The sequence below is a fragment of the Calliopsis andreniformis genome, chromosome 9, assembly GCF_051401765.1.
Source record: "Calliopsis andreniformis isolate RMS-2024a chromosome 9, iyCalAndr_principal, whole genome shotgun sequence".
In the NCBI taxonomy this organism is placed as follows: Eukaryota; Metazoa; Arthropoda; class Insecta; order Hymenoptera; family Andrenidae; genus Calliopsis; species Calliopsis andreniformis.
In genome coordinates this window covers 18,819,857-19,051,422 of record NC_135070.1, presented here as the reverse complement: position 1 = coordinate 19,051,422, position 231,566 = coordinate 18,819,857, and the positions used below count along the sequence as shown (strand labels likewise).

Below are 231,566 nucleotides of genomic sequence, written 5' to 3'. Positions count from 1 at the left end.
TAGTCGCTTTGAAGACTTTCAAAATTCAATCACAGCGTTGTACAATCCCCGTTGCTGCAATAAGACGGACTGTAACCCACGAGCTTCAGATAAATCTCCTTTAATTAATCGTAATTATTCGTTCCATAAAGGGGAGACGATTTCTTCAACTGATCCTAGAGATATAAATAATAATTACGGTGTATCGCGCGCATCGCGTTGTTCCCGGATGAAAAATGTTTCTCGCGTGGTGCTGCGGTCCCGATCGTTCTTCATTCCCCTCCCCGTCTACGGTGTCTTCCCCTGTTCGCCGATCCCTCGTGCATAAAAGGTGAACGTTCACGTCTATAAATAGTACGCAAACATGCGTAAACTCTCCGTGCACGAATATCCGCGCGACACTCTCCTTTCGTCGTGTAACCCGACGTGCGCGCGGACAGCTCCGTTGCGTAATATCGGCTGTAAAACCTCTCACCCTCGCCGGTTCTTCCTGACTACGAGAAAACCCATGCCAGCAACCGGTTCCTCCTTCTCCTCTTTCCCCTTTTTCTCTCCTGTTCGCCGCCAGATTCTTCGTCCACATCCTTCTTTCCGCGATAGACCGAAATTGCTTTTGCGAAAGGAGTCCTCGAAATCGGGCTTTCTTTGTGGAGCCTTAACTTCCTTGTTATGGGATCTTAAGGCTCGAGATAGTTGAGAAGAAGGACGAAGTTGGGGAATGTTGACCTGAAACTGAAGATTTAGGGGGGTGAAAGTCTGTATTACTGGTTTCTTGGAAAATTGAATTAGTACCTAGTTGCACAAGCTGCGAAATACACTGATTATACTTTTTCGAATCAGAATTCACTGTGTCCATTTATGTAAGGAGCCTTTCACTCTAACAATCGAGGGTGAACACGTAACTACAAGCAATTACATTTGTTTCATTCGTTGTAATGTAGCATAATTATGGATCCTTTGACTCGCATCAATATTAAATATGAAATTACAATTGGGCCGAATCGCTTTCATTCGAAAGTGGGGGAGGCAGGCGAGTCGTTCGTTCAGGACGAATTATCGAAAGCCAGTTAAGAGCTCGTAGAAACGGCCTCCTCCTGATCCTGCTTTCAACAAGGTTTATCGTGGGCAACTTTCTAAAAAAAGGTGGTCAGACCTTCGAAATTACCTTGGACCGAATGTCAAAAGTTTTTCGAAACTGGAGGACCTAATCGGCTCCAGACTCCTAACCAAAACAATGCACATCAACCGACTTTAGAGTCTTCATAGAAATGATCTGAATTTGATACTAGTGTGTACGATTTCTTGTAAGAAAAGTGGCAATCGATGAACGGGAGGTTAGATTGCGGCGTAATGGGAAGTCCACGTTGAGAGTGAAAAGCGATACCACAGAGGGATGCGACGAGAGAGAGGTTCACTGGCATCCGTGCTTTTCCAGCGGTAGCGCATTATACGGGAGAAAGGTCATCTCACGACCTGATAAAAAATTACGCGCCGTACTGCTCCCAAGCGATGTTACACGGTACAATGATCTTCAGCACGGCGTGGCACAAAGCGCCGGCGAGCTTATTAAAGAAAATGAGTAAATAATTTGAGTCGATCGAGTGACGGTGAAAACAAGCTGTCAGAAAAGATAGTCCCGTTATACACCTTCGAAAAAGAAGCACGTCGAATTATCGCACTGCCCACAGGAATAGCTTGACATCATCTTTATCCCATAAATTCGAATGAAATCATTGGTGCAGAATTGATGAAACGTAAACGATAGCGTCCTGACGTGATGCATATGTATGAATAATGTTGATTTCGTGGATTTCCTTGGAGCTCCAAAAATTTCGCATACACCATCCAGTTTGACACTATGTCACTGGAGCGTGCCGAGGCAAACAACTTTTTTCCTCTTTTGCAAGCACGATACAGGCTCATCAACGCCTTGCCAACGTTTCGTGCGACTAGTCGTTTCGATAGTCGTTGTACGACCTTCGACCACGATGTCCTGCCGGAAGATTCCGGTTGGCGGATCGATGACGCGAGCTTATCCTCTCAGAACCTATCCTAGATCAGTGCTCGACTCTCGCTCGAACGAGATGGGGTTTTAAATTTCGTAAATGTCTTCGTCTTCATACATATACGACAAATACGTGATCCTTATCTTGCAATTTATGTCGACATTAATGCATTCTAGTGAAACAGTGGTTGGAGAAATTGCGAAATACTTAATTATGATGGAATCAGAGGTTGTCAGAGGACGGTCGGAGGACTGTGTCCACTATTGAGTAATTAATATTTTTTTTATAAAATTTCGTATAATATAGCAGTATCAGTTGAAATATGGAATTTTAAAGGAACCGGTGTGTCTAATTCAATATTCCATTGAGCAATTAAAAGATTTATTGATGTTTGAATCTTTAGTTTCTAGATTCAGCCGATATCCTTTTTTCAGTGCTGAAAGCCCCTCCAGTTTCCTCGAAAAAAAACCCTTCACCTCGAAACCCCTCGGACACAAAGGCTCAAAGAACATCCTTGAGTCCCAGTTCCTTGCACCGCTGAAACGTTTCGAAAGAACAGCGCGGATCGATCCCACTCCATCGAAGGCTAACCACAAGAGGAACAGGTGTCCGCGAGAGCACCGAATGTGTCTCGAAGTACGCCCCGTTGAAATCCACAGAATTCCTCCAACTTCCTCGCTCAGGTTCAAGGGGGATCTTGCGGGTGAGTTCTCCGCAAAGTGTCCGGCCGATCGAACAACCTTATCCTTCTAGGTCAGCTCTTCCAGATCAGTGCTCGTTTCACAGGTGGCCGACACGAACCACGACCACGACACGAGCCTGCCGCGTTTCGTCACGTGTCGAAGCGAGCTCGTCTTACGGCTGATTAACTGGGGCGACGTCGGCTCGTGCTTACGCCTCCGCTCTGCCACGCGTGCACCAGTCAGCGGGGGCGATCGAGGAGGCTGAGGGTGCGGCGGGGTGTACTTTGAGTGATGCATGAATGAAGGCTCCAGAAGTGGTGGACGGAAGAGAGCAGAGAACGGTGTGGCAACCCTTGGACACGGTGAATCGTAGTTCCGTCTTTCTCCGTTTTACCCTCCACTCTCGGCCACCTCTATCCTCCGACGTGCCACGATTGGCTCTGTCCTCGTTCAACCTGCGCGGTTCCCACGCCGTCGCCTCTGTTTACCAGTGACCCATGCGCACGAAGACAGAAAAGGCGATCGGTGGCGCAGGCAAATGCGAGAGGGTGAATACTGTGACGTAATTACGATAACGTTCTAGAAGATACAGTTAATTGATGCTGCTTCCGGACACGAGTTTGTGGAGGCGAGAGGCGGTCGTGTGCGCCTAATCTCGCACACGTGCGTCAAATAGAGTCAGAGGACAGAATTGACGAAGGATGATCGATGAATCTGGGATTGGATTAAATGAATTAGGAAGTGTCATATAACTATTGTTTTCTCATGTAGGATTATATTACGAATCTGTTTTAAGTATTTTCCTGGGATAAAGTACCCCAGTTTACTGTTTTATAATTAGTTGTAAGGTATTAGCCCATCGTGACCTTGGAGAGAAGTCCCTTCGTATCGATTCTTTTCATTTACCTAGGGTGCTCCATTCTGTAATATTAATAATAGAAATTGATTTATAAAACAGTGAGGTATTCATTAAGCTCCATGTAGGAAATATTCAGAATGAAGAGAAGTTTCCATGAAATGCTTCAAAAGGACCGCCTACGGGTGGCGAGGAACACCTGTAGGCTGAGAGATTTTGCATTGGAGAAACAAACATCGTTTCACAATTCCTTAAATGGAATAACCTTGAATCTCTTTTAAAAATTCCCACAAGATTTTAAAATGCGATTAAATAATCTACACTGGGAATAATTAAGAAAATGCATTTCTGGATTTGAGGAATAACAATTTAAAAAATGAGGAACCTTAAGGTCTGTACAAATTATTCAATTATAGCTGAAAGAGAATGAAATGCTGATTTTAAGGGGAATCGGACTCTATACGCAGACGTCTCATTGTTAAATATATCGATCCGTTCAGTGAGCTATTTCATGACCCCAAGTGTCTCTAGTGTATAGTTAAGCTCACGTAGAGTCAAGTATCCAAATTTAGAAATTCCCACTAACATTCGTCATTATAATTACGGCATCAAAATGAACAAACTGAATCCCACACTCTACCCATATCTACTCAAAAAACGCCTCGCCTAACAGTAGTCTACCTCGCCAAGCAACCCAGACCTTCCCTAATCAAAATATCTCCAACCTTCGCGCTCCAATTGCGTCACGCACAAAAATCGATCAAACATCAGCCTCTAGCAACAGTCCTCTCAGCTGTTACATTCCTGTCGTCCGAGGGTTAACAAACGCCGCCGTGAACGGTGTATTTCGGTCCGTCAGTCAGCACAACGGCCGCGGCGTTCGTCGGTCCCTTTTTATCCCAGCTTCGTCGATAATTCAACCGCGAGCGTCGGTGCCAATGCATCGCGCGAGAACCTTCTGAGCGCGCTGAATCTCCCGGAATCGGGCCAAACGGGCGACGAACGCGCGAAAGGGGAGAGGGGATCGAAAGATGCAAATATACACCGAGCAAGCGGAACGGCTGGGCGGTAGGGGGGCAGAGAGGGCGGGCGGGGGAAGGGAGGAAGGGAGGAAGGGACGAAGAAAGCCGCGGAAGGTACATAGAGGAACTCGAGCGTTGTCTCTCGCACCTTCGAAGCGGAAGACGAGGAAGAGGAGGAGGCGAGGATGGTCCGCGTGCCGGTGTTGGGTCGGGTCGCGTTGGTTTGGCTTGCGTGGGGTGGATATCCGGCGAGGGGGGGAGACGGGCGGGCGGTGGGTGGCGTGCTGACGTCACTGTAGCAGCATCATCGGCCGCGTGGGCCAATAGGGACGCTCACTCGAGCCAGGTCCATCGATCCGTCGGCTGCTGTCGTCCGCGGGTTATGACGTCCGAAGGTTATGACGTCATCGTTAGCGCCGTTCGCCGCCGCCGCCACCGTCGCTACACACGCTACGGTTTTAATATAGCGGAGGAACGCGCGCGATCCGGACTCAGTTACGCGGCGGCCGGCCACCCGTGCGAGAGCGTGTTGCTTTCTTGCAAATCGTTCGTGCTGTTTTCTCTCCTCCCCATCTCGCTCTCTCTCTCTATCTCTCTCTCTCTCTCTTTCTGTCTCTCGTCTCCCTTCTCTTCACTTCAGTCTTCGCTCGCCGCTCCGTCAAACAGACCGGTGTTCCGGCGATCCCTGAGACGCGTTGCCACGAACCAGACGGGTTTACACGAGGAAAGAAAGAAGGAAGGAAGGAAGGAAGGTGCTGCAGCCAAGGACGTTTGTGTTTGAGTTTCGCGTGACCAGCGGAAGAGAGAGGGAGGCTACCGCGTTCGAACGCGCGTGGTTCCGCGTTTGGGACTCGGTGTGTCTCGTGATACGCTCCGACTGCTTCCTGGTTCCGAGGAACGAACACGTTTCGGAGAAACTTTGGAGTTATATGAGTGCTCAGAGTTCACGAGTCGATGCCGAAGAGATTTGAGTATCCGATCGATTCTGAGACACCGACGAGGAATCTGAGGCGACCTGCGATTAACTCGAAGCCGTCTAACGTCGAGACAACGGGAATCATGTCGACCCTGTTGACGGAGGAGCGGTAGACCAGAAGATCAAGGAAGACTGACCAGAATCCTGCATGCGAGTGCCCAGGGCAGAGGTGTTTGGGCTCCTTGATGGAGCGTTGACCTCCGAGGACGTCCGGAAGTCTTCGTCTAGTCCTACGACAGCGCACACAGGTCGGTGATACGCGTGTGTCATCATCATCATCACCATCATCGTCATCGTAGTTTCGTTTGTCCATGTGTTGTGGGTGAGTTGTGTGTGTGCATTTTCGGCTGGATCGTAGAGCACGTACGTTCCCCTTAGATCCGCTTTTTTCTTTTGCCCGCGTCGATAATGACACAGTCGAGAAATTCCACGTTCCGCTGACTGGTACAGCCGGTGTTTACGAACCGTGAGAATTATTGACTGCGCGAGCTTTCGTCGGCACAGTTTCCCGTTTCATCCCCTTTCACTTTCACCCGTTCGTTCATCATCGCATCTCGCCCACCTCGTTCGCCTCCCGCGGCCTCTTTAAGGACGAGCCATCGAACGCTGTCAAAGGACTAATTGAAGGCACTTTGAGACACATTGCTCACGACTCATGGATCAAAATCGTATCGAACAGTCTCATTGATCCAGAGAACGCTTCGATCTTCATCGATCCGAGTTGGTTTTCGCCTCCAACCCTGTTGAAAGCGAGGACCACGTGCAATCCTGACCACGTCTCGGTTCTTTTCGCTTAGCATTTTCGCTGCGCACGTGCGCGCGTGCGCTCTGAGGGACAACAGAATCAAGCCAGGGAGGAAGCAAGCGCGAGACGGAAAAATTGTGCGAGATCGTTCGCGTAGGATGGTCGCGATCGACGCGGCCATCGATCGTCCGCACGGGGACATTTAAGCGACGCGAGATCGACGATCGAGTCGTGGACGACCGGTTGGTGAATGAGACGAGGAAAAACGAGGCGCGATAGTGCTGATCGTACGTGCGATGCGTACCGTGGAGGATACGGCCACGGAAGCGGCCGCGGCCGGTGCTGCGACCACCCACCAACGTGCTACCACTGGCAGGCATCTACTCCTCGATCACAATCACGACCGCGAGAACGATCAGCGCGATCGATCGGCGACGATCCATCTGCCCGCGACACCCTACCACCAGGTCACCATCGCTGCGGACACCAACAACAATCATGACCATCATCGGAACCTCGAGCATCACGCGGCGCAACGCCACGATCATTGGAGCAAGTGTAAGTCCAGTTATTAAGCAAAAAGCGAAAAAAAGGGAAACGAAAGGCCTTGGGACCGTCCTCTGTTAGTTTGCCCGTCAAGCACGAAGGACCGTGCCGTGCTCGCTGATGGCTGTCAGGTTGCGGTTAGAGCTGGTGGTGGTGGTGATTGGTGGTGGTGACGGTCCGATCGACGGTGCTGATGACGATGGAGATGGATCGATCGACGCGGCGAGGGCTTTTTTTCGCTTGTCAAGGGTGGACACTTTTGTGGCTGGACTCGGTCGTTCGGATCCTTTTGGGGCGAGGCTCTTGAGACCATCTTCCTTTATATTACTGACATAGTTAGGGGTTTTGTTGATTTTCTTTCTACATTTTCTGAGCTAGTATCAGGAATGATTTTCTCGTGTAATAGTACAGGAAGGTGGTAATTTAAAATGCCTCACTTCTGCACCAGTATGAAAGTAGATCCTCGATGACGAGATCGTGTAATTTGTCGAATATAGTAGTCCCGATTTAAAGCTGAGCGAGAGCTGCGAATGGATCGCTAATTGGATTTGTGAAAGTCGCACAGAGAATTCAGCCGGAGATTTTGGGTCAAAAAGGTCAGAGTCTTTTAAAATAACGCGTTGATACCGAAAACTGTCAATATTCTCTTACAATCTTGACCTCGTTTTATTCTATCGTTATAAAAAAACATTTCAACCTAAATGTGACGAAATCCCAAAAACAGAGAGGCTTCAATACGAGTGTTCTAAAAATGGAGAAGGTTAGTCAACACAAACTTACTACCAAAGTTTAGACAGCAAAAGTCGAAACATTCCAACTCTGAAATAGGTCACATTTGTAACTTTCATAGGGATCATAGGGATCTCCAAACCTAAACTTAGCAAACTCTTCTACTCTCATCATCGCAAACTTCCACCACTGTCACTCCCAACATCATCCCCACGACGATGGTAACAAACGCTTCTCCCCAAGGGGTGGTCCAATCAGCGATGACCTTAAATAATTGATCCGCGCCTGTTCCTTGATGCCCAGCGACAGATTCCATATTCGAGTATCGCGGTGGTAGGTTCGATCGGCCGCGGCCGCGGCCGTCCCGATAGGACTCTTTACAGGTGTAATCGGCACGTTAAGGTAAATATAGACTGGCAGTCGGCCGAGTGCAAAGCGCGTTTCTTTTCCGCGTGCATAGTTGGCCCGCACGAGACCTGCTCGCGCAGGAAAGAAGAGAGCACGGGAACGAGAACAAATATAACCGCGTGTGGAGCGGTTCGGGCGTGCAGGTGCGGTCACCGGTTCTGCAGCATTGTATGGTGGGCCTGGTCGAATTGCGAAAATCTCGCGCGTGAGAGTAACGGCCGTGACAATGGTAAATCAGCGCTTATGACTTCCGTCGCGGGGCTCTGGCCGTCGTGTCTCGGTTGTGTCGCGGTACCGTTAACCAGCCGTTGCGCTATCGATAGTAGATCGGCTGTCAGTTCGCCCGTTACGTGGCCATGTAATTGCGATATACGCGAGGCTGAGTAGAGGGAGAAAAATAGGTGGCGGTCGACAGCTGAGGGTGGATAGAGATATCGCTCGTTAGATCTGAATGGTCTCCGATCGGCGATCGGTCGGAGAGCTTTCGGCGCGGTTTCTCCGTGGAAAATAGTTGCGGTGGCGTGTCTCGGTTAATCTCGGTTAATAGGCACTCGTGTAACGCGAGGTCGTTGTGTTTCACGGCGCAAGTAGTTAGGTGCAATCAGACTCAGACATTAGCGGGACGCGCGCGCCGCGAGTCGGCGGTGTCTGAGCTGGCACGTCCGTAACTACTTAATTCTTTTTAAACGTTCCGCGGGCCGCGCGCTCGCCCGGTTCTTCCCGCGATGTAATCTGCTTGATCGACGGTAAACTCCTCGCCGATTATGCCGTGAAATAATGAAACGTAATTCATTTTATTACGAATAATTATCGTATTGGTACTACTTAATGCGAAATGCTTCGCTGCGAAGATTACAACCTAAGGGGCGCTATCGAGTGATGTGTAGCGATGGGTTACTTCATCAGAGAAGAATTTATTTTCATAATCAAGATAAATTCTTTTCGTATTTATTGCAGATGGGAATTCTAAAAATGAACTCTGCTTTCTATTACTCTGTCCTCTCTTTCTAACTCTCGGCAAAAATATCTCCCACTGACCTTCTTCATATACCATTGAAGACGTTTATAACAGCTATATTTACAATTGTTTCTTATGGACTAGCTTTAGACTGTAATCTTCAGCGTTGCAAGTTTACAAAGTTGCTATTCCAGTCTTTTTGTGGTCGATGATGCTGCTGACGATAGAAAAGTAATTGAGATCGTTCGCGGAATTGTAAATTCGGATAGTATTTTGACGGGTAGCGCTTGTGGGATGGGCAGCGCTTCCTAGAGGCCAATTGCATTGTTTTACTGGGCAAACTAAATATACGTACGAGGCGGGCGATCCACGGCTACTTGGCTGGGACACAAAGGCGACCAAAGAGACGACGAAGGCTCTGGGCATCACGTGCCGTTACACTTTTTACGTTTTCGGCGCGCTAGGACGATGAACGATGGGCGATACTACGCGTTCGTTGATGTAAACCTAATCACGAATTCATATTTTGAAGGAGCACGTATAAATTTGGATTTTCTTTCATTTTTTGTACGTAAGGGATCTGAAAATATTGAAAATAGGTCATCTAAAGATTTTTTTATTTGATTTTATTGCCGAGCTACATATTTCAATAACTCTTATTGCGGGTTGAGCTAGTACAACCGATTTCACTCAGCTTTTACTATCAATATTTCACATCTTACACAGTTTTTACTCATTGTTCGTAAGCACTTTCGTAATATTCTATAAATCATTATAGTCTTTTCTCTGACCAAGAACAGTATGTCTTAGGACTTTCTATCTTTCTAATAAAGTTCCGTGGCAATTTGCACTTAAACTGCTAATGGCACATTGCAGAAGTATAAAAACGACAGACGAGCAATGAACGTATGATTTAAGGGCAAGCATTAACGTGAATTCCTTTTTTTATTCTTTCGTATTCAATTCAGCCCTAAACTTGTACCCACTATTTCGAAACACCCTCTCAATTGGCGTTCAGACATTATTGCGTCTAGTTAGAGGCAGACGATGACAGGTAGTCGTCCGATTGATGCTTCGTTTTTCATGAGGCTGCGGTTTCGTGCGGCAGAAAGCATCCCTCCATTTCCGGTAGGAGTCATGCGATCAGGGAACGGGAGGAAACCACTGGAGGGCAGGAAATAAGGGTGGAATAGCGGTTGTGCAAACGTTACACCCATTCTCAGTTATTCATCGATCACCCTATTGCGATTTGAGAAGACAGGACTTTCATAAAAGACTCGCTGTACAGAGAATATTACTCTCACGAGAAGATGAGATCTCCACGGGTGGGAACGATGATTGTAATTAACAGAAACCTCCATATTCATCGATAAACGTCGATCGTCGATCGGTCGGTAATTTCATGTTGCGCAAGACGAAAATTACCGGAGGATCGTTCCCCGTGAAAAGAAGAGCGTTGGAAATCGAGCTGGAAAACGCTCGAAAGCTGCCCTCCTCTCTCCTTCCCGCCGAAAACCTGATTACAGTCGATAGAGAAGGCGCGAGCCGCGGGTACACGGGGAGGGGGATCACCCGAGCCCGTGTAATGAGATTGCGACTCGCATAATGACTCTGGAATCGATAAGTGACGTTGATGCATATGAACGCGCGTGCCAGTGGTGAAAGGGTCAGTAGTCAGACGGTAACGCTATAAATACGGGGAGGATTTAATTCGCTGTTTTAACACGGTTGATTAGCGACGGATCGATGTTGATCAAGCGTCCGTTCGATTCAAAGGCGACGGCAACGACGATCCTGGCCAGGGGCGGCGAGGAGCGGGGGGCAGGGGCGAAAAGAAAGGACAAAAAGTGGCGTATGCGATGCATGCAACGTCGCATCGACGGTGGCGGTCGCATGCCCGAGAGGTTTATGGTAATTTGGGCGGGCCGAGTAAAAATGTGTAACGCGACCGGCTGACGCGCGGCCTTGTTTCACCTGAAATAGATTTCACCGCGAATTCATGCATTCTGCGCGCGAGTTTTGACATAGCTATAATTTCTCTTTTTCCACGATGTTCGGCGGATCGTCGAGGAACCGAACAATTTCCTGGAAATTCAAATCGAATCCTGGAGATGTAATAGACAGGTGTTACTTCAGAAGGAAATTAAAATTAATTCCAGTTGTGCTCTCCTCAGCGAATTTGAAACTTCTCGGAACTCAACCTTAAGATTAATAGTTTCCCAGGAACTGTAAGCTTATATGATTTTAGTCATGCAATTACGAATGTGCAGTACTGAAGCTGTACAGGGTTGATTCTATATACTTTTCTCTTGCATGTGACTGGCTTCATTGGTGGTGTCTATCTACTTCCAAGCGGGCTGACCAGTATCCCTCTTAATCTACTCATCGCTTGTATCCAACGCATCCTAAGTTCATTCACCTCCCACATCGAATCAGAACGTCAGTCCCTGAACTAACCCCATACTAATGAGCGCATACCAGCGTCGTTTTCATGCACGGAGGTATCGCGCTTTCACGACGTGCGTCAGAATACCCTTTCGCGGCCTACGCAGTCGCGTCTCGAAATCCTAGCCCCGCGAGCTCTATATCTGGTAACGCGGGACTACGTCATATGGACGCAATCTGTCCTGCAATTTGCATAGTCGAGTGTCTATTTAATCGATTACAGAACCCACGTATTCCCTTCGCCCCCACCCCCTCAGAAGAAAGAATACCCAACGACGTCGGAAGGTGCGCGAGTATTCCCTCACAGTGGTTAGGTTCATTCAAACTCGACGCACGGCGGTGGCGCGCAAGCTCCGTGGCTGCGTCGCGACGCTGCCAGGCTCTGGCATTAACTCTGACGTCACCACGCCGCCCCCGTCCGTCATCGACCGACCGATCGCATGACGACGTCACGCGTACCGCCAAGGACGACGCTATTTTGGGCGTTATGCATCGCCGTCCTCGTCGCCGTCTTCGCCACCTCCTTCGACGCTCTCGTTGCCGTAGCCGTTGCTGGTCGTCGTTGACGACGGCTGCCGTCGATATCGAGTTCCGAGGCTCGTTTCAGTCCGCGCCACGAGATTCCGCGTTTCACGTCACAGCGGACGACGCGCGTCTCGAGCCCACGCGGCCGCGATTCCGCGAGCGGATTAGAAGATCCGCCTCGTTCTGACGTGCGAACGGTGACGCGGTGATCACGCCGCGGGCACTGTCAGTGATGCCTGCAATCGTTCGCGAAACCTTCCGCCGGCTGTTTGACACGAAGTTGGAAACTTCGCGGCAGTGACCACGGCATTGTCAGCGTGACTCCTCGGGGATTCGGATGGACAACCTGTTCGATTGACATGAGGTAACGGTGAGCTTGTATTGATTAGAGGTCTGCTTCGAACACCCTTTTTTCCTATCGATTCTGTGGCTAGCCGCTGGCATTCGCCACCAGAGACCCACTTAGAAGCTGTCCTCGGCTAATGGTCGCCGGTGATCTATTATGTTGCGCGTCTTTCGCGATGCTCTAAGATTGTAGTATTTCTTCGCCAAATAGTTGGTGCAGTCGCTTTTCGTGGAGCAGGGTCCTAAGTTGGCTTGACTAACCGATTGGGTGTTCGTTATCGGTGCAGGGTAAATCTTCAGCACGCTGGAAAATGAAGGAAAAATATTAGACCAGCGATATTTAAGAGTTATTTGAAACTTCTTCTGTAGAGTGCGAAGGGTCGGGGAACGTGGATGCAGTATTGCATTTTAAACATCTAATAAGAATAGCACATTGTGTAGAAGAAATGTTCCTCAACTGCTGCTAGTAAAAAAATAATGCAACCCTAGAACCTCACAGTACTCTACTCCAACGTCATACTTCACTAACTACCAATGACCCAACAACTGGAAAAATAAAAAAACTGCATTAAAAACTGAGGTAGAGAAAGTGAGCGTCCATTCACAAGGATTGGCGTATTCCACTGGCGACCTTGAGAAGTACGCGTCACGTGGCGTCCGTAATTTTTGCGGAGGTGTCAGGGGCGCGCGTCGTCGCACAATCGTTTCCGGGAAACGCCGTCGGTGGACGAGGAAACGGCGTTGAAAAGCGAGGAGGAAGGGGCATGATCAGGAGATTACCCTGCTTGCTGCTCGCGTAACAGCCGGCGTGGCAGTGGGTTTAAATTTAACGGCGAGGCGCTCAGGATTAGCGCGTCTCGACTGGGTTCCGCGTGACGTTGCCGCGTTGAAAAATGGGAAGGGACGGGGTCGGGGGCAGGGGATGTCGTAACCGGTGCCAAAACAGACCCGTGACGACGCATGGCGCGCATGCTTTGACGCGAGCTTTTTGCAGCGCCGTCAAACGTAAATACCGGTCTGGCTGCCAGTCTTTGGTGAATGACCGACCGGCGAAAAAAGCTTCCGCCAAAGCTTAAGGGATGATTCTGAGGGTGAAGATTCTTTGTAGAGTAGATCTGACAAGGATCGATTACAATTAGGAGATGTAGCTGTTTCTTACAGGGTTTTAGAAATTTTAGATGTCGAATCTTAGGGGATGATTGAGTGAACAGTACTTTGGAAATTTTGGTAATTTTCTCGTTATTACGAATTTAATTCTTCATTAGGTATCTAAAATTAGGAAACAGAGATATTTAGGAATTAGATCTTAGCAAAGCAAACATTTAAGGTGTGTGAATCACTCGTAAGTGATTAATTATTTGGCAATATTCCCTATTAAGAACTACATATTCCAGAAGATTACCATCTAGAGCTCGGCCCGGAACTTGGACATTAATCTTTCAAGATTAGCAACCAAACCATCGATCGATCGGAAACTCGGGCGTCCCTTCTTCCTGCATTTTCTCGGCGAATAAAACGGTACTGTTAACCGCCACAAAGCTAAATCTATGATGTCATCGAGTAGAAATGCCAGTTATCAAAGGAGAAGGAGGACAGATTGCACTGCGACTGGACTTTCACGATGCACTATGCATTTGCTTTCATTGACACTTTTTATATCATTACATCACGAGAAGCAGTAATATGAAAGCGATGTTCACAGACGACAGAGGTTAAATTACACATTTGAGAGACTTGTTTCTTCCACTGAAAGTGGAGAAAATTTTGGATACGAACAATCGGAACATGTGTGAGCTAGTTGGTGCCACTGACGAAGAACTCTGTATTGATTCAAGGCAGTAATCTCCTTGGCTTAACGAACGTTCAAATCAAATAGTTTCGGAGGATTTTAAAATCACCGCTGAAAAAATTCAATGCCCCTTTCTGGACAACAGAACGTTTTGTCTGACCAGCGCGGGGATATTCCCCTTCGACCCCAGAATCCAGAGCCAGCGTCCACCTGGTGACACAGTTACAGACTCTACGCGTTCAATTTTTCTTCCAATAATTCCCAGATGACGAAAGAGGACGTTCAATCACAGTAGAAACGAGCAAAGTTAATCTAACTACCTTTCGAGGCGCATAAGTGACACGTCATTTAATTTTCATGCGAAAAAGCTGTCGTCCTCTTGCCGTGACCTCGCCGGGGAATGCTCGAGACAGTTACTCGAAGCATAGTCGATTAGCCGTGCTATCGATACTACTAATAAATTTCTACGCTTTTCTATCTAGTCTCCTTCGCTGATTTATGGGTATTCATCAGGAACGCTGCATCGATAATGATTGAAAGTCGACTTATTAACGGTGGCCGTCCCGCATGATAATCCTGTTTTTAATTCTATTCAAGCAACTTGGAGAGCAGTGGTATTGGAAAGATGTTACGAAATGTCTCTCGCCACTTCCGCGGTAGAAGTCAAGGGCAACGATGCCAACATTCGAGTCAAATTTCTGCTTCCTCGAGATTTCAAAGCAGCCAGACGAACCGCGAGTCCTTGAGCGATCTCTCGCACGTCGATCAATCGAATCAACATCCAAATTCCCTTTGCGAAACGAATGACAGTGGCTTTCGGGAAACCGACTGTCACTCAAAATATCGCGCCGAGGGAACGTTTGAGGAGCGATGGAAATCGCGTCAAAGGCAGCCCAGCGAAACCTGGAAGCGCTTTGAAGTCGCGGGAAACGAGCAGCAAAGCGTGGCAATGGGGGCACCCGGTTTTCCGCCCCTGAATAGACAAGGGGAGGGCGGCGATCGATGAACGGAACTGCGGTACAACAATGACGTCATCGACGACGTCGCAGTATGACGTCATGGGCTGAGGGGGAGTTGGCTGGTAGTCGAAGCGGGCTGGAAGGGGAGGAAAGCAGCTGTGCAGGAGGATAGGGCTGTGGCAACGGGGTGGAGGGCGAGGTTGCATCGTTGACTGTGTGTTGACGACCCACACTGAGGGTGCGAGTGTGATCGTTCGTGTACGTGTGCAGCCGAGTTTGTTTAACGGGGGCGAGCAAGGCCGCCTGTTAAAGGGGATAGACTGGTGCGGTATTGAGCGTCGGAATTTTAACAGGTGGAAACGGTAGGGGTGACTTCTTTCTTTCACTACAATATTTTGAGGATTGTTTTACTCTTCTCTTCTTGACTATTCTAATTTTATTGTTTCAATATTTAATGTTTGCCAGAGGTGATGGGAGGTAAACGCGTTTTAAGGGTGTTCAAGAAAGAATTGAAAGTAGGTGACAGATGGAGCTCTTCGCTTTAATCCTTCTCCTGCGAAAGACGTATATATGTCTTCTGAATTAATGAACACTTGTTTGAGAAGAATGTATAAGTAGTTTTATAAATTGCGTTCAGTTTTTTTGCCCAGATCCGGGGTGTCACCTGACAACCATTCATACATAGTCAATTTGAAAAATGTGGATACAGTGACTCACTACTTTATTCACAAGAATTTATCGAATTTCCGTATTTAAAGTGTAAAGATATAGTATCCCTTGCATTGCAATCGAGGAAGTGATCTCAAAATTGTGCAATACCATCATCTTTATTGTATACTTTTCTTAATATTTATTGCACTCAAATCCAAGCAATTCTAAACACAATTCTTTAACTCTAACCATGCTTTAAAATCTTAGAAGAAAGCCCAAGCCAATTCCGACCTGCAACACTGCTATCAAACAGCGCCTAAAGCTGCCCTGGCACGTAACGCGCATATTTTCCAAGTGGAATCGTAATGTCCCCAGCAAAATCAAAGTTCGATCGCTCGCAAGGCTGTTTCACAATGGGTAGGCGCGCAGCCCCGATGCGTTTTATCAGATGTGTTGTCGTTCTGCTTTCCCGGCTCGTGATCCGACGTCGAGCGTGTGTGTCTTGGCCGGTTGATTTGCCCGAGCGACTTTGATCAGATAAATTTCGTGGAATCGTGGCTACGTGTCCCAATTTACCAGCGCGCGGGCATTTTCTGCTTTTCTACGATTTCGCCAGCCGCGGAACACGAGGAAGCATATCTTTCTCGTGAATCTGCGCGCCACCGCTTTCCGCGGTCAGAACTTGCTCGACAACGGTAAATTAGCGTTCGCTCTGAACGAGGGAAGTACAAAAGACAGGGAGATATGGCAATAAAATCGATGGAGATCGATGTCGCTTATCTGTTTCCCAAGGTGATCGCTTCTGAAATTATTTACTCGGTCCTTGGATCCGTGAAAGAACCGCTGAGACGGTTATTCCATCCACCTATAGGTTTACAGATCCATTCTAGTGGCGATTCATAATAAACGAAGCCCAACGACTCATTCACAATCGATGGAGCATCTGCCAGCAGTCTAGACTGTCGGAGATCCCGGCTCCATTCAGAACGGCGTCCTCGATAGCCGCTCGCGACGAGTGAAATTATCTCGTCGAAAGCTAGGAAATTGCTCGCGGAGAGACAAGGAGGCTCGCTGGTAACCCGCAATTACCCAGCGTCCGCGGACGTATGCAACGCAACAATTTGCAGACATTAACATTAACGATGAATATTCCTCGAGCAGTTTGCTGTAGGGTGCTCGATCGCCAGCTGCAGCGGATGACCGCGTGTCGTCGCCTCTCGTCTTCGTCCCGATGGAAATCCGCTTCGCCGAGCGAGGGAGAGGCACGAATTGGCTTTACGAGCTCGACGGCCTTGAGGCCTCGAGGCCCAACGGGGTCTCGATCCGTCCTGAGTCGGTCACAGTCGTTCGGTATGCGGACCTCGATCTAAGCGACTAAATCACTCGCTCGTTCGTTCGCTCGTTGCACGCGCTACGCTGCTCGTGTACCAACGAATCCTCTTACCGACAAGCCGTCTCCGCTGTATCCTCGCCGCGTGCTCGTTCACTTCCATAGGATTCTGCGATCGGCCGCGTATGACCCCTGTCAGATCGCGTTACGACACGCCAGTTGCCACACGGATCGTTAATCGCGTTTCGATGCGAGCTGGGGTGAATCTGGAGCGAGCAATGGGGAAATAATACTGTGGGAACGATGAGATGTACAGGCTATTTAGTTAAGAGTCCATTCAAGACTACTGTGTAGGCCATTTTTGGTGAATTATGCAATGTAGTTCTAATGATTGTATTGTATACAATATTCCCATTCGTTTACTTGTTACGTACTCCAGTGTACTGCAAACACTGTACGTAAAGGAAAAGAAACCTCTACTAACAAGAAGAATTCTGGTAGCAATGCGGATGTATTGGTCCTAGAGCTCAGCACAGTACATGTGTTTTCAATATCACAAGCCTCAATTTATCATTGATACCAACCCCATTCACATCCCCAATAATACCAATAATATTGCATTTACCCATCGACAGTAAAATTCATCCTGATCCTTCACGAATCAGCCGACTCATTGAAACCTGTGAACGGAGCGTCGATTTACGCCTGACGAATGCCTGCATAGATCACTCGAATCACGATTCTTCGGCAATAATCGACACGGCCAATTCAAGCGTCATCTCGCAGATTATCGTTCTGCGCACTCGTCGATGATTTATGTATACCGTTTCGATCTGCTCGGACGTTCGTATTTGCATCCAATTATGCGTTCATGGATGCACCCGCTTGCAAAGATACCATGAAATGCAGTTGCGACGCGGTTGCACGCATGGCTATCAAAGATGAGGGATGAATCGATTGACGCCTGCCTGGGAACACGCGGTCCCTGGCTCGGTCATTAGCAATCATCTCGGGGTAATTAGACGCGGCTCGGTTGATGATCCTATTGCGCTGTTGCGACGGTGCACCTTTAAATACGCGTTTACCGATCACCGAGGCAGAGGAGCAGTATTGTGCTCTCGATGATGTGGGTGTTTTGCACTGTCACGCGGCCAAGTGTACGCTCTTCAAGCGGCAACTAATTGGTTTACGCTCGTTTCACCGGGTCCATAAAGGACACCATTATTACACGGGACGTGTAAGGGTAATTAATTTACGTCGATATCAAAAACGTTGAATGACGCTGCTCTCAGTTAGGAGAAGCCTCTTGTGCAGTGGGAGACGGTAATTGAAAATCGTAGGTGGCTGCTGCTTTCCTGACGCTCGAGGGAAAGCCCACGTGCCTCGTTGATCGTAATGGTTCGCTCAAAGGATACTCTGTCTAAATTTATGTTATGCGATAGTCAGTCTATGCTTTGATACATTTTCTTTTGCTCTAGAATTTCCCTTCTTATTTGATAGCAATTTTAGATCAATTGCTTAGAGTCTAATAAAACCACTGTGAAAAAAATTCCTAATTTTCTCACATCACATACAGGCTGTTCCAAAGTACTTGAACATAATTTCAAGAACAATTTTAACCCCCCAAACGAGTCAACCTGTTGATCGCTTAAAATCGAAATGATTCGTGCAAAGAATCAAGACACCTTTTTGAAGTCTCTCGACTCTTTCTCCTCTCAACTACCATCTCTTCCCCTCGTTTTCACCAGCATTGAGAAGTCGAACTCAGTCACACAATTACCTTCATTCAATTTCCCGGTAAATCAAGCAACGCGAGCGTGACATTCAGTCCCGCGACGTTCATAATGAAGCAGTTAATATTCGTTAATTGCGGTCGATGTTTATCGGCCAATTACGGTCGTCGGTTTCGAGGCGATCAAGCCCGAGCTTTTCTCCCGTGGCGGCGAGTACCAACAGGGAGATCGTATCCCTGGTTTCGGGGTCACGGAACCTGCAGCTCGTTTCCGACCGCGGTATGGGTGTCGCGTATTGCCCGCTCTGGCGCATACCAACCAGAGAGATCCTATCTAGCGCGTTGTCGCGCCGACACGCACGCACACGTGCACGCCACCGCCTCGCTCGCGTTCTTTTCCTCCTCGATTTCTTCCCCCCTCCGTCTTCCCCTGCCTGCTTTGCGAATGATCGGGGGATCGCCGACAACGGTAGAGAAACTTGAAGGAGAAATCGAAATCGGCGCGGGATCGACCCCGAAAGCGACTCGAAGATAGCGAATATCCTGCGTGTCTCCAGATTGCGGAACAGATTGGGGATTGGTCCCCTGCTTTACGAGGGAAAGTGATAAAGTAAGGGCGTGTTACTGAATTTATGCTCGTAGTGGATAGATAAGGGGAGGTTGATTTCTGTGAAGTTCCTTAACTTTGGCATACTTTACGAGCTGCTTGGAAAGTTAGAGGAAGATGAGGTCTGGGTTAATCTTTGGTTTCGTTGATCGTCTGTTGAGGAAGTGGTGCTCTGGAAAAGTCTTGAAATTACTTGCGGTTGTTTTGTGTAAAATGTCTTTGATGTTTGAGTATGTGAACTCAGTAGTCCTTTGTAGATAAGTTCGTGAGTGACTCTAAGTGACTCTTTTTCGTGTGAATTGTTATCCGAGATAAAACAAATTGGAGAACACGTAAAATTAAATGTAACAGGATCAACGCAATGAGAAATGGAGCACGTGAAAGTGCTATTATAAACCATACCGAAGAATTTCGATAACTACCAGTTAAGTAATCGACTAATAATCCCATATCGTAGTAAGTATACATTTCCAAACCGCTGCCTAACACCGAGAAAAGTGGGAGGCGGAAGACAGAAAGTCGGAGTACCGCGCAGTTTCTCCATGCTCTCAGAGCTTTAAGTCTGATTTGCATAGCAGACCTTTGGCAACAGAGCTAACAAGGCTACAGCTTCCAACGGAAAACGCATAAAACTTTGCTGCATCGCTTCATTGTTCAAAAGAATATATGATTTAACGACTATTAATTGAAAATGGGTAAACCAGAAGAATCGTCGGCGTGAAAATCTGTCAAGGATCGATAGAATAGATTTGTCGGATATTAACTCGTCGAAGGGGCAGCAACAGGTTCCCGCGCGCGTTGGTTTTCTTCATCAACGTTAATGCCAGGTTGCGGCTGATTAATGAGACTAATAACTCGCGTCGACCATCGTGAGCTGCGCATGATATTTCGCGAAATTGTTTGACAGGTGGCACAGGTTGCGTTCCATAATTCGCATTGATTCTGTTGATTAATGAGCCCTATAACTCATCCACCGTCGAGCCTCGCATCGCGAGATGCGCGAGCGCGCGCAACGTATATTAAGAAATCGACTCGTCTTCCGCCAGTTCTGGATCTCGAAATACATCGCGTTAAATATTGGACCGATGAATGAACCGTGACGTCCATTGACGGCCGTCTCATTTCGGTTCAAGACTGATTGATGGATTGACTCCAGACGCTGAAATGGAAACAGTTCTATTTGGAATCTGCTGGATTTGAATGGGCATTCCAGTAGAATTCCCCGATCGAATTTAATGTTGAGAAGAACTGAAAATGTGACGGATACTTTCTCATCCTACTTAGAAGGTGGCACCTCAGGTTCATCGCTTCTACCCTCGCAACAAGCCATGAGCGACCATCGATTTTTCTCGACATCGCACAAGGACGATCACTGAAGACGATTACCGAATAGTTGTATCACCCGATTGCGACGCTCGTCCTTCACCTTCAACCATTTCACTATGCTCGCGTATCTCGCCGCGACCTACCGCCATCGATTTTCGTCGCTGGCTCTCGTACAACCTTCTCCAAGGGCACTCAAAGCCGCACCTTTGCGATTTTACCTTTATCCTCCACTTTGCCTTGCACTCCTTCCCAATGGCTCGCTCGAGTATATTGGATTCAAATAGTATCTTCTTTTCTTTTAAGGGCTATCTTCAATTAACTGTATCATTTCTATTTCGAAGAACAATTACCTTTAAAAAGAATTTTAAAGAAGATTTTAATATTTAAGTACATATTGGAATAACTGAAAATTTGAAAATTTGAAAATTTAAAAATTCGAAAATTTAAATATTTAAAAATTCAAAAATTCAAAAATTTGAAAATTTGAAAATTTAAAAATTTGAAAATTTAAAAATTTGAAAATTTAAATATTTGAAAATTTGAAAATTTGTCCAAGGAATTTTATCTTATTTTCCTCAAAAATTCATGCATACACATGTCGCACCATAATTTACTGGACACTATGCAAAAGTGGTCGTAATTTACCGATTCTATCATCGCCTCGACTGAATTTATTTCCCTGGAAATTACACCGATTGCAACCGGTTCCAACTTTGCCTATCGCGCTCCATTGACTCCGCGTAACGTCTCATCGCATCCAGGCGTCCTTTTCCGATTTTCACCGTGACCGACGACCAGCAAAATCGACGTACACCGAGGAAATGCACGCTCGTTTGCAACACTACCGTCACGCCGTCGCTTTTCCTCGCGATCTTCAAAGCATACCGTGGCTGACGTTGATTAACAATCTTCATTCTTCGAAGCGTACTTCAAGGATAGCGGTCTTGCCTTCGATAATGCAAAAAGGTAATCTTTTCAGGATAGGATTGCACAGACCACCAACGATATTAATTTTCCCTCGAAAAACGCGAAACGATGAACTTTAACAGGAATCTCGTTGATCAACAATCTTTGCTCTTTAAACAACACTGTAGATCCTCAAGAATATTTACAAAGAAAAAAATACCAACCACCGAGCTTTTTATGATGAGATCGCCGTCGATAGACTATCCCTATTACAACATCCTGGATATTTGCAAACACACTGAATCCAGAGTCTCAACTAAAGGATACTAAGCACTTGATCTCAAGGCTGGTTATCCCTTACGACTACAGCTATTCAGAGTCTCAGTAACGTGCCAAGTATTAAGGAGCTGAGGCAGGAGCGCGCTGAGCATTCGGAGCAGAACGGTGATTATGATATTAACGCAGATGCGGGACGATAAGCGATAATAAGCGGCCTGGCCGGCACGAACGAGCGCGGAATACCTACAAAACAGCGCGATGTATTAATTGCTTGGCTGTAATAAGCTAGTCACGCCCAATCGCGGCGCCGTTTCCGCGAAGGGCGTTCAGCTATTCGCAAAACCTCTACACGAAGTAGGGGGGAAAGTTCGTGGATGAAAAGTTCGAGTCTCTCACGCCCTGCCGCTGATGCCTGGTCTCGCGTGTGTTGCCTGGATTTCGTAATAAAATTGCGGCTGCGACTATAATTTGCCCGACGATGCCTCTATCGGCTCGCATTCATCGCGCGCGATCGTGTCAGATGGGTTCAGGCTGTCTGCATTGTGCTTGCCGATGATTATCGTCTGAGTTGAGTATTTCAAGTGCCATACGGGTCTGCCGTCAACTTGTTAAGTGTTACGTTTTCCTAGATAGACCTGTGCTTTTCGTACTCGATAATAATTCATCGAAAAGGTAAGGGTTCATGGAAACGATGTTCTAAATGAAGTCTTGTGACCCCGTAGGTTAGACTTAGTTGACGTGATTTATGGGATTGAGAGATAGAATTTCTCTATAGGATTACTGTTATTGAAATGTGTCTGGAAGCTGTGGTTTTGCGATATTCATCCTGGTCTGATCGATACATTTCTGTGAAGGAATTGAGACTGGTTGCTTCTATAAAGATATTAACTTAGAAAAATATTAATTTATTCGCATAAGCAATTGATACATTCCTCTACGAAGATATTTCATGAATTATGATCACCTTTCGATTGAATAATAGAGTTCTAACGTTCCCCATACGATATGCAAACAGAGGGTAATATTCACGGACACACCTGTGGTTATTATCGAGACACCCGTGTCGAATTTCGTAATAACTACAGTCGTGAATTGCAATTTCCGCGTGAACCGGTGCACAGTGTCAAGAATTTGCGAGGGGCGACCATCGACGCCCTGTCTGCATTCTCATACGCGATTGTCTCGTGAGTTCGATTCGATATCGCTGTCGCGGGGATAACCCAGCGGTGAAGCGTATCACGTGTCTCTACGAACGTGTTAACCGCTTACTTGACGCGTACGCGATCAACGTCCCTGCAATTACTCCCTCGTGGCGATTTAACGTATCATTAGCGCGTGTTACGTGAGCAAACACGCTCGAGAGGCTGGGAGACGCCGAAGTGTACCGTTCCTGCGCTAATGGGCGCGTGGAGGGTGTGTGGATTTTTCTAAACGTCGATAAAATGGCCAACGAAATTATTCAACGACCGCGCTTTCTACGTCGATCCATTGTTCCTCTGATTCTTCTCATTCTTAGATCTCTCCTCTGAATGGGATGGTTACGACATCGCTTTCGATCGACGAGGCTCGGGTTTATCGAAATTCTTTGATCTTCCTTTCAAATTTCTAGGAAATTGATATGTAAGGAAACGATGATTTTCGTTAGGAGTTGCTGAGAAAGTTTTCTTTGGTTTATTTAAAAGGATTCCCCTACTGAGATGTCTGATCGTGATAGGGTCTTTTTCTGGGGAATTGTAATGATTTTTAGAATTGAAGCTAAATCCAAGAATTGAATCCATTTCTCGCTATTTCAATGACTCATTAATTTATTTGAACATCAGCCTCTGGGATTGCAAGAATAGCGTAAATCAAGAAAGTCAGAATGTATCCGTATTTCGAGATGAATAATCCAAGCTTAAAGAAAGGAAAGTGGCTGGCCAAGAAAGCTGATGAACAATTCTGAGGTCAGCTATGCGTCCATCAATAATCGTGAATAGAAACGTCGAATCCGCAATGATTCTCTCCTGGCTTCTAAGGATTTGATGTGATTGAGTTCATTCCTTCAATAAATCATTTGTTTGTCAAATGTCCTGATTAAGAAGACACTCAGATTTATCAGATGTCTTCTGTGAATCCGGCCGCAAGGGAAGAGAGATTGGAAATTTCCTATTACCAAATCACCGCGCGAGAGAACAACGAGAAAGAAAGTGTGGAACGGTACTTTCGATCGACGCATCTCGATACATTCGATTCATACGCAGCCACTATACAGATCGATTCAAAAGTTACGTGGGCGAATTCTGAAAACGTATGAGATACACAATTGAATCTTCTTCCTATGAAGGATCCTTTATAATTAGAATAAAGAAAAATAATCAACTAAAGATAAAAACTGATAACTATAATATGCTCTTTTACGATCTACTTTTGAACCACCCTGTATATAAATATATAGTTGACTATGAATTTATGCGTGTGCGAGGGAGGAAGAAGAAACGATCCATGGGAAATGGTCGGCCCTTGAAGCGCGTTCTGCTGTAGCGAGCGATTCGCTCGCCGTATGGTTAACATAGCGCAAGCGAGCAACTCCTTGCCGCGGGCGGTGTAGAAAGCTGGGATGGGATTAGGGTACCTATTACGATATTCGTTGGATTACGTCTACCTGTTCGTCGACTTCCGCACTCGAATTCTGCCTCGATCGGCTGAAGACCCGCTCGATCTCTCGATTCGCATCGTGAAAGCTGTTAAACCTGTCTAAACTTCACGAAGAGCATCCTAAAAGTAATATGATTCTACTTAAACGTTAACTCTACTAAAATCGAGATAATAATATTACTACTAAATAATTTTTCACGTCACTATCAGAAGAATGAAGCAGTAGAGACATCTCTCAGAAGCGTCTGACCAGCGCTTACTCATTCCACTGACCGCGTCAAACTTTTCGAATCCTTGTTATCGCATCGAACTAGGGCACAGCCACAGTTCTCCATGTTATCGGATTATGAATAATGAACAACAAGTTGTCCCTATAGTAATTTGTTAAGGCAGTTAATAATAAAATGAAACCACCTCGACTGACGTTTTCTGAATAATTTCTGGATAGACTGACCCCATTCAACTTTTCCTTACTAATTAACTCCATGAAATAGTTAACGACAATGTTCCCAATAGAATTATCGTATCGCTCACTAGAACATCCAGCACTTTCAGGCTCGAGCGTTCCCCGTAAATCAATCAGCAGACCTGCTCCCCTATCACTGCACCACTTTCGCAATTTATCCAAAAACCGCGATCCGCCTGCGACTCTCAGAAACGCACTCGAGTCTTCACGCCGACTCGTCCGCGTCCATGACGCGGCAAAAATCCACCAAGTTCTGTTACCTCGAGCCGATTCCGCGTCTGGCCGCTTTCTAGCCGACACATTATCATATTTATCCTTAAACCGGCATGTAACCGGCGGACAGCGTGTCGTTACGCGCTCGGGGCCCGCGCAAAAAGGCGTCAGCGAGATTTCAATTACGGTATCGAGGCGGCCTACAGGCCGACAGGCTCGATTTTCTCGGAGAGAAGTATTAGAAAACAGCGTCGGAAAAACCGGATCGCTTAATCGATCTTTGATCGCTTAATTGAGCGAGCCGATGCTACCGGCTTGCGACATCCAACAGGCCACAGACAGACGACGCGTACGGGGTGATGGGACCGCGAAAGGCCGCGACGTTTCTTCCTTAGACAGTTTTTTTTCCTCGCCGATCCTCGATCGATCTCATCCCGTTCCCGTGCATCGCCATACCCGGTGAACGATCGTTTATTTTCCACCCCGCGAATCAATACACCTGTCTTCCATTCGCCTATTACGTTCACGGGTATTAACGTGTGCTGAGTATATCCTTCCTTAGATGGGTAAAGCTTCTATCTCGTGGACCTGTGTTTAATCTGTGTAATTGAAGCCTCACCTGAGAGCAATGGTTGCTGCCAGAAGAGGCGAAGCCGAACTTCCGCACCCTACCCTTATGATCTAGCAAGTGGAGGGCTATTTTCTTGGGTTTTGAGATAGTTGAAGCTGCTGGGGCTTTCTTGGATTTTGAAGGGATTCGTGTCTGCTGGGAGTGGATGCTCGGAGGGAACCTGGGGGAAACACCGAGGGGTTCTAAAGGTCTCTTCCCTTTCTTTTCTTCTCCCTTAGCCTACATATTAATCTCGAGTTATTATGGGTAATGGAAAGGTCTTTACCAGACGCTAGTGATGTCGAGTTTTTGTAATCGAGGTGTTTCGCGGGATAACTTGCGCGAGCCAAAGTCTGCGAGATGGGGATTTACGATGGAGCTCGCGGGGAAGATCGCGCGGCGTGATACTTGGGAACGTTTCCCACGAAGTTTCCTCTCCGCGAGTCGGCCACGTTGCGCGCGAGGCTGCGCCGGTCGCGCGAAGAAACCTGTCCGACAAAGTTTCTTTTTCGATCGAACACATACACGCTTCGCCCTAAGCGACCCTATTAGTTGGCGGTTATCTTGGTCGTGACGGGCCGCGTAGACGCGGTGACCCCGGTAAATCCTTTCTCTTCGACGTGTCGACCGGTTGCAGCCTCCTCTCGCAGCTGACTGCCGCGAGAGGTGCCAAGCACGTCTTTCGCGCTCAACAGTGCGCGCGCGTGTCCCGGCTACGTGCGCCTCTGCGACTGATTTACGCGCCGACGACGCGAAAATTGAGGGTCTGGTCACGATAACAAGGAAAAAGGGGATGACTCTTTTTTGGTGCTGGGAGACCTTGGGTGATAGGATTTCAGTGATAGCGTCCTGAAGCGTTAAACACTTACAGCTGGGATAGATGTAGTGGAATAAGAGTAGTGGGACTTGTAGGACTAGGATGCATAAATCTACGAACTATGAATGCAGAGAATTATTCCTTTTTTAACATCTGTTCGCGCCCACTGAGCAGTAAACGCAAAACCTTAATTCACATGTCTGTCTCTGGTTGTCTGAATCCACTGCAAGCCTTACCAGTCTACGCACAGTGTCCGAGCGTCACATTCTTCAACTCTGCAGTAAAATAAAGCCTAAGCTTGGCAAATTTATGGACGATAGCGTATCTTCACGAAAGGCGCACTCTTAAAATCCTCTTCTTTATTCATCGGGCGCTAAGTCAGAAGTGCAATAAAAAGGCTCTCGTCCAGGGGACGTTAAAGTGGTCATAAATCAAACTTTCATTTCTTAGCCCCCCTCCCAGGCGTCGTTTCAATCATTTAATTATAAATTTCCACGATGTACGATCGCAGAACATGCACTCTCTCTCTGGCGGAGTGAAAACAAAAAGTTCAACCCCCCGCGATCCAGCCAGCGCACGGGCCCACATTGATGAAGCGCGATTACAAGCTCTCGCGGCGTTGATCGAAGCGATAGGGATCTCGTCGGTGGTTTTTCAAGCCATCTCGAGCCAGGACACCCGGGGATCTATCCTGTCCCAGCGGTGACGATCAAAGTGATGCATGCTCGCCAGACGGGCCGTCGTCGAGCAGTTTGCTCGACGCGAACCTACAGGGATCGCGTAATTGATGGCGCGATTCGCGCGCCGGAACTTTCGTCGATCGCCAGCCAGATAAACACCAGCGCGTGCCATGAACGCCGCGTAAATCGAGCCGTTTTTCTGCCATTGTTTGCCTGACCATCGCGTACATAAATTATCGCTGCGAGACTCTTCGTTACGTAAGCAGAGATTCTAGTAATTGTACGCGTGAAAAATTAGCTTTAGATTCTATTTTCCTCGACAAATACATTATCTATAGGTAATCTTCTAGAAGATATGAGCGAGATGAATAGTCCTTTAAATTTCAACTAAGTAAGTCTTCATTAGCTCTCTAATCTTTCCTAGTTAATTAATTAAAAAATCAGTGTTTCACTTAAGGAACCATTCCATCACAAGTTCTCCGTAAAAGCTCAACAAAAACCACGTCCTATAAATATTTCTCACGTCACAGGGATTAAAGTGTGTGTCGATTCCCCTATCGTGCACTAAGCTGCTAATTGACAAGAAGCTTCTCTAGCAACGACCAGAGCAATCCACGCTCCGCTGATCGAGAAGTTCTCCATCCTGTTCGATTTCTCTCTCTTCGATTCGGTTCGAATTCGTTCCTGCAATATCGATTTCGATGAAAGTACCTAGTCGCTCCTAGTTCCCTCTGTGCGTACATCATCTCCTCAACGAGAGTGAGAGGAGACGAGCAACAACCGGTACCGTACGCGGCGACGGGGAGAGGAGTCGGTCGACACGAATACACGGATAAATTGATGCACACGCGCCAACTATGACATCGCCGAGGCTTTCGGGAAGCGAATTCGCGAGCGAGCCGCGTGTATGCGCACGTGGAGGCGGTGTTTCTGCGAGGAGAACGAATCCCCGTCGTCCTTGAATTCTCGAGTCGTCCCATATGGTGTCTGTCGCGCGAACGATACATTTTATTTCTGGAAATCATTGCCACTGGTTCGTAGTGGTCAGTTGCTAGTCTCTCCATCGCAGGAAATTGATGACAGCATCATTTTTGGAGGCCTAAGGATGTAGGTAAGTAACAGATGTTCTTCTGAGACTACTTGACTCTTTGGATTCCATATTGTGTAAAATTCAGTATAAGCACTAGTGACTCGAAGAAATTGTCAGGGATTATTATACTCAACTGCAGTGGTTCAATATATTATACTGAAATTGTCCCCATAACACTTGTCAAGCAATGAAATCGCTTATACAACCAATATCCCCATAACTATAAAGTTGCTCGAAGTACCCAGAATAGCAAATAGTAAACTATCGTTACGAAACGTTAATAAATGGTAGATAGCCCAGACCTGGGCGCGAACCCGATCTGCAAGAGATACTAAGTCACACAGTGGCACCAAATATCAATTATTATTCATATTAAACGGCGTCGACTGGCTGTCTCATTACTATACTCCTCGAGCAACCGTAATTCACAGTTTTACTCCATCGTGCTCCGAGCTATATCTTTATCTGTGTATTTACTTCTCGTATTAAGTAACCAGTTCCTTTCTCTGACGCAGACGATCCGGCAGCGGTCATAAAATCCTCATTAAGACGTCCCACGGGGCAGGCAGGCACTCTAGCTCGAAACCAGGCGCGCTCGAATTCACGCTTGGCATGTTCCAGCGGACCCGCGGCCGACGTGAAAAAATCTGCGATAGCCCTTCCATTTACGAACGCAAATGGACCAGTTTTTCATCGGGAACTAGCATCGGCGTAGCGTGACGAGCGCGGTACGAAACGCGGTGGCAGACACGTGCCGATAGAAAATAATTTATTAAATATTCGGTGGATGGAGGGGGCCCATCGAGAGCGGCGTGGCTCACTGGGCCCGTTCCTAGCCTCGAACCGACTAGTTTCGAAGGCGAACTCGCCAGGGCAGCTCGATTGCAATTAAGACCGGTCGAACCTGCCCGAGTGGACGAGCCAAACGCGGCTTCTCTTGCATAACTGTCCATCGGAGAGTTTTGCAGGATGCGCGCGTTCAGGCCGAGCCACGAAACGCGCGGTTCATCTCGTAACACGCGCTCTCTCAACCTCCCGCTTCCCTCTCCTTCCTTATCGCGTCCAGCGGAAAGTGACTCGACCACTTCTTCCAGATTTTTTCCTCGCCTCTGCCTCGTCCGACGTTCCATCCACCGACTTGGGGACTCGTCACAATCGCAATATCATTAATTATGCCAGCTGACAAATTTGCCCGTGAAGGACCAGCGTGTTCGCTCAGTCGTTTCAGTCGTTTATTTTTCGCATCAGAATTGGGGAAAATGTGGGCAGGTAGGCTGCGGATGCCTTGGACGAGGACAAAGAGGATGGGCTATCTTCTTTCGGTTCTATACGACGCATCTGTTTTGCAGTGAGCGATAAAATTGGCTGGGTTTAGGTTGGTGGAAACTGGCTTTTAGGAAACTTAGCGAAGGCCATGTTTTCTGGCTTTGTGATACGAACCTTCTGCATTTCTATGAAATTACGACAGACTAATTCTGCTTTTTTATTGCCCAGATTTGTAATGCTATCCTACGAACGTATAAAATCCAGTGCGAAATTGAATTTCCTCTTGTCGTTTTTATAATTAGTTCAGAATAAAATCCTGCAGACTGTATATGCGTTTTTCTAGTATCCATTTGATCAGGGTTTAGCGATTAAGGTGAAGCAGTTGCGACAGCTTTAATTACGCATCCGATTGCGCGAAGTTAATTTCGTTACGGGGCACGAGCGGAGGAGGCCGTGCGATTTAACGCGAGCCAATGAAGCGTCGTATTCCGCAATGGGAATCGGGGAAAATCCCCGACTGCTCGCGGTGATCTCGACGCCTGACAAGACACACACTTCACAATGCTCTCTCAGTTCTCTCTGTCTACTCCATTGCGAAGGGAATCGAAGGATCGATATATGAGAGCATGGAACACGCATGCGAAGATGAGGACGTGGGTGGAGCAGTTTCGTTCGGCCATTTTGCTGTCCACGCCATTCTTTTTTTCGACTATTCAATTTCGAACACCTCGAAATTTCGCAATTTCTCGGCGCCACTGAGAATCGTAATTGCAACGATGGAGGCGACTGCCACTGGTTTTCTATTTGCCTATTCTTTCATCCGAGGTATGCAAAACAATCGCTAGCCGTAGACGTCTGCACGCGTTCGCGCGTGTTTTTCAAGCAAACAAGAAAAGAGAAAAGCAAAAAAGAGAATAACGACCCGTCGAATTGACCCCTCCCTGACTAACATGATAGTGAATTACGCGCTGTCTCATCGCGTCCGCTCCTCTATGTTCTCAACGGTCATGTTAACAGTTCCTCGTAAAATTCTGCGACCTACAATTATGGCCAGTGATTTTTCTAGCCTCGTGATTTATGCACGCCCGTCTCAACGCCGTTCTCGCGTTCTCTCTTTCACGGTTCATCGATAATTTACCGCTCTGCTAAAGCGTCCGAATATCGGTGAACAAGGATGGTATACAGCTGCATCGCCAGTAGAATTTTTCCGCCAGTGTTTTATGGCTGAACTTTCACCCTCGCGTGGGGTGCCTTCTGAACGATGTCGGCGATTTTGTGAATAAAATACGTGTCGTGAACTGTGTGATTCCCTGGAATTTCTGTGTCACGACTCGAGACATCTGCAAGCATGGGCAACGGTCGTACCGTATCGACGCTGCAAGATACTTTCTCCTATCCAGCGATTAGCAATACGGGATATCCAAAAGTCATTAAACTCCGTGAGAACATCAAGTTTTATCTGCCTTCGAGTTATCTTGCTGGATCGCTTGCAGTTTCGATTGCCTTCCCATCGAAATCGCCCGCGGGTCACAACTTTCTCTTAAAAACTGGGCATCGTCTGCAAGGCAATTTTTAGGCGAAGCAGTTCTTTGAGAGGCAGATCTAGGATTCAGAGAAGGAAGAATTCCTGGAAATGATTCTTCGAGGAATTATTCCTCTGCAGAGGAGGAAATTGGTTGATCACGTGCTGCAACTCATCTGCATTCTTAGATAATATTCATGCGCGTTTCCTGTTCGAAAGCATGCAAATTTGAGGGTTGGAAGATGTGGACTCTTAAACTAGGACGAGCGTATTCGAAACTCTTTTGCACACGAAATCCGCATAGAAAATGCACACAGTTGCGAGCAGAAGGCTCTAGACGAAAAGAAGCGAGACGACAGAAGGTTCGTCCAGAGGCAAAGGAGGAGAATACCGTCGAAGAATGCTCGAGCATGCTCGTCGAGTCAGCCGCGGAGAACAATCCCGGCGAGCGTAAGTCATGCTTCCAGCGGTTACGAAATCCATTCCAGCGTTTCATCGCGAGCTCAGGATAATCCCGGCGTGCCATCGGAAAGCCCTCGCGTAGCGTCCTGTGTGTGCCACTGAATGCAGCGGGGCCGCATTGCAGCTGCACCCACGAGTCATCGGCATCCTTCGTCGTGTCTTTCCCTTCTCTCTCTGTTCCCTCTTCCCTCTGCCGGTTGTACCGCGGTGTCACGCCACGTACCCTTCCCACTTCTTTATTCCACGGCGCCTGGGATGCACTCTGTGTGCATTGCTCGCACACATACGCTCCGCGCGCGGTGCATACGCGGTGCACCGTCGCGGGAGCAAAGGAGAGTGCTCTCCGGCACTCCGCGGAGCTAAGCCGGTCTCACGGTAGTTCTTCGGGGTCAGGGGGCGATATACCTACCTACCTACCTATCAGCCCGACTGCTCGAGCCTGCGTGTCGCAAGCGGCTCTCCCTGCCGATCTCTCTCGCCTCCCCCGCCGATTCCCGCCACGTCGAACCTCTTCTTTCACCTCCATCGACACCATCAGTCGCACTCTAACCCGACTGCGAGCTGACTTCGGCCTCTCGCGAGCACCTTTTGTATTCGCCTATTGCCGCGCGGCGAGTCTTTTATCGGCAGAGGTCAATCCGGCGGGAACGTATCTAATCTTACCAGGGTATCTGGATAATTTCTTTCAGCCCTGGCTTTCCTGGTCCCGGTTGCCACTTTCACAAATCCTTTAGTCCAGTTCTTCTAGGTATTCTCCTCGAAGACCTCATTGACTTCGATTCTCTATAGAATTTGACTCGAGACAGTAGCAGTAGAGTATAGAATCGAGTCGTACTCTAGAAGAATCTTAAACTTAGTTCACGGAAGTCCAGGAGTAAAAGGAAAAATTCCTTCTACTTGAATTTTATAGTCGAGGAGTTATTCCATTCGTAGCAATCCTTTCGAAAGCGATTGCCTCTATCCTGATTAGCAGTGGCTCGTTTGCTCAGCACATAACGACTCTGAAATCAGTTAGGAGCGACGTTAAAGACACTTAAAGCAATCGAACACTTAGCGGTGATCAGGGACACGAGGATAACTCTAAAAAGTAGGATTCTAGCTCTTGGAGGACGACACGGCACGGAACTGCTTATGCTCGGCAGTGAAAGGGTTAATTACGATCGTCCAGTCAGAGACGTGTCGCGTGGGCGAGCTGACGGGCGCTTAAATCGAGGATATCTCGCGCAACGAGATTATGTGTCGTATGACGCGCGGGGACACCGAGATCAGGTCCTACTTTCTCTCAAGCACGCACCCACCGTCGCATAGGTGGCTAACGCTGTTAGGTGTGCCTCTGCATGCGAGACGAGCCGATCGATCGGCGGAATTATGACGATTCTCGGGAGGCGCGAAGGTAACGACGCCTTGGAAGAAAAGTCTGTCTATAAATAGCGGGCCGCCTGTGGTTTTTCTCGCGTCAAGCGTCGTATCTTCGAAAGAAACTCACGCTGATCGAATGAATTATTCATGAAGGATGTCAATTATCGCGGCCAGATGTAAAAGCTCGCCGGCGAGGATGCGGAATGGGACGGTTGGTGCAATTAAATGGTAATTTATAGGAATTTCGTGAATAATTGTAGTGTGTACGGTCGATGCTGGCCTGACGTCACTTGTGTTATTTTTTCGTGCGAATAGGAGAACCTTAAGTAGGTCGTTCCACTAGTAAAAATGTGTCAGGCTGTGTCTCGCTTTGGATGATAAAATGGCTTAAAATTTTATGACTACATGGTTGGGAATAGTTGAGTGTGCCTGGATCACTGTCTTCTGAGTCTAGAAGAATTGGAAATCGTATTGGCCAAGAGTAGTGGTATTGTGATTAAATCTAAAATCATGTGCTTCAAACTATGTCAATGTCGATACACGCTAATCAATCTACACTTGACCATCGTGTAACAAAGATATGACATATGAATCTTGCAGTTTTTTACTTGCATCAAGAAGTATAATTCCCACTGGCAATATTTATATAATATTATACACATCGAGTGAATAGAGTGTTGGTACTCCAAAGGAACATGTAGAGACATTAGTCATGTCTGGAGTCAGCTAAGGTACCTACTACTGGGATTACAAGGTATATTGGATTTATTCACAGTAGTAGAATCTTCATGTTTGCACAGCCTAAAACAATGCGCGTTTCTCCTTCAGCAACGCGGATGTTCACTGTTGGGCGCGGTTTTTAAATAATCGCTACGGCTTTCCCAATGTAAATGGATACGCAACGAGCTGTCGACGATTCTTCTATCAATACGCTGTTAAAACCCATCCTACACTATCTTCGTGAGCCCAGTCCCACTTGTGCACGACATCCTAAGCTTGGATCAAGTCTTGAAGAGACTTGTTTGAAAGATTATGACAGAGGTACCTGCTGATCGTGTTTTGTTCAGGATCATAATCGTCCCTTTAAACTACACGTTCACTTGACATGGCTAGCTGGACCGCTATTTTATCCTTGTCATTAGGATTACGTAATCCTCAGACGATTATTGAGATATCTGTTAGAGAATATCTGTCTGAAGAATGTCATGCACTAACCACTTGTAACACCTTGTTACACACCGATCCGAAATCATATCACTTCGCTTCTAAACTGAATCAACTTATATAGACAGGCCACTACATCACGTCTCTCCAGTTCGACGAATGCATGAGTTGCATCCTCCAAATGCATCCGAAACACTTTCCCAAGTGCACGCTTCTGAAAGGCCTCGTACCACGGATATCCCTCGGTCCAGCACGCGTCGAAAAGCTCGTCGAGGCCCTCCACCCACGCTGTTCATCGAAGCATGCAGGGCATACGGGTTCAAGAGTCTCGGCGGGCGAAGTCGACGACGCGAAACGAGGAAGCGAACGAAGGAAGAGGAGGAGAAGGGAAAGAGTGGTTAATTCATGAGAGCAAATCGACGTGGAAGCCGGTGCAGCTCGCCGTGGCTGCACGTGGTGGCACGTGGAGAGGCGTGGTTCGTGGGAGGGCCGTGTATACCGGCTGTAATCCACTTGGCACACGCTGTTCGGCTAACCCTACTCTTTCTCGTCCGTTCGCTACCCTACCCTGGCTACCTCCACCTTTACCCTGCCTACGGCGCTGTCGGCTAGCGCGCCGTCGAAGTTAATCGAGTCCTTCCTGTGCACGTGCACACACGGGCTCAGGTGCAGCCACTCTTTCCTCTAGTATGCGCTCCCGTAGGTGGGATCGGTGCCGCGAGCGACTCTCCTCCGCGAGATTCGCTGATCCCCGCTGTCTGATATGGTTCATTGTTTTGGAGCGAGCTATCTTAATTGGCAGCGACCACCTTCGCCGACAGGTTACTGCCGGGGAAAGAAAAGGTTAAAGGCGGGAGAGAGTGGGCCCGACTGCATTTACAGCTTTTCGCCAGCCGATGACAGCCCTCGCGAGATCGTTCTGCATGTCGAGCTCTGGATTTATGCTATCGCGCCAATTCCACGGGAGGATCGTTATCGGACGACCCTATCATCGCCCTTTTTCATTCGCCATAACGACACGGTCCTTGCCTCTAATCGTGTTGCATCCTTCACACCCCTCCCAGATTAATCCGCGCCACGGTGGAGTCGTTCACGGGCTACGATCAGCGCGACAAACGCTTTACGACGTGAAAACCACTGGGTGGTCCGTTTAGGCTCGCAGTTGGGAAATTAAGTGGAACTAGCGGCTTGGGTAACCGTGACTATCTGAGATTCGGATCTTCCTGGAGCGGCGAGGGGTGAGAGCCTCGAGGGAGGAACGCATCTGTTTACTGACGTATCGTGTTACCCTCACTTTTCAATTTTTTGCTAGAATTTCATTTGTTCTTGCTTTCGCTAATTGCAAACCTTCATATAATATTATACTAAACTGTATCCAAAAAAGGATATTAAAGGAAAAGGAATTTTCCTATAGTAATTAACAGAAATATGAGTGAAATTTAAATAGCTAAAAAATTAATATTCAGAATCTTAAGAAATTGACTTGCATCTTCGTCTTGAGCTCATTTCCTAGATAAAATGTGGTAAAAAGAGCTCGTTGGTGGGAGCATAGTCACCCCCCGAGCGTCAAGGGTAATATCGTGTAATAATAATCGTGCAGGGGGTATGGTGGCTGTCTGTATAGCACGAGCCGGGTAGTATTTTAAATGCCAATGATTTCATGTCTCCCTGGGGTGTCAGAGCCACCCTATATAGGACGAAACGCCGACGTCGAGGACCTCAGTCGACGGCGAGGATCCACCGATTAATAAGTCTGTCCCGAAGAGTGGCACTATACAGGAAGCTGGCGACAAGTACTCGAGAGAGGAATCCGAGCCAGTGAAAGTGGTTTCCGAATTCCAGTCAGCTGCCAGGTCAGTCTTGGCCTGGTGGGCCAAATTTGGTCGTATTTCCCAAACACTCGTTCAAGTGACACGATTCCTCGTTGAAGTCTCGCGTTCGTCTGGATCGAAACTCCACTGACTCTGAACTGGTCGCAGAGATGATCACCATGGACGCCAGTCACTCTCAATATCGCAGATATTGTACGTAATGGTCTCCCAGTAAACAAATATCTCCTCTTTGCGTCAGACACTGACGTAAGGAAACGTTGATCGTGGCATTTTCACTGCGGAAATGGTCTGTCGCGTACATTCAGTGCACCGTCAGAAAGTTTCCTCTGCAAAGGGAACCAGTGTTCTATTTCCTATCCCCGCGAACAATGTCTTCGTTTCGAAGTAAGCTTTTCATTCTGAAACAATGTCTTCGATAAACAGTCGGCGCAGACAGCGCCGTTCGTCCATTTTAATGGATTCTACCGTAGGCCATTTCGATCGTTGCGTTCAGGAAGAAAGAATAAATCTATTTGAATGCGGTATGATGAATGTACTCTTTTTGTCCCTGCATTAATGAACATAGATTAGGAGAAAAATGTTGCAATTAATACTGTACCCAACTGGACCAGACACAGATAAGAACATTGATTGAAAGGGTATCAGGATTTTGGGACAGTATTAATTCCAAGAATCATCAGAGCTGCAAAAGCACTAAGGGTTCCCAGAAGAGAAAGTAGCTTCAGGGTGTCGTATCTTGTTGCAGGGCAGCTGCATTCGCCGAACGGCGACAGCGATAACAGCAACGGTAGTCAGCGTGCGGTAGCTGTCACACGGAACGACGTAGAGCAGCAGCAACAGCCGCATCGCCAGCGGCAGCAACGGCCTGCAGCAGCTACCGTTCCAGTTCTCGCCTGCACGAATCACTCTTCTACAACCACGACCACCACCGCCTTTACGGTAGCGTCAAGTATGCTTCTTCTGCAGACACAGGTGAGTTCTTCAAATTTCTTCCACTCCCACTAATACTTCCTTCTAGGTGTCACAATATGAGAACAGCTAACCTAGAGCTAATCCCCACCCCCTCATCCCCTCTATCTTCAGAGATAGCCCACTATCAATGACAATCCATTACTCTCGCGGACCAACAACCGCGCGGTGGTTAGCGCGATAGAATTTATGCCGTCTGGCAAAGCCAGCCGGTAATTATCGAATCCCGTATTTAGTGGGGCACGGAACTTTCACTATTTCAGTATCTTATCTGCCGTAGTCTTCGAACTCCGCGAGTTCTAGCTCTCGACCTGTAACAAGATCTGCCCTCCTACGTCCCAGCGTTCTTGATCGTCATCTGCATTCGCTTATCGCGCACCATCTGCATTCCTGCCCACGTACCCGGATCTCGAGTGTCGTCCTACCTGTTTCTATTCCTTCTCCTCTCCATCGGATTTTCCTTCTCGGTTTCTCTCGGATTCGGTGGATCGTCGCGCGTAATTAAACCAGTCGGTACGTTTGGCTGTTGAACGGTATCACCGATGCAGGGAACTCTGCATGGTGTCGTGATTGTGTGATGGAGGATCGGAGGGGCGAGAGAGGAGGTGAGGATTTTAGGAGGCCGTTTAGAAGGCTGTAGCGGGGGTTGTGGAAGGCTGAAGCTTCGATCGGTGGCTCTCTGGGGAGCGATGAACGAAATGTCAGCCCAACAGCGGAACCAACCTGGCAAATTGAATATCCAACCCCATCCTCCCTTCCTCTGGCTGATATCCTCCCGATGCTACCTTGGTAGACGTTTTTTCTTGGCTTTGTTTGCGTTCTTCTTGGACGATTTTGTGGATTGAAGCTTCTGAATTTAGTCGATGGTCGTTCCTCTTCATATAGATACTTTTAGTTTGTCATCTTTAATTTTATTTTGTATTTAATCTTGTTACTGATCCTGTGTCCACGATCTGTGGTCCCTAGCAAAAGGTTCACGTTTGCCTCAGATTATCTACTAAGTTCACTTCGTGTGTCCAAAATTCTGCACCTGAGACCCTCTATCTATTCCCTCGTCTCCTCAACACAGAAATCTCAACGAGACTGTCTATCACTGGGTTATAGACAGCACGCGATACTAGCCAATCCTCTCCGACATCCTCACTGCGCACCTCAACTGTACATCGACGTCTAGACACCGACTCGGGATTGTGGTCGAACAATGTTACCGCCTTGCAGTCGGTTGCTTCGATTTACCGCTCGCGCGGCTCTCCCAAGATTGTCCGACTTCGCGAGGACGACGCAAACAGTGAACAGTTGCTTCCTGCCCCGCGAATTTCCTGTACACTCGTGTTTCCTTTATTTCAAGGATCAAAATCCATTGAAGAAGTTACGCGACAGTGTTCTCGGATCGTCCAGACAGAGTTGACTGTCTGCTTTCAGAGCCCCTTCGGATGTAGCACTCTGGCGGATCTGCTGAGCGCTTCGTACACGGATTCTGCGGATGCGGGAAGCCTGCCGGAAGAACTGGACCCGTTTCCAGAACTGCAATTGGGCAATCCGCAAGTGGTACCAACCACCGACGAGTCGGCCCAGCCACAGCAGAACGTGCATCATCAACCACCGCAGCCACCACCATCGGCTGCGCCTCTTCCCGAGGACGTGCAGGGGGACTCGCTTAGGTACTCATTACTTTCGTCATGCTTTTCATCTAAGGCCGATAGTATTGTAGATTTCTGGGATAGGTAAGAGTCCTGTCGCCATTTTTAATTCAAATTTTAGAGGATGTTCAAGTATAGTAAACTAGTGACATGCTAGTTACCTGCAACTTGAAGTGTATTTAGAATCCTCTGTTTAAAGTTGCGAACTAACGCGAATTGTCTAGCACTGCTTAGAATACTGTATCTATCGTAGTATTTACGATCGAACGAAACGATCATCCTCACCAGATAAAAATCGCGACTGGCATTTTGTTCGCCAGTCGAGGGTTAACGGTCCATTGACATTTAATCCTCTGACACAGCTCAACACCCCTGCCAAGCTTTCAAGACACCTACACGCAGCCTCGGTACAGCAGGCAGGAACTTCAAGTCCTCGGCATTAAGATGGACGAGGATTGTTACGACAACACGGTGTACCCCTGCAGCACTGGCCACTATCCCACCGACTTCTCGCCCACCACGATGCCCTACCACGACCACCAACAACCGCCGCAGCAGCAACACCACCACCATCACCATCCACACCCGCAACTGCAGCAACCCCCTCAGCCGCAGCACCACCACCATCATCAGGGTTACTTCGCCACCGAAACGGCGCCCACACCGACTACAGCTGTTTCTTCTCCACCGAACCATCGACAAGATTCGCCGTATGGGGCTGCAGTCAGTGTCCCCATGGTGTATGGACCACCGCCAACCATAACTGGCGGTGCCACCCCCGTTGCACCCACAGATCTCTGCCCCAGCGTCGACAGCGTCGTAGTGGGCACGTCCCGTCCACGAAGGGCGTCTCTGCCTACCCAGAGGTCAGAGTCTGCGAGGTGAGAATGAGAATCGATTCTCTGAATTAAATTATAATATTCTAAGTATTATTTTTAACGCTGACGCTGTCTTCATTTCCTTGGTTTTTGTAATTTAATTAAATAATATGCTGTTTAATCGTTACGTCAAATATTTTTCCAACTTTTTTGATTGTATAACGTGGTCGACTAGACGAGGTGTTTTGCAACTTATTTTGCTGGAGTGATATTCAATTGTCATCTTGAAACTACACTTCCTTGTTATAACTAATCGTTTTTCTGTCAATCAGTAATTACTTTAAACCGTTTGTTTATTTTATCTAATGCACATATTAATAATGCATATATCAGCGTAATATAATATAATTAAAATAAAAAGCGAGGGACATCTTCTGGACGTTTTTCTCGACCTTTCTCAAAGTCAACGCCATTTTTCTTTCTTCTCGAGATTCTTGTTACATTCTAACGTCACTCGAGCTACAGAAACTGCAAAGTGCTGCTCTTTTTGTCAACAGTAGTGGCAGTACAGAGTCCCCGAAGGCCCGAGGCGGAAGTGGCACAGGGAGTTCCGTGAGCTCTCCCTCGTCCGGAAGCGGAACCAGCAATGAGCGAGCTCCACCCAGCCCGAGCCAACTCTGCGCCGTTTGCGGCGACACGGCAGCTTGTCAGCACTACGGCGTTCGTACCTGCGAGGGCTGCAAGGGCTTCTTCAAGAGGACCGTGCAGAAGGGCGCGAAATACGTGTGCCTCGCGGAGAAGGCCTGCCCGGTGGACAAACGCCGACGGAACCGATGTCAATTTTGTCGCTTCCAGAAGTGCCTGATGGTCGGCATGGTGAAAGAGGTGAGTAGCGGGCTTCTCATACTCTAGTTTCCACTTTCGACCGCTTGTAACATGAGTATAATTAAACCAGGTTGCAGAGGGAAGTCAAAGTCTAAATAGGGAGTGTTTATTTGTTCTGCAGGTTGTTAGGACAGACTCCTTGAAGGGACGTCGAGGTAGGCTACCCTCGAAACCAAAGTCCCCGCAGGAGTCACCCCCAAGTCCAGTTTCCCTCATCACAGCTCTGGTGCGGGCTCACTTGGACACCACCCCTGACCAGGCCAGCTTGGACTACTCGCAGTACAGGGAACTGAGACCTGACGAATCTGTCAGCGAAGCTGAAAACACGCAACAGTTCTACAGTCTTCTGACCACGTCCATCGACGTGATTCGAAATTTCGCGGAAAAGATTCCTGGCTTCACGGATTTGGTGCGGGAGGACCAGGTTCGTATTTCTTAATTTCATCACAATAATGGAACCCGCTGTGATTAAATAATTTCGTGTGTCGCGATGTAACTAGATGCGGGTTACGTTTGTGTCGTTTATAATGTATCGACTCCCAGATAATATCCGTAAGGAAGCTTTCATTAAAGAGATCGATAGCTTGTACATTTTATAAAAGGTCAGCCCTGACGAGCCTACGACATGTGTTTAATCGACGGTCTGATTGGTCGGTTGTCTAGTCGTAGCCTCAAGCTGTTAGTGAGAATATTTTCTTGCTGGAAAGTTGTGACTGTAGGGATTCGCCAGCTTTTCTCCAGCCTCACAATTATATTCACAGTTTCCTTGCAAATGGTTTTCTAGGAACTTCTTTTCCAATCCGCCAGCCTCGAACTCTTCGTTCTTCGTTTGGCATACCGTACGAAACCAGAAGAAACAAAGCTGACGTTTTGCAACGGTGTCGTCTTGGCACTGGAGCAGTGTAGAGGCAGCTTAGGCGACTGGCTCGACAGTATTCTTGAGTTTGGCAAAGCTCTTCACGTTCTTGATGTAGACCTCAGCGCTTTCGCCTGTATGTGTGCTCTCACTGTCGTCGCTCGTAAGTTATCACTTAAAACTTCTACTTGCTTTTAATTTTGCATCTTTGATTCTATTTCTCGTACGCCCCGTGATCGATTCTTTTCACTGAAACGCAATTATAACCACAGATGCACCGTCTGATCAAATTGTTTCTATTTCCTCTAATCCTGATTTGACGAATCCCCATTACGCGTGGCCGTCTGGGGGATAAATTATTTACTAATCTAACAATGAGTTATTGATGCTACGACGAAAGAAACCGCGATTGTTCGTGTGTTGCACGCGATACGTCGCTGTGATTTTCCGCGCGTGCTGCATGTGCGTGCTCCTCTTCGAGGGCTGCAATGGAGATTCGATAATTCGATTGCACGCAATATCGATCTCGTTTTTCGACAGGAAGCAAATCACGAACGCATCATTCTGTTGCAAATAATAGCCATATCAAATATTGAATTTAGAGTTCAATACAATTTTACTTAATCCCAACAAGTACTAAGCCCTCCACCTGACATTAAGTCTGAGCACCTAGTCAACTACTTATTCCTCTGCATAACAAAGTAGCAACGAAGCTTGTTAATAAAAACATGTCCACCCCCACTTGGAATTACAGATAGGTATGGCCTGAAGGAGCCCAGCCGCATGGAACAACTACAGACGAAAATCATCAACTCCCTTCGCGACCACGTCACCTACAACGCCGAGGCGCAGAAGAAGGCGCACTACCTGTCCCGCATGCTAGCTAAGCTCACAGACCTAAGGAGTCTGTCGATGCAAGGTCTCCAGCGCATCTTTTACCTGAAACTAGAGGACCTGGTGCCTGCGCCGCCATTGATCGAGAACATGTTCGTCGGTAGTTTGCCGTTCTAATCGCTTTCTGATCGGCCAAGCCTAAGGCTATCGTCGCCGTAGGACAATTCGCTCCGAAAATCGCGCAACTGCGTTACATGTTTAAGTTTCCTTAGTTCTAGACGTAGTTTCTACAATCTTCTTGCGTGTATCCACAGATGGTGTCAACGAGCGTCGAATCGTCCGTTTCAGCGCGAACGTGTCGACCTTTTCTCGACGCTCGTACCTAGCTGAAACGTTTCATCATTCAGCGAGTATATCCGTGTGTGCCTCCGATTGAGAGAGTGGATGCGTGAGCGACTGGACGAAGTGGAAACCTCTAAACTTAAGACAAAGTTCCCTCGTGTGCGAGTGAAGAAGATGCGTGGATGTTCGTACGCGTGACCTCGCGACATGTCAAGGTGTTGACCGTCGCGACAACTGTTACTATTGTTACTACTATTACTATCGCTATTACTACTTTAACACTGTACGATATAACGATTATTCTTGCTATCGAAAGTACAGACGCCCAAGCAATGAAGCTCGACTTGGGGTCCCGACGGATCATCGAGGAGGACGAGGAGCTGCCACGAAACGAACCGATATCCTTCATAAGAGAGGGACTTAGTTTCGCTGGTCGTTCCAGATGACAAATTCCGCGGGAAATGAAACGGAGCAGGCGACAGGGCGTGTGTCGCTGAGCTAGAGATTCCTTTGGAGGGTATTTCTCACGAACGAGCACAAAAATTGGAGGAAAAATTACACGCGAATTTTTACCACTTTTCTACCTACTTTGTACAAGTAGTCGCGTCAACGAACACCGCGTTTGTCTTATCGTTCGTGCGCCCTCGATGACCCGTCAGGAGCACCAAGTTCTCTTCTCTCGGTGAAACGAAGTACTTATCCGTCAGTGACGAGGAAGAGACGCATTGACGATTCGCAACATATCAGAGCAACGACGGAAGAGCGGACACAGAGATTATGTCGTTGGCTCCCCTAGAATCTTCGCTCTTCCGTGTTGACGGTTTAGACGTAGAGGCGTGGCTCCATGATCGCACTCGAACGCGTTGCAACGACGCTGAAGAACCCTTTCGAAGTACTTTTCTCGTTGTTCATTTGAAACGAAGTCGCTGTTCCCCGTTCGCAATCATTTCAGCGTCGTTGAACACGCGAGAGTGTCTTCTGAGCCACACGTTAGGGTCGAGATCGCTCGGCCCATTTACCACTACTTTTGCGTTAATGTGATTTTAGACAGTTAAGGGAGATAAAGAATGAGACAGGGCCCAGCTCAGCCAGCCTGCTGATAGACCACGATGCATCTCGAAGAGGCAGAGGAGGGCGTTGGTCGTGATTGGTGTGCTCGGCAGGGACTGGCAGCCAAGGGCCCGGCATAAAGTTACCTATTACGTTACGACATTTATTTTTAATCAAACTAACGTAGAAAGTCCTATTTATACGTATACCGTGCCGCTGCTACTACTTATATTATTACTTACTACTTACTACTACTATTACTTACTTACTACTTATCGCTAGCGTTACGATCTTACGGCGTCGCTATCGTTGCTATCACTGTTACCATCCGCTACCTTCTTACCACCACCTTGTGTTACCAATCGCCTGCTAACGCGTAAGAAATACCAATCGACGTTAAGCACTCTTCGCCGTCGTGGTTCCTCTGAAATCATGGACTTCGAGGGATTTAACGATTCGAGGAGACCAGAAGAACCCTCTTCACCTTCGAGAGACTCGCAGACGCCGCTAGCAGTCGTCGGTCACCTGAAGGGGTCTCTGAGATCGGCCTCCCTGATTCTTCGGCAATAACACTTTCCTCTCTTGTGTGTATGTTAATCGTCGACTCATTGGAAGCCACCAGTAAACCGATCCGACCGACACAGCGTTCACGCGAGATAATCCGAGAGCATCACAGCGTTAACCCTTTAGTGCACCCAAGCAGAAAGGAAGACGTTCCACGTAACCGTGGAATCGGCTACCTTTCAATGAGAGCCAGAAACACGTTTAAATACATGTATGTGCACAATAGGTATAAAGTATAAATTACATGTGTATACGTTACTCTAAACGCCGTGTGTATCCGCAAATGTTCGACGCTTCACAGAGGAATCGTGTTCATTTGAGGTTGTCGATCTTCTAGGTCACGATCTCAGTGCACGATCTCCTCCGATCTCTGCGCAAAACATGCAAAACCTGGTTCCTCTGGCATGCGAATCATTTTTTTTTTTTTATACTGTTCATTCGGTGCTGTTTTATCGCGTAAGGATTACTAACCACTAGCCTTCGTGTAAGAACCTTCGTTTGCACGCACGATCTCTCGTTATGGAACAGATTTAGGTATTGTCAAGAATTTATGCGGAGAAAAGTATAAATTAACATTGGTTTCTCTTCACCGAGCTGCAACGACGTGAGCGAAATTTGCTTTTATCATTTTTAACTAGTTGAATTCTATTTCAGCTGAACGAATTTATTCATTTTAATGAATTACTTCAAATAGCTCATCGAGTCTCTTTTCTCCGTGTAAAATGGGCTTCATCGACAGGCCACGTGTGTGAAAACGTTTGCGGATGGATACGATCGTAGGTGTTCGACGAAACACGAACAAAATGCCCGGGAAGAAAGCAAGGTACAAGGATCCGAAAGGTGTCCGCGAGGAGCGTGCCTTTCGATCGAAATTAGGATAACGTGGCAGGAACGAAAGGTCCTGACTTCGCGAGGTTCCTTTAACCGGGACTAATTAGGAATAATCGATTTCTAATTAGGCATAATTGTTTGGATACGCCTTGCGAGAGAGGGCCAATCGTTTCCTCTACGCGTACAAAGCGTGTCGAGTTCAGGAGGGGTCCAGAGGAAGCAAGAGTCCGTCAAATTGAACGGTGCTATTAGGCTAATTGCGAATCACGAGCGCTTAATATATTCGAGAGTTCTTAAGTTCTTACTTCTCGCTGGGAAGGGTATTTTTGTTCCTATATTACTTAAGGAAATTAAAGAAGGTCTCGCGACCGTTTCCAATCCCCTATTGGAGCGGAAACAATTAGTCGATTGACGCGATTCGATTTTGATTCCAAGGGACTTCTGCTGGACTGGACTCGACGATTAGCGATGTATTATTTTCTACGATGCTACGACGTGTAATTCGCGCGCTCCCTCCCTGTTTCGGAGGGGAATGTAAAAAAACAAGGAAGATTGAAAAAGACAAAGTGAGATGATTTTTAGAGACACAGGATGACGAAAGAAAAATAGAAATTTCGGATCGTTCGAACGTAGAAATATCTCGATGAAGAACGAGATCGTCCGAATATTATTGTTAATTAATTGTCATCGCTGTAACAACGGCCGATTCCGTTAGGTGTACTATCCTCTTCCCTCGATGTAATAATAAATGTTCAATCAACGGATAGTTTCATTTTTTTCGGACTTTTTTTTCCGTTAATAAATGATTTGTTGATCGATCGATTGTTACCCGTCGTGATCGTCTTCGCAGCGGGTTCGTTGTCGGGACTTGCTCCCTTTCCGTCCATTGATCAGGGGAGGCGTTGTTTAAAATAAAGCACACTCGTTCCCACTTTTCCCCCCCTATCGAATTAAATCGAAAAGAAAAATTTTAAAAAGTTGTCAAAGAAAAAAATAAATAGGTGTAATAAAGAAGCAATGAAACTAGGTGGCAGATTCTCGTTTTCGTACGGACATTTCTACAACGATCGATCCGTACTCTGCCGAATACGAATGCTGCGGATACAGCATGCGATAAGTGCACGATTACACACACGCCGGAAGTGATAAACGTGTCGCACCGAAAGTAATTTACAAATTTATACATAATGTATGTATCCGACGGCGATTTTTCGGCGATTCTAGATGACGGTTGTCGACCACGTGGGAAGAATTCGTTAAAAGTGAACGTTGTTAATCCCTTCCCGAATAATGCAATAAAAATGATTTCTATACCTTGGAAGCACAGTAGGAGGAAGGGGTGAAAAAATGAAGCGGTAGAGAAAGGGTAATGGTTGAACAATATTGATCGATCGTCGACGTATTGACGGCCGTACAATTGAAAAGGAGGTGTACAGAATTGAAATCGATCTCCAGCTCGCCGACGATCTTGCCGATCGATCTGTGTTCCCATTGCAATATCATTCCTCGGCGACGACAATAAACGGAATTGCTAACAGGAAGTTTCCCGATCACCGGCCTTTTCAGCCCTACGACCGTCGATATTCAATGTTTGTTACGCTCTCGATATTGTAAAATATTATTATTCGAGTTGTTTACACGCGCGCACATTCACGAAACCTTCTTTCCGCGGCCTGATTCGCTGTAATTCTGCGCCGAACCACAAACACAGTTCCCTCTCGCTTCGATAATGTTATGATACAGTATAATATATACATATAAATATATAAATATATATATATAAATATGATTAATATATATAAATATAAATATAAATGAAAAAATATATTATATATACTTTCAATATGCGATGAAGAAAGCAAGTTCAAAGGAACGGTGTGAGAGAAAACATTGTGACCATTATATTTTATAAATAAAGAAAATTGACATGTGATATAGATGGTAAGGCACGCGGACGATGCGTTGCGATGCGTTACGAAAGCAAATGTATTCTGTATATCGTTTCATTAAATCTATTAAAATAACCGGCCGCCTCTTCTCTCTTTCAGTTACACAAGTTCCGAGGTGCCCCGACATATTGTATCCCTTCACCAACTTCTTGGTATGAAACAGGTATTGGAATAGCGATGAATAGCCCGAAGGGAACGGGACCCTTAGAGGGTCCTAACGATTTAGCATAAAGTACACCTGGTACATAATACTAGCCCGGGAAACCTGAAGTTTTTAGAATACTTCTTTCGCTATTCTAGTTTCTACTATGACTGACAATCCTTTACTTATGTCTATTCTATGAACAGAAAGGATCAGTAAAAAAAGGACTGCATTGCATACTTTTTTATTATGCTAAGAATAAATTTCCACTGTAGAACACGTGTATACTAGATAATATCGCTATAAAATATTACACTAAATTCCAAATATTTTCCCAACAAATTCACACCTTCTATAAGATCCCTAAAATTCCATCACACAAAAAAAACAAAACAACTTATTCCGAAAACTTCACATCCACAGAACAAAATTACTCTTTTCTAACCACAAAAACCGTTTAGAAAAAAATCAATAATAAACAAACTCTCAGCTATTTCAGAAACAGTAGTAGATCAGTTCGCGTTGCCTGCGAATGCGAGCGCGCGAATGCGATTCGCCAGAGTAACGTGCAGCTGCACGGCGTGCATTTCAAAATTCGCTGGCATAACGGTTGCCCCCAGCGCGCATGTGTAAGAGCGCTGGCAGCGGGCGCAGATGGCGCTCACGGTCGTGGAACGCGCATGCGCGAAACAAACTCGTCAGCGCACACAGAAAGTAGTCCGCGCTCGAGGAGACACGACGATCGGTACGGGAAACGTGACACTCGTGACAGTGCCTTTTGTAAGTTCGCACGACGGAGCCTAATCGACGAGCATAGCAGTCGATTCACAGTGAAACATACATCGCGCGTGTTATCGTTTGATTTCGATCGGGCAGAGGGGTTCGCCTTCTGCGTGGTAGGCGCGAGAATATCAAAGAGCGCGGATATCACTACGCCGCACGTTGTGTGGAAGGAAGCAGAGGCCGAGCACTGGCAGGAAGTTGGTAGAAGGGGGGGTAGGTCGTCGAGCCAGTTGATTCGGTGGTGGCTACATGTGGTCGTCCGCCGGTTGCGACCAGGAGATATTTCTACGAGGGGACAAAAAGTTACAGTATTTTGCTTTAAAAGAAGCCGAAATCATGCAGATGGACCCAACGACGGTGCAACTGATCCAGGTCCTCGAGAGGACCGTCTCGTCAGGTGAGTCTCGTTTGATTAATCCGAACTCTCGGCCTTTGGCGACATCATGAAATCGAGCCTGACTGTTCTCGCTCGTGCTTCGTTCCCCTTGACCTTGCTCTCGGCCCCGATTCCTCGGAATGCTTTTCTGTCGATGCTTCGCGAGAAATTTCTACCCGTTTTCGTCGACTACGCCTGCGAAAGTGAAGTCTCGCCGCGTGAGCGTCCCTTTTGTACTCCGTTCCGGTGTATTCGTATAGCGTTCGGTATCGACGTTGAATTTATGCCCCCGCCGATCTGCTTCGAATTTCTCGTTATCAGTTAGTCGGTATTTCGTCGGAATCTCCCGCTTTGGCGATAATACGGTGCATTGTGGTCTGCTTGGCTGTTGCTAAGGGCTTTGTTCACGACCGAAAAAGTATTGTCCCATGTGACGGTTATTCGTATTGCACGTCCCCGTTGTCGGTTGGCACGGCGAGTACGAGTGCATCGTGTCTCTCTAACCTCTATTTTTGCCATGGACTTTCGCGGCGTGACATTTGCGAATTGATCGCACCAAAATTAATTATGGTTCGTGATCATTTGCATTTGCAGACAAAAATGAGTTGGAGGCAGCTCAGAATTTTCTGGAGCAAGCAGCACAAACTAATCTTGTAAGTTTGTTTAATTTTCTTCTCAGATGTTCTGAGATTGTTAAGACTGGGGAGAGATGATTTTTTGAATTTTATGTATTTTAGCATGAGTTCTTGCAACGACTCAGCGGCGTGCTGGTTACTGCCGCTGCTAGTCCTGTTGCCCGTATGGCAGCAGGTCTTCAGCTCAAGAATCAACTTACGTCCAAAGATCCCCAGTTAAAGTTCCAATATCAGCAACGCTGGCTTGAGATTCCTGTAGAGATCAGGGAGTTTATCAAGAAAAATGTAAGGGAATTTGGTTTGTTTGTGCATGGAACTTCAGTAATTACAGAAATATAATTTTTCTTCGTTAATAGATTTTAGGAGCACTTGGTACCGAGAACAATAGGCCAAGTTCGGCAGCACAATGTGTTGCATATGTTGCAGTTGCCGAATTGCCTGTTGGCCAGTGGTGCGATATTATCCAGCTACTAGTCAACAATGTTGCAAATCCGAACAGCACAGAAATGATGAAGGAGGCAACATTAGAAACCATTGGTTACATTTGCCAAGAAATAGAAAGCGATGTTCTGGTACCACAGTCTAATCAAATTCTCACAGCAATTATTCACGGCATGAAGGGATCTAGTACCTCGAATCATGTACGTCTTGCAGCTACCAGTGCTCTCTTTAACTCATTAGAGTTTACCAAAGGAAATTTTGAGATAGAGGTTAGTGTCATTTAAGAAGTTATGATATTTCTCTATCCAGAACAGAAATTAATTTATATTTTTATATTTCCAGTCCGAAAGGAATTTCATTATGGAAGTGGTCTGTGAGGCAACACAATCTCCCAACACGCAAGTCAAAGTAGCTGCTTTACAGTGTCTTGTAAAAATTATGTCCTTATATTATCAGTACATGGAACCATACATGGCCCCAGCACTCTTTCCTATTACCTTGGAGGCCATGAAATCTGACATCGATGAAGTTGCACTGCAAGGAATTGAGTTCTGGTCAAATGTGTCGGATGAAGAAGTAGATTTATCAATGGAAGAGGGAGAAGCTTCAGACGTAGGCCGACCGCCGGTAAAAGTATCAAGGCATTACGCGAAGGGTGCCTTGCAATACCTGGTACCTGTTTTGATGAAGAAGCTCACCAAGCAAGAGGAATTCGATGATGAGGACGATTGGAATCCATCAAAAGCAGCTGGCGTGTGTTTAATGTTACTATCTACTTGTTGTGAGGAAGCTATTGTCCCATTTGTTCTTCCATTCGTCAAGGACAATATCAAGAGCCCAGACTGGAGGTATCGAGACGCTGCTTTGATGGCTTTCGGCTCAATTCTTGGTGGTTTGGAACCTGCCACTGTCAAACCACTGGTTGAGCAAGCAATGCCAACGCTTATTGAACTAATGTACGACAGCAGCGTTGCTGTGAGGGATACGGCTGCGTGGACATTTGGTAGAATCTGTGAGCTCATACCAGAAGCAGCAATTAACGAGACCTTCTTGAAACCTCTGTTAGAAGCTTTGATAAATGGTCTGAAAGCAGAGCCTCGTGTAGCAGCGAACGTTTGCTGGGCATTTACAGGTCTCGCAGAAGCAAGTTACGAATCCGCAGAAACTCAGGACGGACAACAGCCAGAAACTTACTGTATGTCTCAGTACTTTGACTTTATCATTGAAAGATTGTTGGAAACAACGGATCGTCCAGATGGAGCACAAGCTAACCTAAGATCGGCCGCATATGAAGCTCTGATGGAGATGGTGAAGAATTCTCCACGTGATTGTTACGTGACCGTACAGAAGACGACGATGGTGATCCTGGAAAGGTTGCAGCAGGTCCTGCAAATGGAGACACATATCCAAACACACTCGGATCGTACCCAATACAACGATCTACAGTCGTTGCTGTGCGCCACCTTGCAATCCGTGTTACGGAAAGTCACCCCAGAGGACGCCCCGCAGATATCTGACGTGATCATGACAGCACTGCTGTCCATGTTCAACTCAAACTCTTGCAAAGCAGAAGGTGTCCAAGAAGACGCTCTTATGGCAGTCTCTACCTTAGTCGAAGTCTTGGGAGAGGGTTTCCTCAAGTACATGGACGCGTTCAAACCGTACCTCTGCCTTGGTTTGAAGAATCACGCAGAGTATCAAGTGTGCTGTGCCACTGTCGGCCTCACAGGTGACATCTGCCGCGCACTTAAGAGCAAAATGCTGCCCTATTGCGATGAGATTATGACGCTGTTGCTCGAGAACCTTGGCAACAACACAGTCCATCGTTCTGTGAAGCCTCAGATCTTCTCCGTCTTCGGCGACATTGCGTTAAGTATCGGGCCTGAATTCAAGAAATACCTGGACGTTGTCCTCCGGACGTTGGCGCAAGCATCTCAGGCAGAGGTTGACAGAAACGACTATGACATGATCGACTATTTGAACGAGCTGCGCGAGGGTGTTCTCGAGGCTTACACAGGCATAGTGCAGGGGCTGCGCGGTGACAACTCGAATCCTTGCCCAGACGCCGCAGTTTCCCTCGTAGAGCCACACGTGCCCTTCATTATCCAGTTCATCACGACAATAGCTCAAGATCCAGAACATTCGGATGGCAACGTGTCTGCTTCGGTGGGTCTGCTGGGCGACTTGGTCACCGTTTTTGGTGCGAAACTGTTGCCAATTGTGGAGACTGAACCACTCACCGATTTGGTGAGCAAGGGTAGACGATCGCGCTCCCAGAAGACCAGAACTCTGGCCAGCTGGGCAGCCAAAGAGATTCGAAAGCTCAAGACTGCTACAAACGCAGCGTCCAGTTGGTGAGTAACTTTTTCCATCGATTTCACTCTTTTTTTTCTTATTTTAATTTTATTATATTAAAACCATTTCCGTGTGAACGATGTGTGGTGCGTGCACCCCAGCCAGTTTTTATCCGTATCTATTCATTCATTAATCACCCCATTCATCCATTTCTACTATGCCCTATTCCATCTTACGGTATTATTACTCCATTGATGCGATCCAGCTCTCAATGGAACAAGATTATTCTGACAGACACGTTATGGAGAATAAGGGCACTAAGGGTTGAGAGGTAGTTACGATATTAGGCGCACTACAGCGTCATGTTTGTAGAAGATCGGAGAAGGACGATTTCTTAAATAAATCCAAGTCGAAAGTATACAAAAAAGTTTCTTTGGTCAGAGTTATGTCTTCGAAAAAATTGATTTATCAGTGTTCATTGAAGAGTACATTTCGTGGTGAGATAATATAATCGTTATCATGTTTACGTAACGTCTTTGACTTCATTGGCAAGGTTAAAGAACACGTGGCAAATAGTGAAATTAAGTTTGAAATTATTGAAAGTATATTTCCACTATGAGTATAACAAATTTAATATTTAAATTTTCGATTTGCCTAAAAACAAAGCTTTGGTCGGTACAATATCTTATTCCTCGCTTTCGACTCACTTCAGTGAAAGAAGTCGCTCCTTTTCTGATCGCCCTACGAATTTGCCCCCACACCGTACAGTAGTCAATCTCGTACGTTGCCGTATATTATCGTTACTTCTCTGTTCTTTCTTTCGGTGCGCGCGTAGGTACGTGCACACGATAAAGAACCAAACCCTACCTAAAACAGAAAAAAATTATAAAACAAAAAAAAACAGTATCTTAATCAGCGGTGAGCGACGGTTATTGATATTTGGCTCGCTTTTGTTGTTTACAGATCACCCCACGGTTGTACTGTCGTGCAATTTGATTTGACTAGAAAGCTATCAAACACAATACAAAGACAACAAGATTGGATGGTGCGGATGCGAGTTGATGGATGTGCGTGAGCGTTCCGAAGCGATGACGATGATGGGGTGAGATGAGTCTGCACGTGTCCCTGTCTGGCGACGGTATGTTCGAGATATACCGACGTCCGAGCGCAGCCCCAAATATCTCTCTATGCATATAAAATACGGTCGAGAGAAAAAAAATAAGATATTTACCTGTCTGCCTGCCCGGATGCCAAGACCACGGATGATGAGGAGTGCAAGTGGATGTTGCCGATGAATGAGCGCCAGGGCCGAAGCCTGCTGAGATGATGATAATGATAATGATGTTCCGATGATGCAAGTATGCCTGATAACGAGCCTGGGGCTTCTATCCGCGTGACTGAGAAGTTGCACCTGAGCTAAGGACGACTTCGATGGACGGTGATCGTGGCCAGTGAGAGAGGGAGAGAAAGGGAGAGAGAGAAAGGGCGAATTGAACGGAAGAAGACGCGAGAGAATGCGACAGGGAGACCAAGAGAGACTGTTACTGTAGCTGAACGGGAGAGAATGTTTCCTTTTTTTTATGTATGTAAGCGTGAGAGGGAGAGAAAGTTGTTGAAATAAAATTGTTGTCACCAATGAAAGAACGAGAGCTTGAGAGAGAAAGTGATCATAACACCCTCGTTGGAAAGCTCTAGGGTCAGTCTAGAGCTCGTCAGCGAAGCGTGCCCGATATTTCAAGATTTCTCGCTGAACGATCGCGTTGCTCTTCAACGAAGTCGAAACGCGCCATAGATCCTGAACGATCGTTGGTGCGATTCGACCGAGCACTAGAAACGATCGTTTGAAGCCGACGCGCTCGAGTGAGCACCGAGAGGGAGGGAGGGAGAGAAAGAGCGTGTGAAAGATCGGGAAGATTTTTTTTGGGAGACTGGTGACCCATGGTCCGATCGTGCTGCGCGAGAATCTAATATGATCAGTTGTAGTATGATGACGTGTATGTTACTTTTCCCCCCGTATGTGAATGTCCGTTGCTGTTGATTCATTAAAATTAATATTTTGCTGGCATAAGTTATTGAGTTGTACCGAAGACCTCGTCCGGCCTGAACGTTCGCGAATTGAAAATTGCGAGAAACGAGATCGAGTAACTCCAGCCCCAACTAACACCTTCGAGAACGATTTCACGCGATTATGGTATTATAAAAAAATAAGTCGTCAACGAAACAGAATATCGTACGAGAGCTTCTCGCACTGCCAATAATTGGTCGCCTCGTTGCTTCGTCCAAGCACTTTCTCGACGTTAGTCTTTACCTTTCCTTATTCGTGGATATCGAGATTGTGTCTGGCTCGCGAAAAAGTTGAAGTCGTTTTCTTGGCTTTGTATGGTACAGGGCATTTGTCGAAGATCAGGTGAATCGTTTCTCGCTGTTCGTACGTTATTCCAGTGTCGTTTGACTACTGTGATCGCGTTGAATCGGCTGGCCCCATTGAACGAAGAAGGTAATTGACATAGCCCAGCTGTCGTATCGGAGGAAAACGGTTCGATACGAAGTCAAAAGCAAATTGAACTCTCCGCGCTGCCGGACATTGGATTCTGGGATATTTCAAATGCCTGGTCACGCAAGGGTCGCGGAGTTTGGAATACTTTTGCTTTCCTGTTGCACGAGAATCCCGTCGAATCCTGAAGACGATCGCGGAGGGGAGTTGAGGTCGTTTCGGTGTCGTTCGACGAGGCAAAATTTTTCTTTTCTCCTTTTCGCAGATTCATGGCCTTTGCTCGAGGTTCACGCCAATGGTATTTAGCAAGATTTTACGCGAAAGATTAAAATGGACGCTCGGTCGCTCTAATAATATAATGCGAAGTTACGTCACGTGGCCGAAACGTGGCTGTGGTAGTGCCATGCATTCCAAATACTTTTGCCAGCGGAAGCGCACTGATGACTGGTCTTTTCGTAATTTTCGACTGTGTTTCGGTTGCGATTTCGTTCTCTTCTATGTTCGGCGAGAACGCTTCGTTTGCGCGAACCATTGGATAACAGAATCGCCTGACAATCGCCGCGAGATTCAGATTCAATCTCGAAGGGAACCGCTTGAAAACAGGGCGAACGTGTTTCGATGAAATAAAACCAGGAAAACCATAAGAATGAAGAACACATATGCATTGGCGCGACAACGAAAGACAACACGAATGGAACAAAAATATGAGGGAATTGATGGGGTGTTTTTTATTCGATTGATTATCTTTTTTACGATTTTACATATCGAGGAAAGGCGGAAGAAGCGTCTGCTCCACGTCTGATTATAAATAAATATATATACATATATAATTTTTTTACCGTTGCGATCGATATTGCCAAACTTAGCGTGTAAGGGGTTGAAAACGAAGATCGATCTATAGTCTATTAACCAGACGAGCAACTAAGGGAGGGTGGGTGGGGTGAGGGAGAATCGCATAGACTTGGAGCCTAAACTTTGATCTCTTTGCGCGTATGCTTTCTTTTCGCTGGGAGGATCCTTTCGAAATTCCGCCTGACGAAACACGGTGTCTTCCATTCACCGAAACCTCTTCGAGCGCAGCTTCGTCTTTTAACGATATTAAATACCGATCTGTCAAGATGTCGGTTCCAGATCCATACGAAACGAAAGAGTGATAGAAGAAAAGAAATGCCGAGGCGCAAAGTATCCTTTTTCTTTTACATTCCACATAGCAAGTGAGTAATGGGAAGCGAGAAAGTATGAGCGAGAGTGTGCTATAAAGGGGAGCGAACGAAGTAGAGAGAGAGTAAGAGTGATGTACGAGGGTGAGAAAGAGAGGAACCACGACGGAGAGGACAGCGGCGCGCGAATTTTCGCGTCTCGCTAAAGAACTCGATCGCTCGCCTGTGCATCCGATTCGCAAGATCAATCGAGAGTTGACCGTTCTTTTCTCGAGTTATCCCCGAGGAAATATTGCGAGTCACGTTATCAGGTCCGCCGACGGGGAAACGGAGAGCCTAGAAGCGAAAACGACCAGAAGGGAAAGGAAAGCACGCGTGAAGGCGGGAATCGGTCGTGGAGAGGGGAAAACGGAGAACACCGCGAGGGTAGGGGGTGGTCCCAAGGGGGTTGGAAAACGTGAAAAGGAAGGTGGGAAATGGAACGCCGGCCGTACCGTGGAACGAAGTGAAGACGAGAAGAATACAGACAAATTATATTAATATACGCGACTGTGATCTTTGGAGAGACTCTCGTGTGCGAGGGGTCGATGTTCTAGCCTGAAGGGAGTCGCGGCTCTGCTCATCCCTGCAACCCCTTTCATTTTTTTCCTTTTTCCCCGCCAACTCGATCGCTCCCGCGATCCCTCGAGCGCTATCACTGAAGATTCTCTCCCTCAATGAGCAACGCTTCGATTGTTTCGTTTTTCGCCTGATTTTCTGACATGAAGGACGAAGTCACGCCGCTAGCCTAACACACGCGCATTCGTGCACGACGCTTGGCGTTATCACGGGGGATGGGATCGCGGGAGAGGATCGGGAAACAGAGCCGCGCTCCTCGAACGAAACTCATACACGATGATATCGTATCGAACTATTAGTTGTTAGCCTTTTCATCGTCGAAAACTCCTAGAGTGCGTGCGATGCTTCGATAAAAGGGGAACGTACGTGAGAGCGTATTAGGTATATAAGAATAATTAAAAGGCGTGTGCATTACGCTGTATCAGTGATGATGTGCGCTGTGAAGAAGTAAAAACGCGATTTACTGGTGGTGTGTTCTTGTAGATTGCGAGAGAGTGTAGAGTGACTTACAGAGAGAAAGAGAGAAAAAGCCGAGTGAGAGAGATTTAGAAGAGAACGAGAGAATCATTGGTGAAGGGATGATGAGAGAGAGTTGGCTCGTGATTCGTCGTGAATCGCGGCGTCACGTTCGGGATGGGACGTAATCGTCGATTTGTAAAGAAGATGAAGAAGAACAAGAAACATACAAAAAATATGCAAGAAACAAAGAACGGAAATACATAGGGAGAAAAATGAAAATGAAAGTTATATAAATTTTGTATCGTGGACGCGGTAAAGGTCGGAGAACTGTCCGCAACAGGGAATCATTTAATCTGTGTGGAGGTCACTGAAATCCTTAATAAGCAAACTTATAGAGACAAAAAAGGAAGTTCCATGGATAAATTATATGAACCGCTAAAATAGAATATATATGTATGTATATGTATATGTATATAAAGGGGGAAAGAGTCCACGCAGATCACGGGAGAATTATTTTTCGAACGGTTTCAGCGATACTGCCGGATTGCACAAGTTCTCCGTTCTTCGTTCATTGAACCGCGGGCGTCGTTGTACGTACGAGACAATATTTTCGATAATATTTTTTAAACGACCCAGTCGCGAAACACGAGGCCAACGCGCGCGCGTACAAGCTGTTGTTGTTCCAAAGCGTAAGAAATCCGTGCACGGTAATGGTAGGGGTGACGAAGATCGATGGCCGTGTGTGCTGTGTGTGCCTGTGTGTATCACGGTGATCCGTATCTTCGATATTTTTTTTGTCCGCTCGATCATCGACCATTGCCGTGCATACCGTGTGATCTAAACCTAGATGAATAAAAGGAGAAGCAAACAAATTAAAAGCAAACAAACAAAAAATTATGCTAAAAAAAATCACAAAAAAAAGAGAGTCGAGAAAGAAAGGTGATGCTGAAGAGGAAGAGGAGAAAACACAAGTGAGCGCGTGAGAAGATTGAATTTTCAAATGTGGCGATGCGAGAGAATGCTGTCGAATGCTGCCGATCGACGATCGGACCAACAATTATACAATTTACGCATATGTGAAGAATTCGGGCGATAAACGTGGGTTGAAGCAAAAATGATGAAACGTGAACGAAATAAACGACAGTGTTGGATGGATTCCTGTTTTAGCCTGCAGTGTAATTCTGCTCACCCTCTCCAATTTCTTCCCAGCGCTCGATTTCCGCGTCGATCATCGATCCCTTTCTCGAAATCAAAATCGGCAATACTGCTAAACGCACCAAGGCCTATTCTCGCGACGGTTCAGTAATACAAATTTTCTCAAACCATTGCGACGTCGAATTGTCGCTCGATCGCTAAGATGCCTCTCGATGCACTCGACAAATCGGTATCGAGATCGCGAGGACTGCATATTACTTCCGTGGACGGAAACGGAAGGAGCCGCCGATTCAGTTACTAACGCGACAGTCAAAGGGTGGGTGGGGGGCGATGCTCAAAGTAAAGGGAGGGGTAAAAGCGACGAAGAAGCTTTATTTTGCTATCTCGAAGATTTTACAGAATGTATTTAAATTTCCTACGGTAGAATAATAGGAGAGGGTGCGGCACAGCCAGGGTAGCGCGAGATACGATTACGTGTTCGGTTCTTTTTTTCGGTTTGTGTCAGTCGTGTGGTCGTCTGCGAAGCCTGTGTTCCTTTGTGAAAGATTTCCAAATGACAACGACTATGTGACTTCGGCTACATCGCTTATCTGAATGGCGGAGCGATCGTGGAATGATTGGGAGATGATTCCTTGAGAAGTGTGTACAAACGTATGATCGGTCACATTAATGAATCGACGGGATTTTATTGGCGCAAAAAGGAGATAGGAATCGTCGAACCGCGAAACGTCGCTAAAATTCAAAGGTCGCGCCAAGTAAATCAGCCCAACACGCTCTGTTTTTCGTTTCATTAGTACAGAGTTGAAAATTCAAATTAATATCGTATCTCATCGGGCTTATCGAGAAATTTCGCGGATGTCAGTCGTTTCGCGTAAACATTAATGTGACCGACTGTGTGTGCAAGAAGAAACGATTAAAGTACGAATCGCCAAGCGACAGTGCCATACGAGTAATCGAATCATTTCGACTACTACATCGCAACTTCAATTCGTCGTCTTGACAACAACAAAAAAATGAAAAAGAAAAGAGAAACAAAAATAAAAAAAGAAACACGAATGCGTTTTACGTCTCGTTGAAAAATCTTGTATGATCGAGAAGAAAGCGAGAATTCCACGAACTTCTGGTTTCTGTTTTCTCTCTCGAGAACGAATGACAAAAATTGCCCATAAATAAATTCGATTCGAATCTGTACACACGCAGTGATGCCATATTATTACCAGTCGTCGCTCTTGCGTACCTTCTAGTCTTTTGAACAATTTTCCACCTTGACCTCGCCGTTTTCAGCCTGCCAAGGTATCCGCGATCGCGACAAGAACGAGGAGAATTTATTGTCTCGTCGCAACCGAAACTGCACGACCCGTGAACAATCACCCGTATATCTTCGCCTCTTTAACCTCATCGATTGGATTATTCCAGATTAAAACGAAGCCGTACACCTTCGTACCAAGAACTCTCGTGATCTTCAATATCATATAAAAACACAATTAGCATTAACATCATCATTCTATTTTCAATATTTCGACTATAAGTTAACGAAAATTGTAAGGTATAAGAAAGTTGAGTCTACTGGAGCCACAGAAGATTCCTAAAATTGTATCGAAATAAGCGTTACGTAACCCTGAAATAAAGATCATGGGGGATTGCAAACTATTGGCAAAATAGGGGATGAAAATATCGTCCGATTGATATCTCGTTGACGCAGAAAGTCACGCGTTGAGATCGAAGAATGAATCGCGGCCGCCACGCACAGCATGTGTCAGCAGTGTTCCTAATCTCCTCTAAGTACCCTTAACCCAATTGAATTAGAAGGGCACACCCCGTGGCACGCGCCACTCGCTCAACTCATATCACCCGCATTTCCTCTCTTTCCGCGCGTGAAACGCGGCGCTAACGCACGTGCAAGTTCCTTTTCCGAGGACTAAAAGTCGTGAACCGAAGTCAACTTTCTGAAATCGGTAAAATCGGTGAAATCTGAGAACGATATCGTTGCTATCGCTGACTAAACTACGAAGCAACACGAATCGCTTAATGTTCGCGACAGTTATAGCTTTGTTCATTAAAAACATAGTGATACGCCCCTGATTTCGTTCAGAAAAGTCTTCTGCATAATTCTAGACTTTTTGTTCCATTTTATTTTTTGAGAGAATGCGGTAACAAGTGTCTTAAGAAAGGAATAATAATCGAAGTCGGTGAATGTCGTGCAGTGACGCAATTCATTTTTAATTCATCAAATCCTTTTGGGTTCGTGTCTTACCAGAACTTACTGAATCTACTGCGAGAGCTGGCACACTATCCTAAGTACTTTACCCGGTCCGAAGCTGCCACTCGCTCGACCCTGGTCGTTTCGCGATCGCGAGGGTGGAGAAAAGTCACGGCAGGATGGAACGAATGGCACATCGGTCGAACCGTCTTCGGAAGGTAGCTAATACACGTCACGTAACGCTTTTCTAAGGTATCGGCGACGTTTCGGTAGTCGTGGCCGAGGTTCACGAAAATGGAGCACTTGGATGACTATCAGGCTTCTGAGGCTACTAGCGGTAAAGCGAATGGAACGGCCGACGATGAAGTAAGTTTTCTATGCAATCAACTTTTTTAGTAAGAAAAGTACCCCGATTCTGGTAGTCTGATTTTAATGGAACTTTGGGCAAATGTAACGCAAGAGGTTTTTTCGGTAACTTATGAAGGGGTGAAATCATCTCTTAAAACACTAATTTTTTAGACTCATCTGTGCATCATTTATTCAAAAAATTATGTTCTTACATGTCCTCTAAGTTACATTAACATTCAAAAAGTTAGTAATGCTGTGACTGATTTTTCTTAAGAAACATTGACATGGAAATTTAGACTAATCCTGTTTTTATGAAACTGTATTTTCGAGTTGCGCAACTGCTTATTGAACCAATTTGTCATTTTTATCGAAGATAATTATTACATTTGATTGCATTTTATTTTTTTGTGCAATCGGGATTCTGTTGTCTTTGTAAGATTGGTTGATCGTTATGATTAAGAGGTAGGAGTTTGGTATCGTAGGATGGTTTCGATCTCGATGATTTGCTGCCTATCGTCGGCGAGTTCGGTCGTTACCAGAAGCAACTTCTCTGGCTTGTTTGCTTGCCTGCATGTCTCCCGTGTGGGTTTTGCGCCTTCAATCAGCTCTTTATGGCCGACACGCCGCCCCACTGGTGCAAAGTCCCCGGGTTGGAGAATCTGGATGTCTCCCGTAGAAGGAGACTCGGGATACCGACCAGTCAGGTGCAATTGTCGTTTTAGGTGCAAGGAATCGATGCTACCTAATTATTGCTGTATCCGTAATCTCGTTCGTCAGCTTTTTCGTGTCGAAGATCAGTAGTATAGTTGAACAGTTGATGAAAGAATTCAAGGCTAATCAAGTTAAATCCTTCTACTGCCTTTCTTGCGCTTGTTAGGTGCTACAGTCGGAGAAAAATCAATTGGTTGTTGAAAGTCACTACCTTGCTAAGTTAGTTTGTAATTAACATGCTGATTACTATAGTAGATTGGGGAAAATAACCCATGGGATAGTAAGTACCTTTTCAGAGATGAGTATAAATAATCCTTTGAGCTACTTTTTAGGCTGGGTATTAATTCATATTTATTCATCATATTATTGTAGGAATAGTGTTGTAGTGAATCCTTGAAGAGAATAAGGTGAAGAAATAGTTAGCTGATTTTATTCTAATTACTACCTTGTGTTTCTTGTGTTCTAGAGAATATTCTCTAGGTTGAAAAAACAAGAAAAAAGCCTTCTATCGTATTTACTTAGTTACATCATCCCCCGTTCATAGAGTACAGTCCCTTTCCCCTAAGCATATACCATTTATTGCGTCCTTGTAACCATCATTTTCGTAATTAGGACGACAATGAAACGTACAGTCAATGCACACGATACGATATCGATTGGACCAAGGAGAACATCTCTGTCGTGACAACAGCTTCGATTATGCCGAATACATCATGGCCTGTTATCCCTTGTGACCACGGTTGGGAATACGAGACCTCGGAAATAACGTCCTCCATCGTTATAGACGTACATTTACTTTCCTTTAATTATTCTACATGACTATAGGCATTTAATCTCGAAAGTGAACCCACTATTAAAACGTTTCAGTTTAATCTAGTCTGCGATAAAGCGATTTATCCGACGATTGGATTGGTTGCCCTCAACACTGGAGGTCCTATAGGGGTATACCTTTTCGGCACCCTAAATGACAGGTAAAGAATATAGCCATTCACCTTTAAAATATGTTCTGCAACTTTTTATCTTATACTTCTTTGGGTCGTGCAGAATTGGTAGGAGGTTATCATTTTTCACCTGTCTGGCGACGCTGATCACAGGTGGATTTCTGACGTTCATGTCGAATAGCTTTTGGACCTGGGCTGCAACACGGATGGTCGTTGGTTTGACCATACCAGCGATTTACCAGATACCATTTATCATATGTAAGAGCTCGATTTCAAATAAAACTCAATTTTTACTGAGAACATTATCTAATGTTTTTCTAACTTGCACGATAGCGCTGGAGCTGGTTGGACCCAATTATCGGTCATTCGTAACTGTAATGACGTGCAGCTTTTACACGATGGGTCTGTGTATGCTAGCAGGTGTGACCTACTTGATAAGAGATTGGAGGACGTTAGCAGTAACTACAAGTGGGCCTTTCCTTCTTTATTTCTTATACTGGTGGTGAGTATAGTTTTCTTATTCATGCATTTTCACGTCATCATAAAACGTCTAAGATCATTTCAGGTTCCTGCCAGAGTCGCCACGATGGCTGCTGGCAAAAGGTCGTTTAGGAGAGGCGAATGACATTCTGGAGAGGCTCGCCAAGATCAATGGGAAAGCGTTACCGACTTCCTTCACGCAAAAATTGCGGCAACGAATGATGATGTCACGGTCCAAAAGCGAGGAGGAACGTTTACGCAGCGGACCTGGTGTTCTCTCCCTCTTCAAGACGCCTAACATGCGCTTAAAAACGTGTTTGATTACGTTAAACTGGTAAATCAAAGTCCAAGTGGCTGATAAGGTCGACAAATCTTGCTTGAACCCCGTTTCACGATGAATAAGTAATTACATCTAATTGGATATCTTGGATCAGGGATTTCCTTAAACTGTTATTGATGTACGAAATCGTTGTACGATTTCACTGTTGTTTCCTCCCTTATCTGAATACTGGGAATCCAATTTGGAAGCTGCTTTGATCGAATCAAGGTTAATCCTTTATATAACTTCAGTAAATTAAAATGTTTACTGGAAATGATTCATAGAAACGGATTCGAATCTAATGATGAATAATTAAAGTGTCTAATCTAGAAGAAAAAAATTTAAAATAGAATAATATGAATCACTTTGACCTTCAAGCTATCAATCTAAAGTTTATAGAAGAAGGAGAAAGTATTGTTGAACTCTGACTTGTCCTTTAGGTTCGCCAATAACATGGTGTACGTTGGCTTATCATATTACGGGCCAGCACTAGGGAACGAGGAACACCTGAGCTTTTTCTTCTCATCCCTCGCAGAAATTCCGAGCTATATGGCTTGCTGGATCGTGATGGATCGATGGGGTCGTCGATGGCCTCTTTGCTTATGCATGGTTGTGGCTGGAGTCTCTTGCATCGCCACGGTTCTCCTGTCATCTGGTACTAATATTTATCTAATCAATTCAGGGCCTAGAAAATAAAAGCATTTTATCCGAAAGAAACATTAATTCAAGAGAAATACTTTCAGATGCTGTCGTGGCTACGTTGATACTTTTTCTTTTATCAAAATCCGCGATATCGGCCTCCTTTCTAATTATATATCCATTCGCTGGTGAACTTTACCCTACGCAACTGCGCGGCGTAGCGATTGGCTTTTCTGCGTACATCAGTGGTCTTGGACTTATTATCATTCCTTTTATTACTTATCTCGTAAGTGATCGTAAATAAGCTTATCGAGACACCGTATGATAACGGTAGACGCACCTTGACTATCAATCTCTTCCCTTTTTAGGGTAAGGAGAACTTAGTACTACCTTTGGTGATCCTCGGTGTAGTGTCTGTCATTGGAGGACTATCTGGATTACGTTTGCCAGAGACTCTACATCATCGATTGCCACAGACGGTAGAGGAGGGGGAACTGTTTGGAAAGGATTGGACCTGTGCAGATTGCTTCCGTTGCGTTCCAATCAAGTATGATCCGCCTATAGTGAAATCGTTCGAGTAAAACCTTAGCTTCTCCTTGATCTTGTCCTTCATTGATTCTTCCTTTCAGACCATCATCAGCCGCTGCTTCCTATGAAGACTTATCCGCTAGAGAGACAGTGGAGATGCACGAGGTACCCGAACCTCCGATCACTCCGATTCCTCAAAGGCTGCTAGAGGACCAACAGAGACCAAGCAATGCAAGCGTGCGTCGACTGGTTCGGCAGTCCAGCGTAATGGACACGCAACGGGACTCCGATGGCTCCATCAAGATGACTTACTGGTTCTAGACTTTCAATCGAGCTTCGTGTTTCAAATAAAATCGGGACAAATAAAGACGATCTGGTTTTTTAATTGGGGAATTCACCAAATGAGGCACTTTTAATAACAGCCTTAGGAAGAAGAGCGTCATTTATCAAATTCCTCGAATCACCTATTAATCTAGCTATTCTATTAATCTATAAAAAGAATTTCCACCTTTTCAACACCAAGATTTCGATTTCAAGCAATTAAACTTGAAACTATTCCAGTAGACTATCTTTATGACTGTATAGTGACGCAAATACTTGGTCAAAGTACACGACAGACACAGAAGGTGGGGATAAGTTCCCCCTTGAGCGAAACTCGTAAACTTCTGTATAGTAAACACGTTTCGGTGTATCAGTATCTCATTCTTTATCACTTCTAGATTAATAACACAAACACTTTGGTGTACATCTTGCAATTTATTCCCACAGTTGGTATACAAAACACGAGGCTTATGGGGGAGGGGAGGAAAATTAAGGAAGGTTAGCCACGGGACCGACGTGGAACGAAGAGGAATCGCCGTATCTCCAATCCAGTCTCCGCCCAACCTTCTCCTATCCCTTCGGGTTCAGAGTCGCGTGGTTCGGTTGTAGCAGCTGTAAGCAGGATGATCACTGTACAATTTCGATGCACAGCTAGTGCAGCCTCGTTCGATATTTTCTCAGCCTATTTACCTCTCCAGTAATCGCCGCTTTAGCTCGGGCGGATAGCTGACGCAGATGTAGTGCTCGGGCATGTCCTCAGGAACGGGCAGGTTCTCGTCCCCAGGATCGCATTTCCTTCTGTCGCTGGATCTACCCTCGCCAGGACCACTCGGACCGTGCAACGGTGACGACGCCGTGAGATCCCCATCCGTGTAGTCCATACTTCCGCTTCCGTCTAGCCTGTCGTCGTCGGCGGAACTGGAGGAAACGGAAGTTCATGTTTCAAGTAGACATTGATTGCGTCTTTTATGATGCATCATATTTGATTGATCAGTATGACAATGAAGTAAACGAAACGTACCTACGTGTTTTTGCTTTATCAATGCGCAGGAAATCTTTCTGTGAGATAAGTATCATAGGAATTTTATATGATAGCGTTCAATTCTCTTGGTTAGATTATGATTATTAGCTTCAGAAAAAATCAAGCTGGAGAATGTTTACTCGAAACACTCGAGGCAAAGAGATCAAAGTCGACGCGAAACGATTACGCAATCGCTTTCTCCGAGGCACGGTTTAATCATACAGTGTTCATAAATGTCAAGAGATATTGGATTAATTAAGAAAATGAGCTGAATCATCGAGCGAGGAGATTCTCTTTGAAAACAGATTAATCTTTAGGTGTATACCCTCGGATACACGCCCTATTTTTTAAGCTGCAATCTAGAATTATTACATTTTTGTTAGTAATATTTTTCTAATACAGTTAGAAAAGAAAGATTTGTATTGCATAGTATCTTTGAATTTCTCAGTGTCTCAATAGGCAGCAAAATTTAGCCAATAGTTACCAGTTAAAGAAAACTTGAACCAGACCTTCGGACCGATGTTGCAATTCTTTGAAATATTGAAGACGCATAATAGTTTCGCTCGATATTGTTATACTAGACACAACAATCGTGACAGCGTGATAATTCCCCCTATCAATGTATTCTAGCGAGCGGAACTCGAGATAAAAGCGTGTAAAGTGTTTAAACGAACTCGACGTACGTACTTGAACAGGACCCAAATTACGTAGTAGCATGCGTACACCGACGAGAACAGTACCACCAAAAAAATAGTCAGCAGGTACCAAGGTGTGTGCCTCTGTTGCCTCTTCGTGTCCTCCCAATATCTGTCACAGCTGAGATACCAGCATATCGCTCGATTCAGCTCCCCTAGTTAAAGAAGAAAAACATTAATATTGTGTGAAAATATTATGTTCTGATTATACAGTATTTACTCGCTACAAACTCGCTGCTAAGTGCAGCCAACAAGCTTATAGAGAATAAGAGGAAATGAGAAGAATTTATGTATCGGTGACGACAGAATGACTCCAAATTTTAAAGGAGATATCAACAAGTTTATAACGAGGAAATACTGTAATTACACACAAAGCAATTACCTTCAATTTCCTGGAAGTCTCGTACCGAGAGATTGGTCAAGAGTCCAGCGATGCAATCGCGAACGAGTATCTGTCGACGACATCGTGACGAATGTTACTATAGCCGTCAAAGCAGTAATAACATCTACGACTACATCTGTGTTACTTTATTCTACACTACGATACACTAGCAAGCCCTCAATCCTCGATCGAGCATTCTACAAAAACCACAACCATCGGACAACTGTGACGATGCGCAATGTCGGACCTGGCGACTGCGACTGGAGGCTGTACAGAATCAATATTGATTGATACAACGAACTATCCAATGACTCACGACACGGAAGCTAAGCAACCTTCCTTCCAATGCTACAAGGAACGAATCAGGGCAAATACTCCATGGACCAAAGCGTTTTACAAGAATCGATGCCTTTAAACAGTGGCTGGTACCTGCGCTTCGTGCAGTTAGACTCTGATCTGTACTCCGACTCGTCATTCGTGCTTCCTCCAGCCAGCTGCGAACTTATCCTCGCCACGAATGGCCAAATCTTTCAAAAGATCGCGCGAACGTTACTCGAATCGACGAGATCTATCGAGGGGTGAGAGATCGTCGAGGGTAGAAAGTGAGGTGAAAGTGAGAATGTTCTCAACTAACTTCACACTGCTGTTTCAGCTTCTGCAGCTCCTCTGGCTTGCAGTTGGACTTCAGCTTCCTGAGATGCAGCCCCTTGCGCCTCTGCTTCCTGTCCACGGCGGGTAGGGCCGCCTCCACGAGATTCTCCTCGTCGTCCTCCTCCTCTTCCTCCTCGTCGTCCTCCTCGCATGCGTTGCTCTTGTTGTCCGGTCCAGCGATCTCGACGTGGTACGCCGTGCCAGGCAACCGATGGTTCTCGAGCACCCCGCTGTCCTCGCGATGACAGTAACGCTGGATGTTAGTCATCACCGCGCTGGACTTCGTGCAGGACTTCTCCACGGAGTAGGTCCTGGAAAGGCCGCGGGACTCGCAGGGCATCACCGACGTGGACCTCTGCTCGGTGTTCTCCTTCCACACCTGGATGTCCGTGCTGTGGTGGCCTGCCTCGTCGTCCACCAGCGAGCTCTCGAAATCGCGGTTCCCCAGCACGTCGCACCTCATAATGTCGCAGTAGTCCGCGAGGCACACTGCGTCCTCCGCCTTGGTTCGTTTCAACATTTATTTTTAATGATATGCTGTGGTTCTTCACATAAGATTGTGAAATTTGGATAACTCATCGCTTAGTCTAAGGTGGACTGTTTATAGTGTGGGTCAAGATTATTATATTTGGTGGTTGGACGAGGAAATGCTTATCAGATTTTTCGAAGTACAGGATAATTGGTGATCAGCCAGCAATACGTGACAATGTATGTAAATTTTACTGTTGTCTATTTGCAGAAGCAGTTCGTTATGCGCATGGTCCATTTTTAATAATATCCAAAGACTTTCCTCATGGTAATTAATCGTGAATAAGTAACATGGAAATGCATATCGTAAAAATAACAATAACATGTGTTTCCTGTTTTCCCTTTTATTCATCCTATATTCGTAATTATTAGCGTGGGTTGACGGAATAATACGTGCATGAGTTTTGTTGAAACAACTGTAAAGAAATTGCAACTTGTTGACGTCATGCACGTGTCCCGTTTGCTGAGTCAAACTATTGCAATAAATACTCATTGCATAACCTTATGGAGTCAATACTTGAGCTACTTTTTGCAAGACTGTTTTCCTCGTGAAGTGTAACATTGCCTTTTAAGGTATTTTCTTCAATAACACTCCATTTTCCCCAAGGTCAACTCATCTATACATTCAGCTTGTTCTTTCCTCTCTTATTCTCATGGAAATCACTGGAAATGACCTACACCACGACTAATTACCATGTGAAAGGCAACGTGAGTGTCGTAATGTCAATCGAACAGTCTTTTATGTTTTTGGAATCATTAACCCGTGGAAATTACTCACACCGTTTACCCACAGAGTCCACTTTTACTGCTGTTGAGAAAAAATGTAATGAAGTTATAAAGGTAGCAACAGCCTAAAAATAGGCAGATGGCACGGGTTCGAAGAACCTGTCGTCCATGAATACTTTCCACATACTTCTCACAGACTGTCCCAAGAACTTACGCTCGTTAACACGAATGGGCACATTCGCCTGACGAGTCCTGTGATCAACAAGGAAAACATAGCAACCTGTATCGGGTAACCACTGTGCCCTTCTAAAACCCCACCATATTCCTTCCACCTCCAGCTCATGAATAACCCTCAGCGAATCGAGGCCACGTACTTACCGTGTTGACATTACTTTTATGTCTGTTATCGAAGTGGGCATCCAGGTGTTTCTCCGCGAAGAAAGATTTGCCGCAGAGGCCGCAGGTCCATTGTGAAGGTCTGTGCTGATGCTTCGCCCTCTGCTGGGGTCGGAAAATGTCTCGATTCTCGTGGAACGGGCACTCCAATGGCAGTTCCACCTGGTACTTCTTCAAGATAGGCATCCATCTCTGAAAACCACGACACAGCTCGAGAAACTGTCACTTGGACACGGTTGTTAACTCGATCGTTGAAGAAAAAGGTAAATAGGGGTTAGTTTCATTACCTTCTGAACTATCCTCCTCACCACGGATGCTCGATCGCGGGGGCATGATATTTTAAAGACGCTGGGTCCTGGCCAGGGGATTATGGACAACAGTAACACTATCAAAACCTACGGACGTAAAACACATGTTCACTGATACAGCTCCTTCCTTGGTTTCGTATTAAACTCGGAACGCTATTAATTCGCGGGCCGATTAAGGAAACAATAATACGAGAAACGGCTTGCTGTGGACTCTGTACCTCTGCGTTACAATCTATTGGCCTAGATTCGCGACACGTCTTTCGGCCGAGTCATCGATACAGTTTACTCACGATCTTCCGACGATCGCGGCTTGATACTCAACCACCACGACGTAAATGAGATACGAAATCCACGCACTCTGATCGTTTTAGTCATCTCTCTCCCTCTCTATCCCTGTCAACCCTCGTTCCGCCTCGCACAGGGCTGCTTCCTGATTAAATCGATCACGTTCGACGTCCGTCCGGATCTCGGGCCAAGGAAAAAATTGATCCGTAATGACGCAATCACGGTGACGTGACGAAAGATTGACCATTCCGTGTCTCGATGCGACCCCGTCGCTCTTAACGCCCGCTAATTACCTCGAAATGGAAGGGTTGGGCCTTCATTCATAGCCCAAATTCTCCTCGGGAGTGCGGTCCGTAGCAACGATGATCCTTTCGCGAGCCTCCGAACACCGAATTTCCTGACACGCGAATTGTGCTCCACGCGATTCACGGTCAACTGGAGACGCAACGGGGGTGCTTGCAGCGAGGGCCAGCTATAGGGGTGAACGTCGACATGGCGTCGTCACCAGTTACCCTCAGGGGTGAACCTTGTCGGGGCGCCGACTTTGAAGCTGCTCGATGAAAATTCAGGAAAAATTTTATTACAGAAATTTGAAATCAGGCTAGATTTTCTGAAGGATTTTAAACAATATATATAGTCAGTGTTTTTTAAAAGATTCATGACTTTACAAATTTGTTATACTGACTGTGATGGTCAAGGATATCATGTAAATATAGGTTCGCGAATGCATTGTTGCCAGGTGACTGTCTAGAACTTTAACTGATCATTATTATTCAAAATATAGAGTCTATATTATTTATTATAACATTACTGCAGGACCCCACTCAGTCTATCATATTAAAAACAATGCCTGACATATCGTTAAAAAAATGTAACGAGGCATAATGCCACTAAAGTGCATTTGCAAATCTATATTTATATAACATTTTTCTTCTCATTGCAAACATTATCATACACCTTTAACTACTTTTAAAATTTCGTAAAAGCACTTTCTACATATCTGAGGACTATATTTTCTTTTTATTTTAACTTGACAAACATTACATAATGAAATGTACCTATCACGCTGTCTGCGGAGCATAGCGTTTCCGTCGATTAATATTCATTTTCGGTAATGAACGAGTGCAAGGCCGCGTCCGAAGGTCTAGCGTTTGACGCGTGTGGTTTATGCAAAAATTTTTCAACGTGAGCATGAGGAATCGTCGTACGGTCCTGGGGGCGACGAGGACGCCGGCGTCGATGACGGCGCGCCGACGCATCGACAACCTCCAGCGGCGTGCCGGGCGCAATCGAAGTTAAATACGTCTAGGAAAAGGGAACAAATTTTCATCGGCATGCATCACCTTCGCGGATCACAAATCCCTCGTTGCGTCTTGGTGATCGAATAGATTTCAGGGATATGGAAATAAGTATCGTGGCAATTTCGAACTTTGTATCTAAGTCATGAGACGTTCGATTTGTCGACATATGATAAACGCTCCCTTTGACAAGAGGATTTTGTCGCCAGATGGCAAGAGGCAAAGGTTTTCGTGGCCTTGTTCCGAGCTTGTGAACAGGCTTACCTATTCTTACCTTGTGGGTATACTAAGTGTGTAGGAAGTTGAAAGCTACTTTGAGAAAGAAGGTGAATGCAATGAATGAAGATTGGGGTTTAGTTATGCTTTATTTGGAAGGAATTGTAATGGAGAAATTTAAGAAAAGGAACTTTGAAAATTTGAAAATTTGAAAATTTGAAAGTTTGAAAATTTGAAAATTTGAAAGTTTGAAAATTTGAAAATTTAAAAGTTTGAAAATTTGAAAATTTGAAGCATGATTCACATGCTCATGCACAGTTCTGATATAAGTTCTTCGTAAACGACTAAATCAATAGAACCTCGAAACAGTGAAGTTACAATAGAAGGTTGCGTCCTCGAAGCCTGATATCCTTGACACTTAATCTGCCGATTAGCAGAATATTGAAATAATCTTTAGCGATTCTTTGAGATATTTTGCCTCACACTTGCTAGTGTCACGACATGTTTTTCGAAATAGGTCTGGTCACTGACTGACAAAGAGGGAGAGATTTTCTTATGATCCTCATGGATTTTCTATAATCTAATTTTCCTAAGGATGGTATCATTGGAAAATGATTATAATAAGTCCCCAGTATATGCAGATGCTTGAGCAGCTATGATTGAAATCAGTGATATAAAACCGTTATGGAACAGACAAGTACTTTGCTTTTCAAACAAGTACAAAGTGCACATTCATCTGCTAATAATGCAAAGAAGATGAAAATTTATTTTAAAACTTTGAACCCGTTCTATTTCATAACAAGAGACTTTTGTTGCAAAACAGTACTTTCATTAATTTTAATACAAAGACTCGAATAATTATTGCAAGCAAGTTCTGCAATTAAAATGCCTAGTTATTCATAATACAGAATATAAATTCGTGTTTGTCTTGTCTCTCCGTGATACAGAGAACTAAACAATCGACGTACGAAACTTGACTTGATTCACAGCACTTGCGCAAACTGATTTACAGTCAATTCATATCTACCATTGGCGTCGCGTAATGCAAGCGTGTAATATCGAATGTTTCCATTTAAAACATGAAAGATCAAACATTGAGTGTTGCACTGATTTTCCGTTTTGCGCGAGAAAAACAAACACTATCGATTACGTAATCCGAGGCACAAAATCTGTATGTTTTAATTACATAACTATTACGTCTGTGTATGTGTGTGATAAGCCGCTTGAAGACTCGCTATCGGAAGACAGATCCTCCTAAGGCTTCTACTACTGAGCCGAGGAAAAAACTCAAGTGTACGATCATAGATTGCAATTCTAATTTTGCACAACCTCTTCCCGCGCTGCGATCAATTTAACAATCTTCATTTCCATTGTATGCATGTTCGTCATAAATGTCTAGACTGACTTGACGTATGTACTATCGATATCTTTACAGGAAAATACAATAAAGAATCTGTTGTGTAGAAGAGTCTTCTTGAGGTAAAGAATTTGCATAATTATTGGAGGAGATTCCTGGAAGTTTCTGCCACAGTAAACATTTATGGGAAAATAACTGTGTTTTGTAGTGAGAGGAAATAAACCACTTGAAAATAATTTGGCATTTAAATGATCGTTCTGAATAAAATAGCAAGTGGTACTGACTTTAAAAAATTGCGAATCAAATGTATAAAAACAAAAATATAGCACTAGTAAATAACACAGTACAACATTGGACTTGTGTAATGCCTTATGAAATTTTATTGCAATATCTGCCTACGCTCACTCATTGGTCTGTTTTGGCTTTAACCATCTGGAAGACAACCGTATAAAGATAAACTCATTATTGCAGCAAGTCAGAAGTGCTCCTTCCCAGTAAGATGTTCAAAAGAAAGTTCCTATTTGTGAGAGTGTACAGCACGCTCATGTTTAAATAAAAAACAAAACAAGAGTCATCTTATCGTTAATCAAATAACGATGTGATTCGAAAGAAGGCATATGAATTTAAATATACGTAATATACAAATATTTGACAATTATTTCTTGTTCAAATAACCTTATTTCTTATTTATATAATCATCGTCAAACAAGTTTATTCGTTTAATACTCAGAACTGATTTGGAATTAGATTGCTGGTATAAATAAACCTTATCGGAGAGAATAGCCTCGAAACACGAGTGACCAAATGCATTCTGAACAGTTCTACACGCGCTTGTTCTATTACAGATAAATTATTTTTCCTAGTGTTCGTTGTTGGAGCGGTGAACATTTTTGGTTCGATTGGTTGGCTTAAACGAGGCCAAAATGCAGCGAGTTTCTGTAAACAGAAAAGTCAACTTTCCTTATACAAATCGCTCAGGGATTCTTAGAGGCTTACTGCAGAAAGTAACGGGAAACAAGCCTAATAGTTACTTCTGAGCATAATGGGTAATGCAAATTGTGATGTTACGGTAAAGACTTGAGAGAAGTGGGGAGGAAGATGACACAGCAATGAGTAAGCAGTTTCCTATTAACTTATCTGTTGAATTGGAAATTACTTTTACTTGAGAATTGACACTAGATTGTAGTACCTATTAACCTTTAGCAGATTTATATATATTTTTACTGCTATGATAACTGCATTTTGCTACGTGAGAAAAGGCAAGAGATAGTTGCATTATTTGAAAGACTTTGCATAGCAATTGAACACATACATTTTAAAAAAAAATATTTCCATTCGTGGACGTACTTCCTAATTATTCATAATTATCCATAATTATTCATATTTATTAACATAACTGTTAAACAGACTAATACTTGAATGATATATGGTTTTACTTGTCGGTAAACAAATAATTAATATCATATCTTTCAAATTTCCATAATAATTTTCGCGAAGACACAAGGATTACATTAATAAATACGGATGGCCTCTAAACTCTAATACTGAATCTACGAAGAAACGAGCCACACCGAGAACAAACTAGCTACACCGTTATGCTGTAGACAATAGAACGCCGTTCTAAGTTTCTCATGTGCTCCACAAATAGTGCAATAAAAGTCTAAGTTTCTCAGAGCAATTACAGTAATATTTCCAATCATCACATAGCATCAGTAGCACTATCCCATTAGAAACCACTCTCGGCGTTCATCTTGAAAAAACAAGAAACAAATCTACGAAAAAACTCTTCGGGACACATGTTCAGACGGTCTTGCCGTGGGTCAGTACCACTTAACCACCCCCGCGCGCCACGAAGGTTAAGGGCCCACCTAAGGTGGACGACCCAAGGCCCTTTGCGATTCTAAAAATACACACTTGGCTCGTGCCTTCGCAGCTATCGCTTTACACTCCGCCGGAGCGTTCAGAGGCTCGCTGCATTCGTTACATTCACTGTGCACGTCACGATGCACCGTGCAAGAAATTGGCTCTGTACAGTACATACGCAAAACGATTTCTTGAAGTTTACAACTGCCTTATCAGGGCGTTATTAATCGTATTCGCATACCTTTTACTCTATCTAATCACTTTATCTTACAAAGGCGAAACTTCTGTCGTAACCTTTGATGTTCGACGTTCGATGACGATCTTTTAATGAAAATTCGTTTATAATTTTTACAACGCCACAATAATTTGCAGGTCATAACATAGCTTGGAGATAAATATTGTTCTCTTCCAATTACATTTGCAATAACGAAAATAATAACTTTCTTAATTTCACACACTCTAATTTCATTACAGTCTTTCATATAGATTGCAGACTGTGCACCTACATTTATGATTATACTTCATAGCTCTTGTAACTGTTTTAGGGTCTACACCATAGTTTCACAGTTTGAAGCTAATCCCTGAATTTCCTGTATGTCTGTACACCATAATCACGCATGGGCACCGAAAATTGAGACCTCAGAAGCACCGAAGTTTCGCCTCTGTAAGAATCCTCTGTGCTAATACTCTGATTCTACCCTAACTCTCCCGGGGAATGTGAAATCCTCTCCTCGCGGGCACCTTGTGTACACGCCTCTTTCACGTAGCGCACGTTGGAGGGAGGGGGGAAGCAGCGTCTACAGTAGTAGAAGTGGCACAGTTCGCCAGACAACTTGCGCAGTTCGGCAGACAAGCATCGTAGTCCGTCAGGGACAAGTATCGCGGTTCGTCAGTGAAAAGAAGCGCGCGAGCGAGCGAGCGAGTGAGCGAGGTGGTAGCGTTTCGTGGCTCGCTGCTATTCGGAACTCTCGAGTTACGCCGTGCCAAAAATCGACCAGCGAATCGAGGCGAGCAGAGGGACAAACCGGTTCACCAGTTGGCACGGGGCCGCAACTGCGCAGTGGGTTCGAGAGGATCCAGCTTAACGTTTCCGTGTGCCTCGTCGTCGGCCGTCGTTTCAGCGGACCGACGCTGGCCGATCGATAAGCAACCGATCGGTCAATTGATCGGGCGCCAACGTCCGCATCGAAACTCGGTAAACTTTCATTCCCCTGACCCGTGTCGCTCTCTTCCCACTTGCAAACACTCCTCGGGGAGCTTGGCCACCGCTTTCACGCTCCGAAATGCAACGCGCAACGAGCGCAACAGGTTACTCGCGGCGGAGGATCAATGGATCGTTGGAGAACGCGATCGATCGACTCGCAGGATCGCGTGTATCGGCCGCGATAAAGGCGTGACGCGTTTCGTCTTTATCTGAGCTTAATTGAGTTCAAGGGGGCTCGATCAATAGGGGACGTTGTTCGTCATAGTGGACGTTGATCCAGAAGCAACCCGATCCACGGGGTTTATCGCACGCAACCTCTCGTCCTGCTCGTTTACGATTAGAGCAATGACGATAACACCAGCATGAGTAGGAATAAAAGAGGCTTGGCTGCGTATCGCTATGCACATACGTTGCAGCGACAAGTCTTTTCCTCGGTATAAGTCTGTTTCATGGAAACGCGTATACGTGGAGCGCTTATTTAAGGCTGCTACACGAGATTACGTACTAGTGGTTCTGGCATTTGGAGCGCGACTCAAGCTAGCGAACATTCGAAAATCGAGCACACCTCCGCGGTTAATTAACATCGATTCCCTGCTCTACTGGAGTTGCCTGGGAATACTGGAGGGGCAGGACGTGTACCGTTCAACGTTTCAAAACAGATGCACTCATGCATATTCTTGTAGGATACGCGTCGACAGCGTTGTCGGTAATCAACTCCATATGCCATCGTGTTATCGTGAAACTATATTGGTCGTAACGGCGTCTATAGTTAATTGTTCAGTCATTCAGTTGACTCTTGTACCGTCTATTCTGATAAATTGTGCGAAATCGTAATGTTTACGTTTCACGAGATAACTTCCCGCCGTTGAGGTGTGTCAAAGTCGATAACACTCGACTCGTACTTTGAACCGTGACTTATTATTGAGTGGTGATTCGTCCGCCAGTTTGATTAGAGGCCACAGATTCGATGCAAACACGCTAATGATAATAACGATATCAGCTGGCTCAGTTATATTCGAACGCCTGGTTCTTTACATGCGGATAGAACTATTACACTCAGCCGCGAGCAGACACAGCGAACACGTAACTAAGGTAAATCGTCCTTGGCACAATTGGTTGGTGAGGTTTTTACACTGTCATTTTGATTTTATGGGAAAAGGACACTTATACAGGGGTTGACTGTTCGTGGATGCTGTGAAAAGTGAGGGAAGGTGTTTCTGTTTTCTTTTTTTAGAGCGATAGTGTACAGATTTTACTTGATATATGTGGGATGTTGAATTTAGATAATTTAAATGCTTTGCGAAGACTCGTGACTTAAAATATATTTCTATAAGTGTTGAATATTTACAACTACTACGTGCATATGTATAGACTACCATATAATGAAAGTACTTTACAATTAGTTAGGCAACACGAAGAACATATTTATCTTTCTTCACCTTCTCGGGAACCACGGCTTCGTTTGCTCTCTGTTGACGTACTATCATCTCAAGGATCTGTTTCGCAAACCTTGTTTGACTACCAAACAGAGAAATATATTATTTATTGTTAGATTTACTGTACATCTGAAAGTTCGAATTCGAATGTTCTCAGCAACTATTTTCTGAAGTATAAAGTCAACGTATTTCTCGCTGAAATTTATTCTATACGGTGTTTCATAAACGATAGTACGTCAGATGAGAGGGTAATGACTATACACAAAACATGAGTGGAAAATATAAAAAACTCATGAAACCACGACCTTGCCTGCATAAAGTGCAATTCAGTCACCATTTCATTCGTATCTCCTATATGAAGAAACAAATAAAACTTTATCATACGATAAAACTATTTCATTTCCTACAAACTGGACTTTGAACTCGGTTGAATGCGCTTGCACCGAAATACAAGTTCAGAACGGTAAGGGACTGAAGAGGCGAGGAAAGCCCCACTTGCCAGTGCCGCGGTCTGACTATAATCGTCATCTTCCTCTTCCCCTGTGAAGTCCACAAGCGCCCACAATTACTATTTCGGTGCACGTGTACCTTGTCGAAATATAAACACAATTTTTCGGGAAACAAGGATCAATTCCAAACAACTATACTCATTAATTTTTTTACACACATACACCAGAGTCGCACCACATTGCTGCAGAAGTAAAATTTTCCTTCCCTGGTTTAAAAAAAGGGGTTCTATTATGTAACCACAAAATTCTGTCCATTCCTGCGTTTGTTTTTCGCCGTTCATTCATCTGGGTATTCCCGCTTTTCCTCGCAGTCGCGTTCTTGATACCGGTTGGCCTACATTCGCTCGAGTAGCGTTGCATTCCGCGAGCATTATATCAGTGCACGAGCATTGACGCTGAGCGAGCGAGTACGACGGCGATATCTTTCTAGCCACTTTCTAGTGGCTTTCGCGCGCGAGCTAATTTCATCCCCGTTCGGTCTGGTGCTTTTTGCAGCGGACAGTACCCTCTTAATGAATTGCTGAGGGACGCCGAGGTAAAGGAAGCAGGAATGACGACTGTCAGACAGATTCTCCGCTACGCGCGAACCCTTGGACAAATTACCGAGGGTGGGGTGAAGGTTTTGAGCCGGCCTGTGAGGTGTGCGTCTACCCAGACGCAGCAGAAGATCATCGAGGATGGGAACGGGAAGAAGATCTTCCATTCGCCCTATGGCGAGGTCACGCCAGTGGAAAAGTTCCTTCACGAGTACACATGGAAAGACTTCGATGTGTATCAGAACAACCCTGCCTTGGTATGTTTTCCAATAGAATTTTTATTCTTCGTGGTTCTAGTACGTAAGAAGAATGACGAAGCATTTCTAATCTATAATTTCTTGTATATGTACTTATGTTTTTGTCATTATTGCTTCCTGTTCTTTTTATGACAGACTAACACACACGTGATTAGTCTGCGTCGAGTCTAGTAATTAGCATGCCTCTGTAAAGCAGATTATGCTAGATGACCTTACATAGTCTGCCGTCATGTCTCCTGAGCCTTTGCTGAAGGGAATCGCGAGTATCATTATTCTAATGGGATCGATGACGCTGTTTTAGACGTGTTCCGTGACCGGAAGGAGGTACACTTACAGCGAGGCGAGGGACGCTGCTAATTATGTTGGTAGAAGTTTGCTCAATATGGGCTTGAAGAAGGGCGACGTGGTGGCCCTGATCGCGCCCAATTATCCAGATACGATATTGTCTTTCCTCGGGATGCTGGAGGCCGATATAGTTGTCACTACTGTGAATCCATTTTACACGGTTGGTGAGTACTTAATTTTCGGATCTAGTAAAAAATAATTTTGATTTTGCAATTAGTCCTACTAGCCTTCACTGCTTATGGTATGAATTTTATATCTCTAGTTTTCAAGCATCCTGTAGAGACCTTTGTATAATATTTACATATTCATTTTCCTTCCTTTGTAAGCACGTTCACTTTATTAACAAAGCGGGATATTCTGAACAGAGGAAATTTCGCGACAATTGAAGAATTCGGGGGCAAAGGCGATCTTTACAGCGGCGGAAATCGCGGATGTCGCTCTTGCGGCTGCGAAGGGCAATCTTGCACCTGGATCACCTATCGTGGTTATCGAGGATGGCACTAAATCCATTCCGACGGGTACCATACCATTTAAGGTGAGAATGAAGATTGAACGTAGTTTGCATAGTGTCCATTCGTAGAACACTAGCAACTCGAAATTAGCGACACTATTTCATCTTGACATGGATATCACTTCTAAAGTTCATTCGCTTATTAGTCGGCCATTTGTTTGACATCGTTTCTTACATTTTTTATCTCACCAATTTGGTTACTCCACCTACTTCTAGGAAACGAAAGACATAGCGAAATAGTAATAAATACTTTTTGTGAACTGAAAAATTTCTATCAGTACTGTCTTCAAAAAGTATCTCTGTTCCACTGTCTAATTTGATTTAATAGATCTATTCTTTCAGGACCTCATCACCAAAGGCAAATCGTTGCCGCCTATTAAGTATACTCATCAGTCTGTCGACGACATGGTAGTTCTACCGTATTCTAGTGGAACGACTGGCATGCCTAAGGGCGTGGTATTGTCCCACAAAAATTTAGTAGCCAATATGCAAATGGTGCATCAAACTACTGGCCACACAATATGGAAGCAATCGATTGGTAAGCTGTCATATTCGTCTTACATAGAATCTTTATAATAATTACTTTGACCCTTCCGTATAGGAAGTTCCCAGGAGGTTGTGCCTTTAATCCTACCATTCTTCCACATCTTCGGGATGAACGCAATTGTGCTGCCACTTCTTTCTAAAGGAGCTGAAATAATAACCCTTCCCAAGTTCACACCAGACATGTTCATCAATGTTTTAATGTCACACAAAGTAAGTGAACTTCGCGAGATGTTAGATGCTAAAGATACTGAGCTTCGGTGATATGATTTACAGGTGACGGCCATGTTTGTTGTGCCACCAATACTGATGTTCTTTAACGCCCATCCAATGATTAAAAAAGAGTACTTAGACAACATGCATCACGCTATCTGTGGAGCTGCTCCTCTGGGGCAACAAGATGTTGATCAGTTTTACGAGAGATTCGAGATGGACCAAGATAAACTGAAATTCTGTCAAGGTAATGCGAAATTTGTCATCAGTATATGATTAGTCACTTTTCTGCCTGTTATTATGTGATACTGCTGATTTATCGATAACACCTTGATACTTAGTTGTGACAAGATAGATAAAATGGCATGATCCACTTGAAATTCGAAGTGTGAAACACTCAACGTAATGTTATAGATATCAGTAATACTTTTGACTCTTGACTTGTGATATAACTGATATGGGCCAAGTGTGATGAGTTTATAACGCAAGTAGAGGCTACTTTCTTGGAACAAGATGAAGGCTTTCTTTTAAGCTGTATTCTGGAATTTTTGTGCATGACAGTGATTCTAAGAAATCTACGTTTATGATCTAACAAGTGTTTTTTTAAAGGGTACGGTCTGACGGAAACATCGCCTGTCTGCTTCATTGAAGTAACAGGAACGAAAACAGGAAGCATTGGGAGAAACATAGCTGGCTGTGATGTAAGATTGGTCGATCCGATGACGAAGAAGGATGTCACGAGTCCCAGACAAAGCGGCGAAATTTGGATCAGAGGGCCTCATGTTATGAAAGGATACTTCAAAAACGAGGAGGCCACAAATGAGATGATGGTTGAAAATGATTGGCTGAGAACTGGGGACATTGCTTACTACGACGAGGATTTCGATTTCTATGTCACGGATAGAATGAAGGAACTGATCAAAGTAAAGGGCTTCCAGGTAATCGGATTCTTGACAAAACATTTCATTTCCTATTTTAATGAACTCAAGTGAAAGCAATTTTTTTTATCTACCGAATTTTTGACTTTGAAACACAGAGTACAGTGTTTTTATTCTGATCGAATAGTTTATCATTAATACAAATGCACTCACTTGCAAAGTGCCTCTCATCATTTCGTAATTCATCTCTGACTTCAATAACGTTTGAGATTCGCTTTCGCTGATAATGATATCATATCAGGTGGCACCGGCAGAACTAGAAGCAATACTGAGAACGCATCCAGATGTGGAAGAAGCAGCCGTGATTGGTATCAAGGACGAGAGATGCGGAGAAGTACCGAAGGCCTTCGTGATGGTTAAGGACAATGCAAAAGCGAGCGAAGAAGACGTGAAAAATTTCTTGAAAGGGAAGGTGGCGGATTACAAGGAGCTTCAAGGTGAAGTAACCCTTACACGTATTACAGCACTTTCACATTAACCCTTTAGCTGCAGAAGATTAATTGTGAATTGTTTTAAATATTTCTATATTCAGAGTGCCTATACTTTTTGTTCCTAATTAGTCTTTTCATATAATTTTTATCATAATTCATGGTTCTAGGTGGAGTCATGTTCGTCGACGAAATACCCAAAAATCCGAGCGGAAAAATTCTGCGGATGAAGTTAAAACAACTATACATACAACAAACGTAAGGGACTGTTCCTAGTGGAGGAAATTCAATGTTAGATCTCGGTTAACAGTTCATGTGTGAGGAGATCGATGAATAAACGACGGTGTCCGCGCCGCGAGGTTGCACACTGTTTCGATAGATCGATCGATGGGTGTAATAGGAACCGTGCAATTGTTACTTGAGACGGTAAAGGAACTAATGACGTTAATCGGTGAACGACTGCGTGTACATACAATTGACTTTTTCTAATGACATTTCTTTATCGTTAGCATCAAATGTTTTCCCAACGAAGGAGAATCAGGCATGATTCTTTCCATCCGTCTAGCTCATAGTCGGCGGCAGACCACTAGAATTTTTTCCAATGAGTTTTAAATGGCAACAAATTACTTAAGAAATGCATTAAAATGCATTGGCTGACCATCAATTAGACGGATAGAGTGAATCTACTCTTAATTATAAGAATAGACAGGGTTGAAACTGACTGGCACTGATTTACTGACGAAACGAGTTAAGAGTCGACTTGTACCTTTTACCACTATTTGATATATACCTACTATTTTGTTAATGTTTATTGGTGCTATCTTGATCAATGCAATTAGCTTGTAAGATATGGGTAGGTGTTGTAACAATGAAATATTTTACAGCGGCTTTAAAAATGATATCGTGTTACGATAGTGGTGATATCTCGCTAATATTCTGGTCGTCCTTTAAACACGGGTGATAATAAATCGTACCACGAATTATCATTGTACAGTCGTCATATTATGTATATAAAGCAAGGATTTTTACACTGAAACTAAATGAAATATAAATTTGTTGTTTTTTGTCTAGAGATTGTGTGGTCCTGAAAAAGATACCGTGTTGTTAAGACATGTTTTTAACTATTTACTTTTGTAATCTATTTTTTGACGAGTAAAGTTACCATATTATTTTAAGAAAATCTTTTGGTTCTCTTCGTCAAATGTTTTCGAAGTATATGCACATGGCAAGTAGAATCAGGCAGTCCCTAGTCAGACAGAAATACCTCGAAAATACGCTCTTCATGTCTGACATTGACATACAAATATAAAATTAAAAAATTATTTTAATATCTAGCATAATATTTCGAAACTGTTTCATCTACTTTACGCAAGAACTACATACACACAAATCGCAAGAACTGATTACCTTAACTTTACGACTTCCTTGCACTCCTTTTTCATAATTCAGACTTTGCAGTTATCTTATCGATTAGGAAATGTGCCACATACACAGTGATTTAAAATAGAGATAGACTCATTTGATAGAGATTTATAGAGATAAACAATTTAACTAGAACACAGCTGCGTGATAAGAACTATCACGGCAAAGCAGACTTTTTATAACATTTTAATTAGCTCGATATTTGATTAGAAAAGCTTCTAGTATATTTTTGCTGACTGAAAAATAAAGTTAAAAGTGAAGCAATATTCTTTCACCTAACGAAGATAAATTTTCATGCGACGAATTAACTTGTCGTCAGGGTTCAAAGGGTTCAATTTCCTGTATTAGAAAGCCACTTTCCTTCCCTTTAAAGCGGATTCCCTACGACATTGATAATTTCCTTAGATACGCCCGTATCGTAAACCAGAAATGATGCTAGGCATTCTCGCTCAGCTATAAGTTTATTGGATGCCGCGCGTTTCGCTAAACGAGGCCGACGCTATTTTTCTTTCCATTCGTCCTTCGTTGAACTTCCCCCATCAGTTGGGAACATAACCCTTCGCTCGAACGCGAGAGAAAGAACAATGACGCAGCAAACGTTACGACTTCATGACCGACATAAATGAGGCTTTACAGGGGCAGACCTCTTTCACTCTGTCCTTTCTTCGAATCGCAACCCGAGATAAATGGTCCCGTTCAAGAGTGAGTACCGTCAGTCTGGAGACACTGAACCGAGGGGGCGAAGCTCGTGATATTCCCTCCACGAAGAAGGTTTCATTTCGTTTCTTCAGCTCGATGTAAACAACACATTCTTGTATATCAGTGGCAGGGTATTTCTAAATGAAATCAGAGGGAGATAGGCTGATGCTATTTCGTTCTCGGTGGATTTATGGGAGGGACCTATTGTTAGAGAGAAGGAACCTTCAAAATATCCACACGTCTGTACTAGTCTGTGGAGTAGTTGTCTGTAGCTCCTTGCTTTTCGGAGCGAGAGCAGAGTAAGCCACATATTCGAGGAAAATGGTCTTATAGTAGGGGCAGTCTATAAATGTAAAGCTTTGGACCTCTTTAAGCCAGCAACCACCTCTATAGGTAGACAGAGATCAAAGAGTAGTTGCGAAAGTAAGGGACCTCATGAGCAACAGAGTGGGGGAACTTTACAGCGAAACTGCTGAGTTTTTCGTTAATTAATTACAGTATTTTATTGTGAAATACGCATTTTCAAGAAGTTCTTTGATTCTGCAAGTACTCTAGAGTTAAAGTCCCCGTAATTGCCTCTGGTAGAACTTTAACTTTCGTGGTTTACTTACTAGAGCTTCAGAGCTAAGGTTCTGCGACGCCTAATAGGACTTTGAGCTTCTGCAGGGAAGGCTTCAGAGTCAATGCTTTTTATGCGACGAAAGAGAAGGGTCGCATGATTCTATTTCGATTCAGACGCTCGTTTGTCGTCAGTGAAAATGTCTGCGCGAAGTCTTGCGGACATTTACCGCGTTTGCCGGACGATCGCTCCCGCGTTGGAACAGCTTCTTTGCGTAGCTTGCGCTTGGAGTTCGATGTGTAATTTGGGAACTGGGCTTTAATGTGTACATAGGGTATTTTGGTATAATTGTACTGTGACCTGCAGTTTGACTACTTGCAGCTGAGTTTTCTTCCGAGCTTCTTCCTCTAATAAATGTGTAATTCAATTTCTAATAAATTTTTAAATTAATATATTTAGACTGACAAGTAATTCGATTTATCACATTAGGAAACGAGATATATTTGTTTAAACCAATTGAAATAATATCCAAGGCTAAATAGTAATACAAAAACTGGCAAGCAGACTAGCTGAGATCACTCACATCCCCTTAGCTTCTATCTCTTGTATCTCTACCACAAATGAAGTTGTTAGATGCTCTAGTGCAAGGGTGGATTCACATAGTTCGCTTTTAATCGTCGCGCCACGTGCTCTTCACGCGATCTACAATCTAATCCCCTTTGGAATAACTTCGTCTCACGGTTCTCCAGTGAAATGGAGCATGAACAAGGGACTCTCATGTTCTTGATCGTCTTAGTACATTTCACAGTAGCTCTACCACACTATGTAGGCGTTTATTACCACGGTGGCCTTTGAAAATATTTCAATTGGAGTTTCCACCTTACTACACATACCAGAAAATAGTGTTTCGTAACGCGAAATCTATTTTTCTTGGATGTTGAGGTTCATGAAATTCGAATAGTCGACAGGTGAAAAGCAAGAGGGTTGAGATCGACATAGGGACGAGAGGAAGCGTTGAGAGGGTGCAAGAACCCCGGCAGACGAGCTTCTCACCCCAATGCACGTCTTAGAGCGCGCGACTGCACCCCTCGTGGAACAGAGATAAATCGGGGGCGTATTTAATCCTGTTCTCGGTGTATTAATGTGTCAAGGGGAACAAATAATCGAAGGGAGCGGAATGGAAGTTGGTTTCGTTGTTTCATCAGAGGGAGTGGCAGCGTTTCGAGCCGTGTTTCCAACTTCAAAGTGGAGGAGAGATGAAGTGGATGTTGCATTGTTCCTGTTTCACGCGTGGTTCTTTAACTTCTGACTTTTTTTTTTTGAACGACGAGGGAGAAAGTAGACGAGAGTTTTCGCAGTGAAGTGTTCGCTTAAAGCTGCAATTTTAAACCTTCGTTGCCCTTTAAACGTAGAATGCCTACGTTTAATAAAAAAGTTACTCGCTGAAGTAGGTCAACTTGCTGTCTTCGTTTCGCTTTGTCGTTAGTTTTTACACGAGCAGCTTTAAATGCGACTTTAATTAATTCAGTACTCTCTTAACAGGCATTTTGCAATATTCTATTCTTTGAGAACTAAATTTTTTATCGAAATTAGGAATAGGGAACAACCAACAAACAAAATTTCATACTTCTTTATAGATGAATATTTCGCAATTTTAGACTTTTAAAATCACTTTACTTCAACATTAAAGACTATTGATTTCGTTTCAGCATGAAGTATCAGAGCCTAGCCTATTCGACTGTACTCCAACGTAAACGTTACTCTATTTTACGAGGCCGTTCTTCCGAACGATTCACTTTCTCACTGTTCCATGGATCGAAATACCATTGCACCGACGGAAATGGGCGCGCACAAATCAATCGGTTCCGAATGAAATCAAACAACCGCGCGGAAGACGTTTCGTGCATTCAGTTCGCAACACCTTGATTTCCCTCTCCTTCCCTTTTCCTGTTTCTATTCGAAAGCATTCGTGGGGCTGTGGAAGATGAAACAGAGGGTGGTCACAGCGACGTGCCACTCATTTTTTCGCCCTCTATTTCTCGGCCTGCTTCTCTTTCTCTTCTCTCGACGCCCTCGCGACCGTAGTCACGCTCTACTAACGACGGACGATCTCGTTTCGCGTTGGAAAGTGTGAAGTCCTCCCTCTGTATTCTTTTACATGTGCCGTTAATGGCGTTATATTTACCTAAAAGCGTACTATGATGTTTGACGCAAGGATAAAAGAGGATTGCTCGAGGTTTTTCAATTCAAGTGCAAAATTGTGGGAGACCATTCCATCTGTCGCTTCATCAGATTTTCGATCGATTCGTCACTTGTTTCGCTTCGAACGCGAAATAGTTTTACATTTAATCTGAACTCCGAACTTTGCTGCCTGCACTTCATAAAAATTCATTTGCAGCCTTTTTGCCAAACTTTTTGTTTTTTTCAGGCCCCAAACAATGCTTTCAATATTTTGTGCCCGAATGTGAACACAGTTTTGAAGGACTAAAAATACAAAAAATTTTGAAAACTTTCGTGTCCCTTTTCACCCTCTCGTGACTTCGAGGTACTTTTAATTTGCTACTAGAAGTGTTCCATGATAGCTAGGGCGATTAGGGAGTGCAAGGAACCCCGCGAATCCGAGCATCTATAAGGATTCACTTTAAGTCGCTTAAATGGTAGGAAAAGATCGGAGGATCTTCGATCGAGTCGAATTTCCGGGAGACGTTCAAGATAAATTCATCTGAAGTGTCCTCTGATATGGCATCATACTGGCGTATTCGTCCCGTCTTAGACGGTCGAAAGAAGCAAAGGGAGGCAAGGAAGGCCTCAATGAACAAGCGTCCTCGTTTGTGGCGAGAATTCGTTTCCTTCTCTTTACCGTGACCCGTGGCGCGAGTCACAGCCTGGCGAAAAAAAGGAAGAAAAGATCGCAGATGTCGTGAGAAAAAAAAGGGTTACTGGGTGCATATGAATCGCGCCGACGCGACAGAGAAGGCGAAAAACGCTCATCGCTGTTTTATTCGGTGGAAGTCCGAGGCAGATGTTGCCACGCGGGACTGAAACTCTCACGGGTTTTATTAATTCCCGAGCTGAACGTCACTCCGTCTAATTTCATTCAGTTCATGAACTTTTAAACAATACGGCAGGGGGAGCAGAGCAGAGTCGCGAACTACCTTGGTTCTTTTTCAGGACAGAGCTACTTTGCTTCTTAGTTCCATCTCTCGTTAATAATATTTTAGTTTAAATGAAATTTAATGGGGATGGAATGAAATTGATAGCGACGTAACATTACGTAACACCTTGGGTATCTTATGGCCTGAGTTGACCTCTCTGAAAATGAGAATAATTGAATGGTGACATAAGCTAGTTACTGTGGAGTATTCTTCATGATTAAGCTCAATGAATGGTGATCGATTTGAAAGGCCACGGATTCATTGATGCAATTTGTGGAATGGGATTCAATTGCTGGGAAATCCTCTCAATACTACCTTACATTATATGATGCATTCTATACACTACTTATACTAACATATCGTATCACTATATTACACACTCTCCAATATAAAATAGTGTAATCTATCACACTATAAGACAGTTCTATATATTACAGTACAATGGAGGATAATTTAATGTAGAATAGTGTTCTGTTCTGTAGTGCAGGAAACAAGAATCAATGAAAATAGAAAAATCCATGGACCATGTACCACTTCTCCTCTGGGATCGTCGAAAAAAGTGTAGGGAGGTGGCTAGGTGAAAAAGGACGAAGAAAGCGAGTCGAAAGGGTGGAATTGAATTCGCTGTTAGGTACGGGGCGGTACGACGTCGTTATTAATTTAGGGAGATCAAAGGCGATGTTACGCCGGACTAATTAGTCCCGTGTGACGTGGACGTAGACACGACTCATTCAAGGTTTCGAATGGTCGAACGTATTCGTAGGAAAGCCTCGGTGAAAATTCAATTACGATTTGGACTTCGTCAACAGGTATAGTAACGAGTTCCCTCAAATAATTTCCTCGTTCTTGGAGATCCAATTTTCTTTGGTACCTTAGCAAATAGGTTGCGAATATTAAATATTTTCACTTAAATGTTAAACTACATGTATCTCGATAAAAAGTAGGGGGTTGTCGAACCTGTCTTTGCAACAAAATTTTAATATACCTAGATATATCTACTCTAAGAAATATCACGTCAAGTCAGCTTACATAAATCTTGTTTGCGTCTCTCTGTAGTCCTAGATAACGAAAGCCATCGTATTACGTATCTTCAGCTCATTTCAGTGGAACAGAACGGAAGTTCATCTCGGTGGTTCGATAGCAGGAGCTCGATAGCGTGAGAATTCGTACGGTCGAAGGAGTAATGGACCGATCAAGGTGACAGAGGGCGAAACAATCCGGAATTTGTTCCCTGTGGCCGATAAGCCTTCACGGTTTTTCTTGTTTCTCAAGTCGTCGGCTTTGGACGGGCGTACCGGGAATTACGACGTGGCGCTCTTCGATTTCTTCCATCTCCGGTGGAAATACAGCGAGTCACGGTGCCAGCAGACCTTCGATGGGATAAACCACGACGCGCAATCTGAGAGAACGATAACGAGCCGATCAGACTGTTCCCCAGCTGAAATCCTTGCCTCGATTTTTCCTTCGACGTGTTTGCCCAGACACGATTTTCTCCCAGTCACGTGAAACGTGACTGTAGTTCTTTTCTGTAAAGTGGGAGGAAAGGGCGCACTGTTACTCTAAAATTATATTTCATATTAAAAACTAAGTGTTTCATATTTAATTGTATACAAAGTGAAAATACTAGATTTTATGCCACTCGTGTTTTCTTGTCTCAAGAATTTTTAGTGGTTCGAAAGTGATTCGTTAATTGACATTTTAGTACGTTTCCCCTCGATCGCGCGCAATTAGTATCATCAAGATTCTTGATTCAATTTCGTAAATGGATGAAGGAAGCGCGTTCCTTAAATCCTTTAAAAGAACGATAGCCCTCGAGTATCGACGGTCATTTATCATCAGCCGTTCGACAGTATTCGGGCAGAGCAACGTCGGCGAGTTACGAGCGAAGTTGAAGTTCACGTAGACCTTCTAATAAATCAATATCGACAGGGATGTTATGGTTTTTTGTTGTCTTCGAAGCGTCTTCCCTAAGTGGTATATCGCATTTCATTTATATCATATTTTCCCTTCTTCTTTTCTTCACTCGTCCTTTCTTAGAGAGGGTTCAGTGAATGAAACTTCGCCGAAGAAACGCTTTGTCTCGATCGTTTCATGTTTCCCAAGCAGCTTCCATAATTCTTTCGAAATTGAATTCATCGTTCAGTCCCTTTTCCTTGTCGATTACTAGAGGAAGGATGTAAGCTCTGGCTGAAGAATACCTGATAAATGAATGCGCGGCATTAGGCTTGCAGAACGAAAATACTGGGCCGTCAACTTGCATTAATTTTCATAATTGTGATAGTCAATCGATAATGAATCACCATCGAACGACAGCAAGATTATAGGTAGACGCTCGGTTTTTGTGGACCCTTCGAGTGAATAATTAATTCCTATCCGAGAAGAAAAGGTCGAAGTAGCCTAAAGACATCCTTCAGTGAACTCGCTCTTGATGAAAAGGCCCCACTAATTCCAGTTTGGCCCAACCTCCATGTCGCTTCGTATATAATTTGTGACTTCATTACTTTCCTGTCTAACTTCGCGAAATTCGTATTGTAGTCATTGTACCACAGACTAGTGGAATTAAATGAACAGAAATATTTTAGCAGATGAACTCAGAAATCCATCAGCGTGCTCGATGCTTTTGTAAGTTTGATAGGGTGCGAGTCTGATATCGGCAAGTTGAGGCGGAGTTAAAATGAAACGATCTAATAAAATTTGCAAACCGTGTCACCAAGTGTAGTACGTGGTGGTTGATCAAAAGTTGATGACTCTCAAATTCAGTGGCAAGTTTTTCAATCAAAAACCTGACAAACGCACTGGTACTTCGTTACGAAAAGTTCTCAAAAACCGATTGTTCGCGCGACAACGTGCGCGGAAGTTCTCGTCAGCGGTATCGATTCGAGAACCGCGAGAGCTATCGCGTCCTCTAGACTTGGCAACAATTCTTGCCAGCACCGAGGTAGCAGAAAATATTTTTTTTCCTCCGCACCCTGTGTTTCCGCTCCCTCTTTGCCTCTCTGATAGGTTATAGAGCGAGGGTCGTTTCATTACGTCCCATTGTGCTCTCGTGTTCGTATATCGTTTTACTCTTTTACCCTGAAATTTCCCTCTAATTGCAGGACAAATTAATGTCACTGGACCGAGCGCACGCGTTGATTGGTGCCGCTTATCCAAGACCGCTATCGACGAACCATTATCAGGCGTACGGAAACTGCACGCAATGCAGTGTATGCAGAAATGCCGTATAATGCATCATTTTGGGAGGCATTTTTTCCGATTTTGTTGTACAGAAGAAATTGTCCTGCTGTCGGTAGGTGACTCCATTTTTTATGGAAATATTTTAACCTAAAGATTTTATTTTCTACAATTCAATTTATACAGAAAATTAATCAGACTGACAGTTTTGTCTCATTTGATGCTCATCACTCATATGAAATATCTAAAGAACTGAAGACAGAGGATACAGTGTTAGATTGATGAAGCTGCAAAATGACGCGTTCCTCTTGCGTACAGTGGTCTTTAAAGCGCAAATCGCGAGCAAGCTTTCGGTAAAAAGCGAATTAGAAGAATTCAGAACGCGACGAGATTTTCCGAGGGATTTTCATCCTTTTTTTCAACGCAGAACACCGATACATGTGCGACTGATGTTTAAATTCCAAAGTGGAACACGTCACGGGACTGGGGATGAATACCAAGAGCTTTGCCGAGACAAATTGGTTTGATTTGAGTAAGAAGAGCGGGGGATGTAACGAAATGAACGAACGCAGCGCGTTTTACTGTATGTTTTTACGAATTTCTCATCTATTTGTCATTTTTTGAAAACTTTTTAATCCTCTACTTTTTTTATTCTCCTCTTCACGTTTGTAAACTTGCAATTTTGATATCGGTTCATATGAAATTCTCCAGCCGAGTTCCGTGGCCCAGTGGAAGGGAAATTGCGAATCTTGAGTCCAGCGAGATCCAGGAGCTTGTCAGAGGTTTAAGGGTCAGCGTGACGTCACAGAATGGACCGGAGCAAGACGATGGGCGGTGTACGATGAATAAATTACGAGGACAGTGACACGGGACCGGCGAGATGAGCGGCTGAGATAGTGGTCTGCTCTATTTTTGAACGCGGTTGGCCCATCTTTTGACTGATCCACTTTTTGCATTCCCTGAGATTATTCTGCTTGAATCATCAACGTACGTTTACTTTTTGTGGCCCACTTTCACATCTTTATTACTTTTCAAAAGTTCAATTAAATACGATTCCCATTCAGGTTTATAACATCAAGTGTATACTCAATTTTATAGTACAGTTTTAAATCTGAATAATGTTCGCAGGCTCCTCTTGCGTGCCTTCATTTCAGGGGTTCAGCTAGCCAATCAACTATCATCACGTAATCATATTGTTTTCCTAGGGAGGTATAACTATAACCTCAGGACAGTCAGCTCTTCAGATTCCTCCTTGGCTTCGTGGAGGCAGAATCTCCTCTGGGACCCCAGTGTCCCTTGGTGAGTACCATGAAGGTAATAGGAGGAGAGAGAAGAAAGAAAAAAGGAAAAGGAGTTGAAGGGATGTAGGAAGTAGAAAAAGGAGTTGAAGTGGAAGACGGAGCGATAAGTCAGCCTTCGAGTAGAGTAAGTAATGCACTTGCATATCCTAGGGCACTTTCCAAATTCTGGTTTCATTTTTCTCCATCTAGACTTCTAACTTTCTCTTCACATCTGACTGTCCATGTATAACTCCAAATTCTTTTTTTAATTTTATTTTCGTCACTCAAAAAATTCCACCAGATATTCTTTAAAAGGATTCTCCATTTAAAAAACTCATTCGCTTTTGAATGAAAACCATCTCACACAAGAGTGATCTCTTCGAGTGCTACAATTTTTTAGTCAAGCAAGAAGTATTTGAAGAATACAGAGGTCGACGAAAATATTTCATAATACTTTGAGACAATGTCGAGTAGATTCGAAACTCCACGTGGATACTTGGGCAAACTTTGCAGCACGATCTTGAGGTTTTGAAGTACAAGATATCAAAAGCGTACAAGATGGAAAGTGTCGCGGAAGGCATCGACGAGAGTACTGGGGCTGTTATCTGCGAAACGTTTCCGTCGTTCGAGAAAGCCCTTCGTGAACTTTCTTCTGTGTCGCATAATAATTCACACGTATTCATATTCATGCAGGGCGCATGCATATTCACAATAAATTTCCCCGCGGAACCGTTGCGGCGGAAAGTGTAAATTATTTCCTCGGCAAATTGAAAGCTGCTGGGAGCGGCGTAGGCGGATCGCTGGCGGGCAAACGTGCAACGCATTTAGCCCTCCAGCTCTAGAAACTGTCGATTTCAGCTGCCTACGCGATTCACATGACCCTAGATTGATCGCAAAGTTGAACGAGTTCCTTTTGATACGTCATTTCAGCCATTTCGCTGTTCTGGTATCGTACATGAGCAGAGGTAGTCAATGAGTTCGTAATTGAAATTATAATTAGTCATATACTGGCTGTAGTGTACTTTTTATTTCATCGATCTCAGTTCAAGCTTCCACGTTAATCAACTTTGATTAATTCTTTTCAATTTTAAGAGTAAAATATCTTGATTGAAACATGAGTCTAATAATTCATGAGGAAGTTTGTAGGTCACTGTACTTTTCCAGTCTTACTTACTATTATTATTACAAATATCAAGGGAGCATAAGAAAACAAATAGGGTGATCCACCCCCTCGACACACACTACATCTGCTTCTCGATTGCTTTTTGTTTCTCCTACGGGCATGAATTTTTCTTTATTATTTCTGACTCGAGTCCAAGATACGATATCAGATACTCGAACGAGAGGGGTCTCGAGATCATCGAAGGTAGTTCTTGCTCGACAGTAAATTGAGTCATAGAGGGTGGCATCGATCGCCCAAAACCACCCCCGAATTCCGACAAACCCCGCCGGTTGATCTCTCGTTGTCTTTTTTCACCTTCACCATAGGGCTCACACATTCGGGCCCCTTTCCCCTTCGAGTTTGCCTCCCTTTTCTTTTTTTTCCGCGAAGACAGCCCACGATTGAAGTATCTCGTCTCGTATTCTACCAAGCTTTTTCCTGGGAATAAAGGTGATCGTTGGTCTCGAGGATCCAATAAATTGCCGATGTTCTTCCACCCTCGGGCGTAACTTTTGTCTTTCTTCCACTCGCTGATCATTTGCGCTTTTCGCTCTCTGCATCCCTTATCTCGCTCACACTTGTTTCTACTGCACCGTCTTCTTCTCTGTTTTTCCGTCTTCGTTCTCCCCCTGACAGTTAACTTCGTCGAAGGGGGCGGAATTCGTGTCTTATCGAAGTCGGGAGAAGAGGTAAGGTACATGTTTGCTGAGGGAAGAAGCAAAGGGTTGTAATAGGAGAGAGATATAAAACGTATAGGGAAGGGAGGAAATTTTATAAACTTCGAAAGGGCTGACAAGTGGCTAGGACGAGGGAAAGAATAATGGGAAGAGGGCAGATTTCAGCGGAGGGGTTGGGTAGAGAAATAGGAGAAGATATGTTAGGGAAGCAATAAATAACAGAAAACGAGGGCGAAGAATGTGGGCGATTGCGGAAGTATTCGGAAGGCAATCAAAAACAAAAGGGATTAGGGGGAGGGTTGCTTCATAGACTTCATAAATAAAGAATCGTGGAGAATTAAAATTAAAGGTCAACATTGCACAGTTCTACATTTTTAACGGCATCAAAAAATTATGATCTGAAACTAGAGTTCTACAGCCAACAATACTGTCACTCGAAGTTTATTTATTCAAAAGATAGAAGAGGTCCAAATGTCAAAAAAATGTCAAAGAGAAGTAAAGGACAGGAACCGAACTCATAAAAAGTGATAAAAAAATAACCACGTAGACCAAGGTATACCAAAATACAGAATCAGCAACACAATCCAACCCTAACTGAACACAGAAACCTTAAGAAAACGGGGGCGCAATAAAGAAGCCAAAGGACCACGCAGAAAAACAGACTGAAGGGTGCAGGAAAACAGACAAACAGCATACGAGGAGGAAGGACAGGAAAATCTAGGAGGGGGTTGGAAACAAGACGCGGAAGGATGGAACGGCTCCTCGTGGATCGGCGCGATGGGGATAACAGGGTGGGGGTTGAAAGTGGGGGCAGATCGGCGCGCAGCTACACCCCACTGTGACGGCCGCGGCAGTCAGTTGTCCGCGCACCTTCGTTCGGTGAGGGTTAACGCGTTCGGTGGTGGACTTCTCTTATCGTTGCGAGTAATCATCGGCCGCCCCGTCATTCGTCGATCAGCTGATCCCTGCTTAGTGTCCTGCTGGCGGCCACCCACGCCGTCACCCTCTCGACATTCATCCCGGCGTGCACGAGTTAGGTGAGTCTGAAATTTTCTACCTTCGTCCCACATTTTCTGAACCGTTTCGCTGACTCGATTGCTCGTGTACATGGTGATGTTAGGTGTTCGAACGGAGAAGATTCGTGTTTGTTGAGTAGATGTACCGTGAACATCGCGTGCAGTGAGCTTCCAGGCCGTCGATGTTTTGACAGCGCTGTTTGAGGTACGAGTTAAAGGGAATGCTGGGCTTCTTGGGAGCATGAAGGAATGGGAGCTCGCTGGCAACGTGTTTGCCTTACTCCCTGTGGTTCGAGCAGTCTGTTTTCTTTCCCTTTTACTGTTGTCTTCTTTTTTTCTTCTTTCGCCACTGTGCAAGAGAAGCAATCGATACTCGATTCTCGAGATGTAACCAAGGACGCCGCGGCTTATCCGCAGCGACACGCTGGAAATCAGGGAATCGTACTGTGGCTTTTTCGTTTAGGTTGCTTTGGCCTTTTTGTTGGAATTTTTCATTCCTTCTTTTGATATTGTGAGTGTTATACGTAGCTAGAGGTTCAGGTACTATGAGCATAGAGTAATTGAAGGATTATTTATTGCAATAATTTTATTTAAGGTTGAAAGTTGCGCGTGGAGTTACTTATGCAGTAGAATATTCTGTTATATCAGACCACGAATGTTCAAAGAAGTTTTTACATTTTAGTGAAATAAATTTTATCTTTCATTTGAAAATTTTCGCGAGTTCCTACATCAAATTTGATATCTTTTTCAGGTTTTGCATTGAGCTAATATTACTTGTACGGTACAGTCTTTCATATAATTGAAATTTTATTTAATTAAATTTATATATTGAAGCGATGCATATAAAATTGCTGTGCATATAATTGAAATAATAGAATATTCTGAGAAATAGGTGTGCCTTTATTTCATGCATATTACCGCAATATCTACTTCAGAGTAGCATTAAAGGCAAGAGATAATTGAACAAACAGCAAGTTGCTGCAAAGCTCAACAACATCCAATAGAAACGTTTACAGTGGTCGGTTTCGTTGGGTAGGAAACAAACCAGGGAGGGAAGTTCTTGCTTACATTTTGCTCGACGTTTCCGTGTATCGAAGTGCACCAGAAACGTATACGTAACCTTCAGGGATTTCATACGGAGGAGTAGTTCCGCGGAAACCGATTTGCTTTGCCAGCATGGGCAAAAACCGAGCTGAGTGTTCGTTTTTCCCTTCTTGCTACGCTTGTACATTCAGTAATCGATATTTGACTATTCCAGGCGCAATTTACCATAAATTTGGACATCTTCATTTTGCTAAATTATTACAAATCCATCATACTTTTTTACTCCTCGCTTATATTACACTATTCCTTGGGAAGCAAAATAAAGCACTTTAATAATTCCTTCTAAAGCGTTAATATTTCAACAACACGACTCTTGGATCCCATTGATATGATCTTTGGAACCGCTGTTTCTCCTTGTTGCTATTTCCATCGACAGCGTAAAACGGGGAATAATTCCCCCATCATGCAGTAGAATAGCGCCATGCCCTTGCCAGCCCCCACAAAGCTGTACTTCCGTTTTACGGCGGCCAAACTCTGTCCGACCGTTAACGCTGAAACATTCGCGGAAACGTTCGAAATTGATGCACGAAATTTCGCCCCAGCAGCAAGCCATAAAAGTCGTTGTAATTCCAGCAACTTTGGACCGCGCGTTCTAACAAACGGTTCCTAGCTGGGTCAGACGTTACAGGGTATCCCCAGCTGCCTTTGTTAAAGCCATGTGTAATTATTCCATGGCCAAGATTCTTCGTCCTCGACAGACCATTTTGCCTCTTCGACGCAGGTTATTTCATTTAAACGATTATCTATTTAACCATCGTATTTCCGTGCCCGTAAACCCTTTTCTTTCGGTCTTGTCGACTGGTTGAACGTCTTCCTTATCGTCACTCGTTTAATTACACAGCAAAGGATGAGCAACGGATGCAGAACGACCGCTTGTAGGTTATTATTAATTACATCTCGGTTTTCCAAGGAGGGATTCGTCCGCGGCGCTATTGCAACTTGTACAAATTTGCGGTCGCGTTAGTTCCAGGTCGTATGGCTTGTTTATGCTTAGATATATAGCGAGAAACAGCGGCGTCGTTTTAACCAACGATGCTCATTCACTTGAGGCTAATGTTTGTTCGTGTAAATTTTCGCGTTGCCGATGCTGGTTTCGCGCGAACCGTATTTGCCATTCAACACGACCGGCATTGTTGCGCTAGACCGTTTGTTTGACGCTTTATTTGATTTTGTTGGCCACGGTACACGAACCCTTATTGGTACTTAACTGTAAACGCATTAAGAAAAGCTGGGAAGGGGAAAGATAATTTGCTTATGGGCAAGTACTAAATGACTTGGAAAATAAATAAAAAAACAGGTTTGCTTCGAGTTAAAATTATTACGCACATTTATCTTCTCTGAATTCAGAATAAATGTTGCTTCATGTACGCTTCTTTCTTCACATAGAATCATCAGAGTTACTAATTTGCTGACATCCTGTCCCTGCTAAATTTACCCCTTTTTTGTCGAACAATTCTCCAAATGAATTCCCACCAGCTTAAACTCCCACAAACTTTTTACGAGATAAGAATTTTAGGGTTGCTGAACGACCCCCTCGTTAAGGCAGCACGCGATTATCCTAACAACGTAAGTGACCCTCGGTTAAACAGCCAGGGTTTTTTCCACGGTCCACGCCCGTAAGCAGCCGTCGGGGAAGAGTTTGCACGTTTCACGCGGAACTTTGGGGCGAACAGTACTAATGAACGGTTCGTACGAGAGTCGAATCGGAAAGCTCGGAGTTCCGCCCGGTTGTCGCCCCGTGGAAATTGTTCCCGAGTTACATCATGTTGAACTATCTTGCCTCTCCGTTCACGGGATGTATGTACCTTGAACTTTTCGAAGTTTCCACTCGACTGGGGAAGCGTGACATAGCGAACAAGAGACGCCGATCAATTGGTATTAAGGTATCGAGTTCGATGAACAGGCCCTTTGTGAATTAGAGATCTTTTAGGGGATTAATTAAAGTGTGAAATTAAATTTGAGCTTTAAGGGGATCGAGATTGACTCAGTCAATGACAGGCATAGTTCCACATATTTTGTGAGATCGAAGAGTCTTTCCTGATTTTCATTTTTATTCTTCATTCTTCATTCATTTCTTTTTTGCTTTTATGCCACATCCTGTTCATTGAAGAAAAGAACCAAAAAATTGAGAGGTGTGTTAACTTTTCCTTTCTCTTGCAAGTTTTCCTCTACATGACATAAATTTCTGCTTAATTGAGATCTGAGTCGCTAGGTAGGTAGGCAAATGACATATTACGTGATGCTCTTTTTCACAAGTAAATTTCTTCGCCACCAGGTCACTACATGACGTTCATATTTAACGCACATTTCACGCTGCTCGGCCTTATTGTAGTACAGTAAAGGAGCCCGTTTCGCATGGAAAATGAATACACTCCCTTCTCGGTAACGAATGCTGTTATTACAGAGATGTAACTCGTCGTTATTCCCGGGAAATTGAATTTTCTAAATATTCACGAGAGAACGTCGACGGACCGCCACAGGCAATGGTTTTTCTCTGGTACGCGTTTGCTTTTAAAATTCACAACCTGCGCGTTCTCATAATTTCGTCGTTTTGGATGATGAATAAAGTAATAGCCACGTTGAGACTTGACGAGAAAATGCTGTTTGAAATTTGAAAAATTACGTTGCAATAAAGCGTTGCCACGCTTATTGGGAATCTTAGCAAATAGACTTTCAGACCCCTTCAGATGAGAATACTTCTTGAAGATTCGATTCGAGTGGAATTCTGAGAGCACCTCTGACCGCCGAGGGAATAATTAGCTGGCAAATGAGGCGGAAATGAGGCGAATTCAGCTCATTTCCAGGACCTCTTTTCGAAAAAACAAGAATTACCTTAAGCTTCCTACTTGGCACAGTGTCGCGGGTAATTTCAACTTGAGGCCCATTCAGAAGTCTTCTCATTACTTCAGTGTTTCGCATTATAGTCTGTAACTTATTGATATCGTCGTTGTTAGAGGATTCAGAAAAATAATGTTCATTATACAGACTTTAAGATCGATGTCACGAATCGACTCTTCATCCTTGGGTTCCACCTTAGTACCCGGAATTACCGCATTTTTTATTCCCAGTGAAATAAGGCGTCGAAGCAGATGATACAAATTTAATGCGTTTTAAACGAGCGCCCTCGACTGGCGAGGTATTTCGTTCTCTAGCCATTTCCGGTGAAAAATTTCAAATACCTGCAACCCGCTGTGACGCACTGGGAATATCTCGTTCAGTTTCGTTCTGGTTTATTTGCTCCCCACTGATTTGTGCCCTCATAAAAGCCATCTATATTTATTTTCTGAAAACAAACATATTTATTAACTATAGTGTATTCTACAGACGAGCAACTCCTCGAACTGAAAAATGAAAGTGTCAAATAAATATATTTATGCATCTCAAACGATTGATCATTTGCTTACTTAATTCCACGTTAAAGTACAGATCAGACAATCTACTTACCAGTAAAAAGTAGCATCAAAGAATTATTCACTACCGAGAAAATCATTTCCACTATATTTTCTATGTTACAAGGATACAAAGTGTCATTGAGTAATATTAAAACGCAACGGGGGTGGAACTGTTTGGTTGGCGCAGTCGACTTAACGAGGTGCACTGGCAAGTGAGAAAATAATTTCTCGAGACGGCAAAGAGCCTGCCTGAAGTGAAGTTCGAATGAGATTCGAGCGCTCGCGAGACGAAAGTACGCGCGACAGTTGCGGAAAAAAGCGACGATGGAATAAGAAACGAATGCAAAGTACCCGCGAGACGAGAGCCGTATCCAAAGATTTACATGCTGCGAGCTCGCTCCCCATTTCCCTTCGCCACCCCGTCCACGCTCCCTCTGGCTTACTGTCCGTTTGTCTGTTTGTCCGGTCCCCCTTGACGACCTCGTTCATCCGCCCCTGGCCCCTGGAGCAGTACGTTTATGTTATGCAAATGCGATTCTCCGACCATGGAGACGGAATGTAAGAGAGAAAGGGGAAGGGGCGAAGCGACGCTTGGGCGATGCTCTGCGAGCGGGAAATAAAATTCAGGAGCGATAGTTTGACTTATTCCAAGATTTCTCAACGTTACATTTCCTCCGAGAAATTTGCCCTTAGTCGGGCTATCTTTCCGCTTCCCTTGCGCTTCCGGCGCGAGATATGGACCCTTTTGGCGCCGTCATGGCGTGAAGATCCTTTACGTGACGCAAACGATGGGAGAGAGAAGATCTCGATGCTTGTATTTTGAAAGGGAAACAGCGAGGATGATTTTCAGTAGATTTAGGGGTGATAGTTCTGACTTGAAGTTATTTAGGGTGTCTGTTTTTTTATTACATCAATGCAAGGGGTTTCCAGTATTCATTGTTTAGTCTCTTCGTTTCGATTTGTGAATACTGAATTTTGGGATTTTGAATGTGTTATCGTTTTAAGTAGAAAGGGTTCGTCATTGGTCAGACAGACCCTCGCTAAGTTCCAATATTGAAAGGTTCAGACTGGTGACTAGTTTCAACTACCAAAGCTACAGATCTTACCAAAATTATCGTGTGAAATCGAGGCTTTCTGTGTCAACCATTTGACAATCGTACAGTAGACGAACCAGCAGACGTCTGTGACGTCGGCGGTGGAAAACGTGGCTGGTTTAAAGTGGAAGAAGCAATTTACAGGCCATCGCCTGTATTTCCATACCTGTCAGAAGCAAACGTGCTGCTTACGTCACGGTATGATCGTGATCTTTGACCTCCGTTATGCTATAAATACGACCTAGATAAAAGGAGGAGTGGAAGCGTGCCGAGATGAAAATTCATGAGGGTTCCGATGACGATTAAGTAATTAAAAAAATAGCCGCTTATAAATATGCAAGTCCCTCAACAGCGGAATGAGATTGGGCATTAGGTTATTAGGGAGAAAGTTGAAGTAAGTCCGACTTTCGAAATTTAAAAGCAATCTTCTTACAGGGTGGTCCGAGAAGTTGGTTCTGGCCTCTTAATTAAAGGGATTTATACCTACTTTTGATAATTCGATGCTCGTATATTTTGCACCTCATCATTCTGGTGCACTTTCAAGAAGAGTGCAATTGCATTCTACATATGCTTCGCTACGTTCTAGAAAAAAATTATACACTACGAAAAGGTGGGTTAATTAAGCTACTTAAATCGTTGTTTTAATTTTGCATATTTGATTGTCTATATTTTAATTTCATTCATCTACTGGCGCTCAAAATCACTAATAACATTCGTAGAAGTTCCTCCCGTCTGGGTCCCATTAGAAGGCAGTAGCATTCATCCCAGGCACGCATATCAACGTATTCTAGACTACGCGAGGGCGGACCATCCACTTTTCTTGATTTCCAGCAGCGGCGGGCGCGCGCGGAGTGTGTTAGCAGCTTCTTGTCCCAGTAAAATCGGATAATCCTCGTGAATTCGTTAAGCTCATAGCCCTCTGCCTCTTTCTCCACGACGACGTGGCACGGTGTGGCGTGGCAGAGAGGTGATTTGCATAAATTTTCCACGGGTGGAAATGAAATTGCTCGTGAAGCGTCGGCGAAGCCTTTCCGCCCTATTTGAAGCGTGCACTCGCAATCAGGACGCGGCGACGTACGCGTACGAATGGGTCGCCGTTTACCGAAGCTTGCACGACCGTTACCGTTTTGCAAATAAGTTGGACGCGAGTGAAATTTGAATCTGACATGGCTTCCCTATAGCGAGGTTATGGAAGAGATACGAACGGTTCGCCTCGTTCCTTCTAATTTAATGATATTGCATTGAGTTAGTGATTTTGGGTGAATGGGACGTCGTTGGTGTACGCATTTTAAGATGACATTTCTATTCGTAGAGGGTTCTACTAACTGGTTAAATTATATGATTAAATTAGTGTACAAATTTTGATATTGAAAAACTGTACTCTCCTCCTTTTGACATGTCCAAATTCAAAAACTCAAATTCGAATTCAGACATTCAAATTCAAATATTAAAATTAAAATTAAAATTCAAAAATTCAAATTCAAAAATTCAAATTCAAAAATTCAAATTCAAAAATTCAAATTCAAAAATTCAAATTCAAAAATTAAAATTCAAAAATTTAAATTCAAAAATTCAAATTCAAAAATTCAAATTCAAAAATTCAAATTCAAAAATTCAAATTCAAAACACTTCAATATTTCAAAATACCAATTAATGGTTTGTGGAACCCTTCCTCCCTTTTTTACACAAAACTTAAGTCAGTTCATATTCAACAATGAATGCCATTTGATTTAAAAGAGGGTTAAACGGACCACAGATTATCTCTTGTATGGTTTCATTATACGGATAGAGTTTGATGAGACGACAGCACGTTGGCCGAAACTTCATTTCCGCAAGACGTAATCCATTTTGTATACGTTTTTTCAGGCACTGGAAAATCTCTCAGTAGCGTTATTTAACGCTTGTCGTAGCAGATGCACGGATTTGCTTCGGTAATTGTTAGTCGCTGGATTACCCAGTTTAAAAAGCGTTTCCATGTCCACCTGACGGAACTGTTTTGCTTTGCACGAGAAGACCCGTTGTTGGGGAAACATTGTCACCCCCTCGAATCCAACTAAAAATATTAGAGCATTCGAAACGGACCGAGAAAATCAACAAAACCATGTTTTTTCACTTGAAAAATTACCGTGTTCAAAGCGACGGAAAATATGTTGCAGCTACTTTTTGCTATTCTTAATTCTTTTATCGATAATCTGTAAGTATTGCATTTATAAAATAAATCCTTTTAATTTAATTAAAAATTTCAATATCTACCAAAATTGTAGGCTTTACAGTGTTCTGATGAAATTAATTGTCTCTTGATCGGAATTGTTTCGAGTTCCTACGTTGTCTTCATTTTTTAAAATCACCAGAGGTTCTTTAAATAATCACGTTGCTGTCTCGAATGACTCATTAGCCTGGAGCGCTCTCGTTTAGCATTTCCCCAGAAGCAAGAGGGAAATTAATTGATGTTCCTCGGTCACTTCGGTCAATTACGATGCGTAATTGCTGGTTATTCGTTATCGGTTCGTTTAGTTCCTCAATTAGAAGTAAATAGAATATTCTTTGTGGTACATGTATTCCTTTCTGAACACCCTCATACTTCCCTTTTACTCTCCAAAATTTCGAACTTGCTCTACCAACTATCGAGCTCACATCCTGCATTTTTAATATTCATCGTGCATAATCTACCATATTCTATTTCACAAAAACCAAGCCCCATGGACTCCCACCTCCAAAAGTATAGCCGGCCTCCATAAAATCATCCTCTTATCTCATTCGATTAGGCCAGACAAGCAAATCCTTCCAGACTCACAAATTCCCGCCCTCGAGAGCAATTACTTTCGAAAAGCGGCGCAAGAAGGGTCCTCGCAGAAACGTTATCCGTTTTTGCCAGCCTCGCCAGATCCTTTGCGCGCAAAACAGCCCGTTTAGAAGGCACTTCGCCCCTGTTGAAGAACACGGTCTCTGAAACCTGCCCCTCGTCCCCATTCACAATTCCTCGAGCCGTTTCAGGGGAGCTGGGCCAATTATCAAACTTAAGAAAAATCCACGTCGTTGCAATCCTCGGCTCGGAGACTGCTGTCCCTTTGAGCCTAGATGTTTCTTTTTGGTCCCCTCTCGCGACAGAGGCGACCTGTCTCTGGGCGATTATCCACTCGGCCTCTTCAAGACAAGATACACCGATTTTCCAGGGGAAGACCACGAAAGGGGCGGAGGCCTCCGAAGGTCGTAATTAAAGCGTCGTAATGAAACTGCAGCGGTCGAAGTCAGATAAAAAAAGGTCGCCTGGAACGGCCATCTCTGCGAGCGCGTTTTCCGCTCGGGATCCGCTGGCGCGCAATCAGCATCGCGAAGAAGAAATTACTTTCTGTCCGCTGTAAATTCGCGCTCGGCGAGCACGGTTCGCGTCCTGCGGTCTACTTTTCGAAAACACACCGAGTATTTCTTAGAGAACTCTTCAAAATAAAGGAACCCGTCGAGGTTGGATCCTTCTCTGGCTTCTTTGGAAAAGGGAGCCTTTTAGCTTCTCGTTGGACTAGAGAGGAAGGGAGCAGGTGCTCGGTGATAAAGGGTCGAGGGGAAGAATGTAATTTCGCGCGAACTCCACTGGCTGAGCGGTGGTTTCCGACTGGTACAGGAAGGGTGAAGTGGCTTAACGCGGTTCGAAGGGGTAAACGGGCGTTTTCCAAAAAGTAGATTGCGTTAGCCCGGTGCAACGCGAGGCGGCTGAGAGAAGGGGTAGGAGCCGAAAGAAGGAGGCCAATTGAAGGCGAAATGTGGAACAGTTGGGGAAGAGGGGTGGAAGGTTTCTGGGAGAGGCGTGGAGGGGAGAAGGGTTGGGAGAACAGAAGGTTCGAGCGTAAGTTTTCGCAGGCTCGTCCCTCTGTTTATCCCCCCGCTATGCACGCACGGGCCTTGCAGAAGCACTAGGATCGTATGTACTGAACGCTGCAGCTTTTGCTCTACTAAGCACGAGAGCGCGTGTTTACCTCCTTTTAGCCTGGAGTGCCACGCTCCGAGAATGTGAAGTGCCTCCATCGTTTTTTTCTCTCGCCCTTTCTCTTCCTTTTCACTCGCCCTCGCGCTCCCTCCTTAACGTTTGCTCCTCTTTTGCCTACGTTGGGTTTCTTCTTCTTTCGAGAACCGCGCGAGGGGTCATCCTGCGCTCTGCGACGGTGAAAAGGTAACAAGTTGATGACGAGGAATTCTACCTACTTTTAGCTAATGTTCTTTTATTGAGTTTTTGGATGAGGATTGTAGTTCTAACTATGCCTGACTGTCGAGTGGTAAATACTTCACTTAATAAGCTCGAAAATTTTTAATGAGAATACCTACTCTCTTAACCTCCTAATCAAGAACATTTTAACCAAGAACACAGATTACCTACTCAAAATATTAGAAAATATTCCTATAACAGTGGCTTCATACCAAAACCCCAACTTCTAGCTTCTAAACCTACTAAAAACAGCAAGAAACAAGAAAGCAGAAAACCTTAAGTAGAACAAGTCCTAATGGGTCAGACACATTTCCACTAAAGCATTACCAACAGTCTCAAAACCAACTGGCTCTTCTAAACACGTGCCCTCGTCAATCTTCCCTCCACAAACGTCAAGAAAAGATTTCGTCCAAGGGCACAGTAAACCACTCTCCCTACTCCCCAACTCCCTTATTATTGTTATGTCTTCCCTTTCTCCTGTTATTCGCAGAGGAACAACTCTCGAGGCAGTCATCGTTTCTGCTCGGTGTCGAGGGTTTTACGGCTAAACTCGTTGTTATTCGTACACATGGGAAGGAGCGCAGAGGGGGTTGAACGCGAAACGACCGACGAGAACGCCCCCGGAATTGGGTCGTGCTCGTTTAAAAGTTTCATCCGGTTTAAGTTCGCAGTTAGTCTTTTTTCTCCAGCGCTCGCGTTAAGACGTCGCCGTGACGAGGAGGATAGGACGCGTGTCTGGAATACACCCTGTCACGATTTCGTTCGACAGGACTTCGGATCGAGAACGAGGCTTCCTGTTGGCTCTAGGTGTCGGTGCTCCAGGCGTGTTTTTATTTACACGCGGTGCAGCGGCGAGCTTAAAATTGCAAACCTTCTTCATTCATTCAAAAGATCTCAAAACGAGGGATTTCAACTTGGACGAGGTCGAATGTTTTTCCAACGAGAGACTAGTTTCCATCTATCTTGGACAGAGACAGGGTACACAGGGGGTTATCAGAATTTTCGATGAGGTTTACGTTGACTCTGAGTCCATTCGCGTATTTTCTGGGAAACAAGATTGCCGCTCTGCGAGCTTTTCCATGAAATCTATTTTCCTTTGCAAAGCGATCCGTCAGTCGGGTTTAATCATGGCCTATCGTGATCATAAATTGGACGAAGTTGGTTATTGGTAGTCCGCCGATTGAATTTGCAGTGTCGTATAAACTTTGTGTGTAGAAGTTGTTCTCGAATGAAAAATAAAGTCTCGTTATATATAGAAAAAAGGGCAAAAATATGGAAAAGCTTGTCTAGTATTGAACTCGAACAACGATGATCGGTTGTTTTAATGGGCCATGAAATTGCTGGCAGTTTTGTAGTGATTATTTAATTTATCGTGGAAGTTTTCTGAAGCCCTCCCATAAATCAATAATATTGAAATTATTCTTCCTTGCAGGATCGCTCAAAATGCTTTCAGAGGTTCCTAAAGCGTCAAGAGTTATCCGAAAATCCGTTTACAAACGGTCGAATCGAATATCGCGCGCGATATCCCCGCGCACCGACACAAAGGCGCGGAACGTCACGGGTGTACGTGTATAAAGGTCTTATGGGTACAGGGGTGGAAACTGTAGGGAAATCCTTTAATTTAGTGAAAGCTCTGACACAACTGGACGGCTTACGGAGGGATTAAAACACGCGAGGAATTTATAAAGCCGTGCCTCCCGCCATTTTCCATCGTTCGTCCGCTGCCACTGTTCACCTTGCACCCTTGCCTCTTCGTCCCAGCCACCCTTCCCTCCTTATTGCTAATCCGACTTATTCGTATTGACGCTTTTTGAATTCTGCTTGGGCTTTCCCCGCGCGAGAAAGTCGCACGCGTGGAAAATCGCGTCTGAAACGTGGCGACTGTGACGCTTTGAAACGTGCCAGACTCTCGCGATCCTCTCGCGATTTAATTAACGAATTAACCTTCGCGACTGGGATGTTCTCTACGGACTCTTTCTTGCTGAATTCACGCGTCGTGGGACCAAAAATAGGGAGTTCCATGGAAAGCTGACACAATTTGACCACGTTTTCTCCGTTTCCTCACGTGTCGCGGTTAAAGATTAATTTGTGCTGCAATTAGTAGGAGCGAATCGAGAGACGGATAGATTTACAGCCCGTTGCAATCTTCTTGGCGAGCCATTAGCAAAGGGAGTCGACGAACGACGCGGGATTTGAGACGAATGCTAATTGTTAACGCGCGGGGAAGTGTCTGTGCATAAAAATTCATCTACACGTTGCTGTGCAGACGCGGCTGCGACACTGTAAACTGTAAAAAACGAGGGAACAGAGGCGGAGTGGCGCGTCAAGAGAACGAGAAGAAAAAACGAGGGTTGAATATCGAGAGAGACGGTCGTTTCGCCTCGGCGAGCTGCGACGGTTCTTTTTCGTTTCGGGAGCACGATTTTTTTCCCGAGCCTAGCTGCCAGCTGTTTCGAGTGACTCCCTTTTTCCTCATGGAATTTTTAAAGTGAGAAATTGCTGATGGAACTTCACGGGTGATATTTCTTCATTTTTACTGATGTGTTTTGTTGTTCAATTCGAAGTACCTTCATTTTTTGTATCTTATTTTCACACTTTAATTGCAAAGTTTTTGCTCTATCCAGTTAGGAACAATATTGATTTACACTATTTTTTCACTGTCCTTTTTTCTTACGTATCACATCTGAGCGTCTTCTCTTTTTCCCTTGCATCCATGATAGAGGATGTCACTTGGTGATTTTTATTCTTTTTTTCATTTTATTCTTCCTGTAGTGTGTCTTTATATAAACTGCCCCTTATTTATATGTTTATTCAGTGATATTCTCGATTAGCTATATAAAGCAACGTATTAAATACAAAAATCATCAAAATTGCGTAATATAACATTCACAAAATTTCCCACTCAAAAACAATTACAAGCATAAAAACTCATAAAAAATGATATTTGTATTTCTAATTACAGAACAAACTCTCCTATAATTTCGAACGTAGCGTGATGTTACACCATTAACCGATACAATTAATACCGTCAAAGAAACTGCATCCAGCAGAGCGACTCGAAGTAGAAGGGAGAAAGGAACGCTCGGAGAAGGGATCAGACTTAAAATCTCGACCGTAGGAAAGAGAAGGAGGGTGAAAGGGGCGAAGATGAAGAAAGCGAAAGACAGTGTTCCGTGACAGTAACTCGAGCGACAATACTTCTCGTTTACCTTAAAAGCACAATTTTTCTCTGGCTTCCTCGAACCGTCACTGTGGCTAGGTGAAGTTGGCTGCGAGGGGGCGGTAGAAGGGAATCATCTCGCGCTTCCAAATGCCTTTTCTCTTCACGGAGAGACGAATCGTTGAATCTGCGCGGTGAATCGAATTCATTTGTGGAAGTGCTGGCGCGCGTGGGAGGCAAAGGTCCCTTCTCTCGTTCTCCCCTGGCGCTTCCTCCTTATTCGCTCGGCTTCCCAGACGAATATTAATTCGCATCGATGCCGGGGCCCCACAAATAGGCTGATTCCGTCGCCGACGCGCGATGGGAACGCGGCTTTAATCCGCTAAATGCGATGATATTTCCCTGGGAAGATTGGAACGAGGGGTTTCGTTACTTTGGAGATGAGGAGCTCGAGATATAGCGGTCGACGAGGCCATTCTTTATTATTGCCGCGCTGTGTGCTTTCTTAGGGATCACGATCTCTGTCCTTTTATCTGAGTCGCTTGGTACACGCTGTACAGAGAGATTAAGAAAGGAGAAAGTTAAGGGAACGATTTTGCTAGAGCAATCTGAGGATTAAAGGGAGGTTGCTTGGTTGTTAGCGCGTTGATTGTCAGATTTTTCATTACTTATTATAGAAGTGTTACAGAACTGAAACTTCAAGATCTTGAATTTCGCGTAGAGTAACAGTTCCCTCAACGTTGTTGCTAATGAATTTCAATAAATAGCTGATATTTCTTCCGCACAACAGACTCTAGCGGTATTCAGCGATATTAAATTCTTCTAACCGCAGTAGAATTCCAAGAATAGCTGAAATTCCTCTAGACTACTGCCAGCAAAATTTAGTTTATTTCTCCACCCGCGTTGAGTAATCTGTATCCAATCCTCCCTCAGGAATTTTTTCGAAATCGCACAGTGCTTTTAATCACCCTTCGTATTCTTCTCAAACTCTTCCACCTCTATCCCCTTCAGTATTTTACAATTAGTACCATCGTCATTGTACAATACATCAATTGATTAAATTACAAGTAAATTACAAGTAAATCTATCTATCAATTGCAATCACAGCGGCACAGTACTCATTAACAATATGGCGGTATAACACGAACCATATCTACTAATAAAATAAACAGCACCCAATAATTTCCTGAAGTGATACAGTAGGAAAATTCTCGGACTGAATATTCGACCTCGCGGTTGCAGTTCAATCGTCCAAAATCGCGACTCCGTGGCACCTTGTGTTTCTGGATTTTTTTCCGCGGTTTTGCCGCGGCTTAATCCCTCGGCCAGGGTCGCCGCATTTTTCAATTAAATCCTCCATGCAAATTGGCCGGTCTCACGTGGACAGGAAGCGGGGCTCGCAGGCTCCGCGGTGGGCATTCATCGTCCCGACTGAAATTTCATTTTGTCTCGCCGCAATGTCGCCGTGACGCGCATACAAACACACGTAGCATCCGTGGCGCGAGTCAGTGTGCCATATAGAGGACACGTGCACCGAGCCACGCACACCGGCGCAGCCGGAGGTTGGCCATTAAGCTGCGCCTTCGTGATTGAAGGGGCACGAAGGAAATTGTCCTGGCGCCGCCAGCCGCCCCTTTATATATTGTGTTTACTTTCTGGAACCGTTCGCAATTTAGTCCCTCTAGGCGCTAGGATGACGTAGGCACCGAGTAATTTCTAGATAATGACAGCTAATAAATAACTGAGGACGCTGGCGAGCGTCGCCCGAGCATGCGGCTCCATTAAATTCGGAATCATCGTTTCTGGGTCAGTCGTTCTTGTTTCCCAGCAGGATGCTGAGTCTATGAACGTGTTCTGGAGATTTACTCGGGGAGGCTTTAGTGCTCGCGATGAGTCTGGCCTCTGTGTTTAACCCCTTGGCTTATGATTCTATTTGGGGTCGAATGATATACTTTCCTTCTTTACAGGCTACCTTTATCATGGATATTATAACGAATTCTTAGATATCTTGACGGTATTTTCTTTGGAATGTACGGGTCTACTTCCAGTTCTGGGAAATTTTGGTTGTTTGTTCTATTTTGCTGTATCTCGAATCGGGATTATTTTAAATTCATGTCGTCTATTATGCTTCAGTGAATTTCATTGGCGATAAAACTCTTTCAATGTTGGTATTCATACTTGGATAATGATTATTTGATTCTGTGGGTACCGTGAATATACATATTCTGCGCTAATTGCTGGCGTTACGTGTCACTGAAGATTTATATGTTAATTAGTAGACTATTGTTTTAGCATCTGTCACAATTTATTATACAAAATTTCATAAATCACGCAACCTGAAGTCGTGATATAAATTTATTCTTAATTTAAATTCATTTTGGACACAATTTTACTCTCAATTATCAGAAGAATTTAAATGAGAATCATACGCTCCAATTTACTGAAAATTGCCGCTTATATTTAGAATCGTGTACAATAAATCTAATTACGAAGTGGAATGGGTGGCAGGAAAATTGAATTCCTTTCAGCAGCGACAGTACAGCTAACGATAGATGTAATGAAGCTTTCGTGTCAGAAGCTTTCCAGCTTAATTCGCCATAAATAAACCGATCGAATCCTTCGATAAACGAAAATATCCGTGATCGAAGGGAACGAGCTCCCTGTTGCAAAGTTCGACTGTCCGTAGACACCCTCGAACTGCAACTCGATTGGAAGGGATGTCCTGGTTAGCAGCGGCGTGTCTTTGTTCCTTGCCTGACACTATCTGTTGGCTCGGTTTGTTTAACGTCTTCCGACAGAACGTCACTAAAACGCTAAAGGTGCTCGTGTGCTCAATCAATTCACTGTCTTCTTTCGTAAACAGTTTCCATTACTTTTATTCTGTCTGTTCTGGAAAGATTCAAACCATTTGCAAATACTTGCTTTAGTGCTCAAAATAATTTCTTAGTATTCATATAACTACTCAGAAAATCGAAAAATTTAAGATATTAAAAATTGAAAATTTTAAATCTGAAGAGGGGCTTTAAAGGATCCCATATTTAGATTCATTTCAGTCCATATGCAAAGTTGTGAGCTCAATGGACACTCCAATTTTCTACTTTACGTACATCGATGTTCAGATAAATTCCACTTAGAAATGGATATGGATACATCGAGAGGCTTTTATATGAGGAATCCCCGAGCTCTGTAAATAGTACGACGTATCGATCCGCCATTTGCCTCAGAAGCTATAAAACAGGGTGACCATGTTTGCTTGTTTGTTTCGAATGCAATATCCCAGAGAAAGCCACTTTGAATCCATAATTCTTTTCAGGATTACGTACAGCTGCGATGAAAGCTTTGCGTACGATTTTCAGAAGCTCCTAGAATCTGCACGAAAGCTCAGGCGTGACTCGCGGAAGCTTCGCGAAGGCTGTGCAAATGGACACACGTGATTTGCGAGAAGTCACGCGAGCGCGGAAGTTCACGCTTGTTTTTCACAAGGTTTGGTACTTTTTACAGAAGCTCGTGTGATGTCAAGTAGCAAACGATTCACGAAAGCTCAGACGAAGGTGGAGAGCCATTCGCTGTGTACCTAGACCGGAAGCTCAGGTACATGTCGTAACAGCTCAAAGACACCCCACGAAAGTTTACGCTCACGTGATGAATGTTCACTCCTGCGCGTCGAATGCCCGTGTACGCTGGCGTTCACAGGTGTTGACACACAGCCACATCCGGTACGCGCGATGACACAAGTACACTTGCTGTAGACTTTGCGGTAAAAACAAATTTGTTTGGGTTAACGCGTGTTTTACGTAGCTAAATATCTAAAGGGGGCCTAGAACAGGGTTGTTGCTAATGAGAAAATGCCTCTCTGCAACGCTGAATTTTCGAAGAGAATTATGCGAGATAGGACGTATCTATAAAAAATGTACGTCCTTATTTTACATGAAACTGTAAACCTTTTCATCCTTGACGCTAAATGAAATACAATATTCCTTCAGTAGAATTTTTTAATGATCATCATAACTCGGAATTATATGGAGATGATAGGTCTCGTTTTAATGCTCCTTATTCTCGACAGAATATTAAATTACCAGCAGATGCATTGAGTTTAGAAAGAAATGTTACTGCGTTTGATTACTATGCTCGGGCATAAATCCAACAATCCACCTGTCATCAGCCGCTCCCCATGTGAATGAAATATGGTCTCGAAATGTGAGTAATGTCCTGTTCTCTGCTCGCTGATCGAGCTTTCCATCTTCTCTGCGACATCGTGGCGTCCGAGGCACTGCGCGAGTAATCGCTCGTGTATCGGTTCTACATAAATAGATTTTGCACGGTCGCGGCTTTCTTCCCGCTCGCGCGCGCCGTCTATTTTCCCTTGGCCGAGAGGTATCGGGTTTTTTCAGGGTTATTTGCTCCTGTAGTCCACTATCTTTCGAATTACGAGGAAGGAACGAGGGTAAAATCAATTCTGTGCCGTGTCTCGAATCGAGAATTTATAATGCAGCATCGTTACACCTTGCACAGTTTTCCATGGTGGTTTTCCTTGCTTTTCTCCCATATATTCTCTCGAATACATATTCATCTTAGCCAGTGTTAAAAATTGCTGGCTCAGTTGAGGTACTATTAGTAATCCGTATTTTAAACTTTCTTCTCACTTTCCTCCCTCACTAGGATTAAAACTTCTCTTGACTTCCTATTTTTTACTTGGAAAATAGAATTAAATTAAATAATATTTAATATATTATTCTAGTTTATGGTACACGCTACTATTACGCACAATTTGGAAGCAATTGATAGTCTCAGCCGCTGCACTGCTCTCCCACAACTGTTCCCCTGATTTCACAGTAGTATAGGTCAACGCTGCGTGCGACGCGTGAGGGAACAATGCATAAGGTTTCGGACAGGAGTCGGAACAAAGCGCAATGCTACAGGCTATGCAGTGGCAAGGCAAACTGTGGCTAGGCGACCGTCATTACAGTGGAAACAGCTTGCACGCCACAGCAGGCCGTGCAGAATCGTCCCTCGACGCTGCAGGTCGACCTAGAATCGTCTTTTTAAAACACATCGCCGTCTTCTTGCGCGAATTGCTTCATATTCCGTGCTGGCACTGCTACTTTGTGCGGCGCACCCACGTTCCGCGAAACTTTGCTGAGCGCAGGCAATAACATACGACGGCAATGTCTGCGTGCGGTTGAAATTTATGGCATCTTTTGAAACATTGTGGGTGAGCGTACAAGGTTTAGGGAAATGTTTCTGCAGGAAAGTAGGGATATAAAACTTGAGAGTATTAGAAAAGAATTTATAGTATTTTTGCGAATTTATTCAGCATGTCATTCAGGTTCAAACTAAATTCGAATAGAGTATACTGTATTTCTCTTCTTTTAGAATATAGCAAATAGCTGTCGGATTGCATTAGTGCACCAGGATATCAAAGTAACTATACAGGCTAGTTTCAAGCAGGAAACTTTACAAAAAGTGGTTGATTTAATCTTGTAATATCAAAACATTTTCAACACTCAAATTTCAACATAGTTATAAAATCTAGCTCCTCCAAGTTACTCTCCTAAGTATGCATTGGTCAAATGCATTTCCCTCGAATCGAAATATATTTCTGACGCTATCCGATCCTGATGCCTTTCTGCTGATAAATAAAGAAGAATCCGCCCCAACGACAGAGTTCTCTAAATATGAAATGTACTGGACCGAGTCGAATGTTTCATAAGTCTCGATGCATTCCACCGAATCGATTCTCGCAGGACGCATCTGGCTGGCCAGATCGAACAACCTGACCCCATGAATTAACTCTCGTTGCGCAAAGCAGGCAGTGGAATCGCTACTCAGGGATACGTAACACCGTCTCTTCGGTCCATTTGCAAGCGGGCAACGCGCAGCTCCCATGAGTTACTTCGTCAGATCGTGCGTACACCAACGACAAACGTGTTCCACCGACCCATCTAAACGCTTCATTGTGTACGCCGTAAATAGAGGGAGAAGCATGTGTACACGCTCGTCGCAGACGATTTACCGAAATTCCAACAGCAGCTCGTTTCGTCGGCGCCACTTGGACTATCGAATGGCTGAGGGGTGCCTTAAATAAAAACATTTTTCCGTCGCGTGAATTGTGGTGCTCTTCGTGCAATTCACTGGGAACGATTTTATGTGGCGAGAGAGTTGATTAAAAGGGAAAAACTTTGGAGTGGAATTCTCGATTAAAATGAAGGCATTTCAGGGAAGTTTAGCGCTCCTGCTGGGAATGCTATTAATGGTAAGGGATGAGAGTATGTAGAATAAATGGAAAATTGATGAAACCTTAAAAAGGAACTCGGAATTATGGGTTATATACAGGGTGTGTAAAAGTTTCAAATTCTATTTGTTATAGTATTCGAATTTTCTTAGAAGAAATACTATATCTCAGGTCAGATTTCCTTCTATCTGTGAATGCAGTCTTATTGTCGGATCCTCTGTCTTAACACACCATGTAATTCTATCTCTGTGGTAATAGTTCCACCGTAACAATGCAGTGCATTTGCCTTCCACTTTCTGATGATGATCCGAACAGCTATATGATCTGGCAGAAGGCCTCTTTGGTCTAGAACGAGATCACTTTGGAATCCAACACGGCGAAATGGGTTCTAATCGTCTTGACGCTTCGACTGTAGGCGCTGCGAGAGGTATTATTCCTCCATTAGGCTGTTGAATAATTCACATACCGGCTGTCTTGGAGGTACGAACTCTTCTTGGCGGAGGTCCTCTGGGAGGAGTCCTTTTGCTCGGTTCTTGCTGGACCAAGTAGAATAAGACGACTGTGATCGAAGTCTGACGAAAGTGGATTCGATTCTACTCTGCTCCGTACGCTGTTATCGTATTCTCCTCTGCGTCCCTTTTCTTCTTTTCTCTTCGGTACTCCGTACCTTTCTTTCGTGGAAAACCCTAAGATTTATGGTAAACTTTTACTACCAAATTTAATATCAAAGTCCATTTCTCTCCCTTTCTCTCTCAACCGTCCTGAATTTTATTACTCCCTCGGATATAAAAAAAGTCAAGGGACACATATCATTGCGCCTTCACGATGCTTGAGGGACTTAATTAATATTAATTCGACCGTGCGGCGTCGATCGAAAGAAGTTCAAGTTTCGCCGGCTGCTTGAACTACTTTCGCCAGGGCTGCTGGCGCGAAGTTCATGAGGCGAGTTACATTTTCGTATTATGTTAATGAAATTCCAAGAAGGACAAAGAGCGAGTGGAGGCAGCCGGTTCAGTTTACGACTCGGGCCGTTCCCCTCCCCCGATTTTTTTTTCCTCCTCTTGTTTTAAGCCACGCTGGAAATTATGTCCGTTATGTCCTTCCGACGCGTTTACCATTCTCGAGCGCTCTTTTGCATTTTCACGCTCACTTTCTCTCCTCTTTCTGGCGACAAAGGGACGAAAGAAAGCGAACACTCTCCAAGGAGAAGCCGTTTGAAAGGCGGCTGGAAACTTTGCGCGGATGCAAATACGCGGAAGTCGCGTCCAAAGGCCAGCAGAGTTTCGTTATTTCATCTCGTGTTCCCTGATTGTTTAAGCGCGTCTCGTCAGTGTTTCGAGTGCCCTCAAAAATTTAATGACTCCCATCTGCGGCTTTTCTGTTCTCCCTGCTTCTGGATTTCCCTGCTTCTCCACGGTGCAATTCTCTGCTGAGGAATGAAAGTCTTCTGTTTCTGCTTACAAAAAAGGTCCGACAATTTTGCCTAGAAATGTGTTGAATCTTAGGTAAACGTGTATTATAAAGTAAAATATGCAGGGTGTTCTTTTATGTGTCCTAAATTCGCTACTACACTGTTCGTTGGATTTTAGGGGAGCTTACTATCTAGATTATGATCAAATTTAACTCTATATCTTCTTTTGTATAATACTTTCTCCACTAGAAGTTTCCCATTATTTTTTCTCATTTTTTATTAAAGAAAACCTTATTCTTCTATTTTCTATCGTTCATATTTTAAACAGACTGTAACCTAGCTATCGTATAAAATAAACTCAAAATTGCGTCCGTTATATTCATACGAAAAAGTAAGTTGAAAATTTAGGATAAAGTTTTTTGATACTGTGCTTTGTCTTGGAGAAAATGGTCTTTGAACCTTAGTCAAGTGCACGTGCACCGAAGTACAGTTGTCGGCACTCGAGAGGTACACTCACTCGGTCTGACCACTGACTCTATCTACTGAAAGCTAGAAGCGCGCTCCTTACTCCGTGTACCACGTAACGCGATATTCGAAACTTTTAAATTTTATTTTACAATTTCTATGCTTATTACTGTATATTTCTAACTGGTTCACATAATGAAGAAGCGAAACCGAGTTTCAAACTCAGAGCACCTAAATTAAAGAAAACATTTCCTCTTTATTTTCGCTTCTCTTGCAAACCCGCAGGATTTGATCAAACTTCAATGCAATTTTTCCTCAATAGTTCACTGTGCGAGGTAGAGCTCGCAGGAATGAAAGGCAAAGTAGAAAGGGAAGGTGGTAGGCAGGCAAAGCATATTGCTCGCCCCGTACGCTGATTCAGTGATAGTCTAGCGTCGCTCGGGGCCAAACGCAGAGGAACATAAAGGTTAATATTTCGCCTTGGTGGCAGAGGGGAAGGGGGTTGTTCTCGCAGATAACATACCGTTCGAAGAATCGCGGAGGCTCCATTTCCATTGCAAATCTTTATTGCTCGGTCGTAGCGGCGGGTCAGTTTTATCAGCGTCGAGTCATTCGTTTTCTTTAGTGGCCTCTCTGTTCGCGTCCAAGAGGCAGACCCACCCACTCGTTCTTTTGACGTCAGAATCGATTCGTCGGTCCCCTTTCTTTTCTACTTTTTCTCTGACCACTGTACTCCGCTTTATACGCGTTACTTGCACCCTTATTTCACGGGTCTCTGCGCAATCGTCCAACCTCAGGGACTCGTTGATTCTTTGGGGAACGTTCCGATTGTTGTCTTCGCCGTTCAGCGTCGATTAAGGCTGGTGTTGATGCGAGATTGGAGGAAAATCAAGGGAAACGTTTGAGAAGGAAAGGTGGCGATCGATTTCGATTGATTGATTGATTGAAAGAAAAATTTATAACAGTGACAGGGTGAAATTTGTGGTGATTTGTTGTGGTAGATCTTTTTTTATAGGAAATTTGAAATTTTTAATAGAAAATGATGAGATGTAACAGAAGGCTACTGATTATTCTACGGCCATCGTCGAATCCAGGAGAGATATTTGAATATTCTGACAATTTCAGCAAGACAATACAGGCAATTCGCCAGTGTAACCTATCCTGTCAACCTTGATTTATGATAGAAGTGGGCTGTGAGGTAACAATAAAGCAGTAACAGGAGACAAAAGGTCAAAGTTCAGGTGCTAATTTCAGTACCTGCAAATGGAAATGACAGACCCATTTGCAAGGTCATTCCACGCTGTTTCCTGCCGGAAGTGCTATACGTCATGTTCAAATAGGAATTGAAGAAATCTTAGGGAATATAGGAAGAGATATTAAAGATGTATGCTGCATCCATAAGAGGATATTGATACTCCTCCATAAGCCCCTCCTATGTCGATTTTTTCTTCAAGGGCGCTTTCAAAAGCTCTGCTTAAAGTTCAAATCCTCGCGTCGTCGTAATATCTTGGATTCAATAACTCGAGCTCCGCCGAGGAGTCGTTGATCGAACTGTAGAGGAATCGTTTCAAGTTAGAGAACACCGTGCACTATGGCGTGCAAAAGAGGAAGAACTTTTTATCAAAGTCTCATTTGCATAGGAAATTTAAATTCAGCTTAATGGAACCTGAATTAGAAGGTAAAGTTGAATATATGGTTGAAGAAAAGATATTAGAAAGCCACGAGAAAGTGCTCCAATTTTGTGAAATTTTGGTTTAACAAAGTAGATTACTCACTTGCTGACTATTAGTTACCTAAAGCCAGTACCTAATATCATTAAGATTGAATAATTAATAGGTATTCACTCTTCATCAAAGGATGGTGTTATTCAATCCCTCCACACAAACTTCAGTAACCAAGATCCACTTTGCATATCTAACTCATTTCTTCCTCAAACTGTTCCCTTTTCCACTATATTCTATAACACGTTCCATTCGTTCTATTTCGTCATATAATTTTCGACAAAATCCTCTGTCGCGTCGTAATTCATCAGGCAAAGTACGAAAACACGTTGGAATGGGAGGGATAGGATGAAAACAAGATTCGAGGGCCATTTACTCGAAGAATTTCTGGTTCCTGCAGCGGAATTTTAATTCGACCGCGATGCTGGTGGATCAAGCGGACGGGTTCGACGTCTACGAGGTTTTTGGCTTAAGGCTTCCGACAATCCGGAGGAAGTTCGTTTTATCCCTATCCTTATCCCACGGTTGGCCTTATTCCTCGCGGGTCGACGGCATTAGCGGAAGAAATGTGGCGAAAGTTCTGCATCCGGTATTCAGCCCGCGAACGCGAGAAAGCGTGTGTTGGAAAAGTTTCTCCAATAGAATATTTGTGCGCTGAAATTTTCGATGATATTCGCGATAAGGGTGAACTGGGTTTTCTGGATTTTCCGATGCTCTTTTGTTTTTGCTCTGCCATTAATTAATGTTCCGTGGGGAGTTCAGTGACGTATAGCTCGAGATGAAGGAAACGTATGAAATGTAATAAAGTCGTGAATGAAATTTTTATATGAAACGTTTCACAATTCTTTATAGCAGTGATGTATCAACATGTGTCAATTATAGTGCGGAAAGTGTTCTATTCCGCAATACGAATGGGTGAAAATTTCTAGGATTTGAAATTAGATATAAATATAGAATCGTTACTGTTGAAATTTTTTAGAAAAGAACAACAGATGATAAATTCGATGGAATCTCGTTGACTAAGAATAAGCGCACCGCTGAATTAAGCGTCCCGGATTAACGAAGGTCGGATTAATGAAGTTTTACTGTATTGCGGTGGAATAGGAGGAAAAGAAACGTAGGGTCTTCCTAATCCAGACTAATTGGGGGTAAGGCCATTCTGAATTAAGCGGGAATCCAACTTAATGGTGTCCCAATTAATGGGACTTCATCGTAGTTTATACTATGTAGCAAATAAAAACCATAGAACTGTAGAAAATTTATTTATTATCTATACTCGAAAAATTACAATCCAATTGATCAATAAAAGGAAAATTAGCAGGAATTTAATTTAAAATCTGTCGCACAAATGAAATGGTGAATTAAATTTGTGTATTAAATTACATTTGCACATTACTAATTTGAATTGGAGCATTTAATTAAGTAAAATGAAGTCCCTGTTTTCATCAGTGTCCATTATTTGCCATTTCGGGTAGAATATGCGCAAATGTTAATATACAATGCGGTCTGAGTTAATATAATCATGAGCAGTGTTTATCTCCAGTTCGGTATAATATTCCCTCAGACTCCATGGTGCTCTCGAATGCTCGGTGACCTTTGCCCTTCGAAAAGCAGCTGGCAAATAAACCAGCAGGAGCGAATAAGGGGGATCGTTAAGCAGAATTTACGTCGGGGAAACGGTTCTCGCGATATTAACGTCCAAGCACAGTTCCATGAAAGCTTGTGTCTCTCAGAGGCTCTGGGACACGAACCCACAATAACCCATTGTCAGTCGGCAAAGTAGTTTCCGATATTGGCCGATAAATTCAAATACCCACCACCAACTATCGAGGGGCCACGCCCGACGCACGTGGTCCGACAGAAAATCGTTAAGGATGCTGTATAGTCACGGGGAAAGCTCCTTTGGGATAACATAATCGCACTGAGAGACCTTGCATTAGCTTTGACACATTTTCAAAGCACAAGAAATGTAGTTTACAAACATACAGACGAGCTTAGAGTGATTAATTACGTTGTGGTGAATATTGGTCAGAAGGGGGTTGAAGTAAAGAGGGCGAGGATTAGTAGGCGACGGTGTCATCGATTGAACTTGAGTTATTTTTAGGTCACTGTTCCTAGCTTTATTAAGGCGTCGACACATATTCTTAGAATAGGGGTTGTTTTCAGAATCCTTGGAGATAAGTCAGACGTTCCACCCTCTCAGAGTCCCCAATCTCATACTTCAACTTAAGAGAACTGTAAAACCAAGAGTCATGTAAGAACATCGTTTCGCAATATCAGAACATACTCCATCCTCAAAAAATAAAACGCCAGAGGCCCCAGAAGGAGGTGCGTATTTTTCGTCTTGGGATCCCTAAAAGGGCTGAGAGGGTCGTTGCGACACGTGTATCAGCCACCTTCAGAATCGATTACGCGTGCTTTAGGAATCCAGAGACGTGATCGAAGAGGCGCCGCGAAGGGGAGCGCAGAGAAAAGGTGACGTAGACTCGTTTACGCGACTCGAAGGCGCCCTCAGCCAGATCGGGATCAGTGCGAACGATCCGTGCTTCTATCTCGTAGGAGAAAGTCTTCTCTCTTTCGTTCTGCTCTGCGAACGTGCCGCGAATGCACACGACTGTCCTGAAGGAAGATCAAGAGGTAGGGTAAGCCCAGGGTAAATCCATCGGTCGGACTTAGTTATGTAAAGTCTTGCGAGCTGGTGTTGCTTCGAGCTTGTGTTTCGGAGATCCAGGACCTCGCCTCCCGTGAATACAGATATAGTTTGCCTCGGTTGGCAGCGAATGCTCTTGTTAAAGTAGGGTAAAAGTTGAATTTCACCGTCGAGTTTGTTTGCAGTGCACTGTGCCTCCGAACAGCCGTGCTGGTGAATTCTTTTCGGGGAGACAGGAACCCTTTCAATTGGGTGCAAATGAGATACTCTCGGAACTGGGAGGATGAATATCTTGAACAATAAGAAACTCTGTTGCGGTAATTTCTTGGGAGGGAATTCAGTCGCGAGCGGAGATAGGATGAAGTATATTGTAAGTAGATTCGGCTCTAGCTAGGCAGACTTAAAAGCTTCACGAGTACTTCGGAAAATAAAGACGAAGCTTTCACTTACAATCGAATCTTGACTAACCACATTTGAACCTTTTCAAAGTACCTTAATTAGAAGTTTACTGTTCCTCTTTGTCAATTCTATGATCGTTACAATAACCTTTTTTTATGCATTTTATTTTTTTTATCTGTGAGATACAAAGTCTGTATTCCAGCTTCAGCGACCCTAGTTTCATCCATGCTTTCCATAAATGATATTAGAACATTTGTCTATTGACTTTAACCCCTTCTATAGTAGGTATTCTAGTTTTCAATGAATTCATGACCTGCTCCGACTAGAGTGCAGGATGTACTGAGCACGAGCGACCCCTTTGAAAGCAACAATGTCACAGTAATTACTGTACAATTGAATGACAGTTATTTCCAAACACTGTTCCGGCAGTTTCCGTGCTCTCGCGGCATTCATTGGGGAGAATATGGACAGATTGATGTCGATGGATGGCACGGATAGCGCGTGTGAACGCCAGCTGGCATTGTGGCAGCTCGAGACAGAAATACCCAATATTTCCCCGTTGTTTGCCGCTAACAACGTTCAAGTGATTCGCGAGCACCGATCTCGGGCTTGTAATTGCGGTACTCGGGATTACGATTCAGGCGGTCGTCGAAACGACACGCGTCGAACGGGCGCGTGTTCAGCGCCGATAATGACGAAAGTGCCTCGTCTCGCCTCGCCTAGCGTCGCATTATTATTCGTCATGGATTAATTGCCTGCGGTCGTTCTTGTTTCGGGGCTCACCACGTTCGCGTAGAAATCGATTTCCATCCACCGCAATTAGCAGAGACGTTTTGAGAGCGAACTCAGAACCGAGAGGCGGGACCAGGAGCGTTTCGCGATTGCTAGACACCATCGGTCGCTAGCGTCGTAAAAAACAACTTGTCGTTCGTTCGAGGGCTCACTGCTCGCTTCGTTTGTGACGTAAAAGAATGTAAGGTGTTTGTCTCTGTAATAGGGTTGTAAATTAGTTGAGGAATGTCGGCGTTTGATAAATGGTTGACTTGTACTACTTGCGTTAGGTAGGAATCATATGTACATTGGTAGGAATACAAATACAAGGGGGTGCTATGTTTCTGGCCTACCTCAGTATATTTTAGGTATCCTTGAAACGAGCTCTATATATCCAACATAAATAAATTACTAGTTGCTTTGAATAAAGTGGAGGTCTGGCTTTGTCTGATGTGTGACTGAATATACTACTTGGTAACGTGTAAATTGGAATTTTCGATACATTTTTCAAGCTGTTATTTATACGGAGAGTACCTATATTTAATGCAGTTTTGTCTGAAATTAAATTAGTTTCATATCCTTGACTCCTGGTTTTAGTAATGTTGACAATATTATTGACTTGTACTACTTGCACGCAGTCAAAGTAAAGGCTGCATAGAAATTACTTTCTTTTCTTCTAGGAACACATTTCGGTATTCTATTGCAATTATCTGTATTTTGCCTTGGAGAAAACGGTTCTAGGGTAGACGGAGATATAATTGATTCGTACTACTCGCTCATCCGATACAACCACAATTCAAGGCCAGGTCTAATGTTACGGAGGCTGCAAATCTCCTCGGTTCTCGGTCAAAGAACGGCTTAGACGGATTTCCGCGGAAATTCTGCAGCCTGTAGGGAACAGCTCTATCCTATTCCTTTCTTCCATCTATCCGCTGCAAATCACGTTGATACTTCCTCCCCCTTTTTCCTTGAGGGGTATAACGAAGCAAATCCACAGTACGCTCGATCTTCAGCTAGATTGGGGCCCGACCAAGGTTTCTTCGTCGCCTGATTGCGAGGATGTCAAAGAGAAAAGAAATTTCCAACTCTTATAGTAACGAGCAATGCTTTTTTCTGATATTGGATACTCAGACCGATTCGTTCTTTGATCATTAAGGAACCCACTGGCAATCAATATTCAATTTTCCATTCCATTCTTTCTTCTACGAGTTTATTATTTTTGATTTCAACTGGACTCGAAGGAAATGTCGAATTTATAGAAATAATACTGTGATTGTTTATGTAAGATTCATCACAAGTAGTCACCTACAAGATTCATTCACAAGAATATCTATCACAGTTTAAGGACAAAGAACGCATTCACTTTCATCAAAAGTCCTCCTTGCGATCTAGATCTGTTCAAGCGTCTCTCTGAATGCGATTTGCGTTGAGCTACGGACATTTAATTAAGAAATTCCGAGAGCTCGTTCTGTCGTAAGAGGAATTTTAAATCAGTGTTCGCAGCGTTGATCGAACTTTTCAGGTGGATTAAATGGAATGTTCTTATGGACGTGATCTAATGTTTCAGTAAAATTCTGCTCACTTATCTATAAACATAGTCGTTATTAGATAGTAAAGGAATAATACTTCTAATGCACATTCAAAAAAACAAGCAGAGAGCGTAATGGTGGACGACGTAATTACAAAATATTACTGCGAAATACATCTGTCCCAGTGTTGGTGCTGTATGTAATTCCTGCCGTTTTCCGTGTTTCTCTTCGCGAACGTGTATCTTTACACAAGCATGTAGACGTTTTTGTAACGACGAGGGAGAAATGTTTGAAATTGTGTTGGAAAATTAGAGTTGACTCTCGCAAACTTTGAAATCTTGTAATTAGAGCTTAGTAAAAAAACGTAGGATGTAAATCCCACAAACGAGGGATGGTACAATTCTCATTTAGTGCAGCTAGAAGCAGATGCTAGGGGAAAATATCGGATTTGAGTATGTGCAATATGCAAGTGTATTTTTTATCAATAAACTGGTATAAGACTCTATAATAACATCCAAAGTATCTTTGCGGGTGTTTATTATGCAGAGATTATGAAACTGAAATTGTGTACTAAGATATGATTTGCAATTAAAATTGCCTATTCTGTATTTTTCTACTTTTTAAGGCCGCGAAGAATTCTATTCGAATGTGAAAATTCATTAGCCACTGTTTCATGCGCGGCCACGTAGCGGCGCATCGGCGTGGAGCCAATTTCGTTGGGCGAGAACTGGGTGAAACGAAGTTGGAAACTTGTCAAAACGAACTTCACGCGAGTAATTGAAACGGGGCGATGCAGCGCCACAGTTCTTGAAGTGTCTTGAATTTCCCGGTAGCCGAGGCGCGCCGTGCCGCTCCGATATTAATCCAAGAGGCATTTGTCCGACGTATCCAGGATTAGCCTTCATTTCTGCTATCAGTTGGCCGATCGCAAGCTATTCTGGCCTTATCAGATCATCTGGAACCCTCGAATCTGCCCTGGATACAGACAATCCTGGAGAGGTTTTATACAGTTCAAGGAAATTACCTGCGATTTCTTTGATTCCCTTCTCACTGTTTCTTCTTGACTCCACCCCATTTTTCTCCACTTTGTTCTGAAAGAATTGACTTTCTCCTACTGGAAGAAAGCACGGAGACCAGAAGCTATCCCCTGCGAGACTATTCCTCTTATTTACCGCGATATAACATTCCTGACCTGTCTTTCTCCTTTCGTCGTCTTGTTATTTTTTGAGCTGTGACAAATATTCATTCTTGGATTCCCTGGTAATGGTAAATACGAAGTTGAAAATTGAAGAATTTTTTTGATTTTTTTATTAATTTGTTCTCGATATGTGGAAATATTAGGTTCATTGAAAGTTTCAAGGTGTTCGATAGAATTCCCAGTTCAATGAGCTGGATTCCTTTTTCCTTTCGTCATCCATGGTTCATTCAAGTGGTAACGGATTACCTGGCTCTTGAAATTTATCTCGCAATGATTCGACACTAAATGTATTCGAAGGTGAGGCCATTAGGGGCCTCGAAGGCGAGGGAAGACGTCGGTAAAGAGAAAGTTTCCTCTCACTAGTGGTTCATGCTCTCTCGCTGCTCGAAGTGCTTCGCAAATGGGACGCTAGAGAATTGGATGCATTCAGAAACAACGATTCGTTGATGCAGTTTCCGCTGGCCAAGCTCTTTTTGCGTTGATTGCAGCGGCGCTGGGCAATTTTACGGGAAAGTGGATTTCTTGAATTTCGATAATTTCGTGCATTTTCGGGAAGCAAAAATCGACCATTGTAACTCTTCTTCAAACTATTATGAGATAAATGAAAAATCCCAGCTGATTGTTGGTTGTGCGTTCGAGTATTTTTGAATTATTTTGCAAAATATTTTACGAATTAGATCGCAAAGGTAGATTTCCAAACTATTACGAAGGGAATGGGAGGTATTAAATTTCTATGAGTAGGATATTCGGATTAACGCTGTTTATCTAAGTGCAACTGTAAATAAGCTAATCTATTTAACAATGTTTACAGTATCAGTACAGTATTAACAGCACTCGTGTATCAAACAATAAGCGTAACCAAACTTTGGAGAGTTAATTATCAATACATCAATGGGGCCAATTACATTAACCCAGTTTGTACAAAGTAATGAAAAACAGGAGTATCTGCAATGAGGAAACATAGTCAGATAACAGGTAATATTCACAGGAATTTTTCTCTATTATCTCGGTTCGCTGAACCTTTTTAATTTATTTTTCCAACTAATGGAATCATCTGTTCAAACATAACGAAATCTTAATTCACATAATTGCAATTCATTCGTCAGCCCAAATGTACATTATTGAATGTCCCACTTCGACCATTTGTTCCAAAATTATTTCACTCAATCAGACTTAACGACTATATTTAAGCAATATATTATTGAAATTACATTTTCCAACACAAATCGTTTCATTTATTCCAAACTGAACCTCGAAATTAAATATTAAACCTCATGCTTTGTATTTTCATCCAGATTTCAGAATTGTTTTCCATAGAAACCTGAAAAATGTAACTGTAACCTACTAACTTCATATCTAGGTTGAATTATTTCTTTTATACAATATACGACACGATTTTTTCATGCGCCATGAAAAGTAGTACGTGTAAAAGACGAAACAGAACTTTGACAAGCTTTGTCCTCGCTGTGACTAGCGCTCGATGGAAAAGAAACTCCGTCGGAAGTTAAAGGTGCGCAAGCTGAAACAGGCAGCACAATTCCAAAGCAACTTCTGCGAACTTGTTCGTTTGTTTCTCTTCACATTTTCTCATGCCTTTGAATTTTCCTGTTCACGACTTTCCCTTGTATTGGATCGTTGAACCCCAAGCTGCTTGAAAAATTGCGAGACTACTGCTTCGACGAATAAATACATTAATGAGAAAATGGCCGGAGGGGATCATTTATATCTTAAAAATTATTCAATATTCCTTCCCTCCCATAGAATGACATGCACAATATATGTCCTTGAAGAAAAAAAATTTATGCACCCCACGTTCAGTCGCCCTGAATTTTTCCACTGGACGATCCACTGGACTATTTATCGTCCTCTTCGTGAACTTCGTGAGGGTCTCTAAGTCAACCCTTGGAAAGTGGACAGCTCTGAAAATAACTGTCGCCAAAGTTTGGGGGTGCCCATAGGGTACGCAAAAAAGGAGCAGGAGTCGCACATTCCATTTGTCCATTCCAATTGCTGGACCGGATGAAAATGCTAGGAAAAACCATTCGTACAGTGACGGTAGCCGTAAAAATTGTAATATCGAGAGAAATGTACGTGGTGGCCCCATTCTACGCGAATAAAATCCCGTGGCGCTCCATGCTACGACGTTAGAACTACAAATCCACGACGGGAGACACAATCCTAGCTCGAATGGCACCTTAAAGCCAATGGTGTAGAGCTTCGATTTCATCTTTTCCAAAGCAATCATGAGGATAATAGCATAATAAGAGGTTTTGGTGTTTTAAAAATAAGAGAAACTCGATTTTTGCAGAAATATCTTGTAGGAAACATTTCTCATGACCTTTATATGTTCATGAAAAGATTCTATATAAACTATTTAATTAGTTTTCGTGATCGTGTGATCATCGTAAAAATATTACAGTCTCTGGTGAAAGCAATATATCTTCAATTTTCTTTTTTCTTTTCGCAAATTTTGTTCCGCATTTTTAATTCATCTCATAAAGAATCACTGCCTTCCAGGACCACTCCGTACGTAATTTCAGACCTGATGAAATTGATGGACCATTCAGTTGCAGGAAGAGTATCATAAAAAGGCGTCGAATTCTCTCCATCTCGGCTGGAATATTAATGAATCCAGCACAAGTGACGTTAAATATTATTCTCGCTTCTAACAAGTTTCCTCTTTCACCATGACCCTGTATCGAAAGTGGCCAGACAAAAGCCCTCGACTGCAGCGCAGGTATGAATGAGTTGCAAGAATAGAAGCGATTCGTTTCGCGATATCGAGCTAGCAGCCCTTGCATAATTTGCCTATAAATATCCAGGCGACCACAAGGCGCCCCATTGCAATTTACTGACGAATTTGCACGGGGATACGTATATGCATGCACTTAGGTGAAGTGCATTTTATCAACAGCACGAAGATATTTTCCGAGAAGAATTTTCAGACTAGGAAACTTGTAGCTGGTCCCACGACTGAAATCGTTCCCAGATGGAATTAAGGTAGCACTTGGTTCGTGGTTCAGTTAGTTATTGGAATTTTCAGATTTGTTTATACAAGTTCTAATCTGAAACAATTTCAGGCTCCATTTCATTTATAATCTACATATGCTAAAACGAGAAGCTTTTTCTTTAAAAGGGCATAAACATCCCAAAAAGATTATCAATATCTGATACTTACCCTCAGCAATATAATCTATTATCTTATTTTCCTTTTCTTCATCGTCCATATTTCTCAAAGCATTCGAACGTTATTTACTAAATTTACTGCATACTAACCTCCTCACATTTTCTACATCGTACGATAAATACCTGCCAGAAGAATACTCTACCCAGAATGTAAGCACATTTTCCATACATTCCGAGTGCATGCACGTCGACGAAGCACGATTTCAGTTTTATCATCGGCAAACGGAAGACGGTCGTCGCAGTTACGGCCAGGAGATCGATCACCATCGACGGCAGAAATATTTATGGTGCAGTAAAAGTTTCAGTCTCCAGCGGAGCCCCTAAAGTAGATAGATCATATTCAGTAGGCGAGGAAGGGAACGCGGGCGAATGGGAGGCAGGCAAAAGGCAAGGAAAAATAGCCAACGAGCTTTCGACGGAATGAGAGAAGACGAGGGGGACGAAAACTAATAGAATGGAATGCACTAAAGCTAAGAGAAGGGAAATTGATCCGTTCAATGTTTGCCGCGAGCCTTTCCACGCCCGTTGCCTTTGTTAACAGTGTCGCTTCTTCCTAATTTATTCAGGACCATTTCACGGCTGGCACGAAACGCCTCGGGACGAATTATAATTAATTCTCCAGTCCCAGGGGCGAGGGAAGAAAAGAGATGAACGTGGAAGCAAATTCTTTCCATTTCCTCTTACTCCGGAGCATTTCTTCAATCACTATGTAACAAAATTTATTCGAGTCGCTATTTAAAACACCTCCTCAGTCTGTGCTAGAAATAATCTTACCTAGGATCATGAAAATATGCTAAAAAATTTGCATCGCTGAGAGAATCCCTCATGCAGCTCCTGGATTTTTGCAAACGCAATTAGGTCGGTAAACGTTCAACGAATCTGCCGCATGCAACCAACTAAAACATGCAGAGGATATCCCGAGGCTAATTTTCTTTCCTAGGTAGATTCGCAGACGCATAGGAGAAAATTATAGAAAGTCAAACAGAGGACGAGACGATCCCCTGAAACGCGTCTGCATGCCGCGCAGATGGAGACCGCTTTGGTTTCGTTTGTTTGACAAGGGTGGCTGACACGAGAGGCTATTATTCTACTTGCTCGGTTGTCAGAACGTTCTACTAGCTACAGCCCCAGGGGGCCGCGTTGCGGATGCAAAATCATCCCTCTGCCGAGTGTCCCAGCGCCTGCTACTCGAGGAGACCACCCTCGATGCTAATTACAGAATTATTACTGGCCATTTCGGTGATCATCCACTCGAGACTCCGTGTCTCACTGATGGTATTCATCTACGTGGATTCATTTTTTCCTTTCTTCCCTTGCCAAATTTATCACCATTGTTCTCAGTCCATTTCGCCATTATTTCAGGACTGAAATTACGAGTCTGAACGATTCACGACAAAGGCACGTCAGGTAATTTAGCAGCCAAGGTCCACTGCATTTTCGCAACAGAAATTCAATTCAGTTGTATCGCCGCCAATCGTAACGCTGCTCGAAATATTAGGGAAGGAAGGGTAGCATCGTTAGGGATGCTGGCACGAATTTCTGGCGGAAATGTTACGCACTTTTTACGATGGAGGAGCGCAATTATGCTTGGAAATTATTCTAATCCCCGTTTTGGAGTTCCTCTATAAAATTTCGCGAAAACGTTGCTCCCTCTGCACACCACGCTTGTTATCGAGATATCGTTTTACGTCTCCCCCTGCTTGTCCCCTCGTTTCTCACCACGTTGGCCGTTTGGGTTGTTTTTTTTCTCGCCGCTCGCTGGCAACGTTAAATTTGATAAAAATTTCCAACGCTTTACGGCGGCCAGCTTGTAATTCGATCAGCCATGAACTCGATCTCTCGTTTAACGCTGACGACCCTCGATTTAGCGAGAATAATTCTCTTCTTGCGCTTCGCCTTTGCCAGTCGGCTACGTTCGCCTCCCGCGGAAGATCGACGCTCGTTTTTTAAGGGAAATTGACCCGCCGGGCGCGTAAATGCAATCTATGAATAAGCTCGCTCGACGTTACGTATCGATGTACGAGGGAGATTGATGGAGCGGTCCCGTAATGCATTCCAAAAGAGTCCATCTGGTTTTTCAGGCGAGGGACGAATACTTCGTGACGCTCGTTAAAAAGTTCTGGTCGTACGCGAGCGAATTCTATGATTTGAGTTTAGTTGATCGAGGAATTTCGAGATTATTCGATTATTTCGACATGAACCAGCGTATGAAAGTTTGATCAATAAATACATTTGTTTTTAGTGAGGTTGCGATTAGATGCGTAGCACTAGTTTTCCAATAGTATTAATTGAATTTAAATTTATATAAAAACTTCTCTTGTAGTCTGAAAAAGATTCAGTTCAGAGAGGCTTAGAATTGAAATATTCTTTCTAAGAGTAACCAATAAAGTGACCTCTTACCATATTGATCTTTTCTTCTGGAACACTGAATACAGACAATCTATTATTGAAATATACCTCTTCCTCTCATTACTCACTTTCATAGCATCTTAAAATTCAATCAAGGAGAACCACAAACATATTTCTACGCTCCCAATAAACTACCCTAAAAATTTGCCAGAACTGTTCGCTCCTCTCTCGCTTCCTAACCCCCCTTTGAGAGCCATCAGATCCATTTGCCAAAAATACAGTAAATATTCAACCAGTTTCAAATGGCCCACCTCTAAAATAGACCAAACAGACTGTACGCGCGAAACCGTTCGTTTCATGGCCTGAAGGGGTAGTCCACGGGTTCAAAAATACGCCGCTCAAATAGCGAGTGGAAAAAAGAGCAGCAACACAGCCGATCGGTGATAATCGAGCACAAACAGTTAGTGCGGGTCTGCCATGCATTAGGAATCAATTAGCGGTTCATTTATTTGGGCTGTTGCACGAAGAAGGAGCCGAGAAACTGGACGGTCGAGGCGAGATAAAATGATTAATCGTCGTAATTAATTGAGCCCTCGCTGGGAGCGAGCTTTCGCGTGTCACGACGCGAGCAAGGAGAGGGGGAGAAAGACAGAGGAACGAGGAATTATTAACGACGCAGTTGTGCGCTGGACGAGCACGATTTCCCTCGTTAAACGATATTTTTTTGCGCTACTTCGCACGAAATCCAGACATTTTGTTTGTCCCTCTATGGGCTTGCATCTGAGAGGATTTTACACAAAAGAAGATCATTCTTTTGACAAATATTATTCCAACGCTTGGTGACATTTATATCCTCCTTTTGATAGGGATAAGATTTTCATAAATATGCTGAAGAAATTGGGTGTAAATAAGTTAGAATGCGATTTTTAATATACTTTTTCTAGAAATATAGTAGTGGTTCTTTATTGTCAGACAACAAATTTCTTCTCAAAAAAACCTGATAACTCTTTTACTAAACAGGTACAATTTATCCGCACCAATAAAATAACAGAACGAGTTTCCACCCGAAATTCTCAGCAAATAATTTGTTCCAGAGTGACGGCCATCCGAATCGATCGAAGTGGCATGCACGGGGTCGTTTATAGCACCGGTTAAAGCGCGGGAGAAGTTTAAGAGGCGTGTGAAATGGAACGAGCACTGGGGTATAAAGCGAAAACCCGAGACTGAGTGCAAAGTTGTTGGACATGTGTGGCGGAAGTGTTGAAAGACATTGCGAAGTGTCCCTCCTGTCGTCGTTCGGCCGGAAGCTTTTATCGTTTCAAACATTGTCAACTTTTTCTTGTTCCTCGAGTAGAGGCAACGCTATCGACTGTGCCATCGCTGCCACTTTTATCTAGCTTTTGGTCGATTACTGTTCATCGATTAGCTGGTTACATGTTCTTTGCGATTAGAAGATGAATTGAGGACTTACTCGTTTTCACAAGGTATCATTTTCCAACAATTGGTTTAAATTGTTGATGTCATTGAAAATAGTGATAATATATTGGATAATATTGTTGGATATTGGATACGTCTTCTGTTGATTGTATTTCGATTGTCAAAACTGTCCTGATTATACTGACAAATGAAAATTGGTAAACTGGATGACAGAATGGAGATACAATTTCGAAATTAGTTTAAAGGAGAATCTAATTAGCCATAGGAACACGGTAGAACCATGCAGATCAGTCGCTCTCAGCCTGCCAGCTAACAATGTAGATTGCTTTCACCGTCTGCGTCCGATTTACCACTTCTATCGTCGATAACCACTAATTTCAACGCCAGCTACTGACAAGTATGAATTTCCCTTACGTTTCGCCGACAAATGCACACCGTTCAATTTCCAATTTCCCTAATCGCATTTAATATTGATTTCAATTGAAATAGCAGATCCAATTATTTACTAAACGTACTAAACTTAGCAATTATTCGCTAAATAATTATCAAATGAGAAGTAGGAATTCTGCAGGCCATTTACAAGCAATACTCCATCCGAACGAATCCAACAAAGGACACAGAAATCTGGATTAACGTTTAACCTTGTTCTGATTTCCGTCCATAACGGCGAAATCGCACTTAAGCCTTATAAAACTTAGCGCTATTTCACGGTCGACGTGCCACGAACCACACGACACGTAACAAAACCTGGGGTCGTTGCAGTATCGTGAGGGAACTGTGGGCCGGCGGGCTTATCGATAGTTTTACGGCTGGGTCCCTCTCGCCGTGGCCATTCGATTCAATATCGTCAAAGGTTTACTGCTCGCCGTGCATGCACAGCTTTTATTGTACATTGCTTCTTTCCTGTGGATGCTGGAAAAGCAGCACGAAAAATTGTTCGTGCACCTGCTTGCCAGTGTTCGAAAACGAACTAACACGAAACTATCTCAGGATACACAAAGTCCTCGAAATCACTAAAATTCTGATTAGTTTTCTCTTCTATTAGTCTAAGTTTCTTCTTGCTCTTCCGCATAACTCAAACTCTCTGAAGATGTTTCAAGTCCCATCGCTATCCCGCTTCCACTTCTATCTTCGCTAACTTCGGCCAAACCAGCATAAACAATTTAATTTCGAACCAGCTTCCGAATAGTAGCACGGTAAAGCGTAAGTCGAGTTAATTATCAGGGAGCAGTTTGAATAGAATTAATTACAAAGTCGGCGCGGTCGGAACTTCAAATTGGATCAATCTCATAAAACGTTGGCTTCGCACGCGATACCATTTACATGAATTAATCAGTCGGTGCTATGCCGACTTGGGAGTGGCGGACGGATGTATTAATTAAGAGACAGCCGAGGCTACACGTGTTGGTCGCGGTTCGAACCAGCCGTGGATTCAGATTAGCCAGGTCAAACGTAATTAAGCACACGGATGGATTTCATTTTCACGAGAAGTCTGTGGTTGTACGTATAATACCGCGATGCATAGAATATACGCGGAGACTGGCTGGAAGAGGATATTAATGTATCATTTACACGGCTCGCCGCGGCCCATCGTTTCGCGTTTCCAACTCTGATGCCCAAACACTGTTTTGTCTATGTGGCAAGGCTTGACCCTGCGGCAACGATCTAATTCGAGGTAATTACTCATGCTCATAATATAGAGGACTTCCGTGAGCGATCGTGGGTGTGAGATGCCCTTGCAGGGTGATTCTTTCACTCGGTGAGCGAGTGGTTTATTAATTAGTGGTATTATGATAGTAATATGGTGAGATGAACATAATTATGAGGTGGTTGAGGTGTCTTTATGTTGTTGCAGTTGTTTCTATTCTGTTTTAAGTAATAAAGCTTAATCAACAGTGTTGTGTTTAAAATTTCGAGAACATGTAGAATTTTTAATAGTTAGTGATATTTTTACTGTACTGATTTCGCAGGAAAAAATCGATGTTTCCAGTTTCCAAGTTGGATTTTACTGTTAAACCTTACGTCGAATCAATACAGCCACTACCTCACACGGGAACTTTCCAACCAGTGAAAGTTCGCCGTTTAGCAATTTCGCGTTGAGGAAATTGATTGGAATATCGCGAAACTTCGGGATTGAAACTGAGAACTTAGAAAGTTCAAAGTAGCGGATACCAGTTCACTTATGAAAAACATTGGAAGATAGACCATAGACATTTATAGTGATTGAATCCTCCTTTTTCACTATACCTAGATTTCTGAATTTTCGTAGTATTCTCGAAAACACATTTCTCTTTACGATTGGTGTAATCAGGAATATCACACATAAAGGTGCGACGATAGAATTCCCTTGTGGAAAGCTGCATCGCCTGTATTTTGTTTGCCCTTCCAACAAAATTTTTGCGACGCATTTAAAATACTCGTTAAATACAATATGTACTGCAAATATGTACAAGAATTATATTTTCCATGCTCTTGCCTTCTTTATTTATTCATCCTCTCTTGAACAAGATAAACTAGCGAAACGCGATCTCGAAAACATTGAAACTTAATTGGGTGTCATTTTCCAAAGGCAAAACTGAAACTATTCAACCGACCAACATTTTCCAAGCCCTCAAGAAAATCAGACTTATCCCTGTTCAGCAATATCGTTGCTCGATTTGAACTCAGAAAACAGAACTCCAGAATGCAGAAAACAATTTGAATTTCTCGTTCGAAGTCCGCCAAACAAGAGACTGAACCGCGTTTCCAATTCCCGCAGACATCTATAGACCAGATCCCGAGAGATAACAACGATCTCCACGAGAGTGGAAAGTCAGAGCGCTCCAGGAGCATCATTTCACCGTCGAGTAGAAGGGGTTAAAAACAAAGACGATTCTCCAAACGAGGTCGTCGTTAATTAAACGCGTTTGCAGTCGCCTGCTGCGTTCGCCTGCCGAAAAATATGCAAATGAACTCCCGCGTTCTGCGCATTCTGCGCCATTCAGACGGCGATCCTGGAGGAGCGAGTAGGGAGAAATGGATGGGGGATTGTCGAGGCGGCTGAGGAATATCGTCGAGGGTGAACGGGAAAGCGAAGTAGGCCTCAAAGGGACGACGAGAGCCGAGGGGATCGCGAGACGCCGTCGATTCTTTTGGAAACTTTTCAACCCTTATTTCCGCGGAGCCGAGAGGTTCGTTTGCATGGAAATTGCCGGTGAATCGTGTTGCCTGACGCCACGGGAGACAGATCAAAGCCTCCTTTGTTTTTCGCGTACGAAAAATCGCTGGAGTGGCCGTGAGCGAGAGATGGAAATGCATCGAGCAGTCGATTCGGCCTGCTGCCATTTTTCAATTATATTTTCACGCTGTGAGAGCTCTCTCGAGTAATTGAGAAATCTCTGTAAGTTTCTCCGTGGCAAGACTTTAATGTACTTGCTTCCAAAGGGGTGGGAAGATTTAAGTCACGTTTGGAGTTCAGGTTGAAGTAGGCCAGAAAATCTTGGAGGCTTTGAATATTTTAATCCTTTACACTTTGGATAGTAGCACCTTTGGCATAGCTCACGCAGAGAGGGCGGACTGATAATCAATATTAATGACAGTGCTTCTATCTTCAGGATTTATGAATACTTTCTTCTTTTTCCTTCACACTGAATTTTTATTTAACACCTGAAGGATATAAAAATTGTAGCAGTTCCATGAAAATATAATAGAGCACCTTTAAAAGTCAAGGATCATTTAAAAGGGAAAAGGGTCTCGAAAGGTCTCTTTCTTGAACATGCTCTAGCGATTTCACAGTTTTTGACAGTAATTGAAACGTATATCTCTGTTACTTCTAAGCTCGTCTGTTCCCTGATAATGCTGTGGTATCTCGACAGTAACGGATGCGAAATTTTCCACGCACGAACTTCCCTGCGACTTTTCTCTTCCTTCGTTTGGCTGTCTGCGAATTTATGCGAGATGTGGAACTTTCCGCTGACGTCAGGAACTGTTCCCTTCTTCGAAAATTGCGAAGACACCTTTATTGAACAAAGGAGAGAGGCACTGTTAACGACATACGATGGGAAACAGGGGAGACTGTTTGTCCTTCGCTTTTCATCCAGCTAATGGCTCGTTCACGAGCTACGCGATTAATGCGCCAGTATATTCTTCCCTGGGACTAGTATTACAACAATCTAAGCCGCATTAAGGCTCTGGAATGCGCCTGAAGTCAGCTGAAACTCGGAAGTTAGCGTTGTACGTCTTAAGGTAATCCGGCACGTTCCTCGCCTTAATCCTTTATCTGCAAAACGTTTCGAACGAACTCCTCTGAGTAAACTCGTGATTCAGTGAAATTTGTGTTGCTCACTGATATAATTGAATCCACCAACTCCGTGGTATCGAGTTCGATATTCGCGTTGGAAGTAATCTTGTTTCTAGAGCCAGAATTGGCGTCAACTGGCAAGACGAGGTTTACCTTCTTTGAGTTCAAAAACTTTGAGATATATTCTGAGCCCACTTGTCGAAAATAGAGAACGATCTGAGAGGAGCCAGAGGTCACAGAAATGAAAGAAAAGGGGAGGTGAAAGGGTAAAAGGCAAAGTACCACCAGGTGCTGTATATTGCTCCTTACTCTTTACTGTTTTATAGATATATGAAACTTTACTGAAATCGAATTTTGGGTATTTGCTAGAGTAATCAGGTTTATTTGCCATATTGAAAATTTGTAACTTTAATTTAGTCATTAAAAATATTGAGAATGAAGCCTTCTACCTCTGAAGTAGATCCCTAGGTAGAAAATATTTTTTTCTTATAAAAATCATCTTCTCTTCTTCTAGTCCTACAAGTTCTGTTATTTCATAATTACAACTACATAGATCTCAAAGCACCACGTGCCACAGCTAAGTAAAAGAACACCAATAGCGATGTTTTGCTCTCAGCAGATCATTGATCCTTTCATCTTCGGCATCACACGTTTGAAAAAGTTCCAAAATAGTCGAGAGGTCTCGCGTTACAAGCTTGCAATCTGGCCTCGTGATCCAGACAGCTTCCGAGGCAAAGCTTCTCGAGCGTTTCAATTGCGTTATTCAGTCTGCCCTCGGTCCTTCTAGCTCTCTTCAATTGGATCGCGTCTCTGAACGCGAGACGAACGTGGAACGGATCAAAGAGAGATACGAGATAAATTTTCCCAGGGAAGTCATAATAAAGCGGCTCATTCTGCGCCAGCACTTTTCCCTTCGCTCGTGTTTCCTTTCGCGCTCGGTCCTCGACTTCTTTCTTGCTTCGAGACCCTATCCACGACCCCTTTACGGGCAAACTCGCTTCAAATTGCCCCTGGAAACCTCATTTTCACCCTCTCTGCCACCCCAACCGTGGCCGAAAGAAAAGAATTACCGTGTTGTTGGCAGTATATACTCGGCTGTGTCGCGGGATACGGCGACACGAGGAATGAGGGCGTCAAGGGCCTTCACAGAGGACAAAAGGGCACTGAGGGAGGAAACACTGAGTGTACATGGTACATATGGTATTCAGGAAACATTTACCTCCTATTCACAGAAGCATTCTGAATAAAGAATCTTACAATTACATACAAGTGGGAGTACGATTCGCTTCCTAACTTAGGTAGGTAATTGGCTCTTATTCTTCAACTTTTCTCTCTTCTGTTGTACACCCATTTTGTATCCAGAATAAACCACTGAACACATAGTAGAAGTAGTTCGTCGAATGTCTCTCAAGACACCCTGTATGCAGATAGAAAGGGGAATCACGAACAGGGAGTCTCTCGAAGACTCTTCTTCCTCCTTCTGTGCCACTTTCTCGAAGATCATCCCCGATAAGCGCGACTGCTGCGAAATCCACTTTGTCGTCGCTGACGCGTTCGAGAGAAAGCGATCGTGACGTCTGGTATCCCTTTAACGGGAGATAAATGAAGCCTCCTGTAGGGAGGTTTTTTAGAGAAAATGTGGACACGATGAAACTGGGGGCGTCGGATTCAATGTTGCTCGATTAACTTCTGTCGATGTTATATTCGCTGGCAGTGGACCGCTGTTCCTCCACAGACAGAATTTTATTACGCAAGTTGCCTTTGCTCGCGGCGGCTACTGTGTTCCTACTGCTTTCGCGGCTCTAATGGGTTTATTAGTTCCTAACTCGCTATTTCGCGCCGCTGCGCTGACCGAGCAGTTCCATGAGGACGTTGGTCGGTGTAAATTGGAGGCTGAATCGTTTATTTCCTTCTTTTTTATCGAAACAATGAAATGATTAGGAACTTCTCTTGATTCAGTTAAGGTACGAATAAAGTACTCCAATTGATTTCGAATGAGTTGCTTAATTATGTGTAAATAGATCTATAGCAGTATTTTATAAATGCTAAACGTTGCTCATTCCCCTGATTATTAGTCATCCTCTGAAGTATCTCCCTTCACCAAAATCTACTTCCTCTAAAGTATTTTTTTTATTTCGTCAGTCGTAAAAAAATACTTCAACAAGATTGCCGTACAAAAGGCAGCAAAAGTATTCCCGACATCCGCAAGCTATAAAATAATTTCCCAAAGTAAAACCGGGTTTAAGGTTGTTCCATTGGAGCGACCCGTTCGCTCTAACAAGCGGTTAATTAGTTCACCGATGAATGGAGAAAGAGCTGACGAAAGTCATTGTTCGGGCGTGCCGCTTCAGGAGAGGGACGGAGGGGGTAAGAGAGCCATTGAGGATAAGGCAGCGTTTAGTAAGCCATTGGCAACGCAACACGCCCCAGCTTGCACTTAACCTTAAATCGCGAATATTCTCGAAAACCCCGTCGCAGAGATTGATAGCAGTTGTTTCCTGGTGCTTTGCAGGGGTAGGAACCGGGGGTCACCACCATTTGGGGGCGGAAGCGCGAGGGAGCCACGGGAAGTCCAAGCCAGTGGAAGTTGTGGGACTGAATAAGTGGGGGAAACTTCAGAAGCGAAATCTGGGTCAAGGTGAGTCTTTCCTAGTCTAAAATTAATTTTTTTTTTTTTTAATAAAATATTCAGTGTGTCTCGAGAGTTTAGTCACTCATTTTTGTGCGAAGGAAATCAAAGTGAAATACATTGACCTATGTATTTACTGACTGGCAATTTCTGGAATACAGTGAGCTTCGAATTGAAGGAAGTTAGATGATTAATAACACTATTTGTGTTCCAAGATATTCATGAAGGAACAGGAGGAAAATTGCTTACGAACTTCGAGCCTCGTTGTTTACTCGAGAGTGTCAAAAAACTTTCAGTACCTTAGACCTCGTTCATCTTTTCAATGAAGTACAATCATCGTAAAACAAATCCCTTTTAAAATTGCTTCCAAGTTCAGCCGCGAGATGCCCGGGGACAGCGGAAACTTTTGAATAAACTTCGATCGCTGGAAGTGAAAGCGCCTGGGAGTTCGTAGCGATCGTTATCTCCACCGCTAATTAATTTTAGTTCACCGATATCTTGGAAAGTCTCCACGGACTATGCCTTGTAACCTTGTTGGTAGACAGGCAGAGAAAATAGAGGTGATGGGTGGTAGTCAGAGGGGTTGTTGAGGAAATTGTAGATAGCCTTGGGGGTCAAATAGCTGTGGTGGCTGGCATTTGAAGTTCGCCTAAGCAGAAACAGAGTCGTTTCCACGTTAACTGAGATTAATCCTGAAAGTTCTATAGAGCAACCCTCGCAAGGTTGACCGAAGACGTCTGGATCTTCCACTGGGGGGATCTGGAGTGGGTTATTAAATTTGGTTTCTTAAATGGCTGACTTTTTACCCCGAAGCAAATCCACGTTTTCTTCTTCTTCAGAACATGAACAGTCTCTGCAATATTGCCCTCTTTTTGTCATACACCTCGTTCCTTAATTGCGAATACTTTGCAAGCTAAGTTTAAAAAATGTCTGTTCCCAACAACAGCCACTAGAGTTCGACTATGAGGGAAATAAAAAGTAGTGAAATTAATGGTCCGAGGGCCTGTCTAATTAATCATGAACGCGAACGTTTCCGCCATTGATCATCTTGCTAGCCGTGGTACTGCCTTCCGGGCAAGAACCTGACGGAAGTTGGAGCTCCCCAGGGTCATGGTAGTCGCGTGACATACATATACATATGTAGGGCTCTGTGTGCACACGAATCGAGTCGGGGCGAAATTTCAGACCAGGAGATTTCGTCGAACTAATACCCGCGGGGCAAGAAATTGCAAACAAGATCTCCCCGTCGGCACCTGAAATTAATCCTTCGTGTGCAACAGATGAAACACCGTCGCGTAATCCTCCTGTTTCCTCTTAAACTTTGTACAGAGAAGGCTTAGCGAAAATTGATAAAATTTCTTGGAAAGCATTTGACATAGAAAACTAAAAGGACGATAAAATTACTGAGGAAGTAATTCCACGAATAATTGTAGATATATTTAGAGTAGAAAAGCATGAAAATTATTGATAAAATATCTAAAGGTGAAACATCTCAGAGAGTCGTCTTTGTGAATCCTGCTTCCATATATTCTTCTAGTCATTTTTATTTCCAATTAACTTTGCCCTGTTGTCAAATGGTACGAGTTTTTTCTGGGTGCTCCTTAGAATCTTGGGAAAAAGAAAATTCAAGGTTCAAAATAGGAAGAAATTACTCTGGAAAATAAGACAAACTATGTTCACTAGGGATACGAAAAGTTTCCAGAGCGAGTAAAGGGAGGTGGATTTTTTCCGAGCGAGTACATCCTGATTCCACCAGAATTACACGAGCCGGTGAATTCTGATCTGGCTAGCGAGATTCTGGCCCATTTCTTTCTTCCTTCGCTTGCCTCACACGCCACTCTGTCTTCGTCCATTTCCTCGCGGTAGCTTAAGCCTTCTGATTGGCGAGAAATCAATATCCACTGAAGTCGGACGATCGGTTGCCCTCAGATCGAATAAACACGCTTCGTTTGCTTCGATAAACAGTGAAGAGTCGAGCTCAATCGCCTTTGCAGACATATCCAGGAATACAGTTAGTTTCATTATTTCTTTTTTACGATAACATTCAACTTTTCATGTATCTAGGGATTTTCTTCCTTTCCTGACAGTCTAGTTACGAAGAAAATTCTTGTGCTCTTGACATTAGATGACAGCAGAATAATACAAAAGCCGTTTCGACGTGACATCTCTGTTTGGCTCGAAATGTGAGATTTCATTTAATTCGCCACGCCGAATCTGCCATGCCAACTGTCAGTTCGTTTTTCTTCAGCTTCCTGTTGTTGCAAAGTTTGAAGTTCGTTTCATTGTTGACCTATTTGCCTGAAAACTTCTGCTGGAAAAAGCTTAATCCTAGTCGGAGTGGATTTTACTCTTCAGATGTGCTTATTACTCCAAGTAATTAATGTATCAACTTATAATATTCAAATCGCTTCTTCCTTCGTCATTAAAAATTATCAATAGAACCATTATAAGCAATATTAACCAAAGAAATTACTATAATTACGATACAATTTCTCCAAATACTCCATTAAAATTACCAAAACTTTGCATCTTCATAGGTCCGAAGATATTAAAGTTATCTAAAAAAACTTTACGCCATTGGAAGCGGGAAACCATCCCCTTTAAAATGCTTTTTGAATCATCTCGATACGATTTTCCGTTTCCGAGATATCGTCGTTTATATTGGTGCGTAATTTTTAATGTCCTGCTGTCGCTGTCTCTCTCACAGACTCGGACCTCTCTCTCTCTCGCACGTCCCTGTCCTACCTCAACCGCGGGACTATTGTGCTGGTCAATGACAGACGCTGAGTCAGCTGCTTTTTACTATTTACTAGAAGTACGCACGACTTCCGGGTAAGAAGTAGGTCAATGGGAAGCTCCAATCGTCATGGCGGGCGACTTACATGCTTTACTTCAAAGACTCATATCTCGAGAACCAGTTGAGCTATCGACTTGATTCAAAGCGGGTCGTCTTCGGCAAGCTTCCCGCTATCTTCTGAGATTAGTTTTATTAAAATATTTTCATGGCTTCCTAGTTTATTTTGCGCTTGAAGTTTAGGTTGTCATAAAAATGTATAAGTTCAAGTAGTGTAAAGAAATTTGGATAATTTTTAATGTCTTATAGCTTCTCATAAGCTACAGAATTAGCTCGTATTGTGATTGTAGGGATATTTTACTCATAATGTTTGGTATTCTATTTTGTATCATGTTTAAGCGAAAATTTTTATACTTTATGTCTTTCTATTTTAGAGATGGATTAAGTGGAAGTTAAAATATGTTTAGAAAGATGTTGGAACCTAGTTCAGTGTAAATAAGTCTGATAAATTCTATTCTTAAGTATTAATCGCAATTTTCATTTATGGAACACTCGGATCAGGTTCTAATATTCATGTATTGTCGACAGAATAAAAATTCAAATAGGATACGAAAAATGAAGGCGAACGACGCGCACGCTAGACATTCTATATGAAGGAGAGGGTCGATTCCACGTCGTCGACGCTTTTATTTCGTCATTCGTGGGGCGAACGAAAATCTTGTTTCCCGTTCTCGTCGTTCGTCCGTTCGCATCGTTCTCTCGACGCCGCGGCGTCGTTAAAACGACGTTAGAGCCCTCAGCCACGGGATATACGCAGTTATTTCACTCACCCCCGCGGGAAATTGCTCGTGAAAGCTCACCCTGTACATAAAACCCTTTCCAACGTGTGCGCGCCGTGGAATAAATTTTTCGAAAGCCGTTGTGGCGATACTCGTTCGCATCCCCGTGGAACCGCGCGAGGCCGATTGATCGCGACAGAGTTTCCGCGGGTACGCAGAAAGCGTTTTTCCATTTCCCCCTAGTTGGATTATCTAACGAAACAAATTGGATAACAGGGTAGCCGACGTCGATAGGACTGTAAAAACTAAAATTTTTAGAAACCCAGTGCTCTGAGCGCACACACAGCATCGAGGATACTCCTCTTTGTACGATTACACGCTCTCGTTGACGACATTATCTGACAACCGCTGATTCGTGCGATTCCAGAGACAAGGCGGGTCCAGTACGCTTTATCGCCGAATGGGGGTCGATGGGAACGCACATTCGTTACGAGTGGAGCAACTGATAACACTGGGGACGTGGACTCCTGCTGGGATCAGACTTCTGCGCGGCTTCACGGATGATCTACTCTTGTTTCTGTCCCCTGCATGTGTAGAATTTCTTCCATCCGTCGGTTAATAAGGATAGAAAATTATTCAATATATCTTCTCTGCTCCTCTGAATTCCAAAGATAGTATACTTAATCTCAATTCATGATACGTTCACGATCCTCCATTGTCATTCCATTTCTGTGGAATCGAAATATGCTTCAGCAGATAACCTCAAAACTCACTTCGACAGCGCTTCAGCGTCAAAAGTCATGAGAATCGTTTCTCGAAACTCGATGATATTCGAAGAGAAATCCTGAAAGAATTTCGAGCTTCAATTTCGTCAACGATTCCATGAAATTTGGGAACACTAGAAAGGCGAATGGATCACGAAACGGTGGAATATGCTCGGATGGGATAGTCGGTTTCGCTTTCGCCTCAAACAGACGGGCGGTGGAATTTTCTAGTGGCACGGTGGCGAAGTGCATGGTTGCAGTCGGATGCAACGGTGCACGCGTGCGTTATGGGTTATACGGGATGGTATACGAAGTGGCCTCTCATGGTACTTGGTGGCGTTCTACGCTGGGTTGGCCCATCCGTAGCTGCAGCTGTGTCAAACATTATGCAGGCAAGCAAAAGCCACTTGAAATGCAAATGTTTGCGCGGTGCGCAATTAAGGCCCTTGTAAAGTGGAAACGACGGACGCGCTCCGTTGTTGCATCGGCACCGCTGCTGGCTGAAAATATTGCTTCCAGTTCGGGGGCGATTTTTCAAGAACTTCGTTGTACTACTGACACAATTGACGAAGTAAAATTGAGGATCTTTGGAGAAGGAACGAGAAAATTGTAGAGAATCCCGTTTTCTCTTGTATTCTACTTGTTTCGAGTGTCTGCAGCCAGGGCAGTTTTTAAATTCTAATTTATATATAATGAAAAACCTCTTGCCAGGAGGAGACTTCTTCAAATGATTCATCAATATTTAAGTGGACTGAAAATGTCTTGAAATATTGAAATTAAAATTATGGGAGCATAAATACTTAGCTAGAATTCATCACTTCTTAAAAGTTATGAGTAAATAAATTTAGATTTTGAGAAATATCTGCAAAGAAATTTACAAAGAAAAGAAGACGCTTACACTTCCGAGAGGAGCATCCAAATTCTCCTGCAGTTTCATTTTTCTACTTTTAATACGGTATTGTGACTTAATTAGACGTTAGAATAGCTCTTCGATCTCATTAGGTCATCAATAGCATGCGAAACTCTTTCTAAAATTACACCCGCAAGTTCGCGAGTAACCAGCCGTATTCCCAGTCTCTTGATCATTAGAGGGCTCTCGAGGGGTTGATCCAACGGAGTACCAAGAAAACCAGGAAACAGAAGACGCTCCTGATGAATATACCGAACGAAGGCTTTCGAGAGTTCGAGGTCAGGTGGGCTCTTTCGATGAGCGTCTCGCCATACATATTCGAGTGGCGTCCCCGACAGGCTGATCCACCGAGAGCGATTGTCTTTGTAATGGAAATGTCTCCGCGACGTTGGTCTCGCAGTTTCCGCTCCTCAGACAGCTTCGTGAATTTCTTTGGCTCCCAGGAGATTACGGACACGCGTTATTCTATCTGAGGCGAACGGAACTGTGGCGATCGTTTTAGGTGGAGGAACCGAAAGACGCCACAGCCAACCTCCACAAGATTTAATCGACTCGATCGTGGCAATCTGTTTCCACTTCGTAAATAATTGTTGGAGGAGATGGTTCCCTGGGGGAAAGGCTATCGAACCAGCGGGGCGTGAGTTTCCACTGCTTCGGAAATTGAAAATTAAAACGGATCGAGGCGAAGTGTTGGGATATTTAGGCGCCTTTATAAGGTATCGTTATTAATCATTTTCGAGAAAGATAGTAAATTACTCAGTTTCACTTCTTTTGAAATATTTTTATCTTGAGAATAGAACCACTAAAACAATTGGAGTAAGTGGATTGGTTTTCTTTACAGAAATTACTTACTTTCACAATATCCTATTTTGTGAGACCTTCCATGATTTCCAGTTCATGAAATAGACAGAGTAATTTCATACAATTATTTTTCTCATTTCTTCTTTTCTTCAAAGCCATTTGCATAATATAACCAAATACAATCCTAAATAAAAATCAGTTTCCCCAAATTATTAGTTGATAAAAAAGAAAAATGTTGCAGTAAAGATCAGAAGTTCTTCCCCATCCAATTATTTTCGCAATTTTTATCGAAACTTGAGCGTCCTTTCAAGATTTATCTGAAGATCTCTCTAAACTACAGCTAAATGGGTCGCGTTATTTAACCTGCTAAGACAGTAGCCCTGGTTTTCCCTTTTCCCCCAACTCCCTTACGCGTGGTGCACATTCGTATTCGCAAACCCCATTTTCCATTGAAACACATTTTCCAGGCGGTTGAGTAAATACGAAAAGGCGTTTAAACGCGAGCACCGGCTCGCCCCAAAGACACATAGATGCAGTTAAAGGATTTTCCAGCGTGCGGGACCCTAATTCCCCGCTAAATTCGCGTCGTTGTTTCGCGCGTGAATTCCGTAAGTCGCTACGAAATACAGTTCCATACGCGCCCTTACGATCGGCCATTCGAGTCGTGCAGGCTGCCAAGCACGTTCCCTCTACCCCAGATGCTCTGATACCCGAGAGCGAACGTAAACGTTTTTCAAAGGAATCCTGTTGGAAAAGGGAAACGGAGGAGGATTTATCAAAGGGATCGGATTAGCCCGCGGGGACGCGTTAAGGTACACCGCAAATCCGCCGAGTTTCAAGGAACCTTCCCCTTTGGTCATCGACAGCGACGGAATGTTGCGTCGGGGGCAGAGAAAGGGAGAAGTTATATCTGAGATCGTGTTGAGCCCTCGTGAAATCGTAACGCGGAATCAATGGTCCTTCGTTTGGCTGGCTCGTCTACTCCCATGTGTAGGGATTCTCAACCGTAGTGGAATAAAGGGATGAAGGGTGTGGGATCGAATATAATCCCGAGGATCCTTGTATCGCGCGATAAACGGCTGACAAGTAATCGTATTTCTTTGCAAAACGATCCTGCTCGAATGACACCGTATCTTAGGAAATATGGTGGAGCCTGCTGTGATTGAATATTGGGTTCGTATTTCGTGGAGCTATAATTTTAGAGATTTGTGAGAAATGGGAAGAAGATATATATGGCTACGTGAAGCTAGAAAGCAGTTTTATAGAAAATTCATAAAAATGTATAACTGTTTCGCCTGCATACATGATTGCCTACTCTGCTGAAAATCGCAGCAAGTAGAATCAGCTATTCATAGTCAGACGACAGAGGAACACTTTCGATTTTGAAAAAGGTAATACCATTAAAGAACACTCCCTATATTACAACTTCTAACACCTTCATACTGCTTCTTTCCTGTTCAACTCGTGGCCAGCTTCCGACAAATCAGACAGTTCTAGGGGTCCTCGGAGAGATGACAAAATTGTGAGAAGTGTTTAAGCCGAAATGGGAAGGATATCGAGAGTTTCGTTGAAACAGAGTGCTCTTCTGGCGCGGAACCATGCTGCGGCATCCGTTGCTGGAACTTAAAGTGACCATCGTAGGGAATCCCAGCATGGTCGTCGAGAGAACAACGATAACCTTGAAGAACGAACGTTCTCCCAGCATCAGTGATCTCTTCGCCGATGTATCCGACTGTTTCCCTCATGCTGATTCCCAGAACGGCGCAGGGCACCTCTGGAATCTTCTGCGATTGGAGGATGGTCGTACAGAATTTCCAGAGACACTACGGAGTCGCGTTTCCAGCTAGTGGAATATTTAAAAGCAGCCGCAATTGTTATCGACAGAATACTCCCGAGGTGCTCCGCGTTGTTCAGCGAGAATGATCGAAGGCAATTTAGTTTAGTGCACGTTCAATGTTTAATCCAGTAAATATTAATCGCGGTGCTCGTCGCTTCCATTATGGCTGGTGCGGGCTTTTAAACCGTTCGTAAGTGGAAAATTTCCCTATCTGTTGGGGGAAAGGGGTGGGCGTGCCGATTTATCTCGACGTCACGGCTGAATGCACGCGTTAAAATAAAAATAAAAAGAGAAAGCGAAGAGACTGTGCCTCGTTGGCGCATAACAAAAGCGGCCCCGAGCCAACGAGGATTTTTCCTCTTTCCCTTCCACGAAGCTAGATCGATCGGCGCCGCTATAGCGAGACCTTCATTCACGTATGCATCGCGCGCGATCCATTCAGTTACCGTTTCATTAAAAATTCTGAAAAGTCTGGGATCGATCGATGGTATCTGGTTTTCATTCTGTGATCGTGACAATCGTCGAACGATGGGTTACGATAATTTCTGTCGCTTTTCGACGTCGGAATGAAATTGAGAAAAATATGTCTGTCGTCGAAAGTGTTTCATATTTCTCTTCTCTTGGGTTTGGTTTTGGACAGGTTGAAATGATTTGCAAACAACAGCCGTTCAGGATTTATTGCCGAATCGCTGAACAGGAGTACGTTCCCGTGTTCAACTATATCAGCTTCAAAGGCTGCCTGAACTTGATATGTAATACAGAGTAAAGGTTTTATCTTGGTTAATTATTGATGAGTTTGCCATGTCATAAACGATGATAAGGTAATAGTATAGAGAGTACATTTCTATCCTGTTCTCGAATGAATGGAGATAGTAGAATAATTTCAATCCTCTTGCTGCTCAATCTCACTGACATATTTTAATCCCTATCTGATAATAAACTTCAACAAAAGTGTATTTACATTAATTTTCACATGTGCTGTATTTGAATAAATCTGCTCCCATAATGACTGTATGATAATACTCAAAATTCGTGGCAGGCTTATCATGAAATCGAGAATTTCCGCTCGACTGGGAATTGACGATTATTCATAAATCATGTAGCTTCTCTCTCCTGCTGCAAATATCGTCATATTTTCCCTCGTGCGAAAGTACTCGGCGAAAAATATGAATAAAAACTGCTTGAGATTAATGTAAAAATTTACACAGAATTTACGTCGTGATGGACGAACCCATAATCAACTTCCAGTACTCGAGGGACAGAAGGAACTCCAGTAAAGTAATCTTAACGAACAATCCCGATTTTGATCTCGAAACCTTTGTGAAACATTACGAGTCCTCATTACTGTTCGCGCTGTCCGATGTCGAGATACTACAGGTACATGATGCGTCAAAGGCAGAGCGAGAGAGCTCGTGATTTCGCTAAAACGTTATAAAATCAATTTCATCGAGGCGTTTGATAAACAACCAGCTTGCCAAAAAGTGTCATTCATCCACGCTGAAGTGGCTCGCGCTCGATCAAATACTTGTAAAAGTTTTTCATGGAAAATAATCTTGTTTGTTGCGTTCTAGTGTGCTCTGTCCATCATGAAGAAGATGGACGATGATCTCGGTGCTCCGTTTCGGTATTTATTCGTGAAAACTGCAGTATTCGGCTACGAGGTTAAAGACATTCATAGACAAGTGAATATTTTAATTAAGGGTAAGTTCGAATTGCGATAAGTGGTAGTTTAATAAGGTGATGCAATTAAAAATTAATTTTGATTAAATACTCTTTAAACAAATTTCCAGAAATTATTATTTACTTCAGCCCTTCGTATTGATGCGATTCTCTAATTCTCCGCGATCTCATAAGAGAAAGGAAGAATGTTTTCCTGTAGAAACGACAAAAGGCGTCTCGGTTTTTGTTGCTCGCTTGGTTGCATAGAAAGGCAATAATGCTTTTAATTTCGCGAAAAATTCCGCTCGCTTTGTCTGCGTCCCTCTTTTGGAAGAACGAGATATAATGCAGCAAAGAAAGGACGCTTTAGACAGTGGCTAAGAGGTTGTTACTTCATTTGCGTTTGTTTGTCTTCGTCTTTGATGTTTTTTCGTAAATTCATTCCCCCAAGAACGATGCTTCTTTATTCTCATTCCTTTCCCTAATTGTCGACACATGACAAGAAGCTCTTGTATTTCTTTGCGCGTTATTCATCCATTTATTCTGGTAATTGTCTTCTAGAACCTTTATATCGTTTATTTCCACGACAGAACAGTGCTGTATAAAATTTGTTAGGGGCAGAACATTTCTCCCCCTTTCTACAGAATTTAATTTCCCTGCGTTCAGTTTGGTATAAATACTTGAAAATTAAAAATGTCATTCCTCCGTGTTTTAATGAATTCGGCTGTCGGAACACTTGGTAGAAAATACCAGAGAAAAATTCTCTTCTAAAGGAATTTGCTGGCGAGCTCATCATCAGTAAACAGCCGATGTTCATTTAATCATTTAGATCCTTAATGCAACCTAAATGTATCAAAGGCAATAGCTCTACTGTCGAAGGAACCACATTTCACTCGCTCTCGCTTCCATTCTCAGAGAATAGACATTCAGTAGAAAGCAAACAATTAACTGAGTCAACATCAAGGATTTCGACTTTTTATTCGAACTGCATTTGGTCACCCTAAGTGCAACGATGTCACGATCTTGGTAAATTAGTGATCTAAGTAAACGCAATTAACACCCAGTAAACTCTGCGTGGTCAGCTACTCGATCCCAATGAGTTTGTACACCCTCACCCGCGCAAGTATGTGCTTGGCCCACCAATTATACTTCGACTCGGTTTCTCACTAATTACAAATTTTATCCTCGTTCTACCAGGATTTTCGTGCTTTATTCCACGAAAAAACGATCTGTGCGTTCGTTGATGGAGTCCATTAACCGAAATTGCGACAACAAGAAGAATGGTTCGTTGCAAAAACGATTTTACGCTCTAGATCAATTGCGTCAATTTGATTGTTTGCACTGTAGCTTTATCTGTTTGGAGTGACCGCTGCTGGATACTATATTTTATTTTCCATGGAATTATTGCTAAAACACGAACTTTTAAGAACACTTCGAAAATTTGTTAAAAAATTATTTCGAATTTTCCCCAGCTGTAGGTACTCATTAGACAACCGATTAGTATCTCCGTTTGCTCATAAGTTCTGATAAGAAAGATAAACCATCTGTCGGTGTTTCCCCCTCGTCGTTGACAGTTGTACAACCCAGCAAAAAGTGGAGGAGAGCGTAGAAGGGATCTTTGAAACGCGAAGGGGATGAAGGCTAGGCGTATTCAGGGATGTCGTCGAGGGGAATTGCTTCTCGCGGCTGTCGCCTTGAAATATGTAGGGATAACGTACAGTTTACATGCATACGTGATGCACACGTTCCCGCAGAAACGCATAGAGTCTTCCCTTTTATGCTCACCAACATTTTTGCAGACGCTTGGACGGTGAACGTCGTTACAAGGCGTATCTAGAATCGGGAAATTGCGATACTTGGCGAAAGGGCGCTCAGTAAATAGGGGAGAAGTTCAATAGAATAATTCTACTGGATTTTTGTTGCGAATAACTTTTAGTTTGGGATCCGACCAGCTTTATCGGGCTTCCAGTACGCTGCACAATGTATTTTCACTTTAGATAAGACTGGGGGGAAAGGAGATCCAGGAGCCTCTTCTCGAACTTTCAATTTTTCTATTTCCTTCTCCATTTTCCATTTACTGTGTACGATACTCTGAAGGGAAATCTCTTCGTTCTGATAAATTGGATGGATTGTGAGCTGGAATTGAGTTGCCGAAAATTAGGTTGTTACAAGTGAATACCTCTTAATTGAATTTCATTGAGAAATTTGTATTCCAATTCTATCTCTGAGCTTACAAATATTTGTTTTTGTCAAGTATTTATTTTCTTTTAAAGATATTAATAGGCATCTATATAAAAAATTAAAAATCCCATTTTGCATATAAAACGTAAAATCACTTTTTTCAATTCTAATAAATTTGTCGCGAAAGAGGTTAATGGTAGTCTCTATTCTATGATACTAAGTTCATTGTGACATGAATCCAAACGAGATGCTGTTCTCCACGATGCAGCGCATTATTTCCTTCAGAAATTTGGTTTCACTCTGTTTCATCCCCCGCCCACACGGCGGCGGATTATTAAAATTTGATCTGAGTATGGAAGTTCGTTTAATTAAACATAATGTATACGTGTATCCGTGATAATGAGGGTTGGAAGGGTACGGTTTATGAGACTCATGTTACGAGCTTAATCTCGGTCGAGATCAACCACCCTCGTAAAGGAATTTTACCGTCAGCTTTTATTCGTCGACGTGCAGATGGATTATCCTTAGCATCTTATCGCTATTGCTCTTTTATCGTTCGAGGGTATACACACATTTGACTTTGATTTTAGTAATGATTCGTCTCTCTGCCAGGTTTCCCGCAGGCTAAGACGAAGCCTATTCATGAACCCTTTCCGGAAGTGGGGAAGATCAAATCGCGGGAGACTAGTAAAAGTTCGAAGAAAAGAAGATAGGAAGCATAAAAGCCTGGATGGTTTTCTCCATCTTTCTAATGTGTGATATTTCAGATTTTTACTGTCTTACTGTTAAAGAGGAATGTAAGAATTGCTACTTTGTCGAACTATTTTGTGACCTGTAAAAAGACAGTGAATAATTTTTCAAAGTTAATATTCTAAAGTGTTTTTCGTTCTCCGAGGCAAGGTATTATTACCTTTCCTGCGATTCTCGTATGAAGAATGTTCTACGATAATCCAATTTGAAGCGGCACACGTTGAAAAATCATTTCACTCCGACATTGTCAGAAGAACTATCTCTACAGAGAGGCACATTTAAAGCTTACTTCAAACGTGACACGGTTCTCTCGCGATAAACCAGTACGTGAGCGTGTTCCTGCACTCGTCATGCTCTAATGATCATTAAGGAGGCTGAGAAAAGTCAACGGACTAACCTGACGCGAGAACTTTAAAGAGAGTATTTTTCTTTAAACCAGGTGTTATCCTACTTACGAGATCTTCCCTGTTTTCCTGTAACATTTTTCCACGTGCACTTCTTCTTAAGATCTCGCGTCTCTGTCGTGTATCCTCTTGTCTCTATCTCTCCTCTCTTTATTGCACTAGCAATTTCTATTGTTTGTAGCTCTCAGCCAGGAGACTAATTTTTAATTCAAAAGAATATATTGCTTAGAAAATTCGACCTTGAGTTGTGCGCTAAAAACAATTAAGTGGCTGCTTTCATGCGCAGAAATTGTTTGCATGACACCGCCTGGGTTTAAACCCTCCCTTTTGATCAACCCTGTTAAAAACTTCAACTCTATTAATGGTTCGATCAAAGGGCAAATGGTATAAAAATGACGCTTTGATTGCATCTTTTCTCCCGGCTTCGGTGTAATAAAGGACGTAAAAAGGGTCGGAAAATAAAATGAGGTTCTATCGCGTAAAATCTATTTATTGTCAGGAAAGAGAAGTTAAAGGTACATTATTGGTTTTTTAATTGAATGAACGTTGATTTCAGTGTAATTTCACCGATGCTGTGAAAGAGCGCTTGATTCCAATTGAGTTCGAAAAAGCAATTCTGTAATCGAAGATTATATTCAATTTTGTTTCCTATACGTATAGGGAAGCTGTATATTTATAATTGGTAATTAGCGAGTTATTAACAATTAATATTGCACTGTGTTTCCATGTCTTAAGAATGGTTTCTCGTATTTCAGTTTCTTACATAATTACTCTGAATAATAGCCTTCAAGGAACCTTTTGTGCTCTAATTTTTCAAAATTTGCGTTCTAGTTTCCCAGAAATTACTGACTCGTGTCCCAATTTCTACATTATAAAGAGTCACTCTTTGTCCAAATTTCCTATAAAAAATATCCCCGTATGTTCCAATTTCCTGAGAACAGCCACCTCGCGTTACAATTTCCGCCCTGTGTTCCAATTTCCTGAGTACAGCAACCTTGTTTTCCAATTTCCTCGAAATGTATATATAACTTTCACAAAGCTAATCATCTGTCAACTTAGCATGTTATCTGACACCCTTTTTAATGCTGTTCAATTTTGTTTCCATAGCTTGTTATAGGTGCTGTAGAATATTACGTGTTAACGAGGAATGTATTAAAAAATTGGAGAATTGTATGTGTTTCCGGCAAGGCTCCTTTTTCGATATTTTATGCTTTGGACATTATTAGTAATACATTGGTTTGGAAGGTACAGTAACATTAGTGACCCAAAGTGCTTATCCTTGTTAGAGCGGTTTCGAGAGTGTCTCACTCGCGCACATGAATCCACCATTGCAAAACCATGACGTGGTTTGGCAGGATACTCACTGTGCCATCGTCTTTCATCGTTCGTGACGATGGTAATTCAACACGAACACTTCGATCTCTAGACGTATATACATTCGTATGAATGGCTCACCTGATTGTGGCCCAGCATACACATAGACACGAACGGAGCATTCGATAATTCAGTAGCTAATAATAACGTAATGATACTACCTCTGACTCAACTTAAAAAGTCACAAAAATACAATTCTTTAAAGTGAAAAAATGAAAGAACTGGAAAGTCTGAAAAATACCCTCCTAACTTCTATACAAACGAAAATTTGCTACTAAAATTCCGTAACAGCACAAGTCAATTCCCTCTCCAGCTCTCACAAAGCAGCTCGCAATGCAGTTTCCATGTAGCCAAGAGCATTAGTCGAAGGAAACCACGGTACGTCGCCTCCAGGCCACCGAATCAATGTCACCGATTGGTGGTCAACGATTCAGACGACCGCAAGTGTGGATCACCGCTTCGATATCTCGCCTGTAATCGTCGATCAGAGCTACTCGTAGCCTACTGATACATACACGTTAATGCGCTTACAAAGTGGAGCCGAGCTTCGAATCGCGACGTCGAGAATTGCTATAGTATATTATGAGAGGGTTTTGGCCGCGGGCCTCCAGCCAGGCTGGTTCCCGCGAAATTTCAATTATTAGGTAATACGAGCCGGTCACGGGAATAAACGGGTGGCGTCATTTGAATTTAATTTGCAACGCGAGCCGATTTAATCTGCCTCGTGGACTGGTCCCTCGATTCATCCTGGAAATCGCGATTGGCTCGCTCGCGATTAAGCCGCCTCAGCTACCATACGATAAAACGCGACGCGGGAAATCGTTTTAATTATGCCACGAATCCATATGAACCGACCGTCGTACCGTCAGCTATTTCGTTCGAATCGGTCGTGTGTTCGATTTAATTTGCCTCTTGCCGAGTCGAGAATCGTAAATGCGATATTTAACGACGCGATTATAGGGAATTAATATCTCTGAAGGGATCCGAGGGCGTACTTTGGGAATTATGCTCGGAGGGAGAATGAGATAATGAGTTTTTTGCTGGCTGCACTACTCTATGGGATTTTTAGAGTTTATCTTCTACTTTCTGGATTACTTTCGTGGCTCAATGAGATTTCGCTAAATTCTGAATTTATCCTTTTTTTTTTTATTTTGGCAGCTTTGAAGTGATATGAAAAAATGGAAACTTATAACTCAATATAAAATGCCTATCTTCTCCCTGCTAGTGACTAATATTGGAACGATTTTGTTTACTAGTTATTAAACTTTGAAGATTTCAGTAGCAGGCGCCTCAAGCTTAACAATCTGCTGATCAAATATTTGAGTTGCGAAGCTTTAGGCGGTTTCACTGAAATTGTTGAACGTTGCTACTTAACTAAAATATGAAGCAGCGAACACTGAGTACCATGTGTATCTTGATTTCGCCTGTATTTCTAATTCCCTAATTGTGTTCCCTTATGAGTTACGACACAAGAATTGTCAAGTACCGAAGTCAGGATAGCTTTCATGAATTTACTTTGCGAGTAAAATTCGATCCCTCGTGACGAAAGTTGTTCTCACTCGAGATGTCGATACGGAAATTCATGAAAAATTCCTGCTCAGAAATGAAAAATGAGTAGCTTTCACGCGTAAGTGGATTATCATACGGAGCTCCCCTAACATCCGCCAGTACGCCTTGCTGGAACAGAACAGTGTCTTCTTCATTTTTTATTCACGTTATTCGCGCTCGTACTCGATCCAGAGAGGGTTGGAATTAGTTCCCCAACTGGCTACAGACTATACTTAAATGTCACAAAGACGTCCCTCTTCTATATACTTTACGTGTCTCCTTTTGAGGAATTATGATCCTTGATACTATGTCAGCCTTTTAAAGTCGGAGATTGTGAATAAAAAGTTGCACGTGAAATGGAAAAGGTCTGCACATTTTAACCACGTTTAACTGTATTCTTCAATTTACTTTTTAATGGAGGTGGAGTATACAATATACAACTCTAAATAAAAAATATCTAACAAGCTGAAGAGCAAGTTTTTTTTAAATATCATTTACTTACATTTCTTTTTATACGATTCATTCGATGAGCAGAATTCTACATAAAATATTTCATCGTATATCATGCTCCTTTAATCGATCAAGCAAGATTTTCCAGTTATAATTTATCAAGGGGCCGTCGCGTGCAGGCGGCGTATTGTTGTCGAGCCACAAGAGGGATACAAAGAATCGCGGTGGAGAAGACAGGAAAAATAAACGCGAGAGAAGTTGGATCTTGTCAAGTAGACTGGCATCCGTTTGTCTGAGAATTTCTGGCATAAAATTCCGACTGCTACGTCTTCTTGCGCATTTCGATTCCCACGGTGGATGATTCTCGTACCCGTTGCAATCCTACCCCGTTTCCCTTGCTTTTCTTCCTGTTTGTGTATCGGCGAGGTTTTCCAGGTCCTCGTTATTTCGAGAAAAATGCAGGGTCGTTCCCATTTTTCTATCAACAACGCAAATATTCTGAGGCCGCGGAGAAATATAACTCCAGTCGCGGCTAAAACTCAAGGGACCCTCCAGAAATTTTTAACAAAACAAATATTAGGTTTTCTGGCTGCGCACAGTGTTTTATGAATCACACTTGAATTCTAATTCAGCTAAGTTTTTGAACAGAAAACTATGAATACTTTGAAACTACTGCAGCAGATAATATTATAAATTCAAATTCTTGAAGTTGAATTAGCTACTTAGGGATACAAAAAATAATAAAATTGCTGGCCATGCTGGCCACAAAAGATAGAATATCTTCCCACGAGTTATTATAGAAGTGGTCCACGCCATACCACATGAAACGAAAGAAAATTCCACCCTGTCAAAAAGGTAAAAATATTTCTGACGCCAGAATAAAAGTAAATTTCGTTTGTACGTGGTGGAAAAACTTCCTTCTGGCTTACGTTCACATGCAGCCACGAAGTTCGTCGCGCACAGACAACGTTTTTGTTGGGAGTCATTCTTGAATAAATAGTGCCACAGTACAGGGGATGATCGTCAAGCTTTCCAAGCAGGAAATTTTACAAAGACTATGCTGTGTAACTTTTTGCAGCTACTGTTAGTCGGGCTTCGACTCTTTTTGCTTAGCTTCGTCTTAAGATTTAAACGTATGAACCGCCGAAGTGGAAGGATAGATCGTAGCTTCAAAGGAAAAGAAAAAGTATTACAGAAGATGAACTCCCCCGAATCAGAGAGAAGCTTTTTTATTATCTTAATTTTCCAGAAGCAGACTTGCTCAATTTTTCTAGAAATAAGTATTGGACGATTCGTTTCTAGTTCGAAGTGATCAAGGTTGTTCTTTGCTCTATGAAACTGTGTTTCCAGCGAATCAGGGGCTAGATAGAGTACACTCACTGTACGAATTTAAAGATCAATGGTAGCCAGCACTCTCGATTTGCCTTATGGTACGAGCCATTTGACAGATTGCACACTAAAAGGGAGGAAGCTGAACTCGCAGTTGCTGCCTACGTCGTGTAATTTTGATAATAGCCATCTACGCGATGGACCAGCTACCAGGAATAATTCCTGACGCTACAAGTCCTTACAGTTACGATCTCTGCTCGATCGAGGTAGCTAAGAATCGAGTTTAGTATCCTCAGACGTTCTTAGTCATGAATGTTTTTATTTATATTTATGACGAAAATATTTGAGTGTAATACATTAATAGTAGAAGGGTCTTTACTTTGACAAAACAGCGTACAAAGTTTTAATAGGTGATTTCTGTCATTCGCTCTTGTAACCGCAAGTACTCCAGAGAAGCTATTCCAAAATCGATTCTTCAGAACGTCTATAGAATCTCCAGTCAGCGTTTAATTCATGTCCCTTTCCTAAATTGAATTCCAGTTACCAGAATAAGATTCGTCGAACGTTTTCAGTAATCCTGTCAGCCGAAGCAGGCGTTCGAAGCGTGTTAATTCGTCGGTGCAATTTGAATCGCTGCTTTAAATGCAGCCAAGAAGTCTTTGAAGATACGTACCTTCCATCCTCTGCTGGGTGAAAAGACTGTCACTCGGTGAGTACGGTTTATTGCAAAGAATTTGGATCGATATTGGAATCTATGATATAATTAACTGGAGTACTTGAGGGTACTAATGGGTTACGCTCGCAGAAGATTGAAGGACATCGTGCAATTAGGGTCGTTAGTGGCTGAAGGAGTTTCATAGGTGCTCCATGCTAGTGCCATCCACGATTCACCGGCTCTATTTCTATCTGGAAGAACAGAGGGACCGTGTTGAGGAAAATCTAATTATTGGCTGCTGGTTTGGACTCCGTTTCACCAAGAAGTTGGAGGGGTTCTTCTTCATGATCGGAATTAACGATGAAGGGAGACCTTTGTTCAATTCCAGCTCGAGCACTTTAACGATTATTTATGTAATTGAGTTGATAATTAACTAGCTTAGGGAAACTTCGCTTGAAACTTTAGAAAACTGTGTCTGTATTCAACTTGAACTTCTGTCATTAATTCAGCACTTCACAGAGTCGTAGTGAGTCTCAAGGGTCTACGAACGTTTTACAAATTATAATATATTGATAAACATAAAAGTTTGGGCTGAACCATGAAAAGAAAAGGAAAGTAAGCTTTTAAAACCCGGTTTCATTACCACTACTCCATACATTTTTAGTGATAAGTTGAAAGTAGAAATTTTGTATCATATTAGTAGCTATCGTAAATTTTAGCTTTAGAGAAAAGTTGCAGATACTGCAAATTTCCGTTTTTTGCTCTTCACTGTACGGTTCAGTCAGTTATAAAATAATTTAGCTACTTGCTTTCAGGTTATATCTGTTCAGTAAATAGCAATTTATTCGCGAACGTGATGATAGATGAGTGAGGAAAGAAGGTTCCTTCGATGCAGGACACGAATCTTTGCAATTTCAAATTCCCATAAAGCGACGCGAGTTTCGTGGCTCTCGGAAGGAGGAAGGAGGTCGGAGGCGAGAGGATTTTACGATCAGGGCTACTTCTGACAGATCTGTGTATCGCTACCTTCCTCACGCTCTCGCTGAATTTTCAAATCCAGGATCTGTATTTTCAGAGAGTTAAATTAAAATTTTCCATTAATTGTAAACCCCGCTTAACTACGTTTGAAGCTGAAGCCGAACAGAGAGTGATTATCTCCTCATTTCCATACTTTTGAGGCAAACTAATCTCAAGTTTAATGAAATATTTGCAGGACCTTGATGAACGAGTCATTAACCAGGGACGAGATGCTTATTTCGCCCGATCGACGATACGAACTTCCTCCCTTATCGTGGGAAATACGACAGCGGCGTCGATACAGCATCGAGTGGACGCAGCCTATGAAAAAACTTCGAAACACCCGAGGAAACAAATTTCCTCCCGCAGCCAGGAACTTCTATCTCTTTTCTCCCTTGATTGGCTAAACGCCGACCCACTTTTGAATTCTCCCCTGTTATCGACTTTCGCGTTTTACTGGCGGGATCGCGGAAAAAAGACAAGACTCCACTGTGCGGCAACGTGATATCCTCAATGGATGCTTTTGCATAGAGAAGGAAAAAGGATAAAAGAATGGGGTGGAGAGGACTGAGGAATTGGTAAAAATGTCTATGGAGTTCGTAACATTTTGTTTTTTACAGGACAATGGCTGTACGTGAAAGTTTGACGTAATTAGGATTCCATTATGGTATTTTTGCCACAACAATGGCGCTTCCGCGGTTTGGTATGCTTGCGCAACGTGACTCAGACAGTTTCGCAAGTTAGCCGCGCATTATGTCGCGGGAAATGGGAATTTTCAGATAATGCTGCTCCATTCTCGTGAGTTATGGGGTTTGTGTTTCGTTTTTTCCAGATAACTTAAGTAGGAGTTACTGAGAATAAGTTCGAATATTTCTTCCTGAAAAGATAATGGAAAGAATTTTTATCGCTACAATTATGGTAAAATTAGTATTTGCCTTAAATAAGATTACTTTACTGATTGCTTTAATTTCTGTAACTATTCTCATTATGATATGTTTGACAAGTCAGAGTTAATGTAGGATTTTAGATTATTGTTTCTTGGTCAAATACCCGCCCATAACAAACTCGTTGATATTCAATTGATGGTATCTTACCCGATCAATCACTCGATAATTTGATTAGCTTGTTTATACGTGCTGACTGATATACGTATTATAATTAACGTCCAATTACTATTAGATTGCCCCCCTGTCGTTCATGGATAATTGCGTCGTGTCCTGATAATAACCAGGCCGCGGCATTAATCAGGAAATGCGTGCACGCACGGGACAATGCTTTTCGTTCAGAGAGAGCTGGCAATAATTGCCTGGAAATTCGATTATGGAACTTTCTAGATAGGCCATGTTTGACTGCTGCTATTATAGGATGTTTTTCACTGCTAGGCACTTCTATATTGCACTCACATTGCACGATACTGTTCTTATAATTATTCAGTAAGCTTTCCAATGACGCAAAATTTGTTTTTCGTTATTTTAATTATATGCAAAAATATTATAAATAAAACGCACTTTCAGTTTGAAAATTGAAATATTCAAAAAATTCAAAATTTGATTAATTAAAGTTAATAAAACGTTGCGTTCAGTACGTTATCAAAGCCAATTACACGCGGGCCCAATTATCGAACCCTCATGACTGTCGACTATAGTCAATTGTGCGTTTAATTAGCGAACACTTTAGATCATACGCGTGCTACCCATAAAAAGTGGCTTTTACATGTAGTAATTAAATACCTGCAGCTTTTCATGGCTTTCCTCGTGGAAGCTCGCCCTGGGTACCGCTGACTTTGTGCAGATTTCTAGCTCCGCAGCTTTGATTGAGCTTCATCGAGGTGGGATCAAATTCACCGAAGCGTTCGTAGAAGCACGAGAATGGAATAGGGAGATACTTCGTTACGGGAATATTTGATTGTTTCACGGACACATTCAGAACTTTAATTCTACTGTGACGAATCCCTTTACTGAATCCTTTTGTTCCCAGCATGGAACCGTGCTACCTTTGTGATGAATAAACTTTTTACGTAAGCAAAGCTGACTTCGTTGGAAACGTTAAACGAAAGTCTAACACTATTTAGCAATTTCGTGAGTGCGTCGAATTGGTCCATGAAATTGCAAAAATTAAAGGAATTCAAATTAACACATTTATTACAAGAAATATAATCTACAGATAAATATGAATATCGTGCAGTTTTCAATATTTCAAAGCTATGAAACTCAATCTGCCGCATCAGAATTCTTTCGTACCCTACTGATCCTTTTTTTTCTGTCAATAATGCGTACAAGAGGCGAAAAAAAATGCCGCATAAAGAACAACGACACCTCGCACAGCCAGATAAAAGCAGCGGGTCTCGCTTTTACATAAGCTCCGACGCAAAGAGCGGGAACAAATACGGGACGTACGCACATGACCGAACTGGGCGAATGCACACAGACGACGCGTAAATGCACACGACCGCATATAAAGAGGTACATGGAACGCGTAACGACGCCACTGCCGCATAATCGCGCCTGCCCTGTAGATTGTTAGCACAACACGCACAATGGTACACAATGTGACACGCTGGGGCATAAATCATGGTGTGAAGGGTGGCGGCGAAGGGATTAGGGTGGCACGCTTGTTGTGATAGGGACTGCATAGACAAGCGTGACTTGTCAACGTCTGATTGCGGAGACGTGACTAAGTGAATTGGGATCACTGCTTACAGACGTTGACTGAGATCGAAGTTAGCTAAAACCGAAGACGAAAATGAGAGAAAGCGTTTCTGAAATATTTCTGAATCTTTGAATTGTGGCTTTCAGCTCTTTTGGAGTAGGTTATGGTGTCTGTCTATGAATGGATTTTCTACTTGTGGCTTGATTTTGGCCTCTAGACATGCCGAAAGATAAGGCTGATCTGATTTTTCTTGGGCTTGGAATTTTTTTTATTCACTCACATTGAGTTCACACCATTTTTGCGAATTCCATGGAAGAACCAAAAAATGTTCTTTCTTCTTATCGCTCCATTTCACTCACAAAGCTATTTTACACCGCGCAACTCGTATTTCTCTGTTCTCTTTGAAATCCTTCGACTCGTAAATCTCCTTTTTACGATCCGATTGCAAAGCGACCCAGTCCATAATTACGCAAATATGCGCACGAGCATCCACGGAAGCTTAATTCTCCTGCAGTAAAGCACGGTTGGGAGGATAAATCACTAAGGTGGCGAAGGGGCAAGGATATTATTGTGACAGCAGTCGGATACCAGATAGTGGAAACGAAGGAAATGCGCACGAGCGAACTGGAGCTTCTGAGAGGGTGAGGTGGCACACCTATATGGGCCATTCTAACATGAGTGCAATCGAGGCCAGGGTGGAAAGAAAGGACGAACAGAAGAATGCTCGTACACAATTACAGATCGGGTATCGATGAAATTATTAAAGGTCTCACTTAAGAATTATTATTTTACTGTAGGGCTGGCTAGAAAATATGGTTGGACTATTCTACTGAAAATTTTTTATTAAAATTATATACCTAGTCTTAACAATAGCAAATTAATTTTTTATTTGACTGAAAAATTTAGCATAGATCCTCATTAATTATAATAGTCATTAACTACAATAATCAGAATGATTAGTTGTGTGCATTGGAAATTCTATTATTCAGAGTGGAATGATCGTTTCGACTGTCTTTTGGGGACGTCATTAAATTAATAATTCCATCGAAACATGGTACAGATGTACTGGGAAAATCAGTGCATACAAAACAATTATACGATAATGCATAATGTTGATTGCTAAATTTGACGTGGGTACAGTACTCGAATCGTAATAATTAATATATGTATAGCGTATTACTATCGTGTGTTATGGTTGCAATTTATGTTTGTTACGACCGCATTTCATACAGGCCCTTATGTGACCCCAGTTCTAATTATCGAAATGTTTCGTTCCCAGATAACCACATATTCACTTCCTTAAATTTCCAAATATTTAAATCAGCACGTATTTAGTAGCGTATGCGTTCGTGTACATTAGAAATCTATCAAACTTTCAACTTCGCCAACGCGTGGATTCACCGAACAGATCTCATCGAGGGAGCCTTTTCGTTCTAGTGACACCCATATTTCAGACGCACTCGTGTTTCTGACATTTCTTCCGCGAGAACGTGTGGAATAAAGGCTCTTTGGAAAACTTTGTACATAAATCCGTGCAGACGTCATCCGTGAAATTAGCTCGAAAGAAGCAAAAGTTTCGTGCCCCTTCGTATACTCGTTTTTCAACGGAATTTATCGCTGCACTTCGCCGTTGCCAGTTTGACTTCAATTTATACGCCACGCGATACACATTATCGCTACACCCTGATTGCTTCCACGGTCATTTGCACGGCGAATTAGTTGAAACACAGATTACCATCATAAAGAGGATCATATTGTAGAGTACACCGCGTTTACATCTCATTTAGTCTGTTGCGAGTCGTTCAACGGAATCATTACGTCGATGCGCTATTGTCCATGCTGGTGTTATCAGTTTTCGAAACTCGATTCCAGCCTTCCTTTGTGTCTTCTGTGCGAGAAGTGGCACCTGATTTCATTCAGAAGCACCATAGGAAGTTACGACCTGGCTCGGAACAAGTTTCAGTGGCTCATCTGGATAATTTATCTGTGCTATTAAAATAACGAATCAACTGATGGCTAAATATAATAACTAGAACGAGCGTAACGTCGAACCAGTTAAAGTTGATGCTGCTGTTAATACGTAGCCTTATTTAGTGAATGGAGTGTAGGTAATGTCCACGAGTCCGATATAACCTAATGCTCGTAACAGTTCCGAACTTCCATGTCGGAGGAAAATGGGAAGGTGAACGGGCAGTTTCATCTTGCTGGATACTATTCAACATTTATGACATTCATGTTACTAGAGCTACGAATGTCGGGGAATTAATAACTCTGGGAAAAATGTGGCGGTATTGACAGGAAGTGAGGTATTTTTAATTTACCCTGATTTATTTGCACAGCATTCAGCAAAAGGAAAGGAACATCTGCTGGTTTCTAGAATAATAGTGGATGAAACTTTTCAAATTTTTAAATTTTCATATTTACAAATTTTCAAATTTTTAAATTTTCAAATTTTCAAATTTTCAAATTTTCAAATTTTTAAATATTTAAATTTTCAAATCTTCAAATATTCAAATTTTCGGAACATAGAAGCTAGTTCCTTCATCTATTCTCTAGCAGTAAAGATAGTTTTTCAGGTCGTCTTTTATCGCTCTAATCAGATTAATATATCTCATCATTTCCCTCTTGATGCAATTGAATGATATGCATCACATCAAAGCAAAGATAGATAATCATCTTAAGCCTGTTCCTTCAAACCGTTGATTGTTTCGTCGAGAAACTTTCTCCATTAAAGCTCTATCTTCGAGCAGCATTTTAGGAGTTCCAGCTGGTAGGTAGCAGCTTGCAGATTGTATGATCTCCAGCAGACGGAAGTCGTTTAATTTATGGTTGTGCACAAGAGACACCGGGGGCCGACAGTGCCTCGAACGATGCAACAGCGACGACAATCGATGGAACATCGTGTTATCCCGAATTCTCGTTGTGCTTCGCTTCAACGTGGGGAAGAGAAAGACGTGGAGTACAACAGAATGCTCGAAGACGGAATATGGCGACGAAGGACAGGGTTGAATTTACGTCCACAGGATGGTCAAAGGCTGCATTGTTCTAGGACATATCCCTTGGTGGACCCTGTAAATGGAGTAATCCAGTCGATCTGTAATATTTTGCCGCCCCATTGGGGAGGGAGCGTAAATGAATGGCTGGTTGGACATGTTTAGTTAATCGACGGGGAAATTTTATCCATTAAAACGGGCTCTAGAGAAGAGAAATGGATCAACGTTGAATTCAATTAAATAAAATTTGTTAGTGAATGAAAATTCTTGAAATCGAAACTGCTCGGTTTTTGTAGAAACTCGTACAGGAGAAACTGTAAGTAGTATATGTCAGTAATAAGTCAGGCATCAGACAACGGAACCCTTTTATACTTAAATGACCTTAATTCTTTTGTATGGGAAATAATTATCTTCTTCGTATGAGAGTTCAGAATTGCAGGTATCGTGGAAATAATTAATTAAACTGGTGATAACAAAGAGTGACAGACTTATTTATATTATACAGATTATCATAAACATTAAGGAGAATATATCCGCGGACTGACGGGTTGTTTGACAACGGTGCTTCGCGGCATTTATTCCTGAATCGCGTCGAACTGCCAGAGACATTCTCCTTAGGAATGCTTAAACGAGAGGTTCATTGTGCCTGCCACAATGGGCTACCACTCGTACTCCATTATTGTGCATCCCTCTTCATGGTAGAACTGGCACGTTTATCAGCAGCGTACAAGAAACGACGAACGCTGTGCCCGACTGCTTTCAAAACAGATACAAAAGACCTGCTTCTTGAGGATATCCTTAATCCCCTCGCGTCAGAACTTCTCTTAGAAATATCTGTATTTTGCTTAGACTCTTTGAAATGAAGAAAAAAGGAAATATCTACATACCGTAAAAAAAATTGTGATTGCCATAGTTCCAAAGTCTCAGAGATATAGATACACGACAAAAATTCTGAACGTCCAAGTCCCACACCTTGGAAACAATTTCTAAACTAGAAAACTGGTGACTTAAGCTTCCCTAATTTCGCATATTTCACTATCACTGCAACACATTTTAATATCACCAAAAACCCTAACATGGAGAATGTTCCAAGTAGTGTAGCAAGATACTAAGTTCAGACCGTGGAAAGTAGTTCCTCGCCAACCAGCGTCCACAAGCACGAACTAGATTGGTCTGCAGCTTCGCAGCTTCGACAAAAATCTACTTATCTTGCAAGGAGGTTCATTGCATCTAGGTCGAAGGAAAATCCGCCGTTGGAGCGGCGTCGTTGGTTGCTTAATCCGTCGATATATCAGAGTTACGCTGCCAACAATGGCGTCTATTGCTTCAGATTCACTGCTGCACATTGCCACGTACGTGTGCGAGCCGAGAACCGTCGCGCATCTCGGGCTTACGAACTTCTAAGCAGCTTAAGCTCGGCTAGCTGTAGGACAAGCTAAAGGAAAACATCGGTCCTGAGGCGTGAAACTGTTTTCCGTGCTCTGGAAAGAAATCACTCGATGAATCCTCGGGATTAACTCGAATCCTTTACACTCGCTTTCGCCGATCGATGTTCCATTCCAGACTGGCTTTGCTGATTGCATTCTTCTCGGTTATAATGAGGACGTCATTAGGGTTCTGAATTCAGGCTGAAGGGTAGCAAATTAGGTGGTATGATGACGGAGGATGGAAAGAAAAAAAGATTGAAAGCAGTACCTATATGCTGATGATTTTAGCAAGGGAAAAGTAGGACTTACAGGAAAATGGAAAGATAAAGTAGAAAATGATACTTTTACTATAATGTACAATTCTTTCTTATTTTTCTTAGACTCGAGTAGTCCTGAATACCTAGTATTCACTTGTGATTATTATTCTAATCACAAACCTATTATATTCGGTATCAGGGAAACTTTGACGTACGGACTTCGAAACATTTGATCTAAGAACACCCTCGCTCAACCCCCACAGCATCATCACCATTCACGCACGCCTACGTCTTCGCGAACTGAATACATCTTTTTACACATGGCCGAACAATAAAGCACGAACCTTTGAACGAGGACGCGTTGACTGGCATTCGCCTTTGAATAAGAGAATGCGCGAGTGTCCCTCGAAACGAAGCCTCCATCTCGACTAATTAGAATTCATCGGTAAATCGATGTTTCGTTCGCGAGCCTAGTGACCCGGTTTTCATCTCGCCTCCTCCACGATTTCACGCGTCAATTTTCCGAATATTTCCTCGACAGACAGGAGCTGGGCGAAATTTTATGGAAACCGAGATGCTGGGTTACCACACGCGAGGAACTTTCTTGTCTGAGGCTGTTATCCGCCCGCTTAAACGCACCACCAGCCAACGTAAACTCGTAATACCACCGATTTAAGCTGCACTCTACAAGTCTTCCTACCAATGTTTAAGGAAGTAGACTATCTCGTCAGTGATGGTATTCGTCGTAATGCGGCCACTGAAGCTCGTTGTTCATAAATCGCACCGCACGCGTTCTGACGTTAACTGTCTGTGGATTATCACTTGATCCTGTTTAATACGGTTATCGTCGGAGTTCCATGAAGTTCGGTAGTTTGAAGTTTTCGAGGGGGGAGCGTTGCTTTTGTGTGATCGATGCAGCTGACGTTTCTAGTTGAGTCAGGGTTATTTCAGAGTTTCATGTTGAACATTAATTTTTAAGCGTACGGGGACGCTGTTCGATGATTGCACAACCCAGTCACGCTTTATTTCAACTTTCGTGTGTCACCTTATTTTTATCTGATTGTGTTTTATCTCCGATTAATTAAACGTTCTAGAAAGAAATGAAGAAGCAGCGCCGAGTGTATGTGATTGCGGGGGCGTCGCGACGTCGCGCGATTATTTCCTCCCTGGGAGAAACTTGGTCAAGTTTCAGCACAGCAGGAAGAAAAGTCGGGGCTTTATGGTGCTCGAGGTTTTGATTTATCCGAGGAGAATCGCGGCCTCTATTGTTCGAGGATCGTATCACGCGGAATTACGGTCTCGCGGTGTTTATTTGAAAAATAATGCTCCATTCCTTTCCGTTTTCCTTTCTTCCGTTTTACGTCTCCTGCCAGACGAATGCTAAGTGGATTTCAGTGGATGTGATACGAGATCAAGTAAGGGATGTTGGTGACGTGTATTCAATACTTTTTTTCTCAAATTATCGGCTGACTTAACTCTTAATGTAACATAAGTTCTTTTAGGGGATGAAAACTTTGAAGACTGTAACATTTGTGGAGGACATCTGTTTTTAAATAATAAAAGTAGTTCAGAATTTTGATCCTCTGTAAGTAGTTGGAAGAATTGCTAGCCCGTTATCGAAGCACTGCCTCTCGAAACGAGCACGTTAGAGTACGATGTTAATGCACCATCCATTTCGGTTATTGAGAGCGAGGTTTCCACTGACGCATCGTAATGCACTTTAATTGTATCCAGCATTTATCGCAACGTGTTATGTAACATTCACTTAAGTGAGAAGAGAAGAGAAGAGAAACTAGTTTTTGGACACATTAATAACTGTGAAAGCCATTACTGTCGGCAGAGGCAGTATTTGGGTCGTTCAGAATGCGTTTCGCGTGATCTATTGATTTCCGAAAATTTAAATCAGTGCGTGGGTTGATCGAGCTCTTTAATTGTGAATTTAGGGTCATTCAATCTAAAGAGAGTTTGACATATCATAGCATTGTATTTTATAACAGACGTCGGGAAAGCATAATATTTGAGTGAAAAATATAATTCTTCCTTGAAATATTTTTATTAGAATTTAAGAGCAATCACAATAAACACTCGTGAGGAAATTTTGTTCCATCGCGTCTATTAAGTCTATCGATCGAGTCATTTGAATTACTGGAACAGACAAGTAGATTTCACCATTCTATCGTGGAACGTTTTAGTCGTAATCATGTTGCGCTCAGAATGAAGCAATCTGTTCCCTAAATTACACACAGTGTCTTCCGTGAAGGATATATGGGGTTTACAGCATCCCTTTGCCATAAGAGATCCACTAAGGGGTCGACACGGAGCAACATGTCCACGACACAAAGGAGCCCTTACATAATACAAATGATCATAAATTCTGAATTTACTCGGACTTCCGTGTAATTTTAGAAACGTCTTTGCGTCGCTCTTTCTCTCACACAGAGCTGGTTACTGTTGACCTATAAATGGAGGACCAGTTTTAAACTAAATATTCAGACGAATTTTTGGGAAAACGAAATTTTTGCTCCATCATGACCTCAGAGAAATGAAATTGCAGTAATCCACCCACGTCCATGTTCAAAAGAGTTCTCTGTCTTTGTTTCCCATTTTGCGTAAACGAATCGTTAATTGGACTGAAAGTTCCACGCTGAACAAGAGTGCTATTAATTTTTAACACAGCCGCTGATTGGCGTTAATTAAATCGAAGCAGAACAATTTAAACATTCAGGCCCGTGATTAATGCACGAGCCAAGAGAGTTAACAGGTCGTTTAATTAATTATATTCCTCGTAATTAGTCATTTATTGTGCGATCGAGCTTGAAGGGATCAGCCGTTTTCGCGGTGCTCAGTCTCCGCTCGGCTTCGATAATTCTCGGCCTGCTGAAATTGCGAAATGCTCATTAATTGCTAGAAAATGCTGCCATACCGTTCAGAAAGCGGGGTGCCTTGGGTTTGGCGATAAATTATCTTGTAAGGTACACCAAGCGAACCGTCAGCTCTTCTTTCATACAATTATCTCTCACGGAAAAATTAAAGGATCTGTATCGACTCGCTCGCGAAGCTTCTTTGCTAGAAGAAGGAAAATTAAGCCCTCTGAACTTCACCAGAAGGGGATTTCTTTCAATTTTTAATAAACCAAGGATTACGTTTCACGGAAGAATAGAGGTACTATATTACTTAATTTAGGATATATTAATATATGTATTAATTTTGTTTTTAGGAAATATAAGATATTTTATCCAACATTATTAAATTTACATTACCTTTTATACTATAGAAGAACACTTTCGGTAGGTAAATACTGTAATACAGAATATTTGACGATACATAATCCCATGTAGAGCACTCTTCAAAGAATGAATAATTCCAGCCCTACAGTACATAAAGTATATTAACGATTCTCTTTTGAACACAAACACTCTGCTGCTCAGCTCAAACCCTATACTCTAAAAAAAAGATAAATCTGATGGAGCTTCCCTTATTAAAACCCCTCGACGACGCCCGATGTCCAGGAAGCATTTTTTTCTCATCCACGGTCCTCGTCTCGAACTTTAACGAACGTCAGGTGCACGAGGTGAAACTAGCCCTCACGAATTTCATGGTCCTTTCGCAAACTTCCACAGCCTCTGCGGAAGTTACCCACGCTTGTCTACTGCTCCTCGAGGACTCGAAGGTTGTTCGCGTCGGTCAGGCAGAGAAAATGGCTGGTCATAGGGGTGAGACAGGGGTGGACGAAGAAAAATGTCCAGGGGGTTGCGCGAGGAGAAGGTTATGAGATCGTTCCACGGCACGGTCTGCTTTATATTCTCCTCTGTATCCCGCGTTATGAACTCGTCCTTTTTCCCTCGTGGCGGAACGTCTCCCGCGTATGTACGTACCTCAAAGGCATCCGGATAAACGCGCACCTCGCCGCAGCGGCGAGGAAAGACACGCGGGGAATGAAAAACAGAGGGACGGGGAGGTATTCGGAGAAAACGAAAGTAGCGAGTGCACGTATGAGCATGAACAGTGCGGGGTGAAGGCACGAGTGAAGGGGTGGCAAAATATGTGGGTGGTGAAGATAGAGTCGCAACGATAAGCCATGGCTGCGACGCTGTGCATCCTTCGTGCTTGGATTCCGAGAAAGGGAGTCGCGATGTGAGGATGACTGAAGTGTATGCTGAAAGCTTTATCTTGTTTACTTCAATAGGGGAACTGTTACTGTGTAATGTCCTTGTTACACTGAAGGTCATTATAATTGTTTATTATATTTGGCATATGAAATTTTGAGGCGTAAAAATGAGGTGCAACCTGCACTTCTAACTGCAAGGCTGAATAATAAATTGCGAAATGAAAATTCGACGAAATGGAGGCTGAATAATTCGGTGGCACGTTTGAAAGCAGAATACACGGAGAAAGCATGAATATTTGAGGGGAGTGAATTATTCCTTGCATCACAGTTTAAAATGGGAAAGAAAAAACGCGATGATAGATGAGCGTGCTTACGGTGGCTCTTCCATACCAGATGAGAGTTAATATACTATTTAATGTATGATTGAACTAGGGAATTAGTCTCGCAGAGGACAGAATCTTTACCTATTTACTACTAGAGGAATTATTTATTGAAAGAGAGTAATCAGGATGGTTCAGGGAACGGAAATTATGTGTGTCAATTAGATGATCCCGAACGAGTGTCCGACGTGAATGTGAGGCTGGATGTTGCGTGTTCGTTGCACCCTGGGAGCGATGACAGAGATAGTGTCACTCGTCTAGCTAATTACTAGGCACTAACTATACGACTTCTGGGAGCGGGTTTATGAATGGGGTGTGTACGTAGCAGGGGTTGGACGAAGGGGTTGGTGTAGTTCAGAGGCTAGGATCTTGATGTTTGCATAATAGACGAACAAGGATGCCTATACACTAGCCATCTATCTTTAGGATAATGCTGCGAGATCTACTTTGAACAATCTCGGAGTTTCATCGCTTGACAGGTATCATTTCTCATTTCTGCATGCAGTATCTAAAGATAAGGGGTATAGAGCTCATCGATTTTCGGAGATTTTTATGCGGATCTGACATCGAGAAATCGAGTACCTTTGCATTTAATGAAGAGCCTGTTATCTTGGAGATCACTAGTTGATCTCAAAGGAAATTTTATATTTTTTGCTAGTATATATTTTGAGTAATTCTTAGAGTTTTAGATACCTTAGGTAGATGAGATAAAAAGCGTTTTCTAACAACTGACTTCAACTTAATCCTTAGTAGAAGAATTCTCCAGTAGTTGAACCTATGATAAATCAGCCGAAACTTCTAGAAAACGATATAGTGTTTTGCTGTACTCCTATTTTATCGATTTCTGTATATTCCGACCACTGAATTTGCATCTATATTTTACATATTTATAAAGGGTCAATTTCGACTGTGCTCTTTCACCCCTGACAAAAAACACAGCATGTATCGAATTCGAGGCTCGCTGAAATTACAGGTAACCCCGAAAACCGCGCACCAATAACTCCAATATAACTCGCGCACGAAAATATCATCGGCTGCGTGGTATCGGAAATAACGGCGACCTCGTTCGCTTTCACACCAGGAGGGACGCTTTACTATAGCGAATTTCAATCGGCTATCGCGTCGTCTTCCATTCTCATAACTTGTCCAGAACCTCTTTGTCTTTTAATCGCAACTTAATCCTTGTCAGTTCTCCTGAAAGACTCATCTAACACCGAGAATGTCATTAGCACGTCTTTCAACATCAGAATTGAAATTGCAAGTTACAGACATCGAGCAATTCTTTTTTTAAATACACAGCCCTAGAGTAAAGAATTTTCAGGTGCAAGACATTAAAAAATCCAAAACTTCGATAAAAAGTTTCACTGGATCACGAACACACGTTGAAAAAAATGAAGTTCACCGAGGAGTTGGAGGGCGATAATCGGTGGAAAGTCTTCCCTTTGCTCTAGACTTATCAGCGTGGTATAAGGATGGGCTCCAGGTGGTCCTTACAGCAGATAATGGCGTCGCAGTCTGCACATCCGCTAATTCGTAGTAGGAGCTTCGGAACTCCTGGAGAACGCGGAATCCTGACGGGAGTTTCAGTTATCGCTCGAGTGGCCTCCGGACGGTTGTAGCAGTGGGACCGGTAATTGGTGTCTGAAAGCTGTTTTCAGGCGGAAACCAATCGTCCTCCTCGGTGAAAGTTCCACGGCCACTCTGAGAGTCGTAGTTTCCTCCTGCCCAAGCCACGGACTCGAGTTACAACAGCTGAATCGGGCCAGATGTCGAGCGGAAGGGGGAAGAAAAATTGTGGGCGTTGGAACGTGAAAGCTGTCCAATAGCCAGCCTTTGGTGTCTTTGCTCGGTGAAAAACCGCAATGCTTTTCAATGTTCGTGTTTCAAGGGAAGCTGGAGAAGTTTCTCTAAAAAAGGGAGACAAACTGCTGAGTGATTGCTTTGATAATAAAATTTGGTTAATATAAGTAATTACTTGATGATGGAAATAGAAGTTATTGGAAGGGATGCTCTTGATTACAGAAATTAATTACAGATAGGTGCGTTGTATAATTTATTTGGTGAATTGTGCATTAGCTTCTCAGTGAAACACACAGTAAAAATTTTGACTGAAAGAGACATACAGTTCCCTATTTTCCCCACAATTGCACGACTATGCACGTGGAGCAATCTGGGACACTTGTTAGCGTTAATTTAACGTCCCGGCTCATGAAAGGAACAGTGGCTAGATCTCAATTGTGAGGCACAGTGAAAGAATCAGCGAAAAGCGCGGCCGAACGAGGTGAAAAAGCGGAGATTAAGAAGAGGAGCGAGCATCCCTTATCTTGTAACAGTGCCAAGCACGAGGGGGGATGGTAAAGGGAGAACATTAAGAGATAAAGGATTCCTCGTCAGGGAATTTACGACCAATCTCGTTTCAGAGTACTATTCGTGGCCTCTTAAAACGCGTGCCAGGATCTCTTATTCGATGAGACATTTATTACATCGACATTTCTCATAAAAAAATATGTAAAATGAATAAAAAGAAATAGGTGCGTTGAAAAATAACACATTTATGAAAAACCTTTCCGCAAACGGGAGTGTAATATTACAGCAAATTATTCTCCCAAAATATCCTCTTAAACCATTTGTAAATTCATGGTAACAATTTGTAAAGTAATAATTCACAAAAATATGAAGAGTATGAAAAATAACATTTAAATGTTCGCTTCATGGATTCCGACAGGCGATATCCAATATTTCCGTTAATTGGTAGAACAATGGAAAATATCAAATTTCCAGGGAAAAGGCGAACATTGGATCGGTGTATGGATTCCGAGCTTCGATCTAATCAATTCGCCCGAATATTGAATTCGTTAAAGCGTTGCATACCCGGCACGCCGCGTCGATAAAATATAATTCCGCGAGCACGAGATAAAAGTTACACTAGACAAGACTCACTGACTCTCAGTTTTACTGTCGATAGTCCACACTCTTGCCCTCCTTGTTCAACACTGTGGAGCCTGTGACGCAGGCTTTCTGCAACATGTGCATACAGCCTGCAGGCCTGTGCTATGCAATTTGCTACAGCATTATGCGTTTATTGCGTGCTGCAACGCGATGATGAGCTCGGTAATCGATTACGGCGAGGAAATTGAAATTTTCGTCCCTCTGGTATGGAAATTATTTCAAGGGAAAAAGAAGAAAAATGGAAACAGATAAATATTCATAAGTTGCATCTAAGGAACAGGTGTAGCTACTGAGTTCTACACTTTCAAATACAAGTGAAAACATATCTCATGGAACAGACGACTTCACTGAATAAATAGAAAGCCAAGTTAGATTTATGTTCCACGTACGAAAGTCTGATTGTTTGTTTCAAGTTGACGCGTGCGCTTGCAGAGGCAGAAACATGTGCATGCAGGTCAGACGTTTCATGCATTCGTTGCATACATCTGACTCGTGGCATAGTCAGATTGCGCGGCGTTTCGTCGTTTGGCACGTGCATTCCTAGAAAAAGAAACCCATGAAGTTTACAAAGGAGTTTATAGCAAGGAAACAGTGGGAGGGATTGTGCTTTACTTAATTTCTTTGTGGTATTTAGAATATAACGTTGTACTTGAGGCGTGAACTGTTTTTTGAGGGCAATTGTGTTATTCTTTTGCCTCAGGCTCGAAGAACGTCAGACGTCGCAACGATGTGAGAGGAATACATGGGTGCACACCAAACGGGCAAGGAAGACTCGACGAAATCACGAATACGTGGCGGGACGTTAAGCGGGGTAAGTTTATTTCACTGTAGTATAAATAATTTTGTACTATTTTGATAAAAAATGAAGACTTTTAAATGAAATTCTACACCAAGAAACTGAAGCATATTTTTTAACCCTTCAAATAGTTGGTACACCTTTCGTATTCGATGTAATTTGGTCTATCACTGCAAACAATAATTTTAACCATATTCTACTGCGCGTTAAATAGTTAGAGTCTTTTCTTATATATTGATTTATAGAAATTCGAGGTACCATTGGATCACGTTCAAAATTCGCTCCCAGGCGGTCCATCACTCAAGTTTCTTCCCCTAAAAATTGGATTTCAGGCCGCAACCTGGCTAAGGGTTATCGGAAGATTCTGCAACTGAAAGATAAATGGTCACGGCATTCAGATAAATAAAACTTCCCAGCAACCCCTTGGAGGTTGGAATTTCTTCGTTCGAGGCAGTACCAGAAGTGCGCCTTTGAATTTCTTCTCACGTATCTTAGCCAAGGGAGCCAATATATGACGAATAAAGAATAGAACGGGTGACAATCGAAAGCTTTCAGCCTCCCAAGAGCCTAACTTCCTATATAACCACATTTCTATAACAAACAAATTTTTTACGACTCGTGAAAATGGAAGAAGGGGTTAAAAATATAAAAAAGTGGGCAAAGTAGGAGAGAGAAGGTAAAGTAACTGGCAAATAGGAACTAAAAGAATATTAGGGGACAAGGAACAGAAAATTTCTGGGACATGGATCAAGACTGGTAGTTCGAATCCCCAAGGCCTCCTGTGAAGTTGAGAAGAGACAAGGTTCTTACCCCAGGGAACATCTGTCTCCCTCGAAGCTTCGAATTCGCGGCTCCAGGGGTGTGCTTGTAACTTCTGGGAACAAAATAAAACAAATGTACCCGCGTGTACTCTGCACACGTTTGCCCGCCAGAGGGTTGAAGCAAGTATCAAGCTCTGCAAGACTGCATTCATACTGTAATCTTTCTCCCACTATCTTTCTTGACTGCTGACATCACTTCTTCTTGACGTACTTCTTGCCTCTGCTTACAAGGGATCATGAGCGCTTTTGTTCTTTAAACCCCCAGCAGTGCAAGTAGAATATTCGAACTTCTTGCTCTCCATCTCGCAACATAAAAGCTAAGGAGGAAACTCTAAAAGCAGCGAAGAAATCAGAGAGTGCACAGCGGCTGACAGGTGTTTCGCGCAACGTTGCATTCAGAACGACAGCTGGAACATTATGGGAATAGTTTGACGATAATTTCTGTTGTGAATTGTACAATGGAATTCCTGGCTCACCGAAATCGTTCGAGATCCGATCGTGGGGCCGCAGACTGGATAATACATTTTCAAAATAGTAGGGGATTGTCCGTTTCCCTCGTTTTCGAGCACTGGGTTGGAACGTATCGGCCACAAATTTTCGAGTGTCATCGAGCGATTTGAAGGGAAAATGGAATCTGGTCTTTACGTGAGAACGGAGAGATACAGATGTTCTGTTTGATAAGAAAAATAAATTGTTTATAGTGTAATTCCATCATAAAGGATGACAGGAATCTCGTGGCAACAGGAGCGGGAGAAATACGAGCTCGGAATTCTTGGGGTGTCGGTCTGAAAGCCACAATTTTATCTGCAATTGCGGCACGCGGGCTCGCTTTGAAAGTGTCTGCAAACTCGGCGAACGTCGAGGCGACAGAGCGAGCGCTCGAAGAAGATTAGGAACGCGGCTGGAGGAAAGCGGTCTGCTCGATCTGGCTGGCACAAAAGGATCGTGAAGAGGGGCGGGAAACGGGGGGGAGGGGAGGAATCGAAGGAAACGCGAGAATCCATTGGAAAATAGAACGAGACAAAGCGGCGGTACAGTGGCCCGGAGCCGCGATTCGATGCTCGACGCTTCCTGGCTTTCGACTATCGTCAAAGGACGAAAATTGAACCGCAGGAAGCTGGGGCCGCGATCGAGAAAAGTTCCGATCGCTGTCGAGTTTTTCCATCGAAAGGAGTGAAATTCGCGCTGCTGTGCTCGGAGAAATAAGAGGGAGGATAGGAACGTCGATTTCGCGACAATTGTCTGTATCAATACGGAACTTACGACGAAGGGAAAAGGAATGCGGTGGAAATATTCAATTAAATGTCTCGGGAATTTTTGTGTTTGATTTAGGTTCGATCAATTATTCGAGACGCTAGCATTCAAGGAATTTCCACCTTTCTTTGAAGGAAGAATAGTAAAAAGAAGCTTGCATAATGCATACTGACCACTCAATTTGTATTTCATTGATTCTTATCTTCTTACTGAGTTATAACATAAACGATGCATGCAATAAAAATGCAGAGATTAATTTTGTTTTGTGCGCGCTTTAAACATTTTGGAGAATTATTAATTCATGTAATTTTTCATCAGTTTCTACGCAGAGCTGACAATACAGAAATTTAGTAATGCAGTTTTGTTCTGCATTTGTATGTTTTCATAACGATATATTTATTACACAATACTCGTTTATGACTATATTTGTAAAAAGATTAAACTGTAGTAATACCTGATTTTTAGCACTCAGCTAGAATTTTCGGTATTGATTTGCCTGTAAATCAATGATACCAACTTCTATAGATATCCTCTACCTAGCTATCAAGATAGATTCTTCTCAAACCTTTCTATTTGTATTTTTATGCCACTACCGATGATTGGAGGATGGAGAGGAAAGCTCCTCCAGCATAGCGAACAAAGTAACAAGAAACTCGCTCTTCCACGAAAGAGAACGTCGATCACGTTTCAAGAAATTAAATGATCATGGCTTGCACTCGGCCATCGCGAGGGTCGACTTCCTCCCTTTGAAAACTCTGAAGCGTATGGGGAAGGACAAAGGAAAGCTTTTCTAATGAAGTGGGCAATTCACTAACAACGCCAAGAACTTGCCTCAGGGATAATTAAGCTTTTTGTTAATATCTCGTTTAATGGTAGTTTGCGGTGGACCGATGTCACGAGAGTAACGCCTCGTTTCAGGAAAGGAAATACACAGCTTTTATGCAGCCACAAATTTAGTATAAATGTGGTTCGTTATATACATCTACAGTCACTTTAAAATGTCTTGTACCAAATCAATCTTTATGATTATGATCTATATTTTTTCATTGACTATACAATCATCTCTTTGTGGTATACAAAAGCTGTCTCTCTGAAAAAATTAATTAAAAGCACTCCACGCTCACGCGTAGAGAATTCGCAACATTATAGGGTTTAACTTTTCTGCACCTTCAGGCAAAGCTACCCAGAATGACTCGCGCAAAAGGCCCTAGCCGCAGGACGAGAAGCAGGAGTGGCCCCTCGATGCTTCGACGCAAAAGAAAACGCGATTCTAAGCGGGTGTTAGGTGCCTGCTGTTTCACATGTGCCTGCGAAATTAATCATGCGCGCCGTTCTCTAAGCGTTACCGCTCGAGGAAGCGACGCAATGGTGTAGTTAATACTCTTTCTGGCTCGTGCTCGAGCACAAAGGTAAAGCAGTATTAGTCAGCTCGCGCAGCCCACGAGCGTGCGCGCGAGCTCGTCTGGCTATTTGTATACAGGCGTAAACGGGTGGGGGGGGGAGCCATGTCGCGGTGTCGGCGCGTGCATACAAGTGCATGTGTTATTATGTGCAACGAGCATTCCTGGCGGCGCTGTGGTTGTGAAAATTTAATTAAAACGCGTCCCGACCGGTGCACGCGGATCTCGCGCGGATACCGCGCGTCGGCAACGAGATCCCGCTGCAACGAGTGTTCTCCTTTTAGCGTGGCTACAGGTCTGACCTGGCGGTAAATTGCATGGAAAAGGAGGATACAGGTGTTGTGAAATATGCCGTGGCAGAAACGGATGGTTCTAGTGGAGAATGACCCGCTGGTTTTTCGGCGGTGAGAAACCTTAATGGTTGATGTTGAGATTTCTGAGAAGATATTGCTTTCGAATTTTTAATTAACGTCTAAACAGGCTGTAGATGTTTAGACGTCTGTTTGTTGGACCGTGATATTTGTAGGGTATTGGAAATAGAATAGTAAGTAAGGTGTAAGTAGAATAGGTCGGCGGTATGTCAGACACTATATTGTGACGTATATGTCTGTTGTTCTTATTATCATCTGTTCCATTGTGGATGGAGAAGTTTCTTCCTCGGAATGGTACTCCTCACATTAAGGGGAAAAGGAGAGTCTGTGGGTAATAACGCAAAGATAACGAAGTGGAAGGTATAACTCATCAAGTTTAATGCGACTTAATTATAACAATTTCCCAAATACTGCGCCGCAAAGTTCACGATGATATTATAACATAGAAGAAATTCACTTCGCAGGTAATTAACGAGGAATATTAAGAGGCAACGCCAACTCTTAGCGTGGCAGTGGTATACAGAAATTGTTCAACTATGAAGATAGGGAAGAATAATTATAGATAACCACAATAAGTCTTCTTATGAGAATGTGTCTGACACGTCACGTTCTCAATCCACTTAAAGTTGACTTCGCCCGGTTTTGTCGACTCGTACCGTTCGTCTGTCTTATCACTATCTCATCCTACTCGAAATTAACTTTCTACTCAACATCTTTTTCCTCTGCTTATAATTCATTTTCATTCTAATAAAATACAAAGTCCAATTCATGTTTCTACGATTAATAATGCATTGCTCTAACAAAAGTTTTTTGTTTTGTTTCAGCGTTGAGCCTGCTGTGCGTAAAGAAATTCTCCGGCAGCGGAACGATGCTGGAAGCGCCGCCCGGAAGTCGCGAGGACCTCGTGGAAGCAGCGAGAACACCATGCACTCCCACAGGTTAGTCAGGCGTGCCCTTTATCATAAACTTTAAATGGAGATTTAGGGGATCGTTGAATTTAACAGGCCATGTGCGTGCAAGGGTACATGAGCGGCTAAATAAACAATGATAACGAGTGGCTTTCCATGCGCGCATAAATAAAAGAGAAGCAGCTCCTTCTGAAAGCTAAATTTCACGTTTAATTTTCCCTCACACAGTTGGAAACTGAACCGAACGCGTATTCCTCGTAAAGCTTACATATTGTAGAATGTACAAACCTGTGCTTTATTCAATAAATGAGTTACGATGAAGGAACTGCAACATTTCGTTGAATTTTATTGGAAAATTGTCAAATCAAAATCGTGTGAGAAGGGTGCAGAGAAATTATACTCTAATTATCTTATGGTGAATTTCATTGGCATATATTTGGAGCCCGGAAAATGTTTCGATTGCGGGAGATATTTCAATAATTAATACTTATATCGTAATGCTGGAATTAATTCAAAGCTAGAGTTTAAATTTAAATATAAACATCTAGAGCTGACAGCAGGAAAAATTCCTACTCCCGCGTTGCTGATTATAAAAAATAGATGAATGACTAACCCAGTTTCCATTTCCGCAATTAAATTTTAGCACACGGCGCACGGTTGAATACTTTGAACCAGGTCTTCCGTTCAGGTACGATTGCGCTGCTGTGGGCTCCATGTATCGTCGAATTTTACTTCATGTAAATAACACTATCCTCATATATGTCACACGATAATCAATGAATTACGCACCCCAAACTGATTATACAAGAATTTCAAGAAACTTTCACCCTCCGTAAATCCACTTTCCTGAAAAGCTATTGTTCCTTCCATTTCCAATCGAAAACCCAGCCACCTGTCCTTAGCACACAGAATTCCTATTCATCCATCACGTGAAAAGCCAAACGCAGGGGGAAGCTGTAAACCAGTGGGTGAAATTGACGGTCGATCATGCTGGAAACCGCGATTGACCGACGTCGACGAAAGACTTGGTCCCCAATGAATAGCATCTGCTTATTCCAGGGGACAACAGGTGCCATTTTCCCACGCGGTCATTTTTGGGATTGCTTTGTTCTCCATTTCACGCTCTTTCTCAGCCATCTGAATCATTTCACTGGCGTCGAAAGCCAAATTATTGACGGAACAATCGTCATGATCGTGTCAGTGGCCAAAATGGTCCTGTTTCGAGCGAGTCTGTCCCAGTTCCTTCGCTTTTGTCCCCACAAAGCGAAGTTGGTAGACGAAAGGAAGGAAGCTCGATCGATGAACCGATTCCTCTCTTCCTGCTGGCATCATTATCGCCGCAGGCCTACTTGTAACGGAGCCAATGGACGGGTCTTTTTATCTCGATGAGGCATCGCTTTCCTGCGGTGATAGACGGTAGGACTTCGCGCTACGTCAACTATAGCGAGCCTGGGTTTTATCGTCACGATGAGCCGTCAATTTTGGTGTTCCTTTGTATCGTCGAATCCATTGTCGTACGATCGATTTTTCGTGTAATTAACGCTACCTTTTATTTAGTGCTGAATGAGTACTTTGATATAGAGAACTTCAGTGACGTTGCAATATAGGTAATCAAACTGTAGCATTAAAAATACCCGAAAAATAAATCTTGGACCTCGCTACTGATACTTAAAACTAGTTGTAAAAACTCCAAAAAACAAGAGATCTTTATCTTCCAACTTCACGAGTAACAAGAAAAATCCGCAAGTCCCAAAGTAACCCGTAACTAACTCAGAGTTAGTAGAAAGGGCCAGTATTGGTCACACGTGATGTTCTACACTGCTGGTAACTCCTGACATCAATCTTGCAACACAGGACGCTGTTACGTGTCCGCCAACTTTTTCACGAAACTTATCACCTCGGCCAAACTTATCTCAATCAATATCACAGACGAAAAAGAGTGTACCACTTTGTTGCCCTCCTTCACTGGTGCATTAATTATGCAAACCGTGACCCTGTTAGCCTGATTTACGTGTACAGGTTCACAGTGTCCGCTCGAAGCTAAATGTGCCGGGGAGCCAGCGTTCCTTTGACGCTGTCGAACCAGCTGCAGGAGGGTGTAAATTCTAACCCTCGACCGTATCGAGAACACCGACAGTAATTGACACCACTTTCACGGCTAAACCGCTTTCCAATTTTCTCCTTATTTTCACGACGTAATAACTTACCGAGGTTGACGGAGTTTAGTCGCGGGCTCGGTCCAAGGGGCGAAGGCGGGAGGGGTTGCTGCCACCGCGCGGCCAGTAATGGCTACGTATATATAGACACTTCTTTGCAAAGCGGCGAGATAAGCTCTCATTGGCGACCGAAGCGTAATCACTACGGCTTCCTGAAATAGCCTGAACCCTCACTCCGTCATCCCTTTCGGTTCCGTCATTTCCCTTTCCTGAGATCCTTGGCAAAGGAAGTTCGATCCGTGACCGATAGCCATTCAGGGGTGTGTAGTTATCGTTGGTATCTCGACCTTCGATCTTTTACCATGGAAAGAGGCTTTTGTGAGATATCCTTAGAAGAAGATTTCTGAGAAATGATTGTACTGTTGTGAGGAACGCTTGGGTGATTTGGTTATTGAGAGTACTAGTAGTATAAGATGGTATTGATCAGACGAGAAGTTGCTTTACTAGATTTTCTCGATTTCTGGGAGAATGTGGTTCAGAGTTGGGTTAGGGGATGGTGATTCACGTTGGAATTTGAGAAACTGATTTGTGTAAGCAAATAGGAATTTATTAACATGACGCTTTCCACGAGATTGAGTGTACCCTTCTAAAGTTGGTCACATAAATTAGCGTCTATTAACGTAGTTCTGCTTTTAGTTACTGGTTCTGAGTAATTCTTAGCCAGTAATCACTGTAACTGGGATAACTTTTCTCTTCCATTTTCCAGAGGTACTGTACGTATATTATACTGATGATAGTACTAAACCATTCTATATATTTTTCTAATACTCTTCGATTAGCTTAATACCAGCGTTCCAGGACAGTTATCGAAGGCAATTATCATTCGTCCTCGCTTCCTTAATGCCTTGGCTCCTCGCTGAGAAAACGATCCGATTTACCTCTATTACAAATGCCCGTTGGGTTCGGCTCTTTCCTCTATATTCAAGCGAACATAATTGGAACGAACAGTTCATTACTCGTCTGTAATCAATATGGGATAATACCCTGTGAGGAGGGAACGAAAACGGCAGACGATGCAAGTACTAATCGGATTTGTCAATTATTACCGATAAATTATGGTCGATACGTATTACAGTCGCGTGATTGGATTGGCCAGTCGAATAAATATTGAAAGAGATAGTTTGCATCGTACCACGCTTCAAACCTGTCGTATTATCATCAACAGGGCCGGTTACCATCGATGATCATCGATATTTCCACCTTTCCAATCGAAATTCGTATCAAAAACTCGCCGGAGGGAGAACTCGTGAATTTTAATCGTTTCATTATAGATATTTCTTATTGATGAAACTCAAAGGGATTTGTAAATGCTTGGCAAAAAATTTTTACAATTTCAATTTTTTATAATCCATATCTAGTACCTTTTTTAATAAAAAAGGAACGGTGCTGCCTGTGCTGCATTATTAACTCTAACAGCCAACAATGTGATCGAATATTTTACTTGCTCTCTAATAATTCTTTCATAAAATACACTCGTACTACGTATCCACCACCTGCATTTTGCACTGCTCCAGCATTCGAATCGTTCAGGGAAGCAACTCCCCGAAAATTAGACTCTGAACCAACGATAACGGGGCACGAGCGCGTGGTTAACGAGGCAACAAATATCCAAAGGATGCTCCGTGTCCCCCCTATTTCCCACCCTTTCGGTATGTCAAACTAGCCCCCACCCCTTATAAATTTTAAGGAGTTTAATTCCACGTAATTACCCAAGTTTTCACCATGCCCCGCGGCCAGGGATTCGACGTGGGCGTGGAAAGGGGACAAAAGAGGAAGGGGTGCAGCAAGGGTGGGAAACTTTTTAAGATCAAGATTTTTAATGTCAACCACGGCGCTTACGTATTTCGAACGATCGTTATTTACCTTTTCGCGGGCGTGGAAGACAGTGCAAGAGTTCGGGGGATATGTGGGTGGGAAAAAGTGAGCTAACGTTCGTTCGAGTCGACGACACTTTGATTTATAGCCGGAAAATGGAAATCTCGCGTTAGGATCCAGCGGAGGTCGGGTCCCGCGGGACGCGCAACTCGGTTTTTGGACACGGTTGGAACGATATCGGTCGGATATCCGATGCTTTTTTCCCCTTACTCGTCGACTGACAATCAGAAAAAATCTTTAAAAATGCCGTGACGCTTTCAATCAATGAAACGAAGAATCATTCATTCTGCCCTTTTGTGAGAGAACAAAAGCGTATTTTGATCAGGGTAAGGAGAAGTGAAAGAATTTTTATCCTGAGTACAGTATTTTCAATATACAGGATGATAGATGGGTGACGGGATTTTCCTTTGGAATTTGAGGACATGAAAGATTCGTGTCGCTTTGTGAATAGATAAATTTAGTTCTTAGTAAACTGGAAATAGAGAATCTCTCTTGAAACAGAAAATATTACAGTGGGAGGAATTTTTTATGATGTCCAGTAGAGAAGGCTATCACTGGTTAGGCACGCGTACCTTATAGGATCACTATTTTGCGTTGTATTCTGGTATGAGCTCCTTGATATTCACAGCAAGGTATTGTACGAGCCTTTTTCTGAAAGGGATTCAAGGATAAAATTTGTGATATATGGTTCGTAAAGTGGCTTGGGTTTGATGTAAAGCATGACTCATAATAGGACTATAGAATTGAGAATAAGTCAGGTAGCAGTAAAAGGTGGAGCGGAATAGTACAGAGAAGTTTTATAGGTAATATATATATCAAAAGGTATTTGAAATGGTGATGCTGCAAACTTCAAAATTTATGTCGCGTCATATTTTTTTTAGTAAAAGTCCCAGTCCGTACCAAATCATCTCTCTTCACCGCAATTTTCCCATAATTCCTATAAAAATGCAAAAATGGAATGAAGCCATTATAAATAAAAATTATATCCGAATTTTTAACTCATCTCCCTTTGACTTTAACACTTCGCTCAAGAAGCTCACCTCTAATAATTATTTATCATTCAATCAAAGAGGTATCGAAGAACACACTTCGAACACCCGTTTTAATTCATTTATTCCATCGAACCATCTAGTACAACTTTTACAATTTCCAAGGAGAATAAAAGTTTAATTGCAGCCTTCTACTTGCCGAAGAAATAAAAGTTCTTCGTTTACCTAAGGACTGACGTCTGCAGAGCGAAAGAGAGCAGACCGAGTTTTTTGATTCGAAATGAGTTTCGACCCGATGGCATTAAGACTCACTAATGAACTACGATTAAATCAGCAGGACCTTGTGATTGTGACTTATCACTTTGCCAGGTGAGAACTCCATCAGTGGTTCAAAGAAAAATCGTATCTCCTAGTAGCAAAGCAATGCGATAACAGAATCCAATTAGCCAGCACTTCTCAGTGAGCCAGATTCTGTGGTAACTTCATGCAAGAAGGAGTCTGCCTTGTTAGAAGTTAGTCTGTGGCTTTGCTAGGTCTGCTTCTTGAACTTTTTCCACGGTGGTGGGGCTCACCTCTACGATGGAATCCCATCTCTTTTTAACTCTTTCGGGTAAGGGAGAAATTTACCCCTATTTCCTCACGTTATTGCCCAACGGCCGACGTCAGCAAAAGAATAATGAAGAATAAAGCGTCGGAGGGAGGCGGGTCACGATTATGCAGCGTCTGGAACGAAGACAGGAAGGCTGACCTCGTTAATAAAAGATCGGTCACACAGGCGTACAATCGCAAAAGCAAGAGCTTATTACGTCAATATAGACTTTATTGCTGGCGGTGATTTATAGCACGCACTTCAGTAACAAGGAGACTTCGAGTTGAATACGAGAGCGTTTCCATTCAACGTTCAACGTTCTACTGAAGGGGGTGGTTAGAGGAAAAGGGGATGAAAGTATTACAGAGTCTTGTTTTTGAGATGGGTAAAAAGGTCTTAGATCATTCACTGATGTCAGAAGAAAGGAAGTAACGAAAAGTAGTAGCAATGCTGGGCGTTTGGACAGCCTGCGCAGAGATAAGTAGAATAGGTCAAGCATTGGAGCGACATATCAGTTTTCTTTGGAGATTCATCTTCTTCCTCTAGTTTGAACTGCTGGAAGTACTATAATGGGAAATTAGAAGATGATGAACAAGTTCAGATGACAGATTTATTGAACCATGTCCATTGGCCTTATGGATACAGGAAGCTTCATAAAGAAAAGGTCATTTATTTAAAAGAAATAGATATTAAAGTAAAGAACAATTGCTCTTGAAGTTATATTTCACTATTCCACAATCCTTTTGCCCATGTAACAATTCAAATATTCAAAATTCAAACTAAAGAGCTCATAACCCTGTCCACTTTTCTACCAACAGAATGTCGGAGAATCTCATACACTAGAGCCCGAGTGTATCGTTGATGACTCTCGAAACGAGGAACGCAGCGTTGAACATTCCATGAATTATTCATTCATTTGGACTGACTAGGTCTACTCGGTGTCTCAAAGTTCTTCAGATACCCAGGGTTCTGTTAGCGATTGGCAAACGTCATGCGTCGGCTGATTGCGTTCGGTTACAGGAAGTTGGCTAGAGGGAGTGACAAGGATCAGAGAGAGAAGGCTCTCTAGTCCAATCAATAGTCTGTGATGAACGGTTCAATGGCTATTGGCAGTACTCCGTCTCTGTGTAGACGTTCGACCAGTTCTATGAATTATTTAGCGTCAGCCAAGTGGCCCTCGGTGTATTTGCCCTCAAACCGAAGCGGGATTCGTAGTATTCAGGAACCTCGGTTGATTTCACTCCCCACTCTGGCCGATCCATCGTTCCTACCGATGTCAAATAGCGGAACCATCTTCCTTCATTTGGTCAGACTCTTGTCGAGGAACAGTGGTGGAATGGGATCACGATTGTCGACTGCAGCGGTTGCTAGGGCTGTGAGTTAAAGTTCTGACGTTGAGTTCTCGGTTCAGGACACAGAGAACAGTCCTCAGTTCAGGACACAGGGAGGAGCCCTTAGTATGTTGACTTCGGTAGACCGCAGCAGTAGGGTAGTTCTGTAGTGTGAAACGTCTCAAACGTTACTTAAGAAGTTGAATGCTTCCAATCGGAATACCAAATTTCGTTTTGTTTTATTAATACTGCGACTTCGGCGAATTGCAAATCTTATCCACACGATATTCTGTGTCTTGATCATAATGTTATAGGCGCTCTCATGAGATCAATGAATTCCTCATTCCCGTCTGAGAGTTCATATCATCCTGTCGGTTCTCTGTTATTCTCTGAGGGGTGCTTTAATCCGCTGTCATAGTCTCTAGCTATCTTCGATCCCCTCAGATCTTAGCCAGCCTTGACAATTGGGCAGCCCCATTGTCCCCCTCTTAGCTAAACGTTTCCTGCATTTAGCTAAACATCGTTATAGGTTAGCTTTCAGCTCCCATTACAAAATCTCGATACGACCACGAAGCAACCACACCTTAGCATGTGTTATTCCATCACAGATATGTAAATCACCATGTAACAAGATCCTGAGATTAATGCCCATCAAATTACTACGTGACTCTGATACATGGTACATAGCAATGGAGAGTTGACACGTACCTAGGTGAGAACAATTTACATATGTACATATTCAGCCAAAATCAAATGATCCGTCTGTACATACATATATGTCATCCACAGCGATATGGTTAACATCAAAGACCTCTACCATCGATAACCGCGTAAATTAGTGCCAAATGACCAGCAAATGCCAGTCCAAGGGTGCCTGCCTTGCCTCAGCTTGAAACACCCCCTAAAAAGTGCCCCTTTAACCTAGTTCTAAGTCACCCTCCCGAACAGAGAACCATTGGGCAACCGGTTGGCGACACGGAGCCGAGATACGTGTTGTCAGAAAGCGGCACCGCGCTTTGGCATAATTTATTCAGTAGAGTAGAGGGCCGTGCACGGATCGCGGTAGCATCCGGCCTCCCTAATGCAATATTGATTCGATTTCGCTGCACGACGTGCTAGGTCGTGGCGCGCAATTTGCATATGGAACTACCAGAGCTCGCGGAAACGGTCCGCAGCGACGTAGCAGCCATCGGCGCCGCGGCGCCGCAGTGTTTGCCATTTGATTGCATGGAAATTGCATCGACACAGCGACGTATGCGCCGATGACAAGCCTGATTTCCTCGATCCACGCTTCGTTAGGATGCGCTGCGCGCAAACTTTGCCCGAACCGTCACTGGCGTTCATGTGTTTCGTTCCATTTCAAACGATGGCCTCCAGTCACAGTAATGATAGTACTTGGGATCAGTAATACCACAGCGGAAGTTTACTTAGTCCTTAATTGTTGTGGAGCAATGATAACTTTGCTTATCTGGTACTGTGTGTTCTATGTGTAAAACACTTCGTGTAGTTGTAGCACAAGTAACCTAATAGGGGTTCAGGAAATTGCTTCAGTGAAATATTGGGGAATTTATTTACATTAAATTATCTCTTATAGTAGGATTACGCGATATATTGCTTCTATCATAGTATTGAAGAAACTTTCACCATGAAATAGTTTCGTATTTGAGATGACTGTTCTCCATAGTTTTTTAATTAAAACCAGTGTGTAGGTGAGTAAAAAAACTTCACCAATAATTTGATTTGTGATGGAATAGATTGTTTGACTGATGCAAGTGCTAACTTTCTGAATGCGTAAAACTTTTTCCACGATTCTTTTTAATTTTATAACAGTTTTCATAGTTCAGTCTTTAACATGGCAAAATGTGAGCGCAGTTAAGAAACTTTATCACACCCTGCTAATTGGAGCGTAGTTTTGTTAAATCTGTTCATTTTCAAACAAATTTTTTAGTATTAGCGACTTTATGTTGCTACCTTGAAAATGACTTCGTAAAACACACGGTTTAATTAAAAATTATGAGAGTAGCGTAGCCAGTTCCCACGGTTCTGACTACCCATGGCGAAGAAATACGACGAATCCTTAAGCTCTGCATGAAAAATAATATATAACTCGCAAGCTTCGTCCGATCCTTCTGACTTTCCATAAATTACATTAAAAACGTGAATTTGGTTCAGTGAGGTGCAACGTTATTCAAAGGAGAAGTTATAAGGACGAGGAAAAAGCTCTGAAGTTTCGGACAGCGTCGCGAACTTTTCTCACTAGTGGAACCAATTAACATGCGGACGTAAAACTTAAGCGAGTCGCCCAAGTGCATAAAATTTGCATCTACAGGAGGGAATTACAAGCTGGATTGCTAGTAGCAAGATAAACCGCGAGTATATTGTTTACTTGCAGAGAAATGGCAAAGTCCATTAACTTGTCATATTATAAAACGATTTCTTCTCGTTTTTACTGACGTCTCCTACTGCAAACTCATTTTGGCAATTTTACTTAGGTTGGTTGAGGTTGGAACGATTCAAACTTCCCCCTAATCTTTATTGGACACGAAGGCTATGTGTAATCTGTGGAGAAGTAATTAAAGCTTCGAATCGCCATGCGGTTGAGCGCTCATTAATCCATTAAGGAGTAACATTATTGCCATTAGGAACACGTGACGTAGAGACTGATATTTGAACCAGGTGAATGGGTTCTTACTATTAGAGTGACAATTCATTCGATGAATTGGTCTGTCTGCGGAACAATCATTCGTGAAATGCTGAAATTAGGGACATTAATTATTGGAAGAACCCATATAGTGCTCGTGTGGCATGTCTGGCTATAACTGCCTTGTTCTACTAGCACCGCGGCGCCTGACCTGGCTAACGTACATAGACATTAGAATAAGTCTTCAAGTTAATTTTGCTAATCTTGATATTTCATTCTATTTGCGCATACAGAATGATCCCTATAAATTTCTGACACCTGTTGTCGCACATCCTATATCCTCCAGGCGCTTTGACTACACTTCTATTTTCAATATTAATACATTTTCCAATCTAACAATAAGTAAAATTTGATAGTTCCTCAAATTGAATTATATCTACGATTATACCATCGAAATATAATAAAAAACACCTTGTCAATTGAGCCATTTTTACCTCTGACTGACGACAATTTGCAAGTGACAATTGTCCTGATAAATTCCGCTTGTGATGCATTTTTTTATTACACAATGCGCTGTATAAACTTCCCGATACCTCTTTTCGCAAGCATGAAATGCCACAGCGCGTAGCAATTCGTCGCGATAAATCCCATTTACGTGTCATATCGCGATTGTTCGGACATTCGTATATATTTCGGTCACCAGTCGCTGGGGAGGGAAAAATAATGGCGATAAATCCACGCAGACGGGGACAAGGGGATGAGGCGAATAGGTCAGCATAGAAAAGTAATTAGCAATAAATCCTCGAGGTCTGATGTACCGCCCTTTTGGTTTTCTTTCTGTACCAATAGATACGGAAACGCAGATACTAAGATGAATGCGCCGGAAGGTTGATCGACAGGAAAAGAGATAGGATTGTTCCAAACTTTATGTGATACTCTGAAAAATACTGTGGCCACTAAAATCGGTGTCTATTGAGCGCGTCTGTAGACTTAAAATTTATGAAATGATCGTCATATTTAAAAAATACTGTATGCGATCCTACAGAATAAATTCAAGATACTATTTTAGAGAAATAAAATGATAGACGATATTGGAAATAAGAATTTCTCATCAAAAAGAATGAGAAAATATAATTGTGGACAGTATGAGGCTGAATACATAAGAACTACTTACGTCTGACTACTAACGCCCTTTCTACTGGCGTTTAAAGAATCTCTCGCTAAGAAGCAAGGATTTCAATATCCCATCCCTATTCTATCGCTATAAGTCGCTTTAGGGGCTGAAAATATTTGTCCACGTCTAACAGGTGCACAAGCATACGGTGAATTGGCTTCCGCCGAATATATTCGTCGTCTGCTGCGCAATAGAGGACGATTTATCAAGCTTGGCACAGCGTTACACGAAGTTCCTGCGATACATTCACGGTGCACGAGCTCAACGGCCGACTGAACCCGAATGTTATTGAGCCTGTGATCGCTCGTGTTGGTTTTCTGGAGCCACGAATCCGTCTTCGATCAGAAGACACGCTTTCGATCAAAGGAAATCTACCGGCAGACATTCATGCACCATTTACCTGCATCCCCGACCACGATCTCCTGCGCAACCTTATTAAAGGCCCTAGAAACTTACACAGATTATCTCCACAGGAAATGAAGCATTAAAAGGCAAACTTTTCATTTCAAATTAATGAAGAAAACATTAAGAAAAGAAGATAAAATCCTTTTCAATACTTCTCAAAAATATTTAAAAAATACTGTTAACTAACTTCCTTCCAAATTTGTAACGCAGTGCAGTTTTAGTCAAAGACCATACCATGTCTAAGCCTTCGTTTGTCAGTTTGGTGAACGACGAGCTTATTCGACGGGCTGGCAATTTATCATAACGAATTCGGATTGCGCGCGATCTGAACGGGAATCTGTGTATTAAAGCGAAGACCGTGTGGATCCCGAAACGATAATTAACGGTCGTCACGGAAATGAAACGGATACCAAGCGTGTAGAGGGAACGCGACCGTGGCCAGGCTGGGTAATAACGTTACACTGTGTGTACGTCTGCATTTGGTGAACGCCATTGGCGCAGAACAGTCGCCGGGATAAATTCATTCGTTATTTCCGGCTGGGTTGTGCCGAGCCTGGACGAAATCTGCCGCCGGAATTAGCTGACCGGAAACTGATCCTCCGTAACACGGGCTGCTGCATCGAAAAGTTTTTAGCAAAATACGCAGCGTGGCCATCGTTTAATAGTAGAGTGCATCGAATAATCACACTCATGATTTCTTCCATGAAACGAAATAGTTCAACTTTTCACCGAGCGAACATTTTGATAGATCAGAAAGTTTCAACCTGGAGGAAGTTTCAGCAATTAATTTTGGGATTTCTTGAAGTAAATGTCTTGTAATAAAGTAGATATAGAAAGAGATATAGATATAGTGAAACAGTTTGGAAGCTAACCAAACGAAACAAGAAAATCCATGACAAGCAGAATAGCTTTTGGTTTAGTCAGACGGTCAGTGATCTATGGTATTGTGGGACACGCGCAATGAATCGTTATCTGGTCAAACAGCTACGCTGCTGTAACTCGTAGTCAGCTAAGTAGAACAGCGCAGGACATGGTTAGCCAAGTAGAATGCTACAGCAACTGGCAAGACAAGCAGCGTAGGACATATCCTACTCGAACTAGTAAATGAATCTTCATCTAGTCAGACAGACAAAGCAGGATAAACCCAGCATCTGAAAGATGCATTTCGTGGATTTTAGTATAGGGAAACACAGACTGCCTCTCCACTTTCAGTAGCTATTATATAAATGAATATTAAAGAACATTCAAAATAAATAAGGCCAAACGAACCCATAAATCCATCTCTCACGCTTCAGAGAGAATTTCTCTTGAAATCGTCAGTGACCAATATGAAGTCCAAGTGGTACTTCCGATACTTGAGCTGTGGTCGATCCCCAAAAACGAAAATGTCGAGCTCTAGACCACGCATGGCCGAATGACCTTCCAATCTGATTGATTCTTCAGCGAATAGGCGTCTCCCTGCACACGGCACGTGAAATGCGGCCGAGGAGAGGGATGGTCGGTGAATAAAGGACATTTCGCATGGAAATGAATCGCGATCGAGGCCAAAGTGGCTCTTGACCATCGACAGATAGCCACATGCCGGGCAATAATTCTGAAAAATTGTTCCGTTCCCTGAGCTCAGCCTGAGATTTCAGCACATAAATCGACCTCTTCGTTCACCAGCTCTGATATATCGATGTTTGTAGGCGTTCCCTGGCAGGTATTAGAACCGTATATTCTCGATGCATCGATACAAAATGGCTTTTCTTTCATGGATGTTTATGCCTCGCGCTATCTCTCTTTTCACCTGTCTCAGTTTCATTTCAAACTGAAGTGGTACTCGAGGGTGATTGCTCAGAACGCCTCCATTTCCTTCATGAGTCTGTATATGTTGCGTTTGTGAATCTATTGTTCACTGGAAACATTTGTATCAATAATAGTTTTAGTCGCGAATGAGGTTTCGAACTTCAGAGGAGCCTACTCTGTAATTTAATCATATTTTCCCATCGATCGATTCTTCCTCGACGAGTGTCTAGGGTGAGAAAGTTCGTTAAAGACTTAAGAAAAATAACCTTAACGCTAGTTGAGGGTCCCGATAGTTATTTGAACATTAAAAGAGAAATCAATTTCACTGTAGCGACTAAATTGGATTCTGAGAAAAATTTAAAACATAATAATAATTACAATTACAACTCAATAACCAAAATGAGGAGATCCCATATCTTACACTTTGCAAGGCACAACAGCTTCACTCTAAATCACAGTTACCAAAATTCGCGAACACAAACGCTGTCCATCATATTTCACAGCCCCGTCTGCCATATTTCACAGTTCCACTAATAGAAACGTTCCCAAACGATTCACGAGCGCGCTGTTCAATTTCCCCACCGATGCCTAGTCCAAGACAGCGGATAGAAGCTTCGATAAGAAGCCTCGATATAGCTCGGGCATAATTGAAACATTCAGGCGGCGAAGCTGGCTAACTATGCATAGCGTTAGTATTCCACCGTGTCGCTGACGGTTAGATCCAATTTAATGTTCTCCTCGCTCCTTGGATTTCAGATCTGGACACGATGTTATATGGATACACGAACAACATATACGTGCTGGACCACACTCCTGAGTCCTTGCCGGTGAGTACAATTCAGAACGCAGTTCCACTTGTTCCACTTAGACGTAACTGTTATCGCGGATTGCGTTCCACCTGTGCGCGTGTATCACTTTATGGGCGGGATTCTAGCTGCACGGCACGTAGACGCACGCTGTCTGTTTTGGAATTAATGTTTGTCCCATGGCGAAAGTACGGAAGGGCATTCTGAAGTCAGACGAGGGAGAAGCGCGCTGTTCGGAAACTTTGGAAAGGGTAGGGGGGTTTAGGGTTGCTTGTCGATGGAGTGGGGAATAATATGTAAGTGTATAGGAGGATTCAATTGAAATCAAGTGAATTAGTTCACATGGGAGAGACTACAGATATTAAAAAATTATTATTTTATTTCTACTGTCAATCAATTCTGAATCCTGCAAAAGCAGCTCTTCAAAATATCATCTACTGAGTCGGTCACCATTTCTAAGTCAGCCACTATAGTACAGTTTCAACATTTCCTGTTCTTGGAGTTCTATCAGACGGTCTCGACGACGTTTATCTACAGCCCGAGAGGAGGTCCGATTATGAATTTAACCAGGAATTTAATTGAATTCGTTGATAAAGTTCAACTTTGTTTCCAATTAAACTCCGTGGTCGAATATTTTGATTAACAATCGAATATAACAATAATCGCGGGAAATTCTCGCTGCAGTTCTCGCCTTGTTACCTTGACTCGTATATTCCCAGGAAAATGAAATCGATAAGCCGATATCGCCGAGACGGGGTGGGAAATTTGCGTTACATCTCGATAGTTAGCTACAGTGAAACGTACAAAATTCGAACGCGTCAGAGTGCCGATAAAAATGGAGTCATTAGCCTGGAGCGTCGGTCGCTTTGTCGAGGGGATCGCTTTACCTGGATCGTTCGATATTAATCACCAGTAAAGCGGATCGCAGTGCGCATGTCATTGTCCAGCGGGCGTAGCGACACATTTAATTATCCCGTTTTACACGCAGAAGAGGTTTGTGTGTTCAAATCCGCGAGGAGCGTTCCGAAATCGGCCGCGCGAAACGTGACCGCGTTATGAATTAAGTTAATTAGTCGCAGGACAAATGGATCCTACTCGTTAGCGGCAGCTGATTTCGGTTTCCATACCGGGGTGTAGAGATACGTGGGGAATTAACGAGTAAAAGCGAAGCATTTTCATTCGATTACGTACATGATACTCTGTATGAGTGGAAATTACTTGGGACTGGAAAGGGAATGGAAGGACACGTTTTTAAAAAAAGGGACGTTTAGCACAGGTGGAAATGAAGGCACAGCGTCCCCGCGATATTGGTTACCATTTTTCCTCGGTATTATACTGGAAAGTACATGATTTTTATCGAGATCGATATTGTGTCGGTAATCGTTGATATTACTACTGAAATGAATGGTCCTCGTTCGAAAAGAGGGATAATAAAGTTTCGAAATTGCTTGAATGAATATAAGGTAGTTCAGATGATAGCATAACTGTTCTATATTAGTTTCATTGTGATAAATATGTTAATAAAAGCTTAAAAAATATTCATGTATACGATATCGTCGATATTACTACTTGAATCGACTGTTCGATTACCACTTCATAAAATTCGCAAATATATATGTTCGAATGAGACTGTCTCGCATAAAAAGTTAATACAATTATTATACAATAATTTTCTCATAACATCTCTTTATTTTCTAACTTTCTAAAGTATTTACAATTACAAAAGCTCTTGTTACATCCATAGGAAAAAAGCTTTATATTAAAGCTAAAAATATAATGCAGAAACTCCTACCAGAGACAAAATTCAAGCGGAAATAGTTGTCTAACATAAAAATCGGAATTCTTTTTCTCTTTTTATTATACTTCCGTCACGGCGAACGAGCGGCGGAAAAACGAAGAAGAATCGCTGATATTTCCAACGAGGGAACCTTCGTCGACGCTCCCTTCATTTACACTGCTCATTTTATTTATTTTCGTTTATTGCACACTCGAAGCGACGAGCCTGACGCGTCTATAGGTGTTTAATACACCTGTATCTGTGTCTACACACGACGTTCCGTGTACCATGTACACAAGACCGAATGTAATTTGCAGGCATCTCGCGAGGATCTCGATACCGTGGTGACACAGACATTGAATTTCCGGGTATCTCGCCGTGGCGAATTGAATCGATCAATCAGTCGCATTCACGGTAATTAGGTTGCAGGATAAAGTGTTTACCGGCTAGCGTTTATATTTCGCCGCTGGCTCCTCGTTTATCCGCGAATAGATTCATTTCGAAGCAATTGATGTTCACTGGACAGTGGTTATAAAAATATATTACCCTTGAAGATGTCGCATTGAAATTAACACTGGAAACTGACAGACTTATTTATTAAAGAAGAAGGTTCATCTGTGTACGTACTTGGGTGAGACTGTGGGTTGTAAAAATATTTTTGATTGATGTCATGGTTTTTTTTTGCCCTTATCAGTAGGTACATGTACGATTTTGTTAACCTGCAATAATTTCGTTTTACAATCTGGTTGACTAGAGAGCAATTTAATTAATGTAATACGCGGTCTCCATTACTAGGTATTCCATAACAGAGAACTTCGAGCAGTACTTTCTCAGGTTCTATGGGGAATTCAGTTCGCGCTTAAAGCGCGACAGAAATTCCCCAAGAAAAGTCTGGTGTTAACTTGTCCTCTCCATCGTGCTATTTATCAGCGCTGAAAGACTCATGGAAAGTTCGCGTGCTCCTGGAAATACGAGAGCCGACTGGATATGTTTCCCAAGGGAGAAGCTCTGGACTTGGGTCTAGACGCGTACACGATACGTCGAATCGGGTTTCCACTCGTTATCTCCCAGCATTTCATCTCTCTGCCATATCCTGTCCATCGTTTTGTCTGACGTTCTCTTGCGGACTTGCTTTTGGCATTCGTGAAAATAAAAATTGATGAATTTTTAGAGAGAGAAATACCCCTATGGTTATAGAAATATTATTTCAGAATAGTTTTTGTTGAGACTATAACCACAGAATATTTCAAGTAAAAATATACCATTAATAGAAATCTAAAATCTGACAGTAACAGTATAACTACGTTTTAAGTTTAATTAATATTGAATTAGTCTTTAATCCCCGATAGTAACTCTATTTTTGTTATTCTCGATCAATAGAGAGAGAAATTTATTTCTAGCCTAGTCGTATTTTTGGAGCATTGTAGATTTCAAATAGATATCATCTTTTTCATTTCTTGATGAGATCATAAGCTGTTTGCTCAGCGAAAAATCGTTGACGAGTAAATTTCGCGAGGCTTCCGTGCCAGAAATCCTAGAACTACCCCTCGCTAAACTTTCGTTATCCGTACAAACTGCTGTTTGGGACAAGCTTTCCTCCCGATGTGTCCCTGGCACGTCCACTTTAATCGGACTTGTCCAGCGACGTGCCACGGGATCGCGGCCGCTCTCATGAAACTTTAATCAACACCAAAAACTTGGTGGCACGACGACTTAAACTCTGACTGGTCGACCAAATATTAACTCTGCGCGTTGCTCACTGACGGGGACTTTTATCCCGCGTTCTTCTTAAGGGCAGGAACTTCTGGCTTCTCGCGAGAATCATTGTTGGGACTTTAAATATGCTCTGCCAGGGATCTTAAATTGAAGCGTGGAAAAACTTGGGAAATTCGTTGAGATGGATTTGCCTCTCTTCAAAGTGGAAATGAAGAGTCTTCAGGAAGGAAATTTAATCTTTGACATTAAATGTTTAACGAATTAAATTTTTTTGAAGCTAGAAGGATAGAATTAAATTACTTAAGTGCTTGGAGATATTTACTCAGTTAATTGCAAAGTAAAAATGCAGAACTGAATAATTTAAATTTTTTAACTATATCTGCTCTACAGTACATAATATCTGTCACTCATAGGATAAAGTTTCTTTTTTCTTGTTCGAAATCTAAGCAAATTATCTCAACTAATTGTAAGTAGAAGAATGTAGATAAAAATAATACAGTTCCTAAATCTTATGCAAAGACCACTTCTATTTTCCTTGAGAAACTTCAACTTTTAGGTATCATGTTATCATTCATCACAGTAGTACTGCTCCCAAAAGGACTAGTAAGTGCTCCTTGCTTCACGTCTGTAACAAGAAGCCCAACAGAAACTTGTGATCTCCAAGATTCCAAAGAATCCTCCACAGTAGCTATTTTCTCAACAAAGGTACAGAAGGGGCAGTCAGAGGTACTGCACGAACAGGTGTAACGAATAAACTTCTACAAGCTTCGAGCAAATCGTTGAATCCAGTCCAGCTCCACTTGCGAACGAAGAATCCTTTTCGAGCAAACACAGGGGTGCGCGCTAAGGCTCGAGACGTTCGCCAACGATGGTTTCAGGTTACAGAACACCTTCTAAAAGCTCAGCTTGCTTTTCGTAGACGTTTATGGTCGGTAACAGTCGGAAAGTCTCGAGCTTGTGGGCGAAAAAGCTTTTAACTCACGGACTTTCCGAGCTCCCCCTCGATCGAGCGACTCTGCTTCGTGATTTCGACGTTGCTGGTTAAAATCCTTGATGTCGAGAAAATAATTTCATGGGAGCACGATTATGCATCGCGTATTATGAGCTTCTATAAATGGATATTCCATGAACTTGCATTGAGACGCACTCGCGTGTTCGATTAATTAACGGAATATCGTGACGCGCCGATTGTTTTTTAAATTAATGAAAATCAGCTGAAAGAGAATTGTTTGGAGATCGAAATAACTGGATTCTGTTCGATAAATACGCGAACGACGCTTTCGTCCTGATTTTACATGGAATATTTGATCGTTGGATATTATCGATGGGATGCACCTACGATGGAACGCTTTTTTACGTGTCACTGATTTTTCATAACAATCTGTTAAATTATAGTCACGTTCCTCCAGGATCTACCCTCTTTCAGGGAAGTTTCCCCGTACGTAAGCAGGATCATTCCAATTATTTTCTTCCAAGGGAACGATCCCCGCGTTCGCACTGTAATAGCGTGAACCACGATCATTTGTTCCGTGGCATAGCAACGAGAGGCGGTTTTAATGATCCAGTAAGTATAATTAAGCACACTACTTTCGAGGTACGGGGAATTTAATCGACGCCTGTCTTAGGTGCTCGGAATCGTCCTAACGTTTTCAAGATTTTCAATTCTCATTCACTCATTAAGCAGTGGAGGATTCTTCACATGGGAGGAAATTTAATGAAAACTTGGGTACCTTCACTATACCAAGTGTTTAGGAGAGTGACAGTGACATAAAATCGATCCCACTATTATTTAAAAATCTGTACAGGAATATTATTAGCTTCCAATTACTTTTAATTTTCCTAAAGGTGCTTCAACATTAAGTATAATTCAGCTAATAATTAAAGGGACATAGGACAGAAAACGCAGAGCTCTGTGATCATCACAAATAATTCTAGTTATTTAAAAACCCAGCAGCATCTAATTCGGCTAAAGAACTGACCAAAAAGTAGGGTTTCAAAGAAAGAGGGAAACGTGACTTTGTTGGAGCACGTGCAAAGGCCTCGTCACGTTCCCCCTTTCTTTTTTCTGATGCCTTTTTACTTTCGAAAAGGAGAGAAGGCTCAATGTTTTTTTGGCGTGGCACGCTGCTCGTCAAGGCATCGTTAGAAAATCCCTTTGGCCTCCGGCTACTTCGCAGTGGAACGTCTCAAAGGGTTCTCGCCAATATGAAACGAATGAGGCAACAGAAAAGGAGGAGACGTACTCGTGAGTACGTCTTACCTCGTTAAGAGAATAATGCCCTTCCAGTGGGACGAGCTTCTTCCTGCTGGACTAACGAGAAATGAGCTATCGTCGACACCTTCAACAAAGGTTAATCAACCCTGCCTTCTTGCTTGGTAATACGATCGAGAATCAATGTGAAGGCTACTGTATGTTACTACTGTCCGAGAGGGTCCAAAAATCATATACGATAACAAAAATCATCCACTTATGTGGTGCACCAAAATTTGATTTTACTCTTACTGAAATTCGAGGGCCTCTACCTAGAGATATTAATCGGACATAATTTCCTCATCCCCTCGCGAAATCAAGCTAATCTAGTTCGGAACACGATGGGAGGGGTTTAACGGTATAAACGCAACGCGTACAGTGGAATGTCGTTATGAAATTACACGAACCGATACCACAGGCAGGAACTAATAATTACCCTCGGCCGCAGGACATGGACATGCTGCAACTATTCGCATCGCCGGCTGGTCGAGCGCTGCTCAGCAACGACAATCGACCGAGAGGATCGACGTCGACCTCCTCCTTGTCTCGAGAGTCCTCTTCGAGGCTGAAGAGCGGCAGAAGACCATCGGGCACAGGTACAGTCAGCGCGCCCACCTCGCCACCGAGGCAACGTAAATCGAGCACGGAACTGTACAAAGAGGCCGTCGAGATCCTTGGTCTCACCTGTTCGTTGACTGATAGCTGCCGATGCATCGACTGCCAGGTATGCAGAGTTCTATTTTCCGCCTCTTTTAGAGTTGATCGAGTTCGTTTTTTTAATATATATTAGGCATAAAGTAGGTAAAGCCACGTAGAAATGAAATGACAAGTACAGTGGCGAATTGATATATAATTTAAATTCCTTTTCGATGCATCAAGTTCTTCAATTTTCAAAATTTCCAGATTTCAATCTCTGGAACCTTTGAACTACCTTCAGAGTTATTTCAAATTTATTTAGTAAGTGCTAAATGGGTGATCAAATTATTACGTACACTTATTAACAGATACAATTCTTTTAAAAATATGTTATGGTAAATGGATCAGGTAAAAAATGCCTCGGTGTGGGATAGGGTTAATAACAATAATTGTAAGAAAATTAACAACGTTGAACAGGGCAAGGCCATGGTCGAGCACAAGAAGCAGCACGTACATGATCGATATAGCCGAATGGGTCGAAGTTTGGAACTGGGTTTGGTATCAGTTTTATGATAGAACCTGGTGATAATAAAACAAACCGATAACAATTTGATCACCTATTTCAGTATAACACGCTATTTTCTCTTGCATTATTCTGTGCTGTAAAATTTATTACCTGGTATTCTGAACTCACCTGACTGTAATTTCAGAGTTACTTGTACACTACCCTAACATAAAAGGCTCCTAAACTGTATTCAATTAATCTTTTCGGAAATTCGGTCTCTAACTAGCAGGTGTAGAGTATTCTCGATGACTGGGTAGTTCGGCACTCTCTGTCAAATGCGGTGATTAAAATTCGTTTCGATTTGCATAAAAGGCGTTCCCCGAAATTGGTAAAAGCACTGTCTCTCTTCGTCCTCTGAAAACGAGTTGATCCCTCGGCGGGAACTCGTTGCCACTTTGAATTACAAAAACGTTGAAGAGAAATTACATATTTTCTGCAATGTCCCTTAATCCCAATTCCTAGGCACTGGAATTCGGCGTGTAATTGGACTCATTTGCAAAGACGCTCGGCAGCGTGCGTGAAATCAGTGACAGAATCAGGATAATCGTGAAAGTAATGAAAACATTGTCTCGATATAGGTACAAATCGGCTAACTTCCGTGGTGCCAATTATACCGAAGAACGAAGTGCTTTCATCGATCGAGCTTTTTCTCGGCGCCGCGTAAACGTTAACTTGCTCTAGTTTTATCAGAGATATGCGCGATCCGACCTGTGTTCTCGTTCGGTGAGCTAGTGGAAGAGAATGAAACGAGGGAGACGGAAAAAACGGGTGTCCGAATTTAATTAAAAATTTCACCGCATATCCGGTAATCTTCGCAATTGGCTCGTAGGAATTTCTATTGTGTATGCTTGCGATTACACGAGGAGGAGGGATAGATTGCGAATGGAAACTTTGTTTCCGTACGAAATTATGTAAAAAACGCTAACGAGGTGTTTGGCTTTAAAGCTTCCTCGCATTAGTTCGAGATAAAATAGCACTTTGTTCTCCTAATAATTTAATGAACGCGCGTTTGCTCAGGGGAATTTTGTATTTTATGAAATACACTTTACGAAATGAAGACTTCCTACTTGGAGCCCTCCTCACAGGACATTCTGAGGTTGTTAAAATTAGAGTTCCTTCTTTGTGATCTTCATACGTCAAAGCCTTTGGTATTAAGATATTTAGGCAAAAATCCCTTTCCCTTCTTGTTTCGAGGTTCTCTTGACATTGTCCTCCTGGGTTTAGCATTTTCAATGGTGAGCCTTCAGGAGTCAAAGCTTCGGGTGGAAGCTTTGATCTTCAAAGCTCAGGGGCGAACTGTGATCTCCCTCGTTTCCTAGGTTTGCATAGTCTCTTCTATTACTAACAAGCAGCATCAATTTTAGCGTCAATCTGTTAAAATTTGATAGAATCTATGCAAAAATATTAGATGAATATAGGCCCAGGAAAATCGCCAAGAAATAGCGATAAATTTTTACTATATTAATTTTACTATATTTGTAAGGTTTATTTCATTAAACATCCATGCATAACTGTGACACGATATCACATAATTTGTCTCCTTTTCAGAGCAACTACTTCGACTGCGACGACGATTGCGGCGACGCGAGGACAGAATTGGCTGCGGGCACACCGATCCTGCTGGACCATGCTTTGTCGCATCCGCTGACGTGTTCCATACAGTAGCAGCCGACCACCGCGTAAACATTCCGAAATCGGCCCTGTGTTAATCTACTCTGCCACATTCACGAACCGGAAGTCATCGAAATGTCTGACTCGAGGCGATGTGGAAATGTCCTGCGTTTGAACGAAGGTTGCGTGAAGAGCGTGTCAAGAAGGCTAATCTAATCAAAAGAGAATTTGCGAGAAATTATAAATACACGTTCATGGACTCATGAAAATGTATGGAAAAAGAATTGCACGATGAAAAATTGAACATACATCTTTTTCTCTCGTATTTATTCGATTGGGTTCGTGTAATAAATTGTGTGTATAACGGAGAAGGGTTGTCGGAAAGGGTAGTCGATACTTCTGAAACAGAAATTTCTATATAAATTGGAAAACGTGTTTAAACAAAGCGTTATAATTTATAATTATGTTTCTTGTTGAAATGTGTATAAATACGAAGCTAGTTTGACTAAATGAAACGTTAATTGAATGAAAAATTATGCAGCGGAGCTCTTTCGTTCATATCGAATATTTCCACGTCGTCATCAGTACTGAGAAGAATTCATTGTTCATGCATCGTGACAACTAAATAAAAAAGGAAGAGAAAAGCGATACCGAGGATTTAAAAACTGAATATGGTGAACAAAGAGATAATACGCTCGCCTGGCTCAAATCGGACGAATTTATTGACGCGAAACGACACATGCCAAATGAAAAATGCGCCAAATTTCTAATTATAATTAGGGATAAAGATAATAATGTTAATGATAAACGATAACCCTAATAATAATAATTTCGATCTAGTCGGAAAGTGTAACGCGATTACGACAAGTTTACTAGGTAACATTTAAATGGTTCGTCGACGTACACGATGTGAGGATTATATATTATATATATATTATATACATACGTGTATACATTATATTTACAACACGTTTTATTATTATACTTGTTCGATTAAGTCTAATAAGGTGCGCGTTGTTGAACGTTATGAGCTCGCGAAAGAAACCCAAAACAAAAATGGAAAAGAAAGAGTATTAAAAATAATAAGGCAAGAGAGAGTATCGTAATACTATACGTATATATATATATACACATGTATAGAAAGCGAGAATGAGAGAGAGAGAAAGAGGGAGTGTGAGAAATGTTATATACAACGTCGATACGTACTCATGTATATGTTGAATATATATGCGATTAAGTTTTATAAAACACGAGCTTTCGTTAAGAGCTTCGCGTTCAGTTATCAACGTGTTGACTGCCGCATCGATTCTTCTCCATCATGGGCATCGTTAATTTTAATGAGCCGAAGTTACTTTTTCAAAGTTCACGGATCAGTAAGCAGGGATCACGCATCTCCCGCTTCACTTGTAGCTTCTTTTGATATCGCAAAATTACTCGAACTCCAAATATTATTAAACAACTAGAGAAACTTCCTGCGAAACGAGATACTTCGTATCTACGATTTGCCGATGCGTTACAATGAGTACATTACAGAGCTTTCAGCATTTTCTACGTGCATCGGATTATTATCATCTGCCTTCCACTGTTCACTTCAATAAACTGAGCAACTTTTGAAACAATTCCACTGGATGGAGCGTCCTAGTAGATTAAGGTTGAAGTGGTCAGCCGAGAGAAATGTATTTACTGGATTATGTACAGAGATGAAATTATAACACAGAAAGAGCTTAGATGAGGGGTACCTAACGAGTCGTTGACACAATAGTTTGTATATTAGCTGTGACTTGTAAAATTTGTTTCTATTGTACACAGTAATTACTGATTTCAGTGAAGTACTATCTCATGAGCGATTCTAGTGAATAAGGACTGAAGTGGTCAGACGAGATCGAAATTTCGAGGAACGAGTTTTCAATTTCCAAAGTACTTACTCCAAAAGCTTTACATAATGCAGGTCGTTGAGCATCTATTCTGATACCTATAGCTCCTACTTAACACCAATATTTCCATCTAACAGGAGTCCCTATCTTCAATAAAGAGCATTGTTCGGCGAAAAAACCTTTGAAGTAAGGTTCGAAGTATACGAACCATAAAAAAATTTTCTTTCCAAGAATACTACTACTACTACAGACACTGTTACCTCCTCGTTCTGCTCGACACACCCAAGCCCCTATTCATCGCCCTTTTGCCCTACAAAGCGATCTTCCACTTCAACAGAGTGCTCCCCACCACAGGAGCGCAGTAGTAAAGACTCGAACTAGTCAGACAGGAGTAAAAACGTAAGCTATGGTATAGGTATAATAAGAGTACTCTACTTTACCCTTCAAATGCGGCAGTCAGTTTCACCTACATGCAGCAGTAACTACAAACGATGTAACGATAAACGAAAATAGGCCTGAGTTACATAAAAAATGAAAAAATTCTGCTTCTGCAGAGACAAGAGCGAACGAGCGAAACAGTGAGAGAGAGAATGAAGAAAATAGAATAAGCTGGACGTTTTCGTGACTGATCAAAGAAAGACGCGGAAAGAAAGTGTAGAATTATGTGCAAATCGACTCGAAGAGTGAGGAAAATTGAGTGCAAAATCGAGGGTGCAAGTGCCAAATTAACGTTTAATCGTGCGAGATTCGTAAACTTAGCGGTTCATTATATCGAGGTCTCTCCTTGAAGCATACGATAAAAGAACACGATGGAACGGTGACAAAACCGAGGATTTTTGTTAATAATCTTTTTAACTTGTTACGTAAATACGTTACTATCTATCGAGACAATTTAACTGTTGCTAAGCTTGCCCATCGAGCGATCGACCATCGACTGATCGAGTTTTATACATCTCGAGCGACGATTCCGAGCTTTTTTATCTTTGGCTACGTTACCGTAAAGATACAGTATGAAACGAAATCGATGTACACGCGCAGAAGGTTAATTAAAAATATTCGTACGGTGTTCCTTGGTTCCCTTCGCTTCTCGCGACTGTTGATCGTCTCTAATTTTATTACAACGAGCTGCGTTACTGATGGACGAATTTACGTGATAATCTGCAATGGACGTCTGACGTATCGTTGATTCTGCCAGTGTCTTTACGTTACGAAATATCGCTGCCATTTCTTCTTCGATTTTTCACGATGTACAACGCCGATTCTTTTGATCGTAATATTATTCTGTTCACGATAAACGATAGTGGCAGATACAAAGGATAAGACTACACGATTCATTCGTCTGCTTGATAAACGGCCGCTGTAGCGACGTGTTTGTATGATCAGAGTATTATTACCGATGTTATTACGTGTAGATAGAAGGGAAATAAGCGATCTTTAATCAATTAGTTACGAGCGAAAGAGAGTTGGGGTGATAGATTACTGTCAGTTGAGATTTCGTTGGCGGTAGTACTTCTTCCAATCGACTGTTAAAGGTAACTGTTTTAAGCGAGGCTTGATAGTATCTAGAGTTCTCTGTTATTCTTCTTGAGTTATCTATGTAGCATTTCCGACTCTCTTGCGCTCTAAATCAGCAGCCAATCGACTTCTAGAGCGTTCGTTTTGCGCGATCGTTGCATCGAATTGGCTTTCTCTCATCGACGAAAGTAAATGCGCAATTAATCTTTCCGAATATTCGAGAGGGCCGTGATAATCTAGCAAGAGACATGTTACAACAAACACACGTGGCTTCTAATCATTTTATAGTAATGTTAAGCGTGATTACATTGACCTGAAGGATGGTTCTTGCAGCGGCGTACTCTTGGATATAATTACCATTAAAATGCGATACAACATACTCTGGCATAGTTTCATTTGATAATCTTGACCCCCTGACTAATCCTTGACCTGGAATAAAGCGAGACGTGATGAACTTCCTGGTGTACTAATTTCAAGTTCCATTATTTTGAGATAGATTAGATGCACCGTCTTAAAGTGAAAATAATTGGGATTGCTTGTGACGATTTAACAAGAATTAATTAGTATAAAATCTCATATGGCATCGATAAATATTTTTCGGGTGTTAATAATTCACTGTAAATCAATTCTGCTACCAAGTGAGCATTTTATCAGCGGCTGCTACTGTTGGGAGTCTCCTTATCAGCAGACTGTCAGTAACTCTTGCAAAATAAAATAGATCTCCCTTTTTGTTCAGTCTGTAGCCACATCAAGGTTTAAAATAGTCGATATTTCAGACTCTGACACAAGATCTCATGTACTCTGTCGCTGGCACGACAATGATAAAACAGTTTCGTTCCCCAAGAGTGTTACCATCGCTCGGTCAGCAAGTAGCGACGATCAATAACTTCATCATGCTCCTTTTCAGCAAGTAGTAACACAGAAGTCTTCATTCTCATCACACGCTAAACCACAGCAACTTCAAAGCCAAGCAAGTACATAAAAACAACAAAAAATTCCACCTCTACAATTCTCTCACAGAATTGAAAATCCATCCCCTATAATCAACCCCCCTCTATCTTCAACCACAACTCTCTAAAAGAAACGTACCCAATCTTTCAGAATCAATCCAACACAGTCTAGCGCGAACAAATAATGTTCCTTCTTTATGTCTGATCATTTCAAGCCCCAAACGACAGATACCATCAGCCACCCCACCTCGACCAGCACTTTATTCAGCCAGAGATCAGCTTGCAGGACGTGGGGCGGGTAAGAAGGGCGGTAAATAGGAGCCGAGATGCAAATTGAATTCGCCACTCGAACAAGAGGATACTCTTATTTCGTCGCGCTCGAGGTTGGGCGTGAGTGTCGGGGGTGGCGTGGGTGGGTAGATCGGTGTCCTCAGGATCGTCCTCCCGTGGAAGGATGCCTTGGGGAGCGCCGCTTATATCGAGTTAGAGCCGTTTGAATACCGACGCGATCCAGTTGGAGGGGGTGCAGCCAGAGCGTTCGTGGCAGCGAAGGATCAAAAGTTGATACCCGACCGCCTTCCACAGTCCTAGTCGTCCTTATATGATTACCAGAAGACCTGCTGCTCGCAGTTTCCTGCAGCAGCGCGAAGGGATATCGGCTCACCCCCGCTTTCGATCCTCCCTCGTCCGTGGAGGAGCTTCGACGTTGCGTTAAGCCCGATGCAGTCGCGTAGAATACTTAAGATCCTTGTCCTCCTGCCCTCCGCCCAACCACTTCGCTGCGATCCAGTCTACACCACGGCTGGAATGACGCGCAGAACGCATAAAGTATTCCTGGGAGGCGATCCATTTCGAAACTGAGTTACGGCTGCTACGTGGTCCAGGTAGGCGTCGATACGTCCGCGAAATTATGCACGGGGACGCTCGGGACTGGTTCCATTTCAATTTTTCGACGAAGAGTAGGCTTAGCGAGGGCGGAGCGACGATTCGAGGCTCTGGGGTGCGTTTCCTTGCGCTTTTTATTTGCTCCCCTTTGATTATTTGGTATTTCATCTTCTGGTCTTCAAGTGGAATTATCGATAATTTAGCAATTTGAAAATTCTTGTTTTTTATTACATTATTTTTTAATACTTATGGCTAACTAATATCTTCTTGAAAAAGTGCTTAAAAATTCCACCAATGATAAAAGAAATCACACTATGATCCCCTGCAGGAGTCCTTCGGCGATGGAAGAGACGTCCGCGAAAAAGTCGTAAATTTCAGCGGCACTCGCGTGTGCTCGCGAATTAATCACACGCGTGGGAGGCTAAGTCGTATTGACGTGAAACGTTGAACGTGTATACGGGCTGAAATGTCGAGGACTCGGCAGAAGGACTTGGCTAGCTCGATCATCAATGATGCAGCTGAAGGAGATACATGGTGCCAGGACCAGCCACGATGCACGTCCTCGGGGGTCGATTTCTGCCTGTCCTGGTGGACATCGTCCAGCGAATAATCACTTTTCGAAGGTATCCTCCTGGCCGACTATTCGTTGCCAATCGTCGACGCTGCTGCGTGATCATTTATTCAAGATCGGTAATGAATCGAGCTCCCATGGGGATGTCGTCATCGCTTGCCGTGTTAGCACATCGATAGACCTATTTCTCGGTTATTTCGACGACTTTAGAGGCCCCACGACACTTGTACATCGAACAGAACAACATTAATTTAGATACTCTTCTTTTTTTAAATGTATGTCATTTTTTAAATTGTTAATTTTGTGCTATATTGCTTTCTTCACCAGACGAGTGAGAAACAGTTTTATTCTTTGGATTTTTCGATTATATTCAGTTGTTAAATTTGGTCACAAGAAAATAGCACTAATTTTGTTGTTATCAGAATGGACGACCTTCTCTTTTCATGTAGCTTTCCCTTCAGTAGAAAATTCCGCCAATTCCAATTTAGAATTCTTAATCAACAGACAAATGACGCGATATAAAGTCGTCGATGTCTAGTATCAGGGGTGCTCGCTGTTTATATTCAAGCCTGATCGAAGAAGAATTCGATTGATCGTGGACTGTATTGAGTCAGTCGAACCAAAGACGACTGATGGATCACGTTAGAACGTGCGACGTACCCTTTTCTTCGTTCCAGAGCAGCCCACCATTTGTTTTATTCTTCACGCCCCATTCTTGGGTGATTTGTTTAAACTCTCTGTCCCAGGGTAGAATAGAAGGTCTCGTTATTGGAGTAGCCTACTGACAAATGACACTTTTCCTGACAGCCTGTCGCAGTGCCGGTACTCTAGTGTCTCGGGAAAGCAGAAACAAGTAAAATATATTAAGTAAAAATTACATGAATTTTACCGTGACTATTCTTACGAGTCATGAGTTTAGACCTTTTCTTCTATTTTTAGACTTCGAAAAAATACGGCTGTTTCTAAAATGTACTGCGATATAGAACACGCGAGATGTCAACCGAAAAAAGGTCCACAATGTCAGAATTCATAGTAGAGGCGAGCAGTACGGAATTAGCGCGTGGCACGCAACAGCGAAATTGAATAAAGCGGCAAGTGTAATCTCCTCCTCAAAAATTCCATTAACCACGCGCCTGGGCAATGTTACCCGGGCGATAATTGCGAATTGACATTTTTTAATCCCCGTCCACGGGGTGCGTAACCACCTGGCTGACGTGAAAATCCTAGGAGATACACGAGATTATGCATTTTCGCGAAAAATGGGATTTCACTCGGACGAATATTGTATTGTTTTTGCTGTTCCATCTGTGTCCATCGAAACGTAAATTGGTTATCTGTTATTTGATTCCTAAATTTCTTTATATCGATTACGCAAATGCTAATTTATCTACCGTCCCCCCAAGTGTCTCCAAAGCGACCTCTAAATACGAAACCAAAGTTCTTAATTCGCCTTCTCAATCCTCAAGAAACTTCCAAAAACTAATCACACTTCCCTCGCCCAAGATTCCATCCCGCGTCTAAAGGCTCGCCACGATAAAAAGTATCTACACGGCAGTGTCGGTCACGCATATCGATTCCTCTTCGCCGTCTCGCCTTCAGACTCAGGATACGTTCTCCTCGCGCTAGTACATCACTCGAGGATGTCAGAGCAGGAGGCAGGTTACGACGTTCTCGGTTTCCACCAATTTGGCGACACTGCCGAGCAACGCGGTCTCTTCAATTTATTGCGAAGTAACGCGCGGAACGAGGCTGTAAATAATATGGGAAAGCAGCGAGAGGCGGTGGTGGGCGAGTTTCCCATTCGAAAGGGAACACGCGCGAACACGGTCAGAGGACCGAGATACGCGAAATAAAAGGATCAAGAGAGGCGAGCGTGGTAAAAGAGAGAAAGGAGTGGGGGCAAGGGTGGCGTAAGCAAAAGAGGGTGGGAGGGTGATTCCAGGCGTGCAGAGGATGACTGGAGTCGCCATATTTCAAAGTGGGGCGTCCTCCGAGGAGCCGTGAATACCTTAATAGTCATAAGGTGGATCCGCAGGCGACTGCCATACACGCTTGTCCCCTCTAAACGTGTTCGAACGTTTCTACGACTGTCTACGACGCGAAATGATACGGCCCTGGACAGCCGTTTTCCGGTTGGGATATGACGAGGTCCTCAGACCTTCGCCGCGCACTCTGCACCCGCGCTATGCCACGGGAAATTGTGACAGTGGAAATACGCGAAATTGGTACGCCGTGCCCGACCCATGCGAGGGGAATTGCGGTGCTGCTGTGACGCTCGCTCGGAATTGTCTGGTTCTTGAAGGATCCACTCGATGCTGGTCGTTTAAAACAGTCTGGTAAAAAAGGAAATTGAGAGTCAAGGTTTTGGTCTGCTGTTTCATCGTTTTATTTCATGTATCTCTGAATGTAATGTATCTTCCAAAGAGAAGAAAGATATTTATTTAGTTTTTAATGAGGATTCTAGTCATATAATATCCTCTATAATTTTCAAATACTGTTTTTCCAGGTTTGAAGTCAATGCAGATAATTTGTATTAATAAGAATTGTAGGAAAATTCTCTAGGATAGGTGTACAGAAGTCCCTCGACTAATCCAAGATTCCTGCTAAATTTTTTACTACAGCCTGCACGAAGTTAACCCAGACGGTCCCTGAAAATCTCCAGGAAACTTATTGTCGACTTCGTCGCGCTCGAAACCATGCAACAAGATTCCCTCGCGTACCTGTCCCGTGGAGAATGAACAGGCTCAATAAATCTGGTCCAGGATACGTGCTCCGTGCTTCGGTTCCAGTAATCACGTCATTACACAAGCAAACGAACGCCCCGTAGACACTGCTCTTGCGCTATTTAATAATGAGAGGCTCTCTATTACTCAATGGCTATTAGGATGCAGCCAGAAGGGGATGGGTTTCGGTTCCACTCCGTTCACGGTGCAATCGGTTAATCACCGTCCTCTCATCCCCGTTCCTGAGACACGATTTAAGCGGCACGGCGCTGCACCCCCGCCAGTCCCCATATCAATTAATCTTACCCAGAATGCAATAACTGTCCAATCTGCCCCCGTGGCTGCGTCATGGTGTCGTGCAGTCAGTGCTGTAACGTGCTCTCCGTTCTCGTCTCGCCCCATTCGACTCCAGCTCGTTCGTCTTTCTCTCGTCTCTGTCTACCCCCCTCTCTTCTCTCTGCCCCCCTCTCGCGACCGTTTTTCTCCCCTTCCGCGCGAGGAGAAGCACTCGATGTCCTCCGTCGCTCCGCGAGAGCTCGACGAAGGTCCTTGAAACGAGGCTCAAGAAAATCTCGCGTCGAGACACCACCGAGTTTTTCCGTCTTTCTCTTGGCCAGCGCGTCCCTGGCCGAAATAATGAGAACTGTAAGGGAAAAGAGGGACGAGGGGTTGTAGAGGGAGGGGTGAACGGAACGGGGAGAGAGTCGACGAACGAAACTCTGGCGGAAAACATATTGGGCCGTTAAGGGGTTCGCTGTTAAGGGTAGTCTGCTTAATTGGCACGGCCGTTTAACCCTGAATTACAGCAGGCGGATCGTGGAGCCAGAAACGAGCGTGATCCGACGCTTCCAGATTCCTGGTCAATGATTAATCGCGTTCAGCTTTGAGGGTTATCGGTCTGTAGCGCTGGGCTCGATCGCTGATTCGATGGAGATAATAATTGAGAGGATAGTTTACGTTTAGGGGGATGAATGGACGACAGTCTGATAGAGGATTGAAATAAACTTTCTTTTTATTTGAGTAACGATGATATAAACTTCGTCGAAGATGCTGCGTATTGACTTCAGTGTGTTGCGTGTCTTTTTGAAAGAAAAGGGTCGATTGTATCACTGAGAGAGAGTTACAAATGGTAACAGCATTTATTAATAATAATAATAATTAATAATTAATAATGACAATAATATTAATAGCGAGTCTCTAATTACAATAATTACATAATGATAGTAATGGTACAACAATAAAAACGTTTTTGGTAGCGAGGAGAGAGGAAGAATACAATTTACTTGTTGCCGAGAGGGTGGCACTTTTCACACCCTTGTTAGAACAAATCGGTTCCTAACGCGCGTCTTCTATTTATAATATTTATAGCCTCGATTCGGATCTTGTATTTATATATGTATATATTTATACGCTTAGGCTAGGCGAGAATACCGTCTATGTGCTATTTACAAGTTTTTGGTCACAGTTGCAACGTTTTTGGGGTTGAGTGATGCCCTTTCTTGAACGATAGGTGCTGGAGATATGCAAAATACAGTACGATCCTCGTACTTTCTTCGCGCGTTGTCTGTTACCGATGATCAGTCGAGTTTGGATTTAAACTTTCATTCAAATTCCTACGAGTAATCCCAAACTTATAATTGACAGTATACACAGTGAATAGGTCAGCTTGAAACCTTAAAATCGTCATAAAATTCTACAAAATTTGTTGCACTTGAACTACACTTTGCAGAAATCTGTTTTTGCTGCATAAATAGTGTAGATTCATATAATAAAAGTACGAACGCTTAAAAAATGTAATTCACATGCATCAGACTTTATAAAAACCCCATAAACAGTTAAGTGCCCAACTTGTATACCCCATAAAACAGCTCTAAAATTGCTTCGATTGATCGTCGTAAAAGGCCACGCGCGAAACGTCTACATAATAAGAGAAGTACAGTGATTATCGATATAGAAACAAAGAAACTCTTCCGACGTTCTAAAAGGTGCCTAACACTGCACGGAAATCGCGGAAAATAACGTCGACGAATGTACCGTGTCTCGCCCAAGGGAAGGGTCGTCGAAATTCTATTTCGTCCTACGCTTTCTTGCTCGAACCGCGCATGGAATGTACAGCTTTGGTAACGATTATATCACTTACACGCGTTCGCCATTTGCTCATCGCTCCGCTGCAAATACGTACAGGAATGTGCAGTTGCATTCCAGTCGACCGTACGCACCTCGGTGCAGCGCTGCACTCGACGAACGCGCCCACCACTTTATCCTCCGATCATTAAATAATAAATACAGTAGTCTGTCCACGAATGCACGAGCCGATGTACATTCGCTAACAAAAACTTTTCCGACGCCGAGAATACGCGTCGAAAAGTCTCGTAGATTGCACCGTTCCGATTGCAACATCCCCTCTTGGAGGGGAGGGTTCACAGTTCCTTCGATCCTCGTTCGAAGCTCGTTCACTGCAGCATAGGCGGATTACCATTGGGCAGAGAGTTCTGTACAGGGATAGAGCCGATGGGCGGCCGCTGAGAGGTGTTGAGATCAGCGTGCTGAGTCTCTCGATGCCTCCTTAGGTCCACCTTCCGCTGGAAAGCTCGGCCGCAGAGCTCGCAGGCGAAGGGCTTGAAGCCCGTGTGCTTCCTCGAGTGCGTAATCAGGTTGCTGCTTTGGGAGAACGCCTTGCCGCATACCTGACACTTGTGCGGCTTCTCGCCTGCAACAGAAGGGATAGGTTGCTTAAATGTGGGTATTTTGTGGAGAGAGTGGGAAGATGTCTCGAGTGTAATTAATGAAAATTGGCGATTTTTGGAAAAATTGTTTTATAGTGATTCTTTGAAGAAGAAACATTTCAAAATATTGCATGTTATTGCGTCCACAAAATGATCTTCGAAAGAATCTCCTTTGAATTTGCTATTTCTTCAAAGAACTCTGAAACCCACCTAAAGAAAAATCTCTAAAAACCCCAGTCCACTACATTCCAAAAGCCAATCCAAAAGAACCAACTCCACCGCCTCTGTAACCCCTCCCCTCTTCCCAGAATCCGTTCCCAGTTCCTCAAGTGAATCGAAATCTCTCCAGAGGTAGCCAAGCCATTCACTCGCCCGAGGCTGAACATACTAGCAGTCAGTAGCGTTAATTCAGAAGCAGCAAGCTCCTTATCTCCCAGACCAGCGATGGTAGCCGCGAGCACATCCTCGGCGGAGCTCGGCGGACGCTTCCTGAACGACTGTGGAGGAGTTCCAGGGGGTTGGGGGTGGTATCAGGGATGCAGGGCACGCCCGGTCAAGATTTCCTCCCAAGCGAGAATCTCAGCCTCCCCGGCGGCGAGGCAGAGAGGAGAGATCGCGGTGCTGGGGGTGGAGGGTGCAGCTGGATGGTCGTTGCGGAGGGGTGGCAGGGTAGCCGTTCGTTTCTGCCGTGGTGGCCGCGAGTTCTGATTGGCGGCCGGGGGCGGCTCCAACCCCCGTGTTTCCATGACTACCGGCGGGATAACATGGGGGTTGACTGGGAAAGAACGAGAAAGACAGATCGAACAGAGGGCGAGAAGCGAGAGAGAGGCTGGCACGGTGGGAACGGGAGAGGAATGATTTTGTGGAGGGAGGGGGAGGAGGGACAGTCAATCGGATGGTGAGGGCGAAAAAGGGAGGCAAAAAGGGTCGGCGAGAGGAAGAATTTCGCGGACGAGGGAGACGAACGACGCGATCGGGGGTGGATAGGAGGGCTCAGCAATGCGAACTATGCTGGCGGAGGCCCGTTAATGGACTCCCCTGGCCGCCCGTGCGTCCGAGAGTTCCACACAGACACAGGAAACCGGCTCACACACGCTCGTGATCGCACCGTCAGGCGGTGGGTGGATCCATAAACAACTCGTTAGCCGAACCTTCAATCTCGCCCCGCCGATACGACCGACCCGTCGATCGCCTTTGCGATTACACCCGATCGTTATCTTGATTTCTTTTCGAATAAACTGCTCGCCGTTTTGATTTCTTTTCGTGTTTTCGTTCCTGGCGTCTTTGGTATTATTTAACCCTTCGCGATTTAATTATGTTTCCTATGCAGACTGAAGATAATATTTCTGATTACTGCGACTTTTCTGAATTTTAATATTCATGAAATTGGAGCCTAAATTAAAGGTAGAAGAGAAGTTGAACTTTCAAACTGGTCTTGGATCTATTTCTCTACTTCTAATAACAATAAATCTAGGAATATTCGCAAAGGAAGAAGATGAATCTCACTTTGGCTTATCTCCCTCGCCGAGTCGAGACGTCATCGAGCAATTTGAATTTCTGCCGGAGAACAACCGCAACGATTTCCGAGCATTTCAAATCGAGATTCAAGAGAGGATTCAGGGTTAAGGGTGAGTCGTCAAGGGCTTGCTGCTGGAATTCGTCGGGACTGGCGCTCGATGAAATTCCACGGAGTTCTCTGTGCTCCACGGATGGAACGGCAGAATGAATAGAATTTTCACGGCGTTAACCGGGAAGCTGGAAAAGCGGCGAGAAATGAGAGAACGGAGAACGAAGGTACCCCTGTAACGGGGTTGTTTGAAATTTACGTGGCCATAAAATCAAAAACTTTCCGTACCGAGGTTGCCTGGCCGACTGCAGTTTCTCCTCTACAGAGAATCTGACCAAACTACGATAAAAAATAATGAAATTCCCTTTAGATTAAAAAAAATATAAAAATTCCCACTGCGCAAAATAAGAACTCGTATCTTAGAAAAGCAGAAACTTTCATACAAAAAGCAAATTCCCTCAAGGAAAGAAAAATTCCAACGCTAGACCAACTCAGCGTTAATAAACCTGACTTTAATTTAAAAAACTGTTCTAGAAGTAAGTCGAATCCTTTAAATAATCCCGAGGCGAATTTCTCCGCAGAGGACATCGAACTAAAGAATTCCCTGTATCACGAAGGGGGAGAAAGAAAGAGAGCAGAGCAGAGAAGGGACGTCTTCTGGAATTTACGTGCTCATAAAAATCAAGAACCGTCGGAGCTCTCTCACCGAGGTTGCCCTTTCCGTCTTTATTTCCCCGAGAAACCCAGCCACCGTGGCTGCCCCAGCTTGCTTCGTCTGCGACTCGAGAATGCACACCAGCATCCCACGTTTTCCCAGTCGACGTCCCCGAACTTGCACGGCCGAGCGAACACGAGTGCACGCGCTGCTGCGAGGACTCCACGCGAGGATGCACGCTCGAACACCGAGTCGTCGTTCCAGCAGGAACGTGGGTCCGAAGCGAGAGGAGATCTGGTCAAAGATTTAGCCTGCCGCGCAGTACAGATTCTGTGCTCTAAATTTTTCAAAAGGGCGCCGAGAATAGCGTACGACGACGCCAGAGAAGCAAGAAAGTCGAAGCTGAGAGCCCCTGAGGTTTAAGACGCCATTACACCCCTGGCGCTGTCGGCCGACGCCCCTAAAACTATATTAAACTCCCGGAAATCTTGCGAGGCTCCTCTCTCCATCGCTAATTCCCTCCCTTCTTCGCGTTTCTTCCCTCCTCGCCCGAAACATCCCCCGTGATACTTGAACCCTCGGCTACTCTCAGAAACTCTGGAGAGCGGAAAACCAAGACGGTAGTTTGATCGCTTCCGCCGTCGGGACGGTCGTTTCGCTGAGACGATTCTGTCTTGACGATGTATGACGATGGAAGAGGGATGGTACTCGGTTTTTTCCTTCGAGATATGGTGGATGGATCGTGGGAAGGGATGTCCTTCTTGCGAGTAATGGAGTCGGTGGAACAGAGAATGGAGGATGGTTTTTGTTGTATGTAACCATAGACTATGTGTGATTAGAGATACATTTTTGTTGAGATTTTATTTTTTACGATCGAATCGGAAGAAGTATTCAAGATGCAAGAAGTAGGTGTATAAACTTATTTATTTTTCTAAAGAGGAATGATTCCTCGCTAATTTATTTACCTTCTTTTTTTACCAATTGTCGTGATCGAATTTTTGGATTATCTTTTAAGATTCACTAACCAAAATTTTTGATTGAAATTGAGGGAAACTGGAGAATGGTGGGGAGTGGCTAGGGAGAGAGAAACGAAGGTGAACCGGACTCTGGCTGAGGCATTGATTTCCTCTCGTCTTCATCGACCACGTTCCGACCCTCTGGGGGCGTCCCTACCCTCTAACTGAAATCCTCGCGAGAGACCAGAGAAAGAGAAAATCGAAGGAAAGCACCACATCTCATATTTCATATCAAGGGGGGCAGCATGGATTTTCTTGCGCGTCTGCAAAGCTTCGCGTAAGCGTTACCCACCGATGTCAAGCTTATCTCTCTCAGCGAGCTCTACTTCCGTCACGCGGAATGGAATAAAGAATCCAGGCACTTTCATTCTGAATCCCTCCTACGTATTCCTCAATCGATGAGTGGGATTTTTCGCAACTAACAGATTCCTTGAAAAATCTTATTCTCTAGAAAACTTCCTTTCTTTTCGCCAACAGATATCTACAACAAAAAGACTAGGAACAGAACCCAGATAACCCTAGTCTAACTACGCTACTACTGACTTCGCTACCACTTCAAAATTGCAGACCCTCCACACCGCTCCTGAAACTGATTCTCATTTGCATTCTATCACCACCAGTTTCCAATTAAAATTCCCTAGCCCCATTACAATAATTGAAATTTCTTCTTACCGACAAAGTAATATCGACAACCCCTCAAGGGTTCAGGAAACCTTTTAAATTTCTTGTCGTTGCGCAATTCTACAACCGAACAGCTCTCTGCGAGCGTCCATCCTGTTCAGTCGACGACTGTTACCAGTCCCACGGGTCCGTCCGATGCAACAACGCGGTTGTATTTACTATTTCACGGGTACACGGGTACCCATCGGCCAGCGACGGCTAAAATGCCACCACGAGGGATGCGTTGTCGACACAACTACAACCAGCTACGTGTGCTACGTTTTACATGCCGCCACGTACAGGACGCGGCTACACATCGTTTGCCGGACGATACGGTTAGAGAAGGGTGGATGGCGATGCGTGGGTAGACAAGGGAGGGCGCCAATGACTGGAGCACAGCCCTGGGAATTTGTGGCGGTCGAATTGCAACTGGAAATTGTTTTGCACGGTACTGATATTCCAGCCCGACGACGAAATGCAGTGGTAAACACGAAAAAATCGGCGGCTTCGGTTTCACGGGGATGCAAAATATCGCTTGGGCGAGAGCTTTTTTTATCAGAATAGTTTCACGCTAACGTCGGTACTATAAGCTAGTAATTACTTTAAAGTTATTAGGTGGAAGGTGTGTATTAGATAGGTTTTGTTACTGGAAGCTTTTGTCAAAAATTGACAATTATCTTTTGAGCTACTTGGAAGATATAGAAAAGGGTTAAATAGTAACTTCTTACATTTTCTTCAAAATAAGCAATCTTAATTGATAAATATTTAATAACTGAAATTTATTTCTCCCCGTTAAAGTGCACTGCTTGAGAGTAGAGTAGCTAATCCAGACGTATCTACGATTGCAACTACTTGGTAGCGAACGAGTAGGGAGAGCCGCAGCGAAGAAAGGAAGAAACACGATACCCGAGTTAAGTCTGTTAGCTCCTTAGTGCTTTCGGTATACCGCAGGGATCCACAGTAATAATCCTCTCCCGGACGATCACGGCGGATGTATGGCTATTAAATTATTACGGTGTCGATCAACATTAGGAATCGTGACAAATCGGATCTACGCCGCGTACGCGAGTGAACGGACTTTCTGTCAGTGGCCTGCTTTCCGTGTGCGCGCACCTTAATTGACAATTGTGACTCAGGCGACTTTGTCTTATCCGCCTATTGAGATTGCCCTGATAGAAGCCATTAATGACGAGCCCCTTATCGATACGAATTACATAGACGGATACTCGAGGAGAAATCGGATCGCCACTAACAGACAGATAAAATAGATATGATTCCTCTCGAGGCTGTGAGAGAGAAAAAGTCGCTTGAAACGAGCGAGATAACGGAAATCATAGCTCCTAATACCTTAAGCTAAACTTCAATTTAATAACATTTTGTATCTGTTCAATATCTCTTCGCTGTTTCGCATAAGACACGAAGATAGGAAAAAAATTGGCGTCCCGCGATAACGCGCCTCGATATTCAATTAAACTTTAATCAGACCTTTTACGATCCAGCTATCGTCGCGCATCTCCCGCGCCAGTAAAATTTCATAATTAAAACGGACAAGAAGATTTCGTTGTCTCCTTTCTGTCCTGTCATCCGTATGCACGCGCCGATGCAACACAGCGCTGCAGTTAATTTCAACCACCCTCGAAGCGACGGGGGTTGGTGGCTCGGGTGGTTGGTTACGCGGATAGGTGGAGAAGCGAAAAAGGAGGATACAGAGAGAGGGATGAGCAACGAGATATGGCGGGGCCAGATGGAAGGGGTTGACGTGCTTCTGGCATGTCGATATCCCTGGAAATTTAATCATGCCGCTTCACTATGAACACTATGCACCACTCGCTCAGGCTGCATAGATACGACGCTTTGCCTCCGTGGAACGCTACACCACGGCGAATTTGCATGTTTAATGCCGTATCGGTTGCTTATGTTCAAGTGACATTAAATATAACACCGTCTCCTCTAACGAACGAGGATATGTCTATTTGCATTTCGAAAGGAGGCCCGCGGCTATCCCTTTGAGGCCATTTTGGATCCGTGGAGATCCTCTAATTAGAATTAATCCAAAACTGAAGAAGTAAACGCTAGGATCTCAGGAAAAATAGTGATTCAAGGCCAAAGAAACTGAAGACCATCAGACTCAAAAATAAAGCATACATTCCCAAAAAAAGAAAAGGATTTCACGTACATCGTTCACTGGTCCACATAAAATGACCTCTTTTCGTCAGTTCACTGACCCCTAACCCTCTGTACCCTACATCTATCTAGTCTAATTTTCCACCAAAGTTATCGACGACCTCTCGATAGTAGTCTCGCGGAATTTTCCCCGAGTTCATCCATGCAGAGGCAAGAAAAAAACCCGCGTGCACCGCAAACGCGACTCGTGCAGCACGCGAGCCATTACGACGTCGATGGAAGGGACGCGTCGGCGTCGCTAACGAGCCGTAAAGACGAAAACGGGACGGAGGGGGTGTGGGAGCCAGGCGGTCCTCAGAGCATGTCGCGAAGTTTAAACAGCTTACAGAGGGATGTTGCGGCGCCCCCGATGCTCGGGGCGCCAAGTCAGCTGGAAACCTCTAATAGCCCCGTCTCGTCTCCATACAAACGAGAGGGATGAACAGTGGGGACAGACGGAGATAGAGTCCGCAGGCGTACGCGGTGAACGCGGCCGCAAAGGTGGCTGTATAGGTTGCACGGTTGTATCTCGCCGGGTATACGATAACCGCACCCTCGAGGTGAGTTTGAGGGAGACGTTCGGCCAGGTATCCCTGCATTAGAGCCACCGCTAAATTCATAATACGCCCCTGTATCTCCAGCGTGTTTATAGAGCCGCGAGACGGCTGTCCCTTTGAACCGCAAATGGAAAAAGATTTCGTATCTTCTGAGATTTCTTGTTTGTCACGAGCGACAGAGGGTAATCGATATTTTAACCTTAGGGGAGGTTTTGGGTTATGAGAACCTTGTGGATCACTGACCTGGTTCATGTTTGTATAGTTGTAGGTAGTCTATTTCGTCTAGGTGAGATTGATTTGTTTTATGTGACAGTTCTGTTCTTTCTTATGAGAGGTTATAGTCAAAAGGTTGGAATTCTTATTCCCATTATCAAATACTTTTCCTCTTATTATCGAATACGTTGCAGAAGATATGAAGACGCGGACGAATTGGCTCCCAAATCGATTGAGATAAAACCGTGGAACGTAGTACGAACGCCCCGGGAAATCGCGTACGAAGAAATCGATAACGATTTACGAGGGGCGTGATTGAACCTTTAAAAAGGAGAGCCATCTCTTTGCAAGTGAAGCGCGCAGCATCTCAGGGAACGTAAACATCGAGCCGATATAGAGGTTCGTCTACGTGATGAGATCGCAAAGTGTATAGAGGAACGGTGGCAACGACCCCCGCGATCTTTGCTCTCCCCCTATCAGCTTTGCTCTGCGTCCACGGTGGACAGGTTGTATTTATTATGAAAACACGTACAGGCCAGTGTTGTGCGTTCGATCGTGCGACGAGCATGTGTATTTAGGAGCGTATGCACCCTGCAACTTGATTGTCCCGATGGCAGAAAGACGCGGGGTTTTGATCGATAACATTTCCCTGTAATCATGAACCTGTGGTCAGGAAGTTTGCGACGAGGTAACTGGTTGTGAGGGATGAGTAACTTCCTGTGGGCTTTGGGAAGCTTTTTAGCTCTTGAAAGAATGAAACCACCATGAATCTTCCAATGGATATAAAATACCTGCTGACTTTCTTATAGTGCATCTATAGTAAATCAAAAGCTGAACTTAGTCCAGACGAAATAATTTCTTGAGATTTCTCACACCTCTCCCTTGAGGGGATGACAGATTAAAAATCTGTCAGCCAAAAGGCCTGTCCCATGATTATTCTGTACCACAAGAAAAACTTAGGAATTCCCTCTGCTCATCGAGGAACCCGTCACCAATCTCCCACTTCCAAATCATCGCGCTCATCTGCCACCAACCGTGAACTTGGAAGGGCAATATTTTCTCTAGCCCAGGCCGAGGATCATCGGAAACAGATAAGTTGAATGTTTTCTCATCGGGCGAACGTGCTGGGCCACTTGTCGGTCTGTCGTCCTCTGTCCGCAGCGTCAAACCGGCTCGTCAACCCCTTGCACTCGCCCCAAACTGCCGTGCACTTGACTCGCCGCCGCCACCCCCCGCGGGTCGCGCCCCAAAAGGCGCACCTAACAGCGAAGGTAACGCGAAGTAACGTTTCGACCCCTCGGTAGCTATTCCGGCTGCTGGCTCGCGCACGAACAATATTTGCAGAGCTCTTATTCCCGCACTTCCCAACCCCGTGAGCGTCGCTTCGACCCTCCGCTCCCTCCCCGTCCCGCAGGCCGCTGAACCAAGCCCCCGTTTCTCTTGCCACCCCTCTGGTGTGCACCAGCAACCACCTACCTACCTACCTAATAATGATTTTACGTTACGCCATGCCGGTCCCCGGGGAATCCGACGGTGCCGCACCCTTATTGCACATGGCCCGTGCTCACGACCAAGGGAATACCCGATTGGGAGGGGGTTGGAAAGAGAGGACTGATTATCATTAGCAACAGAGTCCCAGAACACCCTCGGCGTACTGCTTGACGCACGTACGCACGCCACCTCGAGGTCGCGGTGGTAAGGGATTTCGTTTCGCGCTCGAAGGGGGTTGGTTTCAGCCGAATGAGGAAAGGGTATGCTGGATGATCGAGGATTTTAATCGAATCGGTTAATGTCGAGTCGAAGAAGTGTGTCGGAGAGGATGGTTATTTGGAAGCAGTTCTAGCACTCAGTTGCCTCAGAAGGAGTGGAATTGGATCTTTCCAGGGAAATCAAAGGGAGGGGAAAAAATTGAAAGGAAAAGAGGGAAAAGTGGAGGCATCCTCGTTTTACGAGGAAATTGCAGGGAACGTTATTGTACGGTAGGTCTTTCGACCGCTCTGAATTTTTCATCCCCTTGAATAATGAATTAAATGTTCCGCGGCGACCCTGGGATAGGTAGTGCGTGAGGGTGGACAGAGACGCGTCGGCCGTGGACACAAGTCCCATAGGTTGTTAGGAGCCTACGGAAGTGACCATCGCTTTGTATCCTCTTTCGCCGAGTCCTTCTTCGGTTGTTTCACCGACAGCAGGCTGAACGAGGGGGAGGCAGTCAGAGCGACGAACTGGAGGAGGAGGAGCATGGGGGAGGACAAGGTGATAATTTGATAAGACATTGGGAGGGTTGCCATGGAGACGATACAAAACCCAGACCCCTGACTGGAACACCCCCGCGACCTTCTTCGTATACTCCTCTCCCCTGCTTCAACCCTCGAAGAAGCTACTCCTTCAGGACCGTCGCTCCATCAGCCCTGAGACACCTAAGTGTCAAGTGTCCCAACGCCATCGCTTGCTCACCTAAGGGATGCTACCCAGCATGGTTTGGTCTTCAACGTCGGACAGGGATACGAGCTGTCGAAGGCAAACACGCCACGAGGGAAGATGTTTGCCCTGGTGCAGCCCTGAGTGAACTTTTGGGCTTTGTATTAATATTTGGTGACTTCGATTGCTTTGGATCGCGACATTCGACGAGTTGTTATACATAGTCTATCTTTGTACATGATACAAGTTTAGTGAGAATCAAAAGTTTGTGAAGCAAACGACATAACACTATTCTTTCAATATTAGAAAGAGACTATATAAAGTAATTGAAGATAAAGGATCAGGGAAAATCGAAATCCATACCCATGATAATCAGTTGTGTAGGGGCAGAGGGATCTGTCCACATTTCCCACGGACAATTTTCGTCATAGAAAAATTCCATTCGAAGATTGGGAGTCTACTATGTCACTCCACGTCATGAGAGCGAAGAACGAAATAGTCGCGCGATGGAGGAAGACAGAACGATGACCACCCCCAAAGACATTACGATTATTACCGAGTGAGACTCGGAATGAGGGGCTCGGCACCCCTAAAATGCACTGGCCACATGTGCCACGATCCAGTTGGATCCTCTTGCTTACGGGCAAGACTTCGTCCAGACGGTTAACTGCATTATTTATCGTACGAAGTTGCTCTGCTAATTGATCCGCGGCATCCCCTCGGGATGATCACGAACATGGATTTCGGAATTTTATGATTGCACAAGGTGAAAGTTCAGGAACATGATTTCCCCTAGCCTCGAAATATAAGGGTCTTGTTTCAGGTTTAGTAAGTTTCTGAGTTTCTCCAAAGATTTTATGAACTTTCTTGAAGTGCAAAAATTGCAATATTTCACAATAACCTTTCCTTTAACTAGCATGCAGAAAATTGATCAAAAAATCACTCACCAGTGTGGATGTAAGTGTGTTTCTTCATATCACTCTTTTGATGGAATCTTTTCCCACAGAACTGGCAGGGGTACGGTCTGGTGTCCGAGTGGATTAAGAGGTGAGTGCTGAGGGTGCTGGAACGCTTGAACGCTTTACCGCACTGCTTGCACTCGAATACCTTCTCCGCGGAATGCACGGCTCTGTGTTGCGTAAGGCTGATTTCATGACCGAAGGTTTTATTGCACAGCTCGCAAGCGAAGGGTCTTTTGCCATTGTGAGATCTTCTTGCGTGCACCTGTAAGCATCACATTTCCCTTAAGACATCTAAAGAATGTCTAAAACCCTTCTCTCTACAAAATGCAACCGAAGGGATTCGTCTGTAACTTTCAAGATTTTCTTCTACTAACATAATGCATATTTCAAGTAGAACTGATTGAAGACTCTGATACAGTAAGACCGCAATTAATCAATTTAACACTAGATTCAATACTGAAACGCCCTTTGATAGGTAGCGACTATAAATTCTCATCTTATCCCCCTCAATTCAATTCACAACAATCTTCCTACCATCACCTTTACATCCTCAACTCATGAACCACTATCTCTACACTAAATACCAATCCTACTAATCGGTTTCTCCGAACCAGCCGTGACTGAGTAATCTGCCAAACAGCGTCATCTCGCATTCCATTCGATTAGACCTACCTCGAGTCCGTGAGGCGTGCTGAACATCTTGTCGCACTTGACGCAGCTGTACACGTCGCCCAGTGGATGAGGATGGTGGAGCCCGTGCGCAGTGTGGGTCGAGTGCAGGCCAGGGTGGCCAGGATGTACGCCTCTGAGCAGGGGGTGCAAGTGCGGAGGTAACAGATGATGAGGCAGCAGCTGAGGATGCAGGTACGATAAGGGATGATGCGGATGGGGCGGCAGCAATCCGCCCTGAAGATGAAGGGGCGGATAGAGTATCGAGGACCCTGGAGGAGGTGGATGACCGCCTATGGACGCAGTGTCCCTGTGAGGAGAGGCGTTCTGCAGGTGGGCAGAGGGTGGATCTGGCCTCAAGAGCGCGGACACGCTGAAAGTGTCGCCAGACTTCTTCGGAGGGTTGGAAGCAGGGGACGTCGCGACGCTCGTGGGCGAAGGCGTCGTCGAGGATCGCGGGGGACTCGATCCTGCGTCGCGATCGTCCTCGTCGCCGACTTCCTCGACGTCCACGTCGACCTCTTCTTCCTCAACGTCGATGTCCACCTCGTTGTCCCGTCGATCCGACGGTGGAGATTCGGGACAAGGAGAATGCGACGGCGAGGGACTCCTTGTTGCTGGGGAACCTACCAAGCGACCCACTCCGAAAGACAGACGTTCTGTAAATAAAATTTTTTTAATAAATTTGATGGTACCTTTAGAGATTATAAAGAGAACTTTCTTGGTCGAGTGACAAAAATTCCTTGAATAAGGGGAACTATTTTGAGTTCCAGTGGGGTGTTCTCTGATCTCTAATAACAGTGGAATTCAAGAGAAAAGTACTCCACGTAACTATGACACGAAGTTGACAAGTGACAAGGAAAAAACGGAGGTCACGTGCAGGAGATACGTGAAATATAAGGCGGTCCAGCGAGGCTGCAGGAGAATCTGAAGGAATGGCAAGGTGAATTCGGTTTTCTCCGACGGAAACGGCAGAGCGAATGAGATTTAAGTCACGTACGCTGCATCCTTTTTTTTTCCAGCCGATCTGAGGAAGTGTGCAGGGTTAACGAGGCATCGCGGAGGGAAATCGAAGCTCACCGATCCGGGAGGAGAACGTTCTCCCGAGACACTTCCTCTAATTTGTCTTCTGGCACGCTCGATCGAATCTGACTCGTGAATTCCTTTCGACGAGAGAACGAAATCAACGTAATTGCGTAGTTTCGTCTCGGGGAATTAATCAGAGGAGGACAAGCAAGATCGATCGCGGTAGACGATCGGGATTAACAGCGCAAACACGTCGACCACTTGAAAATCAACGCGATTCAGATAAAACAGTGAAAGAATTTAAATCAGAACAATAATCGACGATCGATCATTGAGTCACGATAATCGGCGTGATATGTAGGGAGTTTTATTGACGAATTGGCCGATTTGCGATCGTGTCGTTTCGGACTTCAATGCTGAGGAGTCACGTCTGGTATTTCTAATAATCGCCAAACGATCTCCGATTGTCGTGATTTACGACGTCTACTATTCGGAAAATCGGACGTGGCTCGATGGAATGGTTGATGGTAGGGAGCCAGAAACGAGGTCTGCGATTCTGGCACCCTTCGAGGGGGTGATATCAATCGAGCGCTCCCAGGATGCACGGTGTACACCCAGTATATTATATTTATAATCCGTGCGCGTGACACGCGGTCACGTGCCTGCCTGTATAATGCACTGGTGCTGGTTAATCGCATTTAAAGCTCTCCACGATCCCCGGCGGAAGGGACGATTATTATCGTGTCTCCTGGTGGCTTTGCAATCGAATCAAAATACGCCAGGAGTCGCGCCAGAGTGCCCTAATGTAATGAGAAACGCCCGCGAGCCTGTCGAGGTGTCGAGGAAAAAAGGAATCGCACGATCGTGGGAGAAAAGCAGCCGATAACGAGGAAGGTGCCTCTTAATTGCGTGTTAGTATAATAGAAGGTTAATCTGCAACACGAAGTGAGAAGGAAATGTTGAGTGATGGCTCGTTGTCCGAGCTCTACACCTCAAGATGTATCAGAAGGATTAAGAGGCTACACTTGTTAAAATGAAGTGATTGGTCTAGAGCTTGATTAGATATCATTTTCAACAAATAAAGTTTCTTAACATAAAATAGAGAAAATCGCGGATATAAAATAGTGAACCACTGGAGATAATAAATTGGATAATCATTCAGTACTTTGACTATGAACTATGGTAAGAAGGATTTACTTTTCTGATAATATTTCTAATCAACGTAAGAATTTCTAATTCCGATAAAACTACTACTGGATTCAGTGTGATAGACATGTGACAGTCGCGTTCAATCGATATCTGCTTATGGATCTACACCTGTTCAACCAAATTCGATAAATAGAACTAAGATTTACAGAAAGTTTTCTGAATTTATGATAAAAGATACTCTACTTAAACGCAAACCCTAAAAATCTGCAGACAACTTAATCATTAATCTGGAAATTGGAGGCGAAGCACAAAAACCCTACGTCCTGACAACAGAAAAAGAGGACGAAAAAGGAATAGGGGGACGAAAGAGTGGTGATGAAATCGAGAAAGCGAAAGGTAGCACAAGTGGTGGCGAAAGCGAAAGAAAAAGGTAGAGGAAGTCCGGACAGATGTGACTCGAAACGGGATAGGAAGAACTGCTTACGCAAATGCCACGTCTGGCCCTGTTGGAATGCGGTAAAAACCGTCGGTTGCGAACTGGCGAGAAAAACCATTGCCATCGTGCCCAACCGTCCAGCAGATGGGTTACTTTGGTCCGGGTTCGGCAGAGCTTGCATGCGCTTGCATGCTCGTACGCGTGTGTTCGAGTAAACGTGTATGTGCATCTGGAGCCTCGTGGAAGATTCGCTTCACGTTTCCAGAGCAGCGGTTCTATTTCGAATCGCGGGACGCGGGAGACGTTTTGAAAAAAAGAATTCTGCAAACGGGTCTCTCCCCCCTCGAGATATTATTATTTCATCGTGAGGTCGCGATCGAATTTTTATAAACCACAACTGGCTGGAGGAACAATGAGAACAGTGTACTATACTGATCAAATATTAACGCTGTTCCTTTGCGCAGGGATGAGGATATATTAAATAGTGCTGGTGTATACTACTGAAGGAGTCCAAATGTGTCAGGTTTAGATGGTCACTTTACACAGAAAATTCTATATGCAATCAATTTTTATTATAGAACTTCTATCTGATGTTAAATATTAACTACTAAAATAAATTTCTAGTTCACTAGCTATAGAGCAAGATCCATATTAGGTCTTTTTTAATAAAGCTAAAATGCTACATTTGTTTCGAGACGCAATCGTTGTGAGGCACGATTTGCCTGGAAGTTGCAAGACAATTTACAGAGACGCAACAATGGATCCGCAAGTAGCGTCGAGGAGGAGGCTCGTGACAAGGGATGACAATGACGGCGATGCCGAAGATGCTTGTGGACGTGGATTAATAAAGGAAGGCCAAGCCGGGGGAACAATTAGATCGAGTTAACGGGCAACTTTAATCTTCTGTCGTCCGTCAGTCGTTTACTGCGTAGCGATCTGCCGCTATTAAAGCCGTTACACACTACGAAACCCCTTCCGTCCTGTCCAGAGGAAAAGAAATACGTAAATACGACTGATGCAGCAGGGACAGCGTCAATAGGTCCAACTGACGAGAAGATGTGGGTTTTCAAATACGGATTCTTCATCAGCGTGTCACTGACAATGTGAACCTAATCCTTGGCATTTCAAGATGAAGAGATTTGATGTCGTGGAAAAAGTAACAATGGGAGATTCAATATCGATTATAATTTCTCACGTTAAGCATGGGCGTAAAAAAGACTGATACATTGTTCCCAAGAATAAAGTCTTGATACTGGACCACCATACTAAGTCTATGGTAGAATTTTCAACGCGTTATTCTTCCCCTCCTATCGATCAAAGCTGTCCTTTTTAGTCGAGACATTTGAGATTGAAGACAAATTTATCTATAATCGTCTGATCCTACATTTCATATCTTCTCTAACCTCTAGAGATGGTATCACCTATTAATACCTTGATACACAATTCTTTTTATCATTGTACTAATGAAAATGATAGATATTTTTACATAAAAATATAATCCGAAAATATTCTACCATTCCTCTAACTTCTTAGATAGAAAAATAAAAAATATAATATAATATAATATAAAAGATTACTCCAAAAACTCCAAAAAGTCTGTATAAACGATGAAAAAGATACCGAGCTGAAAGAGTCAAGGAGAAGCAGACCGTCTTGGGACAGACTAGAATGCTATAGGTGGACGCTGGCTGCAAATGAATAGCCACGTGCACCAAGGAGTCGGAAGAGGACGTTATATGCGCGAGCGTTTAACATGACAAGATGTTACTAATTCAGGGTAGGTAGAACTGAGAGGCCGACCATCGTACAAGCACAAAGGGGCCGACGGACCGAATCCCTGTGCTGCGCCTCTAATCTGCTCCAATTGGGATGGCAGGAGTTAGAAGGGCCGATGTCCCTCCACGGTATGACGCGTGCTACCATTTATCCCAATCATCGGACGACCGGTCGTTCTTAACGATCGACAAATAAAAACTACTCGTCATCCGGGCTGAGGAGGAAGCCGAGCGAGCAAACAGTTCATCTACACCTTTTTCAAGATATGTCGGGCTGCACTTTGAGGCATTAAAACACCATTAGACAGGGGAATCTTTAATCGACCGCATGGTTTACGTGTAGGAGACACAAAAGGGTTCGTTTCCGAGAATTTTGGAGAATTTTTGGTAGCCTTTAGTGATTTAGATGAGTAGAACCTTAGTACAAGTTAAACTTGGACCTTAAAAGATTTGGGTACTCAGTACTTGCTAATAAGAGACTCTCAACTTTTAACTCGTCTCAAGACTGATGGACCAACATAATTATTCCTCGCTTAGACTTTTATCTCACCTAAATAGTTTATGCCTAAGAGCCTAAGTTACTCTAAATCGCTCTAAGTACTTTCAACCCTCAGCTACCCCTTTCAGTCGAAAACGTATAGCTTCTTGCACTCACCTGAATGACTTTTGGGCAAAGGTGGCAGGCTGGTGACCTCCGTCGCATTTGCAAACGGGGCCCACAGTCTCGGGAACATCAATCGAACATTGCATCCTCCTGGAAGCAAAAAAATCGCAGCTTAATAGTCCGCACACGCTGATCGAAGACACTAGGATGAAATGTTACGTGAAATCCCGAGCGATAGTATGGAGGAGCAGCCAGGGTAAGGATCAAACATATTTATGAATGGTTCATGCATCATTGTTCGCGTCGCGAGGGCAGCCGCTAACGCGGAATCGACGTCTCTGACGAATTTGGTATTCTCGGTGCGTAGGAGAGATCAACCCCTCGACAAGAGCGTCTTTATTAGAAAGGAGGGAGACCCTTCTCTATTTATCAACCTTGCCCCGGCCATTACTCGCTCTCTTTTCTTCGTGGCTGCATTCCTACCCGCGAGCATCCGCCATTCGTTTTCCGCTGCTCCTTTGATCGGTAGCGCGCTGGAATTCGAACTCTCCGCCGGCTCTAAATCGCTCGAATCAAAGTGCGTGTCGACCTGAATTTTCACAATGGAAAATGAACTTTCCACTGCTCTAAAAAATAATCTAGATTTCTAGGAAGCCTTTCTAGATTAGGATCCTCTAATTTCCTCTGACTCTGATACTAATAACGATAGATCTTTAATATGCAATGTAGTCACCAACTTCTAACAAGAAAACGCTATATGAGAGATGACGATTAATTTTGTAATTGAAAGAAGTTACAGCACTCGCATTTCTTCTGTGTCATACCTCATAATCCCAGCGGTCACTAGCTTATCGCGAGCGGATTTTATTGCTGCGTTTCGCGGAAAATGCGCGAGCTTTCTTAGCAGCGAACGATTGAAATCGATCGTCGACCGACGTATCAAGTAGTTTCAAGAAAAGAGGAGGAGGAAAGAAGAAATGAAATCCGTAATCCGGGCAATATAGGACCGGCTGGGATAATCTGAGATAGCGGACGGAGATTAGCGCGCCACGCCGCAAAGGCTATCTCATTCTCGCAGGATTATCAGAAATAAATCATATTTTCCTATAAAGCGTAGCACACCACGCGGTCGAGATAAGATGACCAAGCGGTTAGGCACAAACTAACATCGATATGCAGTGTGTACACACTGCAGGTAATACGTGTTTGTGAGCATGGACGATATCGGCGTTTGTTCGCGCGACGCTTATCCTGCGCGTCTCTTTCGCGCTATCGTTCGGTCGTAAACCTATAAACAGTAAATCCCATAGCGTGATTTCCTGTAGAAAATCGTCGGAGACCAATTTTGCGAGGTCTGGTTGCGATAAAATATACCGAAAGTCAGAGAGACAGAATAAATCATCCTTGATTAATAAAAATTAACAAATCTGCGCATTTGGTGAAACGAGTTTGCGTGCCAAGGGGGCAAAGGATTATAAGATCCACCATGGAATCAATTTTTGTGTTTTGAGTGTTTCAGTTCAGAGTTATCCTTCTTCAAATTATGACTCTCCTAATGTGAACACTTACTTAAATAAAAAATAATTCAAAAGATAGTACTAATGAATTATTAAATAATCTCTTATTACTTAAATCTGGTATACAATAATATTCAAGCATTTTTGACCAAGCGACTGAAAAAATATTTTGTATCTTCATTGCTAACTATTTGACTACTAGATATTTAGCGCAACAGCTCAACACTATCAAACACGCATTACTTTTCCATCAAGATACAAAGTCCTATTAAAATCGACGCGGCAGCACTTCACATAATCCCTCAGTAAGTGTTATCAATCGTCTCGACCTTCGTCACAGCGGATTACTCCTTCGAGGTAGCACCTCAGACCAAGATAGTGACAATAAGTACACCACCCTCTGGCGACCAAGAAACCCTCCCTTGCCATCACCTGGCAATTATCGCTTAAACGATTTAGGCCAATTTCGGGAGAGTCAGTGGGCTGATATTATTGCGTTAGCCATTAGCCCGATTAGCAGTATTAGTATAGACAGTCATCTAACGCCGTTTATCCCCTCTCACCTGTTGAGCGACCGTTGTTGTGAGCCCTTTACGCACCTGCACGCACCCACGCGCTAGTACACGCGCCATACCGTGCTCGAGATCGCCTGTGTGTGTGAGGGTTTGTGCAGCCGCATCGTAGAACCAATCGTGGCCCGTATTCGAGGCGGATTGGTCGCTGAGAGGAGACGAACGGCCGCACGCGTGTGCGTGCACATTGCACACGCGAGAGGCACGAGCGGGAGCTCAGGTGTTGGCGCGAATTCAAGGGCGTAAACGGCGCGGTGCAGAGATAATAGGCAGGTAATAGATAGCATGATGACAGGCGACAACTGGATGAATGTCAGAGGGTGAATCCGCGCATAGAGGGATGCAGATCGAGGGCTTGACGCGATCGAGGGAAATGTAATTCTGTGGCTCGCGTTGCATTCGATTGCATGCGTTCGCTGAATAGGGCTTCTTGATCGGGAATTTCGCAGATGTGCATTTTTTATGAATGTGAATTTAGCAGATGTGTTTTATGGTAATTTAGGGGCAGTGGACGATTTGAAAGTTTTATATCGGGGCTTAAGGGCCTGCGGATTATGAATTTTATGAGTGGGGGAGGATTTCTGTTTTTCTTGGATAATTGTATAATATTTATTTACTGTCCCTTTTTTGTGTTAAGGATAATCTAGTTGACAAGTTACTTCCTGCAAACTATTTCTAAAACAGTGAATTGTCGTACAATTGTCAGATTGAAAATAAAGTAGATACAATTATTAACCCCTTCAGAGATCAATAAAACCATTAAAATCTATTCAATGATTTTTCAAGCACTTTGCAGCCACCTGCGGGGAAGTAAAAGCTACCTGACTTTAGCGCAACAGAAACATTCGACAGCTGTCAAGCTAATCCAAATTTTGACAGCTCTAAACCAAGACATAATTCCCATTTAAAGTCGTCAATGCAAGATAGTACAGTTTGTGTCAGTGACATGCATTACAGGACTGCACCCCAAAACGCATCAGGTGACAAGTAGTCTAGCCTCACCTTCAGCCTCCACAGGGACCTGCGGATTCTCCTGCAAGTTCTCGTTGTTATTCGTTTCCGGCGATAGGGCTTGCTGGTGCATCAGCGAGGAGGCCGACTGCTTCGGCTTGACAACACGAAAAGCGGACGCCTCAGCGACACCCCTTCGCGAAAAGTCTAGAGGACCCACCCCTACAGGCGAGTGTTGCTGCTGCACTTCCATCATCGTGCTCCAACAGTTTGTTCACTCTCCTTTTACAACAGTCCTTTCACTGTGCACGACATCCGCTCCTCGAGGAGCAGGTTACACCAGTCCCAATTAAACCATTCACCCTTTGTACAGCAACTAACAATAATACACGTCAGTCTGTGGCCTATTCGAATCCCTCTCACTGACACTGTCCCTTCTCAGGATTCTCTGGCGATCGTCATCCCTTTCCATGAAGACAGCGACACCTTTCCTCTGGCCAACTCTTTTCTAATCCCTCTAGCTAAGGACTCGTTCAAATCACCCAAGGCTCCCAGGTCCTTCGTTCCAAGTCTTCTTCCAAGGTAGCTGTCCTCCGAGTCCTGTCACTGTCTACCGAGGATTCGGCAGGTGTTGATCGAACAACGATGCACGTATCGAGTGTAACGATGTTCCAGATGTCGAGGACACTGATTTCCGTGCGGCCCATCGGCCGGACAGGTCAGGAACGGCGAGCACCGTCACCCGGGGATGTGAGAGACGTTATAGCGGGTGCCTCGACGCCGACTGCTGTTAACGGGTCTGATAGTGGAGGAACTCCCATGCGATGACGGCCGAAAGTCGCGAGTTAGACTGAGAGAAAGAGAGGGGGACCTCGTACACGAGTCTGATCGTCCACGGAGAGATGGATAGAGAGAGCAACAAAGAGACTACGAGCTGGAACACCCACACAGATGTTGGATGCATGCCGGGATTTTCGATGAAGACTCCGCCTCCGAGGCACGCCTTCCACGTCCCTACTCCACCCCCACGAAACCACTCACCATGGCCCTAATGCCGCACACTGACACAGCCTTTGGATACCACGAGGCACACACTGAACGCTGCCCTACCCGATGCCTGATGCTACCGCACGCTACCGAGCCACCAACACCCACAGTACTATCGGATGTGTGGGTGCGTGTACGTAGCCGATGGACGTGTTTATTCGTTTTTCAGGTGGCCAGTGTTAGTGACACAGGTCTGTGTGTGGGTTCGTTGCTGCACAGGGCGAATGGACACGAGACACCGTGTGCAACGCTCTCTCACCTCCCGGTTGCAGCATTATGTGGAACCACTCGGCCACCCTGATTCTACTCTTGACTCCACTGATTGATATTTGTGCGCGCCGCCCCGGAAGCGAGCGTGGATGGCGCTGTGCGCTTCTACTCCGGGCGTTTTATGAAAGAACTTGGAGGATAGAGGTGATCGAGGAGTAATGAAAAGATGATGGCGAGGCGGCATCATTTCAACCCTTTGCAGGGTTGAATTCTCTGAGTGGGAACTGGGGCTGCTTTCGTTTAGATTTAGCTTGGGGCGCAGAAATTAAATGGAGCAGATCAAAATAGTAAAATAATATAGTAGTAATGACTATTTTCAAAGTTTTCTGTTTACCCAAAAGAGAGGCAGAAATGATTACCTAAGAACCCAAAAATGCGCTATATGCAATACATTGCGCTTGAAGGTGCAATATTACTCATTCTCATAATTTCTCAGACGTTTGATTATCAGTCAGATAATCAGAAAATTTTGACGAAGCCAGTATTTCGTTGACGATAAGACGAACAACGCTCAATAAATTTGAATTATCGTTGTCGTCTAGGTAGAACCTTTGTGCTTAGTATATCAAACGTGCTTAGACGCATCAATGTACGATCAGGAATTGCAACAGAGAGCGTCTGCGTTCCGTTGCATCAATCACACCGCATTAATTTCCTTTCTTTTTTCGGCTGGATCGATAAAACGAAGACAGCACGTACAGACAGAAGGAGAACGAGATTATCGATGATTTGAGGATTGAGAGGGCTTGAAGAATGCGTCGATTTTCTTGGGAAAAGGATTTGAGCGAGTGCGCAGTTGTCATTGACGCGCACGTGATTCCCTCGTCAGCCCGTGGCCTCCTTCTTTTCGCGAGACCATTCGTCACGGTAATCGACGCTCATCGTAAACCCTTCCCCCAAGATTTTAGTGGGATTAGAAAATCCCGTGGGCAAGTTTATTGCATCGACGCACTAGCCCGACTAGAAACTACGATGAAGTTCGATCGCGCGACGACAGTCATCTATTCCGCGCGATCTGCAGCGGCTTAAGCGATTACGACGTTCACTGTTTATTGCTGGCTGCTCATTTCAGCCACAGATTATGGCCGCTGAAGAATCTTCCACGTCGGGAACAAATATTCCAGCGAATCGCAAAGTGTGATTGGAAAGTTTTTACTCCTCTTTTCCCTTCTCTAACTTTGCCACGAAGCTACTTACAAAACAAAAATTCTTCCTTCTTGAATTCAGGGAGACTGGAACACGATTGAATGGAAAATTTCCAATATATAATTTCGAACCAAAGTACATAAAATTTATCTTTACTCGACCGTGGATCAAATATGACTCAACTAGAAAATATGCTGTACATTATTTTCTAAAGCGCAGATATAAAATCCCTGATCTACTTCAACTATAATATATTCTGCTATGATCGAGCTATGCAGATAGTCAAAAGAGGTGTTGCCAGAAGGCAGAACGAGATGCTA

General features: G+C 43.5%; 7 protein-coding genes and 2 long non-coding RNA genes across 20 annotated transcripts; 5 read left to right on the top strand and 4 right to left on the bottom strand.

The window, feature by feature from the left end:
* Positions 1–5,658: 5,658 nt before the first annotated feature.
* Positions 5,659–42,097, top strand: Hr38 (Hormone receptor-like in 38). 4 transcript variants are annotated; one of them, XM_076384192.1, is made up of 8 exons: positions 5,659–5,770; positions 36,663–36,889; positions 38,309–38,547; positions 38,889–39,407; positions 39,902–40,229; positions 40,351–40,653; positions 41,014–41,248; positions 41,840–42,097. In XM_076384192.1, exons 1-8 carry the CDS (start codon positions 5,671–5,673, stop codon positions 42,094–42,096), a joined length of 2,208 nt encoding a protein of 735 aa, XP_076240307.1. In that variant the 5' UTR covers positions 5,659–5,670; the 3' UTR covers position 42,097. The 4 variants fall into 4 exon arrangements, with proteins under 4 accessions (XP_076240307.1, XP_076240305.1, XP_076240308.1 ...); XM_076384190.1 differs by having other exon boundaries at positions 38,309–38,610; XM_076384193.1 differs by lacking the exon at positions 5,659–5,770 and adding an exon at positions 11,988–12,242 and having other exon boundaries at positions 38,309–38,610.
* A 5,611-nt stretch (positions 42,098–47,708) lies between these two features.
* On the top strand, positions 47,709–59,601 carry Fs(2)ket (Importin subunit beta Fs(2)Ket). 3 transcript variants are annotated; one of them, XM_076385464.1, is made up of 6 exons: positions 47,709–47,977; positions 48,551–48,609; positions 48,694–48,876; positions 48,948–49,301; positions 49,375–51,386; positions 59,471–59,601. In XM_076385464.1, coding segments are annotated over exons 1-6 (2,757 nt in total). In that variant the 5' UTR covers positions 47,709–47,829; the 3' UTR covers positions 59,472–59,601. The 3 variants fall into 3 exon arrangements, with proteins under 3 accessions (XP_076241579.1, XP_076241578.1, XP_076241576.1); XM_076385463.1 differs by lacking the exon at positions 59,471–59,601 and adding an exon at positions 52,291–52,429; XM_076385461.1 differs by lacking the exon at positions 59,471–59,601 and having other exon boundaries at positions 49,375–51,390.
* LOC143183765 (uncharacterized) lies at positions 52,076–59,576 on the bottom strand. Its single transcript, XR_013002662.1, has 3 exons — positions 59,478–59,576; positions 58,451–58,673; positions 52,076–52,194 (listed from the first exon to the last, which is right to left on the bottom strand). It is a non-coding gene; the product is annotated as an uncharacterized LOC143183765 (long non-coding RNA).
* On the top strand, positions 59,595–63,751 carry Cart (Carcinine transporter). 2 transcript variants are annotated; one of them, XM_076385465.1, is made up of 11 exons: positions 59,595–59,779; positions 60,244–60,465; positions 61,085–61,258; positions 61,340–61,443; positions 61,517–61,671; positions 61,747–61,915; positions 61,979–62,227; positions 62,653–62,867; positions 62,956–63,137; positions 63,220–63,398; positions 63,481–63,751. In XM_076385465.1, the coding sequence occupies exons 1-11, from the start codon at positions 59,708–59,710 to the stop codon at positions 63,698–63,700; spliced, it is 1,941 nt and encodes a 646-aa protein (XP_076241580.1). In that variant the 5' UTR covers positions 59,595–59,707; the 3' UTR covers positions 63,701–63,751. The 2 variants fall into 2 exon arrangements, with proteins under 2 accessions (XP_076241580.1, XP_076241581.1); XM_076385466.1 differs by lacking the exon at positions 60,244–60,465 and having other exon boundaries at positions 59,597–59,779.
* A 364-nt stretch (positions 63,752–64,115) lies between these two features.
* On the bottom strand, positions 64,116–69,177 carry LOC143183763 (uncharacterized). 3 transcript variants are annotated; one of them, XM_076385468.1, is made up of 8 exons: positions 68,986–69,177; positions 68,387–68,494; positions 68,082–68,291; positions 66,433–66,951; positions 65,799–65,868; positions 65,409–65,571; positions 64,391–64,618; positions 64,116–64,330 (listed from the first exon to the last, which is right to left on the bottom strand). In XM_076385468.1, the coding sequence occupies exons 1-8, from the start codon at positions 69,010–69,012 to the stop codon at positions 64,285–64,287; spliced, it is 1,371 nt and encodes a 456-aa protein (XP_076241583.1). In that variant the 5' UTR covers positions 69,013–69,177; the 3' UTR covers positions 64,116–64,284. The 3 variants fall into 3 exon arrangements, with proteins under 3 accessions (XP_076241583.1, XP_076241585.1, XP_076241584.1); XM_076385470.1 differs by having other exon boundaries at positions 64,116–64,312; positions 68,986–69,175; XM_076385469.1 differs by lacking the exon at positions 68,986–69,177 and adding an exon at positions 68,765–68,974.
* A 3,197-nt stretch (positions 69,178–72,374) lies between these two features.
* Positions 72,375–74,110, bottom strand: LOC143183764 (uncharacterized). Of its 2 annotated transcripts, none has more exons than XR_013002660.1 (2): positions 73,605–74,110; positions 72,375–72,499 (listed from the first exon to the last, which is right to left on the bottom strand). It is a non-coding gene; the product is annotated as an uncharacterized LOC143183764 (long non-coding RNA). The 2 variants fall into 2 exon arrangements; XR_013002661.1 differs by having other exon boundaries at positions 72,393–72,499; positions 73,668–74,110.
* A 385-nt stretch (positions 74,111–74,495) lies between these two features.
* On the top strand, positions 74,496–81,416 carry LOC143183762 (uncharacterized). Its single transcript, XM_076385467.1, has 10 exons — positions 74,496–74,621; positions 77,071–77,368; positions 77,670–77,877; positions 78,079–78,248; positions 78,567–78,762; positions 78,826–78,980; positions 79,044–79,227; positions 79,590–79,918; positions 80,160–80,355; positions 80,517–81,416. Exons 2-10 carry the CDS (start codon positions 77,126–77,128, stop codon positions 80,606–80,608), a joined length of 1,773 nt encoding a protein of 590 aa, XP_076241582.1. The 5' UTR covers positions 74,496–74,621; positions 77,071–77,125; the 3' UTR covers positions 80,609–81,416.
* Positions 81,417–90,721: 9,305 nt separating this feature from the next.
* Positions 90,722–198,742, top strand: LOC143183749 (uncharacterized). Of its 3 annotated transcripts, none has more exons than XM_076385443.1 (6): positions 90,722–90,780; positions 136,578–136,703; positions 176,176–176,289; positions 190,024–190,094; positions 196,266–196,541; positions 198,567–198,742. In XM_076385443.1, the coding sequence occupies exons 3-6, from the start codon at positions 176,220–176,222 to the stop codon at positions 198,681–198,683; spliced, it is 534 nt and encodes a 177-aa protein (XP_076241558.1). In that variant the 5' UTR covers positions 90,722–90,780; positions 136,578–136,703; positions 176,176–176,219; the 3' UTR covers positions 198,684–198,742. The 3 variants fall into 3 exon arrangements, with proteins under 3 accessions (XP_076241558.1, XP_076241557.1, XP_076241556.1); XM_076385442.1 differs by lacking the exons at positions 90,722–90,780; positions 136,578–136,703 and adding exons at positions 93,416–93,511; positions 171,410–171,520; XM_076385441.1 differs by lacking the exon at positions 90,722–90,780 and adding an exon at positions 171,410–171,520 and having other exon boundaries at positions 136,681–136,703.
* A 10,858-nt stretch (positions 198,743–209,600) lies between these two features.
* On the bottom strand, positions 209,601–229,277 carry LOC143183031 (uncharacterized). Its single transcript, XM_076384406.1, has 5 exons — positions 228,835–229,277; positions 225,795–225,893; positions 220,757–221,412; positions 220,070–220,346; positions 209,601–209,857 (listed from the first exon to the last, which is right to left on the bottom strand). Exons 1-5 carry the CDS (start codon positions 229,037–229,039, stop codon positions 209,601–209,603), a joined length of 1,494 nt encoding a protein of 497 aa, XP_076240521.1. The 5' UTR covers positions 229,040–229,277.
* Positions 229,278–231,566: the final 2,289 nt, after the last annotated feature.

Coding starts and splice junctions, on each gene's coding strand:
- LOC143183749 (XM_076385443.1), top strand. CDS start 176,220: ATGCTGGAAGCGCCGCCCGGAAGTCGCGAGGACCTCGTGGAAGCAGCG. Junction 176,290..190,023: donor AACACCATGCACTCCCACAG/GTTAGTCAGGCG, acceptor CTTGGATTTCAG/ATCTGGACACGATGTTATAT. Junction 196,542..198,566: donor GCCGATGCATCGACTGCCAG/GTATGCAGAGTT, acceptor TCTCCTTTTCAG/AGCAACTACTTCGACTGCGA.
- LOC143183031 (XM_076384406.1), bottom strand. CDS start 229,039: ATGATGGAAGTGCAGCAGCAACACTCGCCTGTAGGGGTGGGTCCTCTA. Junction 225,894..228,834: donor GGTCCCTGTGGAGGCTGAAG/GTGAGGCTAGAC, acceptor TTTTGCTTCCAG/GAGGATGCAATGTTCGATTG. Junction 220,347..220,756: donor GCACGCCTCACGGACTCGAG/GTAGGTCTAATC, acceptor TGATGCTTACAG/GTGCACGCAAGAAGATCTCA.
- LOC143183762 (XM_076385467.1), top strand. CDS start 77,126: ATGACGACTGTCAGACAGATTCTCCGCTACGCGCGAACCCTTGGACAA. Junction 79,228..79,589: donor TAAACTGAAATTCTGTCAAG/GTAATGCGAAAT, acceptor GTTTTTTTAAAG/GGTACGGTCTGACGGAAACA. Junction 80,356..80,516: donor GGATTACAAGGAGCTTCAAG/GTGAAGTAACCC, acceptor TCATGGTTCTAG/GTGGAGTCATGTTCGTCGAC.
- Hr38 (XM_076384190.1), top strand. CDS start 5,671: ATGCGAGTGCCCAGGGCAGAGGTGTTTGGGCTCCTTGATGGAGCGTTG. Junction 36,890..38,308: donor TGCTTCTTCTGCAGACACAG/GTGAGTTCTTCA, acceptor GTCTGCTTTCAG/AGCCCCTTCGGATGTAGCAC. Junction 38,611..38,888: donor ATTGTAGATTTCTGGGATAG/GTAAGAGTCCTG, acceptor CCTCTGACACAG/CTCAACACCCCTGCCAAGCT.
- Cart (XM_076385465.1), top strand. CDS start 59,708: ATGGAGCACTTGGATGACTATCAGGCTTCTGAGGCTACTAGCGGTAAA. Junction 63,138..63,219: donor TTCCTTTTATTACTTATCTC/GTAAGTGATCGT, acceptor TTCCCTTTTTAG/GGTAAGGAGAACTTAGTACT. Junction 63,399..63,480: donor TTCCGTTGCGTTCCAATCAA/GTATGATCCGCC, acceptor TCTTCCTTTCAG/ACCATCATCAGCCGCTGCTT.
- LOC143183763 (XM_076385468.1), bottom strand. CDS start 69,012: ATGAAGGCCCAACCCTTCCATTTCGAG. Junction 68,292..68,386: donor TGAGGAGGATAGTTCAGAAG/GTAATGAAACTA, acceptor CGTGGTTTTCAG/AGATGGATGCCTATCTTGAA. Junction 65,869..66,432: donor AGCTGAAACAGCAGTGTGAA/GTTAGTTGAGAA, acceptor TGTCGTCGACAG/ATACTCGTTCGCGATTGCAT.